At 50.8% G+C, this 280,434-nt stretch overlaps 2 protein-coding genes, 7 long non-coding RNA genes and 2 pseudogenes across 12 annotated transcripts in view, besides 33 other annotated features; 6 read left to right on the top strand and 5 right to left on the bottom strand.

The window, feature by feature from the left end:
• Window positions 1-4,802, bottom strand: part of LOC105370087 (uncharacterized) — a 14,990-nt gene extending 10,188 nt beyond the window's left edge. Inside the window, exons 1-3 of one of the 2 annotated variants that reach the window (XR_945572.1) lie at window positions 4,658-4,802; window positions 2,593-2,682; window positions 1,457-2,493 (exon numbers count right to left, since the gene is read on the bottom strand). This is a non-coding gene — a long non-coding RNA (uncharacterized LOC105370087). Of the gene's footprint in view, window positions 1-1,456; window positions 2,494-2,592; window positions 2,683-4,657 lie in introns of those variants that run through there. The other variant, XR_001749183.1, reaches the window with a different exon arrangement.
• Window positions 80-229: a silencer, noted in NCBI's record as "silent region_5098". NCBI's record gives its function as "represses an Ori minimal core promoter by ATAC-STARR-seq in GM12878 lymphoblastoid cells {active_cell/tissue: GM12878}" and the evidence as "EXISTENCE:reporter gene assay evidence [ECO:0000049][PMID:35858748]".
• Window positions 4,803-9,111: 4,309 nt separating the features above from the next.
• Window positions 9,112-11,523, bottom strand: LOC124903057 (uncharacterized). The gene is made up of 2 exons (XR_007063535.1): window positions 10,120-11,523; window positions 9,112-9,538 (listed from the first exon to the last, which is right to left on the bottom strand). It is a non-coding gene; the product is annotated as an uncharacterized LOC124903057 (long non-coding RNA).
• Window positions 9,943-10,442: an enhancer, noted in NCBI's record as "H3K4me1 hESC enhancer chr12:132156613-132157112 (GRCh37/hg19 assembly coordinates)". NCBI's record gives its function as "activates a minimal SCP1, AML or CMV promoter by ChIP-STARR-seq in primed H9 embryonic stem cells {active_cell/tissue: H9 hESC(primed)}" and the evidence as "EXISTENCE:reporter gene assay evidence [ECO:0000049][PMID:30033119]".
• Window positions 14,229-15,030, bottom strand: RPS6P21 (ribosomal protein S6 pseudogene 21; annotated as a pseudogene).
• LOC100996701 (uncharacterized) lies at window positions 17,962-18,736 on the top strand. The gene has a single exon (XM_011539090.2). It carries the CDS (start codon window positions 18,092-18,094, stop codon window positions 18,734-18,736), a length of 645 nt encoding a protein of 214 aa, XP_011537392.1. The 5' UTR covers window positions 17,962-18,091.
• Window positions 20,121-20,832: an enhancer, noted in NCBI's record as "H3K4me1 hESC enhancer chr12:132146223-132146934 (GRCh37/hg19 assembly coordinates)". NCBI's record gives its function as "activates a minimal SCP1, AML or CMV promoter by ChIP-STARR-seq in naive H9 embryonic stem cells {active_cell/tissue: H9 hESC(naive)}" and the evidence as "EXISTENCE:reporter gene assay evidence [ECO:0000049][PMID:30033119]".
• Window positions 20,833-21,546: an enhancer, noted in NCBI's record as "H3K4me1 hESC enhancer chr12:132145509-132146222 (GRCh37/hg19 assembly coordinates)". NCBI's record gives its function as "activates a minimal SCP1, AML or CMV promoter by ChIP-STARR-seq in naive H9 embryonic stem cells {active_cell/tissue: H9 hESC(naive)}" and the evidence as "EXISTENCE:reporter gene assay evidence [ECO:0000049][PMID:30033119]".
• LOC105370086 (uncharacterized) lies at window positions 20,862-23,037 on the top strand. Of its 2 annotated transcripts, none has more exons than XR_945571.3 (3): window positions 20,862-21,653; window positions 22,381-22,448; window positions 22,586-23,037. It is a non-coding gene; the product is annotated as an uncharacterized LOC105370086 (long non-coding RNA). The 2 variants fall into 2 exon arrangements; XR_945568.3 differs by having other exon boundaries at window positions 22,355-22,448.
• Window positions 21,351-21,447, bottom strand: RNA5SP377 (RNA, 5S ribosomal pseudogene 377; annotated as a pseudogene).
• An 11,351-nt stretch (window positions 23,038-34,388) lies between the features above and the next one.
• Window positions 34,389-36,592, top strand: LINC02414 (long intergenic non-protein coding RNA 2414). The gene is made up of 2 exons (NR_146868.1): window positions 34,389-34,465; window positions 34,981-36,592. It is a non-coding gene; the product is annotated as a long intergenic non-protein coding RNA 2414 (long non-coding RNA).
• Window positions 35,302-36,292: an enhancer, noted in NCBI's record as "H3K4me1 hESC enhancer chr12:132130763-132131753 (GRCh37/hg19 assembly coordinates)". NCBI's record gives its function as "activates a minimal SCP1, AML or CMV promoter by ChIP-STARR-seq in primed H9 embryonic stem cells {active_cell/tissue: H9 hESC(primed)}" and the evidence as "EXISTENCE:reporter gene assay evidence [ECO:0000049][PMID:30033119]".
• Window positions 36,293-37,284: an enhancer, noted in NCBI's record as "H3K4me1 hESC enhancer chr12:132129771-132130762 (GRCh37/hg19 assembly coordinates)". NCBI's record gives its function as "activates a minimal SCP1, AML or CMV promoter by ChIP-STARR-seq in primed H9 embryonic stem cells {active_cell/tissue: H9 hESC(primed)}" and the evidence as "EXISTENCE:reporter gene assay evidence [ECO:0000049][PMID:30033119]".
• Window positions 37,313-37,889: an enhancer, noted in NCBI's record as "H3K4me1 hESC enhancer chr12:132129166-132129742 (GRCh37/hg19 assembly coordinates)". NCBI's record gives its function as "activates a minimal SCP1, AML or CMV promoter by ChIP-STARR-seq in primed H9 embryonic stem cells {active_cell/tissue: H9 hESC(primed)}" and the evidence as "EXISTENCE:reporter gene assay evidence [ECO:0000049][PMID:30033119]".
• Window positions 43,535-43,729: a silencer, noted in NCBI's record as "fragment chr12:132123326-132123520 (GRCh37/hg19 assembly coordinates)". NCBI's record gives its function as "represses an EF-1alpha promoter that drives an FKBP-Casp9 reporter gene in an ReSE screen in K562 erythroleukemia cells {active_cell/tissue: K562}" and the evidence as "EXISTENCE:reporter gene assay evidence [ECO:0000049][PMID:32094911]".
• Window positions 56,875-57,630: an enhancer, noted in NCBI's record as "OCT4-NANOG-H3K4me1 hESC enhancer chr12:132109425-132110180 (GRCh37/hg19 assembly coordinates)". NCBI's record gives its function as "activates a minimal SCP1, AML or CMV promoter by ChIP-STARR-seq in naive and primed H9 embryonic stem cells {active_cell/tissue: H9 hESC(naive and primed)}" and the evidence as "EXISTENCE:reporter gene assay evidence [ECO:0000049][PMID:30033119]".
• Window positions 58,387-59,142: an enhancer, noted in NCBI's record as "H3K4me1 hESC enhancer chr12:132107913-132108668 (GRCh37/hg19 assembly coordinates)". NCBI's record gives its function as "activates a minimal SCP1, AML or CMV promoter by ChIP-STARR-seq in naive H9 embryonic stem cells {active_cell/tissue: H9 hESC(naive)}" and the evidence as "EXISTENCE:reporter gene assay evidence [ECO:0000049][PMID:30033119]".
• Window positions 63,924-64,424: an enhancer, noted in NCBI's record as "H3K4me1 hESC enhancer chr12:132102631-132103131 (GRCh37/hg19 assembly coordinates)". NCBI's record gives its function as "activates a minimal SCP1, AML or CMV promoter by ChIP-STARR-seq in naive H9 embryonic stem cells {active_cell/tissue: H9 hESC(naive)}" and the evidence as "EXISTENCE:reporter gene assay evidence [ECO:0000049][PMID:30033119]".
• Window positions 64,425-64,925: an enhancer, noted in NCBI's record as "H3K4me1 hESC enhancer chr12:132102130-132102630 (GRCh37/hg19 assembly coordinates)". NCBI's record gives its function as "activates a minimal SCP1, AML or CMV promoter by ChIP-STARR-seq in primed H9 embryonic stem cells {active_cell/tissue: H9 hESC(primed)}" and the evidence as "EXISTENCE:reporter gene assay evidence [ECO:0000049][PMID:30033119]".
• Window positions 74,676-74,865: an enhancer, noted in NCBI's record as "active region_7366". NCBI's record gives its function as "activates an Ori minimal core promoter by ATAC-STARR-seq in GM12878 lymphoblastoid cells {active_cell/tissue: GM12878}" and the evidence as "EXISTENCE:reporter gene assay evidence [ECO:0000049][PMID:35858748]".
• Window positions 78,149-78,689: an enhancer, noted in NCBI's record as "H3K4me1 hESC enhancer chr12:132088366-132088906 (GRCh37/hg19 assembly coordinates)". NCBI's record gives its function as "activates a minimal SCP1, AML or CMV promoter by ChIP-STARR-seq in naive H9 embryonic stem cells {active_cell/tissue: H9 hESC(naive)}" and the evidence as "EXISTENCE:reporter gene assay evidence [ECO:0000049][PMID:30033119]".
• Window positions 89,432-89,521: an enhancer, noted in NCBI's record as "active region_7365". NCBI's record gives its function as "activates an Ori minimal core promoter by ATAC-STARR-seq in GM12878 lymphoblastoid cells {active_cell/tissue: GM12878}" and the evidence as "EXISTENCE:reporter gene assay evidence [ECO:0000049][PMID:35858748]".
• Window positions 89,572-89,631: an enhancer, noted in NCBI's record as "active region_7364". NCBI's record gives its function as "activates an Ori minimal core promoter by ATAC-STARR-seq in GM12878 lymphoblastoid cells {active_cell/tissue: GM12878}" and the evidence as "EXISTENCE:reporter gene assay evidence [ECO:0000049][PMID:35858748]".
• On the top strand, window positions 90,780-98,928 carry LOC105370084 (uncharacterized). Its single transcript, XR_945565.2, has 3 exons — window positions 90,780-91,370; window positions 92,598-92,737; window positions 98,851-98,928. It is a non-coding gene; the product is annotated as an uncharacterized LOC105370084 (long non-coding RNA).
• Window positions 106,594-107,169: an enhancer, noted in NCBI's record as "H3K27ac-H3K4me1 hESC enhancer chr12:132059886-132060461 (GRCh37/hg19 assembly coordinates)". NCBI's record gives its function as "activates a minimal SCP1, AML or CMV promoter by ChIP-STARR-seq in naive H9 embryonic stem cells {active_cell/tissue: H9 hESC(naive)}" and the evidence as "EXISTENCE:reporter gene assay evidence [ECO:0000049][PMID:30033119]".
• Window positions 115,131-115,630: an enhancer, noted in NCBI's record as "H3K4me1 hESC enhancer chr12:132051425-132051924 (GRCh37/hg19 assembly coordinates)". NCBI's record gives its function as "activates a minimal SCP1, AML or CMV promoter by ChIP-STARR-seq in primed H9 embryonic stem cells {active_cell/tissue: H9 hESC(primed)}" and the evidence as "EXISTENCE:reporter gene assay evidence [ECO:0000049][PMID:30033119]".
• Window positions 121,159-121,658: an enhancer, noted in NCBI's record as "H3K4me1 hESC enhancer chr12:132045397-132045896 (GRCh37/hg19 assembly coordinates)". NCBI's record gives its function as "activates a minimal SCP1, AML or CMV promoter by ChIP-STARR-seq in naive H9 embryonic stem cells {active_cell/tissue: H9 hESC(naive)}" and the evidence as "EXISTENCE:reporter gene assay evidence [ECO:0000049][PMID:30033119]".
• Window positions 121,659-122,160: an enhancer, noted in NCBI's record as "H3K4me1 hESC enhancer chr12:132044895-132045396 (GRCh37/hg19 assembly coordinates)". NCBI's record gives its function as "activates a minimal SCP1, AML or CMV promoter by ChIP-STARR-seq in naive H9 embryonic stem cells {active_cell/tissue: H9 hESC(naive)}" and the evidence as "EXISTENCE:reporter gene assay evidence [ECO:0000049][PMID:30033119]".
• LOC124903056 (uncharacterized) lies at window positions 124,280-147,699 on the top strand. Its single transcript, XR_007063534.1, has 2 exons — window positions 124,280-124,455; window positions 147,586-147,699. It is a non-coding gene; the product is annotated as an uncharacterized LOC124903056 (long non-coding RNA).
• Window positions 125,358-125,858: an enhancer, noted in NCBI's record as "H3K4me1 hESC enhancer chr12:132041197-132041697 (GRCh37/hg19 assembly coordinates)". NCBI's record gives its function as "activates a minimal SCP1, AML or CMV promoter by ChIP-STARR-seq in naive H9 embryonic stem cells {active_cell/tissue: H9 hESC(naive)}" and the evidence as "EXISTENCE:reporter gene assay evidence [ECO:0000049][PMID:30033119]".
• Window positions 125,859-126,359: an enhancer, noted in NCBI's record as "H3K4me1 hESC enhancer chr12:132040696-132041196 (GRCh37/hg19 assembly coordinates)". NCBI's record gives its function as "activates a minimal SCP1, AML or CMV promoter by ChIP-STARR-seq in naive H9 embryonic stem cells {active_cell/tissue: H9 hESC(naive)}" and the evidence as "EXISTENCE:reporter gene assay evidence [ECO:0000049][PMID:30033119]".
• Window positions 129,494-130,112: an enhancer, noted in NCBI's record as "NANOG-H3K4me1 hESC enhancer chr12:132036943-132037561 (GRCh37/hg19 assembly coordinates)". NCBI's record gives its function as "activates a minimal SCP1, AML or CMV promoter by ChIP-STARR-seq in naive and primed H9 embryonic stem cells {active_cell/tissue: H9 hESC(naive and primed)}" and the evidence as "EXISTENCE:reporter gene assay evidence [ECO:0000049][PMID:30033119]".
• Window positions 145,639-146,221: an enhancer, noted in NCBI's record as "H3K4me1 hESC enhancer chr12:132020834-132021416 (GRCh37/hg19 assembly coordinates)". NCBI's record gives its function as "activates a minimal SCP1, AML or CMV promoter by ChIP-STARR-seq in primed H9 embryonic stem cells {active_cell/tissue: H9 hESC(primed)}" and the evidence as "EXISTENCE:reporter gene assay evidence [ECO:0000049][PMID:30033119]".
• A 4,936-nt stretch (window positions 147,700-152,635) lies between the features above and the next one.
• On the top strand, window positions 152,636-229,530 carry LOC101929974 (uncharacterized). 2 transcript variants are annotated; one of them, NR_187798.1, is made up of 6 exons: window positions 188,978-190,162; window positions 208,052-208,203; window positions 213,054-213,287; window positions 224,889-225,071; window positions 225,404-227,364; window positions 228,572-229,530. It is a non-coding gene; the product is annotated as an uncharacterized LOC101929974 (long non-coding RNA). The 2 variants fall into 2 exon arrangements; NR_187799.1 differs by lacking the exons at window positions 188,978-190,162; window positions 224,889-225,071; window positions 225,404-227,364; window positions 228,572-229,530 and adding exons at window positions 152,636-152,735; window positions 217,328-219,652.
• Window positions 153,959-154,458: an enhancer, noted in NCBI's record as "H3K4me1 hESC enhancer chr12:132012597-132013096 (GRCh37/hg19 assembly coordinates)". NCBI's record gives its function as "activates a minimal SCP1, AML or CMV promoter by ChIP-STARR-seq in primed H9 embryonic stem cells {active_cell/tissue: H9 hESC(primed)}" and the evidence as "EXISTENCE:reporter gene assay evidence [ECO:0000049][PMID:30033119]".
• Window positions 171,245-171,294: an enhancer, noted in NCBI's record as "active region_7363". NCBI's record gives its function as "activates an Ori minimal core promoter by ATAC-STARR-seq in GM12878 lymphoblastoid cells {active_cell/tissue: GM12878}" and the evidence as "EXISTENCE:reporter gene assay evidence [ECO:0000049][PMID:35858748]".
• Window positions 182,866-182,915: an enhancer, noted in NCBI's record as "active region_7362". NCBI's record gives its function as "activates an Ori minimal core promoter by ATAC-STARR-seq in GM12878 lymphoblastoid cells {active_cell/tissue: GM12878}" and the evidence as "EXISTENCE:reporter gene assay evidence [ECO:0000049][PMID:35858748]".
• Window positions 227,333-227,838: an enhancer, noted in NCBI's record as "H3K4me1 hESC enhancer chr12:131939217-131939722 (GRCh37/hg19 assembly coordinates)". NCBI's record gives its function as "activates a minimal SCP1, AML or CMV promoter by ChIP-STARR-seq in naive H9 embryonic stem cells {active_cell/tissue: H9 hESC(naive)}" and the evidence as "EXISTENCE:reporter gene assay evidence [ECO:0000049][PMID:30033119]".
• Window positions 227,707-227,756: a silencer, noted in NCBI's record as "silent region_5097". NCBI's record gives its function as "represses an Ori minimal core promoter by ATAC-STARR-seq in GM12878 lymphoblastoid cells {active_cell/tissue: GM12878}" and the evidence as "EXISTENCE:reporter gene assay evidence [ECO:0000049][PMID:35858748]".
• Window positions 237,251-237,300: an enhancer, noted in NCBI's record as "active region_7361". NCBI's record gives its function as "activates an Ori minimal core promoter by ATAC-STARR-seq in GM12878 lymphoblastoid cells {active_cell/tissue: GM12878}" and the evidence as "EXISTENCE:reporter gene assay evidence [ECO:0000049][PMID:35858748]".
• Window positions 240,739-241,238: an enhancer, noted in NCBI's record as "H3K4me1 hESC enhancer chr12:131925817-131926316 (GRCh37/hg19 assembly coordinates)". NCBI's record gives its function as "activates a minimal SCP1, AML or CMV promoter by ChIP-STARR-seq in primed H9 embryonic stem cells {active_cell/tissue: H9 hESC(primed)}" and the evidence as "EXISTENCE:reporter gene assay evidence [ECO:0000049][PMID:30033119]".
• Window positions 242,123-254,010, bottom strand: LOC124903090 (vegetative cell wall protein gp1-like). The gene is made up of 2 exons (XM_047429977.1): window positions 253,944-254,010; window positions 242,123-249,616 (listed from the first exon to the last, which is right to left on the bottom strand). The coding sequence occupies exons 1-2, from the start codon at window positions 254,008-254,010 to the stop codon at window positions 248,130-248,132; spliced, it is 1,554 nt and encodes a 517-aa protein (XP_047285933.1). The 3' UTR covers window positions 242,123-248,129.
• Window positions 248,825-249,538: an enhancer, noted in NCBI's record as "H3K4me1 hESC enhancer chr12:131917517-131918230 (GRCh37/hg19 assembly coordinates)". NCBI's record gives its function as "activates a minimal SCP1, AML or CMV promoter by ChIP-STARR-seq in naive H9 embryonic stem cells {active_cell/tissue: H9 hESC(naive)}" and the evidence as "EXISTENCE:reporter gene assay evidence [ECO:0000049][PMID:30033119]".
• Window positions 252,309-252,832: an enhancer, noted in NCBI's record as "H3K4me1 hESC enhancer chr12:131914223-131914746 (GRCh37/hg19 assembly coordinates)". NCBI's record gives its function as "activates a minimal SCP1, AML or CMV promoter by ChIP-STARR-seq in naive H9 embryonic stem cells {active_cell/tissue: H9 hESC(naive)}" and the evidence as "EXISTENCE:reporter gene assay evidence [ECO:0000049][PMID:30033119]".
• Window positions 254,011-280,434: the final 26,424 nt, after the last annotated feature.

Below are 280,434 nucleotides of genomic sequence, written 5' to 3'. Positions count from 1 at the left end.
GGCTGCCTGGGGGAGGGGGGATCCCAGAGCCACCTGCCCATCCCCCCTGGAGGCCATGGAGTTGCTCCACCTTCCTCATCCCCCAGTCTGGGCCCCACCTCTTCCCTGCCCCATCCCCTGGAGGCCATGGGGTTGCTCCACCTTCCTCCCGCCCCAGTCTGGGCCCCACCTCTTCCCCGCCCCGTCCCCTGGAGGCCATGGGGTTGCTCCACCTTCCTCCCGCCCCAGTCTGGGCCCCACCTGTTCTCCTGCCTCCCCCGTCCTTTAGAAGCAGAGGAGGCCGTGAGGATCCAGCACCCACAAGTGAGCTCCGCGCTCCCTTCCCAGGGAGGGGAGGGGAACCCCCACCTGATGTCACCCTCTTTCAATGACTAGGCTTTTAGTGTGTGATTAAACCAGCGGGATTGAGCGATTGTTCTTGGGCAGTTTCTCGACTGTCACCCACGACTCTCCTGGTGTCCACTGCAACCATCTCAACACAGAAGCCCTAGCAGGTGCCGCGTGGCCCGTGTCTCGGGGACTGAGCCCAGGTGTGTGGGTTCAGGCTCTTGGTGGGAAGTGCCAGAGACGGACATCAGCAACTAATGCAGAAACTAACCCACAGGCAGGGCGCCGGGAGGTCCAGGCTTCGGGACACAGGCCCTTCTGAGCCTCCCTCCCCCACCCGAGGTTCGGCATCATCGTCACCACAGAGGCAGCCCCGGGTGCAGCAGGGACATTTATGTCCTAACCAGCAGGATAGAAGGGCATGTGGCTGCCTCGGATAAGTCAGGGCTCTCCCCGGAGAAGACGACAAGGACGTGTGGTGAGCACGTGCTCACGGCAGCGCCAGAGCCCAGCACTAGAGCCAGGTTCGCTCTGCTCTTCTCCATGGCGCTGAAGCACACCTTTGTGTCACCACGGTTTTCTGTGGTGTGACAAGTAATGTTTTCCTAAATACCCAAGTGCCACAGATTGGGAATGTTTTACTTTTTAATACATAAAAGGTCATTAGAGTAATTGACGGTAGGTGACTTCACCCTTGCTACATTCAGACGCGCTGTGTCACCAGATAGGAGGGTCTGGGGTCACAGCTGGCAGGACAAATGCCCAGCTCAGCTGTCCACAGTCAGGAGAGGGCAAACAGCTGGGGGCAGTTCTCTGTGGAGCATCAGAAACCCTGATGCCAATCAGCAGATGCCCGGGAATGTGTTGGCTCACATAGTGAAGAAATCTAGGTTATTCTAGCTGGTTTCAGGTATGGCTGTGTTCTGGCCTCTAGAGACATCTCCAGGACGTTCTCTCTCTCTCTCACTCCATCTCTCTCTCTCTGTCTCTCCCCTGCTCTCTTTCTCTCTCCTGGTCTCTCTCTCTCTCTCTCTCTTCCCGGCTCTCTCCTGCTCTCTTTTTTCCTATTTCTCCCCTGCTCTCACCTCTCTCCTTCTCTCTTTCCCCTGCTCTCTCCTCTCTCCTCTCTCTTTCTCTGGCTCTCTCTCTCTCTCCGCCGTGCTCTCTCCTGCTCTCTCTCTCTCTGGCTCTCAGCTCTTCCCTCCTGTGCTGCTTCCATCTCAGGCCCCACATGCTGTCCCCTGGGAGCCCCGGAATCCCCTCTGGCTGTGACCCCATCAATGCTGCAGCACCTCCCAGCTCACTTGTGCTTAAGAAAGAGCACAGTCCTTCCCCAGTAGCTTCTGCAGTGGTCCTGATCTTGCTCCGATGGGCCCTGATGAGGTCATGTGACCCATACCCCACAGAGTGCTGTCCTAGGGAGGATGTCTGTTTACTATGTGGGCCCCATCACGTGATTTACGTGTACAAAAAGGCGAGGGCCCCACCTGGCCCAAAGGGACAGAATGTGGGGAGGGGCAGCCCACAGGGAGAGCCAAGAGCACCAGGGGAGGCAGGGGAGGGGCTGGGGAGGAGCCTCGTGTCCGGGTGGTGAGTCCTTCACAGCAGAGCCGTCCATCCTGGTGTTCAGGGGCTGCCGTCTCTATTCACTCCCCGGTGGAACCTTTCTGGGCTTGTCGAGTCCGCATCAGCCCCCAGGAGTGTGTCTGCTGCACACTTGACCGGCATCCGTCATGCACATGCAGCAGAAGAAGGGCTGAAAGCCCTGGTCTGTTTCACACCTGAGTGAAAAATTAAGCCTTTTCATCCGTGAGGACTTTAGTCCTAGAGTAACGACCCGGGCCGCTGGACTCCCGAGGGGGCTTCCGTCTGCTCCATCACTCAGGACCCCAATCCCAGAGCTGAGACGGGGCAGGCCCTGATTTTTCCTGCAGTGCGTCTACCGCAATTTATTGCCCAGGATTAATGCTGAGGCTGTTTTCCTGCTTGTGACTGAGAGCGTGCAGACAGACCAAGACGGAGAGGTTTTCCCGACATCGACCAGGGCGGCTCTGCTCCCAGCATCGCGAACGGTGGCACCTGCGTCTGGAAGAGAAGCTCTGCAGGCTGGGATTCAGGGAAGGGGGCGCTGGAGCTTCCTGGGAGAGGCGGGCAGGACTCCCCAACCTGGGAACAGTCAGAGGCAAGAGCTCAACTCCAGGTCGGGCAGGCCGGCGCCTGGATTCCACACTCACAACCGTGCGGCTCAGGCCTCAGTTTACCCACCTGTAAAATGCAGATAACTGTCGTATTGACACGATCGCCTTGTGAGGGCAAATGAGGCAGTCCTGTGAAGATGGCGTGGACGCATCACGGCTGTCGATCATGAGTAATATTGATATAATACAACCACGTAGGGTTGGGTACTGTTGTTAATGCCACTGAGGATGTTTTTATTGATTATTTTGAAGCCCCGCTGTGAATCTACCCTTTTACCTGATCCTAAATCTCTCCTGCTGCTGCAAAGCTACCCTGAGACACACCCAGGAGGTGGATTCTGGGTTCTGGAGCCCCGTCACCCGGCCAGGTCAAGGGACGGAGCTGAAGGTCAGGCACCCCTGCGTCCCCTCCCTACGCTCCCGCCCCTCAGCCCACGTCCCACAGTCCAGACCCCGCACCTCCCCCTCCCCTTTCCTTTTTCCTCCCATGAGACCCATCTCTCCTGCCCCTCCCTGGCCTCCACCCCGTGCTCAGGGTTCAACACTGTCCTCCGATTCCCTCCACGTTTCCCTCCTTCCTCCCTGGGCCCCCATCATCCACAGCAGACACCCCTCAGCCGCCACCCCACCTCCTGCTCCTGGCTGCCCGCGTCCCGTGAGGACCCTGCTCCTGGACCCCAGCGATACATGTCCTCCCGCTTCTCTCCCTCTCATCGGCCCCTCCCAGGAGCCCCCTTCCCAGTGTCATCTCTTGGCTCCAGCTTCTTCCAACCAAACCCTGAACTCCATCCAGAGCGGAGCTGCTGCCCTGCTCCAGAGTCCATCTGGTCAACTCAAGTCAGCCCCTGGGACCCACCCCTGCGGGGCAGCCACATCCCGAGTGCGGAGAGCACGGTTGGCTCATCTGGGACACACGCTTAGTGGCTTGTTCTGTGTGATCGGGGATTGGGTCTGGGGGCCTGTGGGGGTTTGGGTCCCAGGGTGGCTCTCATCTGACCTAGCCTACGTGCCGGCCGCCAGCCACACGGGCCAGTCCGTTGTCCTCAGTGAGGCAGTGCCTGGGAGGTGACAGTGATCAGGGCACAGAGCTCGGGGTGTGGGTGCCATCCTGTTCCCACGTGTGACCAAGTGTCCTCTGTGCAGAGCTTGGGGCACGGGTGCCATTGTGTCCTCATGTGTGACCACGTGTCTTCTGTCTTCCTGTGGCTGCTCCTGGGTGGTCAGGCCCTGTGTTCCAGGCGGCTTCGACTGTGACTGTCCCGGGTGCAGCCATCACTAACCCAGCCTAAGAGCAATAAACCCATCTGCCCTGGCCTGGAGAATGTGTGGGTTACTATGCACCTGTCGCCATGGCACCAGCACCTGTGACTTCAGGTCGGATGAGCGTCTGGAGAAGAGCGAGCAGCGTCAAATGGTCGGGGCCCAGGGTGCCTGCGGAGGTCAGCCTCTGCCCAGTTCTCTGCAGGGAAATCTGTGGGGCCGTCCTGGGCCCCACGGAGCTCACAGTCGCCCTGGGGAGAGGGAGGAGGGGCCCAGGAGGTCTTCTCATCTGGGACAGTCCTGGAAGAGGCCCTTTAGGGACTCGCATGGTAAGTTTAGTCCAGAAACGGGGCACCCAGCAGCCAGGCTGAGCCAGGACCTGAGAAAAGAGACAGCTGTCCCTAGAAGTCCTGCCCTGCGGCTGCTCCATCCACCAGCCAAGTGGAGCATCCTGGACCCACTCACAGGGAGCTCTGCTCTTCATGACTTTAATGCAACCTGTCACCGTCATGGTGGGTGATCACTAATAGAGCATAGCAAGGCAGGGAGACTATAGGGCGGGGAATTTCTGCAGAAGACATTGGAACCAGGAATGTACACAGATACCATGAATGTGAATTGTAGCTTCAAAGGGAAGGCACAGGCAGCCCAGCAACAGCAGCGGCCGATGGGAGCTTGCGGCGAGCCCATCTCTCCTCCAAGTGGTGAGAGACCCCAGAGGAGAGGCCCAGGGTGTCAGCCCCCCGGAACAGAGAGAAAGATGCCTGCGTGGACGGGTCCCCAGAGGTGTGGACAGCAGGGTCCCCACAGTGACCGCGGCAGGACAAGCTCGGGTTCAATCTCCTCAAGGAAAGCTTTAAGCTCATCCTCACCTTCTGAGCAGGTGCAAGCCGGTCCCAGGGATGCTTTGTTCCGTTCCCTGCTCTCCAGGGGAGGCGGGTGGGGAAGGGAGGAAGACAGAGGCCTCTCCCTCCTCCCTACACAGCCTCAGACCTTCCAGCCAGAAGCAGCGCTGGACTGGCGTCCAATGATGATGATGACAAAGCTAATAATTATTAGCATTATGAATTAATAGACAGGGAGGCAGTGAAGTACAGGTGCTGGGGGGCTACAGCACAAAGTCCAGGAGAGTCCATCCTGGCCCCGCCCCTGAGCCCGGGTGACCTTGGGCCAATCCCCCAAGGTCAGCCCTTCCAATGGGTTCCATCACCTCTAAATTGCACCTCCCAGGAGAGCACAAAATGAGAAAAAGCGCTTAAAACCCTGAGCATGGATGGCTCCTGAGATAGCCAGTGGGTCGGGGGCTCCATCCAGCCTGGGATGCTCCATGTAGTCCATATGGCATCCTGTGAAATTCTGAGTCTGTTGCCAATAGTTCAAAGTTGGGATGTTTCAGGTAAAACCTGGATTTCCACCTCATCCTGGAGAACCAGAAGTCCCGGCAGCCCTGGGTGCACCCGGCCACAGTCTGCTGTCAGAGTCAAGGCTGGGGGCTGCTCCCCAGTGACCCAGCTCCCACAAGCTGGACTGGCAGCCACATCCACCCAGCCCCATTGGTGCTGTGACCCTGATGTGACCTGGGCCTCTGCCACCGAGGCCCTGAGCCCCCCTCCCCCAGCGAGAGGCCTACGGCCTCTGGAATAAGCTCAGTGGGGAGCGGCCTGCTGTGGGGACGCCTCTCACCACAGGTTCCCCCTGAGTTTTAAACAAAATGCACATGTGCACACACGCACACACTGAAACACACATCTGCACAAACCTGCACACAGCTACACACCCACACGGATGTACACCACACACATGCCATGCACACACATAGACACACGTGCACTCACACTCACACATCCCAGACATGTGCGCACACTTATGCACACATGCTCAATGCACCTGCACAGAGCAATGTACACACATATACATACACTCATATCCACACACCCCATGTACATGTGTGCACATGCATGCTTAAGTACACCCAAACATAGCACATGTGTACACATATACACACATCTCTACATCCCACGTACCCGTGTGCACATGCATGCTCAAATACTCATAACACACACGTACACACATATGCACACATGCACACTCATATCCATACATCCCATATACCTGTGTGTACGCACATTCTCAAATACACACCTGCACAGAACACATGTACACACATATACACACAACCAAAAACACATCCATGCACACATACACACATATGCACATGAAAACACGTCTGCACATTCATGCATACTAGACGCACACAACATCCACACACCCACATGGATACACAGATACACACGCACACTAACATCCACTCAGCTCCACACACATGCATGTGCACACCTGCACACACACCTGCACACACCTGCACACACACCTGCACACACACCTGCACACACACGCCCACATCACAGCTATATGAACACCTGTACACACACATGCCGCATGCACACCTGCACACCCAGCCTGTCTCCCAGCCTTAGGACAATGACATTCTCCCTTCAGGGTTCCCAAATCCATGACTACACTCACTCAACCCCTCTGCAGGGCCGTGCAGACCCCGTATCTGCTGCCGGAAAGGGAGGCAGTGGGGGATGATGAGAAGCTCCTGTGACACCAGGGATCCAGTGTCCCCTGCACCCATGGGGGTGGACGATTGGTCACTGAGGCTGGTGGCATTAGAGAGGAGAGGCATCAAAATCCCCCGTGGGACAGATGTGGGAAAGGATGCATGTGGGGTGAGGACGGGGTGCTTGAACTGGAAACCAGAGCTCCAGGGTTTCCTCCAGAAGGATCAGGTGGAGACCACAGGCTGAGAGTCTTCTAGTCAGGGGTCAGCAGGAATCAGCCTCGGGGCCTGGCTCCCTGCAGGGGCAAGGGGCTGGATGGCCACCGTGGACTCAGCCTCCATGGATTGTGAGGGAAAAGCTCTTGCCCCTGCAAATCCAGCCCACACCTGCCTCGCTGAGGGACTCATCAGCACCTTGCAGGACCCTCCACTCACCACTAGAAACAGAATGTGCTTGGGTCACTGACTTACTGTTCCTCAAGGGAAAGTTAGGAGGGACCAGTTAAGTTAGAGCTTAGGGGGTGCAGAGACCCTTCGTCAGGAACTCAAAGTGGAAACAGAGCCCAGGCCGTTATTCCGCATCTACTCACCCCTCCCTCTGGAAGGGATCAGAGGCATCTCGGGGTGGGAGCCCCTCCTGGACGTCAGAGCCCAGGGGAGGCCCCATCCTCTCTCCTCGGATGCCTGAACCCAGGGGAGGCCCCGTCCTCTCTCCTCGGATGTCAGAGCCCAGGGGAGGCCCCGTCCTCTCTCCTTGGACGTCAGAGCCCAGGGGAGGCCCCGTCCTCTCTGCTCTGTGGGACGTGCCCAGGCCCGAGGATGGGGGACCAACAATGGGCTCTTCACACAGAACCAGATTGTTTCATCGACCCTGGGAGTGAGGGTCCTGGGTGCTCTGTGTCCCTGATGAATGACACACCTTCCTAGCAAACTACAGGGAAATGTCATCAAATCAAGCTGCTGGTTCTAACCCCAGAACTTACATGAAATGCAGGGAAGGGAGCAGCATCTCCAAGGACGCCTGGGGATGTGATCAGCACCATCTGGACACGGGACTCACAGGACAAATGGCACAGCCCCGTCCTTCTGCAAAGAAATCACGGGGAGAAAAGAAGGGGCTGGAGGAGAGGGGAGAAGGAAGATGGCAGACATGTGTGGAAACCTCCCCCCATAACCAGTGGTGTGCTGGCAGAGGCGGAACAATGGGATCTCTTGGTGTGTGTGTATACTCACGCACCTGTGCACAGATTTTCATTCTTACTGATACAAAGGCTCAGCAGCACCCAGATTTTGAATAGTGGAATATACCATGCCCTTTATTGTGGATTCCATATTGCAACCAGTTGTTGCAGGATGTTCTCACTGATTCTTACTGAACTATTCTATTCATAGTTGACTTCTGGGTGCTGGCTATTGATTTATTGCCTCTGGGTTCCAAAGCTGCCCTGCGTTGTCTGCTCGGTGGAAATGCATCTGGGCCCAGCAGCATCTCTCCCATGTCAGCCAGTGCAGTGTTGAGCACAGTGAGCAGAGGGTGCCGAGGAGGCCTGGCAGGAGAAAAGGTGCGGCTAAGCCAGCTCCAGTGGGCTGGGCTAGAAGGTCAGGGCTGGGCCCCCTTGTAGGGTGGTGCTGGGCTGGTGGCTTCTTCAGTGCTGGCGCCTGTATGAGCTTCTCTCATGTTCTTTGCAGTTCTCTGTACTCCTTAATCCTCAACTCCTCATTACGGCAGTCCTCTGTTAAATTGAACAAACCTTTAAATAAAACCTGCCCTGTTCAAATCACTGTGGGGTTTCTCTCTCCTGATGGAACCCAGGCTGACACACTATGGCTGCAAATCAAGCAAGATTTGGCAAAAATAGACAATGAGTAAACGTCGTCACTGTCAGATTCAGCAAGAGACTCGCAGGACTGACAAATGCGTGCAGTTCTGACGTGCGTGTGGGCTGTATTTTCATGACACTGACCTAAGTGAGAGGATGTCACAGGCATTGGCGCAGGTCAGACAGAAGTGGACACTGGAGCCCCACGTGTTTATCAGCAAACTGGGCAGCTTCCTCACTTAATCAGAAAATCATTTTCAGGCCAGGTGCACTGGCTCACGCTAGTAATCCCAGCACTTCAGGAGGCTGTAGTGGGAGAACTGCATGATGCCAGGAGTGTGAGTCACCCTGAAAAATCTCATCTGTCTCTACAAAACATATTAAAAAAATTAGCTGGGTGTGGTGACGTGTGCCTGTAGTCCCACCTACTCAGGAGGCTGAGGCAGGAGGATTGCTTGAGCCCAGGAGGTTGAGGCTGCAATGAGCTGAGATTGCACCGCGGCACACTTGAGCCTGGGCAACAGAGCGAGACTCTCTCTCCAAAAAAAAAAAAAAGGAAAAAAAGAAAAGAAAAAAAAGGAACTGGTTCATGGTTTTCCTGTACTGGAAGAACATTTCCTCATTTTTTTGTGCCACTCACAGTGTGTTGGCTACTGACACAACACGTTTAATCTGAATCTGCACTTTCTTAAGAATAGGAACTCAACAAAAGAATAAATGAGGCCCTCATTTGCACTGTTTGATGACTGCCACTGTTTAAGTATTCTCGCCGTGGCTGGTTCAAGCTGTCATTGGAGGTCTCTGGACGGAGCTGGGGAGAGACGTGCAGCCTGGCACCACCGTTTCCACCACGTAGACACCACAGATGCAAGGAACCCTGAGGGCGGAGACCATGGTAGAATGTAGTGAAGTCATCACAGGGACACTGTGAGAGTTTATTCCCTTCGTTTTCACATAATTTATTCCATTGTAAGTTTACAGGATTTAATTTATGACAACAGCTGTGTTTCATGACCGGTCAGCCCCAGCACCCACTGCCCCCACTCCGGCTGGGGAGCCCCTGACAGGAGTGAACGCGAGAGGGGCCTGGGGTCTGCTCCTCCTCCTCCTCCATCTTGGCGTCCACACGCTGCCCAGGAGCCCCTGACAGGAGTGAACATGAGACGGGTCCCAGGTCTGCCCTTCATCCTCCTGCTTCATCCACACGCTGCCCGGGAGCCCCTGACAGGAGTGAACACGAGACGGGCCCCGGGTCTGCCCCTCCTCCTCCTCCTCCTTCATCCTGGTGTCCACATGCAGCACACTGTGAGCCTCTCCCAACATGATCCTCATGATTAAAATCAGTCTTTCCCCACAAGTGACCCCTACATCTAAAGCAAGGACAGCATCTGTGACTCACTGAGACCCAGGATCTGGGGGCTGGCATGTGGTGGGGGGATGCTGACAGCTCAGACCGGGCTGTGGCCTGAAGCCAGCGAGGAGGAGAGGCTGAGGCGAGGAGCCAGGTGCCCGCCCTCCATCCTCCGTTCCTCTCTGTAAAGTGACCTCTCGCTCAGAGCGGGGATGTGGATGTGACATTTGGACAGACGCCCGATGAAGTGAGGGAGCCGTGTGAGCACTCGGAGCAGGGCCTTCCTAGCAGTGGGAATGGGGGTGCAAAGGCCCTGAGGTCAGGGGAACTTGATGTGTTCCAGGCACAGCAGGGACACCTGCTGGAGGGGGGCGTGGGACATCAATTCAGGACGTCAGAGTGGCCGAACTTGCAGGGCCTGTGCATACCTCTGTGTCCCAGGCTTAGACCCAGGTTTTGTTCTGAATATGTAGGGAAACCTTAGAGGCTTTGAGCAGGGAAGGGACAAGGTGTTTAGGATGCTCACCCTCCTGTCCCCCACTTTCCACGCCACACCCAGCACCTGTGGGGCAGGGGCAGGATTTCCACTGCCGTTCTCACCATTTCTGATGCCATCCCAGCTCTGGGGACTGCACTGGTGCAGAGTTCTTTCCATCCTGTCTCTCAGCGTGTTTATCTAATCACTGTGTGGCAGGTGGTCTTGCCCATTATTCCCTCAGATTAGGTGTTGATAATTCACTGAAATGGAATCTGAAGGTGTGCGGCTCATTAGGCCTCTAATGAGAAGGGAAGGCTGGGCCCCAGTGGCCCTCGTCAGCTCTTCTGTCTTTGCACATGGCCCTCGTCAGCACCTCCTGTCTCTGCAGCAGTGATTGATGACATGACCAGCCTCAGATGCTGGCCTCTTGATCCACACGGGAGGGGCCCTTTGGGGTCCTGTGAGGCCAGGGCTGGAGGCAGCAGGGGAACTGGGTTTGCCGGTGGAAGGTCCGGGCTGGGCTCCCTTGTAGGGTCTGAGTGGCCGAGTGCATCCTAAAGACCTTGGGTGACAGTGATGGAGCCGCCCCCCCAGGGCTCAGGTGGTCATGGGGGATTCCAGGGCCCATAGAGCTGAGATTCCAGGGTTGGGGCAGGGCCTCTCCACCAGGACATCTTCCCAGGCCATGGGATTCGGCTCCCTCTTTCCTGCCTGACTTTCTTCTCTGGAGGTTGCTTTTTTTTTTGTTATTGTTGTAATAAAGGACACATAACATAAAATTTATCATCTTCACCTTTTTTTCTAAGTGTATATATAGCAGTGTTAACCACACGAGATCTCTAGAACTTTTTCATCTTGCAAAATGGAATCTATCCATTAAGCAACTCGTCTTCCCCCTCCGCACTGTCCCTGGCAACAGCAACAGCCATTCTTTCTGTCTCTAAGAGTTTGACTGTTCTAGGAATCTCACATGAGTGGAATCATCTTGTGTGCATCTTTTTGTGACTGGCTTATTGCCTTAACATAATAACCTCAGGATTCATCCACGGCGTAGCACCTGGCAGGATTTTCTTCCTCCCGAAGGCTGAAGAGGATTCTGCTGTGTACAATCCCACGCTTTCTCTAGCCACTCCCCCTTCAAAGGACATTTAGGCTGCTTCCACCTCTTGGTTACGGTGAGCAAGGTTGCAGTGAACGAGGGTATGCAGATATCTCTGTGAGACCCTGTGATCAGTTCTTCTGGATAAATACCCAGAAGTGGGATTGCTGGGTCATAGGGATTTTTTGAAGAACACCACAGTGTTCATTTGACCATACCTGTGAGGGCTTATTTCTGGGTTCTCTATTCTGTTCCATTGGTCTGTATGCCTGTCTTTATGCATACTGTTTTGATTACTGTAGCTTTGTAACACATCTTCGGTTTTCTTTCACCAGATTGTTTTAGTTATTCAGGGTTCTTCAAGATTCCATATGAATTTTAGGATGCTTTCTAATTTTTCTATTTCTGCAAGAAGTCCCACTGGGACATTTATAGGGATTGCATTGAATCTGTGGATCACATTGGGTAGTATGGACATTTTAATGCTACCAAGTCTTCCAATCCATGAACATGGCATATCTTTCCATTGATTTGTGTTTTCTTTAACTTTTTCCAACAGCGTTTTGTAGTTTTCAGTGTACAAGTATTTTGCCTCTTGGTTAAGCTTTTTCCTGAGAATTTTCTTCTTTTGATGGTGTTGTAATGGGATTGTTTTCTTAGTTTCCTTTGGAGATTGTTCATTGTTAGTGTATTGAGATGACACTGAGTTTTGCATGTTGATTTTGTATCTGGCAACTTTGTTGAATTAGTTTATTCTTTTTTTTTTTTTGAGATGGAGTCTTGCTCTGTCCCCCAGGCTGGAGTGCAGTGGCCCCACGATCTCGGCTCACTGCAACCCCTGCCTCCTGGGTTCAAGCGATTCTCCTGCCTCAGCCTCCCGAGTAGCTGGGACTACAGGTGCCAGCCACCACGCTTGGCTAATTTTTGTATTTTTAGTAGATACGGGGTTTCACCGTGTTAGCCAGGATGGTCTCAATCGCCTGACCTCGTGATCCGACCGCCTCGGCCTCCCAAAGTGCTGGCATTACAGGTGTGAGCCACCGTGCCTGGCTGATGTGTAATCCTTCTAATTTGTTATTAAATTGTGTTTGTTAGCATTTTATTTAGGATTTTTGCATGAATATTCATCAGAGATTTGGTGTTGTAATTTTCTCTTTGTGTAGTATCTTTGATTTTTGTATAAGGGTAATACTGGCCTCATAGAATGAGTTTGGAGGTGTTCCCTCTTCAATTTTTTGGAAGAGTTTGAGAAGGATTGCTGTTGGTTCTTCTTTAAATGTTTGGTAGAATTCTCCATGAAGTCATCTGGTCCTGGGCTTTTCTTCTTTGGGATGTTTTTGATTATTAATTCAATTTCCTTACAAGTTATAGGTTGGTTCAGATTTTTTATTTCTTCATGGTTCTGTCTTGGTAGGTTGGATGTTTCTGGAAATTTATCTATTTTTTTTCCAGGTTATCCAATTTGTTGGCATATAATTGTTCATGCTAGTTTCTTATGATCCTTTTTATTTCTGTAGCATCAGTTGTAACATGTCCTCTTTTATTCCTGACTTTTGTTATTTGAATATTTTTTCTTTTTTTAGTCTAATAAATGTTTTTGATTTTATTGATCTTTTCAAAAAACAGCTTAGTCTTTTTTTTCTATTGTTTTTCTATTCTCTATTTTATTTTGGCACTGATCTTTATTATTTCTTTTTTATGTTAACTTTGGATTCAATTTGCTTTTTGTCTAGTTCTGTGAGGTGTAAAGTTAGGTTGTCGATTCGAGGTATTTTTTTTCTCTTTTTAAGGTTGGCATTTACCATGGTAAGCATCCCTCTAGTACTGCTTTTGCTTAGTACTGTATGTTTTTACCTAATGTATAACTTTGGTATGTTGTGTTTTTATTTTCATTTGCCTCAAGGTATTTTCTAGTTCCTTTGTGTTTCTTCTTTTACCCATTGATTATTCAAGAATGTGGTTTATTTTCCACATATTTGTAGGATTTTCCAATTTTCCTTTTGCTGTTAACTTCTAGTTTCATCCCGTTGTTGGAAAAGATACTAAGCATCATTTCAGTCTTCTTAAATTTATTATGATTTATTTTGTGGCCTAACATATGATCTTTCCTGGAGAATGTTCCATGTGTGCTTAGGAAGAATGTGTGTTCTGCTGTTGCTGGAGAGTGTCCTGTGTGTGTCCGTCAGGCCCAATTGATCTATGCTGTTGCTCAAGTCTTCTCTCACCCTGTTTTTCTGTCTGGCTGATCTATCCATTATTGGAAATGGGGTATTCAGACCTCCTGCTGCATTTCTGTGCGTTTCTCCCTTCAGTTCCGTCAGTTTGTTTTACATATTAGTGTGCTTTGTCAATAGGTCCATATGTGTTTATCATTGCTATATCTTCCCAGTAAATTTATCTTTTCATCATTGTATGAAGTCCTTTTTGTCTCCTGTGACAGTTTTTGACTTGTCTATTTTGTCTGACATGAGTGTGGCCACCTCTGCTCTCTTTTGTTTACCATTTGCATGGAGTATCTTTTTCCATCCTCTCATTTTGAACCTGTGTATGTCCTTATATCTAAAGTGATATGGAGGTAGAGAGTGGAAAGACGGAAAACAGAGACTGGGAAGGGTGAGTGGGGATAGGGGAAGGATGAAGAAAAGTTGGTTGAAGGGTACAAAAAACAGTAAGATAGAAAAAATAAATTCAATATTTGATAGCAGAGTAGGGTGAACATAGTTAACAAAAGTATATTGTACTTGGGTGGTGAACACCCTATACCCTGACTTGATCACTATGCATTATATATGTATAACAACATTTCACATGTGCCCTATGAATTTGTACAAATAAAAAAATATAAAGTGTCTTGTAGATAGCATATAGCTGCATCTTATTATCCATTCAGTCACTCCATGTCTTTTGATTGGGGAGTTTCACCCATTTATGTTTAAGTTAATGACTGATGGGACGGACTTACTGTTGCTATTTTGTTGTTTTGTGTTTGTCTTATAATTATTTGTTCCTCTTTTCCTCTCTTGCTGCCTTTCTTTGTGTTTCTTTGTTTTTGTTTTTTGTTTTTTGTATTGAGCTGCTTTGATTTCTTTCTCATTTTCTTTTCTGCATCTTCTACAAGTATTTTCTTTTGGAAGGGTCTGATCTTATTTGCTACTCAAAAAATCTTACTTTTGTCTGGATGCAGACTTAGAAGTAGAAGCTCACCGCTGGAGGGTCTGCATTTCCTGGCAGTCTGTTCCTGATGTTTTTCTTTGGCCTCTTTCATTCTCATGGCCAGCGTGTAGCCTACTCTGCAGCCTCTGCTTTATTTTTCGTAGTGCACTGTTTTCTTCAGAGCAAGATGCCAGCATTTGTGTTGCAGGACACGTGGAGTAACAAGACACTGAGTCTTGGGTGCTTTGGTCCTCAGTTTCTTACATTCTTTGTTTAAGGGCTTTCAACATATTTCCAGACATCATCTTCTTTAGAGACATAGAAAAGTCTGCGGATTCTGCTAGCTCTTCTGGGCCCCAGGCAGCGAGGCGCCATAGTATCAGTCAGTCCAGGAATATCCTTCTCTCCTACTTTTTTTTTTTTTTTTTTTAACAATAACCAAGTTGAGGACGCTGAGATTGGCATCCACAATATGCAACGGCGAACAGGTTTTCACTGTCTTTCTCCAGTTCTCCTTGGTCTATGGCAGGAATGCCGCTTACTCGGTAGCAGGTGGACATGGCCATGGGTCGGGTCACCCTGCTTCATGGGAAGGCTTGTTTGTCTTTCCCACCACTGATCCAGACCACAGAACCCTTCCATGCTTCACGAGAGCATCAGCAGCAACTTCTGTGGCCACAGGCATCTCATACAAACTACGAAGTTTGCGTTCATCGTCCACTTCAATGAGCTTTTGGCAGCTAGCGGCTGGGAAGATGTTCAGCTTCATCTTGAAGCAGCTCTTCTGTTGGTATTTTCTTTGTGGTTACTATGGGGACTGCATAAAACATCTCATAACAATCGACCTTAAGCTGGTAACAACTCCAACTGCATGCAAAACCTCTATCCTTTCTACAACCCCCCGCTTTATGTCCTCAGTGTCACAGATTACACCTTCTTACACTTGGTATCAATTCGCAGAACTTTGTAGCTGCCTCAGAAAGGCTTCTGGGCCTTGCTGTTGTGAGTTGGTGTTTCTGCCGGGAGGGAGTTCTGGGCTTCCTGTTCCGCTTTTGTGCTCTCCTCTCTAGAGGTCTAAACACTCAGCCAGCATAATGTGACAACCCCGGACTCTCTGTGCTTCCATCCTGCCCTGGAGCAACCTCCTGAGAAAGTGCCCAGAAAGAGTGACCTGGCGGGCCTGAGACGGTGGTCCTGGGAAAGGCCTGCTGGTGAGGGTGCCCTTGGCTGGTGTCTTGGAATCTGGCTGCAGCAGTTCCCTGTGGAGACACACAACCTCCCTCAATAGCGAGGAGCTCCTGTGTCTAAACTCCTGTGGAAACCACGTGGTATCCTGAGCCCGTTTCCTTCTGGGGTCCTGGAATGTCTGTGCGCGCCAAGCAGAGGTGCCCCCGTGACCAGCCCCCTAGTCGCTGGGCGCTGAGTCTCCGTGGGCTTCCCTGGTGGGCGACGTCTCACTGTGCCGTCACGTCACTTTGCTGGAGGAACTAAGCACAGCCATTGTGGCTCCACAGGGAGAGGACAGGGATGCTTGTGCCTGGTGCCCTGGACTTGGCCACCCAGGCCCTGGCTGTGCTCACCCTTCCCGGCCCCTGCAGCCCCGGATGGCAGTGGCTTCCTGCTGATGCCTAACTCAGGGTCACCGCCCCACCATTTCTTCTGCAGCTCCTCCAGCCCCTCTGTGGCGAGTTCCATGATTAAGTGGCCCCCATGGCACTCCCTGGGTGGCTCTGGCTTCCTGGCTGCCCTGGCCCACTCATAGGACCCTTTTCTACCAAGCATGGCCTCCTGGGAGCCTCACACCCCAGGACACAGAAGGGACTGGGGCCCAGCAGGTGGGTTGCTGACCCTGGAGACAGAGTGTCCACTTTGCTCATGGCCAGAAGTCATTTCATTATCTCTAAGAAGCAGACGGTCTGCTCCTCCTGTGTCTATAATTTCATTTACCTTCACACACACACAGAATTTCAATGTGACTTCCTACCTCCAACTCAGCAAGGAGGACACGGATGCTTAGATGGGAAACGGCTGCTGCAAACGCAGCCTGAGTGTGAGGTCAGGGGCTGTGCAGACAGACAGGCAGACAGACAGATGGAGAGATGGACAACAGATGGATAGATGGACAGGCAGACACACAGATGGACAGACAGACACACAGACAGGCAGATAGGCAGACAGATGACAGACAGACACACATGGACAGGCAGACAGACAGACAGATAGATGGAGAGACAGCAGAGACACACAGGCAGACACAGTCAGGCAGACCTGGTTGGATTCCCGCCAGTCGCCCTAAGTAGTTCAGTTGACCGTTCAGAGCTTTTGTTGCTCACCTGCGAAGCGGGGCGGGGCTCCGTCTCCTGATCTTCGGACCACCCTCCATCCCCACCTACCCGTGGGGAAGCCCCCTCCCTACTCTCAGTGGACCTGGGGGTACACACAGCACCGCTCCCTGATGCCAGGCTCTTAGGGCAGTCGCGTGGCCCAGGCCTGGGGAGTCCCTGGACTCCGTCTCCTGGTCACAGGGACGGGCCCAGGATCAGCGGGGTGTGTGGGGTGGGATTCCAGGCCAGCGGGGATGTTCCGGGCTGGTGGGACCCTGTGGATGCGGATGCAGCTCCCTATTTCTTGCCTTCCAGGGTGTTGTGGTTCTGAAAGAGAAACCCCAGTGCAGTAGGTGAATGCGTCCCCAGAAATCCCCCTGGGGGTCCCCAGTCACAGTGGACAGTGAAGCCATGACTCAAGCAGGCCCCCCAACCCCGAGTCCCACTGTCCCCTAGTCAGAGCCCACGGGGACCCGGCCTGGGTCACTGCACAGGAAACGATGCTGGACTCACTGCGGAACCCACAGGCCCAGTGATCTGGTCTGACCCAGGAGGACTTGAGCGGCCCAGTCCCCAGGGGCTTCCTGTGTGACATCACAAGCAGACTGAGGCCCGTCAGAGCCGCCCCAGGCAGTTATGTGAGGTGCTCTCAACTTACAACCTTTAAAACAAGGAAGACCCACCCTGTTCCCAGGAGCTTTCCAGATCCACCAAGGGCAGGTGGGAAGAGACCTTGAAGTATCAGGGTTCAAGCCCCGAGAGGAGATCCAAGGGGACCCCCTCCATCTGACTGAGGAACGGACTCCCCACTTCCACCAACCCAACTCGTCATGGCTGCTCGGAAATCTCATATTCAAGTCAAAAAAGGAGGCGAAACTCCTCTCAACGCCTGCATTTTAAGCAGCGGCTCCTCGGCTCTTGTGTGGTGTTCAGGCGCTCGCAGATCGTCCCTGCTCTTCCCTCCACCCTGCAGTGAGCTCCTGGCAGCTGGGCCGGACGCAGCTTCCCATGAGCAGAGGATCGACCTGGGAGCCTGGTGGGTGATCTCCGCCCAGACCAAGCATGAGAACCCCAAGTCCAGTGGGACAGGCCACAGACCAGCGACTGCTGCCCATGCCTGTCCTGGGGACTCCAGACAGTGCCGAGGGAAAGGAGAAATCATTCATTCAGCCATTCATTCGTTGACCCAGGCAATCATTCATTCATTCAACAGATATTGACTGAGTCCTCCCTTTGAGGCAGGCACTGTTTTATGCACTGAAATACAACTATTTATACAACAGACACTCTTCCCTCCCCCCATGGAGGTTCTGTTCAAGCGGGGAGACAGTCATTTGTTAAACGAAACATAAAATCTCAGTGACAATTAGAGCTCTGGGGGAGAATGAAGGAGCAGGAAGAGGCAGAGGAGGAGGAGCCAGGGCTGCCAGGTGCAGTAGCCCAGGTTGCGCACTGCTCAACTTTGCTGTGGGATTCACATCACAGTCATCAGAGTCACACTGGGCAGTTTCCCAGTAGATGGCCGCACTGTGTCTCAGGAAGGGCCCATTGCCGCTTTGTCCAAGGCCATCTCATGGGCTCAAAGCCATGGGAGGGGAGGGGTCCTGCCAGGATGACACAGAGTCTGGGGCCCTCATTTTCCTCCCATCAGATGATGCCCAGCCTGGGAAGGCACTGAGACCGCAGCGGAGTGGGCCAGGGGGCAGTGAGAGGAGGGGACGTGGGTGGGGCAGGGCTGGGGCACTGGAGGAGCAGGTCAGGCAGGGCCCGTCAGCCCAGAGGCACCCCAGGACTCAAGCCTGCAGCCGACCCTGCTCTCCTAGCCCTCACTGCAGCTGTGGGAAGGGGAAGCATGGAGCCCTCCCTCAAGGTCAGTGCAGCGCCTGGCTTGAGCTCACCATGGTGACTGTCCCCTGCTGCCACCATTGCAGTCACTGCCCTGGTGGGCAGCCTGGACCCCAGCTCCACTGCGCATGGACTGTGTGGTCTTGGGCAGTGCCAAGCTCAGCCTCACGGGCCTGTGGGGACGGTCACAGGAGGTCCACGTGCCAGGCCCAGGGTTCATGCACAGGGTTACCACCACTGCGAGGTTGCCTGTCCCGTCTTGTACCCGGCTGTCCATGCCCTCATCTCAGGCAGCAGGACAAAGGCAAGTGGAACTGAGAGGGGAGAGAGAGGCCAGAGTCCCCTGCAGCCCTGTCCCCAGGACCAGTGCCAAGAGCAACCTCAGAGGAGGGACCTGGGAGTGGCTGGTTCCAGTCCCCACCCCCACTCCGATGGGAAAGTGACCCCGGGTGACCTGCCAAGGTCACAGGGCAGAGCTAGGGCGAGGTCTAAGCACCTCATGTCTGAGCAGAGGAACCCACTCAAGGCCCACCAGGACCCACACGGCCAGTGTTGTCATCACTGAGACATAGAGACGGGGGCCCCCGAGCCACACAGCTGGACAGTGAGAAAACCAGGCTCCCAGCAGTGAGCTGGCCGCATGCCCAGGGCCTTCCACAGCTCCACACAGCCCAGCCTCCAAACCAACTCAGGATGGGCCCAGGGCTCAAATGCCCCCAAGGCCCAGGCAGAACCGTGGGAGTGCAGGTGCCCAGGGGTGACGATAGGGAACGGTGGGGACTGCGGAGAACCGGAGAGGGCTTCCCTCCTAAGGGCAGTGAACCTCAAAGTTCCCTAAACCTACAGAGCCCACCAAGCTCACCTCTCCAGGGGGCTTCAGTCCAGTCTCAAGAGTGGCACCTGGTGAAGGGGGTTCTTGGGATGTGACAGTGACCTCCGAAGCCTGGACATTTGCTCTGTAAGGAGGGGGTCTGGGCTTTTAAAATGTCCTGCTGAGAAAAGAGAAGACACAGGGTGGATTCGGGCACAAGGGATGTGACGGAAGGAACAGCCCCTCTGCAGCGGTGGCGGTTCAGAGGGCCCAATCAGCACACGACCCCCACCCTGGCCCCTGCAGAAAGGCAGGCCTGGTGCGGAAGCTGAAACTCGAAGCCTAGCGCGAAGGCCCCGCAGATGTCAGTCGTGGGGTGCGCCAGAGGCAATGGGGGCCCCGTGATGAGTGCGACCCTAACTGGGTTATGTTGATGAACGCAGGGATTTTCACATCAGAGTTAGGAATGGCGGTGACAATAAACTAAGGAATGGTTTCCGTGGATACAGTTGACACGCGGAATCTTGTGTCTTAGAAAGCCTGTCTTGAGGCTGGTTACAGTGGTTCACGCCTATAATCCCAACATTTTGAGAGGCCAAGGAGGGAGGATCGCTTGAGGCTAGCAGTTCAAGACCAGCCTGGCCAGCATAGCAAGATTCCATGTTTATTAAAAATTTTGAAAGGCACGTTGCTTTGTGTCTCAGGATTGCTCTGTGCTGTGTTCAGACAACAGGAGGATGAAAACAAACTCTCCAATCTCGGGGCTGGGAGGAAACAGGGTGCCTATTACCGTGAGGTGGGATGAATTGATCTTTCATTTAATCCTCCTGCAATACTCGTGGGTTCGTTCCTTCCTTCCTTCAAGAAGCGTTTCTTGCGGCACCTACTACGGGCCAGGTGCTGTCCTGGGCTCTGCAGATCCAAAAGTGAAAGAAACGGACAAAATCCCTGCCCTCCTGGAGCTCCCCTGAAATAAGCGGATCCGTGAAATGAAGGGAAGAGGTGAAGCCAGAGGCGTCGGGGCTGGGAAGGGAAGAACCGGGCAGGGCCCCGGGGGCATCTGGGGGGCGGCGGGGCCTCTCCAGCCGCGGGGGCCTCTCCAGCTCTGGGGCTCCTCTGAGCGGGGCCTGCGCGGTGAGGAGCGGCCCCTACTGCGGGCAGGAAGCAGCGCGGGAGGGGGAACCGCAGGGCAGACCCGGGCCGGCATCGCCTCCGGGGACGGGCCCGCTGTGCCCGGGAGGGGTCAGGGCCCTAGAGGCGGCGGCAGCGCGTGGACCAGGCCCCGACTCAGGGTCCCGGGCAGGAGCGTGGACTTCGTGCATTCGGAAGCCGCCGGTCGAGGCTCGGTGGCTGCTGCGGGGGCAGCGGGTGGGGAGGGCAGGACGCACCTCTGTCTACACCCGCTTCACCCGCTTAACGACACGAATCAGCGTCCTCCGCGCAGGGACCCGGAGCTGGCTGGAGGCGTCCGCAGAAGACCCGCGCCGGGGCCGAGGGCCGCGTGGGGGCCGCAGACTTGCAGGGAGCGCAGCCCCAGGTGGGCAGGGCCGAGGCGGGGACCTGAAGCCGGGGAGGGAGGCCCAGGGCGGGCTCCGCGCGTCCAGCCGCGGGTGGGTGTCTGCGCCGCTGGGGGTTCCAGAGAATTCTCAACCGTCCCCCTCTCTCCCCCCGGGACAGCGTCTCTATTCCAACCTGGCACGGACGCCAGGAGCTCGCGCTACGAGTCATTTTAAAAAGAAAACACAATTTACGTGTGAAAGTCGAGACGAGAAAGCTCGCGGGTGCCCGTTAGGATTTGTGGGGTGAGACGGGAGAATTCACACCAGTCCCAGCTGCCCTCCAGGGAAACAGAACCCACGAACGTGTCACGTCTGCGTTTATCGATAACCGCGTGTGCGCGGAGGGGCTGTGCTCAGTGTCCCGCGTGAGGCTCCCGGGAGAGCTCCCTCCCCTTCCGCGTCTGGCTCTGGGAGGGCCCTGGGCGGCCAATCAGGATCCCCATTGCCTTCGCCGAAGTGCTGTGTCCGGTGCAGGCCTGTGACCCACGTGGCCTCCAACAGGGTCCCTGTTTATCGCGCTGTCGTGGTCGTGGGGTTTGAGGAAGAAAGCCCAGCGCTGGCGCCATTTGGTCTCCCATCCAAGTTCTAACCGGGTCCGACCCTGCTTAGCTTCCGAGATCAGATGAGCTCGTAGGCGTTCGGGGGGCATGGCCGTAGACTTTGGCCACTTGGTACCACGGTGGGCTGAGGGGCTGCGGGTGGGAAGGCGATTTGAGGAGCACATTTGCAGGCAGCAGACTGTGGCTTCCAGAACCGACTGTGCCCGAGGATAAGGCCTGAACTTCAACAACCTGCAAGTGGGTTGAGCAACCCGTTTCACCGTTGAGGAGACAGAGCGCTGGCCCAGCCTGGACCCGGAGCTGAGGTGGGTCCTGCAGAAGCCGTGGGGGGCCCGGACTGTGCATGGGAAAAGGGCCACACCAGGGGCTGCAGGACCCCTTCCTGATTCCCCCAGGACGGGGCGCCTGTCATTTGTCTACAACCCATTTTCCCTGGGCCTTCTCCTCCGGCTTCCCCCGCATGAAGGAGTTTGCTGCGAAGCACGGAATTCCAGCAAGGCTGGGAAATCCACGCAGGCCCAGCGCCCAGTGCCCCAGGGCCCCAGTGCTATGGGTCCCACAGGATCCGCTATTTGGGGTGAAGGCCCTGGGTGTCCCCGGGGGGCAGAGCTGGGCTCTCTCCTGCTTGGAGAAGGGTGTGCTTTTGTTTCAGAGCTGTGGGAGCAGACAACATTTCTGAAGGTTGCAATTTTTGTTTTTTAGCAAAAATTCCTTTCTAAAATGTATGAGCCCGAGCAACACATTCATTTTTGTGATACGGAGTGAAATCAGGCATGAATTTTTCACGTTTCTTTTCTCATTCATTGGGCGTTAGGTGTACCACTCCTCGGCTTGTCAAAATGTTTTAATTTGTGGATTTGTTTTTTAAAAGTGTACGATTGGCAGGGAAGTGGAGGAGGGTTTCCCTCCTGAGAACACCCACCACGTAGACAGGAGGCCCCAGTGCCAGCTCGGGACTTGGGGGTGGGAAGTATTTAACTGGGATGGGGAATCCCCTGCATGACAGGTTCCTGTTTCCTGGCTCACCTGGAGGCTCCTGCAGTTGGCCAGATGAGACCCTGACGTGGAAACAAATCTCTCGGGCACAGGCACACTTCAGGGTGAGTGCAGCCTTCACAGGGGATGGGGCCTCACTGGGCTCTGAAGGCCAGGGCCACCTCCTCCTCCTCCTCCTTCCCAGGGACTCCAGGAATCCCCTCCCCATTCCCATCCCCCAAACCTCTATCCTCCATCCCAGGCTTTAAAGAGGTGCATTCACCTGTTGAAGATGGTGGTCCAGGCAGGAAAAGAGCAGGGGCTGCTGCTGACTTGTTCCCCAGGAGCACAGGAGAGGAGGCTTCGAGACCCACATGTGTCCTGTGGCTGCTCCACCCACACCGGGGTCTGACCCCAGCGGATCAGCAGAGAGAGCGGCCCAGAGCAGGAGGCCCAGCCCAGGGCAGCTGGGGTCTGCAGGGCTCCCCTCCAGAGGCCGCACCTCAGACCTTGGCAGCAGCCCCCAGCTCTGTGGATCCTCCAGGAGATTTTCCCAAGCTCCAGCCCCAACCCTTTAATTCACACTGGGAAGAGCCTCAAAGAACCCGGCAGGGACGGAGCTCCCCCGACCCTCTGGGCAAAGATCAACTTGGTTAAAAGGGCCTCCAGCTGAAACCCATCTCCTGGGGAAATGTATTAAAACAGAAACTCTGCTAGGAAGATTGTTTTGCTCAGACGTTCTTCTCCTCCTGGGTTTCTGCTTTTACAATCTTGACCTGAACTAAATTTAATGCAGAAACCTTCACTGGTTGCTGGGAGAGCAGAGTGGAGGTTTAAGTGAGAAAACTAATTTCAAAGAACTGTAGGGGAAGGAAAACTTTTCCTCTACTCTCTCACCTTCAGTGGCTGGGGGCCTGTGAGTTAAACGGATGAAAGTTATTAACAGGAAGAAATTGGCTGGGTACCGTAGCTCATACCTATAATCCCAGCAATTTGGGAGGCCAAGGCGGGTGGATCACCTGAGGTCGGGAGTTCGAGACCAGCCTGACCAACATGGAGAAACCCTGTCTCTACTAAAAAATACAAAATTAGCCAGGCATGGTGACACATGCCTGTAATCCCAGCTACTTGGGAGGCTGAGGCAGGAGAATCACTTGAATCTGGGAGGTGGAGGTTGCGGTGAGCTGAGATGCGCCACTGCCCTCCAGCCTGGGGAACAAGAGTGAAACTGTCTCAAAAAAAGACAAAAAATCAACAGGAAAAAAGCATGCATTTGGAATTTTAAACTTAACGTGCATGAGGGTGTCCCAGAAATAAGCAAATACCAGAGGAGCAGTGAGATTCTGGAGCTCACATCTCGTCCTAACGGGGGTAGGGAGGGCAGAGGCGCACTTACGGAAACGCAAAGGACTTTATTGAGAGATAAATGGGCCCTCAGGAGGGCAGATGGGAGACATGGTCCTTTGTGACAATGTCTGCCGGGATGTGGGGGGGCTTCTCCCCTCCAAGAAGAGAAGATTACAGTTGTTCCTGGGGAGACACTTAGGACAATGGAGTTGTTTGGGGGAGGCTCTGGTTTTAGGCAGATAAAGAATTTTAGGAACTCCAATGCTTTCTGCTCAAAAGAATTCTGCTGCCAAAATGGCATACCTCAGGTTGGCACTTCCTGATTCCCTCTAGAGCCTTGCGATGAACTGTAGACCTCTTCCTGTAAACACCACCACCACACACAAGTGAAAAGAGAAGGTCAGATTGAGGAGCGACGTTTGCCTCATGCTTAATAGTCAACAGTTTGGTACATGCAACCTCTAAGTGGCTTCCATAAATGAATAACAAACAGAAAGAAAGAGCGATAGAAAAATGAGCAGATATTATGAGCAGGTAATTCACAGAAAAGGAATATCAAAAAACAGTTAAGCAAAAGAAAAGATGTCCCCCCTCACTAATAATCAGCCAGACAGTGAATTCAGCAGGTGTGTGACATTTTTGCCTGCCAGCTCCACGCTAATGTACTAAGATGTGCAGACAGCAGCCTGGGGAGACCAGCTGCACCTCCCTTAATGCAGTAGCTCTGGGCCAGGCATGATGGCTCCTACCTGTAATCTAAGCACTTTAAGAGGCCAAGGCAGGAGGATCATTTGAGGCCAGGAGTTCAAGATCAGCTGGGCAGCATAGTGACCCCCATCTCTATAAAAAAGAAAAAAGAAAAAAAAGCAGTGGCTCCAAAGCCTCCCATGGAAAACTTCTCATCATGTGGGCAAGGCAGAAGCTTCATTAGTAAAATGATTCAGCACCTGCCATCTGATGTCCATTCTCCAATCCCTTAGCCAAGTGCAACTCAAATGCCATTGATCATGGCCTATTTCAGGGACACAAGTTTCCTTGCATTAATCACTCTTTCCAGGATGCCAGGCACACTGACCCCCTTGGTACAGGGTCAGGGGACCCACCTGTGTCTCCTCCTTGTCTGGGGGAAGTTTACATGCTCTATGGAGGGCGTGCTGCTGAGGGCAATACCAGAAGGGAAGTTTTCTATAGGGGACCTCAGCTCCTGTTTATAAAGAGGGAGTCCAGGATAGGGGAGATGGCCCCTGGGAGGGGAATGTCTCCACATACCTAATAATTTGAGATGATTATAACAATAATAAGTATATTTCATCCAGCGTTTGTGGTGGGATTGTCTGTGCTCTGAGACTTGTCATGATCTCACCACATTCTCTTCTCTCTCTGGGATACCAACATCACCATCATCACCATTACCATCATCATCATCATCACCATCACCATCATCACCATCATAATCATCATTATAACCACCACCATCATCACCATCATCACCACCACCATCACCATTATCATCATAATCATAACGATCATCACCATCATCAACATCATTATCACCATAACCATTGCCATCACCATCATAATCATTATAACCACCACCATCATCCCATCGTCATCACCACCACCATCATCACCATCACCATCACCACCACCATCGTTACTATCATAATCATAATAATCATCACCATCATCATTAGCGTCATCACCATCATCACCATCATAATCATCATCACCACCACCATCATTATCATCATAATAATCATCACCATCATCATTATCATCATCACCACCATCACCATCATCATCATCACCACCATCACCATCATCATTATCATCATCACCACCATCACCATCATCATCATCATCACCATCATCATCATCATCATGATGACAATCATGACCGTCGTAGTCATCATTATCACCACCATGATCATCACCATCATCGTTATCACCATCATCACCACCACCATCATCATCATCATAATCATAAAATCATCACCATCAACATCATTATCACCATCATCATCACCATCACCATCATCATCACTATCATCATCACCATCATCACCACTACCACCATCATCATCATTGTAACAATCATCATCATCGTCAATATCATTATTACCATCATCATCACCATCATCACATCACCATCATTACCATCATCATCACCATCACCATTATCATCACCATCATCACCATCATCCTCATCACCATCATCACTATCATCATCACCATTATCAACATCATCATCATTCCTATTTCACAGCTGAGGAAGTGGAGGAGAGGAGGAGGAGAGGGCTCACCTCTGTCAGGAAATGACCAGGAAGTGGCTCCCATGGCCCTCTTATCTTAGTGCATTGGTCAGAAATGGGTCACTTGGTCACATGAGGCCACAAGGAGGGCTGGGGAAGGTTGTCCTCACTCTGGGTAGCCATGGGTCCAGTTCCCACTCAGGGCTCTAATCCACAGGTGAGGCAGATGTGGAGGGAGGGTTTGAGAGTCTTCAGTTCTGAGAAGCTCCTGGTGATGCTCATGCTGCTGGTCCCAGAGTAGCAGAGCTTTAGGGGCTCAAATTCCCCATTTTCCTTCACTGTGAGAGGTACCTGCTTAGGGGCCATGGGAGAGTCCCTTTTATCCCATAACTGATTGTTGCTCAGGGTCCTCTCTGCAGAGCCCCCGGTCGACTCCCAGGGACAGACCTGTAAGGTTTCTCAGCTAATTGTGGCAGCATTTCCTGCAGTGGATTCATCCCCAGAATGTGGCACCGGGCTGCCTGTGCCTCTCTTTGTTTTCCTGTTGCTGATGCGGTGCCTGGGATAAGAGTGCAGAGCTGGCTTGGAAGACGGGAATTTCTCCTGTCGATATCAATCACGTCTAGTGTATTGCTGAACCTGCCTCATTACAATGTCAAATGTGTTCAGAGATGGGAGCTTAAACTGCCATTATCCTTACCCATATCTCTCTCTGCCTTGAACTTCTGTAAGCAATGAATTTGAATCCCAGGACAGGGATGAGAAGGTGCTGAGTTCCAAAATGAGGGGATAGGCTTTGTGGCATCCTGGGCAGAGGAGTTTATGTGTTTAGTGTGCAGGCACCACGGCGGGGGATCACCCCACAATGAACCCGGCCACAGGGCCATGGATGGGACACATCTCTCAGCGGGGACCCAGGGACAGTGTCTCCATCACCTCCATCCCAGCGACCCTCTACTCACACCTGCAGTCAAATGTCTGCTCCTCCCTGTGAAGGGCGAGGGGGCCATGGAATCCCTGACTGCACAAAAGGCTGAGCACTGCACACACCTGGAGATCTCAGGCCCCTGCCCTCTGGCTGAGCCAGGGGGAAAGGGGATTTTTCCTGGAATTCAACTCTCTGCACCGTGGCCACCCCTTGAAGGACTCACAGACTCCCCTGATTCAGCCTCATGGCATCTCAGGGAGGTTGGGCAGCTTCCCTCTGCAGCTGGAGGCCGAGTGCCTCTCCCACCTCCAATCCTGCCCTTCAGCAAACTGACTGACAGGCAAAGGAATCAACCCAGAGCCTCCAGAAGCTTCCAAGTCCCAGCCAGGGGAGCCACACCTGCCCAGATGCTGCAGAAGAGCAGCACTCAGTCATGGCCTGCGCTATTTCACACAAGAGGAAACTGGGTTTGGGAGAAGGAAGGGGCTACGCAGACTTAAACAGACACGGCTTTAAGCAAAGATAAACTCACAGAGCAGAGAAGGTGTTCTCTACGCTCTGCTTTGTCCAGATTTTAGAATCATGAATGTGTGACCTGAGACCCTATTAATTAGACGCTTTAATGTGATGACTAAAATTGGTCAAAAATTTAGATTAGCCAATTCACAAAAGAGGATTCTCACATGTCCCATAAGCACAGGGACAGTTGTGCAGCATCGCCAGACATCAGGGAAGTAAAAATTAAACCATAGTGAGACTCCAGTCCATGCCCACAAGAATGGCTGGAATTGGAACAGCTGACCTCCTGCTGAAGACCAAGTGGGGCCCTTGCAACTCCTGCGTGTAGCTGGGAGGAGTGTGCAATGGTGCACCCCCCTAGGACACCCTTTTGGATGGCTTCTGGGGAGGAGTGTGCAACGGTGCACCCCCTAGGACACCCTTTTGGATGGCTTCTGGGGAGGAGTGTGCAATGGTGCACCCCCCTAGGACACCCTTTTGGATGGCTTCTGGGGAGGAGTGTGCAATGGTGCACCCCCTAGGACACCCTTTTGGATGGCTTCTGGGGAGGAGTGTGCAATGGTGCACCCCCCTAGGACACCCTTTTGGATGGCTTCTGGGGAGGAGTGTGCAATGGTGCATCTCTAAGACACTCTCTTGGATGGGTTTTGTGGAGGAGGGTGCAACGGTGCACCCCTAAGAAACCCTCTTTGGTGGGTTTTGTGGAGGAGTGTGCAATAGTGCACCCCCAAACACCCTCTTGGATGGGTTTTGTGGAGGAGTGTGCAATGGTTCACCCCTAGACACCCTCTTGGATGGGTTTTGTGGAGGAGGGTGCAATGTCGGACCCCTAAGACACCCTCTTGGATGGGTTTTGTGGAGGAGGGTGTAATGGTGCACCCCTAAGGCACCCTCTTTGATGGCTTCTAAGGTTACACATAGAACAATCCCATGACCCAGAAAATCCATTCCTGGGAACGTAAGAAAAATCCATAAATATGTCCACAACAAACAACTGCACGAGAATGACACAATAGCTTTGTTCAAAATAGTGAAACCCAGAAACAACCCAGGCAAATGCAGAAACAAATAGCAGAATCTTCATACAATGCAACGTTACTCTACGATCACTCCTGAGAAAGACAGTTTTAGGGAGAAATCTCAAGAAATTATGTTGAGAAAAAAATGGGAGTCCTGAAATACTACACGTCACAGAATTCCATTTATATCCAGTTCCTGTCACTTAGGTTTCCAAACAGGCAAGACTGTGTGGAAACAGAGCACAGGAAAAGTGACCTCTGAGTGTGGACTGGAAAGGGCATGAGGGGCTTCCTGGGGGTGGTGTCTGTGCCTCAACTTGGGGGCGGTCACAAGGCCTGTACATATGTAAAGTCCCGTCCATCTGTACTCATAAGATTTGTTATTTTACTGAGTGTAAATGATGCCTCAAATAACTACTAAAAAGGGATGATGGTAAATCCTGCCTGATCCTTCAAACCCCATCTCCTCCTGCCCCGCCCTCAACCCTTTCCTTAATCTCCCAGCCACACACCATCCCCTAGAGCAAAGATGTTGTTTTTGCTGTTTTTTCCCCATACGTGGATTCAAGATCAATGCAAATATCAACTGTACATTTGAAGATTAAAGTGAAAGTCATTCTTGACTCCACCCCATCCTTTCCCTCCTGCTCACCACATTCCTATTCATTTCCAGAGAAACACTGTGGCCTGGTGGGGGTGGGGGTGTCTCTTCTTCCAGAGGGTCTCTAAGCTTTTACATCCATACATCCATATGGATGGAAATAAGTGCCCCTTTCACCATGGCTTTTATAAACACACACACACACACACACACACACACAAACATCACACTGGGGCCATGTCTTCTTCCTTGCTTGTTTTGTAGAATAGCAAGACTTAGAAATCTTTCCATATGCATATGTATAGTGCTACCATTTTGCATCAGCTGCTACACAATATTCCATAACATGGACATACCGTAGGCTGTATTTAACCAAATCACCCTCGGAAGAGACTAAAGTTTTATTTTTCCCCACGTCTCCAGGATGACTGTCGACGTGGCAGCACACATTCTAGCACCCGCCTCCTTTGCCCATGCTCAGGTAGATGCTGAGAAGTGAAATTGGGAACCATGGCATGTGTGCACTTTTTGTGTCAATAGATACGTCAGATGGTTCTCCAGAAAAGACCATTCGAACTTACATTCACACAAACAGCATACGTGAATCCTCTTTCCGCACATCTTGGCTAATACTTTTTTTTTTTTTTTTTGAGACAGAGTCTGGCTCTGTTGCCCAGGCTTGAGTGCAGCGGCATGATCTCGGCTCACTGCAACCTCCGCCTCCCAGGTTCAAGCGATTCTCCTGCCTCAGCCTCCCAAGTGGCTGGGACTACAGGCCTGTGCCACCTCACTTGGCTAACTTTTTATATTTTTAGTAGAGACGGGGTTTCACCATTTTGGCCAGGCTGGTCTCGAACTCCTGACCTCATGATCCACCCGCCTTGGCCTCCCAAAGTACTGAGATTACAGGCGTGAGCCACTGCACCTGGCCACTTGGCTAATACTTGACATGATCATTTCCTCACTTCTGCCCATCAGATAGGTGAAACGTTGTATCTTGTTTTAACTTGTTTGCCCTCATTCCTAGTGAGTTGAGCATTTTTCTATGTTGCCCTTTGTCATTTCTCTCCCATAAATTGTTTGTTTATATCCTTTACCTGAATTTTTGCTGGGTTGTTTATCTTTTCCATATTACTCTAGGGAGGCGTTTACAGATTCTGTGTGTGAATCTTTTGTTCTATGTCGTGTAATGTTTTCTGCGAGTCTGTGGCTAATCTCTTCACTGTACTGATATGGAAATTTTAAATGTCGATGTAGACAAAAGTATGTATTTTTCATTTTAGCCCTGTGTATTTTTGTCTTGTTTAAGGTCTTTTGATACCCAGGTTACATTTTCTTTCTTTCTTTCTTTCTTTTTTTTTTTTTTGAGACGGAGTTTCACTCTTGTTGCCCAGGCTGGAGTGCAGTGGTGTGATCTTGGCTCACTGCAACCTCTGCCTCCTGGGTTCCAGCAATTCTCCTGTCTCAGCCTCCCGGGTTCCAGCAATTCTCCTGTCTCAGCCTCCCAAGTAGCTTGGATCATAGGCGTGTGCCACCACACTCAGCTAATTTTTGTATTTTTAGTAGAGACGCGGTTTCATCATGTTGGCCAGGCCGGTCTCGAACTCCTGACCTCAAGTGATCCACCTGCCTTGGCCTCCCAAAGTGCTGGGATTACAGGCATGAGCCACCGAGTCCGGCCCATTTTCTTATATTTGTGTGCATTGTCTGTATAGTTCTGCTTGATGTTTAGGTCATAAGTCTGTCTTTGTTTTGGGGAAGAGCGGGAGGTTGAGGCTTGATTTTATTTTTCTCCCACAGAATAGGCAAGCATCTCAACACCATTCATTGCCACCCATTAGGGTGTGAACAGCTCCCTTATTGCATCTTAAGTTCATGGCACATGGCTCTGTCTCTGAACCTTCCATTACATCCTATTGATCTCTTCCTCTACTTCCGTTGGTGCCACGGTGTTTCATTCACAACGTCTTTATTATCTATTGAAAACGGGGGGAGAATCACTGCTCTCCACTCTTCTTTCTCTTCCTCTCTCTCTTCCTCTCTTTTTGCACTGTTTTAGCACTTACTCTTCATGGTGTATTTAGAATCTATTTGCAAATGTCCCTGACAACGTGTGTGGAGATATGGATTGACGCTGTGCAGAACGTGTGGATTTGAAAGGGAAGAACGGACGGTTGTGCACTCTCAGGCTCCCTGCTCAGGAGTGGAGCAACTTCCTCCTCCCTCTCTTGAGAGCACGGTAACGTCTTGCAGGAGAGTTTTACAATCATCTTTACAAAGATCTCACTCATTAATTAGGTTTACTAGCACATGTTTCAAAGGTCTTGCTGCTATTGTAAACGAAATCTTACGTATTCTATTGCGTCTTCTAATCAGACAGTGCTGATCAGTAAGAAGTGTTCTGTATTTGCAATTTTTCTTTTAGTCCCTATGATTTATGGTGTTGGTTAATTAGGTTTTCTATGTGGGCCATGATATATCTGCAAATATTGTTAATGGTGTCTCTTCCTTTTCGATATCTATGCTTAGTTTTTCCTTGTTCTGTGCATTATCAAGGACCTATATTAAATACTGTTTGTGATAGTGATAGCAGGCATCTTTACTATGTTCTTGACTTCAAAGGAACAGCTTCTGATATGTTTTTTCTTTTTTAAGACAGGGTCTCGTTCTGTCACCCAGGCTGCAGTGCAGTGGCATAATCATGGCTCACTGCAGCCTCAACCTCCCAGGCTCAATCAATCCTCTCACCTCAGCCTCCTGAGTAGCTAGAAATACAGCCACCCACTACCACACCTGGCTAATTATTTTTGTACTTTTTTTTGGTAGAGATGAGGTTTTGCCAGGTTGGCCAGGCTGGTCTCGAACTCTTGGGCTCAAGCGATCCACCCATCTTGGCCTCCCAAAGTGCCGGGATTTCAAAATGACACATGACAATAACCATTTTCTCCGTTTTCTGAATGTTGCGTGTTTACAATACCCTGGATTGTATTCCTGTTTAGTGCCAAAAAATGGTTTCAAAATTATAATCCAATTCCTTGCAGGCCAAAAGGATGCTGGAATAAAACAAACCAGAGCTTCTTCCCCAAATCCCAGTGAGGTTCCTGCCTCTGGGCAGGAAGGAGTGGCCTTTGCTCCTGGGGAAAGGAACTAAAGAGGATTCTGGAGGACTCTGGGCTCCCACAGCCTCTGGGACTCTCAGGCCTCCTCTAGGGGGAAACATGGCCAGAGCCTGGGGAAGACAAATTGAATGCTGCACACGCTGACCGGCTGTGGCCCCTCACCTCACAGCCTAGGAGCTACTTGCTGTAAGGCCAGTGTGCAGATGAGGGACATTGGTCTCCACAGTGTTCAACCATTCAGCCAAGATCACGGCCAGTGAGCTGTGGAGAAGGAACCCACATCTGCCTGGATCACGATTCTTTCCACCACTGGGTAGAAGGTAAGTGAGGAATCTGAGTGTCTGGCAGCATTTCTGGAAAATAACTGAGTATTATCATTAGAAGACATTATCATTAGAACCCAAGGGAATTCTTGGTGAAGACCCATGCTTGTCATACCCAGTCCTACATGGGACTGGCCAAGGCCACTGCTCAGCCAAGGGGAAGCTATATGTTCGAGAGACAAGGGGCTCAGCGAATCCTGTGCTGTTCCCATGGGGGGAACCCTACACAGACCCAGGCACCAGGGCGTCCACCAAAATAATGGTGAGGAGGAGGACAGAGAGGAGAGGGGAGGTGCAGTCACCAGGCTCCCCACTTTGGTGGAGCAGCAAAAATAATGGCGAGGAGGAGGACAGAGAGGAGAGGGCAGGTGCAGTCTCAAGGCTTCCGCTTTGGTGTAGCAGCAAGGGACACATTTCTCCCTAGTGTCTTAGAGGAGCATGAATTAAGAATGTATGATTTGAAAAAAAGTAAAAGTGGTTGGGCACGATGTCTCATGTCTGTCATCCCAGCACTTTGGGAGGCAGAGGCAGGTGGATCACCTGAGGTCAGGAGTTCAAGACCAGCCTGGCCAACATGGTGAAACTCTGCCTCTACTAAAAATACAAAAATTAGCCAGGCATGGTGGCACACGCCTGTAGTCCCAGTTAGTTGGGAGGCTGAGGCAGGAGAATCGCTTGAACCCAGGAGGTGGAGGTTGCAGTGAGCTGAGATTGTGCCACTGCACTCCAGCCTGGGTGACAGAGCGAGACTCCGTCTCAAAAAAAAAAAAAAAAAAAAAAAAAGTAATAAAAGTAAGACGTTTAAAAAGGGATTTCCAGGTTTCAGTTCACTGTCTCATTGCAGTTGAGCTGCTGGCCTCAAGAAAATTCCATGGTCTCTGGAGGACCTGGCTATGCAGACAGTGGTCGGTGGACATCCCAGTCATTTAATACCAACCACTTGGCCCAAGGGGAAGCAGTCACTTGTGGCCCTCCGGGGGGTCTTATCCCATGGGAGCAAGTGAGGAACATTGCCAACCTCTCCGTCACAAGTGAGTGGCCCATTGTGTGTAGATCACCAATAAGAACCCCCATGTGGTCCCCACAGGCCTGTGAATAGACAGAGGTAGCAGGATCAGGTCCCATCTTCTGGCAAGGGTCTTAGGATGAAACTATAGGTGTAGAAAGATGCTCCCAGTCTGAGCCAGATGCATGCCTTGGAAGGCCCAGCGGGGAAGCTGTGGTCATGGTCCCGCCTCTCCACATGCTGTCAGCAGTTATGCTTGTCAGATATGTTTGGTTCTCATCCTTCTGGGCACAAGGAAAAGACTGCACATCCTGGCTCCTTGTGGTTGGGTGGGGCCAGTGACAGGCTCTGACCAATGAGTGTTGAGTGGAAATGACACTACAATATCCATGTCAAAGCGACGAATTGTCCACGTGAGACTCCCTGGGACACCCCTTCCTTCAGGCACAGCAGCCAGCAGTGTTCACATGTCCTCCTGCCACGGGCGGAGCCTCCCTGCTGACATGTGGTGGCCGTGCAACATGCATGAGGAAGAAGCTTTTACACCGCTGAAGGCGGGTTTTTTTTTTTGGTCACTGAAGCAGAGCTTAGCCTATGCTGACTATTGCACCTCTAATTCTTCTCCTCTTTGGGGGACCCAAAACTCTAGCATTTCCTTGCACATAGTGGAAGTGCAATTAATGGATGGATGGGTGGATCATAGAATGGCCCAAAGCCCTCCAGAATCTCAGCAGTGGCCCAAGAGCTGGTCACTCACAAAGTACGGAGTTTCTTCTTTCCCCAGATCATGCTGCCTGTGTGGTGTTATTCTCACAACGGAGGCCAGTCTTGGGAAGGGCAAGTAAGCTGTAACCCAAATAGTGGGATGTTGTACAGAAGGAAGATGTCTCCCCTGATCAAAATTACCTTCTTTCCATCCAGCCAGGTTACCGGTTCCTCCAGGTGCAGAAACATGGGCCAGTGGCTGAGTCCCGGCTCCACGAGGAGATGTTGGGAGAAGGCAGCACACATTGAGGAGAAGCAAGGAGGTAGAGGCAACTTCTCAAACCTGTGTGTGTGTGTGTGTGTGCGTGCATGGGGGTGAGCATGGGGATGAGTGAACATGTGAGTGTGCATGTCTGTGAGCGTAAGAGTGTAAGTGTGCATGTGTGTTAGTGTGTGGGTGTGAGCATGTGTGAGAGTGAGTGTGCAGGGCAGTGAGTGTGTAGGTGTGCATGTGGGTGTGATTGCGAGTGTGCGTGCTGTGTTAGTGAATGTGAGTGTATATGTGTGAGGGTGCATGAATGTGAGTGTGAGTGTGTGTGGATGTATGTGAGTGTGCATGTGTGTGAGAGTATGCATGGCTGTGAGAGTGAGTGCATGTATGTGAGTGTGTGTGAGGATGTTTGAGTATGCATGTGTGCACAAGTGTGAGTGGGCATGAGTGTGTGTGTGTAAGTTAGTGAGTGTGTGCATATGTGCATGAATGTGAGTGGGCATTTCTGCCACTTCAAGCTGAAGCCGAGCCCTGACTGACACAGTTTTCTTATTTCTCCGGGAGCAGCACCACTCCTGATGGTCCCCTCCAGAGCCCCAGGAAACTCTTGTTAGCAATCTTAGATTAAATTCAGAGTTTCTGGATCACGACAGGAAGCTGTGTCCAGCACGAAGGTGTCCTGTGAACAGGCTCAATCACAAGCTCTGCAGAGACGGGAAGTGACAGAGGCCCCAGAAAGCCAGTTCCCGACAACGCCAATACTGCACGTTTATCAGCTGCGGCAAGAGCCGGCCAGAGGCGGTGGCAGCACCTCAATGCCCTTGCCTCGTCTTCAAGATTCTTCTGTTTGATGTTGCGTCCTCACTGTTCCTCTGCTGAGGAGCTGTAGTGTGGCTCACAACTACGCGATGACTCTCCAGATTCAAAGACCACATCTCACCCTCTCTAAAGCCCCAGGGGCCCAGCGCAGTGCCGAGTGCAGAAGGATTGATGAGCATTTGCTGAGCCGGGTGCTAATCCCATGGGCATTGTTTCCTCTGCCCTCAGTCTCCAGCCTGCAGACGCCTGAATGGATTCTGGAGAGGTGTGCGTTGGACTCTGAAGGTCCTCTGAGCCCATCCAGGATAAAGATGCTCTCTCCCAGGCGTCTGCTCAGCCGCCGGCTATCGGCAGGACATTGCGCACCAGGTATCTTCAAGCTGCTTCTGGCTGGATTTAGGGCATGATGGAAACATCAAAACAACTGTAGTTCTGCCACGGGGTCCCACATCTGCTTATCCTGGGACAGCCACGCAGTCCCCACCCAGGAAGCGGCAGCAGGTTTCAGCACCCTGGAGAGGGCCAGGCCCCTGTGGCTGGTCAAGCTCCTCAGTGTTAAGGGAGCAGCTCAGGAAGGCCCCGCCCAGGACGATGAGGGGACCAGGAATGAAGTCAGCAGGTGAGCGGGAGGAACTTGACTCAGAGCAGTGGGAGGGCAGGAAGCGTGCTGGGGAGGAACCCTTGAGGGGCCACCACCTGGGGAAGCGCCTGCTGTCCCAGGGACAAGGGAAGGCTCCTCCTTGATTCCCAGAAGGACAGAGTGGCTGCAGTCAAATCCATCCACAGGGCAGATTTTCCCCACGGCCCTGTCCCCTGACCCTAGTGGCCCTCCCACAGACATGCCCTGGCAGGGCCCAGGACACTGGCCCTCGATGGGCCCTGAGCCAGTGCCACCTGTGTGTGCACTGATGAAGGTCACGCACTTTATTGGAGGAAGGAGGAGCAGAAAGAGGAGAAGGAAACGTTAACTCCTAAATCACAAGGCAGAAAGGATTCCTGAAACAAATCAGCCAAATCTGCCTCCTAGGTGGTTCCAGACCTGCCCCCTCCCCTCCCCGTTTCTTAGGGCGCGGCAGTAACATTTACCCGGCTCCACTGCACATCCTCCTGACCCTGGCCCTGCGCTCTTGGCCTCTGCACATCTCATGGCTGGCACCTCCGTGCGCGCTCTCATTTCATGTTTCACCTTCAAATTGTCCTCTGTGAACACGTGTATGCATGCACATTTATTGATCTATTTGTTTATATTTGTTTGATGATTCAGTTGCAGTCTCTTTTCATTAGAAAGCTAGGCTTGTTCCAAGCATAATATGTGCTTGACTTCTTTTGAAAATGAAAGCACCTGAAACCTCCCACAGCTAATTAGCCTGCCAGGATTTGTTTAATGGCAGAGACAGAAAAATCCCCTCAATGCAGCCACGCAGCTCAGCAAGAGGGCGGAGGGAAAGATGCACCCCAGCCCCTTGACTCAGGTATTTAAGAGGAAAACACGTCCTTCCGGGATGGGCAGAGGGCGGTGGCCTGCAGGCCGGCATGGGTTGGCAGGAACGCCTGGGCTGACAGCTTTTCCTTCTGCCTTTCTGCTTCGCGTCTGTCTCCCCAGAGACAGCAAATATGCCCAGCACCACGGTGGGCACGGAGACTCAGCCCCAGCCCTGAGAAGCGGCCCCAGGTCCTGAGTTATTTAACAAGCAGAAGTGAGTAAATGATGTCCGAGGCTCCATCCCTCCCATCCCTGCTGATGGCTCATCAGTCACAGGCAGTTACAGGGAACGGGGGAAGCCACCATCAGGGAGGTCCATTTCCTGCAGGATAGATGATTCGAATTAATATTTCCACCTCCAATCCAAATCATGAAAACAAGACATTACATTTGATTACAGCCAATCAAAATAGCAGTCATCCTACCTTGGAGTGATCTCCTGCCTTATGTGGGCGAAGCCTCCAAGTCTTTCCATGTTATTTCCTCATTTGTGCCTAAAAAGTTCCTTCTAGGGAAGAAGGGCCCGTCATCATCCTGCCCACTGTGCAGATGGAGAACCCAAGACTCAGAGGTGCTTTCATGCACTTCCCAACCTCCCAGAGGCCTGGAGAGCAGGGGCCAGCTGTGCTTCTCCTCCCGTGCTCTGCTCCTGAGCCAGGAGTTTCCCCAGCCAGGCCCCTGCCCCAGGCCCAGGCTGGGCCATGATTTCTTCCTTAGCCTGCCTCGCTCTCATCCTCTGGCCTCCAAGAACAGGGCGCCTCCCTTCTTCCAGGCAGCCGAGCCCAAGCCTCTCGCTTCTACGCAGCCTTTCAGGAAGTCCCTGTGCTTCTGCCTTTAGAATAACCTTAGCGGCAGACGTGTCCCAGTGCTGCTTTCCTGAGATTCACCCTGGGATCCTCTTCCGCACCCATGGCCTCTCCTTGTGGTCTTGCAGGACACACCCCAGGCTGCTGCCTGCATCCAGGCCCTGCACTCCCCACACAACTGCCTGGGGTCCCTCCCCAGCCTGTGTCAGAGGATGTCACCCTCTGCTTGTACCCTGCAGGGGCTACACCTGCCCTTCAGAACCTGTGCCATCCCAATGGCAGCAGAGGAGGCCTTGGTCCTCCCCAAGGGCCTGTGCACTCCCCGGGGCCCCTGATCCCTGCAGGGGGTTGTGCCTGTGCCCTGTGACCAGTTCTGGTGCATGGGCTGTGAACTGTAGGGACAGGAGAGGGCCCAGGGAGCTCCCCATCCTCTCTCCCAGAGGCTGGTCTGGGTTCTGTCCCTGCACCACAACTTCCACACCCCTGCAGGCTTAAAACAGCCCCAGTTATGGTCTCACGATTCCTGTGGTGCGGCCTGGGCAGCCCTTTCCTCTCTCACACAAGAAACTCCAAGGAAGGAAGCAGAGAAGGAGCCCAGACCTCCTGTTCTGAGGTTGTCCCCAGACCATCCTGTCCTGCAGGCCTCCCGTGGTCAGGCAAACAAAGGGCACCCTAACAATAGACTCAGCAGGGCAGTCCCAGCAGGGGCATACCAGGCTTGCTGGCTGTCCCCAGTCCAAGGCCCCCTCTGTCTTCTTGAGCCCACCAGGGGGTGGTCCAGCCCCAGGAGGCCCTTCCTCTCTTCAGGGCCACAGTCACTGGGGACCCATCTGTGTTCATGGTGCTGCCTGTGCCTGCTCTGGTGTCTGATGGGGCTGAGACAAGCCCCACTGTGAGCTGAGTCCCAGAGAAGGCGGCAGGGAGGGGGTGGGGAGTGGAGGAGCACTAAGAATTCCATGCAAACGATATGCAAATGAGCAGCACATGCTCGGGTTTGGATCCTGTTTTCTTCCTGGCCTCATTCCTGCTGGACTGTGAACCTGCCCTACTTTCTGTCTCCCAGTTATAGACTTTTTGGGAAAAAACATTTTTAGCTACCAGCACTCTCCCAAGTCCAACAGAGCCAGAGCGAGGCTGTGAGACCCCACCCACCACCTGGGGATGGAGCTTCCCTCCCCACCATCTGCAGGCTGTGCCCCCAGCCCGCCCCCGAGTTCTTCTCTCCTCCATGCTCTGCCTGAGTCCCCTCCTCCAGGAAACCTTCTCTGACCAGTGCAGGCCACAGGGTCCTCATGGAGTTGTGGGGGTACAGCAGACAGGACACTGGGCAGGTGACCATGAGCTAGTGAGAGTGGGAAGGACTCATAAAACTCATTTGAGAGGAGAATTTGAGCTGTGCAAATTTGTATCCATCTATCCATCCACTCATCCATTCATTCATCCATCCATCCATCCACTCTTTCACCTATCCATTCATCTATCCATCCACCCATCCATCCATCCATTCATCCACTCTTTCATCTATCCATTCATCCACACACCAATCCATTCATCTATTCATTCTTCATTCATTCACTCATCCATCATTCATTCATTCATTTACCTATGTATTCATCCATTAATTCATCCTCCCACTTATCCATTTATTGATCAGTCATTTTGTTCATTCATCAATCCACTTCTCCATTCAACAAATAGGGGACAACTGAGACTGAGACCAAGACCAAGTCCTGTCCCTCATTGGGCTTGTTTGTGCTGCAGACAAAGAGTAACCAAAATAATCCACGTTAAAGCATTGGGTGGTGATAAGGGAAGAAAAATCAAGTAGGTGAAGGTCAGCGTGACATGGCAGGGGTGTGAGTGGGGCTCCTTCAGATGCGTGGTCAGCAGCAGAAGGTGTTCGAGCCACAGGGGCTGACTCCTGGGGACGGGGAACAGGTGGAGAGGTGGAGGCCTGGGATGAGCCTGGCAGGAAGAGGAATGCCCATCGAGGAGACTCAGGGGCGGGTGCCTCACGGGGACCGTGGCCAGGCTGGGGTCGGGCGCAGTGCAGCAACACCAGACTGAGGAGGACAACGCCCACACTGGAGACTCGCAGTTGCATCCGGACTTCGTGGGGCTGAAGTGGGTCCTTCTTCCTGCTCCGTCTCGGGGATATGAGGGGCACCCTGGCAGCAGGAGAGCTCCGTATACTAATAGCAGCCCCTATTTAAGAATTCTTGTAGCCAGGCACCCTCATCACCTCCTGTTTCTGAAATAGGCCTATCTTGTCCTCATTGATGTTAGTGACACAAACCCCACCGGAAGAACCTAAGCCCTGAAAGGGGATGAATGGGTGAATCTAGGGGAGGGGCAGAGCGACCTGATTTGAGGTCTGGGTGAACCCAGGGCTCAGGTCACTATCACCAAGGCCTGATCTACCCCGGCTCTGCTTCTTCCTCGTGGACTCCAGTATCCAGCAGGCTCTGTCCACTGGTCCCAGGGGCGCAACCTGTGCCACGCCCCCTCAGGTCACAGGCAGTGAGAAAGGCCAGAGCCTCTCAGCCTGTTTCCTTGCATCTGATTGGCTCTGATGGAGTCACACCCCTATGCCTGAGCCAATCACGTGCTCTGGGACAGCCGTGTGCTGATTGGCTGTGACTCAGTCATGTGATCTGTCCCTGGCCTGGGGATGTCCCCAAACCACGTGGACTGAGGCTGGGTGAAGGGTGATCCTCAGGGGGCTGTCCCAGGCACTGGGGGAATGGCTGCCGAGTGGTGTCCCTGGGAGAGCATCAATTTCCCTGCTTTACAGAGAAGGGAACCGTGCTCAGTGGTGAGGATAGCTCCGGGATCACACAGCACAGCTGTCAGGGTCAGCACTGGGAGTTGGACCTGCCTGGAAGGCCTGGGCTCTGATCGCTGGTTGAACTGTCCTTGGCCTGCCTCTGGCCCTGAGCCACAAGTCAGCTCTGGAGATGCCTGGGTGGCAAAGGCGCGCCCCCTAGACCCTCTCCATTTTACCCACAACCTGACAATGAGCCCAGCACAGGCAAGGACCCGCAGACAGTGCTATAAATCTACCCCTCCATGGTAAACTGCAAAGCAGCCATTAAGTCTTCAGGAAACACATACTGTATGGCAATTAAAATGATGTTCTCCCCCTCCGTTTCAGGGATGAGACATGTGAGGACCAGTGAGAAGTACTCATCTTTTACAATGAATGTCAACAGACTCTTACAAATGAATTCACCCCAGACTACACTGTCAGCTCCTGGGGACAGGTTTAAATCGCCTTCTGTGTCTGTAAGTATCAGCTTGTCCTGGAGTCGACCCCAGATCTGAGGAGCACAAATGCTAGCTTGGAAGCCTGAGGTCTCCGGGCTCCTGCACAGACAGCCGGACAGACAGACACAGCACATCCCTGGGCTCCTGTCCTTCTGCCCCCCACAGTCCTCTCTCAGGGTGGGTGTCTCGTTGCACAGGCAGAAGTGGGGCTTGCTCTTGGCTCCTCCAGGCACCTCTGTCTCCTGACCCACGGCCTGGGGCGGTGGGATAAGATAGGGAGGGGCCTGATGAGTGCAGCACCAGGAGAGACACTCAGCTGGACACACTGCTCCGTCCGTGCTGGGTCTTTAGACAGGTGTCCATTGTGATTGGCCCGTGCTCCATTCTGACTGAAAAATGCTCCAGCCTGATTGGACGGTGCTCCATTGTGATTGGCCCATGCTCCATCCTGATTAGATCATGATCCATTCTTTGTGGTTCCTGATCCATTCTCACTGAGGTATGCTCCATCCTGATTGGCAAATCTTTCATCTTGATTGGCCCCTGCTCCAGTCTGTGTGGTCTGTGGTCAATTCTGATTGGTCCATGCACCATTTAAGTCGGTGCCCTATTTTAATAGTTCAGTGCCCTGGGGAATATGTTCCCAGTTGGAACTTCCCACTGGTTTGGAAATAACTGGGAAATTCTCCCCACCCCATCACCTCTCTGCGGTTCATCCCTAAGATTCCTGCCCAGCATTCTGCACCCTTGAGCACATTCTAGCCCATTCCATTGTCTCTAAGGGAGAAAAGGCTCAGGGAAGGGTTGGAAGCAATTAGGAAAAGGGAACAAGTCTGGGTTTCTTTTAAATCCTGACGTTTTCAGCATTTGCAGATTCCCCAGGGCCAGATGCTTAGCCATCTGCATGGGGCACTTTCTCCTGGAAACGATTTCCTGCCTCCCAAATGGCACAATTCTTGACTGTGCCGAGGGCCATATCACTGCTTCAGGAACAGACGCTCGCTGCTGGCACCCAGAGAGGGAAGGCTGTCTGGTTCTGGAATCTCATTTTCCAATCCTATAATGATATGCAACTGTGTTCACACTACACTCTGCAGCTGAGAGGCCCCTCCCCAGCCTGAGCTCAACTCCCCTCAACCCTTCCCCAGCACAGAGCGACTCTCAGACTCGGGGTTCCCCTGTTCCCACCCCAAAATGTCTCCTCTGCAACCTGGTACAGTGCCAGATCCCAGGGGTGCACCTCCCATCCTCTAGGTAAGCATTGCCCCTCGGAAGCTCTTTTACAATTAAAACCTGCCAGGGAACTCAACCCCGCTCTCAAGGTCACCGAGTGCTCGCATCTGCTTTTTATGGTGCCCCAAGAACCTTTCCCTCCTATTCCACCAAGAGCACACTGGTTTCCCATGGAAATGACCCCCCCCCCAGTTCTCAGATCATGCGTCTGTCCCAGCTCTGGGATGGTTGTTGATGAGGCCTGGCCAATCAGAGCATCTTGATCAGGGCACCTGGTGCTGGATGGACACAACCCCCAGGCAGTGAAAGCCCGAGGGACCCACATCTGGGCTTTGACAGAGGACTGGGAGGATGGATCTCTTCATAAATGTCCCTGAGAGGAGGGGAGTGGGTTTGGCACTGCAGGTGGAGGGGTTGGCCCCACATGGCTGAGCTCAGCCAGGAGAGGAACCAGACAGGCAGCAGAGTCAGAGAGAAGGAGACAGAGAGACAGACACAGAGAGACAGAGAGGTCCTGGTGGCTTCTCCCGGGCCCATCCATCAAGCTGTACCTGCAGATACACAACCCTGGACCCTTCAGTTGGTTTGAGTTGGGTTTTTTGTCTCCTTCTAACAGAGTCCTAAATATGGAGAAGACATCAGAGCGGGAGGTGGAGAGGCTTTGACAAACCTCCAGTTTACAAGCAGCACCTCCAGACTGGAGACTGCTCCCCGTTTCCTCCCAGCACCCACCCACGGAAGCAGCTGGTGCCCATAGCAGGGACGGCTGAGGGATGTGTCCAGGACGCCCTCCCAGGAGGCTCGGTGTTTGGGCTCCTCAGCTCATCCATCAGCACAGACATCCTAGGTCCTCCCCACTGGAGGGACTGGGGTGGAGAAGGGACCACTTCACCCAAGGTCTGAATGAAAAGGCTTCCACAGGTGAGGTGAGGACGGCGGGGGTGAAGGTGAAAGCCTGGACATGACCCAGAAGGGTGGACGTTGGCCTTGACCAACTGGCAGAGCCCCAGGGGATGGAGTGAGATTGATGCCCCCGGGCCTGGCTGGCACAGAGCCAAGGAAAACACCTGCGTCAGAGCTTCCTTCCACCCACCCCCTATGCCCACCCCTTACCTAGCTGTGGAGTCCCCAGAGCTAGAGAGGACCCTCCCTTCCTGCCTACTCTCTAGCAGGGTAACCCCTGCCCAAGACTCGTTTTTACTTCACTGAGAAGTACTTGGCTGGTCCGTTTCCCCTTAGAACTGCAGAGGTCGATGCAGCGGCAGGGGTCACCAGCCCTGTCACCTGGGCAGGGCTTGCAGATAGTGCTTGATGGGTCAAGTCCAGTTCCCAGGTGGAGCTTTAGCCCATGGAATCCTTCAACATCAGAGCACACAGAACCCCCTTAAACCTAATCGATTTTTTTTTGCCAGTGTTCTGTGGTAGAGCTGGGTGTCGTTCACCTAATCTGCCTTCTGCAGATGGAAACTAGGGCAGCTCAATGTGACCCTGAATCTCACAGAGCCAGAGAGGATGTCCTGGAGTCTATTTCTTAGCTCACACAGGTGTATTTTCTGCCGGGTGGATTCCTAGAGGGAAGACGCAAGAGCTGAGCACCATCAATGTCCCCACGTGAGCCCAGGGGCTGGAGAGTCTGTTGCTGGTCATGCACCATGTTCCCCTCAGAGCCCCTCACCACCCTCATCTCTCTCCTCACCACCCTCATCTCTCTCCTCACCACCCTCATCTCTCTCCTCACCACCCTCATCTGTCCCCTCACCACCCTCATCTGTCTCCTCACCACCCTCATCTGTCCCCTCACCACTCTCATCTGTCCCCTCACCACCCTTATCTGTCCACTCACCACTCTCATCTGTCCACTCACCACCCTCATCTGTCTCCTCACCACCCTCATCTCTCTCCTCACCACCCTCATCTCTCTCCTCACCACCCTCATCTCTCTCCTCACCACCCTCATCTCTCTCCTCACCACCCTCATCTGTCCCCTCACCACTCTCATCTGTCCCCTCACCACCCTTATCTGTCCACTCACCACCTTCATCTGTCTCCTCACCACCCTCATCTGTCTCCTCACCACCCTCATCTCTCTCCTCACCACCCTCATCTCTCTCCTCACCACCCTCATCTCTCTCCTCACCACCCTCATCCGTCTCCTCACCACCCTCATCTCTCTTCTCACCACCCTCATCTGTCTCCTCACCACCCTTATCTGTCCACTCACCACTCTCATCTGTCTCCTCACCACCCTTATCTGTCCCCTCACCACTCTTATCTGTCTCCTCACCACCCTTATCTGTCTCCTCACCTTCTCATCCCCAGCCTGGCACCCACTGGGACCTCCAGCTCCTCCACACCCAATTCCCTTTCCCTTCCTCCGCCACTCCCACATTCTTACCTACCCCATGCTGCAAAAGAGACTCAATACATTGATGTGTCCAACTCACAAGATTCTCCCTCTGACTTTGCAACAGGGAGAACCTCTGCCCCAGGTTAGGGCCAGCGTCATCCTTTCAAACACTCTCTTGCATCTGGACTGACTGCCCCCAGTTTTGACAGTACCTCAGTGTGCAGCATCATCCCAGGCCCTGCTTCCCAGGCACCGCCCCATGGGGTGAGCAGCCTCCTGGTCTCTGACTCCCTCCTCCCTCTGACTGCCCCACCCCTGCCCACCCAGACCCATTCAGGAAAGCCAGGGGCTTGTGTTTGAAAATCATTTTCCTCCCACAGGGCCCTGAGCCTGAACCAGGCCTGGTCAGGGGGTCTCTACGCCGCCCCCCGGCCCCACAGCCCCGTACACGGGGAAGGCACACGCGGCTGGGCTCTGATGCAGCTCAGGACCCTGCTCCTCCTTGGAGCCAAGTGGCTGAGAAGAAGCTGCCTCCTGTGTGCCGGACCCTCCCATGGGGAGCACTTGCTGGGTGCCTCTGTGGCCCTGAGACACTGCTGCAGAATGGAGATAAAGTCACTGGCTGGCTGTCCCCGGGCCCACCCGCCTTCCCATGTGTCCACAAAGGATGGCCTCAGGCTGCCTGGGGCTGTGCTGGACGACCCCCATGTGGCCACCCAAGGGCATGTTGGGGTGAAACATATACCCAGGTTACTATCCTGGGCACTCTGGGGTCCTTCGGGGCCTGCTGTGTGGGCTACCCTGGCTGGCGGCCTCTCCTGAGTCTACAGTTGGGAGCTGGCACCAGCTCTAGACTCAGGCTGATCCCTCAGAGGATGACTGTGCAGCCCTCCCCACCCCTCCTGGCACTGGGTTGCCAGCCGCAGGTGGCCTGTGGCTCTGCTGCTCATCACGTGTCCAGCATGGGGTGGGATATGGTCTCCCCTCCTGCAGGGACCCTGATGTTCACACAGGATCCCCAGGAGCCCCTCACTGTGTTCAGCTGAGTCAGCACTCACTCCTACACGGCCTCCCCATCAGGCAAGCAACCCCCCCACCCATGCCCGCCCTCCCTGGTCCTGTCCAGGCCCAGAGGGGGTGATTGTTGCAGGGTGACTGTCTGTCTCCATCTCTTCTTAAGCCGTGTGTGTGTGTGTGTGTGTGCGTGTGTGTGTGTGTGTAGGGGGGGGTTACAATTATGGGAAAAGCCCCGCTGGACCTCCTGTTGCCAAGAGAAAGGTGCCTCTACCTTCAACTTTGTAGAACAGAGTGGGTGTCAGGAGGGTGGCAGCTGAGGCCATGGCCAGGTGCTCCTCAGTGAGTGGATTCCCCAGACAAAGTCTTCACCTCTCACCCTGCCAGCTCCTCCTCACACACCTATTCCTGTTATTTCAGTGAATGGCATCATCCTCCTCCCATCGATCTAGGTGCAGAGCCCTAGAAACAGGGCCCAAGAGGGCCTGGAAGAAATGAGAAGAGGACTCCATGTTCATGGTCAGCCCTTTCCTGCACTTACTACTCACCCACACCTCCAGCCCCTGCTCTCCTGTGGTCCCCTCCTGGGTCTCCCGCGGTCCCTTCCTTGGTCTCCCACGGTCCCTTCCTTGGTCTCCCGTGGTTCCCTCCTGGGTCTCCCGTGGTCCCTTCCTGGGTCTCCCGTGGTTCCCTCCTGCATCTCCTGTGGTCCCCTCCTGCGGGCGGAGTGGCAGCTCCTGGATATTCTCAGACTCACCTCTCAGGTCTGCACACCCTCCCAGCCCCCCTGGTGTTTCTTTCTCATCTGAGCAAATCCCTTTGGCATCAGAGAGAGGCCTGTGGACAGCCCACAGGAAGGCATCTAGGGCAGTGAAGCTCAAAGCACTTCCCTGGTGTGGGGGTGAAGGCTGATGTTTCCAGAGAAGACATGTTTCCACCACACTCTACATGGCTGCCTAGTTCTCTGTCCACACCAGCCTGGCTGTCAGGAAAGGCACATTTGCATGGAAGGGGCTCAGGGTGTGGAAGAAAGGCAGACTCAGGGTGGACTCAGACAGGAGCAGAACCACACGCATCACATGAAAAGCACCATCAGTGGACAGAAACCCTTAGTCAGACTTCACAGCATTAACAGCCCTAGCGTAAAAGAAATTGCTTGGCATGTCTCCTCCCATCTCTGCACATCATGTGTCAGGTGGCCACTCAGATGGCTAATTGACTCCCTTGAGGAGCAGAGGCTGGGTCCAGGCAGGAACAGTGGTTCTGGTGTGATAATGTGACAATTAAACAAAGTGGCATCTGATTAAGTGACCACATCGATTCTCTTAACATGGAAGGACAGTAGCTCTTAGACCAGGTGGCATAAATCTCACTTTCTTTTCCAGGCTCCCTCCAGTGGAAATGTCAAGGTAAGAAATAGGCCAGCGACAAACATGGACAGATACATCCTAGCCCTAATATACTCACCAAGCTCCCTCTAATGCTGGCCAGGTACTATGCATTCATCAATCTGTCCATATTCCAGCGTTTGATGAAGTCTCCAGGGAAATAGCTGGTGCTGTCAGGTGATGAGCAGATGCAACCAGAGATGGATGACGGGGTCATTAAGAAACAGAGGAGCAAATGGGCAGACAGAAAAATGGAGAATTGGTGAAAACGGGGATGGGTGTGCAATGGATGACTGGATAATTGCAGGACAAATGGTATAATTGGTTAAAATCCAGATGATTGGTTAAAACGGGGGGGATGGGTGTACAAATGGATGAGAAGGTAGATGGATGATGGATGGACAGATGGAAGGATGGATGGATGGATGGAAGGAAGAAGGATGTATAGTAACCTGAGTATATGTTCAGATAAGTGAATGGGGAGATGGATGGATGGATGGATGAATGGAAGGGAGACGAATGGATAGTAAGCTGGGTATATGTTCAGATAAATGGATGGGCAGATGGATGGATGGATGGATGGATGGATGGATGGATGGAAGGAAGAAGGATGTATAGTAACCTGAGTATATGTTCAGATAAGTGAATGGGGAGATGGATGGGTGGATGGATGGATGGATGGATGGATGGATGGAAGAGAGAGAAAGATACATAGCAACCTGGGTATATGTTCAGATAAGTGGATGGACAGATGGATGGATGGATGGACAGATGGAAGGATGCATGGATGGAAGAAAGAAGGATGTATAGCAACCTGGGTATATGTTCAGATAAGTGAATGCAGAGATGGATGGATGGATGGATGGAAGGAAGAGAGAAGAATGGATAGTACCCTTGGCATATGTTCAGATAAGTGGATGAACAGATGGACAGATGGATGGATGGATGGATGGATGCATGGAAGAGAGAAGAATGGATAGTAAGCTGGGTATATGTTCAGATAAGTGGATGGACAGACAGATGAACAGATGGATGGATGGTGGATGGGTTAGTGAGAAGGTAGGTGGCCATACACACAAATGACAACTTTGAGAGCACATGTTTGACTTAAATCTTAGGGTCATCACGTTCCCAGGAGACAAGCAGGTGGTGCGTTACTCCTCACCTTCTGTTCCCAGCAGCCCAAACTTCCTGTTTCCACCACTTTCCCTAATCAATTCAGACACTCAGGGAATGAGGGGGTCAAAATCTGAGTCAGCAGGAGGTCAGCCAACCTGGCCAGCGGTATGGATGCCCGAGGCAGCCCACTTGTGGGTGGTGACTTGAACCTACACAGGCCATGGGGTAGGAATTTGGGCAGTTACGTGGATAATTGGGATAAAAACAACTCCACTCAAGAACCCGGAGGACTCGGGCCTCATGGGCTCTGGTGGGACATGATCCTCAGTTCACTCCCCTCCCCATCCCTGTGCAGGTCCTGACCCAGGGAGCCCCTCCCATGCAGAGGGCAACGCTGAGCCGGCCCTGGGTACAGATAGGTCTAATCATCCCTGTCTTCCCCCCCAGGGGAACCACAGCCCATCTTTCCTCCAACACAAACCAACCACATCCCTGGATGGAACTCAGACAAACCACTTTCTATTGACTTCAATTTGCATTTTAAATAGGCTAAATGGCTCTGGAAAGAAAGCAGAAGTTCATTAGTGTTGTGAAATGCCATTTCCATCAACTCCTTGCATGGGAATCCTAATTACAGCTCCCTGGGGAGCAGTGGCAGGACCCAGGCCCACCGAGCCAGCAGCTGGAGCAGAAGTGAGCGGAGAGCAGCCTTGGCTTCCTGGGCCCTGGCTGGGAGAGCGGGGCTGCCTGGGAAAAGGAGCCCCCTCCTCCAACTCAGAGGCCCCTGGACCCTGACCTTGGCCGGCCAGCGGCCTGACCAGCAGCCGTGTCAGCAGCATTGCCCCGGGAGCAGGGGCTCTCAGTCCTGGTGCGCTCTGGAACCCAAGGAGCCTGAGACAATCTTGTGCCTGGAGACCCCCCCACCAAGAGATGCAGGTGGGTGTGGGAGTCAGCACAGACCCCAGGGGTAACTATGCCTGGAGACCCCCCCCAGAGATGCAGGTGGGCGTGGGAGTCAGCACAGACCCCAGGGGTAACTATGCCTGGAGATCACCCCAGAGATGCAGGTGGGCGTGGGAGTCAGCACAGACCCCAGGGGTAACTATGCCTGGAGACCCCCCCAAGAGATGCAGGTGGGTGTGGGAGTCAGCACAGACCCCAGGGGTAACTATGCCTGGAGACCACCCCCAGAGATGCAGGTGGGCGTGGGAATCAGCACAGACCCCAGGGGTAACTATGTGGGGCTGATTGGTGACCGCTTTCCCAGGCACCTTCTGCCTCCCCCACAGAGGCCCACACCTCCCCCCACAGACAGAACCCATCCCCACCCGTGCACTGAGCGCCAGGGAGACAAAGCCCCATCCACCCGCAGTGCATTCATTCATGGAGGAATAAATGTGTGTTGGCTGGAGAAGGCTTTTATATTACTCACTAAAATTTTCAACGCATCTATCCACAAAGACAACACATCAGGAAAGGATCATGTTTTCAACAGATGAGGCTGTAGCCATTGCAGGTCCGCAAGCAAAACAGTGAGCTCCACCTACACCTCCCGCCTCACACAAAAACTACCTCAGCATGTATCGGGGACCTACGTGTAAAACGTAAAATTATAAACATTTTAGAAGCAACATTGGAGAAAGCTTTGTGACTTTGGGTTAGGCAATGACAAAAGCACAATTCTTAAAAAAAAAATCTATAAACTTGACTTCATCAAAATTAAACCCTTTTGCTCTGCAGAAGACAGAGTTTAGAGAATGATCAGACCAGCCACCGGCTGGCAAGGAATATTTGCAATTCATATATCTGACCAAAGTCCTGTATCTGGAATATGTAAATAACTCTGAAAGCTCAACCGTAACAAAGCAAAGGACACAATATTTTTTAAATGAGGAAAAATGTACACAGACATTTTCCCAAATAAAATATACGAGTGACAGATAAGCCCATAAAACAATGGACAATGTCGAGAATTATTAAGAAAATGCAAATTAAAGTCATGATGAGGTCACAGCACACACCTATTGGGATGCGAAAATTAACAAAAAAAGGAAAGCAAAGAAAGAAGGAAATGACAGCAGGTGCTGCTGAGGCTGCCGAGCAAGCTGCGCTCACAGTGGACGGTGCAGCCACTTCATTATGGAAACAGGGTGGCTGCTGCTCCAGCTAAACACTCCACACACTCAGCATGTGAGTCCGCAGCCCCACCCCAGGGACCCACTCACGTGGAGTGAAAACCTACCTCCACACAAAAAAATGTAGGTTAAAGTTCCTAGTGGCTTTATTTGTAATTGCAAAAACCGGAAACAACGCAAACACCCCCATCAGTGAGCACAGAACGAGCCGCCATGCATAGGTGCAGTGGACGCCGCTCAGCAGGGAGACGGGCAGGGCAGGCCGTGGGTGCGCACAGCCGCCCGGGCGACTCTCCATGACCCGCGCTGAGGGCCGGGAGCCCACCCAGAAGGCTCCCACTGCGTGAGCCCATTTATGGGACGCTCTGGATGTCAGAGAAGAGGCCTGTGGTTTACAAGTGTTAGGGTGGAGGGGAGGGGTGAGTACAAGAGGAAGTGTGGAGGGATGTGTGGGTGATGGGGCTGTTCATCTGTCTGTCCATCCACTTATCTGAACATATACCCAGCTTACTATCCATTCTTCTTTCTTCCATGCATCCATCCATCCATCCATCCATCCATCTGTCCATCTGTTCATCCACTTATCTGAACATATGCCAAGGGTACTATCCATTCTTCTCTCTTTCATCCATCCATCCATCTCCCCATTCATTTATCTGAACATATACCCAGGTTGCTATACAGCCTTCTTTAATCCATCCATCCATCCATCCATCCATCCTTCCATCCATCCATCCATCCATCTGTCCATCTGTTCATCCACTTATCTGAACATATGCCAAGGGTACTATCCATTCTTCTCTCTTTCATCCATCCATCCATCTCCCCATTCATTTATCTGAACATATACCCAGGTTGCTATACAGCCGTCTTTCATCCATCCATCCATCCATCCATCCATCCATCCATCCATCCATCTTTCCATCCATCCATCCATCCATCCATCCATCCATCCATTCATCCATCCATCCTTCCACCCATCCACCTATTAATCCATTCTTCCATCCTTCCACTCATCCATCCGTTCATCCATCCTTCCACCCACCTACGCATTCATCCATTGTTCCATCCTTCCACCCATCCACCCCTTGTCCCCCATCCATTCATCCATCCTTCCACACATCCACCCACCTACCCATTCTTTCATCTAGTTCACTGAGCACATGCTGTGGGCCAGACTGCATGCTGAAGCTGGGGATAGAGCCATTAGGAAGAAAAACAAGGTCCCTGAATTCCTGGACTTAGCTCTGAGTCAGGGAAACAGAGTAGCCACATACCCTTCCTTTTACTTAAAAAAAATCAATTCCTCATGGAGAAAACCATATTGCAATAATAACACACACCTAAAATTTAAAAAATTCCCGTAGTCTGAGCAGATATGTAATTTCTTCTTCTTCTTCTTTTTTTCCTTGAGACAGAGTCTCGCTCTGTCACCCAGGCTGGAGTGCAGTGTTGTTATCTTGGCTTGCTGCAACCTCTGCCTTCCAGGTTCAAGCAATTCTCCTGCCCCAGGCTCCCAAGTAGCTGGGATTACAGGCGTGCGCCACCACACCTGGCTAATTTTTGTACTTTAAGTAGAAACGAGGTTTCACCATGTTGGCCAGGCTGGTCTCGAGCTCCTGACCTCAAGTGAGCCACCCGCCTCGGCCTCCCAAAGTGCTGGGATTACAGGCGTGAGCCATCGCACCTGGCCTCAGATCTGCAATTTCATTTGTCCATATTATTTTGTGATATTTGTCCACAGGACCATTTACTTTGTAACAAGTTTGTACCATTATCATAAATACAAACAGATGGTCCGATGGGTCAACACAGGAGTTTTTGACTTTATGATGATGTGAAAATGATCTGCTTTCAGTAGGAACCCTACTTTGATTATCTATACAGCCATTCTTTCACTTACAGTGCAGTGTTCAATAAATTACAGGAGATGCTCAACACTGTATTATCAAATACGCTTTCTGTGAGATGATTTTGCCCAACAGTGGGCTAACGTCATGTTCTGAGCATGTTTAAGGTAGGCCAGGCAAAGCTATGCTGTTCCATAGGTTTGGTGCATTGATGCATTTTGACTTAGGACATTTTCAATTTAGGAGGCGTCCTCGTGACACAGCCCCACTGTAAGCCGAGAAGCATCTGGATTGTAGTTGACGTCTTCACTTCTCATTGCAGCCCTGCCCCACTGTAAGTCGAGGAGCATCTGGACTGTAGTTGACGTCTTCACTTCTCTTTGCACCCCTTGTGTGTCCGGCACAGGCTCCCAGGGCCGGGAATTCTACTCACCCTGCGCGGCAGCTGCAGAAATCCCACAGTGCCCAGGGACCACCGTGTCTCGGCTGCCCTCCCACGGGTGACATCTGGGTCACTATTCCCAGTTCTCAGCCACCATACACAGCACAGCCACAAACACACGTGTGGGCATGTCCTTGCGTGTTTGTGGCTCTTTCCATATGATATAAGAATTAACTTCAAGGCCCCCATTCTGATAAGTTCCTCAGTCGGTACAGGACACCCATCCTAGGCTGACCTCAGGAGACTCCTCTGAGGAAGTGATGTGTGGAGAAACCTGGGGAGAGCGGAGGAGCCGGCTCAGGAAGCTTCCAGACCCGGTGAGCTGCAGGTGCCCAGTCCCTGGGCCTGGCAGGAGCGTGGCGTGGGGAGAACAGAGAGGAGGTGAGCAGGGAGGCCCCATGAGTCGGGGTGTGGCAGGGCCCTGGGGTTTATGATAGAGCTCATGGGGTCTCTAAATGCGGGGAGAAGCCGTGTGAGGGCTGCACACAGAGGTGGCCGCACAGAATGGGTCGGCACAGGCCCCTGACTGAGCGCTAGAGAAGGGGGCAGAGGGAGGGTGGGTCTGGAAGCCTTGCAGGAAGGAGGTGGAGCTGTGAAGACGGGGCAACGAGGATGGTGTCAGGTGCCTTCAGGACACAGGATCTGCGGCTCGGTGACTGTTGGATGGGGAGAGGAGACGGGCGTCCAGCACGTCCCAGGTTTCTAGTGTCAGCGTTGGGAGGCTGCAGGCAGGATACTGGAAAAGTAAAGCATTCCAGGAGGGTCATGAGTACAGCTGGGACTCGAAGAGGCTGAGGTCCTTTGAGATGACCCAGGAGCTGTCGACAAGGCAGGGCCAGGGCCAGGGCCAAGGCCAGGGTGGAGATCAAGGGGTGTCAGCAGAGGGGCAGGGGCCACACTGGGGGGCTTCCCAGGGAGCAGGGTCCCGGGATCAGCAGGTCACCCTAGGAGGCCTTGTTGAGTCTAGCCTTCAGGGAAGCTGTTTCTGCGATGCCCCAGGCACCTCTCAGCATCGCACAGGGCAGGGCTGTCCTTGAGTTCTAAGTCCTGGGACCTGGTGTTCAAATTCAATGGACTCAGATGCCCCACAGAGCCCATGTGCCCAGCCACGGAGGACGTGGGGTCTCTGACCACAAATGGGGCACGGCCAAAGGGCACCCGGCTCCCCCTCAGCCTGTCACAGCATGAGGTTGGGGGTAGAGTGGTCCTGCAGCCCTCAGCCCCACCCCGCTGGTGTGGAGTTGGGAGGGCACAGGAATGGGAGGGCCCAAGGGCTGAGGACCAGCAGGTGCAGAGTGAGGAGGGGCTGAGGCGTCCAGGATAGAGGGAGGCCGGGCTGAAGGGCGGCTGGGGGTGGAGAGAGGCCAGCTCCTCACACGTCCGCCCCCCAGGTGTTTGAGGCGCGTTCGGTATCCATCTTGGCGGACCTTATTCTGTGGCCATGGTTCTGGGAGGATGGAATCCTGAGGTCCGGTGTGCGGGGCCCCGAACAAAAGCCCCACGGTGTTCGGGGCCAGGCTGGGTGTGGGATGAGCACAGGAAACGGGGGCACAGTTGCGGAGGGAGCCCAAGGAGACCATGGACTTGGCAGGAAAATCCCAGGCAGGGCCCAGGCAGGGCCCCTGAGTCTGCGGGACCCCGAGGCGGGCGCTCCCTCAGGGACCACCCAGGGCATCAGCATGGCCGCCTAAAGTCCTAAAAATACCTGCCTGAAAGGAGCCTGCAGTCAGCTCCCTGGTCTCCCTTCCCTGTTATGACTTCCCAGCTCCTGTTTTTCCCAGGAAGGACAACCCCCCCCATCCCGAATCCCCCAGAGGCACGTCCTGGGAGGGGGCGCAGAGACCGCAGGGCGCCCTCCAAATGAGACTCCTGAAATTTCCCAATCCATTTCCACAAGGTGTACTTTCCTTTAAAATAACTCTAAAAATTTGAATATATTAATCACATAAATAAATAACACACACCATATTACATATCCCATATGTCAATATTTACACATGCATTATGTAAATCGATTTATGCCGTATATTTATATAGATGTAAGCATGTATATGCGATGGAAATGTACACATGACATAATATAAATATTTGATTCCTCATGTTGTTTGGAAGAATTGCCTGTTACTAAAAATGGGACCATAACTGGATCCAGAAAAGTATTTTAACACTTGGAGCTCTTTAGACACAAGAATTACGTTGCTATTTAAATTTCAAACACGTTTTTTGTTGTGGGGAATGTAATCTGGCAATTAGTAAATACTTCCAAGCATTGAGTACTCACTCCATGGAGAAACGGGATGCAGTGAACTGTGAATTGGAGTAGAAAGGATGCTGTGGTTTTCCCTCTGTACATTTAAGTGTGGATGGGGAGAAGGGAGTGGCTGTGGTCTCGGGTGGATGGGGTGAGGGGAGTGGCTGTGGTCTCGGGTGGATGGTGAGAGGGGAGTGGCTGTGGTCTCGGGTGGATGGTGAGAGGGGAGTGGCTGTGGTCTCGGGTGGATGGGGAGAGGGGAGTGGCTGTGGTCTCGGGTGGATGGGGAGAGGGGAGTGGCTGTGGTCTCGGGTGGATGGGGAGAAGGGAGTGGCTGTGGTCTCGGGTGGATGGGGAGAGGGGAGTGGCTGTGGTCTCGGGTGGATGGGGAGAAGGGAGTGGCTGTGGTCTCGGGCGGATGGGGAGAGGGGAGTGGCTGTGGTCTCGGGCGGATGGGGAGAGGGGAGTGGCTGTGGTCTCGGGCGGATGGGGAGAGGGGAGTGGCTGTGGTCTAGGGCGGATGGGGAGAAGAGAGTGGCTGTGGTCTCGGGTGGATGGGGAGAGGGGAGTGGCTGTGGTCTTGGGTGGATGGTGAGAAGGGAGTGGCTGTGGTCTCGGGCGGATGGGGAGAGGGGAGTGGCTGTGGTCTCGGGCGGATGGGGAGAAGAGAGTGGCTGTGGTCTCTGGTGGATGGTGAGAGGGGAGTGGCTGTGGTCTCGGGCGGATGGTGAGAGGGGAGTGGCTGTGGTCTCGGGCGGATGGTGAGAGGGGAGTGGCTGTGGTCTCGGGCGGATGGTGAGAGGGGAGTGGCTGTGGTCTCTGGTGGATGGGGAGAGGGGAGTGGCTGTGGTCTCGGGCGGATGGGGAGAGGGGAGTGGCTGTGGTCTCGGGCGGATGGGGAGAGGGGAGTGGCTGTGGTCTCGGGTGGATGGGGAGAGGGGAGTGGCTGTGGTCTCGGGTGGATGGGGAGAAGGGAGTGGCTGTGGTCTCGGGTGGATGGGGAGAAGGGAGTGGCTGTGGTCTCGGGCGGATGGGGAGAGGGGAGTGGCTGTGGTCTCGGGCGGATGGGGAGAGGGGAGTGGCTGTGGTCTCGGGTGGATGGGGAGAGGGGAGTGGCTGTGGTCTCGGGTGGATGGGGAGAGGGGAGTGGCTGTGGTCTCGGGTGGATGGGGAGAGGGGAGTGGCTGTGGTCTCGGGTGGATGGGGAGAGGGGAGTGGCTGTGGTCTCGGGTGGATGGGGAGAGGGGAGTGGCTGTGGTCTCGGGTGGATGGGGAGAGGGGAGTGGCTGTGGTCTCGGGTGGATGGGGAGAGGGGAGTGGCTGTGGTCTCGGGTGGATGGGGAGAAGAGAGTGGCTGTGGTCTCGGGCGGATGGTGAGAGGGGAGTGGCTGTGGTCTCGGGTGGATGGGGAGAGGGGAGTGGCTGTGGTCTCGGCGTTACTGGAGACACTGAGGATGGGGCAGTTTCTAAAATATCAATGTTCATAATACATGGGGAATTACATTTCTGCAACCATGTCCTTATATTTTAAATGAAAGTACTTGATGTGAACAAGTGAGGAGATAAGAGTGAGGGGGTGGCGAGTTCGTGGAAATGGTTTAAAGCCCACCAGCATGGAGGTGGTGGGGGTGCCTCCAAGCACAGGTGGCAAATCCCGCAAGACAGGAGCAGCAGTTAAGGGGGCCGTGGGTGAAGTTGGGGGGCGGCTGATTACGGAGGAGCTTGTGGTGGGTGGGATCCTGTCCTAGCCCAGACCCAGGGTCTCGGGAGGATGAAGGACAGCAGATGTGGGGGGTGGGGCCGCTCCCGCAGGTCTGGACAGATCCAGGCTGCCAGGGCTGAGTCGGCCAAGGCTGTGGGGGCCCCTGTGTTACTGAAACCAAAGACGATTCTACCTCCCCAAGGAAGGTACAGGAGCCCAATGGAGTTCGAATCTTCCCTGAGCACCACACTCTTTAGAAAGCCCAAACACAAATTCTCTCCCTATTTTAAAAACTTCTTCCACTTTCGGTCCCCTAAACACGTCCTTAGCCTACCTTCTGGGGACTTTTCCACAGCGTGTTAAAGGTTTGGGACTTTCAGGACAGTGGGAAGACATCGCAAGCTGCGTAACAGAGGAGTGGCTATTCACCTGTTGTACCTTAGAGAAAACGCCACACTTTGAGACGAATTAAGAGTCCGTTTATTTAGCCGGTGGTCAAGAGACGGCTAACGCTCAAAGTTCTCTTGGCCCCGAAGAAGGGGCTAGATTTTCTTTTATACTTTGGTTTAGAAAGTGGAAGGGGGTCTAGCTAAAACAATTTTACAGAAATAAAGTAGGCAAAAAAGTTAAATGGATAAATGGTTACAGGAAAGTAAACAGTTCCAGGTGCAGGGGCTTTAAGACTATTACAAGGTGATAGACGCGGGGCTTTGGGCGTTATCAATCGGGTGAATTCCTGGGAACTGTGGATATTGCTCGCCACAGTATCTTATCAGTTAATTGCATTCTTGGATGTGCTGGGAGTCAGCTTGCACAAGTTAAGTCCTTGAGGAAGGGACTGCCAGTGAAAGAGCCAAGATGGAGTCTGTCTGGCTCTCTTAGCCAAGGGAGAGTCTAAGAACAGGGTTAGTAAAAACAAGGTTGGGCATTACACACCCATAGAGTCATTTCCTGGACATTTGTGAGGCTTAGGATGTGCCAGGCCTGGGGCCAAACACCTGCTGCACTCTCTCCTGAAGCCGACAGAGACCCTAGACAGCAGGTGCTGTCCTCAGCCCCTTTCTCCAGATGAGAAAACCAAGGCGTGGACCTGCCCGAGGCCCCAGCCAGCACCTCAGCGGGGCTCCTGGGTCCTGGAGTCCTGGGTCCCGGCCAGGCGAGCCCAGAGCTCTGCTCTGAGCAGACACAGCCTGCTGCTTTTCCAGGGTTCTGGAGTTAGAAAACAATGGACACACGCTGTGAAAGCTGCTCAGCCCTTTGTCTTTGAAATGGCACCGATGTGGCCGGTTCTGGGAGTTCCTGGGGGAAACAAAGTAACTTAATCTTCCAGAGACTCAGTGAAACCTGAAATAGCTCTGGTCTCTCCACGAAGTTGGACAACTTCCATCCAATTAATTACCAGAACAAAACACAGAATCAGAAAACATCTTGGATTGCAAGAGTCGTTGGCAATACAATTTAACTCTTTCCACCTCTGGAATTAGAAATCCCATTAACAGCCTTTTAAGTTTGAAACAGCTGATTCCAGCTGAGCCTCATTAACTAGCAGCACCCGCTGGCTGTCTCTTCTCGGGGCTCCTAGGGAGAAGCACAGTCACTCAGAAAATGAGGCCAGGGTGATGAGTGACACAAATGGGCCCACAGCCTGGGACACAGGGGACATGTCCACATCCTGTGAGAGCAAGGCACACCCAGCTGTCTTCCCATGGGCATCTATGAGCCCCTCTGTGCACTGGGCTTCCTGGCACTACCCTCCCTGTGGAACCTGGCCGGCTGCCAGGAGAAGCTCAGTGGGCATCATGGGTGCTGGGCAGGGCCTCCCATCTGCCAGAGGCTTTTATGAGCCCTGGGTGACAGCAGCCTGGGAGTCCTGGAGGGGACAGCTGAGGGGATGTCTCTGCTGCAGGCCACACCCCTGGCTTATCTGGGAGTCCCCTGCTCCCTCGCTCTGTCCACATGGTCTGGTCTGGGTGGGGCTGACTCCACCCCCAGGTCAGGTGTGCTCCTGTGACCCAGACCTGTGAGAGGAGAACATTCCATTCTCATGGCCTGGGCAATGGGTTCCGGGGTGGGCACTTGGCTGTGACCCAGACCTGTGAGAGGAGAGCATTCCATTCTCATGGCCTGGGCGATGGGTTCAGGAGTGGGCACTTGGCTGGACCTGCTTGGAGAAGTCAGTCGGCTTCAGTGGACTTAGCCCCAAGGAGATGCTGGCCTGGGAGGGCCCTGGACACAGGAAATCAGAGCCCTGAGGTCATGCCTGAGCTGCAGGATCACGCTGTGCCTGAAGCTGTCCCGGCCTGAGGATTTCAATGCATTTCCTCTGGTGCCTGGGCTGGTCTGGGGCTTCTCTCACCCCCAGAGTCCTGACTCCTGAGCGCCCCCTGTGGCCTGTGCAGAAGAGGGTGGTTGTGGACACTCTCCCACCCAGTGCAGCCGCCTGTGGCCACCCTGAGGACAGTGACATGGTGCTGAATTCACCTCCTGTGTGATGTTGGGACCCTGCTCCCCAATGGGGGCCTCACCCCCAAAAATGTCTCTGGAGTCTTTGGGGTGCTGCTGTTGACACATGAGATCAGTCCTGCCATCTGATCTGGCACTGCTGCTGGCACTGCTGCTGGCCCTGCTGCTGGTCAGTCAGCTCCTGGCCACCGTGCTGGGGTCTGAGCCCCATGGACATCCCGGGGTCCTCAGCCCAGACCCAGGAGGGACACAGGGAGTAGAGTGGGGTGATGCCCCCGTCACCTCCCGAGGCCCCGGGAGTGAGTGCCGGGACCCTCTGTCCTAACCCTCTGCCTCCCTGGGTGTTAACCCACCTGGGCAAAAGTGCGTGGTTCAATGCCAAGGCCAGGGCCATGGGCCCTGCGTTTCCCTGCAGAGTCCCTGGGCTTCTTGGCCCATCACAGGCTTGAGGATCAGCACCTGCAGCCCGTGGTGGTTGTTTTCTCATCTGTAAATGCGGATTTGGGCTTTAGAGCTGACTCTTTGTCACCGAGAGCACAGCCTGTCTTCTCTGTTCCTTTCCTTTGTGACTCAGAGGCCCTCTGCGCCTTGGTGGGAGGAAGAGGAATCATCCTTGTTGCTGACCCCCTGCGACGGTGCTGGCTGGACGGGGTGTGCATCGTGCCAGGAGCTGGTCCCTCATTCATCCTCACAGCAGCCCTCCCGGGCTCGCCCGCCGTGACTTTCACTCCCATTTCACAGACGAGGACCCTGAGGTCCAGGGAGGCTGAGTGGGCTGCCCTCCCCAGCTGGAGCCTGGAGGGGATTTGAACTCGGGCCTCAGGGCAGAGCCTGTCGCTGTCTGGGCTGGGCTGAGCTGACTCCCCAGGGCCGTCAGCTCCACTGCATCCTGACCACCTGGGAACTGTGGTCAGCACTTTCCAGGCTCAAAGGCATGGCTGCTTACAGCGTGCCCGAGGGTAGGTGCCATCGTCCTCACCCTGTGCACTCACTGTGCCCGTCTTTGCTGGGTGAGGGCCCTGTCGGGTCCTACTCTGGGCACTGAGGTACAGAGGGCGGCCCTCCTGCCCTGCCCCGGGAGGGTGCTGGTCTCCACCAGGACACAGAGGGAGGTGGGCGAGGCCACAGCCCAGAGAGGGAGGGCAAGGTGGCGGGGGTGGGGGGTAGAGGGGTAGGACTGACGGTGGCAGTGATAGCAGTGAACCCCGGGTGAGGAGAGGCATGGACTCCCCTGCATATCAATGGGGAGCCACAGAAGCTTGTAGAGGAAGGTCATTCTGCCCCGGGTCCCCCAGGGAGCTGGGGCCTCAGCTGTCTACCCTAACAGCTGGGCCTTCTGGCCCCTCCTACCCTGAGAAGTGTGGCCTCTGTTTTTGGTGAGGTCACAGCTGCAGGGAGGGCCAGGGGGCCGGATGCCTCAGACTGCAAACAGCTTCGCCCAATACCCCCTGTTGCGGGGCAGAGGCTGGAGCTAGAAATAGCCCCGCAGTGACCCCCACCCCAGCCACACAGGGCAGGCCTCCTGACCACAGGTCCTGGGCCACCCCTTCCTGCTCACGTGGGAGGGAACCCTGGGCTGGGGGAGGCTGTTCCCCAAACAAGGCCACCTTGTGTAGCTCTCTGAGGGCCTTTTATAATCTCCTTCCCTCCCCCAGGACAGCCCAGCTGCAGCCCCTCCTCACCAGCGACCCCTGGGCCCTTTGCCTCGGGGCCAGGCAAGCGGAGAGCAGAGAGCAGTGTGTGAGGAGGGAAAAAAGCCGGACTACAGGGACCCCAGCCACCCGCCAGCCCCTACCCTGCAGCCTCTCCTGCCAGAGGCCGAGGCTCCTGAGCTGCCCCGTGCAGGGAGTGTGGCCAGGCGAGGCTCCGTGGAGTGCAGGAGCTGCGGCAGCAGGAGAGCCAGGAGGAGGCTGTGGCTCTTGCCCAGGCAAGCAGACATGCCAGCTGTACGCAGTCCTGGGCCACGTATCGTGTGTGGTCTTAGGAAATGTGAGTGTACACTTGGTGCGTGCCTGTGTGTGCCCATGTGCATGTGTGTGTACACAGCCTCAGCCCACATATCATGTGTGTGAATTCAGGAAACGTGTGCGTGTGAGTGCATGTGTGTACATGCGCGTAGGTGTGCATGTGCCTGTGTGTGTTCTCATGTACACAGCAGAGCTGTGGGTCTCAGCCCCCGCTGCAGGCTGGAACCCCCTGGGGGTGTGGTGGATCTGGAACTTGGGAAGCAGCCCGGCAGCGTCGCCCAGAGCTGAAGATCCACTTACCCCGACCCAGCAGTTCCACTCCGGGGTGTCTGCACCACAGACAGGGGCATGTGTGTTCACCAGAAAGTGCTCTTAGCGGCACCGTTCGTGAGCGCCAGCCTGGAAATTGCTGCAATGCGCGTTAATCGTGCAGTGGGCACGTGAGCGGGAATGGCCATGCTGGGCCTCCCTGTCCAGGGGAGCCCTGACCCCCTCTCCCCTGCCCCGGGGAGAGGCTGAGGAGCAGTTTCCAGGCCTGGGAGGGATCTGGCCATCCTGGGAGTGACTGGGGAGGATGGAGAGTGCTGGCTCAGCCCACAGTGACTGCACAGCTCTCCCCGCCGCCTCCTCCTCCAGGAACAACAAGGGCCCTTGTGTCCGCCTCCCCCAGGGACAGTGCCCCAGTGAGGAACAGAGCCTGGCCTGGGAGGTGGCCCCAGGGCAGGCCTGGGTCCCAGCGGTTAAGTCTGGCCTCAGCCCTGGGGCTCTGGGCGGGGCTGCAGTGAGGGGATGGCGCTCTCGGTGCACCAGACTGGAACTTCTGCCCCCTCCCCGGATAGCCAGCTCTGCCACCCGCTGAAAAGGGTCCCTGGGCTGTGGACAGGCACCGTATCATGCTCTGCTATGTGGTCCTGAGGGGGACAACAGATGTCCCTAGGGTCCGTCCAGGACTCACCTGCCTGTCTCTGTATTTCTCTGCCAGGTCACCCCTACTTGGTGCACGTGATTCACAGGTGGGAAGCCACGCCTCCCAATCAGCATATTTCATACTGTGGTCCTGGGATTGGCTCAGGCATGGCCATGTGACCCAAGCTGGTCCAATGAGAATGTGCCCGGGACTTTTTCTGAAACCCCTGGGGAAGGGAGGCTTTGCCTCGCAGTTGCTCAGTTAAGAGGAGCTCTCTGAGGGCCATTTCCAGGCCGCCTTCCCCCATCAGGGACACAGGCAAAGTGCAAGAGCCCTGAGGATTTCCAGGGCTACAAAAATGTTTTAATTTCTTTTAAAATTAGAAGAAAATATGAGCTCTTAGGTCAAAGAAATATTAACCTATTCATCTTTGTACCAGTTGTAAAATAGAAGCTTAAAGGTGATTTTATGGAGGAAGGAGCCCACGAATGCAAAAGGGCCCAGGGCCCATGGAAGCCGCGTGCAGCCCTGTCTCTGCCGCCGCACAGGAGGGGGCCTGAGATGAGGATGGTGAGCTGACGGCCAGGGCCGGGTGAGGGTGACGCCCGGGCGGTGCCAGCCATCCACAAAGTCCTGCTGTGTGTGTACTGGCGTGGGCAACCTCATCAGAGCCCCACGGCACCTCACCATGATCGTTTCACAGACGGGGAGAGCGGGACCCAGAAAGGTTAAGCAATGCCACCAAAGCCACACTGCTTGAAAGTGGGAGAGCTGGGTCTTGAACATTGAGTTTGGCTGCGGAGTCTGAGCTGGGGAACCGCTGAGCTGCTTTCTGTCTGAGGGCAGGGTTGAGCCTGGGCCTGTCCTGATGCTGCCAGCCCCTTCTTAGGGTGCTCAGGTGAGGGCGTTGGTGAAGCCCCCTTTCTGTCACTTGCCTCCAAGACAGCCCAGATGACACACATGTGGAGCAGGGGCAGAGGAGAGCTGGGCAGTGGCTGCACCAGCCAGGAAGCAGATCCTGCTCCGCCGGGATATCAGACTATGTGGGCTCTGCAGCATTCACGATCCTACACTCCCACTCTGGGGTCTGGTGAGTCCTCCCCCTGCAGCAGGAGAGCAGGCTTTCCCAGAAGGTGAGCCCCACTGCTGTCCAGATGTGTGATGGCAGCTTCCTGTGAGGAACCAGACATTGTCCAATTGTGGGGGGTCTGGCTTCTTGGAGGTTTGCAGAGTGTGGCAGGTGTGGAAAAACTTGAGGCCAAGGAAAGTCCTTTCGAACAGGATTAAGCAGGTGGCATGTTGGTTGTGGTGATTCCAGTACTGTGTGCGTGTGTGTGTGTGTGTGTGTCTGTGTGCATGCACGTGTCTGCACATATGCATTCATGTATGTATGTCTGGGTCTGCGTGCGTGGGTCTCTGTGTGTGCATGCATATGTGTATATGCATTGTGTGCCCATGTGTGTGCACATCTGTGTGCACCTGTTGAGCCAGTTCTGTGAGTCCCCCTGAGGGCCAGGAGGCCGTGGGCAGGGCTGGTCCTGGAGAGCACTTTGTTTTCTTCTCCACACACTTTGGGTTCCCCCGCTGAGTGCACCCCCTGCATTTGGCTGGCTGCTTTCACCCCAGCCCCGCTCCTCCTGTGCCCAAGAACCTCCTCCTCGTCTCCTCCTCTGTCACGCAGCTGGTGCAGCACACCAGGCCTGCACTGAAATGCATCGGGGAGCAAAAGGGAGGTGAAGTCAAACATCCCATCTGCTCCTGTCCACGTCTTCAGGGTCACTGCCAAGTTCTGACACTGCCGACTCCCCACATTGAGGGCAAACAGCCCCCCCGAATGCAAATCTCACTCCTTGTTTGCAGTCACTGAGAAATTCTTTCTGGAAGATGTTTATTGTTTCTCCTTCGCTCTGCAAAATCATCAGTGTAGAGAGGATGTCTTAGGAGTTTCCAGAATAAGGAAACGAAGGAGCAGCGACTCATGTGGGTCCTCTTGGGATGGCTGAATGGAATGCAGAGAGGGGAGGAGAGTGGAAAATAGAGCATGCATTTTGAGAAAATTTCGAGCAGTTTCTCAGAAGCCTTGAGCCTTGGAGGAGGCAGAAAGGGAAATTATTTTCAGCTTTGTGTATGCTGTTTTCCGAGGATAGCACTTGTCTATCAGAGGCTGACTTCCTGAAGACTTTATCTATCAGATTAGAAGCCTGTATGAGAGCCTAGGTAAAAATGCAAATTCCTAGGTCCCAGCCCAGACCCTGGGATCAGAATATGGAGTGTGAGAGACCCAGGTTCTTGCGTCTCTGCAGCCTCCCACGTGATTCAGATGGTCGCTAAAGTGGGAAGACCAGGCTCCTGAAAGAGCGGATGGCATCTGCGCAGTTGAAGCATCGTTTGTCCATTCACTCATTCAGCAAATGTCACTGAGTCTCTTGAGGTGCCAGCGCTGTCTCTGGTGCTGAACCAGGGCCCCGCGCTCACGGCATTCACCTTCCAGTGGAGGAGACAGCTTGTATCTGAGGGAGTCCCCCAGCAGTCAGAAGGGACACGACGGGTTAACTGAAGAGGGCTTAATAAAGGGCAGGGGTCGGGACCGAGGCTGTTTATGCCAAGATGGCAAAACCCAAGAGGTCTGTGGGTGGCGACGTCTGAGACTCTAGCGGCCGCCTGGAGCTTCCGAGGCTCACCAAGAGCAAACCTGAATTGCTTTCCAGGCCACATGTCCATGAACAGCACGTGCAGAAGCAACACCCGGAGGCCTCTCCACTCCCCAGGGGCTGGTGTGGGAGGCGGCCGTGGCACCAGGAGCTGCTGCATCCTGCAAGTGCACTGCCCGGTTATTAGTCATGGATGGCATCCAGAATTTCTCCAGCATACTTGGGCCCACCAAATAGTCACAGCAGCACAAACGGCCCAGCAAATCAGAGGCCCTGAGGGACAGGACCCAGAGCTGGGAGGGTGCACAGGACAAGCCTGGCTCCCTGCGTGCCTGGAGGGTGGCTCCCTCGCCCTGGCCACTGTAACTCCGACTGCCTGTCCTGGAACACGTGCCTGCCATGGTGTGAGGGTACACAGGGTAGCCTGAGCCCTACCTGAACTTCAGAGACCAGGGGCACGGGGGGATCCCTGGGCTGATATCAGAAACAAGGGCATCGGTGCTGGCGAGAAAGTAAGGGGAGGCCCCGGCCCCCTGCAAAGGATCCCGTGAGCCCCCAGGTAGCTGCTCCCAGGACATGGCACTTGGACCCCCTCATCCTCACAGTCTCGGACCCGACTCCTCCACGTAGCCAACACCATAGGATGTCAACAGTGTCTTTAAAGCTATGAGGCTCCCAAACAAACTCTCCTCTTCCCGCCCCAGTCGCCTCCATTCCCAGGACATACTCGGAGCTCTCAGGCAAGCGGGACTGCTGTGGTCCTCAGCCGACAGTCCCGGGGTGCAGCCAGAGACCACACTGCAGCCTCAGCCCTCTCCTGCCTGCCTCCACTCTAATCTCCACTCCGCATGGTGCTCTGTCCGACGAAGGAAGTGGCTCGCTGGTCAGGAGAAAGCCCACTCCAGGCCGTGCATTCGGGAGCTTTCCATGGAAGGAGCCGGGTACGCAGGTGGACGAGCAGGACATCAGCCAGAGGCTGGAAGACACTCCAGGGTCTTGGCAGTGGGAGCCTCCAGGGCCCTGAAGGTTTATTTGAGCCACTGTGCAAGGGGGCTGGTGCCTGGCTCCATGTGGAGACCTCCCCTTCCCCCAGGACAGAGCGAGCTCCTTCCTATGGGATTTCCAATAAAGCTCCTCACAACTTAGACGAGTTTCTAACCTAGGGGATTCATCATTTCACTAAAATGTATTTACTGAGTACCTACTGCATGCCACGTGCCATGCCCGGCATGAGAAACAGAGGAACAAGAAGGGCAGGACACATCTGAGGAGCCTGTGTCCTGGGAGGCGGACAGGGTGGGATCCAGGAGCAGGACCGGGCCTCATGACTCCTGGCTGGGAGGTGGACAGGGCGGGATCCAGGAGCGGAACGGGGCCTTGTGACTTCTGTTTGGGAGGCTTGAGCCACAGAGGAGGTTGGCGCCACCTTCTCTGGAGGGAAGGCAGAAGGACAGAAGTTTTGGAGGAATCACGAGTTTGGTTTGGGCCGATGCAGGTTCAGCAGCCATGAGGGCCCTGGATGGGTCCGTGTCTCCTCACAAAGGAGTTGTTTATGACTCCAGTTATGCACCCATGAGTAGCATGAGAGCTATACCAAGGTCTGTTTCCCGGCTACTGTGAACCTGGGGGGTTTCTGGTGAACGGAGCCCACACTGACGCGGGGCAGAAACACACGTTCCATCGTTCTGAGCTGAAAGGGGGCAGCCTGGACAGAGCACATGGTGGGGAGAAGCCGCTGTTCCCTGCTGTGCCGGGCTGGGGTGACTGGCGGTTGATAAACAGCCCCGCTCCTAACAAAGAGCCCTGGAGCGGGAGCCGGCACAGTCGACGTGCCATTTATCTTAAGGCTTTCAGGGAGGAAAAATATATTTAAAAAAAAGCTCCTGGGAAATGGACAATTATTAATGAAACTGTTTTATCAGTGACTTCACTCATTTGCCAGGCAGGGAGATGCTGACATACAAGAGTGAGGCCAGGTGGGCTTTGGAGGGGGCTGAGAAGGTGGCCAGGAGCACAGCGTGCCCTCTCAGCTGTCAGTGGGTCTGCAGGCCCCAGACGCCCTCTCTGAGGACAGCGTTGGGAGTAAGGGCCGCCATGAGCTTCATTTAATTCACCTGACATCTGGGGAAGCCTGGGGGTGGCTTGCAGAGCCCACACTTATGACAAAGGGGTGTTGTGGGACCACAGGCTCTTGGTTCCCTAATCGTTCACTGGAAAGTCAGTGACATGAGGCAGATTGAGTAAGAGGAGAAAAGCACACACATTTATTTACTGACCATGTGTGCCTGGGAGCCTTCAGAATGAAGATCCAACCCAATGATGAGGTACGGAAGCTTCCACACCATCCTGAGGCACAGCAAGGAAGGCTGAGGACTCTAAGCACTGCCAGAAACAGGTCATGCTGCAAAGTCAGGCTCAGTGGCAAGACAGGGAAACAGCGGGAGAAAGGAAGAGGCTTGGCTAGCACAGGCAGCCTTGTTATGGAGGTGAAGCCTCCCTTGGAGAGGATAGACGGGAAGTGTTTCTTTTCAGACTCTTAACAGTGTCAGACTCTCAATCTCTCCCAAATCTGGGAAAGGTACAGAAAGTAGAGGGGGCCTGGCTGCATTAATGGAGATTCTCTACAGGGGCCTGTGGCAGCTGTTTCAAATTATGTCAAGCAAATGTATTTTGGGGTTACATATTTTAAATTCCTCCAGCATTCTCTGCAGTTCTCTGCTGGTGCAGATGGCTCTGCCTGTGGGCTCAGGCAACAGCTCAGACCTCAGGAGTGCACGGGGCGGCTTCTTCTAGGAGGCTCAGAGGTGTTGATGAGAAATGCCAAACTCTAAAATATTTGAAGAGATGTATTCTGGGCCAAATGTGAGGACCATGACCTATGACACAGCCTCAGGAGGTCCTGAGAACATGTACCCGAGGAGGCTGGGTTGCAGCTTGGTTTTATACGTTTTAGGTAGACATAAGACATCAATTAATACATGTGAGGTGTACATTGGTTTAGTCTGAAAGGTGGGACAACTGGAAGCAGGGTTGGGGGCGGCTATAGTAGGTCATAGATGGGTTCAAAGATTTTCTGATTGGCACTTGGTTGAAAGAGTGAGGTTATTATTGAAGGACTTGGAATCAATAGAGAGGAATGTATGGGTTGAGATGAGAGGCTGTGGAGACCAAGGTTCTTATTACGTAGATAAGTCTCTCAGATGACCACCCTTAGAGGAAAAAGGTGGCAAATGTTTCCTATTCAGACCTTTAAAAGATGCTAGACTCTGGAAAAGACCTGGAAAGGGCACGGGATTCTCTACAGAATGCAAATTTCCCCCACAAGAGACAGCTGTGCAGGGCCATTCCAGAAATAAATAAACAGATTTTTGGGTAAAATACTTAGATTTCTTTCAGGGCCTGCTATCTCTCATGTGACAATTTACTAGATTCGGGTTGGAATTTGGTATCTTTTTTTTTTTTTTTTTTTTGAGACGGAGTCTCACTCTGTTGCCCAGGCTGGAGTGGGTGGCATGATCTTGGCTCACTACAAGCTCTGCCTCCTGAGTTCAAACAATTCTCCTGCCTCAGCCTCCCAAGTAGCTGGGATTACAGGCACCGGCCACCATGCCTGGCTAATTTTTTTGTATTTTTAGTAGAGATCTCCTGACCTTGTGATCTGCCTGCCTCGGCCCCCCAAAGTGCTGGGATTACAGGCGTGAGCCACCGCACCCGGCCTGGAGTTTGGTATCTTATTGCTACAAAGAGTCTCTTTGGTCAGTCTTAAAAATCTGTTTTAATGTTAACGCTGGCCAGTTGCGCCAGAAATGCCAAGGGAGGAGGGTATCATGAAGCATGTCTGAACCCCCTTCCCATCAGGGCCTGAATCACTGTTTTAGGTTTACTTTGGAATGCCTGTGGCTGAGATGGGGGGTCCATTAGTTGGTTGGGGGCCTTAGAATTTTATTTTTGGTTGACAGAGGTCAGCAGTGAACACATGGCTTCCCAGACCAAGTCACCCATGGATGAGAGGCCTGCTGCTGCTGGAGGGTGATGTTCTCACTTGGTCTGGAGGTAACACAGGCAGCCTCTCTGCATGGAAGTGTAACTAGTGTCAAAAGAAAAACCTTAGACAAATTAAATTTAACAAAGTTTAATTGAGCAAAGAACAAGTTGCGAATTGGGTCATGTCCAGAGCCAGAGTAGGCTCAGAGGCTCCAAGGCAGCCACATGGTGGAAGATTTATGGACAGAGAAAAAGGAAAATGACCACAGAAAAGGGAGTGAGGACAGAACACGCTGGGTCGGCTGCAGCTGGGACAGAACCCACCGGGTCGGCTACAGCTGGGACGGAGCCCGCCGGGTCGGCTGCGGCTGGGACGGAGCCCGCCGGGTTGGCTGCAGCTGGGCATTTGCAGACCTCAGTGGCTGGCACGAGAGTAGGGTAGTCTGTTTACACATCCACTTAGGTTTCAGTTCTCTATGTACAGAGAAACCTTTAGGCTGAACTTAAAATATGTAAGGAGGCAGCTTTAGGCTAAACTTAATTTAACACCAGGGACCTCAGTTTTAAAAATCACATACTCTCTTTTTCTTCCCTCCCTCTCCTCTCACTCCGATTCCTTCCCTCTCCGGACACTCCCCTGTAGCAATGCACACTCATCTAATTAGATTCTTGCTTAAGAAATTGCAGAGGCTGATCTCAAAACAAACCGGGCACTGAGCCCCCATTGTGGACTCTGCTGCTTAGGGGAAGTCATGACCAACGTCCACCACCACCGGGCCCAAGTCAACATGGCACCATCCAGACCTCCGTCCACCCAAGACAGCCACTGGGGTGAGACACACAGGCCCTGCACCCCGCGTGGCTCCCGTGTCACGTTTCCCAGCTCCCCGTGGCACATTTTAACATTTAAGATGGTGCTTTAGAACACCAGTTCATCTTCTTGGCTTGTTGGCTTTCCGATGAAAGCTGCTTTCCCTCCCACCACCCCTTGGCCCTCATGTCTGGCTTTTGAGTGGTGAGCCGTTGAACCTGGGTTACAGAGGGTCCAGGGCCCAGCTTGTCCCTGAGGTTCAAACCCAGCAGGCCCCAGGCGGCTGTCACCAGGGACCCAGCTATGGTCTGAATGCTTGTATCTCCCCAGACGCATCTGTGGAAATGCTAACCCCCAAGGTGATGGTGTCAGGAGGTGGGAACTCTGGGAGGTGATGAGATTATGAGGACTGAGCGCTTTTTCTGGGGTTAGTGCCCTTCCAAAAGGGACCCTAGGAAGCCCCCAATCCCTTCCACCATGCAACAATGTAGTCAGAAGGCGTCGTCCATGAACCAGGAAGTGGTCCTCATCAGATGCTGACTCTGCCAGCCTCTAGAATGGTGAAAAATAAATTTCTGTTGTTTCTAAGCCACCCATTCTGTGGTTTTGTTTCAGCGGCTCAAATGGACTGACCAACACGGATTCTAATGTGGCTTCTCGGGGTGGGGGGCCGCGTCCCATCCCTGCTCTGTTTAAACCCAGGGCTCTGCAGCCTCGGCTGCCGTGGTCCACATGGGTCCCCTCGAGGGCCACAGTCCACCCAGGTCAGCCTGGGCAGAGGCCAGAGAAGGGGGCCGAGGCGGGGGAGAGGTGGGTGAAGAAACACTGGGCGGTCCATTGGTGACAATCGGAAGACCTCGCTGATGGCAGGGGTCCCTGGATTCTTTGAACCAGGGGACACGCGGCAGACCTGGCCACTCCCCCTACATGGCAGCAAGTGCCGGGCTGGGCAGCCACCCCCAGATGCTCACTCCCTGCGGGTCCCATAGCCTGCACAGGTGCCCCACTGGTGCCACACCCCTGAGTGTGGGCACGGGGCCTGTGCCCTTCCCTCTGCTCCATGTTATCAGCACAGTGTGGATGAGTGTGGGTCCCGAAGTGCAAAATGAGAAAATCTTCCCCCAGTGCTGTAGCTCCACCCAGCCCAGCGGTAACCGGAGAGCCAGCGGCCCTGCAGCAGGACCCTAATGAGAACTGCGCCTGTGGCAGGAAGGACACCTTGGGCTGTGTGTACACGTGTAGACAGGACACGGGGACATAGACGCTGGATTCCTGCTAACATCACAGCCTCAGGCCCCAGGCAAGAGAGGGTCAGGTCAGGTCCCCAAATGAGCAATTAGAGAGGTTACTTTCAAGTGGAGAGCCAGTGGCGAAGTAACTTAATTCTGCAAAGTGTCGTGACTCAAGACTCAGGCAGGTGGAAGGAGCGGGTGGGCGGCTCACAGCGGAGTGGGGAAGGGGCAGGATCCCCACGATGTCAGCGGCCAGGTGGGGTGGAGACCGAGGGCAGGACCCCACCCCAGGGGATTTTTCCAGGGTCTCGACAGCACCACAGGCTCACCCCATCACGATTTGGAATACGTGGCCCTGGGTTTCCTCTGGGCTGGTGGGCCATTTGGTGGGGCACAGAGCCGGAAACAAGTGCACCATGGATCATGTGGCATGGCTGCAGGGAGGACAGGGCCTGGGGGGCACAGAGCCAGGGCACAGGGAGCCTGGGCCTTCTTGTGCAGGTGGGTGGGGCCATGCTGGGCAGGGGGAGCAGGCACCCCTGCCTGTACAATGGATTGGCACAAAGGACCCCTGAGTGGACTCAGCCCACGTCAGAGCCGTTTCCGGGCAGTTGGGTGCAGGCTGGATGGAACCCCACACACCACGTGTGGACTCAGCCCACGTCAGAGCCGTGTCCGGGCAGCTGGGTGCAGGCTGGATGGAACCCCACACACCCCGTGTGGCTGAAGGGTCTCTGGTTGGCTTCTCTCTGCCCCAGCCCACGTGAGGCACAGTCAGCATGAACTGTGGGGCCTCCGCTCTGCTGAGCCCCAGGGCTAGGTCTGCAGAAAGCAGAGGCTCATTTAGACCCCAAACACCCAACTACCCAAGGCACCAAGACTGGTTGGCTGCAGAGGAACTGAGACCCAGAGTTATTTTTAATGAGTGAAATAGAGGAGACGGCTTCGTCTCCGTCTTCCTGGCCCAGACACTATCTCCCTCCCATCTCCACTGTGCACACCCGAGCCGCAGGCACCATGCCCTCATTCCACAGGCACTCCAGCCTGCCCTGTGAAGGCTGCTGCTGCTGTAGCAGGTGCCTTGGAGGCTCTGCCCTGCCCACATGCCGCTCCTGTTCCAAGAAACAGCCCACAGCCCGACCCTGCAAACTAGCCAGCCTGCAGTGCGGCCCACATCTCCAGGAATCTGCTGTCCACTGGCGCCTTCCGCCACACCTCCGCTGTTCTTGAGAGCATCCTTGGGCTTCAACTTCCCCATACTGTGCTGCAGATGAAGTTAGTTTCCTTGGGAAGAGACCTGGAGCCCTCACTTTTACCCTCCCCTGGGCAAAATCCCTGAGCCTCCACTCTGGAGCTGGAACTGTGTGTAGGGACATTGCCCGCTTCCTGCCAGGTGTCACCATCCTGTCCCATCTTAGGGACCCAGGACTCTATCCAGCAGGCTACGGTGTGGGAAGGGATGCTGTTTAAACAAGAAGGCAGAGGAGCTGGCAAGCGGGCCCAAGGGGTGTCCAGAGAAATGGGAGGAAAACCAGGAAAGTTTAATGACAGAAAAGGCAAGAAAAGAGAGGGTGCCAGGAAGAGGAGGCCGGCTGCCCCCGCTCTCCCTTGCAGGTGGCTTTGTCATCTTTCCTCTGCTGGTCTGACTTCTCTGCCCCTCTGTCCATGAGGCAGAAGGTGCTCCCCACCCAGCACACAGCCCCGAGATTCCTCATATCTTGCTTACGAGGCAGGCTCAACCCGAAACAAGACTCTTGGCGCCCAGGCCAGGTGGCCAGGGAGAGGCCTGCTTGTGTCAGAGGTCATCAAAGGTCCAGTCAACTGTGCCCTGGAGGGTGTGGCCTCCTCATAGACAGGTGGGATCTGGGACCACTGCGGGCAGCCACTCTCCAGCTCCTTCAGACGAACCTGCTCCAACGGACCCAGTGTTGCCATGGGCTATAAAACGGGGGACACTCCTGTCCCACTGCAGCTCTGCAGGCTCTTGATTAATTTCTGAGGTTGACCATCAGAAGCTTCACATTCGTGGACGAAGACAGAGAGGGCCTCCACCAACAGGGCTACAATGTTGTCTTTTCATGCCTTGTTCCCTACCCGTTGGGCAGGTGAAGCCACGGCTGTTTCTTTCATGCCGCTCTTAAGGCTATGGGAACACAAGGCCCACATCTCCTGTTTTGTAGCTGAGTTCTCTAAAGCTTTCCATGATGGCCCCACCGCCCTTCTCTCATGATCAAAGGTGCCAGCGTCACCAGCCGCTTCCCTGGGATGCCCTGCATTGCTGCCAAGGAGCCAGGGATGGCTTGGGGCCGCCTTCCCACCAAAACCCCACAGCGAGGTCCCCAGAGTCTCTCATGGTTTGCTGCAGGCAGCCACATTCCTGCCTCCAAGTACTGATTTTTGAGACAACAGAGCACAGCATTAGGCTTCAGATGGATTAGCTAGGTGCGCTAGCCTTCCTCAAAAAGCTGCTGGAACAGACAGTATTGCATTCATGTTAATGGCTGAGTAGTACCCCTTGGTGTATAGACACCACGTTTTCTTTATCCATTCAGTAGCCGATGGGCAGCAACTCGGACGGAGCTGGGGGCATTATTCTAAGTGAAGGAACACAGGCGTGGAAAACCAAAACCACATGTTCTCACTTGTCAGAGGGAGCTAGGCTGACTACGCGAAGGCGTACGGAGTGATGTAATGGGCTCTAGAGGCTCAGAAGGAGGAGGGCGGGATGGGGCTAGGGATAAAAAGACCTACACGCTAGGACAATGGACACCCCTTGGGTGACGGGGGCACTAGAATCTCAGAATTCACCACCACACAATTCATGCATGTAACAAAAACCACCAAAATGCTATCGAAGTAGAAAAAAAACCTGTAAAATACAAAAAACAAACCAACTTCTTTTTGTTTGGAAAATCAACAAATTTGATTTTCCTGTTGTGTCTCTGACCACAGCCTGTCTGGCGGGAGGAGTCGGTTGCAGGCTGAGCAGGAAGGGCGGCCCCAACCTCCCCCTGGAGGCCCGTCCTGGAACTGCGTGTTTCTGTTCCCGCAGAACCACAGAAGCCACGTGTCAGAGTGAACATGGGGTGTTGGCTTGGCTCCCCCAAAGATTTTAAAAGCAGAAACTCTCCAAGCAAAATATCTGCGTTGTCTATGGTGGAACTTGCCTTAGTGATGTTGCTGCATTCGCCAACACCTGCTCCATATCAAAGACAAAATAGTGGTGAGGAGGTGTGGGGATACGAGAGACAATATCCCAAACTGGGCTTAAACATAAGTGATCACACATGGTGTGGCGCTTTCACATAAATTATGCGCGTTTCCATGGAAACAACGCAGAAATCAGACGAAGGCAGTACATGCCAAATATAAAGTATTTAATTCTAAACAGTAACAGATTTTAAACTGTTTATTCCCAGAATTGCTTCAAATGGTCACATGGCAAAAACAAATGCCATTAATGTGTTTTTGCTTCTCTCTCATTTGTCCATTGCATTGATTTCCTATGAAATGTAAATAAAACAATTAAAACAAAATTGATATCGAATGCAACTGAAGAGAAGTAAAAATCGCAAGCCCCAGTGGTATTTTTAATCAGAGCTAACCCATCATAGATGAAAATTAAGGAAGAATTTATGCTAGGACTGTAATGTTACTAACTGAGGACCTTCAATTCTTTATTCACCTATTTAAATGATCTTTGCTGGACATTTCTAAGAGTGAAATTCTTCATTTACAGTTTCTACCGCTCAATTTTGTAATAAAACAAAAATGTCAGACCATCCAGACACATGAAAGAGCCAAAATGAAGTATCCCACAAAGACTTTTGGAAGGTAGAAAAACAAACAAACAAACACAATTCATCAAAAAAACCCCAACCTACTGATGTTGAGAGAAATCACAAAAACAATCTGAGGATGGATGAATGACAACCAGCCCCTCCTAACCTCCCAACATGGTAACTATGATAAATTACCACCGGTGACAGTGACTCACCCTCCACCACTGCTGGAATCCGTGGCCTATACACAAAAAAGTCTGGAAAACAACTTGAAGGACCATGTGTGTGAGAAAGAAAAGGAATTCTGTGTGTAGGGGAAGATGCCTCTGTAAGGTCTGAACAGCCTTCCTGAAGGCATCCCTGGTGCAGTGTGACCACGGATGACCGCACCCGACCAGCCACTGCATGCAAAGTGAGATCTTATGGCTGTCATACTGAGCATGCACTGAAACCGGTGACCCAACACCATTGGGTCCCTTCCCTGAGGCACCTGTACTCCGTGTGAATACACAAGACACACAAAGGTTGAATTAGTAATCTCATACTGGTGTTGGTATGTTTATAGTTCATAAAATACCTCCGCATCCTTCATGTTTGCTCACAAGTCTGTTTAATATTAAATGAAATCACAGATTCTCAGAACTGGAAGGAACTTCAGAGGACAGCTAATCTGATTTCAACTGACTCAAGACAGGCTTAAAAATAGAAAATGAAACAGAAATTCAAAACAATGAAGACACAGGCAGTACAGGAATAGCTGTCAGTGGATTGTACAAACACTCACTTCTCTTCCTCCTAACTCCCACAGAATCCCCCAGGTAATGTCGGATCCAAAATCTACCTCTATGATTCCACTGAGATTAGGTTGAGATGAGTTAATGCCAGAGTTAAACCGGAATAGAATACCAACTGGCAAGTTTGAGAGGGTGACTGGGAAGAATCTGAGAGGGGAAACAGATGGACGTGGCCCTCCATATCCATAGGCCCCATGTCCTTGGACCTCAGATCAAAAATATTAAAAAATAACCTGGGGCCGGGCATGGTGGCTCACGCCTGTAATTCCAGTACTTTGGGAGGCCGAGGTGGGCAGATCACTTGAGGTCAGCAGTTCAAGACCAGCCTGGCCAACATGGTGAGACCTCATCTCTACTAAAAATCCAAAAATTAGCTGGACGTGGTCTTGGGCCTCTGTAATTCCAGCTACTCGGGAGGCTGAGGCAGGAGAACCTGGGAGGTGGAGGTTGCAGTGAGCCAAGATCGCACCACTGCACTCCAGCCTGGGCAACAGAGTGAGACTCTGTCTCAAAAAACAAAAAACAAACAAAACCCAATAAAAATAACAATACAACAATCAAAAGTAAATAAAAAAGCAGTGATAACAACTATTGGCACGGTATTTGTGTTATCTTGAGTATTATAAGGAATGCAGAGACAATTTAATGTATACAGGAGGATGTGCCTAGGTTATATGCAAATAACACACCATTTTATATAAGGGACTTGAGCATCTTCAGATTTTGGTATCCATGGGAGCCTCAGAACCAACCTCCCGAGGATACTGAGAGACGACTATTGTCTGAAAAAGTTGGTGAATTTGTGCAGTTGGTAAATGGGGCACAAGAACAGTTTCACAACAGTATTCTAGGGTTGCACAACGATGTCAGACGTTTCTCTGTCTGGGCATGAAACCGCCTCTGCAAAAATTAGAACTGAGGAAATTATGGCGGTGAAACAGATCTGACCTAACCGACTCCATCTTGCTTCTCACCTCCAAGCTGTCCTTGTTCATTCCTGGGCGTAGGCTGAGCTTACTTTGGAAGGAACTTAGTTTAACTTTGAAACAAAGATGATAACAGCTCTTTCCCAAAACAAAACCCCTCCTTGCCTAGGGACTTGACTTACGAATTAGAAGATTAGAAATTACGGTACAGAGTCACTGTCGTAAAACCTGAGATCAGGGCTTCAGATATTTTGCAGACCTTGCATTCTGATGCACCAGCTGACTCCACCCAGAAAAATAAACTGGCTCATTTGGTCTTGTGGCCCCTACCCAGGAACTGACTCAGTGCAAGATGACAGCTTTGACTTTCTATGATTTCATCTCTGACCCTACCAGTCAGCAGTCCCCACTTGCCAACCCTCTACCCACCAAATTATCCTTAAAAACCCCAATCTATGAATTTTTGGGGAGGTCGATTTGAGTAATAACTCCATCTCCCACATGGCGTGGCCGGCCTCATGGCAATTAAACTCTTTCTTGACTGCAGTGCCGTGGTCTTTATTTGTGCAGTGGGCAGGAACAACCCGTTGGACAATCACAGGCACTGTTAGTGGACCCAGATTTTCAGTTATGCGTCTGAATTAGACCTTGGCCCAGATTGGAAAGAAATGTGAGTACAGTTCCAAAATTACACTCTCTAGCAGAAAAGACCTCCCACACCTGTTGAGATGCTTCTGTCCTGAAACCTGGGGGAATGTCCTTAAGGAAAAGGTTGGAAAATATTAGATATGGGAAAGCTCCAGGAGAATAATGAAAAACAAAACAAAACCAAAACCCTGGGGATTTTGATGATTTTTTGTTGCTGCTGTTTTGCGCTTGTTTTTGAACCTTAAAAAAGTCTTGCTGGGAAAAGAAGGGGATGAAAAGAAGTTGCTTGGGGTTGAGGTTTTTAAACATTATTGTCGATGGTGCAGGGGCTTTCTTGTTTCTGAGGTTTGCTCTTCTGAAAATAACAAAGTAGAACTCAGCTTGGGCTCTGTGGGGTCAGGAGGGAATCACCCTCTCCAGGGTTAAAGGTGAGGGAAGTGTCAGAGGCATTTGAACCAGAATGACTCCATCTTGAACAGGGGCTGAGTAAGATCAGGCTGAGACCTACTGGGCTGCATTCCCAGCAGGTTAGGCATTCTAAGTCACAGGATGAGACAGAAGGTCGGCACAAGACACAGGTCACAAACCCAGCTGATGAAACCGATTGCAGTAAAGATGCCGGCCAAATCCCTCCAAAACCAAGATGGCAATGAGTGACCTCTGGGGTCATCCTTACTGCTCATCAGCGCCATGACGGTTTACAAATGCCATAAATAATCATGAGTCTTCTGGGAAAGGGGTGGGCAGTTTCCAGAACCGAGGGCTTCTCCTGGCTTCTAGACCATAATCCACCCTTGTTTAGCATATAGTCAGGAAAAAACTATCATTCGTGGAGCAGCCCCACTACCACTCTGCCTGTGGAGGAGCCATTCTTTTATTCCTTCACTTTATTAATAAACTTCCTTTCACCTGATGGATTCACCTTGAATTCTTTCTTGCATGAGATCCAATAACCCTCTTGGGGTCTGGATCAGGACCCCTTTCCAGTAACAGAAGGGCTGTGAGTGACAGGTCCCGGTTCCCGGTGGGGTGGCTGTGAGTGACAGGTCCCGGTTCCCGGTGGGTCAGCAAATGGTTCTCAGTGCCCACCGACAGCAATGTTTTCTCTTGAGCCTTCTAGACATTTTGATATGCAGAGAAAACCCCTCTCTCACTTTTATTTTGGATGAACTAGGATTAAACACTACAATTTTTTAAAAATCAAAGAAAATTCTGAAGGTGGGGTTTATTCCTTCTTCTCTCAGACTTTTAAATTTTTTTGTTCTTTGTGTTAAGACTCTCCCAAGTGCAGGGAGCAGAGGTCCTCAAAATTCTGATCCCAGAGGCAGCTCTGGATTTCCGCGAGGCTCTGTCGGAGCTGAGTTGATGTTTAGATCTAAGCTGCTTCCTCCACCAGAAGCAATTAATCTGCAGTTCGGGCTGACGGCGATGCACAGCCCTGTTTGCGGTTTCCGTTGCTTGCCATCCACCGACACCTACTCTGCAGCTCGTGTTTAAAATTTAATTTTTCTTCCCTGGCAACAGGATATTTGGCTGAGACAGAATGTCATAGTGAATGGTGTAGTAGGAATTCTTAAACGCAGCTGAGGTTCTCTGAATCTCACTGGGATTTGTTTTTCTTTCCTTCTGAAAAGTTGCACAGTGAGCTGTGTTGGGCCCCCGCAGAGCTGGCCAGTGCTGAGTGGAGAGGCACGGTGGGACGGCGGGAGGGCACAGGGCTTTGTGACGGGCTCAGCAGTGTAAGAGCTCCAGGCAGGCGGGGGTGTGGGTTGGAGACCCCGGGCTTTAGTCCTGTCTGCAGGCTTCCCTGGCCGTCAGGAGGGTGGGCTCGGGGAACTGGAGCATGGGAGCAGGGTCTTTCCTGCAGCAGGAAGAGGCTGTAACCACTTGCTTGTTTGCCTGACTGAAAGTGAGACCCTGCGTTTAATGAGCCTGAGCTCCCAGATCTTCCCTGGAGTGCTGTGGAGGAAAGAATCCAGGCTAGGAAGCATGGCCCCAAAATTTCTGCTTCCTGGTATACATGCCCTGTGAAATCCCCTTCTGTTGAGTGTGGGAGGACTTATGAATAGGATGAAATTTCACTCTTGTGATTAGGTTATGGTTTTTTTGGCAAAGAAGAAATTTTTCAGATGTAATTATAGTTGCTAATCAGTTAATTTTGAGTTGATCAAAATAGAGATTATCCTGTGTGTTCTTGGTTTAATCAGATGAGCTCCTTGGAAGTGGTCCAACTCACTCCTGGAACTGAGCCTCCAGGCTGTGGGCAAATTCAGGCCCTTGAAGAGGCCACAAGTAGGTGTCTCAGCTAACAGGCCCAATGATGGCTGTTATAAAAGGAAAATAAAGGTCTAGACCTTCCCTGAGTCGGAGATTCACAGCCACAGTCTCTCCCCATTGCTGGGTATGAAGAAGGAAGCTGCTGTGAGCTCTACAGCTGCAAGGAAGTGAATTCTGCCAACATCCTGGGAGGCTTGTATATGGGTCTTACAGCTGAGCCTTCAGATGAGAACAAGGCCAGACAGCACCTTGGTTTCAGCCTTGTGAGACATGAACAGAGGACAGGGTTGGCTGGGCCAGGACTCAGACCTGACTGAAAATGTGTTGTTTTATGCTGCTAAGTTTGTGATGACTTGGACACAACAGAGACCCTTAACATAGGCCCCAAGGCTGTGTAGAAACACAGGAGTACCTGACCTGGGCCCCAGGGCCGTGTAGGAACACTGGAGTACCTGACCCAGGCCCCGAGGCTGTGTGGAAACACTGGAGTACCTGACCTGGGCCCCAGGGCCGTGTAGGAACACTGGAGTACCTGACCCAGGCCCTGAGGCTGTGTGGAAACACTGGAGTACCTGACCTGGGCCCCAAGACCGTGTGGAAATGCTGGAGTACCTGACTGATATGGTTTGGCTGCGTCCTCACCCACATCTCACCCTGAGTCGTAATAATTCCCACATGTCAAGGGCGGGGCCAGGTGGAGACAATTGAATCATGAGGGTGGTTTCTCCCATACTGTTCTCATTCTAGTGAATAAGTCTCGTGAGATCTCTTGGTTTTATAAAGGGCAGTTCCCCTACACAAGCTCTCTTGCCTGCCGCCATGTAAGATACGACTTTGCTCTTCCTTTGCCTTCCCCATGATCGTGAGGCCTCCCCAGCCACGTGGAACTGTGAGTCCATTAAACCTCTTTCCTTTATAAACTAGCCAGTCTCAGGTATGTCTTTATTAGCAGTGTGAGAACAGACTAATGCAGTAAATTGGTACCAGTAGAGTGGGGGTGCTGCTGTAAAGATTCCCAAAAATGTGGAGGTGACTTTGGAACTGGATGACAGGTGGAGGTTGGAACAATTTGGAGGGCTCAGAAGAGGACAGGAAGATGTGCAAAAGTTTGGAACTTCCTAGAGACTTGTTGAATGGCTTTGACCAAAATGCTGATAGTGATATGGACACTGAAGTCCAGGCTGAGGTGGTCTCAGAAGGAGATGAGGAATTTGTCGGGAACTGGAGTAAAGGTCACTCTTGCTGTGCTTTAACAAAGAGACTGGCGGCTTTTTGCCCCGCCCTAGAGATCTGTGGAACTTTGAAGTTGAGGGAGATGACTTAGGGTATCCAGGAAAAGAAAATTCTAAGCAGCGAAGCATTCGAGAGGAGGCAGAGCATAAAAGTTGGAAAATGTGAAGCCTGACGATGTGATAGAAAAGGAAACCTTATTTTCTGGAAAGAAATTGAAGCTGCAGAAATTTGCTTAAGTGAGAAGGAGTCGAATGTTAATCACCAAAACAACGGGAAAATGTTTCCAGGGCATGTCAGAGAATTTCACGGCAGCCCTGCGTATCACTGGTCCGGAGGCCTGGGAAGGAAAAATGATTTTGTGGGTGGGGCTCAGGGCCCCCCTGCTGTGCGCAGCCTCAGGACATGGTGCCCAGCATCCCAGCCACTCCAGCCATGGCTAAAACGGGCCAAGGTACAGCTCAGGCCATGGCTTGAGAGAGTGGAAGCCACAGGCCTTGGCAGCTTCCATGTGGTGTTGAGCCTGTGGGTGCATAGAAGTCAAGAACTGAGGTTTGGGAACCTCCGTCTAGATTTCAGAGGGTGTATGGGAATATCTGGATGTCTAGGCAGAATTTTGTGCAGGGGTGAGGCCTTCATGGAGAAACTCCGCTAGGGCAGTGTGGAAGGGCAATGTGGGCTTGGAGGCCCCACACAGAGTCCCCACTGGGCACTGCCTAGTGGAGCTGTGAGAAGAGGGCCACTGTCCTCCAGACCCCAGAGTGGTAGATCCACTGACACCTCGCACTGTGAGCCAGACACTCAATGCCAGCCCGTGGAAGCAGCCAGGAGGGGGGCTGCTGTACTCTGCAAAGCCACAGGGGCGGAGCTGCCCAAGGCCGTGGGAACCCCACCTCTTGCATCAGCGTGACCTGGATGTTAGACATGGAGTCAAAGGAGATCATGTTGGAGCTTTAAGACTTGACTTGCATGGGGCTTGTAGCCCCTTTGTTTTGGCCCATTTCTTCCATTTGGAATGGCTGTATTTACCCAATGCCTGTACCCCATTGTACCTAGGAAGTAACTAATTTGCTTTTGATTTTACAGGCTCATAGGTGGAAGGGACTTGTCTTGTCTCAGATGAGACTCTGGACTGTGGACTTTTGAGTTAATGCTGAAATGAGTTAAGACTTTGGGGGACTGTTGGGAAGGCATGATTTGTTTTGAAATGTAAGGACATGAGATTTGGGAGGGGCTGGGGCTGACTGATATGGTTTGGCTTGTCCCCACCCAAATCTCACCTTGAATTGTAATAATCCCCATGTGTCAAGGGCGGGGCCAGGTGGAGATCATTGAATCATGGCCGCAGTTTCTCCCGTGCTGTTCTCATGGTAGTGAATAAGTCTCATGAGATCTGATGGCTTTATAAAGGGCAGTTCCCCTGCACACACTGTCTTCCCTGCCACCATGTAAGACACGACTTTGCTCTTCCTTGCCTTCTGCCATGATTGTGAGGCCTCCCCAGCCATGTGGAACTGGGAGTCCATTAAACCTCTTTCCTTTACGAATTACCCAGTCTTGGGTATGTCTTTATTAGCAGCATGAAAACCGACTAATACACTGACCTAGGCCCCGAGGCCCTGTGGAAACTCTGGAGTACCTGACCTAGGCTACGCTGCAGTACTTTTATGACACATGAATGACCCCATCTCCCACGACCACCACAAGCCCTGGGGGTGCCCGTGGGGTCCTCCCTTCATTGCAGCCCTGCCACACCCCTGACGATGCCCACGGTGTGTTTTCTGTGGGGCAGCTGTGAGAATGGGGGTGCTGCCGTTGACAGGGCCCTGACTTAAGGGCAAGGAAGGGGTGGGGGAGCAGCACTGTGGCAGCACCAACCCCACAGGCAGGACGGATGCGGTGGGCATCAGGGGGCTACACATCACCCAACGGTGTTGTCTCCCACCCCTACTGGCACGTGGACCTCCCCGGACAGACACCTCATCTGCTCTGCTCGCCGCTACCTTCCTGGCACACAGCAGGAGCTCAAAATGCAACATTGAATGAGTGAATAATTGTAACCCAAACGGGAGCAAACACGCAACAGCTTCACATGTATCTATTTTCCTTGATCAGAAGTACTTCATAACGACCCGCTTACTTCAAGTAAGCTTAGTGGGATGAAGTGTGACTCATCTGAAATGATATAATTTACTACATTTAGCATCAACTGCAATTACGGATATTGCTCTGAGCCTTGGAGCCTGAAGTCTGCAGGTGGGGTAACCGGGAGGCTCCTGCTTCTGATAATTAGGAAAATGGGCATTTTATTTCCTGCTGACAATGCCTAGTGCATGGATCCAGGGAAAGACTGAATCTGGCTCCAGTCTGCCTTTGGATCTCAGGCCAAAGGAAGGGTGAAGGTGAGGACAGGAGATGCCCTGCGAGGATTCTCTCTGCTCATTCCGCAGTGACAAGAACGGCCAGGACCTCTCCACTTATTCCACAGTGAACACCGCGGCCGGAACCTCTGTGCGCATTCCGCAGTGAACAGCGCGGCGAGGACCTCTCTGCTCCAGGCGGCATTGCAGGGCTGGGCGCCTGCCCCTACGGAGCTTAGTGTCTCTCTGGGGTGAAAGACCCGTAATACAGCCCCTGCAGTACAATGTGATGGATGGCATGATGGACACGGGGTGGGGGGCGCCTGACCATCCTGGGGGTGGAGCCCAGTGCAGGCTCAAAGAGGTGACATCAGGGGAGGCCTCAGGGACACAGAGGAGTCAGCCCTACAGAGGGAAGGAGGGAAGGACACTCTGAGCAGGGCAACAGCAGAGGCGCTTTCGGAGAGAGCAGGGCATGTGTTGAGTAGACACCAGGGGCTCTGAGGCGGAGAGGGCGGTGACCCAGTGTGCACACCAGAAGGGCCCTTGGGATGCCGTGTGTGTGTATGTGTGTGCACAGGTGTGTGTGTGCATGCGTGTGTGTGTGCACACAGAGGTGGGCAATGCTACAGGCAAGGAGATGTGTCAGAACCTTACTGCTCCATGGGCGTCTCTGGACCAGTGCCACTGCCACACCAGGGTTGTTAGAAATGCAGGACCCAGAAGTGCCAGATCAGAACCCAGCTCGAGCTCCCTGTGATTCATGGCACACGGATGTTGCAAAAACACAGGGTGGAGGCTGCGGCAGTGACCTAGATTAGAGGCGGTGCTGGCTTACACCAGGGGTTGCTCCAGGGATGCAGAGAAGGCAAGTGACAGAGTGAGAAATGCGGGCAGGGGGCCTGCAGGGCTCGGTGTCAGAAGGAGAGAAGAGTTTCCTTTTATTGCGCACAGGAGTTGATGAATTCGCTCCTGGAAATGTTGGATCTGACATGCCTGCGGGGAAGCCCTTCAGACAGGACTGGAACTACTCTGTAGGGAGATGAAGCGATCTGGGTGGGAGACTTTAAAGGCTGATGGGAAAGATGCAGGGAGGGGTGGCTGAGATTCAGTAGGAAGGGCCCCATCCCAGGAGGGGAGTGGAGGGCTGGGGCACAGGTGCCTGAGGAGGACTGGTGGCCCCAGATGCAGATGTGGTGACGGGCAGGGAGGAGGTGAGGAGGGTGGAGCTGAGGTGAGGAGGGCGGAGTTGAGGTGAGGAGGGCAGAGTTGAGGTGAGGAGGGCGGAGCTGAGGTGAGGAGGGCGGAGTTGAGGTGAGGAGGGCGGAGCTGAGGTGAGGAGGGTGGAGCTCTGCCTGCTGGGCTCCCTTCTCTCCTTGGAATGGGGGCCAGGTCACCTGCAGGGCTGAGGTCAGAGGCTGGGGTAGGAGGCCTGAAGCTGTGGGGCAGCTGGGAGGTGATTGGGCTTTCAGTGTTCCAGGGAGGCTCTGGGGGAGGCCCTGCCATGCCTGGAACCAAGACAGGAGGCCGATGGGGTCTGAAAGGCGCCTCCAGCAGAAGCTGCCGGCTCTGAGGGGGCCTTCTCCAGCCCGTGCCGGGAGGTGGCATTGCTTAGAGGCTGTCCAACATACAGTTCATTGACTGGGTCTTGTTCGCTCTGTCCTCTGATCCTGAGGCCAGAGACAATCTGTCTCCCCGTCCCCAGAGCTAGTGGTGCCTTGTCTGTGTCGTTTAAGTGCTACCTGGTGTCAGAGATCCTGGGATGGAGCCATCTATCTGTGCTTGGAGCTGGCAGGCCAGACTCCATTTCCAGCACCTGGCAGGTTCCTAGAACATATTTTGGGGTGAACTCTGCTAAGCTCTTGCTGAATTTTTCACCCAGAAGTTGGGAGCATGGAAAACAGTTCTGCTCGGCAATGTTTTCTTACTGTATACTGGAGGGATCCTTGCTGGTCCTACTTCCAGAATCAAGGGCAATTCTACCTGGACCTATTTAGGACCCAGGTTCTCTTCAGACACCCAACATTACTACAGAAAGTTCCACATTCCTGAGCAAGATTCCCAATATAATTCCTGGGCGATTAGGGTGACTGGCAGAGAGGCCCATGGTGTGTGCCTTCCAAAGAGATTCCCTGTTCCTTCCGGCAGCGAGTCCATGATAAGGTCTGTACATAAAAGCTCACAAAACCTAGGGGTCCTTCATGGCAGAAGCTGCCGTGGAAGTCAGATGGACGTTCATTCCTCTGTTGGTGAGCACAGTGCTCTGGGTGGACAGAAGAGTAACAGCCAAGCTCGCTGATGGAGAATCCCCAGTGAGGCCGAGCTTGGCCTTGCCCTTCCTGGCCCCTCCACATAGGGTCATCGAACATACCTCACGCAGAGCAGGGGCTGGCTCAGAGACGGGCTAATTGCCCATGCCTCACGCAGAGCAGGGACTGGCTCAGAGATGGGTTTTACTGTCCTGCACGGCCTCAACCTGTGCATTGGCTTTTTGTGTCGTACATTTGAATTAGTGGTGAACACTCCCAACTAGAAAATCCCACATAAGAATCAGAATTTTTGAGCTTCTCTTGGGAACAGTACCGCTTGGTGTGCAGGGTTTACTCTCCCCTGATGACGGCAGCTGGGCTGAACCCTGGCTGCCCCCATGCCCCTCAAGTGCTCGTCAGCATCACTGTCACCATGGAAACCACATCCTCGTGTTCACTTCTGCCTCCTCCCTGCGTTCCAGGTTCTGGGCGTGGGAGCATAGATATGTTGGTTCCAGCTTGACTGGTCAGTACCTGTGCCCTGCCAGTTCTCAGATATTTTGATCATCACCTTTGCTTGTTGGTGTTTGAGTTTGTCCCTCTGTGTTAAAATAGCCAGGACTGTTTGAACTGCTTTTGAGACTGCGGGATGTGGGCAAAGGGCAATGTCTCTCCTGTGCACAAAGGATGGGGAAAAGTCTGGCCTGTAACGTGACCTACGTTAGGACTCCCCAAGATCAGCCATGACCCATCCTCTTCAGAAAGGGGAACGTGCTTAAAAGGCAGAAACACCAGTATCCGTGGGCTCATTCCCATAGCACTCAGAATGGTGATGTTTGTGATTTCCCAGGCTCCTACTGGACTCATGTACAGACCATGTGGACATCCAAGAAGGGTCTGCGAGTCTATGCCAATGGGACCCTGAGCACCTGTGACATGAGAAGGCAAGTGTCTCATGCCTATGGGGACCCTGATGTCAATCTTGTGATGGGATCTCAGCAGGACTGGACCCAGCATTATGATAACGGAGCTTTGGATGAGTTCAACATCCAGGGATGGCCCTACCTCTGGATGAGGTCACCATGTACTTCATAGCTGCTGCTGGTCAGTGAGGGGTGAAGGGCTGGGGCAGGTCTGGTGGCTACATTCCTGGGGGTACCCTAGTATCTGCACCCCTTTCCCAGCATTTCCCATCTCCCCACTCTCCTGTTACAGCCATCGGGACTGCAGGCAAGAGCTGTGTCCTAATGAACTTCATTAAACAGTCATTTTACTGGAACACCTGTTCCCTAATGGAGAAACCGACAACCTACCTGAGACACGCCGGGATGAATATTCTCCTGGGGATGGCGGGGTCTCAGGGTGTATGTGACGGATAATGATAGAAGGCTCTAGGTGGCAAACATTCTAGGTTTATTACCTCATTTCATCCACAAACGTTTACCTTGAGCCTCCTGAATTCCAGGCTCTCTGATGAGTCCTTGGAGAGCCCCAAGGATGCCTCTTCCTGTTCTGTACCAATGGCTGTTTCTAGCAGTGGCCTTGGGTAGGTGGCCCTGGGTTCAAATCCTTGTTCTGCCAGGAAGAGCGATGGGACTTGGGAAGTCAGTTGTCCTTTCTCCAGGTTTCAGTTCCCCCAACGGCAGTAAGGAGGCTGTCCGACCCCGCCGTGGGGTCTGTGAAAATACAATGGGATGTCACACACCAGGCCCCAGCAGGGCAGCCCAGGACTCAGTGCAGCTGTGGTTCTGTTAATTTGGCCTCTTTGCTTCAACAGTTGTTTTAGTTTCACCAGAAATAAATGCATATATTTTTTTAAAAACCCTGATACTGCTTATTAATTTCCACATGCACTAACCTGCCAAAAAGCCTGCTGTTCTGACATCCAGAACAACAGGGGAAGTTCAGGCAGGAGGTGGAAAGAGGCCCGGGTTCCAGACCTGGTTCGCCCTTGCTCAGGTTCTCACCTTGAGTCCCTCTCTTGACCCTGAGTCATGACTCTTGATTTCTAGTGACAGAAAACCCATCTGAAAAATGACTTAGGTAAAACAGGAGGAGGTTGCTTTTGGCATGGCTTCATCCGAGGGCTCAGATGACATCACCAGAGAATTCTCCTTCCTTCCTGTAAGCAGTATTATATTGAGGCGGGGAGGCAGTGATCTCCTCTGTGGAGCTGAGATGACTGCTAGGTGCTCCTGGCTTCCATCCTCACTTCTCAGCAGCCTCAGCAGGACGTAGAGAGCTTCTCCAGTCGCTGCGAAGAAGGGCTGGGCCTGAGCTTTACTGGCAAAAGTGGTGTGTTACCTGGTGTGATGCCTATGTGACATAGCTGAATTTCCACCCTGCCCTAACTCTGCTGATCTTTAAGAAACGGGACACCTTCGATAAAAATTTCCCTCTGTAACCAGACCAGCTGAGACTGGTTAGAACCAGGATAGCCAGCCAAACAGCTTCAAAAGACCTCAGGCTTCATTATCATCTCATTTCCACGCTCAATGATACACCCACCAGTCCCATGACAGTTGACGATCGCCATGGTAGTGACCAGAAGAAACCATAAAAGCACAAAAAGAAGGCGGCACTCTTGTTCTGGGAAGTTCCCTGCCCATTTTTGGAAAAGACTTGAATATTCCTCTTCTCGCTTTTTTTTTTTTTTTTTTTTGAGACGGAGTCTCTCTCTGTTGCCCAGGCTGGAGTACAGTGGCGCCATCTCTGCTCACTGCAAGCTCTGCCTACCGGGTTCACGCTATTCTCCTGCATCAGCCTCCCGTGTAGCTGGGACTACAGGTGCCTGCCGCCACGCCTGGCTGTTTTTTTTTATTTTTAGTAGAGATGGGGTTTCACCATGTTAGCCAGGATGGTCTTGATCTCCTGACCTCGTGATCTGCCCGCCGCAGCCTCCCAAAGTGCTGGGATTACAGGCGTGAGCCACCGCACCCGGCCCCTCGCAATTTTTTTTTTTTTTTTTGAGACGGAGTCTCACTCTGTCACCCAGGCTGGAGTGCAATTGCGTGGTCTTGGCTCACTGAAACCTCTGCCTCGCAGGTTCAAGTGGTTCTCCTGCCTTGGCCTCCTGAGTAGCTGGGACTATAGGCATGCGCCACCACACCTGGCTAATTTTTTTTGTATTTTTAGTAGAGATGGGGTTTCACTATGTTGGCCAGGCTGGTCACAAACTCCTGACCTTGTGATCCACCCACGTCGGCCTCCCAAAGTGCTGGGATTACAGGCGTGAGCCACCGCACCCGGCCCCTCGCAATTTTTTTTTTTTTTTTTGAGACGGAGTCTCACTCTGTCACCCAGGCTGGAGTGCAATTGCGTGGTCTTGGCTCACTGAAACCTCTGCCTCGCAGGTTCAAGTGGTTCTCCTGCCTTGGCCTCCTGAGTAGCTGGGACTATAGGCATGCGCCACCACACCTGGCTAATTTTTTTTGTATTTTTAGTAGAGATGGGGTTTCACTATGTTGGCCAGGCTGGTCACAAACTCCTGACCTTGTGATCCACCCACGTCGGCCTCCCAAAGTGCTGGGATTACAGGTGTGAGCCACCACGCCCGGCCCTCCTCTGGCTTTTAATGTCCAACCCCTTCATTAGAGAAACCCTATATTTTAACCCCCCACCCCTCACATGTCAAGAAGTTGACTTGTGAGTGATGCTTCCGTTTGTCAATTTCATGGCCATTGAATAACACCTGCACTACTTGACACTTTTGGTTTCATGTATTGGGTTAGTGACACCCAACACTAACAGGGAAAGACCCCATCTTTTGGGGGTCCAGCTTTGTCAGTAACTGTCCATGTGTCTTCCATGAGCCAGTCACCTTGACTGGGGAAGAAGAGATGGGATGAAATGTAGACGCTGGTTGGTGTGAGCCGGGTTCAAAATCCACCTCTGACACGGTCCTGCAGTAAGGCTCATCCCAAAGATGTGGAGGAAAGGGGACTCCTCAGAGAGGGACCAGAGATACTGGTCTCAGAAGAGGGAACAGCCACTGGCAGGGAAAAGCAGCATGTGTGCCTTGTAGCCTTTGACATTCTCATCTTCCAGCTTCCACTGAGAAAAACAGATTTCATTTCCTTTCACAGAAGTGACATAAGAACAAAATATAGTGTCCTTAAAAGAAAAATGGATATCAATCTACTGTATTTTATTGCCTAGGATTTGAAGAATTGTCACTTTGTGACCAAGATGTCACTTGTATTTGTTATGGAAAGCCTCAAATCCTTTCCTGATAGTTTACTGTTTTAATAACATTGGGAAGAGGTGCCATTGTTTCTGGTTTGTGTAACTGTCACAGCAAACCCTTGACATTAGGACCTCTCAGCTCAAGGACACAGAGCCTCCGTCTCCTCTTCGCAATGCAGCATTTCAGGAAGGTTCTGCTACTCAATCATGCATGCAGTTCAGTCCCTGCCTTGGTGAAGGTGACATTCGATTGTTGGGGGACTCAGGAGAGAGTTCTATTAACATTTACATCCCCTGGGGAGCATATTCCCTGCACCTTCCCTAGACCAGTCTAGATGCATTCCAATCCCAAATGTCATCTGCCTATTGTGATGATCAAATGGGTCCTTAAGTGTAAAAGGCATAGATCAGTGTCTGCCACATAAGTGAGCACTTTTTAAGGGTTTTCTCTTCTGTTTTCCTTGCTGAAGACGGATCCAAAGAAACACATGATGACGTGTGTTCAATAGGCCCCAGAGTGGTGGGAGGCACCCAGAAACCTCCCTGTGTGAGGCCAGGGAAGCTAGTTAGACTGCTCAGGTTTCATTCACTCATTTAGACATAGAACATGCTAGGTTCTGGGGGTTCAGGATGACTAAGCACCACTTCCTGCTTTGAAGAGGCTCAAGAGGCTCAGGGTTGAGGGCAAAGGCAGGCCACTGAGAAGCACCGCGAAGGGCCGTGCATGGAGCTGCGGGAGTCCAGTGGTTCTGCAGTCAGAAAGCCTTGGGTTTAACTCCCAGCTCCATCACTCCCAGGGCTGTATCCTTGGCCAAGTTATTTATCTCTGCAAACCGGTTTTAACACCTTGACAAGGGGATCGTTAGCTCATAAGTCATAAGGTCTTAGATGCTTTTGGCTGCAAGTAACAGGACAATATGCTTAAAATAGGCTTAGGTCATTTGCTCACTCTGCCTGACAAGAAGCTCAGAGGCAGGTGACTCCAGGGAGGCCTGAATCCAGTCCTCGGTGGGGCAGGGTCTCGCTTGCCTACCAGGCTCTGCCTCCCGCCTGGGGCCCATTTGCAGGTCTGTCTGGACTTATGGTTTTAGCACTGGAAGTACCACCTCGGGGGATTTGTCTTAGTCCCAGGTAAAGCCACACTGTTTCCACCCGGCTGCAGGCCCCCAGCACCTGCCCCAACCTACAACGGCCAGCAGAAGAAAAAGGGGTTGGCTGGGCCTCCCTCCTTATCAGGGGATATCATTCTCATGGTTCCCCTTGCAGATAGCTCCTTGCATCTCATTGGTCTTAGCTGAGTCTTATGACCATCCCTGGGCCAATCACTAACCAAGGGGAGTGGGATTGGCTGGATGGCTCAGCCAATCATAAAGAAGCTCCTCTCCTGTCTGTCCACTTGGGAGCTCCCACCGGAAGGGTGGGGCAGTGTTGGCTGGGAAAGAATCTTCCGGAAGTCTGTGTCCTAGAAGTTATCCCCGCACAAGCCACAGGCGCCTGAGCTGTGCGTGGCGGGAGAGGCAGGGCTGGCAGAGCCCGGGAGGGAGGCAGGCACAGAGCCACTGGGAGTGGGGCGGGGACGGAGCCGGGCTGGCAGGACTTGGGGCCAAGGCGGGACAGGCGAGTGTGACAGCCACAGCCAAGGCCAGGGCGGTGTCCCTGCACCCTGTGTGGGTTTGGGGGTGTCTGGCCGGGGCGGGGTGTGTGCGAAGTGGGTGGAGACAGAAATCATGCTGGGGATGTCCACGCGGGAGCGTAGGAGTCAGTGCAGAAAACGCGTCTCCCTGGTGTCGGCAGCTCCGGCCCCCGGGCTGCTGCGGGAGCAAGTAGACCGGCTCCTTAGCGGCTCAGCGCAGCGGACGCCGAGTCCCAGCGGGGGCGTCCTCCTGCAGTGACTCAGGGGCCCTGGCTCTGTCTGTCCTCGGATGCTCCCTTCCCAACACTTGGCTTCCAAGGTTGGACTGGAGCTGGGACCTGATTGAACCCCTCGGTCCTCAGTGCCCAAGCGTAGAAGCCGTGGAGCCGCATGGCCCTGGTGACTGGGCTGCGTGACCCCTCTGTGGCCCCCTCCTGACCTGAGAAAGTGGTGCAAACATCCACCGCGTCATCTGGTCGTTAGGAGCACAGAGCCTGACCCACGATAGACACCACGGGCATAATAAATGCCGCTTTCTGTTTGCTTCAGCAGGATGTGGACAAAACCTTTAAATTTGTTTTTATGCATTCAATGCGTCCAGCTGTTACGACTCTGAAGCAAGTGTGATTTTCAGTCTTTTGTAGTTGTTATTCAGGGCAGTCCTGTTGTGCTGGGCTTGACTGAAGCGGCCAACACGGTCATGTGTGTGTCTCCAGGCAGCAACCTGCAGTGAGCCCAAGATCATGGTCCAGGGCTCCTCCTCCCGGCAGGGAGGAACTGTCCTCAGCATCCTCTGAGCCCCAGGTGTGCAGGGGGCAGGGTCAGGTAGAGAGAGGGGAGGAAGTTAGCTGAGGAACAATGGCTATTGGTCAGATTTCCCTACCCCAACCCTGACACAAGCGCCTCGCACATCATTGGCTGAGATCAGTCTCTCCATTTTCCTAATCGATTCTTCATGCAAAGCCACATTTTGGAGAAAAGGAATGGTTAGAATCATGGCAGGTATGTTTGGTCGTGCTGTGCACTCAGGATCCGGTACGCATTTCCTGGGGACTTGGGAGCCAAGTTCATGTTGTGTGACTATCAGGGTAGGAATTAAGAAGCAGCAGCTCCTTCGGGTATCTCTGGAATCAGTGGGGCAGAATCGGGTTCCTAGTGTCAGCTGGGGTCAGCTTGGTCTAAACCTGCTTTTCCAAGGTGTTGTGAGACAATCTGGTACTTCATGGCCCTTCTGTTCTAAGTGTTCATATAGCAAGTGTCAGCACCCACATCTCCTGCAGGAGCCCATCGGGGAACATAGCTGGCTTGCTCCACCTGAATTGGTTTTGGTGGCAGCTCATCTTCCCAGGAGAGGCCAGTCTTCCCTTTCTCATCCCCTCCTCCAGGGTCCTCCCTGTGACCCACCCACTGTGACACCTCAGTGCTCACTTGCCAGCCCTCAGGAACCAGTTGATGCCTGCAGTTGTGACCGCTGGTTGTCCTGTCTCTTCCTGCAGGAGTGGCTCTGGGCTAGCGTTTCTCAAAGTGTATCCTCAGGATACTGTCATCAGAAGCACCTGGGAAAATAGTGCAGAGTCCAGCCCCCCTCCAGACCTACAGAAGGGGAATGTGAGGGCCTGGCAATGTGCATTTTAAGCATGTGACTCTGCCCTGGGGGTGGGGGGGGGGAAGGACACCTTCCTGAATCCAGACAACTCATTAGCTTGGGTAACTCCAAAGGATGATTTTACAATATTTAATCATTAGGAATGTTTGCTAAACAGCCTGGCTGTGGGCTGGCTGAGGGACTTTGTCTGTTCAGGGGCTCTGGACTCTACTACTGCCCTGGCTAAGTCCAGTCCCCCAGTGAACCAGTGGCCAAGGGGCTCCAGTGCTCTCTCTGTGGGGTGTCCCTGTGTGCTTCCTGGAAGCCTGCTCCTTTGCTTAGATTCTGTTCCCCATTGCTTTGACCCTTTCTGTTCCTTGACAGCTGCCTGTGCCTTCCTGCTGGGCCTCAACTAGAGTGTCTGTTATTTGTGGTCAAGGATTATATTTCAGCTCTCTTGGTATCCCCTACAGGTGCCAGAATAGAGGCTTAAGTGGAGTTGGTATTCAATAACAGCACTGAAAGTTTCACCCAAAAGAGATCACTCTTTCAATAATTTGAACTTTAATATTAAATTCCAAACCCAGTTTGTAGCTGATTGCCCTCCTTTGCCATTTTGTAATAATTTCCCTTTTATTTCCAAGGATTGCTGAGGCAGTGAATTGAAGAGGCTGCGTAGTGCTTGCAACCAGTTACCATATTTCCCTGGAGGAATCACCAGCAACCGACTCTCCCAGGACTTACGAGGTGCTTCCCTTATCACCAGCCGTCTCAGCACAAGTAGGTGAGTTTCTCTTTGAGCTGGTTTTCCATGTGATCTTATAAAGAATCTTTGATGGTGGTGCTGCTGGCCTGAACTGGCATTCTTCTCCCCCAGGAGGTCTTTCGTCTTCTTGATCTGTGGCAAAGAAGCCCCACTATTGGTGATAAGGGCTGGTCTCAGGGTATTAGCATTCAGTAAAAAGCATCTGAAGCCAGATTGAAGCTTTCATATGGTTTGTGCAGCAACTGGGAATGTTTCTCTGAATAGAGAGCTTGTGTTTAGAGGAGAGAGGCTTTTTTGGGAAGTGGGGGTAAACAGTTTAATTCTCAGTTATATTGTGTAATCACTGATGGTGAGTGAAGCAATGCCTTTTCCCGAGAAACGCGTGTGAGAGCTTAGGTTTGCTCTGCCGCATCATAACTCTAATTCATTTCTACATTGAATTTTTATTTTTCAGTGGATGAGAATGACCAAGTTACTGGTCATGTGGATGAGCACAACCTACTCACTTTAGAAGAGTTTCCTTCTGGGCCGGATGGGCAGGGTGGCTGACGCCTGTAATCCCAGCACTTTGGGAGGTTGAGGCAGGAGGATTGCTTGAGTCCAGGAGTTCAAAACCAGCCTGGGCAGCATAGTGAGACCCCATCTATACTAAAGATAAAATTAGCCAACTGTGGTGGTGCTCACCTGTAATCCAAGCTATTTGGGAGGCTGAGGCAGGAGGGTCACTCGAGCCCAGGAGTTCGAGGCTGCAGTGAGCTGTGGTGACACCACCACACTCTAGCCTGGGTGACAGAGCGAGACCCTGTCTCTAAAAAAATAAATAAATAAAAATTAAAAGTTTCTTCCTGCCTGATTTAGTGAGTCATTTACTCACAGAAATTGTGTGATGATTGTTGCAGTTATTGAAAACACAACTCGTGGAGCCAAACACGTTCACGAAATGCTTGTTGACTCTCAGGCTGTGACCTTCCCGAGATATTTGTTAAAGAGAATCCCAACATATGCCATAGATAGAAGTGATATCACAGAAGTATGCTTGCAAGGGTCATTCCATTCCATTCCATTCCATTCCACTCCACTCCACTCCACCCCACCCTACCCCACCCCCACTCTATTCCATTCCATTCCATTCCACTCCACTCCACCCCACCCCACCCCACTCTATTCCATTCCATTCCATTCCATTCCATTCCATTCCATTCCATTCCATTCCATTCCATTCCACTCCACCCCACCCCACTCTATTCCATTCCATTCCATTCCATTCCACTCCACTCCACTCCACCCCACCCCACTCTATTCCATTCCATTCCATTCCATTCCATTCCATTCCATTCCATTCCATTCCATTCCATTCCACTCCACCCCACCCCACTCTATTCCATTCCATTCCATTCCACTCCACTCCACTCCACCCCACCCCACTCTATTCCATTCCATTCCATTCCACCCCACTCCACCCCACCCTACTCTATTCCATTCCATTCCATTCCAACCCACCCCACCCCACCCCACTCCACTCCACTCCACTCCACTGTATTCATTTTGCCAGTTTGGGCTAATATAAGAAAAATACCATAGGCTGGATGACTTAAACACCAAGCACTTATTTTTCACAGTTCTGGAGGCTGGAAAGTCCAAGATGAAGGCTTTGGTATCTGGGGAGGGCCCACCCTTCCTGGGTCATAGACAGTGCCGTCTCGCTGTGTCCTCCCGAGGAGGAAGGGATGAGGAGCTCTGTGATGCTTCTTTCATGAGGTTGCTGATCCCATCATGAGGGCTCAGTGCTCATGGTCTAATTGTCATGAGATCTTTGGGATGTCACTTTTCTGGCCGGAAACCTGTGGCTTGTAGTGCCTTTGCCTGAGTTGCTTTTGGACACGCTGGGCTTGTTCCACCCACTCAGCCTGGCAGACGGCACTCGGCTCACATTCCCAGCCTGGATCCCGTGCCTCCAAGGGAGACTTCGAGTCAGGCATGGAGCAGGGAGGGGTGTGTGAGCAAGGGTGGGGTCTGGCCACTGTGCAGTCAGACACATCGGCTGCTGCTGCGAGGCGGGCAGCTCTAGGTGCCGGCATGGGGGCTGGCTCTCTGTGAAGCTGCGGCTGGACCAGGCACACTACAAGCAGCTTCCCTGGCTGGCACTGGGGAATGTGGTGGTGACTGGAAGCTTGGAGACACCAAGAACCACAGGGCCCCAAAGAGGGAGTCATAGCCCTGGCTTGGGGAGCTCCTAGGTCTGGGGTCCCTGAGGGCTGCAGCTATTCCTTTCTTCTTTGCCTACAATGTGGCAAGCAGGGGGCATGTCTTAGCTCTGTGTGTGTTATGGCTCTTTTAGTCTCACCTTTCAGTGGGTCCTGAGTTCTTGTTCTGTGACCAGGAAGAATGAGGTACGCAGACAAGTGGAGGGTGAGCGAGATGAAGAGGAGCTTTAATGAGCAGTAGAACAGCTCAGAAGAGACACACAGGGGGCAGCTCCTTTCCACAGCCACGGTGTCCCGACGAGTGCTCAGCTGTCAGCAGAGAGGGTGGATCTTCTCTGTGAGGCAGGTCATCCCAGTGAGTGTTCAGCTATCAGCAGGGAGGTAGCTCCTCTCTGCAGCTGGTCGTCCTTTTGTCTGCTCTGTTCTGGCTGAGCCTGGGGCTTTTATGGGCCTCAGAGAGAAGGAAGTGCCAGTTGATCCATGGGCAGCCATGGGCTGGCCTGGAAAAGGCACCACAAGTTCCCTCTCGGGTCTGTGGGACTGGCAGCTTGGCCCCCAGCCTTCAGGCCTTACCAGGGGCCCCTTCCTCCCAGGAGTCTTCTGCCTCCTGTCACTGTCCATGGTACCCAGGCTGCTCACGTCAAGAGGCACGTGCAGGCCAGGGCCAAGCTGCCCTCAGCCCCCAACTTGGCTTCCCCACTGCTCTTGCCAGCACCCAAAGTCTGGAGGTGCCCAGGGCAGCAAGGGGTTGGTGTGTCAGTGCTACCCCAAGTGTGTGCACACCTGGCTGGGCTGTGATAGTGCCCAGCTCAGCCTTGACCTAGATCTGAGATTAGAGCAGGTACTGACAGGAGAAATCAAGCAGCTGGAGCAGGCACCCTTCATCCCACAGCGGGGCAGGGGGCCTACCTGGGCCTCCTGTAAGTGCAGAAATGCCTGGGTCTGTGCTGGTGGCAGGACAGCTGCAGCTGCACCCAGGGGCTCCCGTTTCTCCCCAGCTCCACTGGCTCTGTGGAGCGTGCAGCCCCCAGTGTGCTCCCCTGAGGCCTGGGGTGGTGGCTCCAGGTTCTCTCTGGTTCAGGGCAGGAGCTCTTCCCATGGCCCCAGTGCTCAGGGGTGACCAGGGGCTCCCCCTTGCGTGACTTGTGGTCCTGCCCGGGATGGGGCATCTTCAGGAGCGGATCATGGGCCCCAGGCCCATCCTTCGGGAGCATCAGGCTCAGTGGCCCTGCCGATGTAGGTTGGACCCCTGGGAAACAGCACTGGGTGGCCCACACAGAGCCGCCTCCCAAGGTGCAGGAATCCAGCACGTTTTGCAGGGTGAGCATTGTGGCCATGCTGCTGGCTGGATCCCTGAAGTGGATGCCGCTCCCACTTCCCACTCCTGGCCCCTAAAGTGCAGCCCCAGCTCCACGCCCTGGGCCCAGCCCCAGCGTGCTCTGTGTGCAACCATGGCACCACTCCGAGCCCAGCTCTGCCTTGGGGACCCTCTCTGCTGGCCCCTTAGTGCCTGACTGTGTGGCTCGCCTGCAGGAGGGTGACTCGGCCTGGTCCCCATCACAGTGGTCCCCAGGGTAGTAGGATCCAGGGGGGCTCCTGGGGTGGACTCTGGGGACTGTAGGCCTCCTCCCCATAGCAGGGTGTGCGACAGTAGTGATTCGGGGCCAGGGTCTGGAGCAGTGGAGGCGCTGGGCCTGGGGGCAGGTCCTGCCTGGCTGTGCAAGGGTGGGAATGGTGCTCAGGGGACACAGGACACAGGGGTCCCACCACCGCTACTGTTGCTCCCGCAGGCGCTTCTACTCTGGACAGTCACTGCTGCCATCATAATAACCTCCAAAGGCCCCACCTCCTAAAACTATCACCTTGGGGGTTAGGTTTCAACATACGAAATTTGGGAGGACACAGTTCCTAACACCACTCCTGGGTCTTTTTCTGAATCAGTTGGTACGATCATATCCTCATTCTTTTTAATTTTATTATTATTATACTTTAAGTTTTAGGGTACATGTGCACAAGGTGCAGGTTTGTTACATATGTATACATGTGCCATGTTGGTGTGCTGCACCCATTAACTCGTCATTTAGCATTAGGTACATCTCGTAATGCTATCCCTCCCCCTCCCCCATCCCACAACAGTCCCTGGTGTGTGATGTGTATCCTCATTCTTTAACCTAGTAGTGGTACCTGAAAAGGGCAGACCCAAAGAGAGGGCTGATCCAGACGCGAAGAGAGGGCTGATCCAGACCCGAAGAGAGGGCTGATCAGACGTGAAGAGAGGGCTGATCCAGACGCGAAGAGAGGGCTGATCAGACGTGAAGAGAGGGCTGATCCAGACGTGAAGAGAGGGCTGATCCAGACGTGAAGAGAGGGCTGATCCAGACCCGAAGAGAGGGCTGATCCAGACCCGAAGAGAGGGCTATCCAGACGCGAAGAGAGGGCTGATCCAGACCCGAAGAGAGGGCTGATCCAGACGTGAAGAGAGGGCTGATGAGACGCGAAGAGAGGGCTGATCAGACGCGAAGAGAGGGCTGATCCAGACGCGAAGAGAGGGCTGATGAGACGCGAAGAGAGGGCTCCTGGATCTTGTGCAGGAAGGAATTCCAGGCCAGTGAAAGCAGTGAAAGGAGCAGGCTTATTGGAAACTCCTTCATTATAGAGGAGGGCGCCCTCAGAAAGCAAGCTGAGGAACACACCGTCTTTAAGTTTTTCTTATATGGGGTCTTGTCTTTGTAAAGACTAAGCTGGGGCTACGTGACGGTGAGCAGACCGTGCGACCAATTTTATTATTCTATTGATTTAAAGAAAACTACCCTTGACATTTTAGTGTGTGAGTACATCGAGGCATAACTTATTATCTTGAAAGCGTATGTTGTTATGGGCACCGGGACGTCTGGACTCGTCACTGTCAGAGGACTGTGTCCTTGTAGGTGTTTTTAGGTGGTTTCCTCAACTGCAAGCATCTGAGGACCATGGATTGTGACTGGCGAGGAACTGCCCTGTTAGTCTCCAGATGGAGCCGAACTGAAAACGGTGTCGCTTCTCTAACGGTGCGACGGATTACACTGGTTGATTTTCAGATGTGGAGCCACTCTTACATCCCTTAAATACTCCCCTCCTCCCGTCACGGTGTCCCGGTATTGATGAGTTCTACTTGCTAATACTTTGTCTCTACATTCCTGAAGGTTATTGCCCTTTGTTTTATTTTTGTATTGTCTTTGTCTATTACCTAGTGTTGGGTCATACTAGCTAGCCCCCTGAAGTGATTTGGAAAGTGTTTCTTTACCTTGTCTTTCCTGGAAACATTGTTTTAAATTGGTGTTAATTTCTATTTAAACCTTTGGTAGGAGACTCCAGTGGAATAATCTCCCCTGTAAATTTCTTTTTCAGCAATTTTTAATTACAAATTCAATTTCTTTAATGGGTATGGAAATAATCAAATTATCTAGTTCATATTGGGTTGAATTGTGATAATTTGTGCTTTTGAAGAAACTGGCCCATTTCATGTAGTTGTAAAATTTGTGTAGAGAGTTGTTAATAAGCATCCTTTGATTATGCTTTTGATGTCTGCAGAGTCCGTAGAGATATTCCCTGTTTTATTCCTGATAGTGGCAAATTGTTTCTTCACTGTTTTTTTCAGTCTTTCTAGAATTTGTCAGATTCACTGATCTTTTCACAGAACCAATTTTTTTCTCACAAATTAAATACATTCATATCAAGTTATGTCAAAACATTATGTTACAAACCACAAATGTATACAATTTTTATTTGTTAATTGTATCTCAATAGCGCTAGGGGGAAAGAACCAACTTTCTGTTTCATTGATTTTCTCTATTGTCTTTCTGTTTACAATTTCATTGGTGTTTTGCTTTCTACTTCTTCTTTCCTTTTGTCTTGGGCTTATTTTGATCTTTTTCTGCTTCATTTCAGTAAGAGATAAGAAGGCAGCTGAGGTACACGCTTTGCCTCGTGGGTGTGAACCAAGTAGCGGGCACAGAGAGCCGCCACTGAGGGACGTCGGATGAAGTGATGGGATTCGTCACCTGTCATCATTGCATCAGCTCTTTACGTAGCCATGTGTGGGCTATACCCAGCAGTGCACTCTGTATTCTGTGCAGTTAATTACATTTAACGTACCATGGTAAATTAAGTTTCAGCCACGTGGTTGGGGGAAAAGAGTTAATTAACTCAACCCTGCCAACTGACACTGGTGTACATCAGAATCATGCAAAACAAACAGTGCCTCTTTCTAACATTGTGCTGTAATGGTCGGAGATTCACATGCTGCTGTAAGACACAGTACAGAGACAGGCAGAGTGCAGAGAGAGACGCAGCGCAGAGACAGACGCAGTGCAGAGACAGACGCAGCGCAGAGACAGTACAGAGACAGACAGTGCAGAGACAGACACAGTGCAGAGACAGACAGTACAGAGACGGACACAGTGCAGAGACGGACACAGCACAGAGACGGACACAGCGCAGAGACAGGCACAGCACAGAGACAGGCACAGCGCAGAGAAAGGCACAGTGCAGAGACAGGCACAGTGCACAGACAGACACAGTGCAGAGACAGACAGACACAGTACAGAGACAGACACAGTGCAGAGACAGACACGGTACAGAGACAGACACGGTACAGAGACAGACACGGTGCAGACACAGAGAGTACAGAGACAGACACGGTGCAGAGACAGACACAGTACAGAGACAGACACAGTGCAGAGACAGACACAGTGCAGAGACAGGCAGAGCGCAGAGACAGACACAGTACAGAGACAGACAGTGCAGAGACAGACACAGTGCAGAGACAGGCAGAGCGCAGAGACAGGCACAGTACAGAGACAGACACAGTGCAGAGACAGGCACAGTGCAGAGACAGACACAGTACAGAGACAGACACAGTGCAGAGACAGACACAGTACAGAGACAGGCACAGTGCAGAGACAGACACAGTGCAGAGACAGGCACAGTGCAGAGACAGACACAGTGCAGAGACAGACACAGTGCAGAGACAGGCACAGTACAGAGACAGACACAGTGCAGAGACAGACACAGTGCAGAGACAGGCAGAGCGCAGAGACAGGCACAGTGCAGAGACAGACAGTGCAGAGACAGACACAGTGCAGAGACAGGCAGAGTGCAGAGACAGGCACAGTGCAGAGACAGACACAGTGCAGAGACAGGCACAGTGCAGAGACAGACACAGTACAGAGACAGACACAGTGCAGAGACAGACATAGTACAGAGACAGGCACAGTACAGAGACAGACACAGTGCAGAGACAGGCAGAGCGCAGAGACAGGCAGAGCGCAGAGACAGACAGTGCAGAGACAGACACAGTGCAGAGACAGACACAGTGCAGAGACAGGCACAGTACAGAGACAGGCACAGTACAGAGACAGACACAGTGCAGAGACAGGCACAGTACAGAGACAGACACAGTGCAGAGACAGACACAGTGCAGAGACAGGCACAGTACAGAGACAGACACAGTGCAGAGACAGACAGTGCAGAGACAGGCACAGTGCAGAGACAGACACAGTGCAGAGACAGATAGTACAGAGACAGACACAGTGCAGAGACAGACTCAGTACAGAGACAGACACAGTGCAGAGACAGACACAGTGCAGAGACAGACAGTACAGAGACAGACACAGTGCAGAGACAGACACAGTGCAGAGACAGGCAGAGCGCAGAGACAGGCAGAGCACAGAGACAGACACAGTGCAGAGACAGACACAGTGCAGAGACAGGCAGAGCGCAGAGACAGACACAGTGCAGAGACAGACACAGTGCAGAGACAGGCACAGTGCAGAGACAGACACAGTAGAGAGACAGACACAGTGCAGAGACAGACACAGTACACAGACAGACACAGTAGAGAGACAGACACAGTGCAGAGACAGACACAGTGCAGAGACAGGCACAGTGCAGAGACAGACACAGTACACAGACAGGCAGAGTGCAGAGGGAGACACAGTGCAGAGACAGACACTGCAGAGACAGACACTGCAGAGACAGACACAGTAGAGAGACAGACACAGTGCAGAGACAGACACAGTACAGAGACAGGCAGAGCGCAGAGACAGACACAGTGCAGAGACAGACACAGTGCAGAGACAGGCACAGTACAGAGACAGACACAGTGCAGAGACAGACACTGCAGAGACAGACACAGTAGAGAGACAGACACAGTGCAGAGACAGACACAGTGCAGAGACAGACACAGTGCAGAGACAGGCAGAGCGCAGAGACAGACACAGTGCAGAGACAGACACAGTGCAGAGACAGGCACAGTACAGAGACAGACACAGTGCAGAGACAGACACTGCAGAGACAGACACAGTAGAGAGACAGACACAGTGCAGAGACAGACACTGCAGAGACAGACACAGTAGAGAGACAGACACAGTGCAGAGACAGACACAGTGCAGAGACAGACACAGTGCAGAGACAGGCACAGTGCAGAGACCGACACAGTGCAGAGACAGACACAGTACAGAGAGAGACACAGTACACAGACAGGCAGAGCGCAGAGGGAGACACAGTGCAGAGACAGACACAGTACAGAGACAGGCAGAGCACAGAGACAGACACAGTGCAGAGACAGACACTGCAGAGACAGACACAGTAGAGAGACAGACACAGTGCAGAGACAGACAGTACAGAGACAGACACAGTGCAGAGACAGGCAGAGCACAGAGACAGACACAGTACAGAGATAGACAGGCACAGTTCAGAGACAGGCACAGTGCAGAGACAGACATAGTACAGAGACAGGCACAGTACAGAGACAGACACAGTACAGAGACAGACAGACATAGTACAGAGACAGACAGACACAGTGCAGAGACAGACACAGTGCAGAGACAGGCAGAGCGCAGAGACAGACACCGTGCAGAGAGACAGACACAGTGCAGAGACAGACACAGTACAGAGACAGGCAGAGCGCAGAGACAGACACAGTGCAGAGACAGACACAGTGCAGAGACAGGCACAGTACAGAGACAGACACAGTGCAGAGACAGACACTGCAGAGACAGACACAGTAGAGAGACAGACACAGTGCAGAGACAGACACAGTACAGAGACAGGCAGAGCGCAGAGACAGACACAGTGCAGAGACAGACACAGTGCAGAGACAGGCACAGTACAGAGACAGACACAGTGCAGAGACAGACACTGCAGAGACAGACACAGTAGAGAGACAGACACAGTGCAGAGACAGACACAGTACAGAGACAGGCAGAGCGCAGAGACAGACACAGTGCAGAGACAGACACAGTGCAGAGACAGGCACAGTACAGAGACAGACACAGTGCAGAGACAGACACAGTAGAGAGACAGACACAGTGCAGAGACAGACACAGTGCAGAGACAGACACAGTGCAGAGACAGGCAGAGCGCAGAGACAGACACAGTGCAGAGACAGACACAGTGCAGAGACAGACACAGTACAGAGAGAGACACAGTACACAGACAGGCAGAGCGCAGAGGGAGACACAGTGCAGAGACAGACACAGTACAGAGACAGGCAGAGCACAGAGACAGACACAGTGCAGAGACAGACACTGCAGAGACAGACACAGTAGAGAGACAGACACAGTGCAGAGACAGACAGTACAGAGACAGACACAGTGCAGAGACAGGCAGAGCACAGAGACAGACACAGTACAGAGATAGACAGGCACAGTTCAGAGACAGGCACAGTGCAGAGACAGACAGACACAGTACAGAGACAGGCACAGTGCAGAGACAGACATAGTACAGAGACAGGCACAGTACAGAGACAGACACAGTACAGAGACAGGCACAGTGCAGAGACAGACACAGTGCAGAGACAGGCAGAGCACAGAGACAGACACAGTACAGAGATAGACAGGCACAGTTCAGAGACAGGCACAGTACAGAGACAGACAGACACAGTACGGAGACAGGCACAGCCCAGAGACAGACAGACACAGTACAGAGATAGACAGGCACAGTTCAGAGAAGCACAGTACAGAGACAGACAGACACAGTACAGAGACAGACACAGTACAGAGAGACAGACACAGTGCAGAGACAGGCACAATGCAGAGACAGACACAGTGCAGAGAAAGCCCACGCACACTGCCCAGTTTCCCCTCAGATAATACTTTGCCAAAGTGCTGTGCCGTCATAGCTGCTGACAGCATTCATTCATGTTTTTGTGTAAGTGTTTGTGTGTGTGTGAGGTTTTTTTTTTTTTTTTTCTGGGACAGATGCCTAAGAGGGCAGTTGGTGGACCATATGATTGTTGTATGTTTAGTTTTATAAGAAACTGGCAACCTGTTTTCCAGGGCGGCTGCAGCATTTCAGCCTCCTGTCAACAGCATGAGTGGTCCAGCCCCTCCATATTCTCAGCAGCATTTGGGATTGTCGCTGTGTGTTATTTTCGCCTTTCTGATGGGTGCAGGGTGGGGCCTCACGGTGGTTTTAATGTGCGTGTTCCCGATGGCTGGTGATGCTGAATACCTTTCCGTGGGCTGCTTTGACATCTGCTTGTTGTCTTCCGTGAGACGTCTGCTCGTGTCTGTTTTCTCACTGGAGTGTTTGTACTTCTAACAATTGAGATTTGAGAGATTGCAGTACACATTCTGGATGCCAGTCCTCTGGTAGCATATGTGGTTTGTAAAACTTCTATTCCAGTCTGTGGCTTATCTTTTCCTCCACTCCAAGTGGGTGTTTCCAGAGCAAAAGTCTTTCATTGATGAAGTCCCTTAATAACTTCTAATAACCTGTGATTTTACCTCCAGAATTTCCCTGGAATGCACCCACTTTCCCCATCTCCACAGACGTGCCTTCCAGGGCACTGCTCACATGCTGGTCGGTAGCATCCCCTCCATTCCCCCTGGGGGTGTTGGTGGAACTCTCGAGAAGCTCTCGCCAGAGACCTCCTCACCAGCCCAGCCCTCCCGTGCTGGCTCCTCACCTTCTGTGCCGTCCCCATGGGGGCGAGGTCTCCTACGGATCTGGAAAGGGACATGGACATGTGCTGTTGGTGGGCTGTAGAATGTGGGGGCTATTGAATCTTGTGCCTCATTTGGAATTTTCAGTGTATTATTGTCATCGTTTTATTTTGAGGGATGGCAGAACAGTGCCGTGTTACTTCAGAGGAGCTTGTTCTCCCCTTGCTTTTGAGTGATGTACAAGTTCTTACGTATTAGAAAAGAGTAATTCTATTATTGTTTTCTTTCTTTTAACAGTAGTGGCAGGCACAGTGTGCATTTTGGGTTACAAGCCATTGCTTGTTGGACTTCTCTGCCAGCCTCTTTACTCAATTCTCACCGTCCCGGAGCAGAGAACTTCATTAGAGAAGTAGTGAGACTTTTTCAGTTTCAAAAATTTAGGTCAGTGCCAGATCTTCAGCATCCTTTGTTTGAAGGCAACAGAAACAGGCTCAGCTGATTGGTGTCAGTTATTGGAAGCTCATGGAATTGAAGAAAAAAAGCGTGGAAAGTCAAATAACGTGGAGTCTTCCGTTTCAACTGAAGGAGGGCCAGGGACAAAGCAGGTGATCTTAGATGCCCCAGGGACCCAGAAGCCAGGCTCAAAGGCTCAGTCCCCACCCTCCTGAACACAGGCACTCTCAATCAGCTGGCTGAGTTCCTTGTTTGAAGACACTGGAAGACGGATTCACTGCAGAGGCCCCTGACAGTGACTGATTGTCCACTGAGAGGCAGTTGTATAAGATCAATGTCATTCACAAGAGAAGCAAGGAGAAACACACAGCTTTCTAGACACTGGACCGTTTAGTTGTTACAAGCATACGTACATTTTATAAAACAGTAATTATATTGTAGATATGGTTTTTATCCTCATAGTTATTTTTGTACAATTATGAAATGCAAGGTTATTGCTGAGAGATTCATCCATGCTACAGCCATTGCAAATTACATCTTATCACTAAGCAGGTGCCCCACCTCCTTATTTTTTCTTATTAGTAAAAACATATTTGTGATTTAAATCTCTGTCATTTGACGTGGTGCAATGTGAGCCAGGCCCTTTCTGGCCCTCTTAGGTTAGCTCCTAGAGAGGTGTGGGGCAGCAGGGCTCACCCTTGTAGCCTCACACAGGGCACTGGGTCTTACTCACTGAATGGGCCATACTCACTGCACCGGGTCTTACTGCATCGGGTCACACTCACTGCACCGGGTCTTACTGCACCGGGTCACACTCACTGCACCTGGTCTGACTACACCGGGTCACACTCACTGCACCGGGTCTTACTACGCTGGGTCACACTCACTGCACCGGGTCTTACTGCACCGGGTCACACTCACTGCACCTGGTCTGACTACACCGGGTCACACTCACTGCACCGGGTCTTACTACGCCGGGTCACACTCACTGCACCGGGTCTTACTGCACCGGGTCACACTCACTGCACCGGGTCTTACTGCACCGGGTCACACTCACTGCACCTGGTCTGACTACACCGGGTCACACTCACTGCACCGGGTCTTACTACGCCGGGTCACACTCACTGCACCGGGTCTTACTGCACCGGGTCACACTCACTGCACCTGGTCTGACTACACCGGGTCACACTCACTGCACCGGGTCTTACTACACCGGGTCACACTCACTGCACCGGGTCTTACTACGCCAGGTCACACTCACTGCACCGGGTCTGACTACACCGGGTCACACTCACTGCACCTGGTCTTATACTGGGTCACACTCACTGCACCTGGTCTGACTACACCGGGTCACACTCACTGCACTGGGTCTTACTACACCGGGTCACACTCACTGCACTGGGTCTTACTACACCAGGTCATAGTCAGTGTACCGGGTCTTACTACGCTGGGTCACACTCACTGCACTGGGTCTTACTACACCAGGTCATAGTCAGTGTACCGGGTCTTACTACGCCAGGTCACACTCACTGCACCGGGTCTTACTACAAAGGTTCATACTCACTGCACTGGGTGTTACTACACCAGGTCATACTTACTGCACTGGGTCTTACTACACTGGGTCAGACTCACTGCACCGGGTGTTACTACACTGGGTCATACTGCACTGGGTCTTACTACACCAGGTCATAGTCACTGCACCCGTTCTTACTACACCGGGTCGTACTCACTGCACTGGGTCTTACCGCATCGGGTCATACTCACTGCAGTGGGTCTTACTACACCAGGTCTTACTCAACTGCAGCAGTTCTGACTCACTGCACCGGGTCTAATTCACTGCACTGGCTCTCACTCACTGCAGCAGGTCTCACTCACTGCACTCGGTCTAATTCACTGCACCGGCTCTCACTCACTGCACTGGGTCTTACTGCATCGGGTCACACTCACTGCAGCGGGTCTTACTACACCAGGTCTTATTCAACTGCAGCAGGTCTTACTGCACCGGCTCTCACTCACTGCAGCAGGTCTCACTCACTGCAGCAGGTCTCACTCACTGCACCGGGTCTAATTCACTGCACTGGCTCTCACTCACTGCAGTGGGTCTTACTCACTGCATCTTTTGGGGATTTGACCCCTTTCCTCTGTGCATTTTGCTCCGACTGTTGAGACACGGGGACGGTCACCAGGCCTGTGTGGAGGGGTTAAAATGACCCAGCAGCGTGGAGTCCTTGGTCTTCCCCTGTCCTCTTAGATCAGCGTCTTCACAGCAACAGGGGGGCCTGTGTGCGCTGAGCCCAGGGCAGGTGGCAGGTGGCACGGGGAAGCCGTGTGTTAGAATTCCTCTTTGCCTCCCAGCCCTGGTTCTTTTATAACCCACGCTGTCTTTTTATTGCTGTTGTTTACTCTCTTCCCCTGCATCTCAGAGATGGCGTTCCTGCCCTGCCATCTGTCTGACCATTCATTTATCCCCTGGTGTCTGTGGGCACTGAGCCTCTCTGCTTGGATTATGTCTGTGAACACCGCAGTCACTGTGCCCTGCCTGCGTAGGCTGAAACCCTCTGGGTGTTGGGGTCAGTGTGGACAATGCCTGCTCCAGGTTGGGGACAGCATGGGAGGTGTGAGCACGGGGCTCTGCCCAAAGCCCAGAGCCTGGAGAAGCGGGACTGAGTCTGTGGCCACTTGAGGCTGCTGCTGCCCCAGGTGTGACCCAGGGAGGTGCTCCTCTGCCCCAGGTCTGTCCTGTCCCTCTGAAAAGTGGGGTGGCCCACTTGTCCAAGTGTTCAGATCACTCATTGGCTGCTGATGCTCTGAGTCTGTGCAGGAACCACTGTCTGTCCCAGCTGGACAGTGCTCCCCCCACCCTGTGGCCTTTGGTGACCCACTACATGACTGAAGTCCCCAACTCTAAATGGGAAGAGCCTTGGTGTGCTCAGGTCCCTCAGGTCTGCGTGCGAGCAGGGCCAGCCTGCGCTGGGCCTTCTGAGCAGTGCCCGGATCCACCCACCCCACCTTGTTTGCCGTCAACTCCAGATACTGTAGGCTTCACTTCATTTTTTTTTACATTATTCAATTTGGAATATGATTTGGGCAGTTACATTTAAACAGACAGTTTCCATTGAAAATCCTCTGTGTAAACAAGTCAGGCAGTGTTGGTAACAGCTGTGGGTTTCAGATTTCCTGGAGTTCTCTTAATATTTTTCAGCTAATAGGTGACTGTTCGGAGAAGGAATGGACATTCTTTTTTTGAGGACAATGGATTGAGGCTCAGATTTACAAGAACTCAAACTTGTTTTGAGACAGGATCCTTCTAAGCTCTTATATTCCTCTCACTTTTCGGATGAAATGGTTTATGTTGAGATCTCCTCCTGGTGCTTCAGAAATCACGTCTTTTATAACCCTGCAGGGCAAATTCTGACCTGAAAACCTCCAGCTCCTGGGCTCTGCACAGGACACTCCTTTATCAGAGCAGAAAAGACAAACGACCTGGAGAGAAGGGGCTCACAGTAGCAGAGCTGAGCGGGGGTTGCTGGTAGAGAAGGGGCTCACGGTAGCAGAGCTGAGCGGGGGTTGCTGGTGCACCGCACGTTGGAAAAAGCTCTGGCCAGGAACACTGGGCTCTGTGAGCTACCCCCCCGAGACAGGGGCTTGCTTTCCGCCTCTGACAGCACCAGCCTCCTTTATGGCTGCTTATTCAGGATCCAGATGGGCTCTGATGTCTGAGGGGTGGAGCAGGGCTTCAGCTGTGAGACCCCCTGCACCGAGTCCCGCCCTGTTCAGGGCCCTGTCCTGAGGCTGGTGTGGGTGGGGACCTGCCAGCTTCCTGCCATTTCACCCTGACCTTTTGGCCATGTTGCCGTTGCTTCTCTCGTCTTCTCATCTGTTCCTGAACTTGGTCCCCAGGGCGAGCTCTTCTTCTGTAACTGGCACAGCTTCCAACTGGGGCAAGAGCTCTGTTCTCCCTGAGGGCTGTTGCTTCACATTCACGGAGGAATTACATGCAGCTTCCAGGGCTCTGCTGGAGGTCTGCAACCAGGCGCCTGCCTCCGCCAAGGCTGGCACGGGCTTCTCTTCCTTGGGATCCTGGGGAGGGTGTTGACGTCCAGTCCATTTCCTCCCTGCTTTCTCCTCTTTCTATGTGCATCAGTCAGGACAATATTGACCGCAAGTGACAGCAAATCTGACCCAAACTTCATGATACACAAAGGCGATTTCACGGGTTCTCTAACCCAGCAGGCATGGGTTGGTCAGGGCTGACGTGGCGCATCTGGAAGCCCCCTCTCAGCTCTGATCCACCGCACTGTGCCACTGTCAGAACAAGGTGGCCCCCGCCGCCCCTGGCCACCCCTTCCTCATCCCGAACGGGAGGTTCAAGATTCTGTCGTGCTTCCCCAGCCTGAGCCTCGCTGCATCTCACCTACCCTGACGGTGCCACTGCCAGAACACAGGGGCCAGAGAGGAGTGGCCCGGCTGGCTCAGACCCGGTGATGGGGAATCTGCTCAGTGGGGAGCCGGGGGGAGTGGGAGAGGAATCGCCGGGTGCAGAGATGCTGAGCAGCCAGACAGGGGCCTTCCACCATGTAGCCCCCTTCCCTGCTTTATGGGCGTGACTGATGAGATGCTTGTGGTCTCCCAAGCTCTTTCAGGGCAACAGGCAGCTCTGAAGGTGGGGCCTCTAGGAGGGAGCCCGGAGAATCCTAACAGATGCCTCGTACCAACTACCTTTCCCAGTAAACATTTACATCTGGCCATGTTTCCTTCAGACACAATTTTAACAGCATTCTTGAGGTATGGTTGATAGACACAAACCTGCATGTTTTTAACATCTGCAGTTTGATGTGTTTAGACATTTGCATACACTGATGAAGCCATCAGCATGGCCAGCGTGATAGCGTCAGAGATGTGTTCTGATGAGATGCGGTATTCGGGCAGAGTTGAAGCCTTCTCTGCTTCTGCCTCAGTTTTTCCAACCAGATGTAACTCCTACCTTGAATTTGGTGTCTGTCTTTCCTTTGCAAGTGCTTACGCTTCTGCCGTATATGAGTGTCTATATAAACCATGTAGAAAGTTGCTTTTTTGGTTTTAACTCTCAATAACAACAGCTAAAATGAATAAAGTACAGCTTCATACACTCACATGGGTAAGTCTCAAAAACAAATTTCCCCCAAAGGGGTAGCATTTAATTATATGTATTTTCTACGTTAATTGAGTAGTTTTCTTCCTGGTAGGTATTTGGCTAGTTTCAAATATTTCATTTTTATTTTTGCTGCTATAAACAAAGCTGCCATAATCCCACCGGTGTGTCTCTGTGTACACATGTGAGTTTCCCAGGTGCCCGCCTGGGCGCGTGGCTGGGGACAGGACCACGCATCAGGATGGCCGGTGTCTGCCGTGTCACTCTCCAGAGTGGCCACACCCACACCAGCAGCACGAGGAGTCAGGGTGGCTCTGCATCACAGCACCGCATCAGATTTTAAATTTCGGTGTGACATAGCATCCTGTGAAGGTTTACTTAGCATTTTCGTGGCTATAGGTGGCGTTGAGGGTCTTCTGTGTTCACAGCTCGCCCCAGGCTGGCGCTGCTCCTGCAGCCCTGGGGGGCCAACTCCCAAAGCTGCCCATAGGTCTCATGACCCTCGGGGGCCACCTCCCCAAAGGAGCCCACAGCCTGTCTGGACCAGAGTCCCCGCCAGGAGGCTTCCCTCTGGCTCTCCATTCCGGGTCCTGGAAATGTTTGTCTGATCTTGGGGCCCAGAGGGTCTTATTGGTTTGGGGGTTGCATTGAAAACGTCCCCCTTAAAGAGAAAGGGGAAACGGAGGGGAAGGAGTTCGTGTGCTCAGTGGGTGTAAGAAAAGCATCTTCCTGAGATTCAGGACCTGGGGAGTCTGGGCTCAACTCTTCCATTTATGAACTCGCATGGAACCTGGAAGGGGCAGTTCTGGACCAAAGGAAGCCAGGGATGGGACGTGCCGACTGTCACCTCCCCAGGCAGCCCTGGCCATGAGTGGGTAGCTCCTAGAATCCCGCTCCCCACCCCGGGTGGAACTGGGTGTCTTCCATGGGGAATGAGCTCTGGGAAGTGTGAGAGCCCCACACGTGTATCTTACCCTGGACAGCCCTAGAGCCAGGCTGTGATGTGGATCAACATTTCACAGCAGCTGAAACCTATCAGCCTTCTGATAGGAATGGAGACAGTACAGAAGTAAGACTATGATGCACCCTGGGAGGTGCTGATATCGCCCCCGCAGGGGCTGTGCCTCTAGTTGTAAGTGTGATTACCTGCTAATCCTCCCTCCAAGGAGACGTATTAGGGAGGCCTGTTGTGGACTTTGTGTTATTAAAGCAGTATTTTTTCCCATTTGAAGGCCATTTGAGAGAAAGACAGAAGATTGGGAGAAAGAAAAAGAGAGAGGCAGATTCATAATTTACCTATATTGATCCTAAACTCCTTTGGTCATGGGTTAGAGCCTATAAAGCAGTTTAATAAACTAGAAGGAAGGTTTTTTTTTTTTTTTTCTGGCTGTAGAAAGCTGCGTCTCCTGAGAAGTGGCCTTGGGAATGGGTACCTAGGAATGTTGGTGCTGGGGCCACTGCCCATCCCTTCACTGCTGTAAGAACGTCCTCATCGAGGCTGGTGCCCAGAACCAGCCCCCAGGAGTCCTGGTGTGGGGAGGAGTCCGCATAGGAAGGCTGGGAGGGTCTTTCCGGAGCCGCCTCGCTCAGCTGCTTTCTTTGCACATGGAGTGTGAATAGCACGTGAGAGTGCAGTGTGCAGAAGACTCTGGAGGAATTCAGACTGAATGATTATTATTTTTTATTTATTTATTTTTTGAGATGGAGTCTCACTGTCTTGCCAGGCTGGAGTGCAGTGGCGCGATCTCGCCTCACTACAACCTCCGCCCATCGGGATCCAGCAATTCTCCTGCCTCAGCCTCCCAAGTAGCTGGGACTACAGGCGCCCACCACCATGCCCAGCTAATTTTTGTATTTTTAGTAGAGACAGGGTTTCACCGCGTTGGCCAGGCTGGTCTCGATCTCCTGACCTTGTGATCTACCCACCTTGGCCTCCCAAAGTGTTGGGATTACAGGCATGAGCCACCGTACCCAGCCTAAATGATTTGTAACCCACCTGTTCTAGGGGCAAGAGGCCCTGGGAGAGAAGAGTCTAGAGAAGGCCTGAGGGTGGCGGCCAACGAAGCTTCTGAATGGTGGAGGCGAGACTCTGACCCAGGGCCGTGGGGGCCCTGGATGACACTGGCTGGAGTGACTGCCTCCTGGGCTCCCACCCAGGCTGCACTTGGGATACTTGTTTCCTAATAAAATCAAAGCATGTGCCTCAGGAAGCAAGCGGGGCATGGATGCAGCTGTGGCTCCAGGAGGAGAGGGGCCCAGCCTGACTGTCCTGGGTGGGGAACTGGTCACAGCTCAACCCTATGTGGGCTCCTGTGTGTGGACAGTCACTGCACGGCGAGGGTCAAGACGCCAGGGAGGGAGAATAACACTGGTAGAAGCTGGATTGCCCATGCTGTCCAACTGACGTATGGGATGAAATGAGGAGAGATGATCTTTGGGTAGCAGGGTGTGAGTAACTCTGAGTTGAGGAGCTCACCGTAGAGCTGGCCATGCTCGACCCACGACAGCCAGAGTCTGCAGACCTGCACTGCATCTGTTTCTCAGCCACTAACCTGTGTGAAGACTTCGTTTTGAGGCTTGTAGAAGTGGATGGCATGCATCTGAGCAGTCTAGTGGATTGAGGAATACTTTTGGATCACAGAAATCTTGGAAGGGGACTGATCTCCAAGATGGACAGGGTGGAGGGGACGGCTCAGGTGGCCACTAAGTCCAGATAGACGCGGTGCCAAGATCGAATATTAGAACAAGAGTGCGTCCGTCTCTCCCACCCCCTCCACCAGCTCCGAGCTCAGACCCCCACCCCTGCCTGGAGAACAGCAGATGTCTCCTTGTTGGCCCCTCTTCCACCTCACCCACCTGTCCCTCAGGAGGTAGACACACCAAGGAAGGGGAAGGTGGGCTGGCCTCTGGAATCCTTACACCTGTCTGCTGTGGGCGGAAGGGATATGAACCATGCCCCCCGGACAGCTGAGTGCAGTGTGCTCATCAGTGAGGTCGACCCGGGACACGCTGCTCGTCAATCAGAGCTCATGGGGTCGGCAGTTCCCACAAGCACTAGGGCAGAAATGCTGGAGTTTGGTTCTTATTCCATGGCCAACCTCATCACTCCCTGGCAAGGATCTTGAGGTTCCTCCCATCTAGGTCTATTCCCCTCTTCCTGCTAATTGCTTTTATAAAAAGCCACTGCTGCTTTCTTTGGAGGACAACTTTGGGATGTGGGATATAAAATCACTAATGATCTTGCTGCCCGCTCATTCCCTGGATGCTCAGGGCCCATCTCAACCATTCTTCTGCTTGACCCTTGGGCTGAGCTCATGGGATGTGTCTTCTGGGATCTTGGAGGCTCAGTCCGCCAATCCATGTTACCTGGATAGAGTGGGCAGAGTCTTGAAGTCCCCTCCTCCTAGGATGCCTTTTATGGAACATTTCCATCCTCTAACGGAACGTTTGCTATTGGGACCTGGACACCCCCGTGAGGCTCAACCTCATGAAAGAGCTCAGAGCTGTCCATGTCGTGATATTCTTCCTCCTCCAGCCCCAACTATTGCAGGCCTCAGACCAAATCTTGCAGGTCAGAGGTGTAATTATAAATAGACTTGAAATGTCTGGACCCATGGTGAGGAGCCCCGCCCTCTCAGTGTGGTGCCCACGGTCCCCAAAAGACCCTGGGGCTGCTTCCTCCAGTGACCTGGGGTGGAATTATGTCCTGAGGAGAGGGAGGGAGGAGGGCCCGTGCCACATCCAGCCTGGCCTCTTGAGAACTTTAGACACGAGTCCTCTTGGAATCAGTAGCAATCTGTTACCTGCTGCCCCTTCGCTTACTTACTTGGTGGTCAGCTCTGTGTGCAGAAACGGAATCCAGCTCAACAGAATAATACAGTCCTAGTGTAATGGCAGAGGTGGGAGACAGCCAGCTGCATTTCCTCCAGCTGCAATGCTGAACCTGGGCGGGAGAGTGCTTGGAGGAGGAAGGGACACAGCCCTGGGCAGGTAAGGGCAGGAAGTTGAGTTAATATGTTGAGGTGGCATCATTCACTCCACAGTCAGATGAGATAATATTATGTTAACACAACCCTACAAAGTGGGTCCTGTTGTTTCCACACGAGTAAATCAAGTTCAGAGACGTTGAGCTTCATGTCCAAGGTCACAGAGCTAATGCATTGCTGAGCTGGAACCTGCCTCCTAGGTCTGTCTGACCTGTCCTTTTCATAATTCCACAGGGGCCGCCTTCCTATGAGAAGAATATCTCTAGGAGGGTGGATGTTTGTCCCTTTTGTTTCTGGTGCATCACCAGGGTTTGGAATGCTGCTGGGACATAGCAGTGGCTCAGTAACTGAAGAATGGACAGATGGATGGATGGATGGGTGGGTGGATGGTGAGTGGGTGGGTGGATGGATGGATGCATGGGTAGATGGATGGATGAATGAATGGTTGGATGGGTGGATGGATGGATGGATGGGTGAATGGATGGGTAGATGGTGGATGAATGGATGGATGAATTGATAGATGAATGGATGGATGGATAGGGGATGGATAGATGGATGTTTGGATGAGTGGGTGGGTGGATGTATGGGTGGATGGATGAATGGATGGATGGATGGATGAATGGATGGGTGGATGGATAGATGGACAGATGGATGGGTGGGTGGATGCATGAGTGGATGAATAAATGGATGTATGGGTGTATGGATGAATGGATGGGTGGATGGATGGATGGATGGATGGACAGGTGGATGAATAGGTGGGTGGATGGACAAACGGGTGAATGGATGATGGATGGATGACCGGTAGATGGAGAAATGGATAGAAGGTAGTTATGGAGCTTGTACATGGGCTTTCAGTTCTATTTTTTCCCCCTGATTTGTGCTTTCTGAGTTGGACTTCCTGAGCCTTTGCCAGTTCTGAGTCTTTTCCAGTTCTTTATGTATATGTATCTGTTTGTGCACATCTAAAAGGGGTGAAGATTCAGATGTCTCCAGGGGCCAGGCAGGAAACAGAAATTAAGGGAAAGAGGGGCAGGTGAGCACAATAGGGAGGGTGGCAAGGACATGTGGATGACCTGCTAAAGACATTGAATCCCAAATTAAAATAAAATAACAATAAAATAAAAAATAAACTGAATGTCACTTGACTGCATGGAGTGCTCAGTGTACCCCCTTTAGGCTGCCAGTGTCTTTTATTTGCAAACTGTACTCTTGTTAGAGATGGTTTCCTGGGGACTCAGCTGGACCCTGGTTACAGGCATCAAATGCTACCTGTGCCCTGAGTGCATCTGCGGTCACACCTAGTGCATAGGCTGCCTGGTGATGACTTCATCTGTGGATGCAGGAAAAGGAAGCATGGCCTTCTGTTTGAGAATGGAGGAGATTTGCTGCACGGCCCATGGTGCATCAGTATGTATTTTATGAAATATCGTAGTGTAATGGACCTCACACTTAAAAAAGTCCATCTTCTAGTGGGGAGAGACAATAAAAACACGAGGTCCCTATAGTTTTCCATAGAATAACAATTGGTGCTACTTGAATGAATCAAGCAAATCCTAATGTTTCTTGCATTCGTCTCTTGCATTAGAAACAAAAGGAGAGAGGATTTTCTTGGAGAACCAGTTAGTCCTCAAGTGTTCAGCTGGCCCTTGTAAGCACCGTGGCCTGAGCTTTCCTCCTTCTCATCTCCAGCTGGTGTGCCGGTGGACAGGCCTGCTGGGCAGGACAGAAGGTCTGGATTGGAAGTCATCTCTGTTCCCCCAGCCTCGTCCACCCACTCCTCCACTCTCAGAAGCTCTTTCTCGACAGATTTGCCTCCGGTTCCGGAGTACTAGGTGCTGTCCTGCGATCTGCTTTATGGTTAGAAAGTGATGTCGGGGTTTTGATTTTTTTTCTGCACCAGGTGGGTGGCTCAGTAGAGGGGAGAAAGCAGCGTGACAGCGTGGCTTGGGACGTGATTGATCAGAGAGAAAGCACACCTGCTGGTGTTGCTCGTGCCTGATTTGATTTCTGAACCAGAGTGAACCTTGTCTGAAAAACAGTCACGGAGAAGGCTCAGGTCCTGCAGTAACAGACTTTTCCTTTGTCATCCACAGTTGAGCCCTCACGGGGGCCACAGGGGCAGCTTTGGGAAGGGCCGTTCAGATGTGCTCCATGTGGACTCCCGGCTCCGTGTGCTGCAGCCGCTGATTGAGGCTGGTGTGCGGTGCCAGAGCCCAGCTCCCTCTGGAGCCAGAACTGGAGTCACCCCTGTCCCGTGGGAGGAGGCATCAGAGACAGACCCTTGCCTGTCACTGTCTGTGTTTCCTGATGTGGATCTGTCCTGGGTTGGGCAGCTTCCCTTGTACGGATCTCAGGTGAGAGGCACCCAGGCTCTGGGTCCCTTTTGAGACCAGGCTGGAGTCTGTGATGGGAGAGAGGGGGTCAGAGTGCAGGGAAGGCCCCTGCCAGAGGCCAGGTGTGTTTAAAGATGTGATTCCTCGGCTGTTAGTGTGTGTGAGAGAGCGAGTGTGTGTTTGTTTTTATCAGTAAATAAGGGCAAGGAACTGAGGGTTTGTGGGGACATCCACTTACAGCCGTATTTGGAAACAAGCCCTCATGTTTCCAAATACAGCTGTAAGTGGATGTCCCCACAAACCCTCAGTTCCTGCTCCAGGTGATTTGATAACACAGGTGGAAACCTTCCCTTGCTGGGACACTCACCCACCTCACCTGAGAAGTTCCAGGGACAACCAGTAAGAAAGTCACAAAAACCATGGTAAAATAAACAGAATGAAAATGGTACACTAAAAAAAATACCCATTTAATACAAAAGAAGGCAGTAATGGAGAAAGAGAGGAACGAGAAAGATAATTGCTTCTAAATAAAATGTTTAAGAAAGAAGGCAGACACAAAGAGTGAATAGAACATATATCATGGTGTCCATTTGTGTAAGAAAGTAGTGTATCTTTCAACAAACATTTACTGACCATCTACATTTTGTTTATTCTTTATCCACGAATCTTGCTCAATAGTGATTGAAGGTCTGCTATCTACCAGACACCCTCCTGGGGGTGGGGCTACAGGTCCCATTTCCATGGCAGCCCTCAGCCCACAGGGAGAGCAGGGGGAATGCGTGTAACAAACCACCGTCCCACCCACGACGCCGCGGCCCCTGCAGTCGGGAGTCGTCTGATGCTGCTAGGACAGGCGCTGATGGGCCTGCCATTCAGGATCCCTCTCCCCATGCAAAGAGCAGCGGCTCGGCAGCTTGACCCTTTAATTAGAGAACCAGGAACAGCAGTCAGCTGGGGGCCAGGTCAGCGTGCACAGAAAACAGCCAGCAGGGATGCCTGGGGCCCAGCCTCCCCACCTCCCTCGCAGAGGCTCATGGACCTCCCTGGGTGTCATGACCTTTGTGTGCCTGGCTGCCCCTTTGCTGTTCCCAAGGTTCTTCCCCTCTGAGCCCCTTGTGGCTGAGGAGCAAGCTCATTTTCCCCGGCTGTTTGTGTCATGTCTAAAGATCAATAACTCCATTTGCCAACTCTCCCATATGACAAAGCTCTCCGGACTATATCCACGGCTCGGCCACCTCAGTACACCCAGTGCCGAGCTTCTGCACCTCTAGCTGCATGAGGATGACACACAGCACCAGGACCCGGCGCTGCTTTCAGTCTCCCATGGAGATGGAGCCCCGGACAGGCGCTGGGGCCAGTGGCTTGAGTGGCTGCACACCTCAGCCTGCTCTGTTCTGGAAACTCGTGTTGCTGGGTTTGATGATGCACGCTTGTGTCTCTTGGGTGGGGCTTGAACGGTCAACTCTGGGCATTTGGGTTTTTTCTCTGCCTCTGGCCCAACATTAGACAGACCATAATCTCAGATATTCTACCAGAAATGAAAGAAAGTTCATCTTACCCACCAGACAGAGGGGCGGGGAGGGAAGGCTTACAGTAGGATGGCCTTGGCCACTCTAGGTATTGGTGTTGTGACTTTTCCAGTGTGAAAAAGGACCATGTGGCTGAGGCTGTTGGGTAAATATTTAGGTCAAGAGTTGTTATCTGATTGCTATTGACAGACATTTCTGTAGCACGCGTGTCTCTGGAGGCTGCCTCTTGTTGACATTGCTTAGAGAAAGCCAGCTGCTAGCCGTCTAATAACTTTACTCTTAAAACCTGCCTCTGGCTGGAAGCCGCAGGGGAATCTGCTTCTCTTTACGCGTAGAGACATTCTCGCATTAGCAATGGGTTCTTTCCCATCTTATTAATTTCTTTGTATATCTTGTAAATGTAAATTGAGTAGAGGTCAGTTTTGACTGAATAAAGAAAATAAACACCGATAGATTGGGTCCCATGGACTTAACGCTTTGGCTAATTTAATGACAAAAAGAACAAAGGGGAAAAAAGCCCTCAAACTCTGTATGCTAGATGGAATTTCAACTAGCAATGGCCCAGGAGCCAAACTGAAAAGCTCTAACACTTTCGTAGGTGTTTTCAGATATTGATTTTGTTGCCTGACTTCAGCCCTGAGATAGGGGAGATTGCTCTTCTGATGAAAACGTGTTCATTCCGGGCACAGCAGCTATATGGATTTTCTGTTCTGCCTCTTTCTTTACTCCTGAAAAATGCCATTAGATGGAATTTGGATGCTCTGGGGCCATGGCCTTCCATGTTCTGGGAGGCTCGTGGATTCCTGTGGATCGTCCCCCCGACCCCGAGGCTCCTGGAGCTGACAGAGCCGGGGGTCCCAGCAGGCCCATCCTCCATCTCTGACGTCACAGGCATCTGAGGGCAGGGCCATGCACTACGAGTCCATGATGTACCAGGCGGGGGAGCCAGTGGCCATTCTAGAAAAATTCCATCTCCAGGGCATGAAAAGACAGATAAAGATCAGTGTAACTCACCTGTGCTGAGTAACATGGTGGGTCACGGTGGGGCTCTGGAACCAGGATGTCTTGACCTGAGTCCTGAATTGGCCCCTTCCCAGCTCCGTCACTTGCCGTGAGTCCTCCAACCACCATGTGGCTTCGTGGCTTCATTTGTAAAGTGGGGCAAGAGTGTGCGCAGCTGGCAAGGGCTGAGCAATTGAATGACTTCGCTCATGTAAAACAGAGCAGGACCAGGCGCAGGGCAGGTGCATGGAAAAGGTTAACTATTGCCATCATTAGGAACCATCAAGGGGCTCACACACATGATCTCAGTGGAGGCTTCTAGCAGCCTGTGAGGGGGTGTTAGGGACATTTGGATGCCAGCAACAGACGCTGACTTGTTCTCATAAGCAGAAAGGTAGTTTATTGGAAGGATAAGGGGAGCACAATGTATCAAAGTGAAGGTGTAAAAATTAGACAAACACGATATTAGGAATTACATTATATATTGGTGTGATATATTGTGTGTGTATTGAGACTTATTTTAAGATAATTGAATATTCACACGCAGTTGTCAGAAAGAATACAGCGAGATCCCCAATACACCTCCCCCAGTTTCCTCCAAGGGTAACATCATATACGACTATAGTACATGACAGCCAGGACGTTTACAATGATGGAGTCCACCACCTTCTTCAAATTTCTGGCTTTATATGCACTCATTTCTGTGCATTTTAATCACATGTGTAGATCCTGTGACCACCAGAATCACAATCCAGAAAAGTTGTATCACAAGGATTCCTCCTGTGTTTTATTCTAACACTTTTATAGTTTTAGCTGTTACATTTAGGTCTAATGAATTTTAAGCTATATTATGTATAATGGGAGGTAGGGGTCCAAATTCATTTTTCTGCATGTGGATGTCTAATTGTTTCAATATGACTTTTTGAAGAGACAATTCTTTTTCCATTTAATTGTATTGGTACTCTTGTTGAAAACCAACTGACCATAGATGCTAGGGTTTATTTTTGGTCTCTCAATTCTAGTCTACAGATCTATATGTCTGTCCTTATGGCAGTACCGCACGGTTTTATTACAACTGTGTAGTTAGTTTCCACACAGCGAAGTGTGAGTCTTCCACCTTTGTTCATGTTTATCAAGATTTTCTGGCCGGGCGCGGTGGCTCACGCCTGTAGTCCCAGCACTTTGGGAGGCTGAGGCGGACAGATCACTTGAGGTCAGGAGTTCAAGACCATCCTGGCCAACATGGTGAAACCCTGTCTCTACTAAAAATACAAAAATTAGCTGGGCATGGTGGTGCACGCCTGTAATCGCAGCTACTGAGGAGGCTGAGGCAGGAGAATCGCTTGAACCCTGGAGGCGGAGGTTGCAGTGAGCCAAGATTGTGACACTGCACTCCAGCCTGGGTGACAGAGTGAGAGAGACTTTGTCTCAAAAAATAAATTATATAAATTATATATGTAATTAATATAATCTTTTTCTGGACATCAGTTCCCACCCCTCCAGTGTTTGTTTCTTGAACTGTTTATTGCTGTCATTGTTTTCTTGCTTTAGACTTCCCTGGACTAATTCTATACAGTCTGCTTTCTTTTTTTTGTGAAGACACGGACATGTACTTGGTTAGCTTAGTGGTCAGATAATGACTGAACAGAGATTTCCTCAAATTCCTTGAAATGAGAATTTTCTCGGACTTTGCTGAGGGCTGTGTGGGTGTGTGTTGGGGAATGCCTTCACCATCCTGGCAGACAGCTTACAGCTCTGCCTTAGCTGTTGCCCACGCTGGCAGGGAGCATCCCAGTCAGCCCAGGTGAGCAGGGGCCCTCTTAGTTCTCTCCCAGAGGACACACAGCCCTGCATGTGCACCTGGCCTTCTAAGTTCTCAGGAATATATCGGAGCTTTTCAAAGCTTTATAAGAACATGTCATTCCACAATAATTCCTTTTAATTTTTTTTGGCCAGCCTCTTCTCAGCTTCAACTTGTATTGCTGCTTCAGGCTACTACAGTAATAAACAATCCCCACTGATTTTTTAGGACAAATATCCTAGGATAGGTAGGGCTGGTGCACAGAGCAAGCTCTCATGAGGTCAAGTAGCGAGGAGAAAGTTCTTCAGTGAGAGCACAGCTCCTCAGGGAGCGGTCATGGTGGTCCGAGGACAGCGATTCACTGGGAATGGGCCTTGTGGAGAGTTCCGATCCTCTGTGTTCCTCCAGGGGCTGCCAGCCTGCTGGCTTTTTATAGCCTCTCCTTGTTTTTTAAGACTACTGTGGGGCTGGGAGAAGAGGACTGAAATTGGGCAAATTAAAATGCCACACAATTTGCTTTTCTTACCAAGATTCAGCCATTGCTATCATTTTGAGAAACGGATTCACCCTATTGCCTAGAGTGCAGTGGCACAATCACAGCTCACTGCAGCCTCGACCTCCTGGGCTCAAGCGATCCTCCTACCTCAGCCTCCCAAGTAGGTGGGACCACAGGTGTGCGCCACCATGCCTGGCTAATTAAAAACATTTATTTATTTTTTTTATTTTGGTAGAGATGGGGTCTTGCCATGTTGCTCAGGCTGGTCTAGAACTCCTGGACTCAAGTGCTCCTCTCCCCTTGGCCTCCCAAAGTGCTGGGATTACAGGCATGAGCCACCAGGCCCGGCCATTATTATTATTTTGAATAAATGCTCTTCAGATTATTGCAAGCCTTTAGCTAGTTTTCGGAGGTCTGAAACAGTCCTTTTGACATTTATTCCAGTATTCTGATTGCTTTTATGGAGGGAGAGAATTTTGGAAGCCTTTACTCTGCTATCCCAGAAGTGCTTCTAGTATCGCATTTTGTACTCAGCATTGTGCCCTGCAAAGGCAATAATGTGAAAATATTTTAAGTGGGTTGACAGTTGCCAAATATTTTCTAAACTGTTATTGTGAATTTTTACCACACATATTAATGCATGAAGGTTGCCTTTGCAGTTTAATTGCTGGAATTCTTAACCAGGGCAATCATGGACCTCCTGCTGTGTACAGATTTGCAGACAATTGAGAGTGTCACTCATCCACGACGATCCAATGCGGAGGTTTCTATTTCCACAGAGATGAAGCCACAAGCAAAGGCCTGTCCGTGTACAGGTCTGTTCTGAAGATGAACATCCTGTCCCAGAGAGAAAATGCTCCCTCTGGGAAGAGACTCCCTGGGCACCCCCTGGGTCCTTGGAGCCCTTCTGGGCCACATCTCTGCTTAGCATTGGGGGACCTGTCACACCCGAGTGGGGTGACCACGGGCTCGTGACCTGTAGGAGGCGAGACTCCAGCATTCTAGGGGGTGACAGCAAAACCAGGCCCTCAGCAGAGACCACCTCCTTCCAGAGCCTTCTGTGGCTGGGCGGGGGTCTCCAGGCAGCTCCGCAGCCCCCGCGAATACCGCCTGGTGCTGAGTCCGCTTATACAGACAGAGACGAAGGGCAGCGACACCGTTTTTCTTTTCTGAAGTGGGAGGGTCTCGTGTCCGCAGCTCAGGAGGAAAACGAGGCGCCGGCTTTGCAGGTGGGTAGGAGTTTGTGTTGTACTCGGAGGCTGGGAGCCCCTGGGGCTTCTGTAGGGAGAGGCGGTCTGAGACGCGCTTTAGAAGTTGACCTGCTGCTCTGCGGGGACTCGGTGCGGGAGACGAGTGGAGGCTGCTGCGTCATCCAGGTGAGAGGAGAGCCAGGTGCGCAGTGAGCAGAGGTGGGAGGAAAGCTGGTTGCCACGGAGATGAGGGCGTGTCCATCACTGCAAGGCTCCACCCACAGCACTATCCTGGGCGGAACCTTCCTGGCCCCACCCACAGCCTTAGCTGATTGGAGTGTGGAGTACATGTGACTTCAGGCTGTGTTCTTATAGGTCGGGTGGCCTCTCGTGCCCTGCCCATGTAGCGATGGAGCTTTTGCAGGGGATGTCCTGGAGAATCAAGGGTGAGTCCACCATCTAGGATGGTGGAGAAGAGTTATGGGGTTAGTGGGCCTGAGAAGGGACTGTGGTTCTCACCATCAGGGGCAGGGCCATGTAAGAGGGTGTGGAGTCCCTGTGAGTGGGGTGGGGCCATGTGAGTGGGGCGGGGTCATGTGAGTGGGGTGGGGTCTTGTGAGTGGGAAGGGGCCATGTGAGTGGGGTGGGGTCATGTGAGTGGGGTGGGGTCATGTGAATGAAGAGGAGCCCTGTGACGGTTGGGGTCATGTGAGTGGGGAGGGACCATGTGAGTGGGGTCATGTGGGGTCATGTGAATGAACAGGGCAGGGCCATGTGAGTGTGGTGGGGTCATGTGAGTGGGGTGGGGTCTTGTGAGTGGGGCGGGGTCATGTGAGTGGGGCGGGGTCATGTGAGTGGGGTGGGGTCTTGTGAGTGGGAAGGGGCCATGTGAGTGGGGTGGGGTCATGTGACTGGGGTGGGGTCATGTGAATGAAGAGGAGCCCTGTGACGGGTGGGGTCATGTAAGTGGGGTGGGGTCATGTGAGTGGGGAGGGGCCATGTGAGTGGGGTCATGTGGGGTCATGTGAATGAACAGGGCGGGGCCATGTGAGTGGAGCCGAGTTATGATAATGGGGCGGGGCCTCTGGTTAATTCTCCCGTTTGTCTCTGGAGATTCCTCCTCATGGCTCCCAGATGCTCAGGGCTTCTCTCCCATGGACAGAACACCTCCACGAGTCCCATGGCCTCAGCACCAGTGACCTCAGCGCTGCTGGTTCATAGAGGGCAACTTGTGCGTGCACTGGCAGGTCCTGCCTATTTAGGAAAGAGAGGTGGAGGCTCAGATGCTGGGTTCAAGACTCACCGGGGACGCGGGCACCAGGGTGCTCCCTCCCCAGCCTCTGGCTGACAGCACTGAACTCAGCCGCCTCGCCCGGCTTCTGGTGGCTTCTGGTCCACGCTGTACCCTCCTCTGTGGGCTCCGTCTCTGCAGGGTTCTCGGAGACATCGCAGCTGCTAAATGCCAAATGCAGAACCTGGGCTGTGGGTCCCGGCCTGGCTTCGTGTGCCGCGCTTTCCACTGAGAGCCGCGTGACTGGGTGCTACCTGGGGCGAGGGGGTGATGTGAAAACACTTTCTGTTCAGTTTCGGGGCAAGCTGCCCTAACTCCAGATCCCCACGCAATTCAGAGTACTTTCTTTTCTTTGGGTTTTGAAACAGCAATGCAGTTTCCTCTCTGCGTGCCTCTCCGGCTTGCAGGCTGGCACCTGTGCATAAACCGAGCGTGAGAATCAGGTGTCTGCGGGCCCCTTTCTTCTCAAACGGGACTCCTGAGGTTTCGCAGAGGAGACAGGGACTTGGGGACCTTGGAGGGAGGGACACAGTTTAGAGTCCAGTTCACACTGGAGGGTGGGTCTCTTACCAGACCAGTGTCCCACATTGACGATGAACAGACAGAAAACCTGAGTTTCCGGGAGGCTCATGGTGTCTTTGACCCTGGTGCCTCCTGGGTGACTGTGTTGTACCTGCACATGCCTCCAGGACAATCGGGGCTAGAGTGGGTCAGGAGAAGTTCCCTCTGGACGTGACCGCGCATGGCTCTCGTGGTCCAAGCGGGGTTGAAAACAGCTACCCTGGGGCCAGGGAGGGTGCTGTCAGCAGGAAAGACCAGGGAGTGGAGGGATGGGGAGGCTCCTGGACCCTCAGCGGCTGCTCAGCTCCAGCCCTGCCCACATCCGCCTTTCCCCGGGCTTGGTCCATGCGGATACAGGCCCAGTGTTGCAGATCTTCTGAGTTTTACGTGAAATTTCTTAACATTTACAGCACCACACAGGCAAACAACACATCTGGGGCCTCCAGTTCACACCCCGCCTGACGGCCCATCACTGTGTGTGTGGTTAGGGCTCCCCAGCACCTGGGCATCTTCCTGTGCCTGAACTCGCTCCCCCAGCTCCCCTCTCCTGCTGCTTCAGAGCAGCATCCACCTGGGCTGTGCCTCCCCTGCTGGTGCTGCCCCCATCAGAGAGGGCCTTTCTGTTCCTCTGTCCCCAGAGGCCCAGGAGATTGCAAGATGCTGACTGGGGTGCTGTGGTGGGGGCCCCGGTCTGCTTCATCTCTGTCCCACGAAGCCTGGGGAACACAGAGCTGAGCCCTGCAGTGCCCGGCACATCCTCCATTCTTTCCACAGAATATTCCATTCGGCTGTGACCTTTAGGAAGGCATCCATCTGGACATTTGCAAAGTGGGTGAGTGACCCTGTGGCTTTGTTGGGATTGCCATGGTTAACTCAGTGGGCTACAGATCTGTTTTTATTCACTTATTTGGAAACTTGGAAGATTTGGGAGCAAATTCTTTTTGAACTAGCCATCCAACTTTGGAGAAACAATTTATGGATGAAAAGCAGATGTGGGTTTTGTTAAAAGCAAAGTAGCATGTTGAGTTCTCTTTTTAAAGACATTTTAATAACAGAAAAGCTGAAAGGGATGCTACAGCAAAAGCATGCACCTATTGTTCATAATTTATAATTATTAATATTTATGTTCACATTAAAAATTGCAACAAGTAAGACATTGTAGAGGATGCCAGAAACCCCGTGGCCCCTCTGCTCCGAGAGGCAGTGACCGTGGTGAGTGCTGTGTGACTTTCTTGTCCATTTATGTACATTTTAAATTCATGCACAACATTGAGCATATTGGGGTCTTTATTAATCTTTCCTCTGAGCTCTGCAGCTTGTTTTTCCCTGACACGAGGTTGCCTGGATGCAGCCACGTGTACGTGTCTTTTAGATCATGCCTTTGAACCGGGACCCCCAGGTGTCCTGATCAAACCCCTCCTGGGGCACATGCTGGTGTCTCCACCTGTCCTGTCTCCAGCCGCGCTCAGGAATCACTCTGTGCCCCTCCTCCTGCACATGTGGGATCGGATCCTTTCTCTGTGTAGACACAGACTGCTGGATCTCGACGTTGGCGTGTTGTCATGGTCACTCACCGGCCTGGTGTCCAGGGTAGACTTATCTGTGCAGGAGCTGAGGAGCCATCTGCTAGTTTTTGCTGGCTCCCTTGAGGGGTTGTCACCTCCATGCTGAGATGAGGCCACCCAGGCCTCTGCTCCCCTGACTGATTAGGGCATCGTGACCTGCGCAGCTCCCCGTGGGAAAGTGTGACCTTCCTGCTCTTCATTCCCAGTTGCCCTCTGCATGAGCAGAAGGAGCCCGCAGTGCTCCCACCCCCCCGACTCCTGCATTTGCCTCATTCATTGCATGTTAATCTCTGACCTTACCGTCAAGCAGGGCAGGGCACGATGCACCCACCAGATGGACAGTGATGTGGCCGCCATCGCTGGCTTTGCCAATTCTTCAGAAGGTTCTGGAAAATCAAACCAGATAGTGTCAGAGACAACCCATCTTATGTCCTCTGATGGAGCTATTCATGGGGCTTGCTCCTTTCAACCCCAGGGCTCAAAGGTCCCTGGCTTTGCCCCTGCCCGCCTGAGGAAAGGCCGTGCCGTGGTTAACTGTGAAACTGCCCTGTAGCTGCTGGCACTGACTTGAGGTCACGAGGTCCAGCAGCATCTCCTAGATTGTCACTGACCGCTCTGCTCTGTGGGCAGGTCAGCCGTGGTAAAGCACAGCGGGTGGAGGACCAGGCGTCCTGGGGCAGGTTCCTGTTGGCCGTGCTCGCAGCCTGCCCAGGCGTCCTGGGGCAGGTTCCTGTTGGCCCCGCTCGCAGCCTGCCCAGGCGTCCTGGGGCAGGTTCCTTTTGGCCCCGCTTGCAGCCTGCCTATTGCTGTTGAGGCTGCTGTGCAGGAATCTCCAGGCTACAGGAAGGATTCTTGGATGCTCCTACTTGTGGGAGATCCAGGTCTTCAAGGTCCTCTTGGCCGTACACGATGCCCACCTCATGGGCTAACTTCAGGACCCAAACTGAGATGGTTTGACAAAAACCAGAAAAGAGAACCAGAGACTGTGGCTGTTCTCCCGAGGGCCAGGGGGCCCCATTTCCTCAAAGTCCTCCTATATCCTCAGGGATGCTGGCGGGCTCCCCTGTGACTGCCCTCTCCCCTCTCCTGGGGAGTTCATGAACCTGGAAGGGGACACTTCTGTCTCCCTGGTCCTGGCCACATAGCGCCCACCTTTCCCGTGACAGCCACGATGCCCATGGAGAGGGAAGTCTAGCCCCAAGGAAGTTTGAACTCGCTGCCACGGCCCGAGCCAGCACTCCACACAGGCAGCTCCACCCGGCCTCGGCCTCTCTGCTTTGTCTCTGAGCCCCACAGCACGCCGGTCCCCTCCAGGGGAGCTGACACAGGTATCGTGGCAACAGCTGTCCCACTCCTGATGGGGTCCAGGACGATGTTGCAGCCCCCCTGGGTCAGGCTGAGGCCCTGCCTCCTGCACACGCTGGGTCCAGGGGAGGATGCCAGGGCCTGTGTGTGTGTATGTGGGGGGGGGGTGGGGCGGGGAATGAGCTTCCACTGAAAGGGGAGGCGCAGGCTGCGGAGTCTAGGCTTCCCCCACCCCAAACTCAGACAGCCAGGGATTGTCCTTCTCACAGAGGGAGCGTGATTCCTGTAACTCAGGAGTGATTCACGGTCGGCTGTGAATCACAGAGGCTGAGAAAAACCCTCAAGCTATCCAGTCTTTGAGTGCAGCCCTGCTGGCTCCAGAACGGCTGCCTTGGTTGGCCTTACTCGGCTTCTGCAAGAATTGGCAGGCTGGGCCCCTGCTCCGCTTGCCCGCAGCCTGGCACGCTCCATCATGTGCCCACACCTTGGTGAGCGAGGGCTGAGCTGCCATCCGCAGATGGGAGGCCTGAGGCCGAAGGCGCGGTGGGTGCTGCCCACACAGCAGCAGCACCACTGATCAGCAGCTCCCAAACTGCCCTGATCACCTGGGGGCCTTTCCCAATTACTGACATCTGCTTCCCACACAGACCTGGGCTATAATTGGTATCAGATGGGGCCTGTGCCTCAGGGATTTAAAACTCTTCCCAGGTGAGTCTAACCTGCAGCAGGGTTGGGAACTGCTGACCCAGGAGTGTGAGGCAGCAGGTTCCCAGGTGATGCTGACGCTGATGGTTGATGCCACACTCAGAACCGCTGCACTAGATCTCTGGCCGAGGCTGAGTTTTGGTGCAGGGTGTAGACGGCATTGCTGTAGACCTGAGGTTCAGCAGGTCTGGGTTTTTGCTGTAGGAACAGCTGCTGAAAATAAGCAAGAATGCGACATGTTGACTGAGCGTTGGCCTGTGTCCGAACAGGCTTCAGGAGTGGGTGCTCTGGGGACCTTGCCTGGGGAGCTCTGGGCTCCTGGAGCCCAGGGTCAGAGGTCTAGAGGTCTGAACTTGAGAGACCAACCCTGTGCTTTGGAGCCAACAGCCACCATGGTGGGTGGAGCTGGTGGGGGGTGTCCGCCTCCAGCCTGAGGGCACTGCTGTCTTGTCCCTGCTGTGGCTTCTGTCACCATCTGCAGTGGCTCCATCTCAGTTCAGCCCGCCGAGTTGGCGTCCCTTTGAAATAGTGCAAAGCAGAACAGTTATTCCTTAAGGCCGTGGCTTCATTCACTTAAGAGACTCACGGAATGTCCACCCTGTGCTGGGCACTGTGTTTGGTGGGCAGGGAGTGTGGGCTGGGTACAGCTGTCCCTGCTATCTGGGACACCCTGGAGGGTGGTGACAGTCCTACAGCTGAGAACAGGGACCGCAGTGGTCACAGCCCTGGCTATGGCCTGCTCCAGCCTGTATGGACACCAGGGAGCTCCTGCCCATCAGGGCCGTGGCCACCCTGCAGGCTCTCGGGCCTGTCTACCCTGGTCTCACCTCCCTGATGGTCCCTGGGCCCCGGTGCTGCCACTGCCCCTCCCCAGATGTAGCAAGAGAAGCCTTCAGGGTGATACAGAGGCACATCTGGGACGGGGAAAAACATGAACATCTAAGTGAGATGTTTTCACAGAGGCCTCTTGGAGATTTCCTGGAGGGCTCCATGTTGCTGAGAGAAGAGGTAGGTGGGAAGAACTTCTGTAAACAGGAAGCAAAAAAGAGCAAAACCGACCACTGAAATGCCAACTTCAAACGGAAGGGCAGCCCCAAGCTGACATACCCTCCCTGATTGCAAAGAGGGTCTGGTCACGAGGGGAGGGGAGAGGAGGACAGGGAAGGCGGCAGAGCATGGCTGTGCAGAACCTTCTGCGTTGCCCTGCCTCCCTTCTGCCTTCCCCCTGGACCCGAGGTGAGGATTTGGAGGGGTCCACAAGTACAGCCAGAGGCTGAGTCTCCCCACGGCCAGGCCTCCAGTCCTCCCTAGGTTCAGCTGCAGGTGGACGGAGCAGAATTTTAGCCTCATTTGTCACCAGATCTCCCTCCCACCCCTGGCCGTGTTTGGGCTTCGGAATTCCTAGAAAACCTGAGGAGTTGATAAACTAGGTTCCTGCTCTGTTTAATTCAGGGTCCTCATCAAGGCTCACCAGGCTGGGTTCTGCTGGAGAATGGCTCTGTCATTTCTGGGAGATTCGCTTAACTCTCTGCTTCACGCTCTTGAACCCCAAAGCCCTTTGCTTGGACAGGGTCAGGCTGGGCACATCCTGCCAGCCAGAGGGCCCTGGTACAGTCTCATCTGTGAAACCAGTTGTCAGAGGCGTTTGAACCAGAGTGACTGCATTTTGAGTAGGGGCTGGGTGAAATAAGGCTGAGTCCTGCTGGGCTGCATTCCCAGGAGGTTAGGCATTCTAAGTCACAGGATGGGATAGAAGGTCAGGCATAAGTTACAGGTCACAAAGGCCTTGCTAATAAAACAGGTTGCAGTAAAGAAGCCAGCCAAAACCTGCCAAATCCAAGATGGCGACCAAAGTGACCTCTGGTCATCCTCACTGCTTGTTATATGCTAATTATAATGCATTCACTACTAAAAGACACTCCCACCAGCACCCCGACAGTTTGCAAATGCCATGGCAATGTCAGGAGGTTACCCTATATCGTCTGAAAAGGCAGAGGAACCTTCCAGGAATTGCCTACCCCTTTCCCAGAAAGCTCATGAATAATTCACCCCTTGTTTAGCATATAATCAAGAAATAACTGTAGAAATAGTCAACCAGCAGCCCTCAGGGCTACTCTGCCTGTGGAGTAGCCATTCTTTCATTCCTTTACTTTCTTCATAAGCTTGCTTTCACTTTATGGGTTCACCTCGAATCCTTTCTTGCATGAGATCCAGAACCCTCTCTTGGGGTCTAGATTGGGACCCCTTTCTGGTAACACAATGGGTGACATGTAGTAGTTCCTCTTGGCTTTTCACGAAGTGAGGCTGGAGCTTTGGGATTCCAGTTCTGCACCTTGACCACGTAGTCTTTTTCTTGAAGAACGGCTCCATAGAGGAATATTCTGTCTGCCCCAGCCTCACTCTGATTGCACTGAGGCAGCGAGCCCCCTGGGGGGACAAGAATGAAATCGCTTTGCAAAAATTATATCAGTGAGAAAATTGTGGCAGTGGGGGAGATCTGATCTAGTTAACCTCCATTTTGCCTTTAGCCTTCAATTATTCCTGGGCTTAAGCCAAGCGAATGTTGGGAAACATTTAGTTTATAGTTTAAATGATAATAAGTCCTTCCCCCAAACTCAACTGCCTTTGTAAAGCTAATGAGAGACCACCTGGCTGGGAGGATAGAGCAGGCTGAATTCTTCTAAGGTGTAGACATAAACCATTGCCAGCCATTATTCCAGAGGTCACAAGACATGCAACTCCCCAATTACTCCTGCAGATAACATTACTATTGTAGGATGTAAGATTGGCCTTTTCAGATATCTTTTCAGGTTTTTTGCATGTCTGATGACTGACGGCTCCATCTGGTCCTGCCAACTGCTCCTGTGGCCCCACCCAGAATCGAGTTAGTAAGCAAGAAGATCATTTCCCATGCTCCTATGATTGCACCCCAACCAATAGGCAGCAAGCACACATTGCCCCAAAGCCACCCCCACCCCTTTCCCCAAACTAGAAGAACGCATTGGGCGGTTCCAAGAAGCTCTCCTCATGGGAGACCTGAGCCCTCTGGCTGAAAATGCATGGCCAAGTCACGCTGTGACCCACAGGCTACATCTAATCCATGGGTCTTCATTATTCGGCCTACCCATTTTTTATTCATTGCTAACATTAACATTTGAGACAAAGCTAGATTTATAGGTTCATTTGAATAGTGGAGCAGTGAGCCACCCCTGGGCCACATCAGGATGATGGGCTGGAGCTGAGGGGCAGTGCCGCCCTCTGGAAAGGACATGTGCCCTCCGGCTTACTGCAGTCTCCACCACTCCCTGTGGTCACTTTGTTCTGTCTGGTAGCATCGCCCTTTTTTCTCTGTCCAACCTGCGTGATTCATTATGTGTAATTACCTGGACCCTGTAAACATGTGATTTGTCTCGAGGCAGTCTGTTCTACCCTGATGTCAGAGGTGTTCGAACCAGAGCAACTCCATCTTGAGTGAGGGCTGGAAAATGAGGTTGGGACTTACTGCGCTGTGTTCCCAGAAAGTTAGGCATTCCTGGCTTCTAGATATTTACGGTTAAGGGAACAAATTAATAATCTTTACTAAACAGACCCAGACTTAGAAGTGTGCAGATATCCCGATATCTGCAGAACAAAGGCATTCCTAATTTTGCTTTAAAGATAATATCAATTCTTGCAAAATGTAGTAATTAAGAAAATTAATCCTTTATCACAAACCCTTGTAGCAGAACACATCTCCCCATATATACAAGCATTGGACCTAGGGTGGACGCCTTCCTCCTCTTATTTTTAGGAACGCCCTACTCTGTCTATGGAGTAGCTGTACTTTCCCCGCTTTCTTAATAAACTTGCTTTTGCTTTGCACTGCAGACTCGTCCTGAATTCTTTCTTGTGTGAGATCCAAGAACCCTCTCTTGGGGTCTGGGTCGGGACCCCTTTCCTGTAACGCTGGCAGTTGAAATTTTAGCAATTGATTGACCTTAGCCACATGAGAAGTGGTTACTGATGGTGTCCACATAAACAGCCTTGTTCTATTTGCATGGGGATTACGCAGTGAAGAGAAGTGTTTCTAACCCCGAGAATGCTTTTGAGTCAAGCAAAATCTTTACCATTAGGCCATTACAATCCCTATATTCCCCACTATAAGAGATGAAATTTAAAATTAGTTGGTACAATTTGAGCTAAAGATTACCTAGATCTGACATTTGTTAAGGAAAAAATGTTCATATTAAAAACAGATATGGGCCAGGCATGGTGGCTCACACCTGTAATCCCAGCGCTTTGGGAGGCCAAGGTGGGTGGATCATTTGAGGTCAGGAGTTCAAGACCAACCTGCCCAACATGGCGTTAACTCATTTAGAATAAATACAAAAATTAGATGGGTGTGGTGGCATGCACTTGTAATCCCAGCTACTTGGGAGGCTGAGGCAGGAGAATCGCTTGAACCTGGGAGGTGGAGGCTGCAGTGAGCAGAGATCATGCCACTGCACTCCAGCCTGGGTGACAGAGCAAGGCTGTCTCAAACAAACCCCCAAAAAACCCATGAATTCAACAAGGTTGCAGGATACAAGATTAATTTACAAAATCAATTGCCTTTCTATACACTTGGAATACAAAATAAAAAATGAGTTTAAGAAAATAATTCCATTTATAATAGCATCAAAAAGAATAAAATAATCAAGACATAAATTTAACAACAAACAAGTATAAAACATATACTTTGAAGACTACAGAACATTGTTTAGAAAAACTTAAGAACTAGACAAGTGAAAAAGCATCTCATATTATTGAATCAGACGACCTAATATTAGGATGGCAACACTCCCTAAATTGATCTACACATTCCTCACAATCCCTATCATTATCCCAGCTGACTTCTCTGTAGAAACTGACAAACTGATTCTAAAATTCATTCAGGATTTCAAGGGATGCCGAATAGTGATAATTACCTTGAAAAAGGAGAAGGAAGTAGAACAGCCCACAGCTCTTGCTTTCAAAACTTACCGTAAAGCAGTGGTAATCAAGACAGGGTGGTGCTGGCACAAGGATAGACATCAAGATTAATGGAATAAAATTGAGACTCCAGAAATAAAATCATATATCTGGGGCCAATTGATTTCCCATAACGGTGTCAAGACCACTCAATGGGGTAAGAATTGTTCTTTCAACATACGGTGCTGGGACCACTGGATTTCCACATGCCATAGAATGTAGCTGGACTCAACCACCCACCATACCCAAAAGCCAACTCAAAGTGGATCAAAGACCTACCTGTCAGAGCTAAAACTATAAAACCTCTTAGAGGAAAACACTACTGATGTTGATTTGGCCAAAAGTTCTTAGGTAAGGATTAAAACCATGAGCAACAACAACAAAAATGAGCCACAAAAGAAAAAATAGATAAATTGGATTTCATCAAAATGGAAAACCTTTGTGCTTCAAAGAACACCATCAAGAAAGTGGAAGGCCAGGCATGGTGGCTCATGCCTGTAATCCCAGCACTGTGGGAGGCCAAGGCAGGAGGATTGCTTGAGGCCAGGAGTTCAAGACCAGCCTGGGCAACATGGTGAGACCCTGTCTCTATATTACAAAATATATATATATATATATATATATGCATATATATATATGCGCAAATCCTACCATAGAACTCTTTTGATTCAATAATAAAAAGTCAATCCAATTACAAAATGGGCAAAGGATATGCATAGTCATTTCTCCGAGGAAAATATATACATTGCCTCATTAAATACACAATAAGCACATGAAGAATGATTGGCACCGTTAGTCATCAGGGAAATGCAAATCAAAACCACAGTAAGACACCACTTTACACACACTAAAATGCCTATGATGAAAAAGTCAGATAATAACAAGTGTTTCTGAGGATGTGGAGAAATCCGAATCCTCACCACCACTGGTGGGAGTGGAAGATGGTGCAGCCACGTTGGAGAACAGTTTGGCAGTTCCTCAAATGGTTAAACATAGAGTCACCACACCACACAGCAACTCCACTCCTAGTTACATACCCAAGAAGAAGCAAAACATATGTGCACAGAAAAACCTGGACACCAACCTTCAGGGCAGCTTTATTCATAATAGTCAAAAGCTGGGAACAACCCACATGTCCATCAAATAACAAATGGTTTAACAAAATGTAGTACAGGAGCCCCTCCTTATCTGAGGTTTTGCTTTCTGAGGTTTTAGTTACTCATGGTCAATCACAGTCCAAAAATATTAAATAGAAAATTTCGGAAATAAACAAGTCATAAGTTTTAAGTTGCACGCCATTATGAGTAGCAGATAAACTCTCTCACCGTGCCACCCGCGATGTGAATCATCTCTCTGCCCAGCGTACCCTGCTGTATGCTCGGTCTGCCCACTGGCCACTTAGTAGCTGCCTTGGTCATCAGACTTACTGTCTCGGTGTCGCTGGACTTGTGTCTTCAGTGCTGGTGTTTAAGGAACCCTGATTTTACTTAATGAACAGCCAGAAGCACAAGGCTAGTGGTGCCGGCGATTTGCACATGTCCAAGAAAGCCATAAAGTGCTTCCTTTAAGTAAAAAGGTGAAAGTTCTGTACTTAATGAGGAAAGAAAAACAATCACATAATGAGGTTGCCAGGACCTACAGTAAGAATGAATTGTCTTTCCATGACATTGTGAACAGTACATTGTTATAATTGTCCTGTTAGTGGTTATTGTTGTTAATCTCTTACCTCGTGTCATTTATAAATTAAACTTTATCGTAGCTATGTATGTATAGGAAAAAAGCAGTGTGTATAAGGTTCAATACTATCCATGGTTTCAGGCATCCACTGGGGGGTCTTGGAACTTATCCCCTGCAGATAAAGGGGGAAGATTGTGTATACATACAATGAAATATTATCCGGCCATAAAAAAAAGGATGTGGTGGCTCATGCCTGTGATCCCAACACTTTGGGAGACTGAGGCAGGAAGATTGCTTGAGACCAGGACTTTGAGACCAGCCTGGGCAACACAGCAAGACCCCATCTCTACAAAAAAATAAAAAATAAAAAATTAGCCAGGCGTGGTGGTGTGTGTCTGTAGTCCCAGCTACTCAGGAGGCTGAGGTGGGAGGATCACTTGAGTCCGGGAGGTTGAGGCTGCAGTGAGCTGTGATTATACTACTGCACTCCAGCCTGGGTGACCCAGCGAGACCCTGTCTCTATTAATAAAAAAAGGTAATGAAATACTGGGGGCCAAACACTCCTGAACAGAGAGATTCCTGGAATTATTACCTCCATGCTCCTCAGTCTGGGGTCCCTCTGCTCTGGTATCACATTCCAGGGGGTGAGTGGCCAGCCCGAGTCACACATCCACCACTTGGCTGCAGGCAGGGGTTGCCATGATGGACAGTTCCTGGGTGTGTCCAGGAGAGGAAGGTCACTTCTCCCAAAGCAAAGCCAGGAGGAGTGGACGGGAGAGAGCAAAAGGAGCAGAGGGCCAGGGCTGGAGCCCGTTACAGAAATCCTTCAATGAAAAAGGTCTGGGGAACTTCCAGAGAGGCCGACTGCTTGCAGATTCAGTCTTTGTCCTGCAAGAGACAAAAGAGTGAGAAGCCAGCTGGGATCCCTTCCAGAAAGGGGCTCGGGAGTTCATTCCAAAGACAAATAAATGAAGGGCAACTTCTCAAGCTCTACACCCGCCCTCATGGCCTTGTGAATGGGATTATATGTGAGAATCCCAGTGTGTTGGCTGAACTCCTTCTCCAGGGCATCTCGGGGCATAATTAGCAGAGGAGGGCCAGCCTCCCTCACAGGGCACCCCACCTCGGACTCAGGGGAGCATCTGAGAAGTTCTTGGATGCGCCATGGAATGGACGGGGTGTGCACTGGCCTCATGTTCTCGTGCTGGACGCTTCTCAGGCTCCCATGTGAAACCTCCCATGAGGATTCCTTACAGTACAGATTTTGATTCAGGAGCTCTGGGTGGAGCTTAGAATGCTGTATTTCTATCAATCATCCCAGTGATGTTGATGCTGCCTGTCCAAGCCCACAATGGGGAGTGAGGTCCCATTGCGTGCTGGCAGCAGGAGGGGAGGCAGGTCTGCAGCAGCTCCAGGTGTCCATTACCCCAGCTGGTGGGCCCAGAGTACTGGGAGAGCATCTTTCCTCCAGAGCCCTGTGTCTAAATCCCAGAGAAGGGCTCTGATTGGTCCTGTTCTTCCAGAACCCTGTGCCTACATCCCAGGCAAGGGCTCTGATTGGTCCTGTTCTTCCAGAGCCCTGTGTCTACATCCCAGGCAAGGGCTCTGGTTGGTCCTGTTCTTCCAGAACCCTGTGTCTACATCCCAGGGAAGGGCTCTCATTGGTCCTGTTCTTCCAGAGCCCTGTGTCTACATCCCAGGGAAGGGCTCTCATTGGTCCTGTTCTCCTAGACCTCTGTGTCTAAATCCCAGGGAAAGGCTCTGATTGGTCCCATTCTCCCAGAAACCTGTCTCTAAATCCCAGGGAAGGGCTCTGATTGGTTCTGTTCTCCCAGACTTCTGTGTCTAAATCCCAGGGAAGGCTCTGACTGGTGCTGTTTGAGTGCTGTGCCTTAGGGTAAACTTCTGTGGCAAAAGAGAAAGGATGATAGCGGTGGTTGGTTCTCACCAGAGCCTCTGGGGTGGGGAGAGGCTGCTCCCCAAAGGAAAGGGGCAGCTGGTCCTAAAAGACACATGGCCAGGTGGTGCTGGGCCAACAGATGAGCTGTGCATATTTGATATCTGCTTTTAATGAGCAAACAGAATACACTTTAGTGACCCCAAAGAATGTTTCAAGAAACTGAAGCCAGTATACCTCAGGGATATTGTGGGTTTGGTTCCAGACCACTACAGTAAAGCGAATACTGCAATAAAGCAAGTCACATGAATATTTTGTTTTCTCAGTGCATATAAAAATTACATTTACAAGATACTGTAGACTGTTAAGTGTGCAATAGCATTATGTGTAAAAAACAATGCACATACCTTAATTAAAAATACTTTATTCCTAGAAAATGCTAAGGTTCATCTGAACCTTCTGTGAGTCCTGATCTTTTTGCTGGCGGAGGGTCTTGCCTCAGTGTGAATGTCTGCTGACTGATCAGAGTGCTGATTGCTCAGGGTTAGGCTGGCTGTGGCAATGTCTTAAAATAAGACAACAATGAAGTTTTCCACATTGTTTGACTCTTCCTTTCAATAAAGATTTCTCTGTAGCATGTGATGCTGTTTGATAGCATTTTACCCACAGTAGAACCTCTTTCAAAATTAGAGTCAATTTGCTCAAACCATGCCACTGCTTAGCAACTGAGTCTGTGAAATATTCTAAATCCTTTATTGTCATTTTAACAATGTTCACAGCATCTTCACCAGGAGTAGATTTCATCTCAAGAGACCAGTTTCTTTGCTCATTCATAAGAAGCAACTCCTCATCTGTTCAGGTTTTCTCATGAGACTGCGGTGATTCAGTCCCATTTTCAGGCTCCACTTCCAGTTCTAGTTTTCTTGCTATTTCCACTACATCTGTGGTGACTTTCTCCACTAAAGCCTTGAGTCCCTCAAAGTCATCCATGAGGGTTGGAATCAACTTCTTCCAAACTCCTGTTAATGTTGTTATTTTGATCTCCTCCAATGAATCGTGAATGTTCTTAATGGCATGTGGAGTTGTGAATTCTTTCCAGAGGTTTTCAATGTACTTTGCCCAGGTTCTTCAGAGGAATCACTATTGATGACTATGGCAGCTATAGCCTCATAAAATGTATTTCCTTTTTTTTTTTGGTTTGAGATAGGGTCTCATTCGGTTGCCCAGGTGGGAGTGCAGTGGTGTGTAATCATGGTTCACTGCAGCCTCGACCTCCTAGGCTGAAGCCATGCGCTCACCTCAGCCTCCCAAGTGGCTGGGACCACAGGAACATGCCTGTGAATAGCGAGGCCTGCTGTCTTTCTCATGCCTGGCTAATTTTTAATTTTTTAAAATAGAGATGGGAGTCTCTGTGTTGCCCAGGCTGGTGTATTTCTTGAATAAGACTTGAAAGTAAAAAAATTACTCCTTGATCCATGGGCTGCAAAATGGATATTGTGTTTACAGGAATTAATCTTCTTGTACATCTCCATCAGAGCTCTTGAGAGACAAGGTGCATCGTCAATGAGCAGTAGTATTTTGAAAGAAATCTTTTCTTCTGAGCAGTAGATCTCAACAGTGGGCTTAAAATATTGAATAAACCATGCTGTAAGCAGATGTGCTGTCATCCAGGCTTTGTTGTTCCATTTACAGAGCACAGGAAGAGTAGACTTAGCATAATTCTTCAGGGCCCTGGGATTTGGGGAATGGTAAATGGCCACTGGCTTCAACTTAAAGTCACCAGCTGGATTAGCCCCTAACATGAGTCAGCCTGTCCTTTGATGCTTTGAAGCCAGGCATTGACTTCTCTTCCCCCACTGTGAAAGTCCTAGATGGCATCTTCTTCTAATAGAAGACTGTTTTGTCTACACCGAAAATCTGTTGTTTAGTGCCGCCACCATCCATGGCCTTTACTAGATCTTCTGGATAACTTACTGCGGCTTCTCCATCAGCAGTCATTGCTTCACCTTGCACTTCTATCTTATGGAGATGGTGTCTTTCCTTAAACTTCGTAAGCCAACCTCTGCTAGTTTCCAGCTTTTCTTCTGCAGCTCCTTCACCTCTCTCAACCTTCATAGACTTGAAGAGAGTTAGGGCCTTGCTCTAGATTGGGCTTTGGCTTAAAGGAATGCTGTGGCTACTTTGATCTTCTATTCAGACCACTAAACCCTTCTCCATATCAGCAAAAAGAAAAGCCTTTTTGCTTTCTTATTCATGTTTTACTGGAGAAGCACTTTTAATTTCCTTCAAGAACTTTTCATTTGCCTTCACAGCTTGGCTAGCTGTTCGGTGTGAGAGGCCTGGCTTTTGGCCTACATCATTTTGCTGTTTCTTCATTAGCTCAAACCCAGAACTGGACCAGACCTAGCCACAAGGAATGCTGGGAAATGTAGTCTCTCCAAGGAATGCTTGGACCAGGACCGACTCCTGGTCAGGGGTTGCAAACCCACCTGCCCTCTGAGATCAGACAGGGAACATAGAACTTTGAAGTGGCTGGGTACAGGAGGAGGCACAGGGGGAGTGGGGGGCAATGCCTGACCTATTGAAGAGCATGGACATAAAAAAGGATTGAGGCACTGCTGAGTGCAGGCAAAGCTGTTTGAGAGCTGGACCCAGCACCCGGCGGGTTGCTCACCAGGTCTGCTTCTGTCAGTGATACTCCGGTTTCCAAACCCCACAGCTTAAATACCCGTGCCTAAAGGAGACATTTCATGAACTGTGGCATGCACGAAGGTGATGGGGACAGCAGCCTCTTAGGGCGTTGGTTAAAGCCAGGTGATCGTTTTCTTGGTGGAAAGCCCTGTAAAGGGGGTCCCTCTAACCAAGGTCTGGGAAAGCAGTGGCTCTTCTAGGAAAGGGTCCCACCCCATGGGCTTCCTCCCATTCCCCTGCCCGCTGGTACCCTGGCACCTCCCCAGCCAGGCTCATTGATCACAGTTACTGGGGCTGACTGTAGCACAGCCCTGGGCAGCTTAGGTGCATGGAAAATGGGGTGGGGCTGTGTGACCACCGAGCTCTGGAGGGGCGTGGGTGGTGCATGGCTCGAGCTGGAGCTTCCTGGGGCAAACAGATGAATGCAGTGAGGCTGAAGGACTTCAGTTTGTGTTAGAATCCCCAGAAAAAAATGCTGTGGGGATGCAGAGGGATCAGGCCTGATGTTTCTTCCTCCCTGGCCAGCTCTGCTTGGGGCCTTCTGCGTGGCATCCTCTGGCCCCCACTTTGAGATATGGGTAAGCACACATGCACACAGAGAAGCACACACATGTGCACAGATGCACACACAGGTGCATACACACCCATACATGGATGCACACACATGCACACAGATGCACACAGGTGCACACACATGAACACCCATGCACACACAGGTGCACACACATGCCCACACAGGTACACAGACACATGCACACACAGGTGCATACATACACACACAGGTGCATACATACACACGGATGCACACACATGGACACAGATGCACACACAGGGGCACACATGCACACACATGCCACAAATGCACACACGTGCACACACATGCACACACAGGTGCACACATGCACGCACACATGCCCACAAATGCACACACAGGTGCACACATGCACACACACATGCACACACAGGTGTGCACACACACAGATACACACAGATGCACGCATATATGCACGTATATCACACAACCCACAAGCAGCAGTGAATTCAGCTGATTGAGCTGGCAGGCTCCATGGGGCTCACCTCATCCTTGTCTCTGTGGTCAGGGGCACCAGTTTCTTGCAGCTTGTCAGACAGGGTCACAAGGCAGTGACCTGTCATCCCAGTCCAGCCTGAACCTACTGAATTTGGCATGTTCAGGAAGAACCTGGACCAGATGTCAACACTTACCATGTGATTTCTCCAGGTAAGCAGTAAGGCTCAGCACTCTGGGCTCTATTCCTTCTTGACAGCCCTTGGCTAGGTCTGAGGACTTCATGTCACCAAAGCAGCCCTGGTAGGAGACTGCGCTTGTGGCCCCCAACACAAGCTCCCTACAAATGGATTGCTGGCTGGTTCTGTGAGTCCTGCAACCTCCATCTGTCTCCCTGTCAGCTTTCTCTTAATTAATTTCATCAAGAGCCCAGGAACTGCATCTTTCACTCCAACTGGCTTGGAGCTAGCTACGAGCCAAAGTCAGGTAGTCTGCAGGTAGCTGGGCTCCCTCAACCTTCAGTTTTTAATTAAAGAGTTGGAGGCTCACCCAGAGCATGACGAAGCCTCACTGCAGGGAGGGCCCCTGGAAGAGAGCAGCTTCTTCCCGTAGATTTCACCCTGGCCTTAATCCAGCCTTCAAGCAATCTGAAGCTGGTGGCAGAGGTGCCAAATGGTCACCTTCCCCTGATTTTCTGTCAGATGCCAGGCCCTGTCAAGAATGTGCGGTGAGTAGGGGTGAATGACAAATATCCTCCTTCCTCCAGAAGCCCACGAGGAAGCCAGGAATGGAGCTAAGGATAAGCATTTGAGAATTTAAATACCAGAACAGCATGCATGAGTCCCAGATCACAGAACATGGAAATGGAAGAAAGGGATTCGTTTTGTTTTTCTTTTTGTGATGCTGGCTGATTTCTTTTAGTAGCTCATGTTTAACTGGAAGGTGGAATTAATCACAGTCAATTTGGATCCCACCTTCGTCTGAGGCCACATCTTAGTTCCAGGAGGCTTAAGTGCACAGTGCCAATGAACAGGAGAGGCATCAGTCAGAATAGTCTATGCGGTGCTGCAGTAACACATAGCCCCAGCAGCTCACTGGCTTAAAACCTTTTTTCCCTTGCACACACTTCCATGTCTTTCATGTGGATTCAGGAATGATATGGTTTGGCTGTGTCCCCATCCAAATCTCATCTTGAATTGTAGCTCCCATAATTCCCACATGTTGTGGGAGGGACCCAGTGGGAGATAATTGAAACATGAGGGTGGTTTCCCCTATACTGTTCTTGTGGGAGTGAATGAGTCTCATGAGCTCTGATGGTTTTATAAGGGGAAACCCCTTTCGCTTGGTTCTCATTCTCTCTTCCCTGCTGCCATGTAAGATGTGCCTTTCACCTTCTGCCATGATTGTGAGGTCTCCCCAGCCACATGGTACTGTGAGTTAATTAAACCTCTTTTTCTTCAGAAATTACCCAGTCTCAGGTATATCTTTATCAACAGTGTGAAAATGGACTAATACAAGGAGGCTCCACTCATTATATGAAAAGCCCCAATGAAGAAAGCACAGGCTGATCCCTCTGAAAATTTTCTATGTTTAACGGAGGGAGAAAGCTTAAACTCTGAGAAGCATATTTTCAATAAAATGGGACCAGGATCCCCAAATTTTATACCCAACCTTGTTAGGCATCTCACAGTTCAGAAACTGGTAGTAGAGAAAAGTGGGTGTGGATTTGAGTTGGGTAACAACAGAAAATGTTATGATATGAACTAGTGTCATACATCAAATGTCTTAGTTTACATATACCTGGCCAGCCATACATCCTCATGAGGAAGGCACTCATCATTTTTCCACAGTGAGACCATGGATGCCCAGAGAGGTTTGGCCAGTGTTCTAGGCTGCACAGCTGGCCTGGGTTGCCCCAGGAATAGAACTGGGTGTCATCTGGCCTCAAAGCCCAGGCTGTTCCTGCTCGCTGTCTTCTCCATTCTGCTACCCCTCCCCTCATCCTCCTACCTGGGAACTTTTTCATCTTAAAAACCCCCACACACTCACTCACCCAGACTTTGTGGCTCCTGTAGCTTTTTTCAGAGAAAGCAGACAGTGGGGCCCACCCTATTCTTAGGCAGACCCTCTGGTCCCTGCCCATGGCCCAGCCTCACTGGACACAGGGGGAGATGCAGGGGAAGAAATGTCAGAGGAGCTTCTGGTGTTGCCTTTGGGATCTGATGGAATGCGGCAGCTATGAATGCAGAAGAGCCTCCCAGTCCCCACCACTTGCCTACTGATGGGCATTTGGACAGTTCTGCTATTTTGCTGCTACCATCAAGGCCACAGAGAATACTTTTATACCTGAGTTATTGTGCACATGTGGGGGCCTCTCTGTTGAAAAAATTCCTAGCACAGCACCTGGTTCTTAGTGAGTTCTTGATGAATATGGACAAATTTATCTAAATCCAGCTGTGATTAGCAGGGTCACACAGATAATTACTTATTTTAGATGTATCTATTGGATTCTCCTCATTCTTATCTGTCATCCTCCTCAACCACGTCATCACCATCACCGTCATCATCACCATCACCAACATCACCACCATCATAATCACCATTATCACCACCACCGTCATCATCCTCACTATCATGATCACCATCACCAACATCACCACCACCACCACCATTACCATCATCACCATCACTACCATCATCATCGCCACCACCACCACCATCATCACCATCACCATCACCATCATCACCACCATCACCACCATCATCACCATCATCACCATCACCACCATCATCATCACCATTGTCACCACCATTACCATCACCACCACCATCATCACCATTGTCACCACCATTACCATCACCACCACCATCATCACCATTGTCACCACCACCATTACCATCACCACCACTATCATCATCCTATCATGATAGTCATCACCAACATTACCACCATCAGCATCATCACCATCATCACCATCACTACCATCATCATCGCTACCACCACCACCATCATCACCATCACCATCACCATCATCACCACCATCACCATTGTCACCACCATTACCATCACCACCACCATCATCACCATTGTCACCACCACCATTACCATCATCACCACTATCATCATCCTATCATGATAGTCATCACCAACATCACCACCATCAGCATCATCACCACCGTCACCATCATCACCATCACCATGATCACCATCACCACCATGATCACCATCACCACCATCATTACCATCACCACCACCATCATCACCATCATCACCACCACTATCATCATCTTCACTATCATGATAATCATCACCGACATCACCACCACCATCATCATTACCAAAGCTATCATCACCACCACCACCATCATCACCAGCATCATTACCAAAACTATCATCACCACCACCATCATCACCAGCATCATCATTAGCACCATCATCACCACCATACTCATCATCCTATTATGATCGTCATCACCAACATCACTACTACTATCACCATCATCACCATCATCATCACCATCACCACCACCATCACCATCACCATCATCACCATCACCATCATCATCACCATTACCATCATCATCACCATCACCATCATCACCATCACCATCATCACCACCACCATCATTATCACCATCATCATCACTCATCACCATCATCACCCTCACCATCATCATCATCACCACCACCATCATTATTATAGCTATTACCATTATCACATTCACAATGGACATCTATTGGGCACTTTAATTTAGAGGATGCTAAGAACTTTGCATGCATCATCTTATTTAATCTTTCCAATAATCACTTGTTGAATGAATCAATTCATCAAACCACCAGACATCAATAGGGACCTTAAGAATTATTTATCTTAGGCCGGGTGTGGTGGCTCACACCTGTAATCCCAGCACTTTGGGAGGCTGAGGCAGGCGGATCACAAGGTCAGGAGATCGAGACTATCCTGGCTAACATGGTGAAACCCCGTCTCTATTAAAAATACAAAAAATTAGCTGGGCGTGGTGGTGGGCACCTGTAGTCCCAGCTACTCAGGAGGCTGAGGCAGGAGAATGGCATGAACCTGGGAGGCGGAGCTTGCAGTGAGCCGAGATCGTGCCACTGCACTCCAGCCTGGGTGACAGAGCGAGACTCCGTCTCAAAAAAAAAAAAAAAGTTCTTTATCTTAAATACTGTATCTGTGATAAAATTTTTCCTCCTCCTTCATCATCCTCCCACGAACATTTGTTGAGTTCATATTGTGAACCAAGAATGATAGGTAACTTATTTCGTTTTCTCAGTAATGATTTGCAGTAAGGACTGTTGTCATTCCCATTTTATAAATGAGGCAGCTGAATCTCAGAGAGGTAAACTCACTCATCCCCACATCACCCAGCTATGGAGGTTGGTAGAGCCTGGATTTGAACCAGGGAGTCTTGTTCAGAGACTGGGATCAAATAGGACCATGTCACTGCCTCCCAGACAGGCCACTAACATTCTGGCCTGGCCATTCAACCTTACAAATATTATCTTTCAGCGTGTCTGGAGACCCCGAATTAGGAAGATAGTGAGGAAAATTCATGGTCATGAAATCCTGGTATGAAAGAATGTTCTTTTCCATCTTTACCTTTAATCTCCACGGCTAGAGCTTGGGAAATGTGTATGGGCTGCGCACATGTTCTGATCTGACACTAAGCTGGCTTATTAAGCAGACGACTCAGGTTTTAGGTACAGACATTTTAGCATCTTGCCAGGAATCTCTGCATTTCATTTTCCCCTTTATTACAATTCCATATTTTAAATCAAGGTAGGACTTGAGAGGGCCTAAAATTGTCCTCGCTACACAGGATGGATGGTGTTTTAGAGAGAACAGAATAAATTCCTGGAAAAGATGGAGACAAAAAAATAAGCCACATGTGAGCAGCTCAGGGTGGTCTCTAGAATAATTCTCATGTTCACAGTGGTGAGACCTGCAGCTGTAGTCTGCGAGCATGTGGTCCTTTTCCATGCCTGTCTTCTTTGCCCTGATGCTCTGGAGGTCCCGTACTCAATCTCCAGAGAGGGTCAAGCCTAGAGACTCTGCAGGACTCGAACTCATTAGAGTCCCTCGTTAAGTGAAGGCTTAATGTCTGTACTTGTCAAGAACGGGTGCTGGCTGAGTCTCACACTCTGCTTTGCTCCACAGAGGGAGGCCTCTATGCTCTCAGGGGTTATTTGCAGTATTTCCAGAGCCTGTCACTGGGGCCAGGCTGCACGTCTGAAATCCTGGAGTGTGTTCACAACGGACTTCAGGGACCGGGTTCTCCAAGAACAGGGCCTCAGGGGCATCAGCTTCCTCCTGGTGAGGCAAACTTGCCGGCTCAGCTCTTTGCATCTGCCCAGGTACCTGCTCTGCACCGGAAACCAGTTTCCTCACAGGGCACCATGGCTGTAGCCATAGGTCCACTCTAGATCCTGTGCTGGGACTCTTGAGCCTTCCACTGGCCATCAAGTTGGGGAAGTTATTTATCAAGTTATTTGCTAATGATTTCCTGAGATGGGGTGACACCAGTTCATTGAACTGACAGGCACTCATTAATCATGCTGCTGTTAAAACAATAAAATTGAAAGTGCTTTCCTGTCAAGCAGATAGAAAAGTTGCCACATTTTTGAAAAACAGGACGGCAATCATAAAACACATGTACCCTGGAAGGCAATAAGCAAGATGACATTTTATCGTGTTACGCTGCTGGTATTTGGGTACCATTTCCCCTCTGTTCCCTAGACTTTTTGTAATGTCGTTGTTCCATTCAACATTTAAAGCAAGCACATTTTTCAGGCCAGGGAAGCTCCAGGAAGCTTCTTTTCTAGGTAATTAAATCAGATACTCAAGAGGTCGCCTGAAGCTGATTCTGCCACCAGAAGCCCCTGGAGATCTCCAGCTTTGAGGCCGCCAGGCCCTGGAGCCGGGAGCAACCTTCCTTTCTCCTCACTTTCCTCCTGCTGCCTGGAGGGGCCAGGCTGAGGCTTCCTCCAGGGCGAGCGCCCTTGGGTCAGCGGGACCCTTGGTCAGGGGTAGCACCCAGAGCTGCACGGCCTGGCAGTGCTCAGTTGGTGTCTTCGGCTCCCCCTCCTTATTCCAGGAATCTGAGACGTGCAATTTCCTCACTGGGAGCTGCTTTTCTTGAGCGTCCTCCTGGGGGAGAGGCTTCGTGGGCAGAGAAAGGAGCTGGTCCTTTGCCATCTCTCCACCTCGCTCCTGGCCTTCCTTGCCGGGGGAGCAGAGGGCAGAGGCTCAGGGCGGCAGCACCATACATAGACCCTGTGGACGATGCCCCACTTCCAAAGCAGCCAGGAGTGTGTTTTCAGATTTAGAAGCAGATTCATAGGGGCCTGCCTCAAAGTTCATAAGGGCGTGTGGAAGCGGGCGGGGCTGTATTTCCGTGTGTGCGCCAGAACAAGCTCCCCCAGCACCTGTGGTGGGAAATGCCACCTTCCTACGCCCTTGTTTGAGAGTCATGAGACACATCAGCCCATAAACAAGCTACACGGTGTTCTCTGGAGGAGAAAGTGGCCCCCTGTGGTTAGGCCCAGTCCATAAACACCTCCAGGCTACACGGTGTTCTCTGGAGGAGAAAATGGCCCCTTGTGGTTAGGCCCAGTCCGTAAACACCTCCAAGCTGCACAGTGTTCTCTGGAAGAGAAAGTGGCCCCCGTGGTTAGGCCAGAGTTCCCAGAGCTGTTTTTAAATGTGGATCCTTTTCTTGGGGGTGATCCAGATCAAGTTTGAAAAACTTTATTCTTAAAACCTTTATTCTTAAAACTAGAGCTTTCTTCCAACTCCCAGTCCTCAAACAGACTCTTACATGGCATTGCAAAGTATCAGGCAGATTTATTTGGTTTTAATTCAATCTCGAGCGGTAGAAACAACACAAAGCAGCTTTTGCAAAAACTAGAATTTACTGGCTCATATAACAAAAACATCCGAAGTGATGGCCTCAGGGATGGCTAGATCTAGAGGCTCAAGTGACAGTATTAAGATGTTGTTTTGTTCCGTCTCGCAGATCTGATTTCTCATTTGTGCCTTGGCTGCCCCCAGTGATACCAAGATAGCTGCCTGGATCTGAGTCTCACTAATACAGCTGTCCCTCAGTATCCTCAGGGGATTGGTTCCAGGAGCCCCCAAGGATGCCAGAATCCATGGATGTTCAAGTCCCTTACATAAATGGCATAATATCTGCATATAATGCACACACATCCTTCTGTATACTTTAAATCATCTCCAGATTATGTATATACCTGATACAATGTAAATGCTATGTCAATAGTTATTACACTGTACTTAAAAAATTTGTGCTTTTTATTGTTGTATTATTTTTTATTTTTCTTTTTTGAAAATTTTCTGTCTGTGGTTGGTTGAATCCACAGATGCAGACTCTTGTAGACACAGAAGGCCAACTGTATTTGCATCTTCCTAGAAAGCCCAGAATTCTTCTTTTTTGACAGTTTCAGTGAAATTCAGGACAGAGTCTCACTGGTCCACCCAGGCCTACGTGTCTGTCCCTGAGTCTATCTCTGGTAAGGACTGTGATGATGCAGTTAGCCAGGTGTGAGTCACACGACCATCTTAGATCCAGGAAAGTGATCAGTTGCGCTAAACACATAGAATGATGAGATGGGTGGGCTCACCAAGGAAAACGAGGCTCAGTCGTTGGGGCAGGGGGACTGCATGCAGATCCAGCCACACCAACAGATGCTCATCGTTTTTCAAGTTCCAGATAATCTCGTCTTCTCCTACCTCCTCCTCGTGTCTTTAGACCAACTGGTTCCCTCCTCCATCACTGCAGGGCCACATCTGGCCCAGGTCGTTCATTGTCATGCATACATTATCCCTTGTGTTGTGTGTGTGTGTGTGTGTGTTTCTTATCTATCTGATTAGATTCTAAGCTCTTTGGAGAGCCGTATCTTCTTTCACATTTGCTCTGTGCACACAGTGTATTAGCTCATAGTGTCTGTATCCATCAAGCGTTAAGTTCATTCTCAACCCAGAATGAGAAAAAAGGAGAATGATTGAAAGGCGACTTGAAACAAACCAACGTAATTTTCTGTTCTGATTTTTTTTTTTCTCACAGATTCTCATCTTTCAGTCTGTATCATTTCAATATCATCTGCTACAGAGAGGCAATTAGATAAGGAAACAGGAGTTTCCGATCACCCCCACCCCCCGATGGCCGTGACTTCCACGGGTAAGGTCACATCAAGGTCTGAATGTTCATGACCTTGGTCCAGTGCATTGTTCCCGTGTGGGAGTGGGGGTGGTGTATAAGGCTGGTTTTTCCCAGGCCCTGGACAATAAGGACTAGAAGGACTGAGAAACAACTCCAGCTCTGCTCTTCCCAGAAACAGATGTGGTCACACATGGAGCCCAATATCATGACCTTGTAGCCCTTTTCTGGGCAGTCAGCACAGTCCCTGGTACACAAAAGCTGCCCAGTAAATCACAGCCATGTGAGTATATGAATGCACAAATGATATGGTCTCTTGTGCACCAGGCAGGTGGTTCCTGTTACTTGGTTAGGAGGGGAAGGTAATCTATGGGGTCTGAGGTCTGTGCTGCCATTTTGAAACTGCAGCTGATAGGTCCATAGTTGAATCAGGAAGGGAATGAGATGGTGGGGGTAGGGCCAGGTGAGGTGTTCAAGCTCTAGAATGATTATTTCCCTTCCTTTTTGGAAAATTAAAAAAAGCTTTAGCTCAAATGTCTTTAGGAAGCTGCTGCCAGTTTCAGGCAAGCTGAGGAACCACTGAGTGGAATCATGAAAGGGACTCATTGAGAGTGCTTGAGACGAGAAAGGAAGTTGGGCATTTTCACAGCTTCAGGATGAGACAATATTTCAGCTGAATAGTGAAACTGGGAGAAATCCAGCCTTTTCCACGTTGGTGCAGGTTCCCTGAAGGCGAAGCATTTGTAGAAGGCAGTGTCTGAGCGCACAGTGAAACAAGCGTGGTTACGCAGACCACTGTTCTGGCCTTCCTTTCATTCTGGATGCTGTTAGAAGTTGAGGGACTAATTAGAAGAAGAATGTTCTCCTCAAACACAGCTCAATGGCATTTGTTCCCTTTTATCCCATCTGGAGCTTGGGGATGCTGGACCCACAGTCCTGAGTCCAGGGTCTGACCGTAATACAAGCCTTTTCCCACCCTCGTGCCCGAAGGCCAGGCAGCACCAGCCAGGCTCAGGAAGCTCACCAGGTTTCTGAACAGGATAGAGTGTCTACCAGAAGCCCCTCGTCGACTTAAAATTCTGCATGAAATGCTGGAAAGCACAATCTCTCTCTTTGCAGAAGCATCCTACTCTCCGGAGAGCCTGGTTTGAATCGCACCTTTGCAGAGGTACCATTCAGACTTGCAGTGCATTTTCCTTTTAAACAGTGCATCCTCAGATGAGAGGTTTCTCCTCTCCGTGCTCTGGGCATCTTACAGGTGCTGTCATCTGTTCGGAGGCACTTAGTGTCTCCTGGTCTGGGAGGTGTCGGGGAGGAATGTGGGCAGAGGGGCAGTGTGCCCCTGAGTGCTCCTGGGAGTCACTTGAGCTTTCTGGGCCTCAGCTTCCTCATCTGCAGGATGGAGTGGCCACAGCACCCACTTCGGAGGGCAGCAGGGGATAAAGGGAGATGATGTAGCACCTGGGGTCGAAGTGACGCGGGGCAGGCCCGCTGCTCAGTGAGTGGTCACCGGGGGGGTAAATTAAGGCAGCCCCGTGGAGACACCACGTCGTGTGCTAGTGAGGGCTGCGCCACGCACCTGTCCAGAGCCCAGGCATCCTGAAGCTATTCCCAGATCCAGGGAGATGAGATGTCCTTAGGGAACCCCAGGCTCTTGGCAGTTCTGATGCTCTGGAAATGAAATTGTAAGGAGCTGGCATTCTTGCCTGAGTTCCGGGAGTCACATCCCATCAACTCTTGCTGGTTAATTTCACTTCAGACTAAAACTGCCATCCATCCTCCCCCAGTTCCAGAAACCTGTTTAGGAGTCTCTGAGAAGCTCCCCTCACTGGAGCCACAAAATCCCATCTCCACATGCAGTTTTCTCCTGGCTTGTTTGATGCGGCTGAAGCGCTGGCCACAGCCTTGCAGGAAGCCTCCTGGAGTGGAGACAGTTGTTAAAGGGCCTGAATAAATCTGTTCTTGGACAACTATTAGATTATTTCTGGTGGATGGTAGTTACATCCAGAGAATTTGAAGTGGTGACGGTTATGTGTTTGCATACAAATCTATGATAAGGCAACTCGACCAATTCTGCCACATATACACGGACATTTATTAAACTCTTTATTAGGAGGCAAACACAGAATGGCCAATATCAAACTCTTCTGTAAGCCCAGAAAGATCCTGATCTTCTTTAAACCTGACCCAGCTTCCCCCTGCCAGAAGGGTTTACTAGAGGAAGGAAAAGGGAATTCCTGGGGCAGGGTCTTTACTCCTTGGGCAGCACCATGCTCAGACATCCTCTGATCCACAGGCTGAACAGAGGGCTGTGTGGGGACCGTGCGCACAGGCCACCAGGCCTGCTGGTTCCTCTACCTGCACATTCAGGGTTGGGGGCATGTCCCAACATATATGAGAAAGTCCCCTCATCGCTAACAGAAATGCTTTTCTAAGACCTGTAATGGTTTGTAATAAGTTAACAACTTCACCCATAGATACCCACTTCTAATATTCATTACGCAAATAACAACACATCTGGTGTTGATCACACTTAGTATTTGTAATGGCTGCTCTATAAACTCACCAACCCAGGTTGCAAACTCCTGGGGGCAACAGACTCACCTAGGATAGAGGTGAAACAACCCTCCTCTGCAGTCCTTTGTATCTGGGGGAGGCAGACGGCAGCTCACAGGTAGAAGATGGAGGGAGGACGTCTTGAGTGTGGTTAGGTGTGAAGGAGACAGGTCAGATGGGCTGGGGCTAAATGTGGGTTTGGATGCAGAGATTCTAGTCATGAACTGCCTCTTATTCTAGGCGGGGGATTTCGGAAAACCTGAGTCCAGCAGGTTCAATAAACACATCCAGAGCCAGTGAAACCTGCTGTACCCATGGATTTTAACTTCAGAGAATGGTAACTTGAGATTTAAGGAGAGTTCTTCATAGGATGGAAAGGCTGGGAGCAACATCACCCCAACGTCCCTGAGGAAAGACAGGTGTTTCCAAGGAAAGGCATGATGTGAGCATGTGCTTTCCTGGGGGCCTCGGGGTGCCAGATGCCCTAAAAGCCAGTGAGGAGAATTCATCTCAAATGCTGCTCAGATCGCTGAGAGCCTGAATGAGGATGCAGAACTCCAGGGGTCAGAGACACAAAGGGGTCACATGCTAGTGGGCTCTCTTCCCCGGACCCTTACCTGGTGCTCCCAAGAGAGATGGAGGCAGGGTGTGAGTGTGGGAGAGCCCCTTGGTGTGTATTTTAATAAACTCAGTTTACTGATGTATTGCGGTGAGGAAGAACACATACCTTGGGGAAGTGTGGACCTCTCAGTAAGACAGCATCAAAAGCACTTAGCGTAGGACTTGGACCTGTGTTAGGTGACTTGGGGGGAGGTTTAAGAAAGTGGAGTTTCTCTGAATTAGATGCTATTAGGAAGCGGGGAGTATTTCTGTGATTAAGCACTACTATGGTTTGAATGTTTGCCCCCTTCAAAACTCGTGATAGCGTTGAGAAGTGGGGCTGTTAAGAGGTGTTCAGCTCATGAACGGATTCATGCTGTTATGGTGGTTTACCTCCTCTCTCTGTCTGCCATGTTATGATACAGCAAGAAAGTCCTCACCAGATGCCAGGACCTTCATAATGGACTTCCTAGACTCCAGAACTCTGAGCCAATATACTTCTATTTATTATAAATTTCCCAGTTTGTGGTATTCCTTTTTTGTTGTTGTTGTTGAGACAGAGTCTCACTCTGTCACTCAGGCTGGAGTGCAGTGGCATAATCTCAGCTCAATGCAACCTCCACCTCCTGGGTTCAAGCGATTCTCCCACCTCAGCCTCCCTAGTAGCTGGGATTGCAGGCACCCACCATCATGCCTGGCCAATTTTTTTTTTTTTTTAGTAGAGACAGGGCTTTGCCATGTTGGCCAGGCTGGTCTTGAACTCCTGACCTCAGGTGATCCGCTCACCTCCTCCCAAAGTGCTGGGATTACAGGTGCGAGCCACTGTGCCTGGTCCCAGTCTGTGGTATTCTGTTATAGCAGCAGAAAATGGATGAAGACAGGCACCTTAACAATTCTTAGGTTGAAGCTAAGAAGAGCAGAGCAAGGCTGCTGCTGTGCTTGGTGCTGATGCTGCAGTCTCTCACACTGGCCAAGATAGAGGGAACGTTGATTGTTTTGTGGTTTGGAACATGCTCGTGTTTTGTCTGTAATCTGATATGATCACAGTTGTTCTTGTTTTTGTCTTGCTTCCTCATGTCACAGATGGTTCTGTGTGATCCAGGTGTTCCGTGAAGTGTGGGTTCACCAGGAGAACAGCTTCGCCTGACTGTAAGCAACAGGACGGCTCCCATCTGATGACATAACAACTTGGACAGATTGCAAGAGAATAGTGCAAAAGGCTGGTCTCAAAATGCTCCAGGCTGAATGCTTCCATTTGTGTAATATTCTTCAAGTGACACAATTACAGAGAGGAAGCTTTTAAAGAATAGCAGATCAGCTTCAACTCCCATAAGTAAAAGGACTTAAGTTCTGAGAAGGTGGGGGATCAGGGGCGGCCAGTTCCAGGCTCAGTGGAGGTAGCAGGTGTTTCTGCTCAGCCTCGGTGGATCTTCTGCATCGGCTTGGTCTTGTGACCCCATACCCCCACTTTGTGGCACCTCCTGTCCTGGCTCTGACCCATTGCCTAGCCCCCATCTGGGCTCTGATCCATCCCAGGTCTCTCCCAGCATGGACACGTGAAAGCGAGTGGTGCCCACTTGCAGCTCTGAGGTTCCCGGATAGAGAGGGAGGCTCTTTCCCAGCGCTCCCTGTGCAAGTCCTAGTCTGGTTCTGATTGGCCACAGCGGGTCACATGTTTGTCCCAGAACCAATCACTGGAAACGGGATGGAGTCGCTTGATTGGTCAGGCCTGCATCACATGACCCCCTTGTGGGGTCAGCACCCAACCACAGAAAGGGCGTGGTGGGGGTGGGGGGTCTCTGTGAAGAGAAGAGGTGCCTGCAGCAGAGCCTGCCCTGTCCCCTCCGTGGTTCCACATCCGTGCCTCTGAGGACCTTGGACCCCCAAAGCGAGGCCCGAAGGTGTGGAGAATGCCTGACAGGCTCCCTTGCCCTTCCTGTGGCCTGCGGAGGACCCCCAGGGACAGTGAGGAGGGCGCCTTGCCGGTACCGATGTTCTGCTTGTTGTGGGTCTTTTGTTCCTGATCCCATTTCTTTTCTGATTTTCAAGTTAAAGTTAATTTTTTTTCTTGCAACTCCCACCCAAACCAAAATATTTTATTTTTAATTGACAAATAATAATAGTATATACTTACGGGCTGACAGATACATGAAAAATGCTGATCATCCTGGCCCCTGCAGTCAGGGCAGAGCTGAGGTTGGCTTGGGGCCATGTCAGAGCGAGGGGGCGTCTCTGGGCTGTGCCCCCAACCAAAGCCTCCCACACCAACCCTGCATCAGGGCCAGAAGTGGCTGCACCCGGGGCCAGACAGTGGTCCACAGGAAAAGCCTCCCTTGGTGTGTCCCTGCCAGTGGATGAACCGATCACCAGCGCAAAGTCATGGGCCATAGGGCAGGACCCCAGCCTGTGTGTGTGGCCTAGACTGGGGCACAGTTGGGTTTTCTGGAGGTCTTGCCCTTTGACCTGCTGCTTTTGAAGAGTGATGCTTTCAGGAGGAGGTGAAGTCATGGGGATCTGCCCTCTGAATGGGATCTGTGGCCTTAGAAAAGAGGCCTGATCTGGTTAGGATCTGTGTCCCCTCCCAAATCTCACGTCGAATTATAATCCCCTGTGTTGGAGGTGGGGCCTGGTGGGAGGTGATGGGATCATGGGGTGGATTGTTCATGAGTGGTGTAGCAGCAGCTCTTTGCTGCTGCTCTCGTGACAGAGTTCTCATGAGATCTGGTTGTTTAAAAATGTGTGGCACCTCCCATCCCTTGGTGTTCCATTCATGTGATATGCCAGCTTCCCCTTCACCTTCCGCCATGATTGTGAGTTTCCTGAGGCCTCCCCAGAAGCCAAGCGGAAGCCACCATGCTTCCTGTACAGTCTGTGGAACCGTGAGCCAATTCAACCTCTTTTCTTTATAAATTACCCAATCTCAGGTATTTCTTTACAGCAGCATGAGAACGGCCTAATACAAAGCCTACTGAAGCTGCCTGTCCCTTCTCCCTGGGAAGATGCAGTGAGGAGGTGCGCCCGAGGACCCTCACCAGATATTGAATCCTCTGGCCCCTTGACCTTGGCCTTCCCGGCCTCCAGAACTGTGAGCAACACGTCTCTGTTGTTTCCAATGACCCAGTCTAAGGTATTTCACTATAGCAGCCCAAATGGACTCAAGACGCCTCCTCCACGTGTGTATTTCATAAATGTTATAAACCAGCGCTGCCTCGCCCACCTCCCCTGCTCCTTTCCCAGCTACTAATAGGGAAGCTCGTCGGTCTCTGCTCCACAATGGGTGGTGCTGACTGAGGCTGTGGGCCCTGGTGGTTGATGAGGAGTGAAGCAGGGGGAGGCGCTTAGAGACTGGGTTTACTCCCTCTTCCCTGAAGTTCTACTCAGACACACGAGGGGCCACGTCTGGCTCATTGGCATCTCCTGGGCTAAGTAGTTTGCAGGGGGACAGAGGATGAGAGGCCATCATTGTGGTTGTCATCATTGCTGCTGTTTGGGATGTCGGGAGGTTGGGGTGGTGCCAGCCCCGTGCACATGACTCCAACCGTCCTGGCCACATTGACTGGGCTCCCTTCCACTCCCCATCTCCTGCTGGGAGCCCTGTGTTCTGAGGGTCCACAGGTAGCAATGGGCTGTGTGGGAGGGGATCCTGAGCAGCACTGAGGTTACCAGCTGGGCGGGGTCCTGGCTGCAGCCGTCTCTCAGCCCAGGTTCCCTCTTACACATCAGTCAGGGCCTGGCCACACCCTCAGGGGCTGAGCCAGTCTTTGGGGGAGCCACAAACAAGGACAGCTTCCTCGGCCAGAGGAGTTTCTGATTAGCTGGATGTGGTCATGACCCAAACGGGTGGAGTGCGCACGTCTAGGGTGAGGCGCGTACCTGCTCTGGGATGGGATCTCCCTGCGAGGCAGTGACTGTTGCAAAGGGAAAGGATTGTGGAATTTGAGCTTCCATCAGTGGCGTCTACAAAGAGCTCTGAGCAAGGCCGATTTCTCTTTTTTAAATTTTTAAATTATTATTTTTTTAGAGTCAGGGTCTTGCTGTGTCACCCAGGCTGGAGTGCAGTGGTGCCATCACAGCTCACTGGCTCACCTTGCCTTCCTGGGCTCAGGTGGTCCTCCCACCTCAGCCTCCCAAGTAGTTGGGACCACAGGCGCCTGCCACCTCACCTGGCTAATTTTTGTATTTTTTATAGAGATGGAGCCCTGCCATGTTGCCCAGGCTGTCTCGAACTCCTGGCCTCAAGTGATCCTCCTGCTTCACCATCTTAAAGTGCTGGGATTACAGGCGTGAGTGATTTTTCTTTCAGTGAATCGCTGTCAGCTGTGGGAGGACACACCTTTGGGGCTGTGTGGTCGAGCTCCTCGGGTCCACGGGCCGCAGCGCCTCCCTGGGGGCTGCGTGAGGATCACCTGCCATTGCTTTACCAACCCTGCCCTTTAAAGAGTGTTAGAGGCTTCAGTGAGAGGTCCTCGCACTCCCTGGAGGTCTGGGAGAACCATTCATCTTGTCGACCAAAATGCAGAAATGAAATGTCTTCAGAACAGACTCCAGTCCTCTCAGTCATCAAACTCCTGGCTGGAGCATGGCCAGTTGGGAGGGGCTTTAAAGGACGTTTAGTGACAGACGGTGGGAAGGGTAAGTTGTATTCAAGCCTGCTGTTCCTTGTTCTCCCTCTCTCTACTGACTTAAACCCTCTAGAACCGCAGAGCCTGGGCAGAACAGGCCCCTGTCTCAGATGTTGCCCTTGACATCTGGCTTTTACTTCTGACCGTGGTCAGTGACAGCTGGGGTTCCGAGGTGGCGCTGCCTGGCTCCTTCACCACCCACATGGCATGGGGTATGGTGCCAAGAACCCAGCACCCCTGTGTCTCCCAGACTTTCTGCAGCCCCTGTTGTCATTCCTGTGGAGACATTACCTCCAGGGTCTCACCCCCAGAACCCCCTGGTCACACTGTGTTAATATCCATCAACCCTGGGACAACAGTTTTGGGGCTTGTGTGCAGAGGGCATCACCAGGGAGATTTAAAATGTGAAGGCAGGCCGGGCGTGGTGGCTCACGCCTGTAATCCCAGCACTTTGGGAGCTTGAGGCAGGTGGATTGCTTGAACTAGGGAGTTTGAGATCAGCCTGGCAACATGACGAGACCCCATCTCTACAAAAAATACAAAAATTAGCCAGGTGTCATGATGCGCGCCTGTGGCCCCATCTACTCGGGAGGCTGAGGTGGGAGGATGGCTTGAGCCCAGGAGGTGGAGGCTGCAGTGAGCCAAGATTGCACCACTGCACTCCAGACTGGACGACAGAGTGAGACCCTGTCTCAAAAAGAAAAATCTAGAGGCGGCTCCCACCCCGGAGACTCGGTCTGTCTTGCTCACCAGAAGCCTGAGACTTGGCATGGGGCAGGGGTGGCCTTCATGTGTCCCTTGATTTTCACTTCCCAGCCCTACAGGGGCCCAGGGGCTGCATCCATCAGAAGGAGGGACGCCTTCTCCAGTCACTCAAAAGCTCTGAGGCCGAGCTGCCACCCTGCCAGGCAGCAGCTACAGGAGCTCTGCTGGTCAGCAAGGTCCTGGCCAGTGCGGCAGGGGAGCTGGTGGAGGGGCAGGTCCAGCCAGAGCCCAGCTGCACCGTGTCAGGGATTCACAACTCAGCGGGGCTTGAGGAGCCACATCCCCCAGGTGTATGGAGGAGAAGAGATGCTCTAGCCCCTGGTCAGCGGCCGGCAGGCCCACAGGGCCAGGGAGGCAATGGCGGTATGTGCTGGGGGCACGCAAACCCGCAGCCCACCTGACCTAGGACAGCGGCCGCCGCTGCTGGGTTCGTTCCGCCCCTTACAGGCTCGGTGCTGTCAGGTTTCTGAATTTTCAAGCAAAGCCAGAAATCCAGGTTTTCACCTGAAATCTGATTCTTAAAAGTTGGTGCAATTTCAAAGACATTTTACAACAGACTGTTCAGACCCTAAAAATACTTCTGACACTACAAGATGTCCGTGGCCACCACTGTGCAATCTCTGCTAGAGAGTGCAGTTTCTGGATTGAAGGCATTTTCTTTCTTTAGGTGGAAACAGTTGCTTTATTTCTTGACAGAAAGAACTGACAACTCTCCTTCCAAGACAGGTTATTCCTACTTCAAAGATGGAGAGTTGTGTTTCACTCAACCCTATTGTTGGGGAGTTTTAATTGCTAGCCTTTCTTGTGTTTGTGTGTTTGAGGGACCACAGGTGGCCCCGGAATGTTTTATGCAGTGACAACCATTTGTTGGGGAAGGCCAGCAAATCCAGAAAATCTAAGGGTGTCCTTCCACAGCCAGAGTCCAGCTGGGACAGATCAATCCCACCCCATGCTCTAGTGAGAGGGGTGCTGGCTGCTTAGGAATCACATCCTTGTTTATTTACCAAAAAAAAGTCAATTCTCTAGTAAGCCATTCAGAGAAGAAAATGTACTAACTGTCCAAACCCAGACTCTACCTGTAGGGACATCTGGATGTGGTTTCTTTTGTTGAGGACGGCAGGTTACCATCGACAAGTGTGTGCCCTCTCGAAGGTCTACCTTAGAAGGTAAAGTGATTCTGAAGTTCTGCTTCTGGAGAATAAATGACTGCCACATCTTCCTTCGAGGTAGGATGAAGCTGAGAAGGTAGCATGTAATTTGAAGTTGTGTTGTCAGGCGGTGGATGTTTAGGATCGTCATGTCTTCCTGGCACATGGACCTGTTCGTCAGCGTAGAATCTCCTTGTTCTGAAGTCCACTTGGCCTGAAATCAATGTTGCACTCCAGCTTTCTTTCAGGTAGTGTTAGCATAGTATCCCTTCTCCTTGCTTTACTCCTGACAGGTGTACGTTTTCATGTTTAAAATGGGTTTCTTATAAACAGCCTGTATTTGATGCTTGCCTATTTCTGTCCAGTCTGGCGTTCTCTGCATGTTAACTGGTGGCTTTGACCACCCACATTTAAAAGGATTATTGATGGAATGAGAGTAATAATTACCATCTTGTCAGTTGTCTTGTATTTTTCCATTTGTTCTGTTTTTTTCCCTTTCTTTCTGCCTTGCCTGAGTTTAATGGTGCATTTGTTATTATTCCATTTCATCTTCTCAGTTGATATTATGTAGAACCTGTTTTAAAACATTTGGTTGTGAACTGTGGTTTGTAATATTCATTTTTTAAATCATCCGAGTCCACCTCCAAGTAATATACTATTGCTTCACTGGAAGCATGCGGACCTTGTAGTGGGATGTCCCCACCCCCCTCTGCCATCATGCGGACCTTGTAGCGGGATGTCCCCAGCCCCCTCTGCCATCATGCGGACCTTGTAGCGGGATGTCCCCACACCCCTCTGCCATCATGCAGACCTTGTAGCGGGATGTCCCCACCCCCTCTGCCATCCCTGTGCCACTATCACTCCCACGCATTTCTATTTTCCGTGTTATGCCCTCAGTACATTGGTACTATTTGTCTTAGTTTCTTTGGGCTGCTCTAACAAAATACCATCAGCTTGGTGGCTTCTAAACACGAACACTTATGTCTCGCAGTTTTGGAGGCTGGGAAGTCTCAGATCAAGGCACGGGCAGATTTGGCATCTTGTAAGAGCCTACCTCCTGGCTCACTGATGGCAACTTCTCACTGTGTCCTCAATGGTGGAAGGGGAAGGCAGCTCTCTGTGGTACCTTTTATGAGGGCCCTAATCCCACTCATGAAGACTCCTCCACCCTCATGACCTCATCACCTGCCAAAGACCCCACCTCCTAATGACACCACTTCAGGGGTTAGGATTTCAAAAGATGAGTTGTACAGGGGACACCAACCTTCCAACCATAGCACTACTATTGCTTAGTCATTGATCTTTCAGAGCAATTAAAAATAGAAAAAATAGATATGTTATCTTCGTTTATTCCATTTTTATGATATTGACGCCTTTTCCGCTCCGTGTTTCTGACCTGTGTCATACTCCCTTTGCTTCTTTCACCATTTCTCATAGGGCAGGTCTGCTGAGTGCATGCCCTCAGTTTTGTTTATCTGGGAGAGTCTTTCTTTCTCCTTCACTTTTGAAGGATACTTTCAATAGCTGTAGAATTCTGAGAGCTTTTTATTCTTTTAGCACTTTAAAGATGTTACTTACTTATATTTTTGCTTGCATCAATTCTTTTTTTTCTTCAACTTTTAAGTTTGGGGGTACATGTGCAGGATGTGCAGTTTTGTTACATCGGTAAACGTGTGCCGTGGTGGTTTACTGCACAGATCATCCCATCATCTGGATATTAAGCCCAGCATGCATTAGGTATTCTTCCTGATGCTCTCCCTCCCCCTTCACCCCTTCTCCGACAGGGCCCAGTGTGTGTTGTTCCCCCCAGCTGTCCATGTGTTCTCATCATTCAGCTCCCACTTATAAGTGAGAACATGCAGCAGTTGGTTTTCTGCTCCTGCATGAGTTTGCTGAGGATAACGGCTTCCAACTCCATCCATGTCCTGCAAAGGATATGATCTTGTTCCTTTTTATGGCTGCGTAGTATTCCAAGGTGTATATGTACCACATTTTCTTTACCCAGTCTATCATTGATGGACATTTGGGTTGATTCCATGTCTTTGCTATTGTGAATAGTGCTGTGGTGAACATACATGTGCATGTATCTTTATAATAGAATGATTTATATTCCTCTGGGTATATACTCAGTAATGGGATTGCTGGGTCAAATGGTATTTCTGCCTCGAAGTCTTTGAGGGATCACCACACTGTCTTCCACAATGACTGAACTTATTTTCACTCCCACCCACAGTGTGAAAGCATTCCTTTTTCTCTGCAACCTTGCCAGCATCTGTTGTCTATTGACTTTTTAATAATAGTCATTCTGATGGGTGTGAGGTGGTATCTCATTGTGGTTTTGATTTGCATTTCTCTAGTGATCAGTGACGTTGAGTTTTAAAGACCTAAATGTAAAACCCAAAACTATAAAATCCCGAGAAGAAAATCTAGGCAGTACCATCCAGGACATAGGCACGGGCAAAGGTATCATGACAAAAATGCCAAAAGCAATTGTAACAAAAGCAAAAATTGACAAATGGGATCTAATTAAACTAAAGGGCTTCTGCACAGCAAAATAAACTATCATCAGAGTGAACAGGCAACCTACAGAGTGGGAAAAAATTTTTGCAATCTACCCATCTGACAAAGGTCTAATATTCGGAGTCTACGAGAAAAAACCAACCCCATTAAAAAGCGGGCAAAGGACATGAACAGACAGACACTTCACAAGAAGACATACATGTGGCCAACAAACATATGAAAAAAAGCTTGCATAATTTCTGTGAGAAGTACTGTATAACTTTTATCCTTGTTTTTCCGTAGGAAATATACATGTGGCCAAACAAACATATGAAAAAAAGCTCACATAATTTCTATGAGAAGTATTCCATAACTTTTATCCTTGTTTCTCTATGGGTAATGCTTCCCGTTCACCCCTTTCTGGTCGTGTTCAGGATTTTCTTCCTGTCTGGTTTCGGCAGTTTGAATGTGATATGCCTCGGTGTTGTTTTTGGTGTGGTCATTGTTCATCCTTCTTGGTGTTCTTTAGTTTCTTAGATTTGTGATTTGTTGTCACTAATTTTGGTAAATTCGCAGTGATCGTTCTTTCAAATATTCCATTCTCTCTTCTCCATCTACAATTCCAAGTGCAGCCATTTTAGAGTTGCTGATTTTGTTTCACTCTTTGTGGAATTTTTCCTTCTGCTGGGCCCCTAGGGTGAGGGCCTGTGCTGACCTACCTAGTCAGGAGCCCCGTTGGGTTTGAAGTTTGCTGTTGCTATGGTTACCTTGCTCCACTGGAGACTTCCCACTCCTCTAGAGACAGGAGACACCTTGCATTTTCTCCCTCTTTGCCTTGGCTCCCCCCTTCCACGCTGCTCTTCAGAGCAGTTGCCGTCTACAGATCATCTTATTCATGGCTTCTTATCCTGGTGGTGGGATGTAGGGGCACATTCTCTGATGCTCTGGTCAGGCCTTACTTGGGGGTGGGGAGCTGTAAAATCGGATCTGGGATCTGGCATCCCAAGTGTCCCTTCCCCTCTCCCAGGGCAGAGCTGTTTTTGTTTCCTTGTTCCCCTCCCTATCTGCAGTGGGATCCCCAGGGCCCCCAGCACTGGCACCGTGGTCCCGTCCCCCCTGGGTGGTGTCTCGACAGTGGCCCAGCCCTCCCCGCTGCCTTGTTGCAGGGAAGAAGTCCTCACCCATCACCTCCCAGAGGCCAGGTCAACCACAGCCGAGCCCACACCACCTCCCAGAGACCAGATCAAATTGTTCACTGCTGGTGTATATAAATGCTACTGATTTTTATACATTGATTTTGTATCATGCAGGTTTCCTGAATTTGTTTATCAGTTCAAATAGGTTTTTGGTGGAGTCTTTAGGTTTTTCTAAATATAAAATCATGTCATCTGCAAACAAGAATAATCTGACTTCTTCCATTACAATTCGAATGTTCTTTATTTCTTTCTCTTGCCTAGTTGCTCTGGTCAGGACTTCTCGTATTATGTTTTTTTTCTGAGACGGAGTCTTGCTCTGTCGCCCAGGCTGGAGTGCAGTGGCACGATCTCGGCTCACTGCAAGCTCCGCCTCCCGGGTTCACGCCATTCTCCTGCCTCAGCCTCCCAAGTAGCTGGGACTACAGGCGCCTGCCACCATGCCTGGCTAATTTTTTGTATTTTTAGTAGAGATGGGGTTTCACTGTGTTAGCCAAGATGGTCTTGATCTCCTGACCTCGTGATCCACCGCCTTGGCCTCCCAAAGTGCTGGGATTACAGATGTGAGCCACCGCACCTGACCCTGTTTTGTTTTGTTTTGAGACAGAGTCTCACTCTGTTGCCTAGACTGGAGTGCAGTGGCGTGATCTTGGCTCACTGCAGCATCGACCTCCTGGCTCAACCAATCCTCCCAAGTGGCTGGGACTACAGATGTGTGCCACCACGCCAGGCTAATTTTTGCATTTTTAGTAGAGATAGGGTTTCACCATGTTGGTCAGGCTGGTTTCAAACTCCTGACCGCAAGTGATCTGCCTGCCTTGGCCTCCCAAAGTGTGAGATTACAGACGTGAGCCACCATGCCTATCCTCTAATACTATGCTGAATAAAAGTGGTGAAAGTGGGCATCCTTTTCTTGTTTGATCTTCCAGAAAAGGCTTTCAGTTTCTCCCCATTCAGTGTTTGGTTGGCTGTGGGTTTGTCATTTATGGCCTTTTTTATTTTGAGGTATGTTCCTTCTATTCCCAGTTACAGGTTCTTAACATGAAGGGATGTTGAATTTTATCAAATGCTTTTTCAGCATCTATTGAAATGATCATATGGTTTTTTTCTTGGTTCTGTTAATGTGATGTACCACATTTATTGATTTCCACGTGCTGAGCCATCCTTGCATCTTTGGGATGAATGCCGCTTGATCACGGTAAATGATCTTTTTAATATGTTGTTGAATTTCATTTGCCAGTAGTTTGTTGAGTATTTTTGCATATTTGTTCATCAGTGATATTGGCTTGTAGTTGTTGTTGTTGTATCCTTGTCTGGCTTTGGTATCAAGGTAATGCTGGCTTCATAGATGAGTCTGGAAATATTCCCTTCCCTTTGATTTTTTTTTTTTTGAAGCATTTGAGTAGAATTGGTATTAGTTCTTTTTTAAATGTTTGGTAGAATTCAGCAGTGAAGCCATCAGGTCCTGGGCTTTTCTTTGCTGGGAGACTGTTACAGCTTTGATCTCATTATTGGTTTGCTTAGGTTTCCTGTTTCTTCATGGTTCAATCTTGGTATATTGCATGTGTTCAGGAATTTATCCATTTCTTCTAGGTTTTCCAGTTTGTTGGTGTATTGTTGTTCATAATAGTTTCTAATTATTTGTAGTTCCGTGGTCTCCGTTGTTACGTCTTCTTTTTAATTTCTAATTTTATTTATTTGGCTCTTCTCTCTTTTTTCTTTGTCTTGCTAAAGGTTTGTTAATTTCATTTATCTTTTCAAGACCCAACTTTTCATTTTATTGATCTTATGTATTGTTTTTTAGTCTCATTTTCCCTTATTTCTGCTCTGTACTTTATTATTTCTGTCCTTCTATTAATTTTGCATTTTTTTCTTGCCTTTCTAGTTCCTTGAGGTGCATTGTTGGGTTATTTATTTGAAGTCTTTCTACTTTTGTGTTGTAGGTGTTTCTTTTTATAAACCTCCCTCTTAGTACTGCATTTGCTGTATCCCATAGCTTTTGGTATGTTGCATTTCCATTTTTATTTGTTTCAACACATTTTTAAATTTCTTTATTAACTTCTTAATTTCTTCATTGTACATTCATCATTCAGGAGCATGCTGGTTAATTTCCATGTGTTTGTGCAGTTTCTGAGTTTCCTCTTTTATTGATTTCTAGTTTTATTCCATTGTGGTTAGAAAATACTTGATGTGATTTCTACCTTTTTGAATTTGTTGAGGCTTAAGATATGGTATATTCTGGAGACTGTTCCATATGCTGATGAAAATAATGTGTATTCTGCAGCAGTTGGGTGAAATGTCCTATAAGTGTCAGTTAAACCTATTTGGTTTAGTGTATAGTTTAACTCCAGTGTTTCTTTGTTGATTTTGTTTGCATGATCTGTCCATCACCGAGAGTGGGGTGTTGAAGTCCCCTACTATTACTGTATTGTAGTCTATCTCTCTCTTTAGATCTATTAATGTTTATATATTCTGGTGTTAGGTGAATAGATATTTATAATTGTTATATCTTCTTGCTGAATTGACTCACTTTTATCTTTATATAGTGACTTTCCTTGTCTTCTTTTATACTCTTTTGACTTGTAGTCTATTTTATGTGATATAAGTACAGCTACCTCTGCTCTTTTTGGTTTCAGTTTGCATGAAATATCTTTTTCTGTCTTTTACTTTTAGTTTCTGAGTGTCTTTCTAGGTGAGGTGGGTTTCTTATAGGCAGCATATAGTTGGATCTTGTTTCTTTATCCATTCAGCCACTCTGTATTTTAACTGGAGAGCTGAGTCCATTTACATTAAGTATTATTCTTGATAAGTGAAGACTTACTATTGCCATTTTGTTCCTTGTTTTCTGTTTGTTTTGTAACTCCTCTTTTTATTTTTTCTTTTCTTACTGACTTTCTTTGTGGTTATTTCCTCTGGTAGTTAGTATGTTTTAATTCGTTGCTTTTTATTTTTAATATATTTGTTATAGGTTTTTGCATTCTGGTTAGTATGAAGCTTAGAAAAAACATCTTATAGATATAACTAGTTAATTGAAAAAGATAGTCACTTATTTTAGATAAAAAAGTAAAGTTCTTTTAGTGTGAAACCAACACTGAAAAAACTATTCAAGAAACTCCACTTTAACTCCAGCCCCCCAGATTTTGACACTTGTCTCAGTTTACATGTTTTATATTGCTTCTCTCTCAATGGGTTGCTCTAGCTACTTTTGTTTTTGATAGATTTGTCTTTCAGGCTTCATACTAGAGTTTTGAGTGGATTGCATATCACAGTTACAGTATTGGAGTAGTCTGGGGTTGTCATTGTACTGAATTTTACCATTAGGTTTTGTTTCTTCAAGTATTTTCTTTTTGCATGTTAGTGTTTTTTTTTAAAGTCTTATTTAATTTTTTATAATTTCAACTTTTATTTTAGATTTAGGGGGTACATGTGCAAGTTTGTTACATGGGTATCTTGTGTGATGCTGAGGTTTGGGGTACAATTGATCACATCACCCAGGTACTGAGCATAGTACCCAAGCGTTTTTCAACCCTTGCCCCTTCCCTCTCTCTCCCTGTAGTAATCCCCAGGATCTATTGGGTCCATCTTTATGTCCATGAGTACCCAGTGTTTAGCTCCCACTTATAAGTGAGAACTTGCAGGATTTGATTTTTTTGTTCCTGCATTAATTTGCTTAAGATAGTGGCCTCCAGCTGCATCTATGTTGCTGCAAGGGACATGATTTCATTCTTTTTTGTATGTGTGGCATTTTTTTTCCTTTCAGATGTAAGAACTCCCCTTAGTATTTCTTGTAAAACAGGTCTGGTGGTGGTGAATTCTCCTAGCTTTTGCTTGCCTGGGAAAGACTTTATCTCCCCCTCATATTTGAAGAATAGCTTTGCTAGATACAGTATTCTTGGATGGCAGCTTTTTTCTTTTAGCACTTTGAAAATTTTGTCCCACTTCCTCCTGCTCTGTATGGTTTCCATTGAGAAGTCTGTTGCCAGACAAATTGGAATTCCTTTATATGTTATTTGCTTTTCTCTCTTGCTGCTTTTAGGATCCTCTGTTTGTCCTTGACCTTTGAGAGTTTATTCTATGCTGTGGGCGAAGGATTACCCAGCTGCCAAGGCAAGAGACTAAAGACACAAACTGTTGCAGTATAATACAGAAAATAGTTAGAATAAGAATAGTTATAATACAAATTAGATATAGAGATGATCATGGACAATTATCAATCATTATTATAAAGATTATTAATCATTAGCTTTTAATATTACTCTTTGTTGCATTACTAATATAACCTAGGAATAACCTGCGGGTATAGGGTCAGGTGCTGAAGGGACATTGTGAGAAGTGACCTAGAAGGCAAGAGGTGAGCCCTCTGTCACGCCCACATAAGGGCCGCTTGAGGGCTCCTTGGTCAAGCGATAATGCCAGTACCTGGGAAGGCACCCGTTACTTAGCAGACTGCGGAAGGGAGTCTCCTTTCCTTGGAGGAGTCAGGGAACACTCTGCTCCACCAGCTTCTTGTGGGAGGCTGGATATTATCCAGGCCTGCCCGCAGTCATCCGGAGGCCTAACCCCCTCCCTGTGGTGCTTCAATGGTCACACTCCTTGTCCACTTTCATGTTCCTCCCGTACTCCTGGTTCCTCTTTGAAGTTCTTAGTAGATAGCAGAAGAAGAAATAGTGAAAATCTTAAAGTCTTTGATCTTTCTTATAAGTACAGAAGAAAATGCTGACGTTTGCTGCCTTCCCTCTCTGCTTCAGCTACCTAAAAGGGAAGGGCCCCCTGTCCTATGATCATGTGACTTGCTTGACCTTATCAATGACTTGGACGTCTCACCCTCCTTACCCTGCCCCCTTGTCTTGTATGCAATAAGTATCAGTGTGCGCAGCCATTCGGGGCCACTAGTGGTCTCTGCGTCTTAGTGGTAGTGGTCCCCTGGGCCCAGCTGTTTTTATCTCTTTGTCCTGTGTCTTTCTTTCTTACAATCTCTCGTCTCTGCACGTGGGGAGAGCAGCTGCAAAGCCCGGTAGAGTTGGACCCTGCATATGCCTTGGGGTAGTTTTATTTGGGTCAAATCTGTTTGGTGTTCTCTGATCTTCCTGAATCTGGATATGTGTTAGTCCATTCTCACACTGCTATAAAGAATTGCATGAGACTGGGTAATTTATAAAGGTAGGGGTTTAATTGACTCACAGTTCCACATAGCTGGGGAGGGCTCAGGAAACTTACAATCATGGCGGAAGGCAAAAGGGAAGCAAGACATCTTCTTCACAAGGCAGCCCGAGGGAGAACAAACAGCAGAAACTACCACACACTTATAAAACCATCAGATCTCACGAGAACCCACTCACTATAATGAGAATAGCATGGGGGAAACCGCCCCCTTGGTCCAATGACCTCCACCTCTCTCTCCACTGATACCTGGGGATTGTGGGGATTATAATTCAAGATGAGATTTGGGTGGGGACACAAAGCCTCGCCATATCAGGATATTTATATCTTTCTCAAGTTTTGAAAAGTTTTTTGTAGTATTTTTTGAATAATCTTTCCACTCCTTGCTTTTGCTCAACTTCCTCTTGAACACCAATAGTTCTTAGACTTGAGCCAGGTGTGGTGGCTCATATCTGTAATTCTGGTACTTTGGGAGGCTGAGGTGGGAGTGAGAGGATGGCTTGAGCCAGGAGTTCGGGATCAGCCCGGGCAACATAGTGTGACCCGGTCTCTACAAAAATCTAAATAAATTAGCTGGGCATGGTGGTCGTATGCCTGTAGTTCCAGCTACTTAGCAGGCTGAGGTGGGAGGATCCTTTCAGCCTGGATGGTCAAGGATGCAGTAAGCTGTGATTGCACCACTGCACTCCAGCCTGAGCAATGAAGGTGAGACCTGTCTCTCAAAAAAAAAAAATTCTTAGATTTGATCTTTTGAGGTAATTTTCTGTATCTTGTAGGTGATCTTCATTTCTTTTCATCCTTTTTTTTCTCCTCTATAATTTCAAGTAGCCTGTCTTCAAGCTCACCGATGATTTTCTCTGCTTGATCCATTCTGCCGTTGAAAGACTTTAATAAATTTTTCAGTTCAGTAAATGTATTTCTCACTTCTAAGATTTCGGTTTGATTGTTAAAATTATTTCAATGTTTTAGTTCAGTTTCTCTGACAAATGTCTTTAGTGTTATGCTGGAGATCCCTGAGTTTCCTTAAAACTGTAATTTTGAATTCTTGGTAAGAGCTCGTATCACTGTCTCATATGGAGCCAGTCACTGGTTTCTTGCTTTGTCCACTTGGGGAGACCATGGTTCCCTGTTTGCTGCTGTTTCTTGTGAATGTATATTTATGTCTTTGCACTGAAGGTTATTTATTCCAGTATTCTCTATCTGGCTTGGCCTATTTTTTTATTGGGTATGTTTGCAATTTACCTGTTGAATTTCTTCAGTTTTTTCCTGCTAGGTTGCTGCCCCTTTTTAGTGGTAGATGATCCCTTAACCTCAGGTTGGCCTTGGCTCTAGCAAACTATCGGAGTGCTCCCTGTCTGAATGGGGGAGGGCCCAAAAGGGATATCCCGGTAGCGTGGGGAAGGCTGGCTCGGGGTTGTGCCCAGGGGTCCTGTGGAACATACCTCCTACGGCATCGTGCGGCTGAATAGTCACTGTGGCTTGGTGTCTCCTTTGGCTGAGTTACAGAGCAGAGTTTCCGGGGCTGGGATGGTAGTCCCACCTCCCCACTTTGTCTCTGGCTGTCCTCAGGAATATTTCTCCCTTCAGGCACTCTCTCAATGCTTCCGTGGGTTGAGACAGAGACAAGTTTCCTGCCAGGGACTCCAAGATGGTGGGAAAGGTAATTGCCCACCTCAAGTTCACTTTTTCCGGTGTAGAAACTGAGATAGGAAAATTTTCATGTGCTTGGTGCTGGGCCATGGAAGGCAGGGGCATCATGGATATGAAAATTTGATTCTCTTACCATCTGCTCAGAGTTTCGTCACTTCTCTGTGGCCCTGGGAAGTGGCCCATCCTCATATTTGAGTTCTAGGATATTGCTGGGGATCATCTTGGCCCTGTATGTTTGTTTTCAGTTTTCTGTGGCAGTGGGTGGGGATGGGGGAGAGTGAAGCCAGCTTGCTTCTATGTCACCATTTTTTAAAAAATTGAGACAGAGTCTCACTCTGTCACCCAGCCTGGAGTGCAGTGGCATGATCTCATTGCAGCCTCCGCCTCCTGGGTTCAAGCAATTCTCCTGCTTCAGCCTCCCAAGTAACTGGAATTACAGGTATGAACCATTGGACCTGGCCCTATGTCACCATTTTGGAACCAGAAGTCTGTCCCCAGCTCTCGTCTCCAGTAAAATCTCTCACTCTCTTTTCTAAACCCTGGCACCCTTGAGACCGCTACTTTCACTGTCCCCAGAGAGACACACCTGTGTGTCCACCCTGCACCTGTGTTCCACCCCTCTGTCTCTGACCTGCTGCTCCCTCCCTCTCTGCCGTCAATGCCCACCTGCTTCTTAGGTCCAGTTCAGACCGTGTTTGTACAAGGTCACTCGGAACTCCTGAGGTACTCAGTGTCAGCTAATGTAGGTAATGGGTGGCAGGTGTGCAGAACACCCTAGGCAGGCACTGAGCTTAGCCTTTGATCTACCGTCATCTCAGTTAATCCTCTCAATACTCTGTGAGTCAGGACGTGTGTGTGTGTGGCCCTGCTACCGAGGAGTCCTTCACCAACTTAGCAAATATTTATGGAAGACTCACTGGGGATTTGTTAAAGTCACTGCTTTATTTGAGCTTTCATTCTAGTCAGGGATGACAGAGAAATGATGCCCATCATAAATAAGTATTAAAACTGTTAGAAGCCTGAATGTGCCTTGGGTGAATACAGCCATGGCACTGTTCAGGGGTGGATGAGGCCGTCAGGGCTGAGGAAGTTCCATTTAAATTACCTGGTCAGGCAAGGGCTTGCTGAGGTGATATGTGAGCAAACATAAAGGCACACATTAGCCCCGTGGACAGCCAGGGCATGGACCTTGGGCAGATGAAGGTTTTAGGGAGGGGGGCAGTCAGGGGCTCAGATGCTGGGCATGCAGAGTGAGGGGCAGAGGAGCAGGAAGTGAGGCCAGAGGCAGCATGGCCCTGGGATGCCTCACCTTGCTGTGAATGCTACAGCCGGGTCCTCTGAGAACAATCCCAACACAGGAGTGTATTAACATCTCAGTTCCCAGAACACTTTTAATTTCATTCACTCAGGTATTCATGAACACCCGTCTTCTTATGTGCTGTGTTAGAGTTCTCTAGAGGGACAGAACTAGTGGAATACAGACACACACACACACACACACACACAAACATATATATATATATATATATATATATATATATATATATATATATAGATAGATAGATAAAGGGGAGCTTATTAAGTATTAACTCGCACGATCACAAAGTCCCACAATAGGCCGTCTGCAGACTGAGGAGCAAGGAGAGCCAGTCCAAGTCCAAGTCCAGTTCAAGGGATCATCCAGGAAGCATCCAGCACGGGAGAAAGGTGTAGGCTGGGAGGCTAGGCCGGTCTCTCTTTTCACATTTTTCTGCCTGCTTATATTTGAGCTGAGCAGGCAGCTGATTAGATGGTGCCCACCCAGATTAAGGGCGGGTCTGCCTTTCCCGGCCCACTGACTCGAATGTGAATCTCCTTTGGCAACAGCCTCATAGACACACCCAGGATCAATACTTTGTATCCTTCAATCCGATCAGGTTGATACTAAGTAGTAACCATCACACGTGCATTCATCATGTGCACACACTGGTTAGGATCTGAGGGTATAGACCAGGCTCCTGTTCTCTGGGAACTGGCATCCCAGCAAGGACAGGTAGTAAACAAATAAGAACATTTAAGAACAGTGTGGGGAGGGCCTAACACTGTGCTGTGTGGTGGTACGTAGGACGCAGGCTACTGTAGACTGGGTGGTTGTGGGGAGGAGGTGACTGTGGGGAGGTGACATTGATCTGAGCCCTGGATGCCAACAAGGAGCCAGCTGTGCATGGATGGAGTTGGGAGCGGTGCCAGGCTGAGCCTGCAGGAGGTCAAGGTGCTGGTGGGAGCTCATGTGGCTGGGGACGGTGAGCATGGGCGGGACAGAGGTGGTACTTGTGCAGAAGGAATTAACCATGAAGGCCAAAGATGCCCTCCCTGCAGAGGCCTGCTGGCAAGGTTGGCCCTCAGCTGGGGCCTGGGAGCTTTGCCGATAAACAGGCCCCCACACTGATTCACTGAATGGCTGCGTGTGCAAACAATAGGGTTTATGCTGAGGACCTGCTTTCCCTCTGAGAGGCTGGGATTTTGGACTATGCCAGGCACAGGTGCTGACGTGACCAGACCCCAGTAAACCCTGGGTGCCGAGTCTCTAGTGAGCGTCCCTCATAGACAGCACTCACATGTGTTGTCACATCTCATCGCTGGGGAATTAGACATGTGCTGTGTGACTCCCCAGGGAGGGGACTCTGGGAGCTTGTGCCTGGTTCCCCTTGTGCCTTTCTCTTTGCTGTTTTTGCAGGTTGTCCTTTCACTGTAATAAATTGCAGCCTGAGTCCTGGGAGTCTCTGAACCTGGGGATGGTCCTGGAATCCCTGACACAGATGTGGCCAGAGAAGGGATGGAACCAGTCCTGCAGGGCCCTTTAGGGAATAGTGAGGTGCAGTGTGAGGGTTGCAGCGACCCGTGGGCTGCTCAGCCCAGCCTGGGGTGACTGTCTCACTTTCCCTCGGAGGACAGGGTGGGCACCACCTGCAGACTCTGGGAAGTCCTCACTCAGTCTCCACGTGCACAGGGCCTAGGAGGTGGTCTGGGTGCTGGTGGGCGGCTCTGCCACATGCCACCCTCACAGTCTTCCCCTGAGTCTGTTCCTTCCTCTTGCTTGTCCCAGGCCTCTCTCAGCAGCACCTTCCTCTGTGAGTGTCAAATGCTACTGACTCATGTACTTCCTGTCTATTCAGAGACAGGACGGGGGTGGGAAATTGGTATCATTTGCATGACGCTCACCTCCTGGGGTTGGTGAAGAGCTTGCAGGCATCAGAGCTAGCTGGGAAGTGAGCAATTATAACATCTTTAGGAAATTGACTTGGCCCTTTCTGAGTCTGTGTCTCCTGGTTTTCTCCATGCCCAGTATTCAGAGGAGGATGAGAGGAATGCTTCCTTGGGCCCCATGGCCTGGCTTTGGCTTTGGCATTGGCATTTTCAAAAAAAGTCTAGACTTACTGATCATGATTCCAGACTCCCGAGAAAGAAGCAGAGAATGTTCGGGTTGTATGAGTGGGATCTGGGATCCTGGGGGCGGGCTGTGAGGGTGAGAGCCCCACGGAAGTGCACCCAGGAGCAGGTGGATGTGGGAAGGCTGGAGCCCCCCAGACCAGGGCTGGCCTTGGGGAAACAGAAGGGGGTCATGGCATCAGAGAGGAAAGCGCATCTTCGCTACGATCCCCCCTGCCCAGAGCCTCCTCCAGATCCAGGGACCCCTCTCCTTCTGTGTTTGACCAGGGACACTGGCAGCTCTGCCTATGTTGAGAGTCCTCAGAGAGCTTCAGCTAGGCCTGTTCCCCAAAGATCTTTTGTTGTTCATTTTAAGAAACAACAGACCATCACTTTAAAAGTAGCACATTTTGGTACCTATTTCTCAGTGATTGATCCTTTCAGATACAGTTTCCCAGGATCTAAAGATGGTAGCTGAATAATGCATGATATTTTTGTTTCCCAGAAACAGGTGTTTTATTTTTATTGCATTAGTCTTATGAGAACAAGCTGGCTGCAGTTTCTCTGAGAGCCGAAGTGCTGAAACAATTCTGGGTTTTATAGGCACCCATTGCCAGGAGCTGTCATTGCCAGGCTCTTGGGCTCTTGACAAGGAAGCTCATTATGGCCGTGTCTCACCTCCTCCAGGGAGGTGCCAGATCCGTGTGCAGCAGTTTTGCACGTCCATCCATTTGTTCATCATTCATTCATTCACTCATTCTTTCAATGTTCATTTCCTGAGGGCTTCTGAGTCCTGGTGCTGGGATGCACTTTGGGGTTACAGAGACAAAAAGACCAAGTCCCAGCCTTTAGGGAACCTATAGTCTATGAGGGAGACAGAGTCTCAGTCATTGGGCCAGGTGATGAGGGGTAAACTGAGGCATACACCAGGTGTGATGGGCTGTGAAGGATCAAGCCTTGGAGCTCACCGGTGGGCGGGAGGAAGACCCCACTGAGGAGAGGAGAGAATCCGTGAGTGACAAGGAGTAGATGGGGCTCATCAGGTGGCTGTGTGGTGGGCAGGGACCCCAAAGGGCCTGAGCAGAAGTGTGACTATAGTGACTTAGAACTCAGGAGGGGCTGCCCTTGAGCCCCACTTGATTTACAACCTGGACCCTTGGTGATTTTGGCTGGAGAGAGGCAGTTGACTCCTTTGAAATATGAAGTGAAACACCAGAGGCAGGAACAGGCCAGTGGTGGTTAATGAGTGAAACAGATGGGAGTCTTAATTAGAGCAAGAGCAGGGCTAATTTAATGATCAGTGCTTCCCCGAGCATATGGCCTAGAGATACTTCCACCCACGCTGAGGGAGGCAGTGCGCAGAGTAGGAACGGCCACATGTGTGGGCAGTGGGGTTTGCAAGGGTTTGTTCCCCTGCCCGTGCCCTCTACTCCAATGCCAGCTTCTACATTTTGTTAGCTTCTTTTTCATCCTCTGTGTCAACAGGTAGGGCCTTCTCTGAGGAACTGACTTGCAGGGCGTGGCCTCGAACTGACGTGGGGATTTTGCCACACAACCTTAGGGAAAGCCAATGATGACCTAGTGACTCTCACCACATGCTTCCAACTGCTAAGACCCTGAGTGCGGGCCTGTGAAAAGGGCAGGTGGGAGAGGGATGCTTGCCAGAGCCACCTGTGACTCCAGGTTAACTGGGGCCACATCTCCCAAGAACCCTGGGGTTGACTCTCACAATTCCCCCAGGTCAGCAGCCAGCCCTACAGTAGGGCCTGCTTTTTGGATAATAGTTCTTTAGGAGGAGCATAGCACTGGGTCCTGTGCCATCTGGCAATATTGCTCCTTTCCCATTAAATCCAGTGGTTCTCAAAGTGGGGTCCCTGGGCCAGCAGCATCAGCATCACCTGGAAACTTGGTAGAAATACAAATTGTCAGTCCTGCTTCCCAGACCTGCTCAGACACTGTAGGAGTAGAGCCCAGCAATCTATGTTTTAACAAACCCTCTGGGTGATTCCCATGAATGCTGACATTTAAGACTCTGCTATAATAAGCCTTAGATTTCTTCACACTAAATAGTGCTTGGAAGGATCAGTTTATCCTGACAACATCCTGTACTCTTTAGAGAAAAGGAACTGGGTGCTCTGAGATTCTGCTTGTTCATCTTCTGCAGTAAGTGGGATCTTTGGGCTCTCCTCAAATCCTGTCAATGAGCAGGTCGGGAGCACTGATGGGGGCGTGGGAGATAGGGTTTGTGTCCATTCTCCCGGAAACCATTTTATCTTTGCCCTCAATGAGGGATTGGCCATCAGAATGAGAAATAATCTTTAAGGTCTAAGGAAACAAATCTCTGTGGCTGTGATATGTGGCCTCCACCTGCTAAAAATGGCTTCAGCCACTGTGTGTAATTCTGAGAGCTTATTTCTTTGGAAAGAGGCCATAGCCATCAATACTAACCATTGGGGGAATTTATGCCCCATCACCCAGCACCAGCAGCCCTATCAATTTCTCCAGCATGCACAGATGTGGACTCCCCTGACTGAGTGAGGGGCCGTGTAACAAACAACTGATTTGATGGTCTGCCTGGTTTCTAAAGTTCTGTATCATGATTCCTTCTTAGCTGCAAGAGATCTCCTACCAAAGCTGATATATCTCAGTGGGACATGCATTAACTCAGTCACCTTTCCAGGTAAGAGGGAGTAATTAACTGTGCCAAGATGTTCCAAATGGCTCTTTGTGGAGGTCAGGGCACCTCCAGGGGATGCGTGACACATTTCAACCTTAGATACTTGTTTTTTGCATGTGAAATGCTTGGATGCCTTGGTATTGGGAGCTGATCATTTGCCTTTACTAAATGGCCACCCAGCTAAGAAGGGTGAGAGACTTCAATCTGCTGCCCCTCTCAGTCACACCTCCTCAACATGGGATTTTAGATATTTATGAGTCCCTAGGGTGGACCTTTAGACAGTAATTCCCAGTGTCTCTTATGAGAGAACAGTGCTCAATGGAAGGAGACAGCCCTGCTTTTCAGGAAGTTGCGACTTAAAGAATTCTAGCTCTTGGTGCCATTAAGTGCCATCAATGACACCCAATTTGTCAATGACCATCAGACTAGTTGTTTGTTACGTGGCCTCTCATCAGTCAAGAGTCCGCGTCTGTGCACGCTGGAGGAGTTAAGAGGGCTGCTGGTGCTGGCTGGTAAATTCTCCCAGTGGTCAGATCCAACACACTCCTAAACCTTAGTTGTGGATCATGAGACGATGTGGACCTGGGTGTCGGGAGAATGGTGAGAGTGGGTGTTGGGGTGTCGGATGACTGGATGTGCCCTGCCCATGCCAGGGATGTCACACGGCAGGACTTCAGAGGAGACAGAGTGTGGGGAGAGAGAGTTGAACTGGAGATGCAGAGAAGGAAATGTTTCATATGGGGGAGATGGAGTCCCAAGTGAGAGTTTCCAAAGAGAGCGTGGCTGATAATCGAGCCTTGGGGAATATCTACGTTTAGGTGTCATGAGGCAGAGACAAGACAATAGTGGAGACAGATAAAAAGTCACAGAGGCAGGAGGAAGATTGAGAATGCAGTGCCAGAGAGAACAATCAATAGTTCATTTACAAGGTGGAAGAACTAGTCAGCTGTCTAAAGTGTTTCCGAGAGAATGAAGAAGACAGAATCAAAGATGAGCCACAGGTTGGAGTGACCATTAGTAGGAACAATGCTCCTCACTGTGGTCAAGGGCAGAGGTTAGGGGTGAAACCAGCTCAAGGCCCCAGGGCTGGGAGAGGGGCTAGGTGGTGCTGGTCCTTGGGGACACCACCTGCCACCGTCACATCTCCTCCAGCAGATGCAATGATTCTCTCCCTCCCTGGACAGACATCGTTAGAGAAGATTTAATCAAGAAAGAGCAATGGCATAATGGAGTCCGTCCAGATGAGTGAGATAATGGCCTGACTCCTGCCCAGCCTGCTAACATAATTGGATATGCTGGAGACTCCTCTGCTTCTATTAGGTTAACATGCTGTGATTGTCAGTGAGATTGCAAACAGCGCCTTCCCTCTGTTCTACTCCCAGTCCTGCAGATCTCCTGGGTTTTGAGAGATGTTTCCTAAATGAAGTGACTTTTTCTCTTTCCTCCCTGGTGGGTCCTGTAGACGGATGTTGGTCAGGCTCTTTCCATGTGGGGTGGGGGACACAGGGCACACAGATCCTCCTGCCTGGCTCCACGGCAGAATTACTTAGGCTTTCCCAGGGCTTGTCCCAGGATGCAGGTGACGGCTGCTATGCTTTGTGTGAAGCTGCGCGCAAGTGTCAGGTGACTGGAGAAGAGAGTAGAGTCAGATAAGGATGGTGGCCTCCCTGTTCCAGGCTGATGGAGTGCAGTGTGGGGGCTGGAGCTCATGCAGCCATCTTGGAACATGAGGAGGATCAACTATCGAAGACGCCAGGGAAGAAAGATGGAGTAGTCTCCTGCCTTTATAAAGGTGAACAATGACGCCAGCCCAGGACTACATTTCTCTATGCTGTTTCGTGAGAGAGAAGGAAACTCCTGTCTTGTTTAAACTCCTGTGTTTGTGGTTTTCAGTGGCTCACAGCTGATCTCACCTTAACCAAAATGGCCATAGCACGTGCATTTCCTGACCCTCTGTGTGGTGCTGACTGGAGAAAGCAGCTTTCCTCCTGGCTGTGGCTCAGCCCTGTGCTCCTCAGAGCAGGGTGCTCATGACCCACCTGATGCTGACTGCTAGGCCTGGGACTCTGCATTTCTGACAGGCTCCCAGGGGATTCTGTGCTGCAGGTCCAAGTGCCACACGTGGAGTAGCAGAGGCTTGGAACTCACCTGCCTTCTGCAGTCCCAGCCCAGGCGTTCTCATCTGTCCTACCCAGGACATTTTCTGTCCAGCCCTGCCTGCAAGGGCAGTATCCAGAGAAAAGCAATCAGCAAAGAGGATTCTAATGTAGACGTGCCTGGTTGGGAGTGAGTGCTCTGCAATGATTGTGAGTCCTGGAGGCCGCCCCGTGACTCTTCAGGTGCAAGTAACAGGTAATATATTACTTCTTGTCACCTGGCTGCCCCTGTGAGCTTCACCTCACAGCAGTCTTCTTGTACCTGTAAGACAGGAAGCTGGGGTATCAGTGGGGGTTACATATTAAAAGCCCAGCCAGGACCAGCAGATGCATTAGCAGTCTATTCCTGCTTTTCCTAATCTGGCAGGTGGGTTATCAGGTTGCTCGCTTAAGATCAGCTTCATTTGTCCCTTCTGATGCTAGGTTAGAAACTGGAGGCTGCGGCCCAGGAACCCTAATTTTACTTGAAGATGCCAAGCACTCTTCAAGACAGCGCATCTGCCCACAAGCGGAAGGGCTTACTCTCCCACACCTCCTTCTGTTCCTCCCTTTGGCTCCTGCACAGGCTCTTGCTGTAAACACTGATGGTGAAGCTGCAGTCCTGGGCTGGACGGCCGGGCCTGGGGGAACTGTCACCCTGGCTTCCCTTTGGTTGGGGCCCGCAGTCGTCAGTGTCCTTTCCTCATTACTCAGTGCCCTGCATTGAGCTGGCCTGGGCCTCGCCTGGCTTCTGTGATGCATCCTCAGGCTTCTCTGCTTGTGCCTGTTCAGTCTTCCTGGCTTAAAGATTTCTGCTGCTGTCCGAGCCAAACACTCCCACACATCTTTTTTTTTTTTTTTTTTTTTTTAATGGAATCAAGTTTTGACTTCATGCCGACAGCACAATTTATTATTTTTAATTTAAAAAAGTAGGACACCTCTATGCAAATAAACTAGAAAATCTAGAAGAAATGGATAAATTCCTGGACACATACACCCTCCCAAGACTAAACCAGGAAGAAGTTGAATCCCTGAATAGACCAATAACAGGCGCTGAAATTGAGGCAATAATTAATAGCCTACCAACCAAAAAAAGTCCGGGACCAGACGGATTCACAGCCGAATTCTACCAGAGGTACAAGGAGGAGCTGGTACTATTCCTTCTGAAACTATTCCAATCAATAGAAAAAGAGGGAATCCTCCCTAACTCATTTTCTGAGGCCAGCATCATCCTGATACCAAAGCCTGGCAGAGACACCACAAAAAAAGAGAATTTTAGACCAATATCCGTGATGAACATCGATGCAAAAATCCTCAATAAAATACTGGCAAACAGAATCCAGCAGCACATCAAAGAGCTTATCCACCATGATCAAGTGGGCTTCATCCCTGGGATGCAAGGCTGGTTCAACATACGCAAATCAATAAACATAATCCAGCATATAAACAGAACCAATGACAAAAACCACATGATTATCTCAATAGATGCAGAAAAGGCCTTTGACAAAATTCAACAACACTTCATGCTAAAAACTCTAAATAAATTAGGTATTGATGGGAAGTATCTCAAAATAATAAGAGCTATTTATAACAAACCCACAGCCAATATCATACTGAATGGGCAAAAACTGGAAGCATTCCCTTTGAAAACTGGCACAGGTCAGGGATGCCCTCTCTCACCATTCCTATTCAATATAGTGTTGGAAGTTCTGGCCAGGGCAATCAGGCAGGAGAAGGAAATAAAGGGTATTCAATTAGGAAAAGAGGAAGTCAAATTGCCCCTGTTTGCAGATGACATGATTGTATATTTAGAAAACCCCATCGTCTCAGCCCAAAATCTCTTAAGCTGATAAGCAACTTCAGCAAAGTCTCAGGATACAAAATCAGTGTGCAAAAATCACAAGCATTGTTATACACCAATAACAGACAGAGAGCCAAATCATGAGTGAACTCCCATTCACAATTGCTTCAAAGAGAATAAAATACCTAGGAATCCAACTTAGAAGGGATGTGAAGGACCTCTTCAAGGAGAACCACAAACCACTGCTCAACAAAATAAAAGAGGACACAAACAAATGGAAGAACATTCCATGCTCATGGATAGGAAGAATCCATGTCGTGAAAATGGCCATACTGCCCAAGGTAATTTATAGATTCAATGCCATCCCCATCAAGCTACTAATGACTTTCTTCACAGAATTGGAAAAAACTACTTTAAAGTTCATATGAAACCAAAAACGAGCCCTCATTGTCAAGACAATCCTAAGCCAAAAGAACAAAGCTGGAGGCATCATGCTACCTGACTTCAAACTATACTACAAGGCTACAGTAACCAAAACAGCATGGTACTGGTACCAAAACAGAGATATAGACCAATGGAACAGAACAGAGCCCTCAGAAATAATACCACACATCTACAACCATCTGATCTTCGACAAACCTGACAAAAACAAGAAATGGGGAAAGGATTCCCTATTCAATAAATGGTGCTGGGAAAACTGGCTAGCCATATGTAGAAAGCTGAAACTGGATCCCTTCCTTACACCTTATACAAAAATTAATTCAAGATGGATTAAAGACTTAAATGTTAGACCTAAAACCATAAAAACCCTAGAAGAAAACCTAGGCAATACCATTCAGGACATAGGCATGGGCAAGGACTTCATGTCTAAAATACCAAAAGCAATGGCAACAAAAGCCAAAATTGACAAATGGGATCTAATTAAACTAAAGAGTTTCTTCACAGCAAAAGAAACTACCATCAGAGTGAACAGGCAACCTGCAGAATGGGAGAAAATTTTTGCAATCTACTCATCTGACAAAGGGCTAATATCCAGAATCTACAAAGAACTGAAACAAATTTACAGGAAAAAAACCAACAACCCCATCAATAAGTGGGCAAAGGATATGAACAGACACTTCTCAAAAGAAGACATTTAGGCAGCCAACAGACAAATGAAAAAATGCTCATCATCACTAGCCATCAGAGAAATGCAAATCAAAACCACAATGAGATACCATCTCACACCAGTTAGAATGGCAATCATTAAAAAGTCAGGAAACAACAGGTGCTGGAGAGGATGTGGAGAAATAGGAACACTTTTACACTGTTGGTGGGACTGTAAACTAGTTCAACCATTGTGGAAGACAGTGTGGCGATTCCTCAGGGATCTAGAACTAGAAATACCATTTGACCCAGCCATCCCATTACTGGGTATATACCCAAAGGATTATAAATCATGCTGCTATAAAGACACATGCACACGTATGTTTATTGCGGCACTATTCACAGTAGCAAAGACTTGGAACCAACCCAAATGTCCATCAATGATAGACTGGATGAAGAAAATGTGGCACATATACACCATGGAATACTATGCAGCTATAACAAAGGATGAGTTCATGTCTTTTGTAGGGACATGGATGAAGCTGGAAACCGTCATTCTCAGCAAACTATCACAAGGACAAAAAACCAAACACCGCATGTTCTCACCCATAGGTGGGAATTGAACAATGAGAACACTTGGACACAGGAAGGGGAACATCACACACCAGGGCCTGTTGTGGGGTCGGGGGAGGAGGGAGGGATAGCATTAGGAGATATACCTAATATAAATGACGAGTTAATGGGTGCAGCACACCAACATGGCACATGTATACATATGTAACAAACCTGCACGTTGTGCACATGTACCCTAGAACTTAAAGTACAATAAAAATAAATCAGCTGGATTTTTATCTAAAAAAAATAAAAAAAAGTAGGTGCTTGAGCAATTTCACAACCAGCCTATGAACATCATATTTCTACTACATTTATTTATCTAAATTTTCTTCCAATTCTCATCAATTGGCATGGCTGTAATTGGGGTATAACCTCAAGCTTTTGGGTTCTGGTCTTTTCCCACTTGGCCTGTGTAGTCCCTGCTATCCTGCTTTCAATCACTATATTTGAAAGGTCATCTGCTATTTTTAAAAATAACATTTTATTACAAGTTACATATTTACTGTAGAAAAATTTAAAGTCTCTCTCTATATATCAAAAAGAAGAAAAAAAATCACCTATAATTATATCACTAGGGGGCAACCACTGGAGATATTTTGGCGCAGGGATTTTCAGATATCTTTGTGAGTGTGTATGTGTGTGACACAATATATTTGAGTGAAGTTTTTTGAATGAAACTTGGCTCACTTTATGCACACTTTATTGTAGCCTGTGTTTTTGTTCAATAATATGTGACTTTGTCTTCAAGTCATTAAACATCCTCCTTTGACAATGATGATTTCCTCAGGTGAACGTCAGAATTACCCAGGGTGTTTTTAAATAATAAACAGCTTTCTAGGCACCTCACTGCAGAGAGTGAATCTAATGTGTGGATCAGAGCATCTTCTCATATGACTTCTGAGTTTTTATTCATTCAATACCCTGTTGCTGAAAATGGAGGCTTTCCCAAAAGGTTTCCTGTTGTAGATTAAAAAAAAGTTTCTATATGCGTACATCAGGTGTTGTGGATGGAAACTGGATCAGTGGGCCAAAGAGTCTTTGTCATATCTGATGTAAACTGTCATTGACACTCCAGAAAAAAGAGACTAGTGAGCACTGCACAGTAGGGAGTGGCAATGCCTGTCTGCCCACAGCTTAGCCAGCACTGTGTTAAATGTTTTTTCCTGTCTTCCAATTTCATAGGTTCAGTCACGTATTCACTCATTCATCAGGTCTATTTTGGTCAACTGCTCTGGGCCATGCTCATTCAGGGGATGGGGCCCCTATGGTGACTCAAGACAGACATAGCCCCTGATCTTGTGCTGCTCGATTTTGTGGGAGAGTACAGTTGTCCCTCAGAATCTGCAGGGGATTGGTTCCAGGATTCCCCGTGGACATCAAAATCTGCAGATGCTCAAGTCCTTTATATAAATGGCATAGTATTTGCAGATAATGTATGCATATCCTCCCATATACAGATGCTCTTCAACTTCTGATGGGGCTATGTCCTAATAAACCCATTGTAAGTAGAAAATTTCATTTAGTCAAAAATGTGCAGTTAATAATACCCTGATAAACCCGTGGTAAAGTTGAACAATTATAAGTGAAACTGTCGTAAGTCCGTGTGCTTGTCTATTTACCATGGGGTTACATCCCAATAAACCCACCATAACTTCAAAAAATCATAAGTTGAACCATTGTAAGCCAGGGACCATCTCTACTTTAAATCATCTCTAGATTACTTGTAGTGCCTAAGACAATGTGAATGCTGTGTAAACAGTTGTTATACTGGCTGTATGCAGTGGCTCATGCCTGTAATCCCAGCTATTCAGGAAGCTGGGATGGGAAGATCACTGGAGACCAGAAGTTTGAGACTAGAAGTTTGAGACCAGCCTGAGCAATATAGTGAGATCTTGTCTCTTAAAAGAAAGAAAAGTTGTTATACTTTATTGTTTAGGGAATAATGGCAAGAAAAAGAAGTCTGTACACATACAGTGCAGATGCAACCATCGTAGGCCTAACTACATTCTGTATCCGAGGTTGGTTGAATCTGTAGATGCAGAACCTGCGGTTACATAGGACCAACTCTACTCAGAGGAGGGCCTGCATAGAGTAGGCCCCCAGTCAGCGCGGGTGGTCATGATTAGGTAACTTGTGACAGGGCGCGTGATTTTTAAGTTTCTCTGTGGGTTGGGTTGTCACTCAGTTCACTGATACCTCTTCAGGCGACCTCCCCTGCTGGTCTTGTATCTCTAGAACCCCTTTCTTATCTGAAGGGTGTGTCATCTGTGGTGGGTTTCGGGACCCCCCCCCTTGTGACTGGGCACACCTAACCAGTAACTAGTAAGCAGCTGGGCACGGAGAGGAACCCATCAGACCATCACTGAGCATCTTCTGTGTACATCCATAATGCCAGGTCCTCACCAAGCACCTACTATGTACGTAACTGGTGCCAAGCCATTATTGAGCACCTACTGTGTACACTCACAGTGCTAGACCATCACTAAGCACCATCCAATGCCAGGTAATGACTGGGAACCACCATGTACATGTACAGTGCCATGCCATCACTAAGCTTGTCGTGTACATCCATGATGCCAGACCATTGCTAAGCACTTACTGTAGACATTCATATTCCAGGATCTCAAGGCATGATGATAGTGGGTCTGGACCCTCACTGGCTCACATCCTGGCCTTTCCTCTCCATCCTTACTTTAACCCGGTCAAGAAGAACAGCCTGGTTTCTGATTCATCATGTATCAGAGACACATTTTCAAGAATTCCATTCATCCAAACATGTAATAGGTTCGAATTTTGAGCCATGCAAAACTGAAACTTACAGTAATAGCTAATACTACCTCCAAAATAACTGCACAACATTCAGTCTTAGTCAATTGTAAGTAAATGTGGTTATATCACAGTTGGGCTCAGTCAGTTCAGGAGCTCCCTCTCTCCATCTTTTCTCTGGGAAGGCATGAGTCTGATGCATCTGGCTTCTGGCCCATCATCTCCCTCCCTCACAGACCTCTGGAGAAATGTCCATCATAATCTGGTCCTTGCAAATTGATGGGTGGATGGACAGATGGATGGAAGGAAGAGAAGGAGACAGCTCAGACTAGTTATGCCAAATGCACTGAGGGCCTCCCCACAAGCCCCACTCAGGGTTGCCTGGGAGGGTATTAATCATCTTCTCTCCCAGTCACTTCCTCTCCTGGCCAGACTTAGAAAGGTGAAGACTGACCTCACACCAACCACAGCCTCACTGTCACCTGAAACATCTTGAGCAAATCAGCACAGCAAAGAAAAAGGAGCTTCCAGGTCAGACACTGGTTTCTCCCCTAGTTACTCTGAAGGAGCCCCAGGGAGGATTTGAAAAATTAACAATAGAGAGTTAAGTGGGTGAACTGCTATGTTTTTTTTTTTAACAAATGGATAGAAATGAGATGAATTAAAATAGAGTGATATCCCTGGGTGGTGTTTGAGGAGTAGACACACTGTTGGTGCATGTAGAGAATGACTCAGGCTGTAGATTATAGTCTTGGCTGCACATAAGAGTCACATGGGAAGATTTAACAACCCTGATTTCCAAACTGTGCCCCAGCCCAATTACATCAGGATCTGTGAGAATGAGGCCAGCCAGGATCCAGTCATTGCAAAGCTTCCCAGATTATTCCAGTGGACAGCGTCTTTGAGAGCCACTAGTTTAAAGTCCCCTTCTTATTGGGCTCTGGAGGTTTCTGTCCCACCCAGGCCTGGGTGCAAGGTGGGTGGGGTATGGGCGAATGTTGGGGGAAGTCTACAGCTCTCCTGCTTCTGGAGCTGCTGCCTCCCTTGGGCCATCCTTCTTTCCTCCTTCCTCTTCAAAGCCATGGTCTCAGTTAACAGAGAACCTGGAAAATACTCTCTTCTTGGTGCTGAGTTCTCCTCAATAGCCGAAGTCCTGGATGGGCCTGAAGAGTGACATTTGTTTGTTGGACATTCAGTCTTCACATTCTTCTTCCATATCTGGGTCTACATTCCCTGCCAGATCCTCTCCCCCAGTCCAGGACTCCAGATGTGACTTTGCTTTGGGCTCCAGGGAATGGGTCATGCATCCTAGCCTGGATCAATCAGAGCTTCCATTTGGGCCACAGTGATGGGTTCAGGAACAAGCATGCAATTCAAGCAAGGACTCTGGCATCCAAACAGAGGAAACCCTGGTCTTCTGCTTGAATGGCTGAGGAAAGGTGGTGGACCTTTCTTGAGATTTTTGAATCATAAACTGGAGGATGGTAAGGTTGGAGTTACTGGACAGAGCTGCTTTGAGAATAAAGGTAGCACAGAGAAGGAGAGCAGAGACTGGACTCTGGTGATGTCACCTGGGCACTTGGATCAAGCCAGGCCTGAAGTCACCACACTTTCCAGGTAAGTGCACCATTAATGTCTCTTCTCATTTATGCTGGCCTGGTTTTGGTTTGCTGTTGCTCACGACAGAAAGGATCCTGACAGATGCGATGGTCTTCAGGTTCTCATGATCTGGCTCTTGTCCTGTCCAACTCTAGTTTCTTTGCAAACCATGCAGCATCTCCTCTTGGGGCTCAGATCACTTGGAGGGATCTTAAAGAAGTTCAGCATGGAGCCAGATGGCCTGGTTCAAATTCTGGCACTGCCGCTTATGAGTTGTATAACCTTAGGCAAGTTACTTATCTGTGCCTGCTTCCATATCCTCCTCTACAGTATGGGAATCATGATTGTACTAGGTTCATTAAGCTGTCTTTACTCCTGAGGCTACACTGAGGAGTAAATGGGGAGATTAATTTAAAGCAGTGGAAAGTAATTGTAGACACAGTGAGCCTTCTGCCAGTGTCAGCTCTTGCTATGACAACAACTTTTGTACCTAAAGGGTGTGCGTCCTACTTTGGGCCTTTGCTCCTGTTGGTCCCACTACCTGGAATGCCATATCCTTTGATTGCATGTCCTTCAAATGTTAGCTCCTTAAGCCTCATTATATGTTCTCAAAACTCCCTGTAATTTTCCATCCTGACATCTATTATAGTTTGCAATTCCATTTTTAGAGTAGGTTTTCCTCTTCCGTATCCTTCTCTAGACTGCGAACTTGAGGGCAGGGGATGAGTCTGTGCTGCTGTGGCTTCTGTCTTCAGTACCAATAACACAACCCAGCACATCAGAAAATACATGTTGAATGAATGAACAAATACAATGGTATGGCCACTCAGGGGCAACTTCTTCACTGGGAAAATGTTCCCCAACTACGACTCAAACACTGTTGCTCTGACACAAACGTTCCTGACAGATGCAGTAGCCTACAGGTTCCCATGATCTGGGTCTGGCCCTACCCGACTCTAGTTTCTTTACATACCATGTTGTATCTCCTCTTGGGGCTCAAGTCACTCAGAGAGATCATTCAACATCCCAGAGATTCTAGGGCGGGGGGATGCCTTGGTGTGCAGGCTGGGAGATGCCATCCAATACTTCCTTCCTCCCTAGCCTTCAAGGCTGAAGCAGGGGGGCATGTAGACACCCCTTCAGCCTGTAGTGTGCTTGGGGATGTGGATGGGGTCCATATTCTTGGTCACATGACCAGGAGGGTGGTTGCTCACTGCTGGACTTCAACACCTGCAGCTACCAACAAAGCTCCAGCAAGGTCCATGTTGAGCATATGGGCCAAGTTAAACACACAGCGGGGTGTAGGAAATGGGCTTTAATAAGCATATAATTATCCTTAAAGGGGATCTGAGTCCTTTTCCCTTCTAAATATACTTGTGCATTATGAGCTTTTAATTAAAACTAAGGTGAGTATCACTCTGCACTAAGATCATGCATAAGAAATGAGAAGGTGGAGATGGTGCCAAAAGGGTTTGGGTGTTGATAATGCAAGGTAATTGCAATGCTGTTCCACGAAACACATTTTGTTCTTGGAAGCTGAAATTAGATTTTGATGTCTTTTGAGATTCTTACTGCCTTTCTAACTCATGGTGAATCTCCTTTCTCAGTTCTCTGCTCCACTGAGAGCATTAGGGACAGTTAACATTCTGGGAGCAGATACTCTGTAATGAGATAGTCTAGTTCCCAAGCCCATCCTATGGTGGGCAGCCTCGGAAGCATCTGAAGTCTGGGTGCAAAGAAAGAGGGGTGCCAGTCCTATCATGGCTGCAATGTTACAGTCAGGGAAGATTGCAGAAGGGTCTTTCACTTCCTAAGGAACTAGACTCTAAGGCTGTGTTGCACCAATGGGCTATGGTCTCTGCCAGGGACACGGTCATGGTTCTTTGAGTCCAAGTTGCAGACTGGACTCTGGCCCCTGAAAAGCATCAGAAAACTTGGAAACACTTGGAAATGTAATGAATTTTCACTCAGAACTTTGAGTCTTTCCTCTTGTTCTGACACCCTGTGCATGTAGCATAAAGGGAGGGGGGGAGGAGAGAGCTTGGCTTAGAGTGGTCTCTCTGTGTCCTTGCCCATTCTGGTTGGGTGTTCCCCTCAGCGTCCTGGCAGAAGACACCAGGGACAGTGTCTTCTGTCCCTGACAGAAGGGATAGCTTCTTCTACAGCCCCACCTTGATGAATTATCCACGGCTTCACAAGTGTGGACCCGCAGCAGGGAGAGCATTCCCAAGTCACTTTAAAGGTGAAGTACAGAAAAGACTCCCAGGATAGAAAGTCAAGGTGCAGCATCCTTTCCATCCACCTTTTCATGAATAGCCTTGTGAGAGTCCTGGGCTTTGTCTTTTCTTTTAGTTCTTCAGAATGGATGCGGGTGGTAAACAAGTGCTCCCTCATCTAACACCAGCTCCATCCTGATTCCTGGAGATGCCTAAGGCATCCCATCTCAGGGTTTCTCTACATCGCAGCTCAGCAGTTATGACATCCCAATTAAGCCCCACTTCCAGTAATGGGAGGGAGGTTGAGGACTTGGCAGCAGGATGTAACTTGAAAAGATTAATGAAGCAAGTCAAGGAGGAACGTCTGCATAAGCGCTTTTTTTATCTAAGAGATAAAGGCTTCACTACAAGGTATTTACTGCACCCGTGAAGCTGGAGAAGAAATAGACTCAGGAGGGTTATTTCATTTAAACATCTCGGTGTTCTTCACTGTGGAAGATCAAAGGATGATGATTTAGAATGTGACATGCTGTATAAAGGAGGGGTCACACCAGCTTGGCAAAGCCCTCCTCCCTCCCTTAGGACCAAGCACTAAAGCCAAGTGGATTGCCCTTCTCTACCCCGTACCCCAGTTTCCAAACATGCTTCTCCCAGAGCATCTGCCCTCAGGTTAGAAGGAACACTGGGCTCATATATGGTCCTTCTTCAATCCTATATCTGAGCCTGGGTCCAGAGTAAGCCCGTGTATGTGTTACCTGTGTGCTGCCTGAGTGGCCCTGCCTTACCTATCTGGTTCCCATGTGAATTGCCCATGGGTGTGACTTAGGGACTGCCAATGTGTGTTACATAGGTATGGCCTACATGCGTAATGCTGTGTGTCACCTGTGAGTGCCATATGTGTGCTGTTTCCTTGTGTTTGATGTGCTGCCTGTGTGTGCTGGCTGTGACTGTATCACCTGTGAGTGCTTCCTGTGCACTGGTGTCTGTTATCTTTGTATGTGGTTTGTTACATTTATGCTGATGTATGTTAAATCTGTGTTACCTGACCACCACATGCTCCCCTGTGCTACTTGGTATGTGTGTGTGTGTGCGTGTGTGATGTCTATATGTGTATCATCTGGCTGCATTTCTTTGGGTGTTTTCCCATGCATTATTCATGTGTACTGACTATATGTCACCTGAATTTGCTGCCTCTGTGTGTCACCCGTTTGTGTGCAGCCTGCACGTGCACTCACTTGGGTGGGTCACTCGTGTGGTGTGTTAGTGTCATAGTGTGGGCTTCTCCTGTGTGTTGTGCCATCACCTGTGTCCACGTTGCCCATGTTACTGAATGTATCACCATCTTTTGTCACTTGTACATGTCACTTGCGTGTGTTGGTGCTTGTTTGTGTTGCTGTGTGAGTCTCTTTGTATCCTCTCCTGTGTGTCACCGGTCCATGCATGCTGCGGAGGTGTGATTCCTGTGCATGTCCTCTGTGACCTGTGTGTGCCACCCCATGTTTGCTGTGCTTCTGTGCTCTGTGTTAACAGTTTCATGTTTCTCCATGTGAGCTACTGATCTCATTTTGTGGGTTATTTGCCTATACTGGCTGTATGGCGGTGTCTGTGTGGTGACGTCTGTCTCATGAGCCTCACTTGTGTGTTTTGCCATCACAATTTGTACCCCGATGTGATGTCTGGGTTTCATCCAGGCGTGGGGCCTCGTGAATACCCACGTGTTCCTACCACCCTTCCCGCTACTATGGCGAGAGGGGCAGGCAGAGACGAAGGCTGGCAGGAGACTCCTGGGAACTCCGGGTCCTCAAGCTGTTTCCGACAGGGCCCTCCGGGCCACGGGAAGAGCCGGCCGCTGTCCTCGCCGGGACCAGGACTGCATCTCCTCACCTGTCCCTGGGCCCCTCCTTCTGCTGGTCAGGACCCTCGGGAGTGAGCCTGAACCACTCGCCCTCCAACCAGGGGACGTCGGAGGCCCGGCTTGGGCGGCTCCCCTACTGCCCAGGTAGCGAGTGCAGTGGGCCTTCTGTGGACTCTGCCCCACCTGACCCTGTCCCTCTGTCTGCCGCCGACATACAAGGGGACAGCGGGCTCCACGGGCTTGGGGCTGGCATCGAGGCTCGGTTGGCCCAGGGTCACCCGCGCTGTCCTGAGGCCCCTCGTGCTCCTGATGCCCGCGCTTTCCCGGCTCCTTTCACAGCCAGGGAAACTGAGGCCATGAGCCCAGGCTCAGGACGGCAGAGGGGGAAGAGGCGAGATCCGGGTTCTGGATCCTGATCCGGCTTTGTGTGGATCGGGCTGGAAGCCACAGAAATCCTCAAATGAGCTCAAGGAAATAAAAGCGAGGAGGAGACCTGGCCCTGGCAACTGCTGCAGTACAAGTCTGGCTGCAGGCTCGGCTGGATCCAGGGCTCCAGTGATGTTTTTTTCCATCTCAGATCTGGACCTTCTGCTCTGAAGGCATCTCAGATCGGGGCTGCTCTGGCCCCACTAATGACCCAATCTAGGGCCTGTGCCCCTCAGACTGCCCCTTAGGGGCCCCATCAATAGGACAAGATGGAGGCTACAGTCTCTTCCAGTTCCTCTCACATGAGAGGCTCTTCGGCTATCCCTGAGGCAAGGCCTGGCATGCACTCTGATTGGACTGGCTGGGCCATGTGGCCAGCCCTGCACCAATCACTGGTCCAGAGTACAACCAGTGAAAGTGTAAGAGCCTTTCCCATTGGCCAGGGAACAAACCCTGATGCTCACAGTGATTGGACTTGCTCAGGCCATGTGACCAGCCCCGCACCAATCACAGAACCAGAATACAGTGGTTTCCAACCACACCCGGGGCTAGAGGCCGCTCCATAGACCAAGGACATCCGTGGGGGTCCCAGGGTCCCAGCCAGGGGTGGGCGGGCTCCTGAGTGAAACTCGGGTGGTCCTGGAAAGAGGGGGCGAGACCCTCCGTGTATCTGGAGTCTGTGCCCCAAGGCCCCACGTGGGGACTGGGAACGAAGAGAGAGGATGCTGTCGGGGGCTCAGCCTCCTCACACCTGCCCGGGCACCAGGCACGGCCTTCAGGCCTCCGGGACGGTCCTGGTGGGGCTCGGCCCCCCTCGTCCTGCGCCTCCTCTGGGCCCGCGGGTCCCCAGCTCCCCCAGCCCCGCCGCGGGCCGCACCTCTCTGGACGGCGCTGTCAGGAGTAGGAGTTCAGCCCCAGCGCATCCGCGCCAGGACCCGGGCTCTGTGGCCACTGAGTGCAGAACACGCCGAGCTTCGGAGGTCTGGGAGTTCCAAGTGGAATTTGAATTTTTAATCTAATTGTCTGATTCGTGAACTCGGAAGCTGACGTCACGCCCAGACGTCCCAAGGTATGAGCTGTAGATACGCACGTGAGCGCTGGTGGGAGACGCCAGGCTGGGATTTCCGCTCGATCTGGGAATGAGCAATGCAACCTAATGACACCCAGAGCTCCTGAATCACCCGAGGAAAATGACGAGAGACTCCCTCCGGTGGGAACGTCTCCTAGAAACAAGGCCTAAGATGGGGCGACAACAGCCCCACAGCTGTGTCCAGATGCAGGGAGCACTCGCCTGTGCTGTAAGTCTGTCCCACAGTGGAGAAAAGGCTCAGACCCCACGGCTCTGCTGTCCACCCTCAGTGCGGGGGAGAGGGGGGATCCATATCGGCAGTCAAGGAGCGGGAATCTGAAAAGGCCAAGGCTGAACCCTGCACAGAACCCAGACCTCCGTGTGCCTCCAGAAACAGCCGAGGCTGGGCCTTCCTTGAGATACTCTTCAACTTCAAGGCTCTTCTCACCTGAGCTCCTTGGAAGCTGTCCCAGACAGCTGCTGGTCCCTCCTCTGTCCCCACTGTGCAGAGTGTGGCCCCACTGGAGAGACTGTTTTTCCCCCCGTGTATTGGAGTCAGTCACCCTCACCTGGAAGAATGGGACTGTTGAATTGAGGCATCATGGGTCACTTCCATCCCAGAGCGTTTGATTTGAGTGGTGAGTCTCTCCAGAACCCACTCCCTCTGGCACGCAGAGGGCAGCAGCAGCAGGGGCCCTGCAGTGGTTACAGTGAGCAGAGAGCCCCTGTGATCTGTCATGGGTGTATGGCATAGGGAAGAAACTGACAGTGGCTTTTTAAGCCCTGGAGATTTGGGGATTGCTTGTTACTGCCTGAAACCTTTGCTTTGCATGGATTAGCCAAAGGCAGCTCTTGTAATAGAACAGCAGAGTCTTGGACAGCAGTCAGACATAGATTCCTTTCCAGTCACATTTGGCTTGTCTGTTGCCCAGGTCCAGCTGTTGTCCTGTTGTCTTGCATTCCAGGGCCCAGAGCTGTCATCTTTATTCCCTATGACAACCTCTTCTGCAAGGATTAGGCTTCATTTATTTGCACCTGGTACATCTGTTTCATTAATTCTGATTTGTTCTCCTTATCATTCTGTTTATTCTTATCATTTCCAACTACTTTTAAATATTTTATTTATATTTTGTTTCAATTTCTCCTGTTTATGCCATAGAATTGGGGTTTCATTCTAGTGTTGTTGTCCACTGATCTCTCCTCTGGGCTCTCAGATGGTTTTTCAAAGCTCATGAACATGGGTTAGAGCATCTCTAATGAGTTATCACTTCTGAGTGGAGAGTTCACAACTTATAAACAGAGGATCTTAGGCTCAGAGTGTGTACTCCCTAAATCTGTTAGACCTGTTCTTAGGTCAGTAAGACTGGGGGGCAGGTACACAACTATTTCATTAATTTAAAAGCTTAGAAAAACAAATCGTATAACACTGGTTGGCACTGTATGAATTTAAAAGAAGACATACACATTTAAAGGTATACACTGTAGAAATACATTCAGAAGAGATCAAATAAAACCAATATTCAGAATCACATTCAGACTCTACACAGAACCATTCCACATCTGCCACTGGTCAGTGACTACATTCATAAGTTAACATGAGTGGTTTCCATTAATCACTGGGATGGTGCACACTCCCTATCTAGAGTGATCACATGAAAATCTGCCCCACAGGCTCTGAGGAACAGGCCTCAGACTGATGTGTGAAAATGACCCATATTGGTGAGAGCTTGCTGTGTGTCGGGAGGACAAGGCACTCATATGCCTTGCCTGGTCTCCATGAATCCTCACACTGGCCTATAAGACAGGTATGATGTTATCCCTGTTTAAAGATGAAGAATCTAAGTTCCAGAATTGGCCATGGTCTTGTATTTAATGGGGAAGATAGGATGGGTCTCTACTAGTACATCTGCCGCTGGTCAGTGTCTACATTTATAAGTTAACATGGGTAACTGATAACACCAATTCCCATCAGTCATCAGTGGGAGGCTGTGATTGGTGGGTACAAAGAATTGGAAAAGGAGGACACTCTGGGAACCATGAGGATGGTATTGAGTGGATGTGGTTCATCTCATTCATTCCCAGGGTGTGGGGTCACTGGTACACTCCTGGACCTTGTTGAAGCCTCATTTATCATCCAACAGCTATTCATTGAGCACCTACCACATGCTGGGGAATGTTCTGGAAAGTGGGGATGAGACACTGAACAGGTCAGACACGGTTCCTGCCCTGATGAGTTAATGTTATAGGGGCAGAGGCTGACAATAAGCAAGTAACAGAATCATGGACACAATGATTCCAGGTGGTGATGTGTGTTCTGAGGACAGTGATGCAGGGTAGCGGTAGGTAGTGTGTGTCTGTGCATGTGTGTGTAAGTGTGTAGATGTGTGTTTATGTGCAAACTTAAGTGCAGTTTGTGTGTGTGGACTTGTAAGTAGGTGTGTATGCATATATGTGAATTTGTAGGGGTATGTGTGTATCCGTAAGTGTGGAGGTGTTTGTAGGTATACATGTGTGAGTGTGTAGGGGTTTGTGTTTTTATGTGTGTGTATGTACATGAATGCTAATTTAGAAAGAATGGTCAAGGGGAGCTTTCTGGGAGTTCACAGTCAAGCTGAGGTGTTGGGGAAAAGTATTGCAGGAAGAGCAAATGGCAAGAACAAACGAGCTAAGGTGGGACCTGGGCTGGAGTGTGGAGAGAAGAGAAAATTTCATTAGAGATGTGGGAAGCAATGTAGGTGGGGCCAGGTGCTATGAGGAGCAGCAGCCTGAAGTAAAGGGTTTGGGTTTTTATTCTGATTCCCATGAGAATCCCTTGGGGTTTTATCAAAACCACATTTATTAAGGGTAATTGATATGTAATAATCTGCACATTAAGTTTGATGAAGCTTGATAAGGTTTGACACATGCACACACCCATGTAACCATCATCACAATCAAGGTTGTGAACATAGCCCATTACTCTCCAAACCTTCCTCCAACTGCATCCTCACTTGCATGACAAACAGAAAGTGCTGGCTTTTGACACCCTCCAGGAACAGCCTCCCCCGATGACTGATGGGAATTGGTGTATCAGTACCCCAACTCCCTCATCCGTGGGAGGAGGATAACTCTGAGGCCTGTGTCCTACCTGGATTCTCAGATTTCCCAGTGGGATAAAGCTCTGGTTGCCACAGAGGTAACACTTGGAAACAAATTCTTTGCTAACTGCCGCCTCATCCTGCCCCATTCTCCCTTCTCTTACCAGTGTTTCCTGGGGTCACCTACCAAATACACTGCTCGTCCTGAATCTTTGTCCCGGGCCTGCCTGTTCCTGGGAGGGCAGAAACTAAGATGACATATATTACAGGCAGACCTTGTAGGACCTAGAGGAAATTAGACATGGGGCGTGAGATGATGAGGGAGGTAATGGATGAAGTCTACAGTTTTGGGCCTGAACATGAAGGCAGCACTGCTGTAGAATCATGGATTTTATAAAAGGAAAACATTCCAGAATTGGGAAAATACCAGTAAAATCTCGAGAGTCACATTATCTAAATTCTTCCTTGGCAGCCCCAGGATGATGGGCTGTGAATATTTATCCGTCATTTCAGTAGCCCCAAACTGCAGATGCCTTCTGTGGGTCTTTTCATTCCTGCCTTATAGCATTAGAAAATCTCTCTTTCTATCATCTGTTGGCAATGGAATATTCAAATAACTTCCAATGAGCAGCATTTGTGTGTAAAATGTCCAGACACTGTCCCCAAAATAATTTCATTAGCCCCCTCATTTTCAGTCACACATGACTTTATTAAAAGATTCCTCTTAGGAATTAAATTTTCATGCTTGATTAGCACCTGATGGTGAATTCACTGCAGAATTTAGTGACATTTATTTCAGTGCTTTGTGAGTTAGCAGAGTGTGTGTTTCTGACTAGTAAATGGATTTCTTCAACTTTACTTTTGACCATGCCTGGGAATTGTCAAAGGTATTCTGGTTAATAGACAATTAAAATACTGCAATTCTTTCTATAATGGAATGTGTCAAAGGTGAAATTAGCACAGTTGGTAGGCAGGAGTGGGAAGGTGAAGAGCCTGGGGCTCAGTCTGCAGCCCCCTTCTCACCCTGGCTTTGGGCTGTCCTTAGGCAAGCTCACACAGCTGCTGCTCTCAGCAACCCTTGATTCAAGTCCATCCTGGTGTGTTTGGCAGAACAATGGCCCCCAAATATGCCCAGACCCTAATCTCTGCAACCTATAAATATGTCGCCTCACATAGGATAAAAGGCTTTGCAGATGCGATGAGGGGTTTGGACCTTGAGATAGGGAGAGCATCCTGGGTTGTCCAGGTGAGCCCAGTGTCCAGGTGAGCCCGTGTCTAGGTGAGCCCAGTGTCATCACGTGAGTCCCTAAAATAGGATAACTTTCTCAGCTGGGTCAGAGAGATGAGCCAGAAGCAAGAGAGACTGTTTGAGAACCTCACCCTATTGCTGGCCTGGAAGGTAGAGGAGGGTGCCAAGGCATGCACATGGCCCCTAGAAGTTGGGAAGGCCCTGAGCCAGCCAGCCAACGAGGAAACAGGGATCTCAGTTCGATAACCACAAGGGAATTCTGCCAGCAACCTGAGTACACCAGCAAATGATCCTCCCCTAGGGGCTCCAGAAAGGAAAACAGCCTGTGGATACCTTGATGTTAGTCCAGTGAGGTCCACATCGGACTTCTGACTTACAGAACTGCAAGAAAATATATTTGTGTTGTCTAAGCCACTAAGTTTGTGGTGATTTGTTAGGGCCGTAGTGGGAATGTAATACAGGTGGTTATGGTTCTGGAAGTAAAGGAAAGCTGCCCTTCAGCTTGCAGAGACTGGAAGGCAGCTCCACCTGAGGCCAGGAGTGTATGTGCAAGGTATTGGGTGGGGAGAGCTGACCTTAGGATGGAGAATAGAAATAGATGTGCTGAGAAGGATGCGTCCAGCTGCCCAGGAGAGAACGTTGGCAGTGCTCACCAGTATCCTGAAAGCTAGAACAGGGTGAGTCAGCCCCAAATAACCACCACTGTGAACTGGAATCCTGAGAGCGAATTACCCACTTAGCAGAGTGCTGACGCTGCCATTTGCTTAGCAAACTTGGCAGAGGATCAGCAGAACGACTTCCTAGAAATGCTGGGGCAAAGAAACAGGTTGGAAAGTGTGTGATCTGCTGAAGTGTTTTTATTTTCTATCGAGAATGTCATGTTTGTGCTTTTTGTGTCCTAACTGTGAAATGATACACTGAAAGATTGATTTTGTTAAGAAACTGTGCTTTGCTTGCTGTGATCTTCTGATATTTTTGAAAGGTTCTCAGGGAGGGGGTCATTTTTTCTTTCACTGGCAGGTCTGAATCACACACTATTATTTATAGAGTAGTTGGGCAATTTCTCTCAGCTTCTCTGGTGATCACCAGCTGTACCAGCTCTGGTATGGATCCTAGAACATTGTCTGTGACCTGTGGCAGGTGACGACTTCCTGGAAAGAGCCCACATTGAGTTCTTATGATGATTTGGAGCCTGTGTACCAGTCTGTGTCTGTGACAAGGACATGGCGGAATGGTTCTGGGAACCTGGGCCCGTCCTCCACTTCTCTGACATTCACTCTTTCACCTGATCTTTCCTGAGTGTGGATTGTTGGCCAGGCCCTCCCCTGGGTGCTGGGTATGAGCATCAGTGGGAAGATCAAGTCCTGCAAATCAGCTCACATGTCAGAGACTCGGGGAGCAGAGACAGTGGGATGGTGCAGGATGAAGTCGGCACCATCTGAATACAGGGGGAGGAGGGTATTTTATTTTGACTTTGCCCCAGTGTTATAAATTAGGTTCTGCAGTGGAATGAATGTTTGTGTCTCTTTAAATTCATAAGTTAAAATCCTAACCACCACCACGGGGATGGTATTAGGAGGTGGGGCCTTTTGGGGAGTGATGAGGTCATGCAGGTGGAATCCTCATGAATGGGGTTAGTGCCCTTCTAAAAGAGACCTCAGCAAGTTTCCACCGTGCAAGGGAATGGTGAGAAGTCTGCTGTCTGCAACCTGGTAGAGCCCTCACCCTGCTGGCACCCTGATCTCATACTTCTGGCCTCCAGAACTGCGAGGAATATATTTCTGTTGCTTATCCACCCAGTCTGTGATATTTTCTTATAGCAACCTGAGCTAAGACAGAGATCCTGGAGAGATGTTCCTTTGCATTTGGGGTCAGTTAAGTTTGCTTTGTATGAGCGAGTGTGAGAAAGAGAAGGCAAAGAGGAGGGAGAGAAAGCTGCTATTGGCTGACACAAGAGCTTGAGGGAACACTAGGGAAGGCTGAGCAATTTCAGCTCTCACTCAGGGATAAATCAAAAATTACCTAAAGTGAGTTGATGGAAAACTCAGGAGATTTTTCTTCCAATTGGTAGGCAGAGGAAATGGGGTATAGAAATGAAACAGATGTTCTGACTAAATGTTAATAACCCATAGGCATGTGTGAAAGGCAAGATTGTATAAAATCAAAAAATCAATTTTAATCTAAAGGAAAAAATGCAATGATAGTTCCTGTTGCTGTCATTCTTCTAAGGTCTAGGTTGAAGCATTAGGACCAGAGTGATAAGAAAGACAGGTTAATGCAGCCAGGAGAGGAATAAAAATGTACATTCAACAGGAAGAAATATTTGCATCCAGGGTCCTAGTAATGAGACAGATGAGAAAGTATTTGATAAAAGCCTTCAAATGCAGTGCTTTATTCACAAAAGCCTTGGAACAAGGCATGACAAATTAAATAATTATTTCTGCATCCTTTACTGCAGAGTCCATCTTGTGAACTTGAAGTTAATAACCACAGCATTTATTGTGCACCTACTGTGTGGCAGGCCTTGTGCTAAAGGCCTTAGATGGATTATCTCATCTAATCCTTGCCTAGTGAGGTACGTTCTGTTATCATCCACATTTTACTTGAGGAAACCAAGGCACAGAGAGGGTATAGAGTTGACAAAGGCCATGCATCCGGCAGAGGCCACACATCCGGCAAAGGAGAGAGCCAGGATTCCCACACAAGTGTGCCCCACTCCAAGTTGGGTCCTTAATACCCAGAATGTGGCACAGTGGGATGGTGACACACAATATGTGGGGGCTATAAAAATATGGACAATGCAGTTGAACCATATATCACTCAGGGATTACGTTTACACTCAGGGCCTTTAAACAGCACCATTGCCTGGCATTGGAGCAGATTGCATTGTTTTCTGTCTAGTATCAGATGAAGTAGCTTCCTTTTTGTAGGGCCATTTTGAATGAAAAACTTCGTTTTAAACATCAAGACCAGCTTCTGAATGGTGAGATGTTCACCCCCTGGAGAGACAGATGAGGGGACAGCTCCTCTCCACTTGGGGGATTGGGCTCGTCCCTCAGCTCCTCGCCATTTGGGGGATTGGGCTCCTCGACTTGAATTAGCTGAACAGTTCAAATTACATTCTCTCTCTCTCTCTCTCTCTGTGTTTTTGGGTATATACATTTGGACTTACTAATCACATGAGTGTGGCAGGATCCCTCTGTGTACCATATAATAATAACTTAGTGGAAGGTTCCTTGGTTGATATTCACATAGCAACCCCCCAACACTGACTTTCTGTTCCCTCTGCACATGCTGACCACAGCCCAGGGCATGTGACCATGTATGGGGTCAGTCCCTCTCCATTCCCAGCCACGTCTCTTCCTACCAGGGAGGGTACTGGTTGGCCAGGAGTCAGCATGCCTAATTCCTAAGTTTTGCTTATGCCGGTTGTGTGTGTTACTGAATTTAGGTGCTTTAATAAAGCATCATATGTCAATGAGATAAGAGGGCAAAATAGGGTTATTTCTATGAAACCTAAATTGAAAGCAGTAGGTTTACTTAACAGACATACTAAAAAAAATTCTTTTGTCTTAAATGTAGTTGAAGCAACTGTAGAGAACTAGGTATAATTACTGGAGGATTTTGTACTGGAATTATAGGTTTAGTTGCTTTGTTGAAAAACACAAACAAAAACCTCTAAAACTCTGATTCCTGAGTACCATACTGTGGCTGTGGTTGATGGAAGAGAAAGTGAGTAGACTTCTAGTTACGAAACCCATACTGAAAACATTGACAAACAATTGTACATTTCCATGCATTGTGTGAAAATATTTTTAAGAAGTATAGATCTTATTTTTTTCATGATTCGCCACTTTCCCCAACTTTATTCAGTCAACCAACTAAAGAGACGTCTATTCTGATAGGAAGCTCATAGGCAGGAAAGAGAGAGTCTTACTTAAAGAACTGAGATTCATGTGTCCTTTATGCTTTGACCTTTAATTCTGTTAAGCTCAACACTGGGTGACCTCTGACTCCTCCATCATTCCAGTGAAATGGGAAAAGTTCCCTTGTTCCCCTCGCAGGTGCGTGATGAGGGGGTGCTCGCTTCTGCAGTGCCCCGCTGCTCAAACCTCTAGGGTAGCATACAGTCAGGCAGACTGTGGGGCTCCAACCCCACGGCAGTGTCTGGGGTGAATGTTTACAGCTGAAGCTCCAGTGGGCATGTGTTTCAGGGTGCTCTTTTAGTTTAGGTGTCTGTAGGTGGCTTGTGGTGGTCAGCTCAGTTAGACCCCTGCCTTATCGCAAGGACAGAGGGCTTTCTGTATCCCAGGGTTCTTGCCTTGGTGTACCAGAAGAATCAAATCACATACGGTCTTAGAGAATGAGTGCAAGGTTTTATTGAGTGGAAGTAGCTCTCAGCAGATGGGGGAGCCAGAAGGGAGATGATTTTCCCCTGGAGTTGGGCCGCTTGGGGTCTGGGCTGTCCTCCAACTGCCCCAGCCAAACTCCACATCATTCTGCCGGTTGGTGGCCTGTGGCTTGCTGGTGCCTGTCAGTGCGTCCCTCTCGACGTCCAGCCACCCGTGTGTTCCTCCGCGGATGTGCTCCTCTCGACGTCCAGCCACTTGTGTGTCTGCCTTGCTAGGGTCTTGGGTTTTTATAGGCATAGGATGGGGGCATGGCAGGCCAGGGTGGTCTTGGGAAATGCAACATTTGGGCAGGAAATGCCTGTCCTCACCTAGTTCCATGGGGCCAGGGACCATGCCCTCCTCTACCCAGCACTTTCCCACTTCCATATCATTTAAAGGGACCATGCCCTTCCCTGCCCAGCACCCGACTGCCATATCACCAACAGCTCTGCCGTCATCTTCCCCCTCCCCATCCCTGGTTTCCATCTTCATGGCTCCCACTTGTCTCCAGACTTACTGTCCACTCGCCTGGGTGATGCTGCGACTTCCCCCTCTGTCCACTCCCTTCTCTTTCTCTCCCCAACCCCATCCATTCCACCCTCCACATTATTGAGACATGGCTCACTTTACCCAAACCTAGTAAGGGAGTGAGTGCATGGGCAGATGAGGGGAGCCCCCAGCAGTCCCTTAGCATCCAGCACCACCCCAGGCGTCCACTGTGGCTCAGTCCCAGCAGGCATCTCTTCCACCCACTGTCCCTGCTCTTCAAGTCTGATCCGTTCATTGCACACGGAGGGTCTCCAGGCCCCTGGATACATCCTGCCAGAGCCTGAGACACACCAGCTAGAGGTCTCCGGTTCATGCAGGAGATGTCAGATGGTTGTTCTGCTGTTCCTGAGAGTGGCTGTGGGGATGGACTCACTGTGTTCACCACAGCCCCGCCCACAACACGCAGCAGCTGAGAGCCCCAGCATGCCCAACACCACTGGCCTCTATCTTCCTTCCTTCCCTGAATTACTGGGCTCATTTTTTTTGAGCATGGAGAAATGATTTGCCGTTCAAATACGGAAGAGTATTTCCTTCACCCTGCTTCAGGCAGGCAGGCAGGCAGGCAGACAGACCCCACAGACCCCAATCCTGAGGCTTCCTCCCCACCCTGGGCACCTGTATTGCCAACAGCATTTGCGTTGGTTGAGGGCAGACCCTTTAAAAGTGCCGTGCATGGACAGTGGATTCTTGTTGAATGCTGGGGCCAAGAACACTGACCACACCAGCAGAGAAGGCACTGGCAAAGAAACCAGACTTCTGAAGGAGCCGCGCATGTGGACACAGCAGCACAGACTCAGCTTGATCTCCAGAACGCTTCTTCTGGGAGGACCCCTGCCTCTGTATGGGAGATGCCTGGGAGCGTCCATGGGCCAGATCCACTGGTGTCACCGTGCCTCGCTGGGCTGGCCCAGGAAAGTCATTTTAGTTTTGTGTTGAAAGGGGGTGGGGCATTGGGGAAACTTCTGGGCAGTTTTCTCAGGGCCGCAGCCTTGGATTTGGGTATCATATTCTGAAATGACTGGAATGGTCAGGAAAGCTCTCTGAGAAGGTGATATTTGGGCTAAGGCCTGCATAGAGATGTGGGGGGAGAATATTCTAGACCAAGGCCATTGGGATGGGCCGAGTTCAGGCCCATCTTCTCTGAGTTCAGGGTTTGGGTGAAGCTGTCGTGGGCGTTTTATGGCCTCTAATGGTCCCTGTGAGCGCCCTTCCTATGGGCACACATCCCTCATGGTGTCTGTCACAGTTCCAAGGGGGAAACCAGACTCTATTTCCCAGCATCCCTTGCGGCCAGGCCCCTCATGTGACCTGAGCCCCCTCATGTGACTCAGGCTTAACTAATCAGAAACCTCCCATGAGCCTTTGCCCAGGAAAAGAACTGGAGGAAGATGGCAGCTGTGTGGATCCCTGTGTGGGCACTGGGGCTGGCAGGGCTGGTGGACTCAGCGGGAGTGGGAAGGAAGAAGGTTGATGTCCCCTCCCGGGGCCAGCAGAGTGAGCTGTGGGGTCAGGTTGAGTGGCCTTCCTTGGAGCAGCCCTTGTTGTGGGCTGGACATTTGTAGCCATGGAGTCTTTGCCCCCATGAAGCGTCGGGACCTTCCTGATGTCCACACTGGCCCCAAGGAATTCGCTGCCTCTGGGTCTTGTTGGAAATGCACTATCTCATATCCCAGCCAGACTTGCTGAGTCGGGGTCTGCATTTTATCAAGACCCCTGGGGATTTGTGTATAATGGGAGTCAGAGAAGTGTGATCTGTAATGAGCTACTCCTGCTTAATGCAGCTGGACGGGTGGTCTTCTGTGGTTACAGCAAAGAACCCGATGATGCAGAAGCCATGGGAGGGATGTGACCAGGGAGTGAGATGATCGGGTTCATCCTTTATCCATCCTGCTGCTGGACTGCAGACGGGCGAGACAGGCCAGCACGTATCCAGAGAAAACACATCTCTGACAAGACAAACATGCAAAACCTGTGAAAAGACCCAGACACACACACCTGCAGGTGAAACTTAGACACACATGCACACACACACAAACCCAGAAACAACCGTCTACACAGGCGCACAGAACCACAAACACACAAGCAGGGGTGGGGTGACTTCACCCCAGAACATCCCCTTTCTTATTTCCCTGGATCTGCAAGAAGGAGCCGAGCCTGCCTGACTTTGGTCCCTCACTCACCACTAGACCTTGAAAGTGAAATTGAATATCCACAAGCCCGTGACCTTGGGGTTCTGGAGAATGGGTCCTGTAATGAGTGTCATGGCTCCAGGCCAGGTGAAATGTAGGCGTTCCAGCCTCTGTCCGGGAGGGTCACTCGGCCCACTTGCTGAGGGCCGCAGATCCATGTGGCTCAAATGCTAATGGCTTTTCAGCTGGGGCTGCTAGAGCCCAGTGCAGGACCATGGGCAGTGTGTTTGCTGGAGGCACTTTTGCCCTCGACAGGACATTGCGGGCAGGCTACCTGCTGCGACCCAGGTTAGCACAATGTGATACGTGCCATTTGTGCAGCAGCAGGGGACTGGGCATAGAGACAGGGGACATCAGCCTGTGCCCGTGATCCAGCTGTAAACACAGATTTATACCCAGGCCAAATCTATCCACGAATACATTTCAAAGGAATAAAATCACATTAGAGGGATAGTAATTGTGTAATATATTGCACTTGAAATTAGAATTCTATGAAATCTCATTATTTATGTCTAGACTAAAAGAGATTGAGTTTTGGTTATTGAACTACATTTCCTGTTGCTCTGATGAGGAATGATGCTTCTCTAAGAGCCGACTGTCTCATTCCTGAAGCGTGGTGTTTTCAGAGCAGCACCACGAGGGGCTTCTGGAAGTCTCTTGGACTCAGGGTTGGTCTGGAGGGACATTGGGGCTGCCCTGGCCTGCTTGTCCTCAGGCCCCTTCATCCCCCTTCCCACGAGTCTCTGGGCTCACCCCGGTAGGCCACATTTCCCAGGCTCTGACTGGGCTGGTGTCTGCCTGGATTAGTGGTGGGGGGCTGTGGTGGAGGGTGGGGGCAGGAGGACCCAGGGCGCCTCCCTCTGCAGTGGCTGCATCTCCCCCATGGCTTCAGTCCCCGCTGTGGCCTGTTGAGCTGGGGACCCTACTCCCTCTCATGGTCTACCCCAGGGTCAGTGACAGGTTGCTGTGCTGGCTGATCCTCACCTCACAAGCTGCCTTTTGCCTTCTCAGCTTTCCATGCAAATCCCTGCATTGTCCCTTCATGGTGAAGCACCTGCAGTGACCCCTCTTTCCTTGGACCGTGGTGCAGACATGCCCCTCACCAGGACACCCAGGCCTTTACCCCACCCATTTCGTCCTCCTCTCATCCTCACACACCCTCTGCCATGGTGCCCAGACTCCCTGCTGTCCTGCACACCAGCCCCAGCACCTTCGCTCCTGCTGCCTGCTTGTCTGGAGTCCCCACCATAGAAACATCCCCTCTGTGAAGTCCCTGCTCACATGTCATCTCCGGAGACCACTCCCGAGCCTCCCACCTGCAGATAGCATCTGCTGGGACCTTCCAGAGCCTTTTTCTGTCCCCACTTGAGTGCTCAGCAAGAGTGCATCTTGCAGTAGTCAAACGTGTTCATTTGCATTCATTCTTTTATTCATCAATTATTCACCAAGTATTCACTGATGCTGACTGTGTGTAAATCACTGTGATACAGCAGGGTAATCAGGAGTTTTTCCATTGTAAGTGACGGAAAGCCCAACTCAAATTGGCTTCAGTAAGAAGGAAAGTTTTTTGACATATAACAATCCATAGGTATGTCAGCTTCAGGCATGGCTGAATCCAGGAGAGCAACTTAGGTCTCTGAAGGCTCTTTACACCTCTTGGCTCTACTTCATGTTGGTGATGAGCTGCAACAGTGTAATGAGAATTTATTTGCACTTCTAAGTGGCAGAAATCTCTAGAATTGGCTTAAACACCATTGTTTGTTGATGCAAATAACCACTCAGGGATAGTTTATCTTCAGGCATGGCTGGATCCAGGAGATCTCCGTAATTCTCTCCTGTTGCCTCTTACTGTGCTTCCTCTGTATTGGCTGCTTCCTCAGACAGAATCCCTCACTGTGGTGTCAAGATACCTTCTAGGGGTCGTGAGGCTTGCATCTCAGCCTCTCAGGAACCCTGCTGGAAGGGGAGGTGCTTGATTTCTCCAGTCCTTCAAAACCAGAGTTTCAAATTTTAGTTTCCTTGTCTCCCAAAGGTCTGGTTTTGGCCACACATCCATCTGTGTTCCTATAATTGTGGCCAGGGGAATGCAGGGTTTTGATTGTGCCTGACTCACAGGCCCAATGAACCAAGCATACATTTCAGGCAAGTCAAATATATGTGTGTAAACAATGAAAGATCATATATATTCAATTCAAAATTTGATTTTGAGAAAATTGTAGATTCATGTGCTGTTGTAAGAAGTAATGCAGGACCTTTTGCAACTTTTACCCAGTTTCCCCAGTAGTAACTTCTGGCAAAATGATGGTCCAATATCACAGCCAGAGCATTGCCAGTGAGGCCTTGTCGGGTGGAAAAGTGGCAGCCATCCCAGCCAAAATGTCAGCAGATAGATCTCCGTTGTGTTGTCAGATGCGTCATATGCTTCTGTGCATGCATCAGTGTGTTTGTAAGACCACTGCACAGGGTGGCAGAGGTTCGCCACAGAGGCCACAGGTTACAAGGGTTTCGTGAGGTGTGGTTAGATTGGAGGAGTTATGCGTTAGCTTTAGAGGGGAAAATGTTCTTACATGGGTGTAAGAAACTGAAAATTAGTTTCCCAAGATGGTGGACCAGGAATATGTTCATGCATCTCTGTGTAATTAAAATTAGTTTTTAAATAGAAATAAAATAGTGTCCATTTCCCTGAAGGCAGAATGTCTCTTATCTAGTGTGATGTTTGTCACATGAGTGGCAGACAGTGTATGATTTTATCGAATCTCCTCAGTAGATTGCTGGAAAAATTTTCCAACACAATAAGGTTAACAGCTTCTTTATTATAGCTTTATGTAATTGCAGCATTTTATTAATGACATAAACCAGCATGAACTCTCAGTCTATAAACAGTCCCCTCCCTGCCTATAGCAGAGAACGCCCTCCCTGTGGTTAATGGGGATGTATCCCTGGCTTCAGAAGGGAGGAGCTATCCTCAGAGGGTGGTCAGTTCCTCAGATCCTGGTCGTGCAGGCAGTGGGTGCTGTTGCCCTGTCCTGGGAGGGTGAAAAGTTAAGGGTGCTTTTCTACAGGGCAGGGGAGAAGGGAATACATGTACAAGATGCAGCATGCACAGCCCCTGTTCCAGGATCTGCAGTGGTTCCCTACTGACATTCATGACGGAAGAATTACAGGCGGAGGGGAGGGAAGGCCATGTGAGCATCATTTCTCTGGTGTGTGTGTGTGTGTGTGTGTGTGTGTGCACGTGTGCCAGATGCTGACTCAGTGTGTTTTATGCATCTTCTGATATGTATTTAAGGTCATCCTGTGGCAAGGTATGATGATTATCCCCATTCTACAGAGGCGGGATCTAGGCTCAGCTCCTGATAGTGGGGCCTGCATCCACACCCAAGTCTAATTTAACCAGAGCCTGTGCCTCTTGCCACAGCCCTGTAAGGCCTTAGTACAACATTGGTTCTAGCTTGCGAGCAGGTTGCCTGAGTTCATGGATGGGACGTGGGTGCCGAGTGCATGCCCTGTTTTTCTGTTGCCTCGGGGAAATGAAAGGATATAGATGGGAATGGAGTTGAGGATGGAGGTCTGGAAGGCAAAGGGGGAGGAGTTCAAGCATTTTATTCTGATCTCCTTGTTATTCCCCAATATTACCATTATCATCATCATCCTCATTATCACCATCTTGCCCACCATTGTCATTGTCATGGTCACTGTTATATTGTCATTCTCTTCATTATCATTCTGTTATTTACCGTCAACATTATCATCATTATCTTTGTCATCATCAAGATCTCCTTCATCACTATTAACTTCACCATCATCATCACTATCACCATTACCATCATCACCACCATTACCATCATCACCACCATTACCATCATCACCACCATTACCATCATCACTATGACCATTACCATCATCACCACCATTACCATCATCACCACCATTACCATCATCACTATGACCATTACCATCATCACCACCATTACCATCACCACCACCATTACCATCATCATCGTCATCATCACAGTCACCCCTTCCTCCTTTCTTTTACTAAATGTCTTTTCTTTTTTTTTCTTTATTTTACTTTATTTTTATTTTTTTTGAGATGGAGTCTCACTCTGTCACCCAGGCTGGAGTGCAGCGGTGTGGTTTCGGCTCACTGCAGCCTCCCGGTTCAAGCAATTCTCCCACCTCAGCCTCCCGAGTAGCTGGGATTACAGGCACCCGCCACCACACCTGGCTAATTTTTGTATTTTTAGTAGAGACAGAGTTTCACCATGTTGGCCAGCCTGGTCTCGAACTCCTGACCTCAGGTGATCCACCCATCTCGGCCTCCCAAATGTCTTTTCTATATGTCATTGATTTATTTGAGAAAGTGAGGTCATTTTTCATTGTGTGTTGATTCACTTGTTTTTTTTAATTTTATTTAATTTATTTAAAAATGTTTTTATTGAGATACGGTTTCACTCTGTCACCCAGGCTAGAATGCAGTGACTCCATACTGGCACCCTGCAGCCTTCACCCTTTGGGCTGAAGCAGTCCTTCCCCCTCAGCCTCCCAAGTAGCTGGGACTACAGACGCTACCATGCCTGGCTAATTTTTTTGATTTTTATTAGAGATGAGGTCTCTCTATGTTGCCCAGGCTGGTCTCAAACTCCTGGACTCAAGAGATCATCCTGCTTTGGCCTCAAAAAGTGTTGGGATTGCAGGCATGAGCCTCGGTGCCCAGCCCTCTTTTTAAAAATATATATGCACTATTCGGAGATTTACAAAGGGAATATGTTCAGATAGGGTGAAATTAAAACTAGATAATTTTTTGCCTAAAATAGCAGAAGAAAAAATCTGGTCACTCACTCTCACTAGTAGTATTTTGATAGCTCTCCTTCCAGTCTTAATTTAATGAAATGATATTCAAATAATTTTTTCACCAAGTAGGAGAGAAGGCAGTCCATGATATTTCACAACCACCCTCCCTCACTGGGTGATATGTCATAACACATCATGCCATATCATGCCACTGTGGTCCTTGTACATTTGCTTCGTGATAGGGAATCCTCAACTGTGACTCTGGCCAGCCCCTCCCAGTTGTCCTCATGGCTGGTCAGTGGGACAATCCTCTGTTCCCCACCTCCCTCTTTCCATCTTCATCCCACTATTCCTTGATCATCAGCTCCTGACCTACACCTTCCAGGGGACCCTTGCTCCCTTGTCCTCTGGGATCCTCCTCCTCACAGGGGGTTTACAGCCCTTATGTGATCTCATCCCACACCCTCGTCACACATGTCCTGAGGCGCTCCCACTCCAGACACTGGGCTGGGTATTGGGGACATAGGGACAGCCCAGCTGACATTATTTGACCCCTTACAGGCACCAGGAATTTACTTGTCTAATCCCCTGCATTTTCACAGCAGCCCTATGAGGTGTGTTCTGTTATGTTCCTGAATTGAACATAAGTAAAGTGAGGTAGAAGTTGCACAGTGAGCAAGAGGAGAGGCCGGACTTCACCCCAGGCCATCAGAATCCAGGGTTGAGCTCCGAAGTCTCATGCTAGTCCATGGCCCGAGCCTGGGAGGAGGTCACCCCGTGTCAGAGGACCCTTCCCCTGTCCCTGTCTTGTGTCGTGAGGAAGGCCAGACAGGGCCCTAAGTGCTCTGAGCAGCTGGAACTCGTTGGGATACAAGTGACAGAAAAGCCAACTTTAACCAGGGGATTTCGGATTCAAGCTCCTGCACAGTCCAGGGCTACCGCTGGCTCCTGCAAGACTGGGTTCAGGCTCCATGGCGCCATCAGGGCCCGATGCCTCTCTCCCCACACCACTGTCTCCTTGCTCCTTTCACGTTGACTCCTTTCTCTGACAGGCTCCTCCTTCATGGATGTAAAATGGCTGCAGCCCCTCCGGACCTCACATTGTCTCAGCTTCAGGTCCACTGGGAAGCCACCTGCCTCCGTCCCAGCATTCCCTGCAATCATCTCATTGGATCTCACTGGGTCGGATTGGGTCACATGTCCATCCCTCAGCCAATCACAGTGGCTGGTGGAATAAATGCCCTGATTGGCTTAGGCTTGGGGAAGTCACACGGTCTTGCCTGAGGAGTTCTGGAGCCTTTTCCAAAAGACAAGTCTAAGAGCAGGAAGGGCCCCCTCAGCAGAGATGCACTGGCGTGGGCTCACCAGGGAGAGGGAAGAGACAACGCTTGGCACAGCCCACAGCACGGCTGCTCATAAACACTCACAGCCCCTCCGTGTCAGAGGACCTTCCCCACCACTGACATCAGGCTGGGCCATGCGACTGCCTTTGTCCATAAAACTGGAGAGGAAGTGAGGGGCGTGGCTTCTGGGCAGCAGCTTTAGTGCTTCATGAGTTATTCGTCACGTTCTCTCTCCCTCCCTCTGAGCAGCAGGAAGTGCAGATGGCGAGGACGAGACGCCCAGCCAAGGGACAATGGACGAAGAGCGTGAGCGGGGGCGAGCCTTTCCCTTCGTGAGCAGCTGGGATCGGGGATGTTTGTTACCGCAGGGCAGCCTAGCACGTCCCGGCTGGTTCCCACTTACACACACAGTGCGCGTTTGTCACGGACCAGGACCTGGGCATCTCTGGGGCTTGTTTCCCTACAGAGCCAAGTCTGCAGGGCACCCAACAAATAACCCCCAAGTCACTGTTCACGCTGCTCCTGCTCCCCCGGGCTCTGGGTGGCTCCTTCCCCCTCCAGAGCCTCCGGAGCCGCCCGTGCTCCTTGCTCCAGCCTGAAGCACCCAGGAGGACCCAGCAGCAGGTCAGGAGCAGTGACAAGCTCCTGAACCGTGGAAATGAGTCTGGTTTCGATCGATTTCCTCGGGGTCTCTGCGATATCCTCGGGGCCTCTGGGCTTGGGTGTGATCAGTTTCTGCCCTGGATCAAATAGCTGGAGGGGAGAGCTGGCCTCAGATGTGCACTGGCGGCCAGAATGTTCCCCAGAGTCACACAGGGCCAGGCCTGCAATGCAGCATTTGCTCAGCGGCTGACCCATTCTGTGCACTAGGAGGCTCCTCGCTCTCAGAAACAGTCACTCCTCCCTCCCACGTGACGCAGCCTGTGCATTTTCAGGTGAGGGACGGCCGGTGTCATCGTTGGAGCTTCCTAAGAGTCCCAGAGGCTGATGCACCTCCCAGACTCTCCTCGGCCCGGCTCCCTGGGCCCTGCTCCAGGGGCTTCATTGCTCCCTGCCCCGGGTCACCCCTCGGCTCACCGTCTCTCAGGTAGGCGTCTTCACATCAGATTTGTGGCTTTTCTGTTAAAATCCTTCACAAACTGGCTGTGCCCTGGTGGGCGGGGCCCAGGGCTGAGCAGGGGCGGCTCCAGGGTCAGATGGACTCGGGCTGACTCGGGCTCCACCAATTCTGAGTGTGGGAATCGGGGACCCTTCTACCCTCGCTGAGCCTCAGTCTCCTCATCTGTAAAATGGGGATAAGGGCGCCTGCCTCCTGGGACATGCTGGGGAGTCAGCTTAGCCCCGGGACCCATGGGCACTCACTCAGGTGTTGCTGTTACCTTGCTGCTGGTGAGATGGAAGGAGCAGCCGATTCGCGCAGAGAAGGAAGCAAAACGCTCTCTCGTGGTTATGGGCATCTTGCAGTTGATCTCACAGGGACAGGCATTTCCTGTTGGGAAGGATGTGGCTCTACTGGGCTCTGCTGTGAACCTGGGTGAACCTCGTGGCCTCTCAGCTTGGAATGTTGAGGATTTTAAACCCACTTGGATGTTTCACCCTTGGCTGTCCCAGGAAAATTCTTTTTTTCCTTTAATTTTGGCAAATAGCTACTGTAAAAAGCCAAGAGTTAAATGTATGTTCCCCTTATCTCTTATACCAGCTCGCTGCCCCTTGGGGTCTTCAGTGGGAAGCCCAGACCTGCTGTCCTGAGGCTATATCTGGGTGAGGAGCCCGGGAGCGGCCGTGCATGCCTGAGCTCCCATTGGCGTAAATGGGGACACAGACAGGCGCCCCGTCCACCTGTCCTGTCCCTGCTAAGTGTCGGCCTCCTCGCTGAGTGGGGCCCCATCAGTGGCTTTTCAGATGAGTCAGGGATGCTCCAGGCAGAGCTGCTGTCACTCCAGGTGGAGCCCTTGTCTGCGGGGAGCTGCCCCTCCTCGGGTGCCTGGAGAGGGCACGTATGTGCGGGGTGGTCAGTGTGGCTCAGGCCTCCACACTACCTGCCCCTGCTTCCCTCCTGCTGAGGCCGGGTGGACTCTGGGGGAAGGGACCCGTGCTCATGGGTTCACGGACACAGAGCAGGATGTGGGGCCAGAACATGAAATCCCTGCACAGACCCCTCGGTTCTTCCCACAGATCCTGTTTTTCATGCCCAAATCACCTGGACACACTTCTGTTGCCCCGGCTGGTTCCCAAAGTGGCCCTGATCCCCCCATCCAGGGCACTATCCTTACCACGTGCCTCTTCCCCCTGGCCAGCCCCCATCCCTGCCCCAGCCCACAGCTGCCCTGCCCAGGGGACTTCAGTCCCAGATCCACAGCGGCTCTTGGGAGTCTCGCTGGGAAGGCATGGGTGGGTCACTCCCATTTCCCACCATTCCACTGGAGCCTTCCTGGTTGATTCTGAGGTCCAGACCCCTGTCTCCTCATCTAGATGGGGACACCGAGGCTTCTGGGAGGTAGACAGTGCTGGGGGAACCATCAGGAGATCAGCAGCCAGGCCTGGACTCATGTGTTCTGGGACAGACTGGGGCCCTCCTGCCTGGCCTCTGGGGCCTCTCAGTCCAAGTCTGCAGCCACCTGTGGTCTGGAGGGCCACAAAGCTCATGGTTTGCAATCCCAGCCATTTCTTTTCTAAATCAGTAAATCCTGACCTCTGTGGACACCGCCATCACTGCCAAAATCAGGTCAAAGGCAGCTCCCTTGTGCACAGAGCAGGTCCACTTCTGCTGCTGACAGGTGGGAGTCCCGATGCCCTGGGGTCCTATCAGCCACACCCCTGTCTTCACCGCAGGGCTGTGTGTGCACCCCTCACTTTGCTGATGACCAGAGGCTCCCCGGACACGGAAGCCAGATATCACCATGCTCATCCCTAGAGCAGCCGTGCGGGGCATGGAGCAGCAGAGCTCAGAGCTTATGCAGGGCTGATGCGGGGAAGCTGGTCTCCCCATGCTGCAGTCCCCATGGGGGAAGGAGCTCACCTGAAGGGGGTGCTCTCATTGGCTGGGAGCCTCCACTGACTCCACAGCACTCTCCTGACTTGTGCCAGATGCCTTTGAAACAGTCACTGGGCTGAAAAGTGACCAGAGCATGGGGTCGAGCTGTGAAGATGAGTTGGCCCTGGTTGTGGACGGTGAGGGAGGGAGCAGCGCTGGCCTGGGCTCTGGCAGCCCTGCTGAGTCCATCTCCCTGAGGATGAGCCGGGCTGGGCCGGGGCTGGCACTCCGTGATGTGGAACGGGGTGTGTTGGGGGAGCCTTTGCTGGGAAGGACTCCTGCTGAGAGGAGCCGTGTGTCGTGGAGGCTGTGGTTCCGAATCTCTCAGTGGGTGTGATTCTCTGCTTATTCGAATTAACTAAACTGTAAATCATGCCTGCCACATCCCATTCCCATTGGTTTCCGTGGATTCGCTGCTCATTTCTTGTTAGAAAGTGCTGTGGGCATCAGGAGTAGCTCAATAAGCAAAATGAAGCAGGTGCGGCAACTTCAGACAACCGAGTGTCCGCTGGGCTCTGCCTGCAGGTGTCTCCTTTTCATGAAACCAATTTGGCCCTGGTCAGCCCATTATGATAGGGAGGGTGGGGTTCGCTCCTGGGGATGGAGGGGCCGGCTCTGGGAGGATGAACCGAGGCACAAACAAGATGACATGGCTGTGCCAGGTGTTCCTGCCCAGGTGCCTCTGACATTGCAGGTGCCACGCTGCGTGGTCCTGCTCCATCCACGTCCTCCATCCCAGGACAGATGCTCTTCTCTGTTCAAGCCCAGAGGGGACAAAGTTCACCGTGACCTCATTTCCCTTTAATGCTTGGGCAGTTTCCTTCCTAAAGCACGTCTTGGCGTGGCTACACCACTCAGGGGCCTTCGCCTGTCTACAGCTCCAGGGAGGTATGGAAAAGTGTGACCACGGGCACAGCAGGAGCTCTGGGAGAGCAGGAGCAGGCCCTGGCAGCACCGCTGGCCCCGTCCTGCCTCCCCTGCACCACTGTCTCCTCTCCTGACTCCTCCTCCGCCTCTGTCGTGGCTGCGTCCCCTCCCCTCTAGATGTTCCCAGGAGCTCCCGGCTCAAGGGAACTCCTCCCTAAGCCCACATTCTCTCCTGGCATGTCCTTTAGTTCTCCTCCAGTTTACAGCCACACTTTTCCAATCTCTTAAATGATGGGTTTTAAAATTAATTTTCACCAGGAAGAATATGCTGGGATTTTAAATGAATGTCCTCTTTCTCTAACAACTACCACTTAGACAGGAATCTCCATGTTCCCTGTGGGCAACCCCGTCTTCTGTGAACCTTCCAGAGATATGTTAAACACATACAGAAACACGGAGATGTTTGTGTTTTCTAAGATAATATAGCACAGCATGGACTTGTCTTCTTCAGAATTTTTTTTCATTGTTTTCCTTCCCCTACTGGTTTTTAGGATGGACATTCTGCATCTCTTGTCGCTTACCTTTTGACAAGTGCGTTTAATTCATTACACTTTCATTAATAGCCATCTCTGCCTCCTTTCTGAATTATGATTATTAATTTCAACTATTGCCCTCTGGCTGACAGGCTGTTAACATACAGTCTTCTAGCTGGGTTTGGTTTTATTTCCTCTGTCGATATTATTATTTAATAATTATTTACTATTGTACCATATACATCATTTTCTTTTCTCACTGTAACTTACTGTATTTCAAACTGCTTCTCAGTAAATTGTCTTCTTTATGCATTTCCTTCAGGAATTCTAGTAGGGAGAGGGTCCCTGGAGTTAATCCCTCCTTTTTCTGTATCTTTGAAAACAGTTCTAGTCTCATCTACCCCTCATATTTCCTACTTTCCATCTGGCCCTGTTCAGAAACGTGTGGCTCCCTCCGGGATCCCGGGAGATGGTGTCCTCCTAAGAGGTTGACCTGGAGTCACCTTGTAGGGCCTGTTCCTCCCCAGGCGCCCCTCAGGGACATCTCAGCTCCTCTCTCACCACCACCTGTAAATAGCCCTCTGTGGGGGCTGTGATAGATCCAGCTCATGGCTACAGGGCTTCACCCCTCCCTGTGGAGCCCCCACCCTCTGCCCTTGGCTTTGGGCTTGAGCCTGGGAGTGGCTCTGGCCAGCAGAAAGGGATGGAGACGGTGCAGAATCCCTCAGGCTTCCCGTGTCCACGTCCCTGGCTCCTCACCACACCGGAACAGGACTCCCGCCAGCAGCTGGGGAGACCGTTATCTAGTGCATCCTCTGAAGGCAGCAGGCTGCTGTGGGCTGAGGCGCTTTTTAGACACTTAGGAGATAATTCACAACTCATCAGGAACACCGCATCACTGCTTATGGGTGTCTCACGACTGCAGTAGGGAAAATAGGTCTCTTATCAGAAGATTAAGGAAGAAAGATTTTCTCCCTACAGACTCCTCCTGAGGAGCCATGCACATGGCGTTTACTCCCAATGGGCGATGGGATTTTCATCAGCTTTTATGTTCAGAAGGCAGGGCACACCTGGAAGCTGTTGTCGAGGGATGGCCTGATTGAGCTCGTGAGGCCCTGGGCGTGCGGGTAGGGTCCGTTCCTGATCAGGAGCGTTCTCAGCGTCGTGAGCAGCACAGGGCTCAGAGGCTCAGAGGTCCCCAGGAGGCAGGCCCTGCAGCGTGGGGCAAGGGATGGGCACAAATGCTGGGTGCGTGCTGTTGTTGCCCTGGGAGGCCTTGGCAGTGGCGGATCCAGTAGCACAGGCATCATTGGGTATGCTCCCTGCTGGGGCCGTGGGGGTGGAGCCTTCCAGGTCCAGCCGAGGACACACAGCGTGCGGCTGTGAGTGCTGGGAGGGGCGGCCCATGGCCCTGGCAGCCCCAGGCCCACACCCTACTGTGTTCTGGGGGAGATGAGATGATTTTCCTGAAATATTCTTTCTCTTCCTGGCCCCGTTCTCCAGGTGTGGAATATCCTGCTCCAATCAAAGCCATGTCACCTGCGTTGTCCAGTGAAACATCAGTGGACAGGCGCTGCCCGGGCTCCAGGGAGCTCCTCACTGAGGCTCACTCCCTGTGCCTCTGCCATCAGCACAGGGGGACATGCCTGGCTGCCTGTGGGACCAGGGAGGACGCGCGGTGCGGGAGCAGAGCCAGCCACACTGCCGCTGCTGCACTGTTCATCTGAGTGGCGCAAGGTGAGCTGACACCCGTTGGACCCTCAGACCCCTGAGCCAGCCCCACTGAGATCTGAGCCACCGCGGCCAAACTGCAGTCACCTGGGAAGGAAGCCCCGCATTCCGCCTCTGAGATGTGCGGCACTTTGCTGTGCAGCAGGTGCGGATGCGAGCGCCTCCAGCCGCTCCCCTGCTCCCTGGTTTTGGAAGCTTCCCCTCTCCTGGGCCTCACGGTGCTAGGATCCACCACAAGCCATTGCTTTGGTTGTTTCTCAAGTCCAGAGAAGAGAGTTTTCTGTGCAGTGAAAACCTTCCTTGTAACACTGAGCAGAGGCTCCGTGTGCATTTGGCCGCCAGCCATGGAGCAGGCTCTGAGCTTCCCCTGGGGTGTGGGTTCTCCATTTTCAGTGGATTCGATGGGGGCTTTCCTGGGTGCGTTTGCCCCCTGGGTGGGAAACAATCTCGATCACAAGGCTGCTCAAACACACTCTGTCCTCTGGGCTCTGGTGTCCAAGAGGTCTTCGTGTTCATCTCAGAAACAGGATCATAAATTAAAGGCCCTCTAAGACCCCTCTGTGTGGTCTAAGCAGGAGGATGAGTGGAGGTGTGGCGCCCTCCTGACCTTCCCTCTGTCCACATACGTCCCGCCCCCCCTGCTGATGGGCAGAGTCTTGTGACTAGTCCTGGCCAATGGACTTAGGGCAAGAGGGACCTGGTGACACCTGGCTGAGGTGGAGAAAAGCCCCCTGGGCCCCTCCAGCTGCACATTTCCTGCTGCCCTGACTAAGGGGCCACATGCTCTCTTGAGTGTGGGCATGAGGAGCGGAGCCTTGGTCATCAGGGCCCTGAGTGACTCTGTGGAGCCCAGCCGAGCCCCAGCCCTGTGCTCATGGAGTGTGAGTGAGAACTGAGGTTTTGTGCTGCTGCTGGGATTTCAGGGCCATTTGTTACTGGAGAAGCTGTCACAGGGGTCCCAGACCTGGGCTTCCTCCTCGCTAGGTGCATCTTGGGAACTCTGGATATTATCATCCTCATCTCTATAGTGAGAATCATCATCATCATCAAACCTCATTCACTTATTGTGAAGATTAAATGAGTTAACATAGTAAAGCTTTAGAATAGTGTGTAGCAAATGTAGTCACTGTGTTGGTGTTGGCCATAATGAGGGGAGTCAAACTTTTGAAGGCCTTCAATACCAGGCTCAGGAATTTGGTCTTCATCTCAAAGGCCTGCCTGGGCCAGGCACAGTGGCTCATACCTGTAATCCCAGCACTTTGGGAGGCCGAGGTAGGAGGATCACTTGAGCTCATGAATTTGAGACCAGCTGGGCAATGTAGGGAGACCCTGTCTTTACAAGAATAATAAAAAACTATTAGCCGTGCATGGTGGTGCACGCTTGTAGTCCCAGCTGCTTGAGAGGCTGATGTGGGAGGATCACTTGAGCCCAGGATTTTGAGGCTGCAGTGAGCTGTGATCATGCCACTGCACTCCAGCCTGGATGACACAGTGAGACCCTGTCTCTTAAAAGGAGAAAAAAAAAAAAAGGCCTGACTTTTTCACAGTGTCTCCTGCAAACACTAATTCTACAGACTATTAAGACGTTGCACAAAAACAGTATTCTATGTTTTTATATTTTTCATTTTTTGCAAGCAGTGCATTAGCAAAGTGAATGCATTACTTTTTTTTTTAACTGCAAAACTTGTCCATGCCTTTAATCTGAGGGATGAGTCTCCAGGAGAGTTTGTTGTCAGGATTTAACACTTACTCTTGGCAAAGGAGTGATTTGTGCTGGAAGTGAACCGGGCAGACCCTGCTCCCATCTCCGTCTGCCCCAATCTCTGTGCTGCCCACTCCCCATTAACAGTGCCTGTGAACCAAGTCACTGCACAACACCCACAAATGGAGAGTGGAGGAACATCACTTTCCACCCCAGGATCATGACGAGGGCTCTGTAACTTTAACAACTGGTCAGAAGACACCTGGGCTTGGGCTTGTACAGCAGCTCTGGAGCCTGCCCTCCCTTATCATCCATGGCACTATGACTTTGGAGGGTCTCAGCTCAGTCCTACCTGCAGAGGGGCTGTCAGTGCTGGGCAAGAAATTATGCATGTTCAGGGCTGGGCCCTAAACCTCCTGTGGAGGCACCTGACATGCCCCTCCCATCCTCCTGTTGACTGAGGTGGTGATGCCCAGGTGACCCTGGAAACCGCATGTTGATGGTAGCTTAGCAGCCATCAGCCTGGGCCCCTGAATGACCGCATGGAGCAGAGTCTTTCTGCCGACTGGAATTACCACTCCACATTCCTGTGAGAGAGAAACAAGTGTTTTCCTCATGAGATTCTTGAGTTTTGGATGTTTCTGTGCCAACACAGCTAACCCTGGCCCAACATACAAGGTGAGGGCAGACTTTCCCCAAGACGAGAAAAATGGTGTTGGGCAGAGGAAGAGGTGAGGCCGGAGGGCAGGCATGGGAGGGTGACTGGCTCTTCCTGGAGTGGAGGTGGGGGTGGGATGGAGCCGTGGGCCTGTGGGCAGGTGGTTGGGGGAATTGGTGGCTGCCTTCCCACTCCCTCTGGAAAGGCAGCCCCAGGGTTCTCAGAGCTGGACTCTCTCTGTCCAACAGGAAAAGGCAGCCCTGTCCTCTTGCAGAGGGGAGAATACACCTGTGGCTGAGCAGCGGGTACAGCCCCTTCAGTCCTGTGTCCTTCCCTCTTCCAGCATCCCCTGAACTGCTGGGATGACGTGGGATGTGGACCAGGAGCCCCTCTGTCACCACTCGAGCTCAGGGGCTAGAGCCGGCCTGGCTCAGTTGCCAGGTCTGAGGGAGACATTGAGGATTCCAAAAGCTGATTGAACAAGTCCCTTCCCAAAATGAATGGGCTGAGTGGCCAGCACACCTAGGCCTTGTTTCACTTGTCCTGAGGCAGAATCATCCTCGTAAATACAACCCGGGAACATGCACTTTGGGGACGAGGGCCCTGCTCTAGGTTTAGATCAGCCTCCTCCAACCCGCGGCGTGTGGGCCACATGTGGCCCAGGACACCTTTGAATACAGCCCAACATAAATATGTAAAATTTCTTAAAACATTATGAGATTTTTTTTTGCAATTTTTTAAAGCTCATTAGCTATTGTTAGTGTATTTTATGTGTGGCCCGAGACAATTCTTCTTCTTCCAGTGTGGCCCAGGGAAGCCAAAAGGTTGGACAGCCCTGGTTTGGATGGACAAAGTCTCCATGAATGAAGTGCATTTGGGCTGGGGATGAGCAAAGGACAGGCTGAGGCTTGGTGAATAGAAACCACAGCTAAGCAGGATGCAGGGTTGTAAAGACCATAAACTCAGCTGCCAGAAGGCACATTTCCTTCTTTTCCTATAATTGGATCCATTTCATACCTTGAGCCAATATTATGACTGATGTAAAAGTATAATTTATTAAATTCTAAAGAAACTTAGACAAGATCAAAGTAATGTGTTAGACAGGGCATGAGTAGGAGTTTTGCAGAAAAAAATCCAAGGAGAGAATCGTGTGTGTGCGTGCGTGTGTGTGTGTGCGCGTATACAGTTCACCCTTGAACCACACAGGAATTGGGAGTGCTAACCTCCCGCACAGTTGAAAAATCCATGTATAATTTTCGACTCTCTCAAAACTTAACTATTAATAGCCTACTGTTGACCAGAAGCATTACTGATAACACAGTAGATTTACATATATTTTGTAAATTATATACTGTATTCTTACAATAAAGTAAACTAGCATACAGAGAATGTTATTTAAAATCATAAGAGAAAATTTATTTGCTATTCACTAGTGGAAGCACATCATTGTAAAGATCTTCACCCTCATTGTCTTCGTGTTGAGTAGGCTGAGAGGAGGAAAGGGAGGGGTTGGTTGTGCTGTCTCAGGGGTGGCAGAGATGTGAGAGGTGGAGGAGGTGGAAGGAGGGAAGGCAAGAGAGGCAGGCACACTCAGTGCAATTTCCGGGAAATTTTGTCTGACCTGTTTGCTTTTTCATTTTTCTAAAAATATTTTTATGTGAATCCTATTGCCACCGTTTGCTTTAGATTCAGTGCCTGCGTCATAGAAGGGTCCGTGTCAGTAAGGAAGTGAAAAGCAAGATGGAATACTGGAACTCTCCTGGCAGATTGTCTGAAGTCAATGTGTTTTCTGGTATGGCTTCTTCTTTGTTTTCTTCCTCATCATCCGGCGCTGGTTCAGAAGCACTCACCTCCATCAAGTCGTCTTCTGGTTATTGTCTTCTGTGAATTCCTCTGGTGTGGTGTCTGTTAGCTCTTGGATTTCTCCAAGATCCATATCTTGAAATTCTTCAACCCCCCATCATTATTTTTGCCAGATGCACAATCACTTTCATGATTTTTTTGATTGGCTCTGTTGTAAACCCTGTGAAGTCATGTACAACATCCAGACATAGTTTTTTTTTTTCCAGCAGGAATTCATAGTTTCAGACTCGATGGCTTTCACAGCTTTTTCTACCGATGGCATCTTCCACGGTGTAGTCCTTCCAGACTTACATGACATTCTTGCTACTGGAATTCTGTTCCATAACGTTGACAATCCTGGCCATACAGTACTGTGCTTAATGGGCCTTAAAAGTCCTTATGACTCCTGATCTAGAGGCTGAATTAGAGACATTGTATTTGTCTTGTCTTGTATTGTATTAAAGACATTGTATTGTATTTGGGGACAAGACCGCTTTGATGCCTTTGGTGTTGAACCCAAGGCGTTCTGGGTGGCCAGGGACATTATCCAAAATCAAACAGATTTTAAAAGGCAGTCCCTTACTGGCAAGGTACTTCCTTACATCAGGGACAAAGCATCCATGAAATCAATCCAGGAAAAGGGTGCTCACTGTCCAGACCTCCATGTTGTACAAGAGACTGGCGGCTGGTGTTTATCTTTTCTCTTCAAGCCTTGGGGGTTAGCAGCTTTATAGATAAGGGCAGTCCTGACCATAAACCCAACTGCATTTGCACAAAACAGTAGAGTTGGCCTCTCCCTGCCTGCCTTCAGTGCTGGTGCTCACTTCTCTTTCTTACTAATAAATGTCATTTGTGGCATTTTCCTCCCAAAATAGAGCACTTTCATCAGCATTAAAAATCTGTTCAGGCAGATAGCCTTTATGCTCATTGATTTTCTTAATGGTGTCTAGTAACTTGTCTCCTACTTCTTGGTAAGCAGAAGCTGCTTCTCCTGTTATCCTGACATTTTTTGAAAGCCAAACCTCTCTCTTTCTAAAATTATCAAACCATCTTTGGCTGGCATTAAACTCTCCAGCTTTAGCTTCTTCACCTTCCTTTTGCTTTAAGTTGTCAGATAATGACTTCAGTTTTTCTCAAATCATTAAAGTCTACAGTATGCCTTTCTCGTAGTAATTCTGCACCCACACAAAAGCTGCATTTTCAATATGAAATTCAAACGTATGCTACAAAAAGTGTGAGGTGTTTGTGCTTGCTGGTATAGCTGCAGCAACGGCTTCATGGATTTCCTTTTCTTTCTTTCTTTCTTTTTTTTGTAATGGTCCTTACGCTAAATTCATTTATCTTGAATTGGCAAGCAATCTCAGCTGCAGACCTTGACCTAGAGTACATATCAGGCAATTCAACTTTGTATTGTAATGTCATGACTTTTCTCTGCTTCTTGGAGCACTTCCAGCATCACTAGTGGCACTTCTCGTAGGTCTCATGGTGTTACTCAAGGTTTATGGTATTGCAGTAAATATGATTAAAAAAATACATGAGAACCACAAGAGATCACTTTTTACTGCAATATGTAATTTACTGGAGCGATGAGCTGTGCATGGGGAGGTGATTAGCATCACACTGCATTTCCAGCAAATACTCAGAACACTTGAGCTCACCGTAGTAGCAACAGGAGGTGGCCATGAAATTATGACAGTGGTATGTGACGTACTACAGTGAGTTTTATGCATCTTTATGTTTGTTTACATTTCTCTTGACTGTGAATGATGCCATGTAAAGTCTGTGTTTATATGTGTAATTTTGATAAATTTTAACTTTTATAATAATTTGTCTAACATTGTGGTAGTAAATGATAAGATAGGCTAGTATCTACATTTATTTTATGTATTCATGGTATGCCTAACTTTAATTTTTTTCCAATATTTCTAGGTTATGTGTTTCAGCTGCGAGTTTTTCAAATTGTTGCAAATCTTCAAACATTTTTCCAACAAATTTACTGAAAAAAATCCACATATAAGTGGCACCCCCACCAGTTTAAACCTGTGTTGTTCAAGAGTCAGCTATTTTTATGAGGTGTTTTCAAAAGTTTATGGAAAATGAATCTTATGAATAAAACTATGCATGGATTTCAAATCTTTTGCACCAAAATAAACTCATACTAACTTGTTATAAAATGTCTGAGTTTTATACAGTTTAGTTTGAGACACTAAGAAAGATAAGACATCAGTTTGGAAAGGGTCATCAGAGCAACGTGAATTATGCAAAACTGAAGCAAAAACAAACACCAAATTTATGGTGAAGGTTAGGTAGAGGAATGGTGAAGTCATTGATGCTTTCTAAACAGTTTAGGTGGATAATGCCCCACAGAAAGCAGCCATTTACAAATGGTTACGCCATTTTAAGAAGGAACAGGATGATGTTGAACATGAAGCCTGCAGCAGCAGACCACATCAATTTGAGAGGAAAAAATTAATCTTGCTTATGCCCTAGTTGAAGAGGACTGGTGCTTAGCAGCACAAACAATAGCCAACACCATAGACACCTCAATTGGTTCAGCTTTCCCAATCCTGGCCAAAAAATTAAAGTTGAGCAAATTTTCTACGTAATGAGTGCCCAAACTTGCACCCAGATCAGTTGCCAACCAGGGCAGAGCTTTCAATGGAAATTTTAAGCAAGAGGGGGATGAAGATCTTGAAGCATTGCTTTGAAGAATTGTAACAGGAGATGAAACATGGCTTTGCTAGTACCATTCTGGAGACACAATCAAAGCAATGGCTACCAAGAGGTGGAAGTGCTGCAGTCACAGCAAACGTGGCCACCCAAGAGCAAAGGTCATGGCAACAATTTTGGGGAATGTTCAAGGCATTTTGTCTGTTGACTTTCTGGAGGGCCAAAGAACAATAACAGCTGCTTATTATGAGAGTGTTTTGAGAAAGTTAGCCAAAGCTTTAGCAGAAAGTTGCCTAGGAAAGCTTCACCAGAGAGTCCTTCTCCACCACAACAATGCTTCTGCTATTTCTTACCATCAAACCAGGGCAGTCTTTTTTTGTTGTTGTTGTTGAGACGGAGCTTTGCTTTGTCACCCAGGCTAGAGTGCAATGGTGCGATCTTGGCTTACTGCAAACAACCTTGCCTCCCAGGTTCAAGTGATTCTCCTGCCTCAGCCTCCTGAGTAGCTGGGATTACAGGCACCCACCACCATGCCTGGTTAATTTTTGTATTTTTAGTAGAGATGAGGTTTCACCATGTTGGTCAGGCTGGTCTCAAACTCCTGACCTCGTGATCCACCCACCTCAGCCTCCCAAAGTGCTGGGATTACAAGCGTGAGCTACCACGCCTGGCCAAACCAGGGCAATCTTGAGAGCATCCCTGGGAAATCATCAGGCGTCCACCTTTCAGTCCTGATTTGGCTCCTTCTGACTTATTTTTTCCTCATCTTAAAAAGTCTTTAAAGGCCACCCCTTTTTCTTCAGTTAATAATAAAGCCCAAGGAGAGGACATTGCCTGGGCTCTTCCCTGGGGCTGCCCCCTGGCTGGGAGGAGAGCTGACAGTTGCCAGGGGTGGACATTTGGGACAACAGGGCCTTGTCCTGCAGCCTGAAAGCCCCTCTAGGGCTCCTGTCCCATTTCCCTCTTAGATCTAACCAGATGTGGCAGAGAAGCTCGTGGGCAGAGAAGGGGGTCCAGGGAACTTTCCAGAGCCCCTCTCAGCCCTGTGATGGAAACAGGGGCCACCTGGGGAGGATGGTCATAGTGTCATCAGGCACAGTGCCCACTCCACTGCCAGGGACTGTGCTGAGGGTTCATGAGCCATCCAGGGACACTGCTTACATCCCAGTGCAAGATAGCAAAAACACTGGGAAAACCTAAGAACTGAACACAGGGAACTGTCTCAACTTTAGGATGGAGGCAGACGAGTGCTCTGCAGAAATCAGCGGGTCTCACAGATCTGCGTTAATTAGAAGCAATGGTGTCTGCAATCTAGTGAAATTGGTAGATGACAAAATATTGTTTATAAAGTGGTCCCATCTAGGTATAAACAAGGTTACGCCTATTACATTCTATGTGTGCCTTTTTAGAAGTGAGACTGTAAAAGATGGTAAAAATTCAATTCAATCCTAATTGTTCACAGTGATTTGTCCCTGATAATACAAATTTATAGGGTTTATTTTCTTTGCCTGTCATTATTTCCTGACCCCCTCCCCTTCCTGCCTTTATGAGTAATGAATGTGCATTACTTATGCAGTTAGACAAATAGGAGGCTTTAACACTTGGCTTTGTTTCCTGGCTGGCATCTTCCTCTCCGGGCACATCTCCTAGCAAGAACAGCTTCTGAATTTTCCCGTGTTTGTGAAATGCATGGACATTAGCTCTGCCTGGCACAGCCGAGAGCAAGGAAAAGTCAATCAGAAAAGCAGAGAAAAACAGACCCAAACACAACTTGAGTTCCAGAATATGGTGACACTCTGTGCACCCACACTTAGGTTCGCTCATTCACTCGTCCTGGTGGAAAAGATACCAGGAGATGAGTAATCTAAGAGCAGTCCATGGATGACGGAGGATTTATATTTGGCTTGAGAATAAATTAATTCCCTTTTTAATAATGATCTCCTCCCAGGAGAATGACATTTTTAAATGCCTGATTTGGCTAAATATTAAGAGTGGAGTCCTCAGTTCACGCTGATTAATGGAGAGGGCGGGGAGGAGCAGGGGTGGGTGGGGGCACACGGAGGGCACAGGTGGATGGGGCAGCCTGTCTCGGAGCAGAAATCCCATAGACGGCATCCCTGGGCCCTTCTGTGCCGCAGCAGGAACCAGTGCATGTAGGATGTCCCTGAACCATGGGCGCCGGGGCAGAGTCCTGAAAGTAACACCTTCATGGAATTCAATAAGAAAAATCTGAGCAGACTTCATGAAATCTGATTCAATGATCTATTCTCATCGTTAAAAGGGGGACTCCGATTTGGGGCAAGGCCAGGGGAACTTACTTTTCAGGATTAATTAAATAAGCCACGTGTATTTCTCCATGGAGACCTGCCCTGTCTAGCTGCACGCCGGTTAATCAGGGAATTGTCAGGACCTGCTCTTTGCTGCTCCTGGGTCAGATCCCCGCCCCGCTTTCCCTTGTCCCCATCCCCTCCTCCAGACTGCGGTCACCTACCCAGGCCAGGGTAGCGCTGGGGGGTAGGGGGAGCAGGTCCATGCTCTGTGGCTTTGTGAGAACACAGGCGGCAGGCGCCTCTTCGCATCCACGTTTCTCTCCCCATCGCTCCTCATGCCCTGCCTTTGATGGTGAAATGGAACTAGCTCAAACTCGGCTTCCTTCTGTGAAAACAGTGAAAAGGCACAGGCAAACAAGAATATGTGACCGTCACAGCGCAGCTGGGCTGACAGTCCTTCAAGTGGCTGGGAGTTCTTGTAAGGGAGGATAATTACATTTTCATTGTGTTAAAAAAGGAGGAAATGTGGAATACACCCACCATCACTGCTTGAATCTCCTGAAATTTCATTTCCTTCTGAAACTGTTGGGAGTCACAGGCAGGCCTGTGGCTGGACTCATGACACCCCCGTGGGTGGGTGGGTGAGAAGGTGCTCGGGGCCCTTCAGTGTGGGGTGAACAAAACCCCCAGACCCTCCACCAGCTTCTATCCAGGACTCAGACCCACAACTGCACATGAGGTGCTGAGCCTCGGGCGCATAACTGAATGCCTCCCCCATAAAGATGTCATTGGCGCGGAAAAAGATGAACCTCATTGAAGAGCGAGTTTCCAGCTCAGCAGCACCTGGGCTTTGTCCAGCCTGGGCCAGGGCGGAAGTGCGTTGAGGTACTTCCCGGCGTGAGTTTGGATTTGGGGACCCGAGGGACCCGTGGAAGGTGAGGAGATTCCGTGTCGGTGTCAGTCCTGGGACCTCCCTGTGCAGAGAGGCTCACGTGTTCCCACGCTCCCTCCTTCAGCGCGGTGGGTACCAGAGCCAGATCCGCAGGGAGGGCAGGGCTGAAGCCACGTGAGACGCCCCAAGCCGGGCGATCCAGCACCCGTCAACGTGAACGCCATTGAAGCCTAATTGTCAGTCATTAAACAGGACAAGACTGCCCAGGATCTCAACTGGATAATTCAAACAATTAGAATAACAAGGGTTTGTTTCGTCCTAACATTACTGAGCCGAAGAACAATATTTGTGGCATTAACTCTGAAAGTGTCTCGTTCTCAGGACTAAGCAGCGCAGCCTGTGACTAGCAAATACTTCACTGGACAAAACCCCACTCTTCCCTGTAGGACGGCCTCAGGGTCCTCGAGGGAGAGCCCACTCTGACCCCATACCCAGGACGTTCATTACGACACATAGGCAGCTTCTTCGGGATATAAAAAACATCACATTTTAATGACATAATCACCTCTCTTCATTATGTCATTAGCAAAAGCACCATAATTACACACTTAGAACCTGAAATCATCAATAGGGGCCCTGTTTTGTAATTTGAACTATAATTTATAATGGTGAACCCTCCACAGTTCCAGGCAACATGCAGAGAAGGTAATTTCTAGATAGATGACAAGCGGTGCCTTCAGCAGCCTGGGTAGTCACACTGTTCGATAGTAAGAAAGAGGTTTGGAGCCCTGGTGGGAAGCTTCAAGTTAAAGAAGCCAAGAAATTAAATAAACGGAAAGTAGATTTGAAATACACACGGCAAACTGGCAATTTGTCTTTGAGTGTTTTAAAATCACAAACAAGACACTCTGGTGTTTTTCAAAGACAAAGGTTGGGATTTCCCCTAACATTTAGAAACAGTTGGGAGCATGTATGTGAACTCATGTGTTGAAACTGCTCTGCATTCATTTAGGACTTTTATCTTCAAGTCACCTTCTGGAGGACTTGGGCGTGTGTTTGGAAACGTCCCTCTGGAGCCGCGTGGGAATCCTTAGGGTTCAGCCGCATAGGCGCTGGGGAGTCTGGAGCAAATAGCACCCACCGGTCTGGGTCCGCTCTTCCTTGCTGAGGGGCGTCTGGAGAAAGGAGGAGCCTACAGGTGGAGGGGGGGAGGTGGGGTCCTGCCTGTGCCTGGGGTCCTGCTGCCTCAGGGTCAGGACCCTGGGAACCCCACCCCGACCCACTGTGTCCTGCTCTGACTTTGCCCTTGGTGGCGGCGGTGGGGGCCGGGGGGGGGTCTCTCCATGGTTCTGCCAGGCTGGGAAATGCCTGCTCCGCATCTAGCTTCCTGCTACCCCCTCACCATCTTGGCTGTCAGCACTGCTCCAAGACCCAAATACTGGGGCTGTGGATGGAGAACCTGGCTGGAGGCAGTCAGGGCTCCGCTGTTCAGGGACTTAAGTAAGGGGACTGAGCTGGCCTGGGGTTGGTCGCACACTCACTGTGGCTGCACATTCCCGTTCTCTGCTTCCAGGGCAAGGAGAGGACCGTGCATCCTCAGTGACAGTGGTGCCTCACCATGCTTTAGAGAAGCCTGTCCTTGCCCCCGAGCTGCTCTCCATGGAGTCCTGTTTGCGCACCGGAGGTCCCTGTGAAGGAGCGTCCATCAGGTCTGGACGTGCACCTGACCTCGCTGACTGAGAACGTGGTGACTAAGGTGACTAATGCTCCATTACTTCTGCGTCTGATACCCAGGTCCATGCAGGCTTCTCTGGCCTCTGTCCTTGGATCCTTAAATTAATCCAAGGATGCAGCAGTTGGGGCCTCACTGGAGAACTCGTGTATTTACCACACAGGAGACTGAGGCAGGGAGTGGGTTACGGAGGGGACGGGAGAGCTGAGAAGTCAGATGGGGGCTGGGAGGCAACTCAGAGGCCAGGAGAGAAGGCGGCGGCTCCATCCCTGGGCTGGAGCGGGGTGGGTGGTGCTGGCGGAGCCCAGGGCTGGGGTCTCTGGGGAAGCTGGACCCACAGCAGCCTCGGTGTGCAGGAACGACGTGCGCAGCAGGCCGGAGGCTGCCTGATTCTGACGCGTGTTCATGGAGGCCCGTGTGCAGCGATGAGCCCCAGCCAGCATCCGGGTGATCCCCAGCCAGCATCCGGGTGATCCCCAGCCAGCATCCGGGTAATCCCCAGCCAGCATCCGGGTGATCCCCAGCCAGCATCCGGGAACTTGGCTTTTGGAACGTTTCCTGAGTGACTGGTTGACCAGGTCGTTTGTGCACTCAGGGAACTAAGCCGTTCCCTACCAGCTGCCTGGACTCTGCAGTGTGATCAGCGCACGCCTGACTTCTGTCACCACAGTGGCTGCACAGGCAGAGGGTGCCTATGTGACCAGCCCCCTGTAGAAGCCCCGCACTCGGAGACCTACACGGCCTCCCTGGGAAGCGACACTCTGGATGTGTTGCTGACTTGGTTGCTGGAGCAAGACGCGTGTTTGGTGGACTCCCCTGGGTCTTTCTCCCCTGCTGATCTTGCTACGTGGCCTTTCTCTGTAATAAGCCATGGAGTCCACTCTCTAATCACGCAGTGTGTGGTGGCCCCAGGACCCCTGAGACGTGGAGCTGGCAGGGAAGACAGGCAGCTGCCCGAGGCGCTTGAGGCAGAGAAGGATGGGGAATAGCCTGGCTCCTCCCCGCCCCCCATCACCCACCAGGGCCTCTCACTGTCTGAGCTCAGCCTGAGGCTAGCTGACCAGGGGTGTGGGAAGCCCAACTCTACAAATTCGCAGCAGATCAGCCCCCAACCCCCACAAATTCCCAGCAGATCAGGAAGGGCGGGGCATGGATGAAAGGGCATCAGGGCCACAGGCCCAGGACAGGCACGTGGGTTGCTCTTGGAGGCATTTGCAGGTACACTAAGAAGCTCCAGGAAGGACACACACACACACATATACACACACATACACATACATATGCACACACATACATACACAGACACACACACACACGTACACAGACACACAGACACACATACACACACACATTCCCCTGCCCTCCCATCTCCAGACCTTGCGGTCCCCATGAGCTTCCCGATTCCTGGCACTGCCGGGCTGTCCTGAAGGCTCTTTTGGCCAGAAATGGGCAGGGATCTGAGAGCACCTGCTGTCGGGTGAGTCCTACTGTACTCATGTCAGAGATTAGGACGAGAAGACACAGGAGTGAGCTGGGCTGGAGTCTCAGCTGCAGATGACAAGGAGAGCACAGTGGAAAGCCTGGCCCACCTCCCCTCCCCACTGGGCCCCTGGGTGGGATACCACCATTTCCAGAATGGGCTGTGGGTTGCGCGGGCTCCTGAGGTTCGCTGAACCGGGGCTCTGAGGGGTCCCCAAAGTGCTTCCTCCCTGTCCTGTGCCCCCACCCCATGGGGTGGAAGAGCCGCCCACAGGCCTGGGTTCCGCCATGCACAAGGGAACTGGACCTTGGTGACTATTCAGGAGGGAGTCTCCGGGCTGCCCTTCCCATGACCACATGTCAATCCCCTTTGGCCCCAAGGGAATTTCTCATAACCCTCCCTTGGAGGAGCCCCCTCGGTGCCAGCCCACCCTCATCACTCTCTCCTGAACCCCCATGAACAGACTCCGTGGCGCCTCCACCTGCCTTTGTCCCGCCAACCCTCCCTGTCCAGAGCAGCCATGGGGCCTCTTACAGTTTTAAGTCTGTCTGCATCACGCGTTTCCTCAGAGTCTCCTCAGGCTGGGTGAGTCCTCGTCCTAATAGGCCCTGACTGCCTGGCGCTGCCTACCTCTCCTGCCTCAGCAGGAGCTGCCCACACCTGTCCTCAGCCAACCAAGCTCCTAACCGTCGGGGATCCTGGGACTCGGGCCTGCCTTTGCTGGACACTTCCGTCAGATTTCTACCTGGCCACGTTCCACTCTTTCTTAAGGATTCTGCTTAAAAGTCACGTCCTCTAAGGCTCCTCGCTGGCCTTCCCCACCACATTGATGTCCAGGTAAGGAGCTCGGGGGTTTAAGGAGCAGATGGAGCTGTGGGGCTGGGCACAGATGTTGAGGCAGGGGTGGGGGCAGGAGCCAGGGAGTGTCAGGCTTTGACCCAGAAAGGAAGGGAGCCATTGGAGGGAGCGTGTGGCCTGGTGACTGTGGTCGGGAGACGTCTCTTCCTTAGGCGATAGTTGCTGTGGGCATGTGAGGAGTGGCTGGGAGCTGCTGCATGGCCGGGCTGTGTATGCCCTGCATGGCCACAAGGGGGGCAGGTGCTCCTGCAGTGGAGCTGCTTGCAGTTCCTGTCCCTGCCGTGTCACATGGGCCTCTGCAGAGTGTGAGAGGGTCCCTTGCAACTCTGTGTGATTTTGTAGTGTCTTCCCCAGGAACACCCTCCCAGTCACATAAACCTCAGGCCCACAAGGCCTGGGCGCCTCTCCTGCTTCCCTATGCCATGTGCCCCGGGGACGAGGGCCCCACCTGCCAGCTTGTGGACTTCAATTCCCATCAGTGCTCACCCTACTGCAGCCCATTCTCACTGCAAATGCTCTTTGTTTTATTTATTTATTTATTTATTTATTTATTTATTTATTTATTTATTTTTGATAATTGGGAAAACTTTTAACTGTGATTCATTACATTAATACCCAATAGATGCATCTGGCAAAATAATTAAATGATAAAAATCACAATAATTTTAATTTTAAAATCAAAATAATTTAAATCAGCTTAGTAAAACCTTTCTCACCTTCCACCTATGCATTTCATCAGTGAGAAAAATCTTGATCTAGTGAAGTTGGGGCAGGGGCAATGTATAAGCCCTCTTACCTCCCCAGGACACAGCATAAGTCTGGAATAGACAGTTCAGGAAGCAGTCTCTTAAACTGCATCGTGATGATGAAGTCCTATATTAAGTAAGATCCCAAAGATGGTTAATAGCAGGCAGGCTAAGAGCTGTAACCTCTAGTCTTTTCCTTATGAAATATTGCTTCCAGTTTAATTGATTTTATTTAGATGGGTTTACACTTAAACACAGATATTCAGGCAGCACTTGTATTTCCCTAGGGACTCTGTTTATAAACATTCAGAGATAGTTATGGATAAAGTTAGAATATCTTTCCCTCTTTTGCTTAATATTTATTAAGGACTTACTATGTGTTATATTCTGTGCTATGTGTTTTACATAAAATACATCATCACAATGACCTTCTTTTGCAGATGAAGAAACAAAAGTTCTGAGAGGTCTTCAGGAACTTGTATATAATTACAGAGGTAATAAGGATTGGTTGGAAATGAAACCAAGGGCTACCTCCTGTCCCCAAAGCTCATGCTCTTAACCCCTTCACCATGAGTTTCTGGTTCTATTCCTAGACTCTAGGCATCATATACTCCTGTTAATACTTTCTGTCTTCAAGCAAGTCCATTTACATTTATATTATAAAAGGTTAAATTGTTCATGAATATAGCTTCTAGATTCAGACCACCTGGATTCAAATTTAGACTCCACATATACTGGCTGTGAGATATTGCCCAGTGTGCATAATCTTGCCAAGGCCTCAATTTCTTCACTTATAGTATAGGGAAGACAGTATGGCCTACCTAGTGACAATGGATGGTTGTGAGGATTAAACGAGATAAATCATGTAAAGCATTTGCCTGACTCTTATTAAGTGTTCAATAATACTCTCATAGAGTGTAAACTCCTTTGAAATTAGGCATAAGACTTTAGGTATATAAAGAGCCTGAACAGAGATGTACTTGAATTCACGTCTTTATAAAACACAAAAATTATTGCAACAATCTTCAAATAGTCTTCAAGCCTTCTCCACACATTGTTGTAATCTATGTAAAGGAAAATAAAAAAATCTCAGCCAGGAGCGGTGGCTGAAGCCTGTAATCCCAGCACTTTGGGAGGCCAAGGTGGGCGGATCACCTGAGGTCAGGAGTTCGAGACCAGTCTGGGCAACATGGTGAAACCCCGTCTCTACTAAAAATTCAAAAAATTAGCCAGACATGGTGGCATACACCTATAATCCCAGCTACTCTGAAGGCTGAGACAGGAGAATCACTTGAACCCGGGAGGCAGAGGTTGCAGTGAGCCGAGATCGCACCACTGCACTACAGGCTAGGCGACAGAAGGAGATGCTATCTCAAAAAAAAAAAAAAACAAAAAAAAATCTCAGGACCCCATTCTCCTTATGCCTGGAGACTGAGTCGTGCAACACCCCTTCCAAATGAATAGCTGTTACTAGCATCGTGAATAGCCAGATCCCCATGAAAAGGTAAAAGTCCTCAGGTATCTACAAAAGACTGGCCTGTTTTATTTTTAAAATGCAATTCCGTCCAAAGCAGGAAGGGGGCAGTGGCGCTGAGAGGCACAGCGGTGCAGAGGACGCCCCGTGGCCGGTGTGAACGCCCAGCTCCTGATTCATGTGCAGGGTGCTTCACGGGAGGGTTGGAAGGTGGTTATATCAGAATGGCACATTGCAGGAGGGACTTGCCTGCCATTGCTTGGACCCACAGCTGCAGCGTTTGCATGCTGAAAGCTGTTGTTATTCTAACTGTTGACACGGGGCAGCTCCAGCACAGCTCTCAGCAGGAAGCCTGCTCCTCCCCCAGTGTCTGTGGCACCATCACTGAACCAGTATCTGCAGCAGCCAGCAAACTGACTAATTACTGATGAGCCCCTTGTTCCTCATGACCCACTGGCTCTCATCTGGGGCAGGCCATGTGCAGAACATTTCACCCAACAACAGCAGGAAACACATTCTCTCCACGTTCACATGATACGAAGAATACATCCTATTCCAGGTGATAAAATAAGTCTCAGGAAATTTTAAAGAATGACATTATACCAAGTAAGTTCTCCAACAACACTGGAGTGAAATTAGAAATCTGTAATAGAAGAAAACTTGGTAAATTGGTCTATATGTGAAAATTAGACAACATATTTCTGAACAATAAAATGGGTCAAGAAGAAATCATAAGGGATATTAGAAAATACTTTGAGATGGATAAAAACAAAAGCACAATATACCAGAATTTATGGGATGCTGTGTCACAGGGAAATTTATTATAGCCACATACATCTAGATTAGACAAGAAGAAATATCTCAAGTCATTAACCTAACTTTCCACCTTAGGAAGCTGGGAAAAGAAGAGCACACTAAGTCCAAAGGAAGAAGAAAAAAGTGAATACAGATTAGAGCAGAAATAAATGGAATTCTACTCATTTTGAAGAATCAAGAAAATCGACAAAACTTTAGCTATGTTGACCCACGAAAAAAGAGGGACGATTCAAATGATTAAAATTAGAAATGAAAGAAGAGCATTACTACCAAGCTTATGAAGAATGAAAGATTGTAAGGAAATACGGCTAGGTGCAGTGGCCCACCCCCATAATCCCAGCACTTTGGGAGGCCAAGGTGGGCAGATATCTGAGGTCAGGAGTTCAAGACCAGCCTGGCCAACATGGTGAAAACCCATCTCTGCAAAAATACAAAAACTATCCAGGCATGATGGTGGGTGCCTGTAATCCCAGCTACTTAGGAGGCTGAGGCAGAAGAATCACTTGAACCCGGGAGGCAGAGGTTACAGTGAGCCAAGATTGTGCCATTGCACTCCAGCCTGGGTGGACAGAGAAAGACTCCATCTCAAAAAAAAAAAAAAAAAAAAAAAAGGATTATAAGTAAATACAATGTACCATGTACACCAACAAATTAGAAAACCTAAATGAAAGGAACAATCCCTAGAAAGTTGCAAATTTCCAAAACTGACCCAAGAAGAAAGAGAAAGCTTGACTAGACCTATAATAAGTAAAGACATTGAGTTCATAAATAATAACAGTTTCTACAAAGTAAATTACAGGACTAGATGGTTTCATTGAGAAATTCTCCAAATGTTCAAAGAAGAAACACCAATCCTTCAAAAACTCTCCTAAAATATGTGAGTATGGAATACTTCCTAACTCATTCTCTGAGGCCAGTTAGTACCCTGACACTAAAACCAGACAAAAGTATTACAAAAAAGGAAACCATAGATCAATGGCCTTAAGAATACAGACACAAAACTCCTCAACAAGGTACTATTAATCTAAACTGAGGAGCATATAAAATTATAATTAAAAATTATTACCAAATAAGATTTTTTCCCCTGGAATGCCATGTTGATTCAACATAAGAAAATCTATCAATATAACAGTATATTAATAGAGCAAAGAGCTAAAACTATGTGATATCTCAATAGATGTGGAAAAAAATAGTTGCATTTGACAAATCCAACACTTTTTCATAAAAAAAGTATTCAACAAATTAGGAATGAAGGGAACTTCCTCAACCAGCTGAAGGGCATCTATGAAAAGCCTATAGCTAACATCATGCTTCAGAGTGGAAGATGGAACTATTTTCCCATAAGATGAAGAATAAGATAAGGATGTCTGTGCTCACCATTTCCATTCAATATTGTACTGGAAGTTCCAGCTATGGCACTTAGGTAAGGACATGAGATAAAAGGCATCTGGATTGGAAAGGAAGAAGTAAAATTATCTCCATTTGCTGAGGATATGATCTTATCTATAGAAAACGCTAAACAACCTACACACACCCACACACAAAATCGGTTAGAGCTAATAAATGAGTTCAGCAAGGATGCAGAATACAAGATCAATACACAATCTCAGCTGCACTGCTAAACACTATCAATGAAAAAACTACAATGGAAATTAAGAAATAAGTGCCATCTATAAAAGCATCAAAAGGAATAAAACAGGAATAAATTCAACTAAAGACATGCAATATTTGCTTACTGAAAACTATGAAACATTGTTGAAAAATTAAAGAACTAATAAATGGAAAGACATCCCATGCTCATGTATTGGGAGACTGAATACTGTTAGGGTGGCAGTGTGCGCCAAATTGATACAGATTTAATGCAATCACTAGAAAACTCCAACTGTCTCTTTTGTAAAAATGAATAAGCTGATTCTAATTCCATAAAAGCCCTGACTTGACCATTATGCAATCTATGCATGCAACAAAATTGCACTTGTACCCCAATTTATCGCTTACCCCATAAATTTATAAACTGCATAAATTTATACAAGTAAAAAAATAAAATTCATGTGGACATGCAAGGGACCTAGAATAGCCAAAACAACTTTGAAAAAAGAACAAAACTGGAGGACTCACACTCTCAAGTTCAAAACTTACTATAAAGCTACAAACTGAATAGTCCACAGAAGAGTGAACTTGGATCCTCACCTCACATTATGTATGACAAATAACTCAAAATGAATTAAAGACCTAGAAATAATAGCTAAAAATATAAAACCCTTAAAAAACACAAAAGTACAAATCTTCATGACCCTGGATTAGGCAACTGTTTCTTAGATTTGATATATATATATATATATAAACAAATAACCAAGGGGAAAAAACATAAATTGGACTTCATCAAAATTAAAACATGTATGCACCAAGGAACACTATCAAGAAAGTGAAAAGGCAACCCAGAGAATATCTGATAAGTATCTGGTATCCAGGATATATGAAGAATTCTTAGAACTCAACAGTAGAATGAAAAATAAATTTTAAAATAGGCAAAGTATTTGAATAGACATTTGTGCAAAGAAGATACACAAATGTCCAATAAGCACATGAAAAAATTTGCATCTTTAGCCATCAGGGAAATTCAATCAAAATCACAATGAGATACCACTTCATACCCACTGGGATGCCTATAATTTTAAAAAAAAGCAAAATAATAAAAGAATAAGTATTGGTGAGGATATGGAGGAACTGGATCCTTTATTCATTGTTGGTGTGAATGTAAAATGGTGATGCCGATAGAGAAAATAATTGGGCAGTTCCTCAAAAAGTTAATCATAGAATTATCCCATGACTCAGCTATTCCACTCCTAGATAGACACTCAAGAGAACTGGAAGACATGTTTACGCAAATACTCATACACAAATGGTCATGGCAGCATTATTCATAATAGCCGAAAGGTGGAAATAACACAAATGTCCATCAACAGATGAATGGATTAGAAAATGTGGTCCATCTCTACGATGGAACGTTATTTAGCCATAGGAGGGAATAAAGCACCGCCACAGGTTACATAGTGGATGAACCATGAGAACATTTTGCTAAGTGAAAGAAGCCAGACACAGAGGCCACATGCCATACGATTCCATTCATATAAGGGGCCCAGAAACTGCCAATCCATAGACACAGAAAGCAGCTGGTGGTTGCCAGGGGCTGGGGAATGGAGAGAGGAATGCACGCAATTTTTGGGGGGTGGGGTGATGAAAATATGACTGTTGCATAACTCTAGGAATGTACTAGAAACTAGTAACTTGTGCAGTTGGTGCAATTATATGGTATGTGAATGATATCCCAGTTTTTAAAGTGTAAAAAATAAAAGAATTGGGGAGCGACTGGACACATTGGGGGTGCAGGTGTAGGCAGTGCAGGCCCAGTGTTTGCACTCAGTGGGGGCAGGGAGCAGCCCCCGCCTGAGGCTCCTGCACCTGGGAGCCCAGTGTGAGTCTCATTTCTTCCTTGGACCGGGAGGCAAGTGTGTGGGTGAGCAGTGCGGGGCTGGTGTGGGCTCCTCTCCTGGGCTCGCCTCCCTCCCTCCCCGTCTCCTGCACAGCGCCTGTCCCTCCCTGGTGTCTTCCGGTGCCTAATTTCCTGGGTATCCCAGACGCCTGACTACTCCTTCATGAACCTCAGTCAGTTCTGTTCCTGTCCGGAGATGCCTCGCCCAGGGAGGCCCCCACAGTCCCAGTCCCTGAGTTCTGGCCTCCTCCTGGGTCAGGGCCCCCAGCCAGGGTGTTGCCCTTCCAGCATCTCCGAAGAAGCCCTGCTCCCACCAAGGGAGGCTGTCCGCCCTACAATTTCTCCTTTTAAAATTAACTTTCCCGATATTTTCCTATTCTAAGCACAACTCATCATTGCAGGAAATTTAGAGACTGTAGAGACGTAAAAAAAAAAACAAAGTCCCCATCCATGGCCAACGTTTTCCCGAGTTGCACAAATACAGACAAGTGATATGTTTTTCTTTGTTAACAAAAAATGTAACCACCCCGTTCAGGTTATTCTTAAGCCTGACTTTCTCACTACATGGTGTTTTGTAAACGGTTCTTCATGAAAATAAAATAACCCTCCTGGGCCTCTGTTTCAGCAGCTGTGCGGCATCCCCCCGCGCCGTCTCCATGGAGAACCTGACCCCTCATTCGTGGGGCGGAAACTCACCTGAGCTGAGCTCCAGGGCATCTCCGCGGGGAAGCGGGGTTGGTGGAGCAGCATCTGCCCTCCTCAGTGCCCCAGAGACAAACTGGCCCAGAACCCTCTTCCAGCAGAGGAGCCCTGCACCCCTGGGAATGGGGATCAGTGGGCCCTGGTGGGTGGGCACTGCAGACGGGGCGCTGAGGCCGAGGAGGGTCCCCACAGACCAGGCAGACCAGACGGTGATGGCTTTAGTCTGGGCCACAGCAGCCTGTGCCCCTCAGTCTGCCTTTTCCATCTCAGGAAAAGCCCCACCCTCCCATCCACCAGGGGCACTGGTTTCTGCACCAGCTGCCTCCCTCTCTCCAGTAATGGCTTTTGCTTTGCCTTGGAGGAGCCCACCCCTGTTGGACGCAGATGAAGATGCCAAGGGGAGCCTGGCTGACCATGGAGCCATCATGGAGGGAGGCAGAGCTGAGGGCGTGGGGAGGTCCCAGCTGCATCACAGGAGCCCCTGGATCCAGCCGCACCTGAAGGTAGCTACCCTTGCACCTCTGAGTTACATGAACCAATAAATCCCTTTCATTCTTAAGCCAGTTTGAAGTGGGTTCTGTCCCTGACAAATGAAGTCCTAGTTGGTACCCTTCTCTGTTCCTCCCACCCCAACTTCAGTCTTATCAGCCTGGGAAAATTCGGAGAGAAATGAGGGGGCCGTGGAGAGCCAGGTTCTGAGGCTGTGCCCGCTGCACCCCTCCCACCACATGGGTGGGCCGATGTTTAGGAAACGCTACTTCCATCAAAGCCTTTGGTAACATCCTGGTGCCCGCGGCACCCACGACTGGAGAGCCGTCCCCAGAGTTTCTGTCTGCTCTGATGAGCCCCCAGCTGCTCTCCCCAGACACCCCTGTGCTCAGCAAGACCCCAGCTCCTCTCTGATATTGGATCCTGTCCCGCCTCCCCAGCTGTGCTGACCTCTGAAGCAGGAGCTTCGGAATGTCCTGGGTTTCTTGGCTCCTGCAGAGCCCCAGGGTCCCTGATAAATGTCTGGCAATGGTGGTGCACCCGGTAACTGTTCACCCACTCCCATAAATATGCCGTTTACTGCTGAATTATAAAGGGTGTGGGAACGAGAGAGTTTCAAATCACTTCTCATTCTTATGGTTTGAATACATTACCACCATGATCTAATTAGGCTTGTATTTCATGCAGAGACCACACTTCAAAGTAAAATTAAAAAATAATTCTACTATGAGAGGAAATGAATGTTTCTAATATAAAATTTCAACCGCTGTGCTTGGCAGGCAGGGAAGCATGCAGAGCCTCGTTATCCTAATTGAGGAAGCCCTGGAAAGGAGAGCCATTAAGAGAAGTGACATTTTCCTGGACGTCTGTCCTGAGAGCTTTCCATCCCTCCCAGATGCTCCGGGTCTCTGAGCACCCCAGCCTGTGGGTTCTGACAGGACGTGGGTGGGGACGGGACGGGGCCTCAGGCAGGTGCCCCAGCCCCGTGGAGGGGAGCAGTGGTGGGGCGGTGGGGACTTGCTCAGACCCTCCTTTTCCTGCAGTTCCAACGTCGCACGGTGGGACTCTGGGCAGGGTCCTCCCTCTCCATCTTCCCCTCGCTGGGACCCAGCACGGCACAGGAGGGGTGGCCAACACCATTTAGACATCAGAACTGTCCAGAGTGTTCTGCCCTCTGTCTTAAGTCACGACCCCGGATTCCCCAGGCAGCCACACACAGCGGTCTACACCGGGAGAAAGTCGCCGTGAGAACTGTGGCACCGCAGGAGGCTGTGCGTGTTTGCTTTTGTTGATCTGTTTAACTGCAGCCCTGATTTATTCCTGGGGTGGGGGTAGGTTGGTACGGTAGGTGGGTTAGTCTGTGACCATCAGCAGGCGGTCCTTCATCCCACTCTGCTTGTTCCCTTGGATGTATTTTTCCAGCGTGCACAGGGAACCTCCTTCCTTTTGGTAAGGGATGCTGATGGCCTAATTGATTGATTGCTGTTATTGACCTAGCCCGGCTCCCAGAGGCCTCTGTGTCAGGGCTGCTTGGGATTTGTTGAGGAAACATAGCAAGCTGTTCCTCTCATCGTCATTTGTCATCTGTGTCTGAATGTTCATGACACGTTTTTGACCTAAGGTACCTGATCTACATGACAAATTATTTGAGAACATAAAATCTGAACTTGAAATTTTAGCAAGAAGAAAGCCGACGTTCGCTTTTCACCTTCACTTGGGCTCGGAGCTGTCTCAGAAAGACATATCTGATTTCTGTTACATGAACGACATGTTTCTTTTTTTCCAAGTTCTGAGGCCTCCAGATCACAAGTCAGATTAGGACCAGGCCCTGAGAGGCGGGAAAATCCTTCCTGAGCTCTTGTGGTCCCAGGACCAGAGACCACGTGAGAGTTAACTCCTCACTCCCCACAGGGCTCTGGGGGAGTTCCCCTTCCTGCTAGAGGGCTTTGCATGGAGAGCTGGGCCCTGCCAGGGCGAGCCCCCTCCAGGCCAGCTGCCCTGGGTGCTGGGAGGAGCGGCTGCCCCGAGGCGAGGACTGATCTGTGTTAAAAACTGGAATTCTGAAATGACAATGGAATCTGAAAGAGAGACCAGGGGATTCCCAGACCTGGGAGGAAACTGCATTTCACCCCGTCAGGCCTTGCCCTTGGCCTCCGCAGCCCAGGACAAATACTTCAGGGCAGTTAAACAGCATTAAGGCTGGAGGAAGAGGACCCTGGGTGGCTCCGGTGAGGGGTGGCCCAGGTTGGGGTTGGAAGGAGGTTGTGCCTGTCCCAGGTGGAAGAACGAGGCACAACTAGTGAGGAGAGGCCTCTCATCTGCCTGCCCTGGACAAGTTCCACCCTGTGGCCCCGCGTCCTCCCCTGTCCTTTGAGGCTGCCCCAGGGCCATGGTTTAGAACAGCCGGTGCCCACGGGGAGCCCCACCCCACCCAGGCCTCTTGGCCCCACTGGGTTCTGACCTCCTCAGGAGGCTAAAGTGACTTGATGGGAGGCAGGAGAGCACAGGGGGAGCTCACTGCAAGTTGAGGTGCAGGGCCCAGGGCCACCCAGAGAGCAGCCACAGCCATGGCCCTGGGGATGGGGGGGGAAGGAGCGGGTATGCAGGGCCCTGCCCAGGTCAGCGGGAGTTGGGGGCGCAGAGGGCTTTCCCAGGGACACCGGGCTGTGGAGGGTGCAGTGAGAAATCTCAGGGCATGGGGCCCACCCTGCGCCCCCTCCTTGTTTCCTCTTGCTCCTGACTGTGCCCTCTTTTGGCCAAACCCTGGCAGGGGCCAGTGGACTTACAGCCTGGACCCTGAGGGTCAGCCCGCTGGACACAGCCAGAGAGGCTGAGGAGCCTCTGAGCAGAGCCCGGGGCGGCAGCCTCTCCATCCACCAAGGCCTGGCTTCTCAGGCTGCCCCAGTGCCCTCAGGTCCTGGTCCCGCCAGCCTCGGTCCCACCGTGGCCTAAGATGGGCCCAGGGGTGCTTGGGAGTGAGTCTCCCCTTGAAGGCAGAGCTGCTCCTCCTGCCTCACCCGCCGTGGGCTCCACCTTGGCCCAGCCGGAGGGACTCGGGGGCCCTGATGGAGGGGACTGGCCAGAACCGCTCAGAGCCCAGCGTCCCTGACTCTTCAGCACAGGCCCAGGTTCAGGAGCCGTTCCCAGAAGGGCGCCCTGGGTGCAGGTGTCAGAATATGGGGGGCAGGTGTGGGGAGGGGTTGAGAGGTAGGTTGGGGTCTCTGCCCACGTGAGGCTGGACCGAGCCCGCCCTGGCCTCCCTGGTTTTCTGTGGACTTTAGGGTCACCTCAGAGGTTTCCTCTGACAGCAGCTTCCAGTTCCTGACCCAGGAGGACCCCACACTGTCCCTGAGGCCACCTGGTCAGGGCCTTTCCTCATTGGCTGATGCCAGAGGGCTCCCACGGCTTAGGGTGGTCCCAGGATCTGCCACCTGCTGGCCTGGACACTGGGACCTCAGCACAAGCCTGGGCCTGGGAAGGGTGGGGACAGAGACCCCCAGCCGCAGCATCCCCCACAGGCGGAGTCAGCCCAGGGGTTAAGCAGAGGAAGGGAAGGGCAGAAGTGTGGGAGGAATGTTCCCCACAGTTTCGCACCTCCGGGACACGTGGCCACAGCGGGCCTGGAGCTGTCACCAGAAGACTGTGTTGTGGATCCAGCCCCCTGTGCCCTGACCCTGTGGGCGTGTTTGCCGCATGACATTGAGTGGTTCTGATGAGCACAGCCAGTCCCGAACTGCACTGCATCCAGCGTCAGCTTCCTGGAGGACGGTTCTGCTGACCCCATGCAGCTCTGGGCTTCCTCCTGTCAGCGCCAGCACAATTCCAGTGCCTGGGAGGGACAGCGGCACAGCCCACCCGACAGCAAGCCCCACCCATATGTCCGTGGTGAGGAGCGCTGGCTTGAGGTGACCGTGGGACTAAATAATTAAAGAAGACGCAGACGTCGGCCACCTGGAGGGCCCTGGGGTCTTTCCCGGCAGGAAGGCACAATTACAGCCCAGAGTCTCCCAGGCCGGCCCATCTCTTCTCAGGACCTGGATCTGCATCGCACCCCCGGGCAGGGCCACGGGGCCGGTAGACAGGCTCAGTGCTCCTGAAGTGAGCCCCTCATAAGCAGGGGGGAAGCCAGGCCTGGCAGAGCCGCACAGGTGCCCCTGCTCCATGACCCCAGAGAGCACCACAGGCTCCCAGGGAAATCGGCCACGCAGGCTTGGCGTTGGTGACCTGGGGAAACTCAGCCACTTTGAACATTAAGGGGGCTCCTGGGTGTGGCTTCCGCGGGCCCAGGGCGTCTTTGGCAGAGTGGAGAGGATTCTTTGAGCAGAGAATGTTCCCCTGACAACCCGATCGGGTGGGTTGAGCTTGGCCGAAAGAGCATCACTTGGGGACAGTGACCCACATGTGTTGGTTTGTTCTTTCATTCATTCATTCACTCACAAATTGTGTGTCACTGAGGCTACCGAGAGGAATCATGCACAGGTGACCTCGTGGGGGACTGAACACAAGTGTAGCCAGTTCAGATCAGGAATCCAAACCACGCAGGCCCCAACCCGCTCCCCTTCCACTCCTGTGTTCCCTGGGTAACCGCCCAAGGGGTCCACCTTGCCTGCTGCCTAGACAGAACCGATTTATCAAGACAGGGGAATTGCAGTGGAGACAGAGTAATTCACGCAGAGCCCGCTGTGCGGCAGACCAGAGTTCTATCATTACTCAAATCAGTCTCCCGAGCATTTGGGGAGCAGAGGTTTTAAAGATAGTTTGGTGGGTCGAGGCTTGGGAAGTGGGGAGTGCTGATTGGTCAGGTTGGAGATGCAATCAGGGGGTTGAAGTGAGATTTTCTTGCTGTCTTCTGTTCCTGGCTGCGATGGCAGCACTGATTGGGCCAGATTACCGGTCTGGGTGGTGGCAGCTGATCCATCCAGTGCAGGGCCTGCAAAACACCTGAAGCCCTGATGTTAGGTTTACAACAGTGATGTTATTCTCAGGAGCAGTTTGGGGAGGTTCAGACTCTTGGAGCCAGAAGCTGCATGACACCTAAACCGTAATTTCGAATCTTGTAGCTAATTTGTTAGTCCTGCAAAGGCAGACCGGTCCCCAGGCAAGAACGGGGCCTTTTCGGGAAAGGGCCTTTATCAATTTTGTTTCAGAGTCAAACCATGAACTGAATTCCTTCCCAAAGTGAGTTCAGCTTACACCCAGGAAAGAACAAGGACAGCTTAAAGGTTAGAAGCAAGATGGAGTCGGTTAGGTCTGATTTCTTTCATAGTCATAATTTCCTCAGTTATAATTTTAAGAGAACCTGGGACAGGTTCTTTAATGTCTCTGTTTCTTCCTCTATAAAATGAGGACAGCAGCCAGCTCACCTTCTGGGGGTGCTGGGCTGACTGAGTCCTGCGTGGAAGGTGTTTAGAGTGGGGCCTGGCCCAGGAGGCCCCTCAGCTCTCAGCGGCCCTCACTGCGGAGCTGTGAGGTGGATGGTAATTGATTTTCTGGTTCTGCTGATGTGAGACTCTGCACCTGCGAGGCAGAGGCTGCCCAGTGCTGTTCAGGGAGCCTGGGCTCTGACTGGCCATTCCATGATTCAGCAACTTTGGATTCTCACCATATCCACATGTGAGTTATAGGAATTCCAAGATATGCATTTTGCAAGACAAAATGAGAGAAATAGTTCAAATCGAATATGCCCAGTTAGATTTAACACATATGCCATTTATTATCTGCTGTTCATTTCAGTCTGTGTTCTGCTTCCTGAATATGTTTACATCTGTTCTGTATATATTTTGGAGAACCACTGAGCATTGTGTTTTGGGGTGATGTGTAAGGGCGATTTTGACCAAGCAGTTTGCCCTCTGTGCTAGCGTTAGGACAGAGTCCACATACGGTGTGTGGGTCTGCCCCATAAACAAGGGATCCGTTCCCATCTCAGGATGAACATAGAGGTGTGAAATGAGAATTCTGGCAGTGCCCTCCCTCTGCTTCCGGGCTCCAGAAAGCACTTAGGAGTCTGAGCTGGGGCCACCTGCAGGCTTGTCCACACTGGAGACAGCACAGCTCTGTGTCAGCTGCACAGGGGACACCATGCTGAGCCAAGGAAGCCAGTGCTCCTCTCCTGAGGAGGTGGGGCTGTGGGGAAAGCGGGGGCTGCAGGCCAAAAGCATCTGTGACATGGAGCACACAGCGGGTCAGGGTGTGGTCAAGTTATAGGGGTGGGGCCAAGATGGAGGGGCGTGGTCAAACTACAGGGGCGAGGTCAGGGTGGAGAGGCGTGGTCAAGGCATGGTCAAGTCATAGGGGTGGGGCCAGGATGGATGCACGGGGTCAAACCACAGGGGTGAGGTCAGGGTGGAGAGGCGTGGTCAAACCATAAGGGCAGGGCCAGGGTAGAGGTGAGGGATCAGAGAAGGAAATGGCTAGAAATAGGGGGTGGGGATAGGATGGACAGGGGTGGCCAAGCCATGGGTGTGGAGATAGGGGTGGGGCCAGGGTGAGGGGAGGAGCCAGACAGAAGGGTGGGGCCAGGGTGAAGGGCATGCTCTAACCATGGAGTGCTGTCAAGCACTGGGGGAAGCCAGGATGGAGGGGCAAGGTCAAACCACAGGGATGGGGCCAAGGTGGAGACGTGTGGTCGGGGTGTGGTCAGGCCATAGGGGCGGGGCCACATTGGAGGGGGCTGGGTCAGGCGTGGGCGGGGCCAGGCTGGAGGGGCAGAGCCAGGCAGGGGGTGTGGTCACACTGTCCTGTAACGGGAGGGAGGACACACACATCCTGACACCCAGCCTTTGAGGTCTCCACGGGTCTCACAGCCCGTACCTCACTGCGTCCATCTCTTCCCCCACTTCATGACTGGCCCTCAAGAGTCAGGAGTGAATGAACCCCACTGCACAGTGTGTGACACATCACATCTCATCTCTCTGCGCGTGGATTCCCTCAGGCTTCAGGCTTTATGGTGTATTTTCGTTCCTTCCCATTCCTCCTCCCATTCCCCTCCCTGCCGTTAGGAAATCACTGAGCCGTGTGTAATGACGATCTTTTTATTGGGACGTGTTCTTGGAGAGTGCCCATTGCTGTTTCCGGGCATGAACGTCAATGGTCTCATGTGATTAATTTCATTCTGTGTATTTGTAAACTTTTACAAATAATCATGTTTTAAAGATGCTCTCATATCGCTCCGTGTGCACCAGCTCATGCTGTCTCATTGCTGCATGGTTCTCCGTGTGCGCCCACCCCATTTTCCTCTCTGTTCTCCCAGGGACACCCACCCAGGTCCTGTGCCCCTCCCGGCCCCCACAGACAGGCTCAGAGGTCATCTGTGGGCCTCAGAGGTCATCTGTGGGCCTGGGTCAGCACCTCCCTGGGTGTCTACTTGAGGTGGGACCGCTGGGTCCAGGGCCCTCCGTCCACCCCCACCTGCAGGACATCCCTGCGTCCCTGCCCAGGCTGGGAGCCGCCAGCTTCCTAATCACCGCCAGGAGTGACAGGAGACAGCCTGGGTGTGGCATCTTGGCCTGTTGGGATTTCCTCTCCTGGGTGTTGCCTGCTCACATCGCTCTGTCCATTCTTTGGGATTTCTCCTTGTTTCCTTGTTGATTTACAAAGTTACATTGTATATTTGACACACTGATCACGTTCCAGTTTTAAACTTTGCAAATCTCTTTTCCCATTTTGCCAGTCGTCTAATGATTTTGTTCATGGTCTTCTTCATTAAGCAGGCATCCTTTGTTTTGATGTGACAAAACTAATCATTTTTCTATGGTTTATGCTTTCCAAATGTGTTTAAAAAATTGTTCCCAGGCACAAGTTCCCAAAGACTCTATATGTTTTCATATTTTCTCTCTTTTCATATTCAGGTTTTTAATCCATCTAGACTCCATCTTTGTTTGCAGTATTGGTTAGCGATTCAGTCTTACTTTCCTCCACACAGACAACCCGTTTTCCCAGTACCGGTTTTACACAGCCCATCTTCTATCAACGGTTTGTGGAGCCGGTTTCATCACAGTTTTAATAAATATCATGTGAACATGTTACTTAGCTTGGTTGGTATTCCTGAAATGTTCTATTTTCTGTGGACTGTGCTCCTTGGGTAAAATAAACCCAAACCACACAGAATAATGAAAATGTCATGATCATCAACAGCCAAATGCCTCCTGCTTTTCCTCCAGTTGCGGTGCTGGTTAAGAGCAGAGCTTTGGAGCCTATCAGGCCTGGTCCCCGGAAGCAGATCCTGGGATGAGGACTTGGGAACAGGTGACGCGTGAAGGGAGGGCCGGGAGGGAGCGGGGAGAGGCACAGGGTCAGGATAAGCGAAGCTTTGAGCGCCAGGTCTCCTGACTGCAATGGCTTCCTTGTGGTCCTGCAGGGGCGCCCTGGAGCGTGAACCCAGCCTCAGCCGCCCTGTTGGAGGTTCCCACACCCCCGTCACTGGTCAAAGCCTCGCTAGGTGGGGAGGATGAGACAGGGCGAGCTGCTGAGTGTGGGACAACTCACTCCCAGGGGCAGCAGCAGCACAGCCCCTGCCAGGTTCCTGGGATGTGAATAATTTCACCATGACTGATGTTCAGCCTGTGTCATACCTGGTTTATATAATTCCTGAAAACTGTAAACACCAAAATCATATCCCACAAGCTGGGAGGAGGCAGCTTCAGCATGGCTGGCCCCCAGGCCACTTCGGCTCACTGCAGTGGGGCTGGTCGGGCTCAGTGGCCTAAGGACAGTTGTTTAAAGAGGAGTGTCAGGAGCCAGCCCTGGAGAGAGAAGAACACAGAAGCCCAAGAGGGGGTCCTGGGAATGGTGAGGGCCAGAGGATCTGAGTGGAGCCCCCCTGGTGTCCAGGCCCTTGGGGTCTGGATCCGTCTCCTCCCCAACTAGGGCAGGTCCTAGAAGGTTATCAGGGAGCTGGGGCTGTCCCACAGCAGCTTGTGGGAGCCGACTCTCACATTTTCAGGGGTTTTATGAGCCAGTTGTTAAACTGCTAGCACTTGAAATTGGATGTGCTGGGAATATTTGTGCCTGGGAACCTGGCAATCTCCACAAATCAGGGTGATTTATGTTTCTGGAGAGCTGGCTGTTAAATGTCGCCAGCACACTGATTACCTCTCAGTGCACCCCAGCCTCCTCTCTGTCAAATGGGAATGGGACTGTACCTCACCCAGGTCCCTGGGAGTATTAAGTGATATGATAACATTAAGCCCTGAGTTCAAGGCCAAAAAGCTGTGTGACAGTCCCATCAGCCTGCCATGGCTGTGAGATGCACTGGCCCTGCCCTTCCCCCTGTCAGGAGAGGAGTCCAAGCTCACAGAGACCCTCCTCGGTGCCAGGATCAAATCCAGACTTTTCTGGACCTGTGGCAAGAAGGCAAATCAGCGTCCTCAGGGCAGGGCTGTGAGGAAAGCAGGTGTCCCTGGAGCTCATGCCCCCACTGCCGTGGTGGGGTGGGGAGGGAGGCCTGTGCCCCATGGAGAGGCCAAGGCAAAAGGGCCCCTCTTTCTAGAGCTGGCATCGGGGTCTGAGGACAAGAGCAGAGCGAACTGAGCGACCCAGCTCTGGCCTCTACCTGGTAGCACCTGGCCTCCCTGCAGCCCCACCTGCAGTGGTCATCCTTGCTGGAGGAACAGAGAACAGCCTGCCCTGCAGACCACCCAGACCCTGGGCTGTGAGGAGACCCGACCCAGGGAGCAGGAGCACTGGTTAGGCCTCTTCTTGAAGGGGAACCCACCTCACAGGCACCCAGGGTGCAAAGTGCCTGTCCAAACACCACTGATCCTTCCCAGGGAGATGGGAAGGGCTGTCCCAAATCATTCCAGGTGGAGCTGCAGGTTAGTAAATGAATGTACCTGATGCCAGGCAGATTTGAATTTCAGATAAACAGGAATGATTGCTGCTCTAAGCATGAACCCCGCACCCCTGGGGAGTGCTTGTAGCAGATGGGGCTGCTCCATCAGGAGGAGGAGGGGCCTGTGGGTGGGGAGGCCCCCACTGGGCCTGCCCTCCCCTCTTCCCCATCTTTCCCTGGATGCAGACCATCCTGGATGGGCGGGCCACATGGTCACAGGAAACACTAGGATGAAAACGTTTCTGATAATCTGTTAAAAGCTTATCCTGTGCACTAATTTCCCTAGAAGATTCTCCGTGGGTGGGAAACAAGGTGTAGCCTGTAGCTTAGGGGTGAGGACAGCAGAGAAACAGCTCTTTTCAACACTGATGTGCCCCGGGCATGTTTAGCCTGGGAGAGGCAGCCCAAGGAGAGGAAACAGGTGGAGGGGGAGAAAGCCCAGGGACTCTGGAGACAGCAGGGGGAGCAGGTGAGGGCGGGGGGCCGGGCTGGCTGCAGCTGTGAGCAGCTTTCCTGAGCCGGGAGGGGAGAGGTGGCGGGAGGTGCTCAGACCTGTCCTGCCTTCCTATCTGTGCCCAGATGTCTTACGCATAATATGTAAGGACATTGAACACATTGATGTGTCACATATTTAATTCTTGGACAGAAAACATTTTTGTAAAATTTGTTATTTTGCTTTTCAGTATCCATTTCCCATCCTGTTGCTAAATGAACCCCAGTGTTCTTTTGGGTAGTCACTCGTACCCCACCTCAGTCCCTGTGGTTTAGGAGGAACCCAGCCCCTCCATTCCCCGAGTCCAGGTCTGACCCATCAGAACCAGTAAGTGACACGGAGCTTTCTCTTAACATTGGAATCCTGTTGCAAAATGTCAGAATCTGTGCTTGGAAGCATCAATGAAGAACACATTTTGCATTATTTTAAATGGGAAAAATTATAATGTATGATCTTAAAATCTCCAATCAATCCCTTAATACAGCCAAAGCCCAGTAAAATGCTTATGTATCGATATGGTTTGGCTGAGTCCCCACCCAAATCTCATCTTGAATTGTAGCTCCCATAATTCCCATGTGTTGTGGGAGGGACCTGGTGGGAAGTAATTGAATCATGGAGGCAGACATTTCCCATGCCGTTCTCGTGATAGTGAGTAAGTCTCATGAGATCTAATGGTTTTATAAATGGGAGTTCCCCTGCACAAGGCCTCTTGCTTGCTGCCATGTAAGATGCAACTTTGCTCCTCCTTTGCCATTCACCATGATTGTGAGGCCTCCCCAGCCATGCGGAACTGTGAGTCCATTAAACCTCTTTCCTTTATAAATTACCCAGTCTTGGGTATGTCTTTATTAGCAGCAGGAAAACCGACTAATACATGTATGAAGGTCCAAATATTGTGTTAGGGTGCACAGTACTGACAGAATTCCTTTTTGATCAGCAAATAAATGATCAACAAGATTGGCAGCCAACTGTCGCCTGTTTGCAAATGGAGCCCTCCACCCGACCACCAGCGCAGGTCAGCATGCGCTGACCTTGGCAAGGGGCCTAGGTCCCTTGGCCCCTACTGGCACCTGGTGCACTTTTCAACACAGTTTTCAACACACGTGATTACGACAAGCATATGTTTGATGTCACTTAGTTTCTACACGTAGCTTTGTTGGATGTATTATATTAAGATTTGTTAATGGGAATTGGATTCACTCTTATGTAATCATTGGCCATTTTTTCAAAGAGAGTTCTGCACAGCTATGAATTTTGGCTATTAGAGCCAAGAGGTGATTCGCTGCAATCCCAGCCAATCCCCGCAAGGCATTCTGCAGGCGATGCCACCTGAGTCTAACGTTCAATCCCAGCCAATCCCAGCAAGGCATTCTGCAGGTGATGCCACCTGAGTCTAACGTTCAATCCCGGCCAATCCCAGCAAGGCATTCTGCAGGCGATGCCACCTGAGTCTAACGTTCAATCCCGGCCAATCCCAGCAAGGCATTCTGCAGGCGATGCCACCTGAGTCTAACGTTCAATCCCAGCCAATCCCAGCAAAGCATTCTGCAGGCGATGCCACCTGAGTCTAACGTTCAATCCCGGCCAATCCCCTCAAGGCATTCTGCAGGCGATGCCACCTGAGTCTAACGTTCAATCCCAGCCAATCCCCGCAAGGCATTCTGCAGGCGATGCCACCTGAGTCTAACGTTCAATCCCAGCCAGTCCCAGCAAGGCATTCTGCAGGTGATGCCACCTGAGTCTAACGTTCAATCCCGGCCAATCCCAGCAAGGCATTCTGCAGGTGATGCCACCTGAGTCTAACGTTCAATCCCGGCCAATCCCAGCAAGGCATTCTGCAGGCGATGCCACCTGAGTCTAAAGTTCATATGGAAAGGCGAAAGTCCTCGGACAGCCAACACCATGAGGAAGAAAAAAGAACAGAGTTGGAGAACCCACATACCTGACTTCAAGCCCTGCCGTAATACCACAGTGATCCAGAAAGCATGGTTTTGTCACCAACACAGTCATTCCCCCAGAACAGAGGGTCTTTCGCTGTGGGGTGTCACGAAGCCAATACATGAAACCGAAAGTGAGTGTCCGCAGTGCAGGCTTCATTCCGTGGCCCTGGCATTGAGAAGTGGGAGTGCGGCTCACAAATCCACTCAGCCTGGGAGGGGTGGGGAGGCTGACACACACTGACTGTCTCATGAAAGGGTTGGACACACCAAGCAAGGGGAGGAATATTCATGTCTTTTCCGGGAGCGGGCAGTGAGCTTCCTGGAACCGGAGCGCGACCTTCCTTCCTCCAGTCATCGTCATGGTGATTTCCAACCATCATGGCACTGTGGGCGTGTCACTGAGCATGGAAATGAGATGATAATAAGGCTGAAGGTCTTTTTGAAGTTTCTCGGTCAGCTATCTTGGTTTCAACCAGTCTCAGCTGGTCTGGTTAGAAAGGGAACTTTTTATCCTGGGAGTCCTGTTTCCTAAAGATAAGCAGAGTTAGCGCAGGGTAGAAATTCAGCTATGTTCCATAGGCATTCATCCCAGGTAACAGTATCAATGAAAGAACAGATAAATGGATGACTGGGACGAAACGGGGAGCCCAGGAATAGACCCACAAAAGCCCAGCCAGCTGATCTGTGACGGGGAAAGCTGACTCTGGTGTGGCCTTTCCCTGGTGGCTGGTGTCCAGGAGCAAGGACACAGGGGATGCTGGGTCACAGGGGAGAGGACACAGAGAAAGCCAGGGACACAGGGGACAGGATGCGGGGGATGCCGGGACACAGGGGAGAGGATGCAGGGGACACAGGGGATGCCGGGACACAGGGGAGAGGACGCGGGGGATGCCGGGACACAGGGGAGAGGACGCGGGGGATGCCGGGACACAGGGGAGAGGACGCGGGGGATGCCGGGACACAGGGGAGAGGACGCGGGGGATGCCGGGACACAGGGGAGAGGACGCGGGGGATGCCGGGACACAGGGGAGAGGACGCGGGGGATGCCGGGACACAGGGGAGAGGACGCGGGGGATGCCGGGACACAGGGGAGAGGACGCGGGGGATGCCGGGACACAGGGGAGAGGACGCGGGGGATGCCGGGACACAGGGGAGAGGACGCGGGGGATGCCGGGACACAGGGGAGAGGATGCGGGGGACACAGGGGATGCCCGGACACAGGGGAGAGGACGCGGGGGATGCCGGGACACAGGGGAGAGGACGCGGGGGATGCCGGGACACAGGGGAGAGGACGCGGGGGATGCCGGGACACAGGGGAGAGGACGCGGGGGATGCCGGGACACAGGGGAGAGGACGCGGGGGATGCCGGGACACAGGGGAGAGGACGCGGGGGATGCCGGGACACAGGGGAGAGGACGCGGGGGATGCCGGGACACAGGGGAGAGGACGCGGGGGATGCCGGGACACAGGGGAGAGGACGCGGGGGATGCCGGGACACAGGGGAGAGGACGCGGGGGATGCCGGGACACAGGGGAGAGGACGCGGGGGATGCCGGGACACAGGGGAGAGGACGCGGGGGATGCCGGGACACAGGGGAGAGGACGCGGGGGATGCCGGGACACAGGGGAGAGGACGCGGGGGATGCCGGGACACAGGGGAGAGGACGCGGGGGATGCCGGGACACAGGGGAGAGGATGCGGGGGACACAGGGGATGCCCGGACACAGGGGAGAGGACGCGGGGGATGCCGGGACACAGGGGAGAGGACGCGGGGGATGCCGGGACACAGGGGAGAGGATGCGGGGGATGCCGGGACACAGGGGAGAGGACGCGGGGGATGCCGGGACACAGGGGAGAGGACGCGGGGGATGCCGGGACACAGGGGAGAGGACGCGGGGGATGCCGGGACACAGGGGAGAGGACGCGGGGGATGCTGGGACACAGGGGAGAGGACGCGGGGGATGCCGGGACACAGGGGAGAGGATGCGGGGGACACAGGGCAGAGGATGCGGGGGACACAGGGCAGACGATGCCGGGACACAGGGGAGGTGATGCAGGGGACACATGCGGGGGATGCCGGGACACAGGGCAGAGGATGCGGGGGATGCCGGGACACAGGGCAGAGGATGCGGGGGATGCCGGGACACAGGGGAGAGGACGCAGGGGACGCAGGGGATGCCCGGACACAGAGGAGAGGACGCGGGGGATGCTGGGACATGGGGGAGGGGACCCAGGGGATGTTGGGGGGTACTACAGGGTAGAGTTGGGCCAGAAAACGTCTTCCATAAAGACCCAGATGGGAAATACCTTAATCTTCAAGGGCCATGGGGGCTCTCCCACAGCTACTGAAACCTGCTATTGTGTGAAAGCCGCCAGGCAGCGCAGAGACCAATGAGCCGTGACAGGCTCCCACCGGCCTTCCCCACAGAGGACGAAACTGGGCAATGAGAGCCCACAGATACCTCCTGCTCCCTTCCTCCTCTTCCTCCTACTTCCCTCCTCCTCCTCTTCCTCTTCTTCCTTCAGTTCCTTCTCCTCCTCTCTTCCTCCTCCTCCCCCCCTTCCTCCCCAACTCCTCCTCCTCATTCTCTTCCTCCTCCTTTTTGCCCTTCTCCTCCTCCTCCTCCTGTCCCTGGTGGGTGAGCCATCAGCAGTGACCAGCCACACACTGAGTCTGGGGGGAGCCACATGGATTCTGGTTTTCCCTCTGCCTTAGCCTCGCTGTGTGGCCCTGGGTGAGTCCTGTCCCTTCTCTGGGCCTCAGTTTCCCCACTTGTAAAATGAGGAAATTGGACTCATTCTTGGCTTCCCAGACTCCAGTCTTCACTTCCTACCTTCCATGTTCCATACACATTACTTATTCCATGTTTTTCTTTAAATCATCTCACTTTCAACTCCACTAAATTCCTCTAAAGATGAAACATCATTTCACTACCATAAGCAGAAAATCGTTCTCCCTTACCATAAACAGAAGGTGGCTTGAACGTGAAATGAAGGCAAAATGATGTTATTCACAACTAGCTAAGGCCTCATCTGCCCAAAGCTCTGAGTCTGATGCCCATTCACAGGGGTTGAAAAATCAAACACCATCAGGGGCCAGGAAGTGACCTGCATGCCGGATGGGGTTTTATTTGCATATTATATTCTTCAGGTGTACAGGCTCACTCAACCCTCGTAAGAGCCAGAAAAGGGGCCGGATGCAGTGGCTCACCCCTGTAATCCCAGCACTTTGGGAGGCCGAGGTGGGTGGATTGCTTGAGCCCAGGAGTTTGAGACCAGCCTGGGCAACATAGTGAGGCCCCATCTCTATTAAAATTGTTTTTAAAAAAGAGCCAGAAGTGGCAGGTGCTGTTCTCATCCCCACTCACAGACGAGGAACCTGAGGGTCTGAGACACAGGAAGCTGCTCGATCCTCCAGCCAGGATGAGGCTGAGGGAGAGCCCAGGCCAACTGGCTCTCAGAGTTTGGACTTTCAACCACGAATTTTCCACAACTGTGCGGAAATGTTCGTCCAGGGGTTCTGGAAACACTCAGTCCCCATGGTCTATCTTCTGTTTTCCTATTTTTGGTAAGCATAAAAACAAAACAAAACAAAACAAAAGCTCTTCCCTTTCCCTGTTGGTCCATTCTGAGGAAGCGTCACCCAATTGGTGACAAACAGCAAGTGGCATCAGCCCCAACGTGGGAGCGATAGGGCGTGGTGGGGACTGTGGCGCAGAGAGGGTGCAGTCCCAAGGGGAGCAGCGGCTTCACCCACAGATGCTGCAGCAAGGAGAGCCCCGTGCCAGCTGCCCAGGCTGTTGGATCCGTTCAGGGATCCGGCTTGCACGTGGGCCCACGAAGGGGGTCTGCACGCAGGCAGGGTCTCTGTTCCCCGAGCATCTATCCCCAGCACCCACAGCAGTGCCCAGCTCAGCTAGGGTACGGTAAATGATGTGTGAACTGGTGAATTCATGGAAATCTCCCACTTTTTACCTATTGGGGATTAATTCCATATTTTAAGTCTGGGCCGGCAGTGCCACGTGGTCCTCCAGGTGTGTCCTCTGTCAGGTGCTAGAGGACACCCCAAGGTCAGCAGGGGCTTCTGCTGGGTCTCTGAGCCATTATTCTCTCGCCTGCCTCACGTGAACACAGGTTTCCTGGGTGGAGTTTAGTTGAGAGATCGCAGTCATTCGCAGGAGGAAACCTGCTGCTCCCTCAGGGGCGCAGTGAGTTTCAGGCATTAGGACGGAGCCAACACCCACACTTCCTAAAGCCCTGAACATAAATTTCTCTCGACTCCCTTTTATTGGGAATTAGCAAATCAAACGCTGTATTTTTCAGTGTCTCAAATCTCCCTTCCTTCCAGCTGAGCCCAAGGAGAGTGAAGGGCAGAGGGTGGCACAAGGTAGAGATTTGAGAAGTTTAATTAAAGCCTCAGGTTCAGGCGTGGGGTGATCCTGATCCATCACCAAGTTGTGGCTGCTCCCACTTCATGAAGAGACAGCCCAGCCCTGAGGATCAGAGCCATCTCTCAGATGGAGGAGAAGTCAACGCCTGACAGCCTTCGCTCATTTGACAGATGCTTCCCCTGAATTCTCCTCTTGGTAATAAAGTGGTCTCCATGGTAACTGTTGAGGTCTTGATGATGGATTAGACGGGCTGTTTTTAATCATCCTGAAAACAATGCTGGCAGTCACATAAAATCCTTCTAGAACCTTCCAGCTCAGCCCAGCCACCAGCAAGATGCAACTGAGGAAGGGAACCCAGGCAACGCCACAGCAGAAGAGCCACCCGGCTGGGCCCTGCCAGAGATCCTGACCACAGAATTGTCAGAAATAATAAATTATTGATTTTGTTTGAAGTGACAGCATTTTTGGGTGGTTTGTTAAGCAGTGAGACACAAGTGAGGACAGGTGGCACAGACCGGGCATAGCTGGGACTTTAGTCAGCCAGGAGGAGCTGCCCCGCACAGCTGTCCACCAGTCTAGGACCCAGGCCACACCACCCTGCACCTGGTTACCTGCAGCTCATGTTAGTGCTGCCTGGCTGTGTGTGTACCCTCTTTCTCATTAGGTGCTTTAGTGCCCTCCTGGAATGTCAGGATTTAATTTCCATTCAGCTTTAATGAGTCCTCCTGATCGTGTGCTCACACACTGAAATTAATTTCTCCAGCCTGGCTTTGGCGATTTTCATCCTTAATTCCTCTGTGTCCCCAGGGCACCTCCAGGCATGTTGTCTTAATTCATCTTCTGTGATTCAACAAAGGGATTGTCCCAGCGTGGGGCACCCGCATGCCACGCACGTCTCACCGCAGCCACACCTGGGCCAGGTAGGATTAGTTCAGAGCTGCTTTTGAGGGGCTGTTGTCATGGACACCAAGGGGCAGGTCCATTTCTGGTCACAGACGTGCATCCAGCTTCTGTCTGCAGCCAAATGGAAGCAGCTGCATTTGCTGAAGCCACAGGGGCCTGTGGTCGCCGGTCCTGGGTCATTTTGCCTGCCTGGCATTTGTTCCCTCTCCTTCCAGTAACAAGCCCTGATGGGCTCTGCGCAGCCACACCGTCCCCCTCAGCTGTCACAGCCCCGTTGGAATTGCTTTCTCCTGGGCCAAGCATTTCACAGAGGCTGCACCACTCAGCCCCTCCTAGTCCGCTGGAGAAAGTGGCTGAGGGGGTGGTGGGGGATAATTGCATTTCCAAAGTCCGGGCAATCAGCCAATGTAAACAGGCACCTGCATCACTGTGTGGGCTCTCTAGGCAACAGGTAAAATACATCAAATACACACAATTTCCTGACATTCCAATGCATTTCTGCGTGAGCTGGGATGGGGGAGGCCGCTGTTCCTCTGGGCTGTTTCTCCTCTCAGCTCTGAGCCGAGCAGCAGGTGGGCTCCTGAATCCCCATCTCCAGGCTCAGGGCTGCTGGCCACCTGCCTGACAGCCCCTTTCTCACCCGAGCCAGGGGCTCTCTGCCCTGCTCTGCAGAAACCTCCCTGGCCTGGCCACCTGCCTGACAGCCCCTTTCTCACCCGAGCCAGGGGCTCTCTGCCCTGCTCTGCAGAAACCTCCCTGGCCTGGCCACCTGCCTGACAGCCCCTTTCTTTTTGTGTTTTCTTTTTTTTTTTTTTTTTTTTGAGATGGACTTTCACTCTTGTTGCCTAGGCTGGGGTGCAATGGCGTGATCTCGACTCACTGCAACTTTTGCCTCCCAGGTTCAAGCGATTCTTCTCCCTCAGCCTCCAGAGTAGCTGGGATTATAGGCATACACCACCACACCCGGCTAATTTTGTATTTTTAGTAGAGATGGGGGTTTCTCCATGTTGGTCAGGCTGGTCGCGAACTCCCAACCTCAGGTGATCCACCTGTCTTGGCTTCCCAAAGTGCTGGGATTACAGGTGTAAGCCACTGCGCCTGGCCTGACAGCCCCTTTCTCACCGGAGCCAGGCGCTCTCTGCCCTGCTCTGCAGAAACCTCCCTGTCCTGGCCAGCAGCCTCAGAGGCCTCAGAAAATGTCCTGGCTGCAGGTGAAAGAAGACGAGGGTGCAGCTTCCCCAGCGTGCTCTGAGCTCAACCCACCAGACACAACCCCTTCTCACGGTCATACGGGCCCCCGGGCTCCCCTGTGGGAAAGGCCAGTGGAAATGGCAGCATGGACGGAGGCATCCGTGGCCCTGTGATGCATGGCTGTGTCAATGGCTGATCTGAGAATTCACCCGGTCCTCAGTGCCCCATCCCTGCCGCCCCATCCTGCTGCTCTTCTCCTTCTCTCTCACAAACTTCTGCCCCTCTGGGCTCCTCACTGAGGACCACCAGGACTGTTCCTAACACCGATGCTGGCCGGAATGTCTGGGCATCCCTCCCACATGGTCTGTGCCTAGACAGGGATGGGCGCTGGTGTGAGGCCCACTGGAGGGGAGACCAAGGGTGGGTAGCTCACCCAGGTGCTGAGGGAATCCAGGCAGAGCACAGTGTCCTTTGCTGCAGGGTCTGAGGGTTCTCTGCCCATAGAGCCGCTGTGGCTATGCCGTGTTACACCTCCAGAAGATGTGCCTTGTTATGCCCTAGGCACTTATAAAGAAAGGAATTCTCTTGGGAGGCTGAGGCGGGTGGATTGCTTTAGGTCAGGAGTTCAAGATCAGCCTGGCCAGCCTGGCCAACATAGTGAAACCCTGTCTCTACTAAAAATACGAAAAATTAGCTGGGCATGGGGGTGTGTTGGTGGGTGCCCGTAATCCCAGCTACTCAGGAGGCTGAGGCAGGAGAATCACTTGAACCTGGGAGGTGGAGGTTTCAGTGAGCCAAGATCATGCCATTGCACTCCAGCCTGTCAAGAGGAAGACTCTGTCTCAAAAAAAAAAAAAAAAAAGGAATTCTGTGTCCACAATGTATTGCTGTGCTTTAAAAGTTTGAATTTATAGTGGAAAAGCAGCAAGAACACATGAGCTTCAAGGACAGCCCTGGAGATAGGTCTGATGATTGCACTTGGTCCACCAAAGCTTCCCATGAGAACAATAGGTTGCTTCTGCTGACACCCCCAGCCCCCAGCTCATCTCTCAGGAGGCTGAGGGGTCCCAGGTCCACAGTGTGCCCCAGGGCTCACCCTCTAGCAGGAGTCCTGCCTTCCTCAGTGAGAAATTCTCACCACGCAAGTAGGGTGTAGGGCACTATATGACACAAACCTAATGGGAGCTGATGAAAAGCAAAATGATTTCATCTGCATCTCTCAAGTTCTTAGCAAGCTTCCACTGGGCTCTGAGTTCCAGGCCTGTTTTGCATACACTCAGCGTCTGTTAGGCATTGGATTTAAATTACGACTTTTGAGGATTCTGAACGGTAACAGGCATCCATACCCTGTCTATGTGTATTCCTCAGCCTTATTGCTGCATCAGCTCCACCAAAGCTCATTTCTTGAGAAATGTCAAAATGCAACCTCCCCTTCAGTTTACTTTTTAACCCTCTTTTAACTATGTTTTCTAGACTGGAATTTCCTTTTTCAAGAAAGGTTGACATACAAAGACATGTCACCTTGACAGTGTTCTTTATCTTTGTCAAAATGGAAGGGCTTCCAGCACTTGTGTTGTAAAAAAGAAAAAGGAAACAAAACTGAAGGACATTTTCTTTCTCTTCCTTCTATTTCAGTCTACTGTAGGTCAAAAATTATTTACACATTTTTGGTTCTCCCATGTTGTTTGTGTACATTGTCAATGAAAAGAGCCAAACTCTGTAAAATATTTGAAGAGATTTATTCTGAGCCAAATATAAGTGAGCAATGTCCTGTGACACAGCCCTCAGGAGATCCTGAGAAAATGTGCCTAAGGTGGTTGGGCCACAACTTGTTTTTGTATATTTTAGGGAGACACAAGACATCAATGAATACACATAAGATGTACATTGGTTTGGTCCACAAAGGTGGGACAACTGGAAGTGGGGACTTCCAAGTCATGGGTGGATTCAAAGGTTTTCTGATTGGCAATTGGCTGAAAGAGTTATCATTGATAGACAGGAATATCCAGGCTAAGATAAAGGGTTGTGGAGAGGGAAGTTTTATTGTGCAGATGAAGCCTCCAGTTAGCAGGCTTTAGAGAGAATGGACTATAAATATATTTTTTTCTCTTTTTATTTTTATCACACTGAGTCTGTTCCAGTAGTTCCAGAAGGGAGGAGGGTATCATGAGGCATGCCTGGCTCCCCCTTCCCATCATGGCCTGAACTAGGTTTTCAGGTTAACTTTGGAATACCCTTGGCTGAGAGGAAGAGTCCATCCAGATAGTTGGTGAGGCCTTAGAATTTTATTTTTGGTTTACAATATGTACTTCAGGCTTCCTGGATGGTCCTTTTAAATAACCTTGTACTTCCCTGAGGGGGATGATCATGTTGTAGTTAGCATTGTGATACAGGTGCTAGAAAGAAATTGTTTAGGCAGTTAGTGAGGAGAAGAGAGTCCTTGGCAAGGTTTCCCTTTTAACAAAAAGCAGCCCCCAAATCATTTCTTTTCTAACAAAGAGCAGCCTGAAAAATCAAGCTGCAGACATAGAAAAGCAAGCTAGAAGCTTGCACTGGGGAATGCCAGCAGCTGGGCCAAAACGAAAAGCCTACCTGTGAGCCAGACATGTTCAACATGGAGGCTCCATCTTCCCTTTTCTTTGTCAACCACGTGTACAGTAAAGAAGCAGGCAACAAGCCACCATCCAGATAGAGATGCCATCTGCATAATAAAAGATTAGGGTGGGACGGCCAGCTTCTTCACGTGTTATGCAAATGGCCCACCTGGTCTGACCAATCTCTCGCCCCCTATGCAAATCAGACACTGCCTCCTCAAGCTTATCTGTAAAACCCCATGCATTTCACCACAGGACCAGAAGACCCACTTGGGAGCCCCTCTCTCTCTGCAGGACAGAGAGCTTTTCTCTTTCTTTCACCTATTAAACCTCCACTGTTAACCTCACTCTTTGTGTGTCCACGTTCTTGATTTCCTTGGCATGAGGCAACGAACCTTGGGTATTACCCCAGACGAATGACGCCACTTCCATTGCAGAGCCTGGAGTCAGATAGCTCAGGTATGGTCCTGTCTCTACCCTCACTGGGTGTGGCCTTGATGCAGTCATTTTGTCTCCCTTAGCTTTGGTTTTCACATCTACATTATAGGAAAAATCACACGAAGTAGATGGAATAAGTCAGAAAATACACAGAGTTTAGCCTGGCACATAGCAAGCACTCAATGAATGTCATTATGGTCATTATTATAATTGCTAAACTTTTCCCTTTATGCTAATTTGTTCCCTCAGGGTACATTGCTCTCCAAGAACATTTGTATAGTGGCTCCTGGTTATTTATAAAGATCCAAAATGACTCAGGCTTTATCAGACTGGAACCAAGGGAGGGACACAAGAGGAGTCCTTGCTGAAAAGAAAAAAAAACAAATCAAAACAAAACAAAACAAAACAAAACAGTAGTCCCCACATCTGAGACACATACTATGTGTCAAACACTGTGTTAGGTACAATTGTGTCTGTTTGTTAATTCCTGCAGCATTCCAGTCAGATATGTACTATGACTATCTCCATTTAACAGACAAAGAAAAGGAGACTCAGAGAGGCTCAGTAACTTGCCTCAGGCCCACAGCACAGACCTCATAGCTGACCCCGAAGTCCTTGCTCATTTTCCTCTCACTACTCTTCCTCTCTGTTCCATTCCTAGTCCTTTCAAGCTCAATTCCCAGATCTCTGTAGCACAGTATAAACAAGATAGCTGTAAACTTTTCACTTTAATTCATATTTTTCTGAGCCCTACTCTGAAACAAAGATTTTTTTACATCTTTTTTCTCTTTTTAATTGGGTTTGTTTAATGTCTACTGCTCTATCTTCTAGATTACTTATTCTTTCCTTAGCTGTGTCAAGTTCACTGACAAGTCTGTGGAAGGCATCTGCATTGCTGTCACTATGTTATTTTCTCTTATATTAGCATTTAATTCAGTACAGTTGCCATCTCTTCAGTAAAATTCCTGACCTGTTAATGTATGTTTTTCATATTTTTCATTAGATCCCTTAACATAGTATCATCATTATTTTAAATTCCCTGACTTATAGTTCCAACATCTGTGACATATTTGTCTAATTTTGTTGGTTGCTTTGTCTCTTGACAATGAACTCTTTTGTGCTTTTTTCTGTGTCTTGTAATTTTTGGTTGGAAATTGGACATCAGCATATATAATTCAAAATTAAGATAAACACTGGACAATACAAATTGAGATAAATAGTATTTATACCTGGAAATTGGCATGCCTCTTCCTTTAATAGGCCTTTTTTTGAGAGTTGAAGGATAAGTAAATCTTTTCCCTCTGCATGGAATGTAGCATTTGCTCTTCCCTCTGTCTAGAATGTTCTTCCTGATATATCCACATGTCTGATTCCTTCTCAGCTTTGAGTTCTCAGCACAAAACTTGCTTCAGTGAGAACTTCTTTGACCCTATGGAAGTGGCCTCCCCAAGTTTTTATCTATCTTTTCACTTTTTGGTTTCTTTTGTAGCAATTATCACTATCTAAAATTATATTGCTTTGCTACTCATTTTGTCATTTTACATCTGTTTTCTAAGAGAGAAGGGCCCTTATTAACTTTGATCTCCCTTGGTCAACAGTGCATGGACAGTGTCAGTGATGTAGTAGACAAAACTCTCCTGAAGCAATGAAGAAACCAGTGCACAAATGAATGAATTAAACAACTTTTTATGAGTCTAATGAAGAAACTCTGCTGGGTTTTCCTCCTTTGCTATGAAGCCTTCCTCCCTCCTCCCTGGACTGTAAGGAGGTAGTGCTCCCAAGTCATGAGGCTGAGGAAAGAATCAGATCTTCACCTGTGGCTTCCTCAATGCAGTGCTTCTTCTCCCAGTCCAGCCCTGTCTCTCTTCCTCTTTCCTACATTTGACTACTGCTTCTGCTATCTCCTCCTCAGCCCAGCGGCACCCAGAACTTGGTTGAGCAGTCCTTGTGCCCACCCTGAAGTCTGCTCACCCTGAGTGTCCACCCTAACCCCTACCACCCCAAATCCAGAGTGGTATCAGACTCACATCAGTTTTGTTGGCCCTGGGTCAATCTTACTTCCTGGTTAATAAAACAAATCTTTTTGTTTCTCTTTGGTCTTAAAAGAAATTTGACATTTGTTAACACTGAATTTAACCTTCTCTCCCAAAGCACTCTTGTAAATGCAGTGGGCATCTATTCCCAAGCCATCAACTCATGTGTGCAGAATCGCCTGGTTCCTTTATAACTGAGTATAGTCTTTCTCAACAGCCCACACATTGCCTAATGGCAGAAAAGAGTAGACTCAGTTCCAGGGGAACGGCGTCAATTTGGGGTGGTAGTGTCTTTTTAGACCATTGAGGATTTTCTCCCTTCCCTGCTCTGTTGCCTGTATGTTGCTGGTTCTCATGGGGCCAGGGTGAGATCCTCAGCCATCCCCTCTCATGCCAACACCTGCTGTTCGTGCATGTCCCATTCAGGATCTGGCTGTGCAGTACTCAGCGTGCCTGGTGTCACCTCCTCTAGCCCAGAGCAGCCATGCTGCCACATCCCTCCCTCCACTGCCTGACCTGGTCCTCTGGGGCCCAGGGTGCATCACTCCCTCGCTCACGTACTGGGAGATAAGATCCCAGTCTCTCCCGAGTCTCTGTGCCCTGAAGCCTCACCAGCCACATTTTCTCTGTGTACCCTCATCTGGCAGTGTGGGGCCCACTGTGACGTCACTGCTTACAGATTCCCAGGTAGGAAATGAACCCAAGTCCTCTTTGCTTTCAGTCACCAGATGTCTCGGGGTCATGCGTCATTTTCCATTTTAGGACTAAGAGAGAGATGGCGTTTGGTGCAGGGCCCCTTCTCGCAGACCCTCCCCGGGGTCTCTATTTCTTCTCTGATTCTTTTCTCTTCCCCCACCCAGAAATAATTTCTACCTATTTTAGGACTAGGAAAAAAAAACTGGCTTAGAAAACATTTTCCAAGAGTCTCTGCATTGCAGCATGTACTTGAAACACACGCATTCTAAGAGCAGTAATTTATTGCTTTGTTCTCTATTTTGGCTGAAGGGCTTCCTCTTGGGAGCTAAAGCCTCAACAGTGAGGACCCTAGTGGGGAAGGGTCAGGGAATAAAAGAGACAACCCAAGGCAAACATACATCAGTCAAATCTTCACAGTATTATCCTGCTGCGTGGGCATTGCTGGCCTTTTCTGGAGGGGAATCACCAGCCTTGGAGACTCTGCTCTTGAATGGCCCAGCAGCGGGCATGGGGAGCTGCCGCTCGTATCTCCAGGCCCCACTCAGAGGGACCCCGATTCACTGTCCCTATGTCAGCCTGCCACAGGGGTTTTCCTCAAATCTCCTGAGCCAGCAGGGAGGGGAGACCCCAGGAGGCTCAGTGGCAGCACAGCCTGAGCCCCCTACTGCCCACCATCAGCACACTCCCCCTTCTCCCTGTCCTCTGCCCATGAGGGATGCATGCAAGGGCACCATGAACATGCTGCACCCACAGACCACTCTGCAGGTGGCTCAGAGGGGACAGGTGGAGGAGGAGGGAGGAGGGAGATAGAGAGGAGGAGGAGAAGGAGAAGCGGGGGAGGACAGGCAGGAGAAAAAGGAGGAGGGAGAAGGAGGAGGACGTGGGAGAGGAGGGTAAGGGGAAGAGGAGAAAGCCACAGAGACCTGAGCAGGCCAGACTCCTCTGAGGGACTCATAGGAGTGAGGATGTCCCAGTGAGGCCACAAGAACAGCCATGCCTGGGCCAGGTGCCCTCCCAGACAATGTCACGGCATCATACGGCCCCCACGCATGTGTCAAAGCCCTTACCTTAAGAACAAACGATGACATTGGCTGATTAGGTCAACATGAGCTCCTGTAAAGGGTCTCAGGGAGTGTGCAGAACTGTCCTCGGGAGGGCTGGGGACCAGGGCTGGGAGGATGCACAGAGCCAGCCGGTGAGGAATCAGCCCTCGCTGCAGCTGCCGCCAGCTCCACACACACCTGGGTGCAAGGGGAGGAGGTGGGATTTCTGATCCAGCTCACATTCATATGTCTGCAAATTTGCCAAACATATGTATTTTAAAAATGCTCACTTTACCCTTGCAGAACTTAGAACACCAGGGAAAAGACTGACCTTTTCCAGGAGACCCTGACCTGGCTGGGATGACCTCTCCACCAAGGACGCAGATGGGAGAAAGAAACGGAAGTGCATTTCCATTATAGAAAGACGATTTCAAAGTCACTTTCTTGCACACGGGGTTGCAGACTGAGCTTCTTAGTTAATGTGTCTTTTACTCCGAATCAGCCATGGTGATGGAACGTGTTTTCCCAGAATTCCAGCTCTCTCTGCACAAGCTCCTGCCCAGCCTTCTGACTGGGAAGGCCCCGTGCAAATGCCTGGGAGGGAAGCAGACTGTCCTGCAGTGAATTCTGTTTAGCAGCTGCTGTTCCTGGCTGTTGAAAGGCGGTGGGATTTCCTGCTCCATGGAGGATAATTAATCTGAATAAAAAGAACGAAGGCAGGAAAGGTTACTCCAGCCCACCGTGGAGGGCCAAGGGCAGGGTTTGTCTGCACACTGCGGGGATACGTCCTCCTTTACTTAGCAGCTGCCACCAGGTCCCTGGTCACCCTTACCCTGGAGGAAATGTCCTGTAGCCCTCAGGGACACAACACGTGTGCCACCCGTGATTAAGCTTTGGCCTTTATGTCCTGTGAATTCATGCCATGTCTTGTTGTAATTAACTTTGCACAAATCTATTGATCTGAACCGTCAGTGAGTGGACAACTGCTGCATGACAGTCACTCATGTCCATTTCCCTCCTTCAACCACAACATCCCATTTCCTGCTGGGAAGAGACCTCGCAGACACTGTTCAATCCAGGTGAAAATGCCCCTCTTAACCCAAGCAGCCCCCCTCACTCGGGTCCTAAGTGAGACCCGCGTGGGCAGAGTGAGTCAGTGGGGCCCATGCACTCCAGGGAGACCCCGAACAGGCTCCGTGAGCCGCTCCTGCTTGTGGACCCCGAGCTGTCCTTTCCCAGCCAGGTGTTCCACCCTCCCCTTCGGTTTCCATTGCTTGTCACCCCAAAAGTCCTGACTGCTTTGGTCAGCCACCCCAAGAGCACCTGGATACTGGGGTCATGTTAGCGCTGCGCCAGTGAGCCATGGGGCCTGGATGGGGAATCTGGCTGCCTGAGGCTTGAGCAGAGCCCCTGGACGGGATAAACTCGCTCATCCAAGAACCATTCACTGAGCACCCATGCTGTGCCAAGCAAGCACCTGTTAAACGTGCACGTGATAATCAGAGAAAAAGCTCAATGTTAATAGTGAACTGGTGAGCGCAGAGGGCTGGTGTGGAGGGCAGTGGTGTTAGTTCACTTCTGGGTTGACCAAGGAGTTGTCCCTCATCTATCCCAAGACTTAACCCTGGAGATAATTAAACTACATGCTTAACACCTTCAGTACTGAAAGGGGTTTATTGACTTTGGGTTTATGTAAGTCACAGCTATCGATAGCAGCTGGATATCTTCATGTGTCTTATTTTATCTGATGTGGGATTTTCAGTTGGGATTGTTAAAAAAAAAAAAAAAAAGACCTGTAATCCCAGCACTTTGGGAGGCTGAGGCAGGCAGATCACAAGGTCAAGAGATCGAGACCATCCTGGCCAACATGGTGAAACCCCATCTCTACTAAAAATACAAAAATCAGCTGGGCATAGTGGCGGGCACCTGTAATCCCAGCTACTCGGGAGGCTGAGGCAGGAGAATTGCTTAAACCAAGGAGGCAGAAGTTGCAGTGAGCCAAGATTGCACCACTGCACTCCAGCCTGGTGACAGAGCGAGACTCTGTCTAAAAAAAAAAAAAAAAAAAAAAAAAACCTCAAATGAAAATGAATAAATGTCTCATTAACAATTTAATTTGAGCCTGGAGTTTCAGGACAAATTTTGTGATTGTCAGAATTTTAGATCACTCTGATGGGGAGACATTTCTGCACTGTTGATCCATACATGTGGCCTAATCTAAGTTCTCATTAACTCCTGGCTAGAAGTCTGGATGGAAGGTGTAGTGGGTTGAATCGTGGTCCCCAAAAAGATATGTCTATGTCCTAATACTGGAAGCTGTGAACGTAGTCTTATTTGGAAACAGGGTCTTTGTAGATGTAATTTAAGGATCTCAAGAAGAGATCATCCTGGATTAAGGGTGTAAATTCAGTGACTAGTGTCCTTACAAGAGAAAATCACAGGAATATTTGAAACCTGAAGACACAAGAAAGCCATGTGAAGACGTAGGCTGACATTGAAATGATGCATGTACAAGCCAAGGAACGCCAAAGGTTTCCAGCAGCCACCAGACGCTGTAGAGAGACGTGAGATGGAGGGTGCCTCAGAGCCCCTGGAAAGAACCATCCCTGCACAATCCTTGGTTTTGCACTTCTGACCTTCAGAGCTGTGAGAGAATAAATACCCACTGTTATGAGCCACTCTTTGCCCCCTAAGGAAGAGCAGCAGAGTGGGGTGTCAGGGGCTGGAGAGAAAGAGCAGGTGGAGCTGCCTGGGCCCCAGCTGGATGCTGCTAATCTCCACCTCCTACCCAGGATGTGGCTGCCCAGAGGTGCACAGACACTGACCACCCCACGGGAGCTCACTGTAGCCCCATGTCCATGGCTGTAGCCTCAGTGCCAAGACCAACACCTCCTACATAGTACCTGCTCAGAACAGGCATTAGAATGAATGCACGGATGGATGTTATCAGAGGATAGGAATCCAATATATCTTCTTTTCTAATTGTAGTAAGAACACTTAACTAGAGATCTACCCTCTTGTCACACTTTTAAGTGTGCATTACAGCATTGTAAACTATAGGCACAGTGTTGTACAACAGATCCCCAGAACTTACTCATCTTGGAGAACTGAAACTCATACCAGCTGAACGGCAACTCCCCACATCCCCTTCCCCAGTCCCAGGCCACCCCCATTCTACGGTGTTTCTATGAGTTTGACTATTTTAGAGGCCTCCTACAAATGGAATCGAAGGCAAAAGACCTGAATACACATTTCTCCAAAGAAGACATACAAATGACCAACAGGTGTATGAAAAAGATGCTCAACATCATGAATCAGGGGGGAAATGCAAATCCAAACCACACCTGTTGGGAGACCATTATCAAAAATACAAGAGGTAAGTGCTGGTGAGGAGATGGAGAAGTTGGAACCACCGTATACCCCAGAAAGGAATGTAAAATGATGTAGTTGCTATGGAAAACAATATGGAAGCTTCTCAAAAAATTAAAACTAGCACAGCTGTATGATTCAGCCATCCCACTTCTGGGCAGTTATCCAGATGAACTGAGCTTAGGATCTGGAAGAGATATCGGCAATCCTCGTTGCAGCACTGTCACAGCAGCAAAGATATGCGAACAACCTAAATTCCCACCGACAGCTGAATGGATGAGGACAATGTGAAGGTACACACACAATGGAACACGAGCCAGCCAACCAACAGGGAAATCCTACCATTCGCAATAACACGGATGAACCTGGAGGGCATCATTCTAAGTAAAAGAAGCCAGAAACAGAAGAACTCACTGGGTCTTGAGCTCAGAAGTTGTTCAGCAAACTCTTCTCTGCAGAAGCAAGTTTGAGAGGGGAATGCAGGGAGCTCCTTACCTAGGAGATACTGACATGGCTGTGGGCAGTGATGTGGGAGAGGCTTGCCCACCCAGCCTCAAAGTGAGGTCCAAGCCTCGGGTGGACATAGAGGCTGTTGGGTTACACCATGGAGAGGTGCAGACAGAGACCCCCTACAGGCTGCCGTGTCCACTCCAGGGCGAGCCCTAGACACACCCTCCAGGCTCTTGATGACCATTCTTGGACCTTGGCCCAGTAGGACCATGGCAGGCCCAAGCTGGTCAAGGCCCTGTGGCCAACCTCCCATACATTTCCAAAGGGCTGTGGGGCCTTCACAGTCTTGGCCACACAGGCCATGCCCTCAGAGAACATCTATTTCTCCTACACCCTGCACAGATGGGGCAGTCAGGAGAAGCCACCTGAAGTATTGGCTGAGAGCACCACTTGGGGGGACCAATGGCTTGTTCCATGGGGACATATTATGAAAGTAACAAATCCTGAACAGAGGCTAGGCTCTTCTGCTTGACAAGAGGCAGTGACAGGATCTCCCTGTGCAGTAAGGTCAGAGGGCTCTGGAGCTGGACTGCCCTGTCCACACCCTGCCCACTTGCCAGCTATGTGCTGGTACTCAGGACCTGAGCCTCAGTTTCCACAGCTGTAGAATGGGGAGGCAAACATGGCCTCACCCATAGGCCTGCCATGAGTATCAGTGAGATCATTCACACATGTTAGCACAGTGCCTGGTGAAGGGTGTGCTCTATAAATGGCCAGTGTCATTACCTGATACTTTCACTGTGCAAGGAAAAAAGAAAGAGAGAAGGCGGATGTATTAGTTTGTTCTCATACTGCTATAAGAAATGCCTGAGACTGGGTAATTTACAAAGGAGAGAGGTTTAATTGACTCACAGTTCCGTATGACTGGGGAGGCCTCAGGAGACTTACAGTCATGGCAGAAGGTGAGGAGGAGGCAGGCACCTTCTTCACAAGGTGGCAGGTGAGAGAATGAATGAAGGCGGAACTTGCAAACTTATAAAACCATCAAATCTCATGAGAACTCACTCACTATCACAAGGACAGCATGAGGGAAACTGCCCCCATGATCCAATCACTTCCCACTGTGTCCCTCCAATGACAGCTGGGGATTGTGGGGATTACAATTCAAGATGAGATTTGGGTGGGGACACAGCCTAACCACACCAGTGGAAAAGAGGAGGTGGAGGATGCATTTCTGTGAGTTGAATATACTTGAACTTCAGACAGCAGAGCCAGGCTTCATAGAGCATCCTTGGACCACCATGCCTGGGACCTTCCCCCCTCTACTGAGGCCCAAACAAACCTGCTTCTGGAACTGGCCCAATTTCCCCATAGAAACAAAGCTTGAGAAGATTATTATCTGAGTTCATGTCTCAGGAAACCAACCGTCAGGACTTCCAGATAGTATCAAGGAACTGAACTTTCCCAGATCACTGCATCCAACCAATGAGACTTGCTGTTTGTTGGCCAACTCCTCTTCCTTACTCCTAACTAGTGGGTTAGAGAGATTCATTTGGGACTGGTCTGCATTCAAGCCTTTCTTCTCTGGCAGTACTTGTCTCAGTGATTGGCTTTCTATGTGATGAGTAACTGGACCTAACCAAACCCCTGGTGCTTGGCAACACATCCCTGAGGATGCAGGAATCTGGGCTGAGGAACAAGGGGAAGGGAGTCCACGGCTCCAGCGTGGGAACAGGTGCATCTGTCAGGAGGGTTCAGCTGTGGGAACAGGGACACCCACATAAGAGTGGCTTCAATAAAATGGGGATTCTCCTGTTATAGACACTCCAAGAATAAGCTGTCCAGGGTCCTGTGGTGACCCCAGGGTGTCAAGGTCTCAATTTTTCTCCACCAGCCCTTGATGCCTCTTTACCCTACTGTGATTCAAGATGGCTCCAGGAATCCACTTCCCTTCAGGGGCAAGGGGAGAGGAAGAAGAGAGCAGGCTTTAGGGGCATGACCTGGAGGTGCTACACACAATTTTCTCTCTCATCCCATTGGCCAGAACATGGTCACGTGACCACACCTTGCCGCAAGGGAGCATGGGAATTGTAGTCTTTATTCCGGGAATTCATGTGTCCTGCTAAATCCTGGGGACTCTATTGCCACAGCACAAAAAGGAGGAAAGCACATTGGGGGGCTGTAGTTACTGCCCCAAGGTTGTGCCCAGGAGGAGTCTCAAAGACTTGAGGGCCCTTCCCATTTATAAACGTAAGTAATTAGAGATGAACAAGGCAGAACTCAAGAGAGAAATCTCAGCTGGGTCGGGTGATCACCCACAAGGATAGGGAAAGAAAAAGAGGAGATATCAAGCAAGCTAGAATTTTAAGTTCATGAGGCTTGTTTTCCTAGAAGTAATTAGATAATACAAATTTAAAACTTAAAAAGAAAAAGACAACAGCCAGCTCCACGTGGGAAGGATGTGGAAACTGCTTCTTAAAACATTTATGCTACCTCAGCCAGAAGAGCCCGCCGTGAATGCCTAATGATATTTTTAAGTTGCTTTTGTGCTATTGGACTCTCTTTAGCAGTTATCGCTCTTGTTATTTGTCATGACGACAAGTCATTTAATGCATTTCATAAGATCCATGTGTCAACTGTCTTCCCTTTGCAATGTGAATTCAAACACAGCAATCTCGCTAACAGCTATTTCCTTCCCTGGTCTCCAGTACCACCCAGGAAGCTCTCCTTGGGGCAGGCAGGGTGCCCTGTCCCTCTGCCCGTGGAGCTCCAGGCAGCAGGCATGGGCAGTACCGCTGCTCCATGTGCACACAAGGCCCAGACTCCACACAGGAAAACTGCCATCTGAAAGGAGAATTGGAACGCACAGCCCATCTGACTCTTGTCTTACTGAGACGTTAAACAGGAACACTCCCCATATCTGTATGCACAGAAGACAATACCGCCAGCTGTGTGAGGACCAATCTTTCTCTCTCTTTTGGTGCACAATTTTCCTGCACAATAACCACTGACTTGTCTTTCATTTCTGAAGACAATTGTCCACCCGAGTGTCAGATGAAGGGTGAATGATTTCCGAGATACAGCGCGGGAGCACGACCATGTTTCCAGTGCTGAGGCTTTCTCTGCAGCTCTCTGAACCTGTGTTGGTGCGTCTGCAGGCAGACGCCCCAGTCTGTGCTCGGGAGGCAGCCCTTGAAAGGGAGCCAGGAGGCCCAGACACACACAGGCACCTGTGCCCAAATCCGGGCGATGATCCAGAAATTAAGCGCCCAGGTCTGTCTCTAATTGCACGTTTCAGCAGCGCCGCCCACCTAATACATCACTCTCTGATGTGAAGGGAGGGGGAAATTGCAGCCAGCCAGTCTGGTCTTTCCTCTGGAAAGGTTGGGAGATGTCAGAGGAGTGGCAGTAGCAAGTCGTCTCACGTGAACCCGGAGGTGCTCTGTGGTCCCCAAGGGGCGGAGCCTGCAGCTGCTGGGGTCTGGGATGGAGGGGCTTTGCACTGGACCACCTGAGCTATCCAGGGTGTGGGGCTCCATAGAGGCCCAGATAGGGGCTCAGGGACCTCCAGCCAGGGCAGAAGAGCTCAGGGGTGGTTTCCTGGCTCTCTGCAGTGAGTAGGGTGTTAGAAGGCACCAAAACAAGGCCCCTCCCCCTTGGATCTGCAGGGCATGGGCTGGTCGTATGTCAGCTGTTGCTGCCACAGAAGTCAGGCTTCCAGGGGTGGAGTGAGCCCTGGGGTGACCTGGTGATTCTGCAGCCACTGTGACAAGGCATGGAGTGTCTTACGGGTCCCCTGCGGTCCAGTGTTAGAGCACCAAGTTACGTAACCCATGTGACCCTGGGCTTCCCAACACGGCGCAGGCTTTCCCGTAGACCCTCCTTCACACTGGAGCCCCTTTGACAGGAAGGGTGAGATCAAAGGAATCCTTCTCTCCATGAGGAATGCCGGCGCTTGCAGCAGCTGCTCTGCGAGGGCCCGCATGTTTGCAGACCCGGACCTCAGGAAGGGAATGCAGGTGACCACAGCAGCGCATTCGGGAAGGTTCGGGGCCAGCTGGCGGCCACATGAGGAGCCTGCCCTCCCAGGTCAGTTGGTTTCCTGGCTCTGGTGCTCTAGCCCAGCGTGGCACAGCTGCCTGTGCCCTGCTCAGAGGACTCCAGGTCTCTTCTAGGACTGCCCATCTCTCTCCCTGCAGGTTCCTCGGTCAGGGATGGAGGCTGCAGAGTCATCCCCGCTCCATGGTCCGGGCCCTGCCCTCAGGGGGCAGGACAGGAACCTCCCATGTCCATCACAGGACCCTCCCTTCCCAGGAGGAGGCCCAAGTGTGGCTGAGGGTACCTTCAGAAAGCGGCAGCCGCTGCCCGCATGGGACTCCGGGAGGCTGGGGACAGGTGCTCCAGGGCCTCCTTCCATTGCCAGCGCCTGCCCTCTGTGCTCTGGTCCCCGGAGCTGCAGGAGCCCAGGGTGAGGGATCCGCACATGCCTCCCCAGTGCAGGCAGACAAATCACAGTGTCCACGGGGCAGAGATTACAGCATGGCAGGGACTGGTGAAGAGCGGCCCATACCAGGTGCAAGCAATGAGGGGGCCCAGAAAGACTGGGATACAAGCATGGGCTGTGATTCTCAAGCACATCAGGTTGCCACTCAGGGCAGTTGCCTCCCATCCTGGGCTCATCACCTGGCACGGCTGAGTCTGGCTGCATGCCCGCCTCTTAAATCACTCAGAATCTATTCAGTAATGAGATCCTGTGGCAGCTCCATGAGGCGGGCACTGTCATTCTCCCTTTTGTGCAGAGGAGGAAACAGAGGCACAGGGCGCTTAAGTCTCCTGCCCCAGGTCTTATTCCTAAGAAATATCTGGGGCTGGGTGGACGTCCAAGCAGCCTCACCTCAAGTCTCTGCTCTCAGCCTCAGTGCTGGGAAGATGCCGCCCTGACCATGTCACGAAATTGTCTGAGGCCCATTGCTCTAGCCTAGGAAACAAGGCCCGGCTGCACATCTCCTCTGGAATCCACCCCCAGACTCTGGCTCCTGCAGAAGCCCTGGAGATCCTCATCCTCCCTCCTCACAGGAAAGTCCTCCCTCATCCTGCCCCCAACACACGGCAGCTGCGTCCTCCCCAGCTTCGCTTTCTATCTTTGCCATATCGGCCTTTTATTATCCAGCAAAACAGCTACATCTGTTTTCCTCTGGGTCTTCCTCTGTTCTCCACTGTTCTGTTCCCTCTTCCTGAAGCTGTTCGTGCTTCTGTTCTCCCACTTGAGAACGGCAGCTCCAGCGTTGCTCTGACCCGGGCTGAGGCTACATCCCAGGGACATTTGCAGCCCTTCTCCTGGCTCTGTGTGCTCTTCTAGGCTGATCCTCACCTGAGCGTCTTTCCTGACCCAACCCTCTGGGTCTCCAGACTTTACACAGCCTGTGTCACTGGCATTAGTCAGTCAGGTTCATCCCTCCTACCGACAGGGCTGAGTCTCCAACCAGTAATTGGGCTGCGTCTCCCGAGGTTGGTCAAGTGGCTTCTCCAAAATCACCCTGCAGGGTCCCAGCCTCAGCTATCTCCTGGACTGGGTCACCTGTACCCAAGGCTTCCAGCATCAGCCAGACTCAGGCCTCTGATATTCCTCAGCTCGCCCTGGTCATTAACCAGACTTTCTCTCTACTCATGAGCCAGCCTCAGGCATCTAAATGTGAGTCCTCTCCACTTCTGTGCTCACAGAAGTTGAAACGGGGCGTTGCGGGGAACCAATCTCTTGTTTTTGATGAGATATTTTCCCTGTGAAATGGCCTGCACATTGCCTTCCATTTCCAGGAGCAACGGTCCATCTGCCTGTCAGATAAAAGACTCAGACGCAGTCCCGGATGCAACCATGACTCTCAGCACCAAGGCGTCCCCCCTTCAGCGTTCAGAATGTGAGTCCATGCTTTTCAGACACTGACATCTGAGTCTGTCCATCAGCAGCAAAGCAGCCTCCTTAAGTAGCTCCCACAGGACCCGGACACACACACACACACACACACACAGACACACACACACACACACGTGTCCAACCCCATGGCAGTGATTTAGAAGCCAAACCCCAGGTACCTCTCAGTCAGATATTTCAGGAGTGCTGTCAACCCAGTAATCACCCTAGATTCAAACTGAGGAGAGAAACTGCAGCTTCCAACCTCTTTAAAATTGCCAGAGGATGTCAAAGGCACAGAGTGGGGTGGGCGGTCTCAGTTCTCAGTTACCGACGCTGTGAGTGACCCGTGTCCCTCATGGGAGCCGAGCCTGGGACTGCTGTGCATGCAGGGTGGGAAATCCAGACTGATGGCCTGAGTCCTCCAGCAGCGCGTGGGGTGCAGAGCCCCAGGGGACAAGGGCAGGGCTTCGGGATTATTGATCTTTGAGGACAGATCCAAGGCTGGGTCACCCTCTCAGGGGGTGGCTGTCCTGGGTTTACCTGCAGTGCCTGGGGGTCTGAAAGCCCTAAAACAAGTCCCCTCTACCTCTTAGATCTGGGCTCAGGGCACCTTTCAGTACTGGGGCTGTTGCTGCCATGGGCATCTGGGCTCCTGGGTTAAAAACGGAATGGGCAGTTTTTCAAATTTTGATAAGTGCTGTCGGTTTGATGACATATCACAGTGGCCACAGGTAATGGAATCCACATAGGGGCTTCACTTCTCATCATTCCAGCACCCCCCACCGTGTGTGGAAATGCACCTTCTCTTCTCCTGGGAGATGTTCCTCCCATCCAACCGTCTGGTTCCAGGAAGATACTGTGCTCATACATGACTCCGCCCCCATAGCCACCACTGATTGGTCTATGGGTGGTCACCTCACCCCATATTGGCCTTCCTGGGATTTTTCAAACTGGAACTGACATGAAGCCAAGAGGAGGAAGAGACTGCATGTTTTCTGGCATATGGGGAAAGCTGATCTACCATGACAAAGAGTTAAGACAATCTCATTAGAAGACAGAGGAGGTGGGGCTGGACCATCCAGGGCTGGCTGCTCTGATGCTCACCTGCACATCTGACCTGCTCTTTGGCTGCACAACCTGAGTCCAAGAGCAGACCCACAGGGCTCCCTGCAGAGAGTTCAATGCAGAGGCTATTTACAGAGGTCTAGGTAGGGGTGGGGAACCTGTACCCCATGAACTGGAACAGCAGGGAAGCTGTTATCCACTGTAAGCCCCAGGGCACAGGTGTGGGGCTTTGTTGCTGGAATGCAGGGAGGGTTGTAATTCTGGGAGAGGAGTTATCTGGCAGGATCGGAGATCTTATTTGAAGGAAAACCTCCACTGCCAAATGTCAGTCAAGCAGGCTCCAACTTCTGTCTCCTCCCACCCTCAGGCTTCTCCTGTTGACTCTCATCAGCCAAATCCAACAGAATCCAGAGGGCAGGGAGCCCCACTGTTGCCATTTATAGAGGTCAGCCTGCTGGTCACAGTGAGGTCAGAGAAGTTCACAAAGTGATGCAGAGGGGCAGTCAGAGAATAACTTGTGCAAAACGACCCTTCTTTGATTCCTTGAGTCAGTAAATGTTCCCATTGGTCTTAGCATTTCTGAGTTGCATTTCTCTTATTTGACTCCAAAAATCCTGTTCCTGTGACCAACTCCCCCAAAGAGACTAAGTTTCTTAAGCCATTTACTAAATCAAGTATATGGGCTGGTGAAGCTCAGTAATGTTTGTTGGATGGCTGGATGAGGAGGCAAGAAAGCACTGCAGAGGCCCCACCACTGCTAGATAGATGCTGCACTGGGTCATCAAAATGCTACCCAACCTTAGGCGGCATCTTTGTCAAAGCATCTTACGATCTTGCCCAAGATTACTTTTGATGGAGCATAGAGGCTCTTGGCAGCAGAATGTCTCTTTTCATGGTCTTTTATAAAACCAGCTGCCCAGCAGTGCCTGAGACTGAGCAGACATTTGATTCATGTTTGAATGAAGGGGTGGATGAGTGGATGATAGATGATGGATGGGTGGAGAGATGAAGAAGTAAATGGGTAGATGGATGGATGGATAAACCAGTAAATGGGTAAATGGGTGGATGGATGAATAAGCAAATGAGTAGATAGGCAGATGGGTGGTGGATAAGTCATAAATGGATGGATGGGTGAATGAGTAGACGTGTGGATAGATGGTTGGATGATGAATGGATGAGTGTGTGGATAGGTGAATGAATAAGTAAATGGGTAGATGGGTGAATGGATGGATGGATGATGGATGGATAGTGAATGGATGGATGGATAAGTGAATGGCTATATAGGTAGTTGGGTGGATGGATGGATAAGTGAATGGATGGGTGAATAGGCAAATGGGTATATGGGTATATGAGTAGATGGGTGGATAGATGGATGATGGATGGGTGGATGGATGGATGGATATGTGAATGTGTATAGGGGTTGACGGATGGAGGAATAGATGAATGATGGATGGATAAATGTGTGGATGGGTGGATAAGTGGGTGGATGATGAATAGATGCTAGTGACTGTTTCCACACCATCAGGAAGCCACGTGCCCCCTAAGAGAATTAGCACTGGGGCTGAGACTTCAGAAAGGCAGTGTCCCAACTCATCCCTGTAACCCTTACAGCTCCACTCCCACACTCCAGCAACTTCCCCCTGGGAGGACCTTGACCATGAGGAGTCCTTATTTCATGATCTCACCAGGATGAGCAGCTGACCATCCCTGGAGGGCTTCATGTTGAGTAATTGCATTTATAGTTCCAAAACATCCTCTTGAACTGAGCTTCACCAAGGGCTGTTTCTAATTCCAGTTCATATTTTATTGCATAAGTTTAACAAGTGCTGGTCTCTCCCAGCTCTAGTATGGAAGTCTGTGGATCTCAGAGCAGCTCAATGGGCAATTAAAATCCAGGAAGATGTGAGGCATCAAGTGTGTGCTGAGGTGGGGAATGAATGGACCCAGGAGCAGGAAGGTGAAGGGTCCTTCACAGTGGACCTGAACCAAGGTGCCTATTCAAGCTCAGATTCTCACTCACTGTAGGGGCTTTTAGAGCAGGCATTTAACAATCACCTTTTTACCTTTTAAGAACAGACTAGAGTATTTGCTTTCCCTTCTCCCTCTGGGACACAAGAACTTGAGTCTCTCAACGTTAATCAGGCTGAGCCACCTGGTGTGAAGAGTTATTCCTCTTCACGGACCACACTGATTCTCCAACCATTAACCAGGCTGACTCCAGACTACCCAGGCTGAAGCTCCTGGAAATATCCAGGGAAGTCCCCGGATGTTAATTATCTCTGTTGCCCAGTCATTTGCAAGACTGAGTCTCCAACCATGAGCCCATGCCAGGCCCCACACTTCTTAGAATCATTCCCCAGGAGGTGGGCCAGGAACTGTGGCATCAACCAGGCCCACATGCTGGACGCTGCCTTGCTTGACTTCCCGTCATTCACCATGGTGGATCTCTAGATATGAGGCCACCCCAGGCTCTGCACGTGGGTCAGCTGATGGGACAGCATTTCAGTCCTAGTCCTTTGAGGATGAACCAGCCTGGATGAACCAGGCCATGAGGCTCCTGAAGCCACAGGGCTTGGTGCCTGAGCCTCTGGAGAAGTGCTGCTGCAAGTTGGAGAGGAGACAGTGGAGGCAGCTTCCAGAGGAAAGCTGGAGAGATGCCAGGAGTGCACGGCACGGCAGGCAGCCCTGGTTCTCAGGGGAGGGTTGCAACTCTGTCCAGAAGGGATTATTAACCATTCTCAGGTGGCATCTCAGCCCATCAGGGTGTCTGGGCATCCTGGCGCAGTCCTCCCAGCAGTTCCTCTAAGAGACTGGTCATGTTCTCTGTGGAAACCTCCCAGCCTCAGACAGCCCGGGATTCAGTCCCACAGTCCCGTGCAGGGTTGGCAGTGCTGCCCAGGCTCCGGTTCCCTCTTACCTGAGATCTCTGTGTGAGGACAGACAGTTCTTCTGCAGAGGAGTAAGGATGGCTCAGCCCTTGCACGTGTCAGTGGGCACCTGCCTGGCACACTCGGCCTTCTGTACATCAGGTGGGATGATCTGAGCTCATCAGAGAACCCAAAGCTGAACCGTGCTCAGGACTGACGTGAGAGCTGCACACACTGGCATCTCACTGTAAGGACACGAAGCCAACGAGGCCATGCCCCCAGAGTCTCAAATCTCGGACCGTGTCCCCACCACACGTTCCTCTGACTGAGAGTTGGCCCAGGCTCGAGTGGTGGGTAAAACACAGGGAGAGAGAAGCAGGGCCAGGTGACCCTGGAATGTGTCTGTCAGGATCTCTCCAGGGCCAAGAGAGGGAAAACCCATTGAACCTGGATTAGAGCCCAGTGCCTGTAAGTGTTTATTTCATTTCTGTCCCTGTAGTAGTTTATCTAAGTTGGGTCCTCCCGCAGATGGCCGCCCAATCTCTAGCCCACACTCCCACCCACATGACTCTGGTGAGGCAGAATACAAATCAGCTTTATCACTCCCAGATAGACAGCAGGGGACTGCAGAATCCTTGGATCCATGGCACATCAGTCTCACGAGCTCAGGCGAGCTGAGCTGCCCAGGGTTCAGGGAGTCTCACCTGTGTGTCTCCCTTGTGTGGCACTGCAGCTGAGAACTTGGAAAAGCGCCTGCCCTGGGTCTACCCTGGGGACACATGATTGATGGGCTGACTTGAGGTAGGACATCCTGTTCTAGGAGGGGCAGGAACGGAGGCTGGGTTGCTCTAGTCCCTCCTTATCTGGGGATGCTGCATTCTCAGCAGATTCTTCAGTTGTTTGAAAACCACAACTGAGAAGGGGAAGGCTGGGTCAGCCACACACATGTGGGGACCATCCTATACCAGCGAGGATCTAGGATCAGTTCCCTCCTTTCCCTTCCCTGCCTGTTGTCCTTTGAGGGGAAACACAGCACTCTGTTGGATTGTACAATGAGGCACAGCCCTTCTGAGGTATAGACAGAGACCACCCACTGTCGGATGACAGGGCTTCCCGGTTCCTTTCTCCTGGTTTCCCTAAATCAGTGATTCCGAAGCTCTGCCACAAATTGGGGTCACTCAGCAGCTCTAACTGCTCCCCTACCGCATGCCAACTAGCTCTCAGAAATTTTGGGGGTGCAAAGCAGGCATCAGAACCTTTTAAAGTCCTCAGAGGGCTGCACTGTGCAGCAGGTGTGAGAACTGATTTATCAAAGTAGCAATTCTCAAGCTTGATGAGCACAGGGACTCCTGGGGGTCTTGTTAAAATGTTTTTTTCTGATTGGATAGGTGAGGGGGAGGGCCCAAGAATTCAAATCTTTAATGAGTTCCAGGTGGTGCTGATGCTGCAGGTGGAGACAGGGGGCCCCAGAGTGTCCTGAAGCCCATTCTTGATGCACCATTTATTTTGGAAGGATTTTGGAGGGAGCACTTGGAATTTAAACCACCTTAGTTTAAACAGCAGCAACAAACCACCCTCAAAATCACACTACTGATGGGTAAATGCTGCTCCTGCTTTTCAGGGGATGAGCGAAGGTGAAGCCACCTGTGGTCTCAAAGCACAGACACACGATGAACAAGAGGCACGTGGCAGAGAAATTCCTGCATCTTAGTGCATCTCAGCGCTCCCAGGTGGAAAACTCAGCCAAAAGATCAGGCAACCTTACGCTTATTCTACCCTCAGAGTCTCTGGGTGATCTCAGGGAAGAATCCTTGCTAGGAGCCCATGAGGAATGGGGAGCAGACCTTAATATTCGTAAAACCCAGGCTCTTTTCTGGAGAGAAAACAAGACCCAGGGCTTCTCAGAGCTGCTCCTTATTGGGCGGTTCTTGTTCCTGAAAAAGGATCCTGCAGACACTGCACAGCTCTGAGCACCTCTGAGAAGTTTGCAGCAGTCAGCAGTAGTTTGGTATGGCGCATGACTCAGACCTAAAAGCCATCCATAGTGAGTGTCCAGAACTAACAAATGGAAAGAAACCAGTGGCTGGGGCAGTGCAGGTGGTGACCTGGGGAGGTAGGTAGGGTCGGCTCATGGGGAGAGGGCTCCTCAGCCTTGATAGAAATTTTATTCCAGGGACTGTGGAAGAATCAGAAGTGTCCCACTGTGGGAGGGACACCATCTGGCTACATCTGGGGAAGTTTTGTCTGGAGGATGGTAAGATGGGGAGTAGGGGAGCAGAAGAGAGAGACGGATTACTTCATCTCAGTGGGAGAAGCAGGGTGACTTGGGCATCTCCATACCCACTTCCCCATTTATGTTTCTCCACAATACGTCACCTGACATGGTACGTATTTTACCAACGTATTAATTTATTGCCTGTTTCTCCCCATTAAAATGCAGTGCTCCGGAGGGGCCATGTTGCTTTGTTCACTTTTGTCCATGGTACCTGCAACAGTCACTGGCACACAACAGACACTCGTCAAACATTCGCTGAATAAATGGATAAATTAATGAATGGATGATAGATGGATGGATGGGTGAGTGGATGGCTGGATTGGTATGTGGGTGGATGGGTGGGCAGGGTGGGTGGATAGATGTATGGATGATGGATGAATGGGTGGATGGATGGATGGATGATGGATGAATGGGTGAATGGGTGGATGGATGGGTGGATGGATGATGGATGGATGATGGATGGATGGGTGGAAGGGTGGATGGATAGATGGGTGGATGGGTGGATGGGTGGATAATGGATGGATGGATGATGGATGGGTGGGTGGGTGGGTGGATGGATGGGTAGATGGGGGGATGGATGGGTAGATGGGTGGATGGATGGATGATGGATGGATGGGTGGATGGGTAGATGGTGGGTAGATGGGTGGATGGATGGATGGATGATGGATGGATGGATGATGGATGGATGGGTGAATGGATGGATGGGTGGGTGGATGGATGATGGATGGATGGGTAGATGGGTGGATGGATGGGTAGATGGGTGGATGGATGGATGATGGATGGATGGGTGGATGGGTAGATGGGTAGTTGGGTGGATGGATGGATGATGGATGGATGGATGATGGATGGATGGATGGGTGAATGGATGGATGGGTGGATGGATGGATGATGGATGGATGGGTAGATGGGTGGATGGATGGATGAATGATGGATGGGTGGGTGGATGGATGGATGGATGACGGATAGGTAGGGGGGTTGATGGATGGATGGATGACGGATGGGTGGGGAGGTTGATGGATGGATGGATGAGGGATGGGTGAGGGGTGGATGGATGGATGAGCAGCTGGATGATGTATGGATGGATGCATGGGTGGATGGATGGATGATGGATGGATGGGTGGGTGGGTGAATGAATGGATGGATGATAAATGGGTGGGTACGTGGGTGGGTGGATGGATGATGGGTGGATGGATGGATGGATGGATGATGGATGGATGGATGGGTAGATGGGTGGATGGATGGATGAATGATGTATGGGTGGGTGGATGGATGGATGGATGGATGATGGATGGGTGAGGGGGTTGATAGATAAATGGGTGATGGATGGGTTGGGGGGGGTGGATGACCTAATGAGTGACAGACCAATTACTGGACCTTCTGGACAGAGGCAGTCGGGAAATTTATGACTTGGCCTTTCATTCTTGATTTTCTCCTTCTGGATATTTCTTGCTTCTAAACCCCTGCTCAGGGGTCTCCAGGCTCAGAAAGTCCCTCACTTTGTCCCCACTATTGCCACCTGCCCTGGCAGAAGGTCCTTCACAAGGTCCTCTTGCCTAGGCTCTTAGAATGGAGGGGAACTTGGGCTCCATTCACACTTCTCTTTGTGCAGATGGAGAAACTGAGGCACATGGGGGTGATAACTTTCTCAAGGCCTCTTGGCTGAGTGCTGGTGACCAGCAGAACAGACTGTCAGCCAACTCCTGCCTAGTAGTGTCCTGTCCCCTTCATCACATGCCCCACCTGTGTCCTGGCTGGGGCTTTGCATCTGCCTCTGACCAGTGGAGCTTCTCCCGTGTCACACGGCTGCCTCTCAGTTATCCCTCTGTCTTCTTCAGAAAGCTATGTCCTGTCTGCATCTCATCGGTCCTGCATCCCCAAGGATGATGAGCACAGTCTCCAGGAGGATTCATGGCCTGGCGTGGCCTCCCTGGTAGGGGTCTGATGATGGCTGAGCGGCTGTGATGGGGCTGGGAGGGGCAGGAGGGATGGCTTCTGGGCGCCCGGATCCAGCTCTGATCCAGGAGCCCAGAGACTCAGGTGTCTGCACCAAGGCAGGGACAGGCACAGGGGCATGTCCCAGGGAACCCAGGTGTGGTGACCATCAGGGAACACACCCACCCTGAGGGCACAACCCGCCACTGGAAACAGCTGTTTTCCTGTGGGCACCAGCCCTCCCTCCATAGAATCACTGATGGGTAATTTCCTAATGTCCATTATATTTACTTCTGTTCCCTGTTTCCCTTGATAGTTTCTGCTACACTGCATGACCCCTGACACAGAGATTTGGGCTCTTCAATTCCCCGTGGGAGTCCCAGTCCCTGGAACCTGGCTGGCACTCAGCGAGCACTCATTGATGAAGGAATGAGTGAGAAGTGAGTGAGTGAGTTGGGGGGTGGGGCTTTGAGGTCAGGGACATTCTCCCTGGCTGGGTGTCTGTGACCTCATGTCAGCCCCTCTGCTGTGGTCAGTCCAGTGTGCTGCTGTCCTGGGAGGCTCCACCACTCTGTCCACCAAGGCCTGGCCACTGACACACTCTCCAGCAGACCTTGGTCTTCCCACGCCCTGTGGACTCTGCAGCTCCTCTGTGGCTGTGTAAATGGGGCTGCCTCTAGATGGCTCTGGCCCGGGGCTTCCCCAATAGACCCTTGGCCTTCAGGACTCATGTGTCCAGCTCCAAACATGAGCTGTCATGGCAGACTGCCCAGTGGCTATCCTCTCCATTGCCCGTGCCACGGGGGGGCCTGGCCACGGGCTGCCTTCGGGATTCTGCACGTGGGATGTGCCACTGGCCTCGCCAGGCATCATCCCCAGACTCCTGGATGTGCACCCAGCCCCCCACACACCTCCAGGCCTCCCAGACATGGCTTTCAGTGCTCTAGCTGCTCCCAGGAAGACACTCCTCCAGGCACCGAATCTCAACCAGGACGTCTCAGGCCCCCTCACGTGGCCGGGACACACACCCTGACTTTACTGTGGTTGCTCTGCTATCTGCTCCCGACACCCTGCAGCTCTGTGAGCCTTGCCCTATGAGTCTCCTTTGGCCATCAGGCCCATCTGACCCCCATCATGGACAGGACATTTGACTCTGAAGTAGCAGGGGTGGCGGCTCCCACAGCATCACCCCCTCACTGAGTCCCATCCCTGGTGGTGGAACGTTGGGCTGAGTCTTTTCCTGGAGTGCTGGGTGGTGATGATGGGCATCTTTCGGCCTCTCTGAGAACCAGTGTCATCGATGGCACCATTTAGACCTGATCCATGCCCCTGACCCCTGTGAATGATCCTGAACTCCAGGACACCCCCACGGAGTAAGCCCAGAATAGCACGCATGGTTAATGAGCCTGTGAATGAGAGTTTACCTTTGCAGGAAAGAAATGGCAAATCAACAGCAGAGATTAACAGGTCCATTAGGAAGACATGAAAAGAAGAAAATAAAGTCAACATTACCTTCCCTGCTAAATTTCCTGGAACACCCCTGGGTGTATGTCCCTGAGGGCGCCCAAATGAGGAGCAGAGGGCTCCTGCCAGATCCTCCACTGGCGTCAGCAGTGATGACTCAGCTGGGCAGGACTGGAGAGGCTCTCGCTCCAGCGACAGCATGGAATCCAGCAAGTGAAAGGGCAAATGTTCCTGGGTTTTGCGAAGCATTTGCTGCTTCCAGCTTCTCTTCTTAAACTACATTTGTCAGTGCCCTTTTTGTGGCAAGTGACAAACCCAACTGAAGCTGGCTTAGGTGAAAAAACAAATAAAACTCATGCGCCCTTTCGTGTAACGGGAGCCTCTGTCCAGACCTCAAGGGCAGTCGTTTCCATCCTCTCTCAGGCTCTCTCCAGCTTTAACTTGCT

Source organism: Homo sapiens, chromosome 12 (genome assembly GCF_000001405.40).
Source record: "Homo sapiens chromosome 12, GRCh38.p14 Primary Assembly".
Classification (NCBI taxonomy): Eukaryota; Metazoa; Chordata; class Mammalia; order Primates; family Hominidae; genus Homo; species Homo sapiens.
The sequence above is the reverse complement of the archived record's forward strand: the minus strand, read 5'-3'. Positions and strand labels throughout refer to the sequence as shown.

Excerpts from the sequence above, each read along its gene's own strand:
- LOC124903090 (XM_047429977.1), bottom strand. The coding sequence starts at position 254,010 with ATGCCTCCGTCCATGCTGCCATTTCCACTGGCCTTTCCCACAGGGGAG. Across the intron at positions 249,617-253,943 it reads GCCCGGGGGCCCGTATGACC|TACCCCCCAACATCCCCTGG; the intron begins GTGAGAAGGGGT and ends TCTACCCTGTAG.
- LOC100996701 (XM_011539090.2), top strand. The coding sequence starts at position 18,092 with ATGGCCGCACTGTGTCTCAGGAAGGGCCCATTGCCGCTTTGTCCAAGG.